Source organism: Meles meles, chromosome 9 (genome assembly GCF_922984935.1).
Source record: "Meles meles chromosome 9, mMelMel3.1 paternal haplotype, whole genome shotgun sequence".
NCBI lineage: Eukaryota > Metazoa > Chordata > Mammalia > Carnivora > Mustelidae > Meles > Meles meles.
Genome location: NC_060074.1, coordinates 48,045,467 through 48,333,824, shown reverse-complemented (window position 1 = coordinate 48,333,824; position 288,358 = coordinate 48,045,467). Strand labels below are relative to the sequence as shown.

The following is a 288,358-nucleotide window of genomic DNA, read 5'->3' as shown; positions in this document are numbered from 1 at the left end:
AGAGGCTTCCTGTGGGAAACAGGTGACATTTGGAAGGGCACGAGGCACAGGGCAGCAAGGTCATCAAGCAGACCAGTGGCAGGGGCCATCCCTGCAGCTGTTCAAGGACTGTTCCGGGGTCATGTCCGCCCCCAGGTCAGGTCCTCTCCCTTGTCACTGTGCTCCCTTCCTGTACAGGAGGGCTCCCTTAAGACTTCTTGCCATCGGGGCGCCTGGGTGGCTCAGTGGGTTGAGCCGCTGCCTTCGGCTCAGGTCATGATCTCAGCGTCCTGGGATCGAGTCCCGCGTCGGGCTCTCTGCTCGGCAGGGAGCCTGCTTCCCTCTCTCTCTCTCTCTCTGTCTGCCTCTCTGCCTACTTGTAATCTCTCTCTCACTGTCAAATAAATAAATAAAATCTTTAAAAAAAAAAAAAAAGACTTCTTGCCATCAAATGTCTACAAAATGTGTTAAGTACAGCCACTGATGTGGCCTATAGAATGGAGAAGACCAAGCGCATCTTTCATGGGAAGTAATTAAACAGTGATAAGACCAACAGCAGACAGCCCTTGTAATAAACAGGGAAATCAGTGGGGCTGGTGAAGACTTGTGCCTGTGAGGTATGACTCACCTTCCAGCGGCTCTCCCCAGGCATCTGAGCTGCCCTGCGCTCTGGAATCTCGGCCCCCGGGAGCGTCCATAGAGATGGCTGTTTGTGTCCAGAATAAAGATGTTGGATCATACATCTTTCTCAAAGGATCAGTATTTTCTGTTTGGAAACAAATGAACTTGGACCATGTGTTTAAACAGTAACATGAGACTATTAACTGGAGTCATGGTCCAGTCTAGGGATGGAGTTTCTCAGACAGACCCAGATAGGGACTGGGCAATAGGAACCGGTCATCCCTTGGTTAAGTGGATAATGCTTTTCTTCCCTGGGGCATGAGGTCTTCTGCAGCACACCCCAGGTCTGACCCATGTGCTTCTGTGCGAGCCACAGACCAGCGTGGTAATGTGCCTTCCGTTTGTCTGAAGGGGGTCTGGTCTGCGGCCGCAGTTCCCATGAGTCTGTGCACACGTGTGGCTGCTGCACAGGCTGTTGGCAGGTGTGACTGAGGTGACTGTTACCCGGCATATAGAATGATGGGAGCACGTAGAGATGAACCATGTCTCAGAGAACAGTGGGGGCGGGGAATAATTTTAAGGTCTCTTGGTTGGTAGTGTCTTGTGAAAATTAGGTTGTCACACAACCCAGTGCACAGAGCAGGCTTCCAAGTCCCTGGCATGACCACCATAGATAAAGGAGCAACTGAAACCTGTGATTAAAGCCCAAACAATAAGTGACTGCCAGTCTCATGGGTAACCCTTCTGGCTTTGAAGAGACCATGCTCTGTTTGTCCTGCCTAGAGCAGAGACTATTCTCACTTATCCTGTGTTTGTTCAGAAAACAGCCTCTGTAAGAAGGAAGGTAGCTTTTCTTTCAGCCCGGTTGATTGGATGAATCCTAATCTGTTTACATGGCAGACAGCTTAGACTACCCTGCCCATCACCTAAATTTCCCAACAGTTAATGGACAGTGGAAGAGGTGAGGCTGAAGCAGTGTTGGGGGATCCCTGTCCCCTGATTCTTTCTCAGTTCCAGGTGGCATCAGTAGCAGAGAGCAAGCCCGTACTTCTGCAGAAAGGTGTGATCTCAGGAAGGGTGTGATCTCAGGAAGGGTATTATTTCAGGAGGGTGTAATCTCATGAGGGTGTATTCTCAGAAGGGTGTGATCTCAGGAGGGTGTGATCTCAGGAGAGTGTGAAATCAGGAGAGTGTGATCTCAGGAGGGTGTGACCTCAGGAGTGTGTATTCTCAGGAGGGTATATTCTCAGGAGAGTGTGATCTCAGGAGGTTGTGATCTCAGGAGGGTGTGACCTCAGGAAGAGTGTTATTTCAGGAGGGCGTATTCTCAGGAGGGTGTGATCTCAGGAGGGTGTGACCTCAGGAGTGTGTATTCTCAGGAGGGTATATTCTCAGGAGAGTGTGATCTCAGGAGGTTGTGATCTCAGGAAGGGTGTATTCTCAGGAGGGTGTAACCTCAGGATATTGTGATCTCCATATGGTATGATCTCAGGAGGGTGAGATCTCAGGAGGTTGTGATCTCAAGAGGGTGTGATCTCAAGAGGGTATGACCTCAGATTGGGTATAATCTCAGGAGGGTGTGATCTCTGGAGGGTGTGATCTCAGGAGAGTGTGATCATAGGAGGATGTGATCTCGGGAAGGGTGTGATATCTGGAGGGTTGATCTCATGAAAGGTGGTGAGCAGCCAGCACACAGAAATTCAAATATTTTCATTATTTTGAAGACCCCAGATGATCTTTTGTAAATACTTTATTTTAAATGATCTGAAACATATATAGCATTTTATGTCATAGGTCTAGTTTCATTCTGAATGAGTCAGATTTTTAAACTAGATTTTTAACTAGATTTAACTAATGTTAATATTATTAATAACTAAATCATTTCACTGTATAAGCAATATATAGAGTATTGCCTTACTAGTCTAGCAAATCATAGTGTATGTTCTCAGCAACATGATTTTTTAATAGACATTTTATTTTGAGCAGTTTTGAGTTTAAAGAAAGATTCTGAAGACAATGCAGCATCCCTTCTACTCCATCTCATGGTCCCTGTTCTTAACATCTTACCTCAGTGGAGAGTGTTTGTAACAATAAACAGATATGGATACCTTATTGTCGACTAAGTCCACTTGTTAGTTGGATTTCCTCTGTTTTCCCTACTACTGGTTTTCTGCCACAGCCCTCCCGCAGGACAAGGATGGGTGGTCCTCACATCTCCTTGGGCTCCCTGGGCTGGGATCCCTGCCCAGACTCTCCTTGATTTGACACCTGGAGGGCTTTGTGATTAGAATGGTCCTCTAGTGGGACCCCTTATTCTCAGGGTTAGACTGGGGTTATATGGGGGAAGGAGGACCACAGAGGTGAAGTATAAAGGGCATGCTGTCCACACTGGGGGCGCCCGGCTAAGCAACCATCACTGTCCCCCATTTCTGGGCTGTATGCGCTCTGGAAGTCGCTGCCCACACTGAGTGATGCTTCACCCCCTTAGGACAGAGAATCTACATGAAGTGTTTAGAATTCTGGCGTGGGGGACATTTGCATCTCCTTGTTCATTGGTTTATGCGGTCACTTACTTAGACCCGTCTGGACACAGGTGTATTTATCTTACACTTGGGCTATAACCCAATACCACTTCGTTTCTTTTCTTGCTGCAATGGCCCCAGCGTTGGCCACTGGGGCTCTTTCAGGGGGTTCCTGTGCCTCAGCAAGTATTTTAGCTTTGCTCTCAGGAGTCTGAAACAGACCTGGCCTGTCCAGAGGGAGGCAGACCAAGCCCTAACCCTAACCGACCCCATTCCCTCTCCTCGTGGATGCTCCTGCTTCTGGCCACCCTCCTGCATACCCCAAGACCAGCACCTCCCCCACTTCCAATAGTGATTTTCCACAAAAGCAGCACAAAGAGAGGGTCTAAGGGCAATGCAAAATGATTTCACAGACGGACTGGGTTACCATGTGACAGGAGCAAGTTCCTATTTCTCCTTGGACTGGTTTAAAAACCATTAGCTGTATATTAGTTTGGAGAGGGGACAAACTAAATAAATCTGTGGGACAGATTTATTTATGAATAGTTCAGGACAGCTGAGGCTGCAAGTTTGCCTCCCAACAGACAGCTCCTGGCAGACAGTTCCCGGCAGACAGCTCCCAGCTGCCCCCACCAACCAGAAAGATGAGCCCACAGTGAGCACCCAGTTGCTCCCAGGGCAGCCCTCTCTGGAGCCAGTCCCCGTCCCCTCCTTCCCTGACTCTGAGGAGGCACTGCTCCAGCTCTGGAGACCTCACACGCTGCAGGATCCCGCTCCATGCACAGAGGATGTGCCATGGGCTTCTCTTCCCACATCTTTGGCTTTTCCTTCATCCTTTGTCCATCTCCCTCTTTTCCATCTGTGTCTTGCCTCCTGTGCTCACCCTATGGCCTATCCACACATGTGCTTTCAACCGTAGCCACATGCAAACTGGGCCCTGTGACGTCCACATCCCAGCAGCATCCCATGGGCCTTGGGAAGCCACAGCTACATAGGTGAGCTCCAGCAGGTGAACTTGCCCAGGTGGGGAGCAAGTGTGAACTTGTGGGGCCGCCAGGCTATGGCCGGTCAGAGAAGCCTGTTTGGACACCTGCAGAGTGGGGATAGGGTTCCCTTCTCTCAGCTTCTTCACACCCCTGAGGACTCTGGTGGTTAGCTACAGCATATCTCTCCTGCACTGGGATCCCAGTGCATCGGGGCAGACCCCTCCCGGCCTGGGGCAGACCCCTCCTGGCCTGGGACAGGTCTCCGTCTCTACCGAGGCAGCCCTGCTCTCCCGCGCACCAGGGCTCTTGCTGGAACTCCTCTGGCTACAGGTGCCCTTTCTTCAACTCTGGGTCCTGGTGCAGGACCTCAGGTCAAATCTGTCCCACAGGAGCTGTGTGGTAAACAGGGACAGGCCAGTGATGTCTGTGGGCACTGTGGGCCGGCCACTCATGCCTGCCCCAAGTCGTTCCCTGAGTGGAAGGCAGGACTGAGCTCACAGACCCCCCTGCACAAGACCTCCAGCCAGCCCCCCACCTGCATGCTCTTACCTCACCCACTCCTCCTTCATTCAGGTCAAATTATATGCACCCCGCTTTCTAGCATCGCATTTAACTGCACCCCCCAAGTGGGGGCTCAGCTGAGAACCAGGACGTGGTCCGTACCTCCTTCCTTCTGAAGGCTTCCTTCTGAAGGCTCTGGGGAGGTCTGTCCTGCCCCCTTGGCTCCTGGTGGTGCCGGTAACCCCTGGGCCCCTTGGTAGGCAGATGTGTCTTTGCCCTCCCCGCACAGGCATCCCCCTGTGATTCTGATCTCTTCTTTAAAGGATTCCAGTCCTATGGACTACGGCCCACCCCAGGGACCCTGCCTCAATCTGATTGCATCTGCAAAGACCCATGTGCATCTGAACAAGGTCACATTCCCAGGTAAGAGTCCACCATATTCTCCCCGGGGGACACTGTTTGACCCCTAACAGCGTCTATGCCTCAAAGCACTTCTGAATGTTCATAACAATTATAGGAACTAATTAAGTGTCTGACTCAGTGTGACTTAGATGGAATTTATAGCTGCGGGGAAGTAATATCCGCAGTCATACAAACCACTTGAACATACTTTATTCACCTCCAGTAATGCAAATTTTGTAAACAGTTTTGAAAAACTCACCTTAGTTTGTTTGCATTGTATACATCTGATCCATGAGTGGGCTTTCTCACCACATTGCCGTCGGCCACCCAAGAGCGGATAGGTACATGGCAGGTGTGATTTACGAGGCAAAGATCATAGGACCAGATGTGGGTGGACGTTCAGGTGGACACATTATGGGAACAAAGGTCCAGAGTCCAGGGAAGGGCAATATGGGTAGAAGCAGGTAGATTTAAGAGAACCAGTGGGTTTACCCAGGATGTTATTGATGGGGCCTTTCTGATTGCTCTGAAACAAGACCAGGGTCCTCTTACAGAAAGATGGAAGCTATAGTCAGCTCTTTCTTCATATCCTGCATTAGCTGTCCTTCTAACCCTAAACCTGGGCTCGTAGCACTCCCTTCTATCCATCACATACTATGGGAAGACCACACAGTGATTTCTCCTCTGAAGTCTAGTTTTTATACTACCTCATAGATGTATGGGAATTTATCTGTGATGTTCTTATGGGATTTATTTGTTTAATACACTATTTATTTAAGAAGTATAGTTATGTACATTAAGGTGGCTCAAGGACGCCTGCTACAATGTACCTCATATATTTTGTATTTCAAATAATGAGTTATACCATCAGAGCACCTGGGGGCTCAGTCGTTAAGTGCCTGCCTTCAGCTCAGCTCTGATCCCAGGGTCCTGGGATCGAGCCCCGCATCCAGCTCCCTGCTCAGTGGGAAACCTGCTTCTCCTTCTCTGGATCCCCCCACTTGTGTTCCCTCTCTTGCTGTCTCTGTCAAATAAATAAATAAAATCTTTAAAAAAAAATGAATCATACCATCACATATATCAGTCCGCCCAGGGAGTGGCTTAAACAACAAAAACTTGTTTCTCACAGTCCTGGAGGTGGAAATCCATGATCTTGGTACCCACAAACATGGTTTCTGGTGAGAGCCTGTACCTTGCTTGTAGGCAGCTACCTTCTTACTGTGTCCTCAAGTGGCCTCCTCTGGCTGTTTGTACAGAAAGACAGAGAACTCTAGATCTCTTGCCCTTCTTATGAAGACAGTGATCTTATTGGATCAGGAACCTACCCTGTGACCTCACTGAACCTTGGTCACCTCCTCACAAGCCTTACATGCACACACACTGGGGGTGAGGGCTTCCACACATGGATTTTGTAAGCATGTAGGTCTGTCCATAGCACCACATAAAAATCATCCTTCTAGACATCCAGATGGCCAATAGACACATGAAAAAGTGCTCCACATCACTCGGTATCAGGGAAATACAAATCAAAACCACAATGAGATACCACCTCACACCAGTCAGAATGGCTAAAATTAATAAGTTAGGAAACAACAGATGTTGGTGAGGATGCAGAGAAAAGGGAACCCTCCTACACTGTTGGTGGGAATGCAAGCTGGTGCAGCCACTCTGGAAAACAGTATGGAGGTTCCTCAAAACGTTGAAAGTAGGGCTACCATATGACCCAGCAATTGCACTACTGGGTTTTTACCCTAAAGATACAAATGTAGTGATCTGAAGGGGCATGTGCACCTGAATGTTTATAGCAGCAATGTCCACAATAACCAAACTATGGAAAGAATCTAGATGTCCATCAACAGATGAATGGAATAAGAAGGTGTGGTATACATATATACAATGGAATACTATGTAGCCATCAAAAACCCAAAATCTTACCATTTGCAATGACATGGATGGAAACAGAGTATATTATGCTGAGTGAAATAAGTCAATCAGGCAAAGATAATTATCATATGATCTCTCTGATATGAGGTATTTGAGAGACAAAGTGGGGGGCTTGGGGGATAGGAAAGGAAAAAATGAAACAAGATGGGATTGGGAGGGAGACAAACCATAAGAGACTCTTAATCTCACAAACAAACTGAGGGTTACTGGTGGGTGGGATGATAGGGACAGGGTGGCTGGTTTATGGACATTGGGGAGGGTATGTGCTATCATAAGTGCTCTGAAATGTGTAAGCCTGATGAGTCACAGACCTGTGCCCCTAGAGCAAATAATACACTATATGTTAATAAAAATAATTTTAAAAAAAAGATTGCTTTGGCACTAAAAAAAAAAAATCATCTTTCTATGGAAATTCTCTGTTGGAAAGATACTTGATTTGTCTGGAATTCAGACCAACTGCCCAGTGAGGAGGATCACACATCTATTTGTAGACCATCCATAAGCCAATGAGCCAGTGTAAAACCACAAGGTTGAAACCCAGGAGAAGGGAGAAATGGGCACAGCAAGCATAGCGTGTGTGCCTGGCAGAGACCCCAGCAGCCGCAGGGAAGGGTAGCGTGAGGAGTGAGGAGCCCATGGTCCACGGCACACACTGTTCCTCTGAAGGAATAAGAGAGAACCAGAAATGGGCCAGGACACACAAGGGTTGGACTGGGTCTTGTTTATCATAGCATTTTAACTTTTGAGTGCCTTCACCCCCTCCAGGGCCAGACTAAATCCTCTCTGGAGAAGAGCAAACTCATTCAAGGAATCAGATGCCTCCACTGGGACACCTGCCATGCTTAATAAGGCTACATTATAAAGAAGTGAAGAACAATGAGAGATCATAGAAATATAATCACAGGACACCCAATAGGAGAGTTCCTGCACACACATGAACTTCCAAATAGTTGTACTTAATATATTAGAAGACAAGGCTGAGGACTGCAGCAAGGGACTAGAAACTGAAAACTTGAAATGGAACAGTGGAAATGTAGAATAACTGAAATGAAAACTCAAGGACTGTGTTTAACAACAGATAATTAGACACAGATGAAGGAAGTTCTAGTGAACTGGAATGTGAAACAAAAGGAAATATGAAAATATGCAGATTGAGCAAGAAAAATAGGGAAGAAAGCATAAGGAAGGGGGGGAGTGAGCCACATGTCATGGGATTCCCAGCTGGAGGGGAGAGAGAAGATTCCATCAAGCCATGATAGCTGAGATTTTTCCAAACCTGGTCAAAGAGTGAAGACGTGCTAGGAACCAAAGAATAATGAGTACAAAGAAGACCAAAGTAAGGTGCCTCATGGTCAGACTGCTAAAATCCAAAGAAGGAGAAGACCTTTAAAACATCCAGATTAAAAGAGAATATTGCAGTCAGACTGTCAACAAGACAGCTCCAGCGTCCTTCTCAACTGAAGATATTGGGGGCCAGAACAAAGCCGTGACCTCTTCATGGTCTGAAGTCCATGCTGGTCTACCTAGGATTCTGTACCTAATGAAAATATCCTCTTAATGAAAGCAAAATACAGAGGTTTCCAGATAAAAAATATAATACTGAATTCCTCACTGGCTGAGCCATTTTCCCCCATTCTTACTTAGTTATTTATTTATCTCTCTATCTTCCAAATTTTTATTCAAATTTTGGTTAGTTAACATACAGTGTGATACTGGCTTCATGAGAATTTAGTGATTCATCACTTACATGTAACACCCAGTGCCCATTACAGCAAGTGCCTCTTAGCATTTTGCCATTCTGTGAAAAGATCAAGATCCATTCCCGTGTGCCCAGGATGACTGGGACTGGGAGAAACACTTGTTACTCACAAGTGGCAAACCGGGCTCTCTGTGAGGCAGCAGATGCCCATTACCGTCACTTTCCCTTGCTGCTCAGGAAGACAGGGCCACCCGCAAAGATTTGGGGAGCCCAGACTCAAGGAGCCTCTGACAGGTTTTGTTGCTGTAGACACTAGAGCCACTCAGAACTTTCCACAACAGAGTCAAACTGGTTGTAAGCAGGGGCCTCCATTCATCTAGAAACTGTCTGAAACAAGGAAGTTAACATTTGAAGACGATGGTCATTACAGAGAATGTATGTTTCGCACTGACATTTTCTCCAGATGAGCCCCAGCTTCCTAGAAATGCACACGTGGAAAGAAGACACTTGTTTTCTGTTCCATTTCCAAGTCTACAACCTGAGCAATGGCGGGTTTTTCTAAAAACCCAAGTGCATTGTTCTCAGAACACGAGGCCCATTCAGAGACTTTCTGCAACCCGACAGGACTGAAATGATGGTTCTGTCACTGACCAAGGCCATCAGGGGCGTTCTCGTGATTTTACACTGTTCTGTGATGCAGTGCAGTCCTGTTAAACCATCTTGGACCTGATTCCTCAGTTTGCATTTGTTGTCCGTGATTTCAGGGGAACACCTGGAGGTAAGGATTTGGGATGGATCAGAGCCAAAAATGAGACAAACCTTGTTAGCTGAATAAAAACACAAGCCCAGCTGCATGTGGCTTACAAGAAACACACCTTCAATACCAAATGCAGAAAGTGAAAAGAAAAGGAAGAAAACAGGGTTCTTTGGGAAACACAAACCAGAGAAAAGTAGTCTTTACTTTTTCTAATATCAGTGCAAACTATCTTCAAAGCAAAAGAATAACTAGGGAAACAGCAATAACTCATGTTGCTAAGAAGTTTAATTCTCTGGGAGACATCCGGCTTCTCAGCCCGTTTATACCTGATACAATTACCTTAAGTATATGAAGGACAATGACAAACGTAGGAGAAAAAGACCTGCCCGTGTTCCTTGTGAATTCGATAAACTTCTAGTTGCTGGTAGAAATCAGACAAAAAGTCAGTGGGAAAAGCAGGAGCTTGAAGCTTGGGCTCGTGCTGCAGGGACGCACAGAGAGGGAGCTGCTAGGGGGACAGGGGGATGGGGGGACGTGTTGTGGCAGCCGCGAGGGGCCTAGCAGCCCCGGGGGACCTGTGCCAGTGGAGCCAGTGTGCCCTGGCCCAGGTCAGAGAGACAGGAAGGTGGCAGAAGAGAGACGTGTGTGGCTTCAGGGAACCGACGGTCACGAGTGCACTGTGGGAAAGGGGCTGGGAACAGGTTTTCCTTCAGCAGCTTCCTCAGCCCTGGGACACTTATGAACTGGGGTCATTGGTGCCTGCTCAGGTCAGCCTGTGGTACACACAGCCAGTGACGCAAGTGCCTCAGTGTCCTCCCAGCACAGGGTCGCGTGTGGCTCTGAGAGCACAAGCCCCTGGAGGTGAGGAGATGCAGAGGGCCCTTCTCCCCCATCCTCCTCCCTCCACCTGCTCCTGGGGCCACAGACAGAAGACAGACAGCCCTGGGTCCCCAGCCTCCCACATGGCCCGCCGAGACCAGGTGCTGCCAGGTCTTATCAAGCAAAATGACTAAAATTTAGGGGTTTGGTAGTTGAAGCAATTAGTGTTAATTAACGCAGTATTTGTTGAAATACAGTGGTTTTTCCAAACATTGTGAGACTATAAATTGTCACAGGCTTTTCTCAGGCTGTTTGATAGCATCTAATAAAAGGAAGAACATACATCCTAGTTTTGTCAGATAATCACTTCTCAGCCGTCGTTCTGGGGAAATGCTCATGCAGATGTACCGAGATGCACAGGCAGGACATGAACACGATGCTGTTTGTTATAATAATTATAAATTTATAACCCACTAACACAGAAGAAAATCACAGTGAAAACTTGATCAATCCAGTAAAATACAGAAGATGAAAAAAAATGAATAAACATAACAAAGAAAATTAAACACAAAAACTACTACACATAAAAACTCTGCCTGTTGGTTACGGCAAGCCAGCTGACATCCTCATCTCTCCTGCCACGGTGAGCACCAACAGCAAAGGTCCTGCCCATGCGTTTTGGTTCTAGGACACAAAATCTGGTTGTGAGGAGACACGTGCACTCCCGTGGTCTGAGCAGCACAGTTCCCAGCAGCTGAGACCCTGAAAGAGCCTGCATTAATCAGAAAGAAGTCACTGCTCACTACTCAACAAAATTAAATGCACCAATATGATTTTTTCCCCTACCTGAGCAATGTACTAGTCAATCATTAGTTATAACACAGTCCTTTTAGATAATTAGACTATATTTCCAGGTCTTATGTGCTATTTGAAGAGAAACAATGAGGTCTTTAATAAAAGAATTTCATGCTTGAATTTTCACATCTTTGGAGGGAAAAAAGCAAATGTTCTGGAGTGGATGATGGAAATATCAAATTTTCCTGGTAGAATTTTTTTTTAAAGAAAAAAGCATACTATCCATTTCTGTCCTCTATATTCTAGACAACATTGATTTTCAGCAAAGCCATTTACATCCAACTAAATACGTACCCCTTCTCAGCCAATTCAAGTAGATTATGAATGGCACTCAGTCACACTATGGAATCAGGACACAGACCCACACAGTGGGAGAGCGAACATGCCAGACATTAACATGGGTGTCATGAACTAAATTATGCCCCATCCCTCCAAATTCACATGTTGCATCCCTAACCCCTAACTGAAACCTGCGTGTCCATAGACGGTGCATGGACAGAGGTGTGTGATGATGCAGGGGGATGCCAGTGGACACAGGAGGGATGCTGTTTGTGATCTGTCTGTGACAACTTGGGAAACTTGAGGGCATCATGTGAAGTGCGACAGAGAAAGACGATGACCCCGACCTAACTTGTGTGTGGGCTCTAAGTAAAAGAGCTCAGCACCCTCTGTGGAGGTGGGGCTGGGGCTGGGACGGTGCTGCTCAGAGAGCACAGACTTCCCGCTGTAAGATCAACGGGCTCCTGGTGTCTCCCGCGCTCAGTGGTGAGAGGTACAGTGAGTAACACCTGAGAGCAGCTAAGCCGGGAAACCTCAACTATTCTCACCACCAGCAGGAGCCGCTAGCTCGGCGAGCTGAAGCGACCGTGGCGATCACAGCACAGGGCTCCACAGGTCAACAGTCAGACCCTTGATTCCTACACACTGTCGTGTCACTCGAGTGTCAGTAACAGAAGAAACAACAGGAAGAACAATAGCAAGGCTCAGCTCCAAGAAGACCGACTAGAAGAGGAAGGGGTGGGAGCCAGGTGAGGGTGGTCCCCGGCAGGTGCAGAACTCAGACTGTGCTGGTCTTACCCTTGCAGGTGGGGCCCTGTGTCCAGCTGAACGTGGCTGGACACAACTCCCCTGACGAGGCCTCAGACCTCCTCTCCTGAGACGCCGTCCTCACCTGAGGATCATTCAGGTCTGTGCCCAGTGTCTCTCACACTTTGACATTCTGCCTGGAAGCTACCTTGCGGGTGTCCAGAGCCTCAGGGGCATCCATGGCCTCGGGAGCATCCACAACCTCACGGGCATGGAGAGATGCACTGTTTTATCTCCCGTGATGTCAGCTTTGCCCCAAGTGGCCCTCCGCTCACCAGCTGCTCTCACAGCATCGCGGCATGTTTGGGGGTCACTCTCCACCCCCTAGAGGCCCACCAGCGTGGTCTGGGGGTGGAAACTCTTGGAGGGGGCTCTTTCCTAGGGAGTGGCAGAGCCCAAGAGAGCACGGGCTGGACCTGCCCCCTGTGAATATCCCATTGCCCAAAGTGGCAGCGCCAGAGCAAAGGGTGTGGAATGTGCTTCACCTACGCTGGGGGCTCCGTAATTTCCCTGGTGGAGGGTCCGGTGTGCAGCCCTGTCCTGAGAAAGGATGGGAGAGCTAGGAAATGATCTGGTCACTGCTCCAGTCTAGCTGTGAAAGAGGAGGCAGATGCTGTGGAGAATGGCAGCATGGTCAGAGGCTTTGGCTGATTGATGTGGATTGGGGTCATCAGATTTTCACGCAATAGGGAAATTCCAGTTCTGTGAAGTGTCTCCAGAAATGCAGGCTATCAAAGACCCATCAGCAGTTGGGTTCAAGGCAGACGAAAGAAGGTTCCTGTGGGTCAGTGACGGGAAGGCTGGTTGGTTGGCATGGACCCTGTGGCATGTTCTGAGGAGGTCTGGGGACTTTGTGGCTGAAGCAGGGGACCCAGGAGACACACAAAGCCCAGGGTGGCCATGAGTAGCCAGACTTCAGGAACGTGTGCGTGGTTCCTTCTGCCCAGATGTACACACAGACACAGAGAAGGAGCGAAACATGGGAAGAAGCTTCCGGTCTGTGCTTCCATCCGTTCACGCTTGTCCTGACACCTGCTGACAACACCCACACACCCGTGGGCCCCTCAAGGCTCTAGAGCAAGTGAAGCCGAGGACATCTCTGCGTCCATCCTGGGTGCCCGGGGTCCCCAGGTGGCCTCTCTGCTAGGCCTCCCATGTGGCTGCTCAGCAGCCGCTCAGACCAGCTCCCTAGAGCCAACTCTTTGTGCTCAGCAACTTGCTTTTCCAAATACTTGCTGGCACACGCCCCACCGTCTTCGGGACCTGGGGCAGGCCAGTCATCCCCCCTTGCCTTCCCTTTCCAGGTTCCTCCCACTCCTCCAGGATCACTATTTCTCCTAATCAAACTCATTCTTGTTCAACACTCACTAATTGACTCCCATAGAGAATAGTTGACCACTGCTCCCTGAGCGCACAGCCTCTGACACTGTCCTCTGTGTGGCTGCCCGCCCTGGCTGGTCGTGCCACCTGCAAACACAGGGCTGTGGACCCCAGGATCCACCTGCCCCCGGCCCTTGGCTTACCCACAACGGCCCACACCATGTAGAGGTGTTAGAGGCCCAAGGGGTGACGACACAGCCATCAGGGACCGGGCCCGGCGTGGTGGTGGTGTTCCAGTGTTACAGGCTACCATCAGTGTGGTGGGTCTCATTCTATCCCTTTGTTTCTATCCTACATGAGTCAATATCTTAAAAGCAGACTTTTGCAGGCTGCATACATTGGTCTTATTTTTCTTGTGAAAATATCCATTAATTTATTGTTTGAAAAATTTTATCTTTTAATGACACTATGGTATACAATCTGTGCTCTCAAAAACATTATTTAAGAAAGCAGTAAATAAATAAAAGGACTCTCCATCCTCAAAGGAACAGTGTAGGTACAACCAGGACAAAGCGTCCCCTTCACAAAGTTTCTAAAGTAAAAGGCAGGAGCTCTAGGTCCTCCCGCAGCGGCACGGTCCCCAGGCCGGGCCTCCTGAGCTTTCTGCAATGTCCTGTCAGAAATCTAATGTGCCATTTATCCAAAAGCCTCTTGTTCCCCTTCTCTTTGCACAAGGCTGTGAGCACGGATTCAGCAAATAAACTCCACTGAGGAAAATGTTCGGAGTAAAAGAAGTTAGCATTGTTTCAAGTTACATCCACCAAGGGACTCAAACATAAATATCTATTCGCAAATAATACTGGCTTGTTGAGGAATTCACTGCAAATGGAAATTTTTCTTAAAATGGAGAGTCAGCTGATGCAATTTTCACAAAAGAATCAAATATTTTTAAAATATTTTATATATTTTCAGTTAATTTTACGTAATTCATGTGATAATAGCATATGATACACAGACTTAAATATTGGAAGACAAATGGGGATTCACAATGAGATTTTAGACAGTCTAGCACAAAATTGATCAGTGTCTTAAATCGAACTCTTTGCTTTACTGCAGGCAGCCATGCCACCAGGAGGAAGCATCTGAGCGATGGGTTTGCCCGTTTTCCTGGGAAGAATGATTAGCACTCGAAAGACTGATTGTGTCTTGTTTGGACTGTCATTCTACTCTTTCTGTATGTTTCCTACTTCATAGAAAATATGGGTGTTCTCTACGTTGCTGTAAGTTCACAGAATCACCACTGCCACAGCCACTCGCACTTCCTGTGGGGCTGACCATCTCTGCTCTGAGTTGGAATGCTCCCACCTAGGAGAGATTTTATATGAGGAGTCAGTTTAAAAATACTGATTTGGACCAACAGATAATAATTAAACAAAAGCTCGTAAAGTCCGTCTGCCTTAAAGGAAATAAAAATTAACCTACAACAGTCTTGTTGTGAGATCCTAATCAGACTCTCCTTTTTCTGGGCAGAGCCAGTCAGCTCTCAAGGGACAAAACGCAGCAGCTTGCCAACGAAGCCCAGATTCGTCAGCTCTGGAAACACGGAGGTCCACAGCCCTGCCTTTTTCAAACATCCAAGAGGTTATCAGACATGTTTTAATCAGAGAATTCAAATTTGCCAATTTTGCAAATAATTCTCTTCAAAGTAAGTGAATGGGTCATTAATATCCACCACACACCAAGTTGTGGTGAATGGGGTTGATTAAAATGGTGGGAATCTGTGTGGATATTCTCAGTGTCGACGGGGGAGGAAAGAAGAAGTCAGGTCACAATATGCTCTGCTTTGTTTTATAAGTAAAAAGTGAGCAAAATTTATTTTTCTTAATTTGCATTTGGTAAATTTAAGACTTTAGCATCCTTCTTAAATCGTCTGCTGGCTACAAGTTAGGGTTACAAAATCTGAGAACACTGATTTAATTAAGAGGCACTAGGCTAGGAAGGTGCTAAGAGATGTGTCCCTACAGAAACAGTGCCAGCAGGATACATTCAAGCTGTCCCCGCCCAGGCTCACCTCCTCAGCAGTCTCGGAGCTGGCAGCCGGCTGGCTTTGCTGGGTACCCTCCGAGGCAGGTGCTGGTCAGACACCCTCAAACAGGAAGGAAATCCAATGTGTCCAAGTCATGGTTTCATCAGGTCATTCTTGATCCTGATGCAAGGGCAACTGGACTAATCTGTTGTGTACCTACTGCCACATTCTCACCCTTATGGCATCCCAGGCCCTAACTCCAGGCCTTTCCCCGAGAAATGACAAAAGCCAGTAACATTTTTCATGCAAACATAAGAAATTGAATCTCCCCTCATGTAAACATTTTTGCAAATCTAGTTCCTACCTAATAGATTTGGTAAACAATTAAAATTTGGGTAATTTTTATTTAACTTAACAGGCATTGCAGGCAGGTGTGGGCCAAACCCTCCTCCAGTGAGTCACATGTAGAACAGAAGCTGAGCCGTCTGTGAAGCCCAGGCCCAGTCAGTGCAGAGCCTGAAGAAAGGGTTCTCAGCACATCCCTCTGGGCAGGAAACTATCTGGCAGTGGTCTTTGTCTATGTTTTTCACTAAAATAATTTCTGTGATTTTAGAAGTATGATGGACGCATTGGCAAAGCAATTTATTTATTTGTATCAAAAGACCCAATTTTGAATGACTGACTGTGGATTAAGACAATAAACAAATAAATTTTCAAGTTTTGATGCTAATCTGAATGAATTTACTACGAAAGTGACGCTGACATTCAGGTCGTGGCTGGCTCTTAGAATCTGACTTGTTTCCTTTAACAAACACCTGTGCAACCTAAAATTCTCCACAACTTTAAATGTCACAAGTGGAATAGCGTACTCAACACACATAATTAGACAAGAAATGCTATCACATCCAAGAAAACATCCACAGAAAATTGTCCAAACAGTTTTTTAAACACAGAAACTGGAAATTCAATTAACATTTACAAAAACTTGACTTTCTATAGAAATACTAGAAAATCATGTCCCTAATTATTCTTGAACTGAAACAAAGTTTGTGAAAGAGAAACCAGACTCGGTCTAATCTGCCCCCCCCCCCCAGGAAGTAATATTCCAAGCACCACCAGAAACACAGGGTCCCTTCTACTCAATTCCCATTCGTGCTCTGCTGGCCAAGAGGACCTGATTTGAAGGAACGGCAATTTCACCGTTATTTCCTCGATTACTGTCAGCATGGCACCATCTTCACTGACAGTGCACCTACAAGCAGCTCTCCCCAGCTACTTGCAAGAGTATTTCTCGTCCCATGGGCACACGCGTTTGGGATCATTCTGTCCTGCCCATTTTCCATTCTGCAATACCCTTGTTTGTATCAGGCAATCTTTCAAACAGCCCACATTCTCTCAAATTAGTGTATTGTTCCAGTTTTCAATATTTTTTATGCAAGATGTTCATTAAATCACCTCCACTTTTAGGAATCCTGTAAGACCAGCCTCTAAGTGGACTCATTTGTTTTATTTTCATTCAGAGAAAGAAATGTCTGCCTTCAAGTGGAGTATTCATCCCACTTCGATGGCATGAAATCACTGAGACCCCCATGTTTGTCTAATTCTTGCTCTGCTGCTCAGTGCCCCTTTTCTTCTTTGTGCTTTCTTCTGGACTGAGCCTATGATAATCCTATTCTTCATCCTCCTGACTAGCTCCTGAGCTGGTGTCCTGTCAGGGTCGATGTTAGTGATTCCAGCTTGCCCCCCCCCCCGCCCCCTCCTTCGGTGTAAGAGGGTGTGACTGTGTCCCCTGAACCTGTTCTGGGATGGTGCACGCACATGGAGGCCATCTGTGTTCCATCGGCCTTTTGTGTGATGGTTGTTGTCTGCCTCAATTTTATGCGTATTTCAAACCTCCAAAGTGTTGTGGTGGTTTGCTCTACTCTGTCAATATTTATGTAGATGCACCCATGTATGTATTTATGTAAGTATATATTGTATTACTTAAAAATACACAAATTTTTTTTAAAGATTTTATTTATTCATTTGACAGAGAGAGATCACAAGTAGGTAGAGAGAGGCAGGCAGAGAGGGGCAGGGAAGCAGGCACTCCACTGAGCAGGGAGCCTGATGTGGGGCTCGATCCCAGGACCCTGGGATCATGACCTGAGCTGAAGGTAGAGGCTTAACCCACTGAGCCACCCAGACGCCCCCAAAATACACAACTTTAAAAATAGTTTACAGTTAGTTCTGATGGTTAGGGTGTAGTTACTCTGGAGGACCTGAGACTGAAGCAGAAATGAGGGTAAACCCAGGATCAAGGCATCCCTGGGGAAAGCAGTTCTTTCCTCTATGGGAGTATGGGGGTTTGGTATGGGAGTCCTCTAAACTCTTTCAGAGGCTTCTAGAATCTTCCAAAGGAATGACCATGTGAAGCAGTCAGCTCCACACTCCAGGTGGGAGACGGTGAGGCCTTAGAAGCCCAGAGAGTCCTCCAAAATACTTCCTGGGCCCTCTGGGGAGCCACTCCTCCTTGCCTCCTCTGCATGGGGTCACATACTGACTCAGTTTCCCACCCTGGTATTGGTGCAGAGACTCAAACTCCAGGAGCCACCTGCTCTATGGCTGCTGTCAGAGTGATGGCCGACCGGAGTTCTCCAAGGCTGCCCGTCCAGGCCTCTGCTGCCCCATGGGCCCCCATGACACCTGAAGGAGCTGCCCCCAGTCACCCCCATGGGGGGCCTGCCCACGACCCCCTTGGTGCACCTGCATGTACCCCGGGGTCACAGGCTTATTTGTAGCTGCCCAGGTTATGTGGCCTAAATAGACAGACATGGCAACCAGCACATGGAGGGCCTCCGCCAGCATGATCCCCAAGCTCATTGGGGAAAGTCCGGGTCAGCTCAGTGGAGGCCATGCCAAGGACAGTACTTCTCCCAACAGCTATCTGGACATGCCCACAGGGGTCATCTGGACCACACTGTTGCTAAGAGTCTCCCTTCTCCTCTCTGCAGCTTGATCCCTCCATTCCTGCACCCCACACCTCCTTCTCTTAATGGAACATAGCATCTGGAAGCTTTCTGGGAAATTCAAATAGGAAGTGCATTTCTGAGACCTGATATGATGGGTCTACCACTCTGTTCCCCTAGGATTTGAAGATCACTTTCTTCACAACCAGTGACAAGTGGATGACTCCGGGGTGACCTGGAGGGACAGACAGAGCAGGAGTTCTTAGTGCACCTCCAGGTGTTCCCTGGATACTTCCCATCTTCAGGCACACTGGTCCACCTCAAGGGCAGACATCTGGGTACCCCTTGCCTGGGGGTTGGCATTGGGCTGGGCAGAAGTCCCCCAGGACTCTCCCAACAGTGACCAATGGTGCCAGTGATCAACACCCAGAAAAGTGCCCTTGGGTGGTGCAGCCGGTGCGAGGAGTCTTGCTCCTTCTAGAATCCCCTGTTGGACTTGGACTTTTGTGTCCTCCATGCACTCCCAGGCATGAGTTGATAACATTTCCTTCCTGGTCCCCTCCCCATTTCATCATTCCCCTTCCTAACCATTGTTTTCAGGGCACCTTAACTCCTAGCTGGCTCCCAGATGAACCTTGAAGTGAGAGGTGTTGCCAGAGGACATGGGGAAAGGAGAAAAGATGCTGAATGGGAAAAGTGGAGCCAGGCAGGTGGGCCTTGTAGTTAGGTGGGCCCTGTGGGTAGTGGGCCCTGTGGGCAGGTGGGCTCTGTATTGTGCCGCCGCCTTTCCCATATCTGGCTGATTCTCCCCAGTGACTTTAGAGTGGGACACGGAGTGTGACAGCAGTGGGACATGTTGGAGATTAGTACATCCCCTCATCTCAAGCCCATGAGGCGGAGCCCAGAGATTTACAGGCGGTTGGACTGAGGGGCCACAGAAACACAGGCAGAGCTGGGACCCGGGGAGTCAGGAGCCTGCATTCCAGGTGCCCGGTCACTCATCTAGAGGTCAAGGGAGGGCAGCAGAGCAAGGGGCGGAGGTTCGGAGAACTCCTCTGGAGCAGCTCTTCATCTCCGTTTCCCCACAGAGCCGCGGCTAGATCATGGGCACGCCATGTAATGAGCAGGGAGGGAGAAGGGCGGTGCCTTGGGGCGCCCCCGACTATCTCCTGGCTCCAGTGCGCCAGGCCCTCAGGGTCCCTGGTCCTGCGGTCAGCCCTCCCCGCTCCCCTGCTAGGTGAGGTGCACCTGTGGCATCATGCTAAGTCGAATTTACTAATGATCATTTCTTAAACTGCATGTGCAGACACAGCTAAGGACCACTGGAAATTAACTGTCCCCACACCTTCCTGAGACAGGACTGGGCTTTAAGGTGTGGACACTCCCCTCCCCGACTGGTAGGAGTTAACAGGCTTGTGTGCATGTTTGTCGAGTCTGATGGACCTTGCTGACCGGTCCTACGCACGGTAAAACAATTCACAATCCCATCGGCAAAGTGTGAGCTCAGCCCTTTCCCATACGTTTGTCAAGTTTTAATATGAAATGAAAGATTGTGTCTCTTTGATCATGTATTTATGAATAGTAGTGAGGTTGAACCTCTCCACACATGTGAGCTGGACATTTGTATTTCCTTTACTCTGAATTATGCACAAGTATGCTTTATGCATTTATTCACGCATGCTGGCTGGGGTTGGACCAGCCTTGGAAACCCAGGAAGGGATGCTGCTGGTTTTTGCGATGAGAATGGAGATGTCTTGGCTCACCATGACACTCTGAGCAGGTGGTGTGGACAGCTAGGACCTCCCCTGAGATAGTGGAGCATCTGACCACACCTGGGCACGCCCAGGGCCATGGCAGGGAGCACTCTGGGCACTCAGGGGGACCCTTCCCGTGGAGGCCTCCCTGATTCTGCCAAGTCTTCACCGTGGATGACCCACTCGTAAGCCAGACCTGCTTGCAGGCTGACAGCATGTTAGCATAGCCTCCGTGTGAATGTGGAGAAGGGGCTGCCGGAGCACGTGCCAGGGGAAAGCACTGTCCCTGGTGAGGGGCTGCATCTTCTGTGCCCTTAGAACCCGGCCAATCTCTGCAGGCCACTGTGTAAAGGCTCTTCTGCAAACGGGGCCTCATCGGCTATCAGGTAGACCTGCTCTGGGGGCCCTGAAGGGCACAGGGTGAGGCCCAGGAGTCGGGCACATGCAGAATGCACCTGTCAGACCACATTTTTGAGACAGTCAACCCACTGGGCTGGCGCGTAGGACACTCACAGACCATGTGTTGGATATGGTTTCCTGCCCATCCTCTCTCAGCGCTATTTCCTCCCCAGCTGGGACCAGCCCATCCTCCAGAAGGAGGGCCACAGTCTCTCAAGGCATCTTTGTAAGTCACCAGATGACAGCATGGGCCATTCACATCCCGGAGCCGAGACTGGGAAGGACCACATGCCTGGGGCTGAAGACTGCTGCTTCATTTTGTGACCCTGACCATCTTTTCCCTCTTGGTGGAAACAAAGGCCCTTACCCACGGGGTCCCAGGAGGCTCTGGGGGAGGTCACATCCAGCCAGGCTCAGCAAGTCTAAAATGACAAATGACAGGTCCATGCAGACAGTGACACTCTCCGCTGGTTTCCGCACCACGACGAATTGCCATGGCAACAACAACAAGGTTCTCCGGATATATTCTAGGATGAGGTGGGCACAGGTGTCCCTTTTTCCTAACGGAGGCTCAGACCTAACTGGGAAAATTAGGGAGGTCCCTTAGAGGCTTGTGACAGCTGCCTGGCAGGAGGGAGCAGAAAGTTCCCAGCAGGTGCCCCAGCCACTCGGCCACAGCCACCCAATAAATCTGCAGCCTGTCTGTGAGACGACACGCAGCACCCCACACAGGAGAAGCCAATTTGCCATAAATCCAGGTCTGGAGTATAATTTAATGTCTTATGAATCCTTAAAGGGATGTCTGGAGAGTTTCCCATGTAGGAGGGAGTCTCTGAGAAGATTTATGGCCGTGGAAGGGGCTGGTCTTCAGGGGTGCATACAAAATAACTCAGGACCCTACCTGAGTTGCATTAAAATCCCATAGTTATAGCAGCTCTCCCAAATACATTCTGTCAGCCTTTGGTGAGATAGATTTCCCAGAGATCACGGAACATGCCAGCGACTGTCACCCCTCTGGTTAACCCCAGGCTGAGTCAGCACCACCGCCCGGGGTTGGGGGACAGTCCTCGAGCCCCCAGACAGAACCTAAGTCAGACACTTGCATGAGCTGCCCCCTCATGGGGGAGAGGGAACCCTTCGCACCCAGTCCCCTCCCCGACGCTCCAACCCCAGCTCCAGAACCAGACTCACAGGGACACACAGGACTAGCCCACGACAAAGCCCTCGTTTGGACAGGACGTGGTACATGTCCTCACTTCCCTCCTCTTCTGAGTTTGAAGGGTACAAACTCTTACAGAAGCAGAGCTCAGTTCTAATAAAAAGTGCATCTATACAAAGGAAACCTGAGAAGCAGACAACTCTGTGTTGACGATGGGAGTGAGCCTGCTAGTAGGTTGCAGGGTCAGTGGCGGGAAGGGAAACCCCATTTCAGCGGCTCTAAGGAGCCAGAAATTGCTGGAAACAAGGATTTAAATTCACAGACTTCCCTGAAGGGTGTCGATCCCATGGGCCCCCCAGCTACATAATCACATAGGAGGAACTAAGCGGCGGCTTCCCATTTGGGGCAGAGGCCGGTTGAGGAGGAAGCTGGCCCCCAAGGGCCATGGGGAGGAGTCCATGTCTGGGAGCCCCTTGGCAGCTCAGAGGCTCACCTACAGGTCCTGGACCAGCAGGGGGCATCCAGAGTTGCACGCAGGTGAGGCCCTGAGCCCCTGGACACAGGTGGTAAGTCCACATTGAACACCCCAGGCAGACGCCGGTCCACTTCAGAGTCCCTCTGGGTTGGCCATCGGGAAGCATGTCCCGGGATCAGTGTCACTTCCTCAAGGTCACAGGACACATGCACTCGGCAGGTCCCTGGTTTGGGCGAGCATCAGCAGTGCGCCTAAGGCCAGCCAGGTGTCCTCGGCACATCTGTGAGCAAGCTTACCTCTCCGTATGGACAGACACCCGTCCTATGGACGGACACCGGTCCTATGGACGGACACCTATGGACGGACGTCTTAACAATTAAACCTGCAACAACCTGCGTCCTGAGGAGGTTGTGTTCTGAGGCGCTGGGGGCTAGAACTTGCCGTGTGGACAGGGGGACAGAGCCCGACCCATGGCGCTCACCCACAGTGCTGTGTTTGTGGGCGTGCCCTTGGCTAAGGTGACTTGTGGCAAAGATAATGCCTTCCGCACCGCCATCATTCTCACGGGATTTCTGGGAAACCAGTGACGTTTTCTGCTAATAGGTATAATTTGGTTTCTTCCTTTCCAATGTTTATTGTCATTCTTAATATTTCTTCTACTATCTTTGGCTAGATCTTCCAGAAGTTGTTGCATACCACGGTAATAATCCACACTCTTATTTTATTGTCAAGTTTGGTGAGAATTAGTGTTTCAACTGTAGCTGTATGTGTGTACGTGTGTATGTGTGTGCATCTGGGTACATGTTTGTGGGGCTGTGTGTGCATTTTAATCACATTAAGAAAGTGTCCATCTAATTCAGACCGTTTAATAAACTCCATTAAATAAAGATTGGATGTTGATTTAATTTTTTCTCTCTGTATAAAATATTTTACAAGTTTTTCTTTTAAACTGCAAGGCCTTCTACCAGTTACTTTCTATCATGTCAGACTGTTTGTCCCATTATGACGTGTCTGTATTTATTCGCCTGTTACAAGGTAGGGCGCGGGCAGAACACAAGCAAAAGGGCAGCTTTGTTCCCCAGAGACATCCCCAAGAGTGATGCGTGGGGACAGTGGTCGCTAGACTTTTGGTGAGATTGTAGAAACGTGTAGAGTAGCTAACGCACCATGTGGTACCCAGAAACTAACATAATACCGTGTATCAACGATAGTCAAATGTTTTCAAAATACTGCTTGAAAATTTTCCAAAATTTTCAAATTTCAGTGAAAAATATCAACTTAGAGATCCCAGAAACTCAGCAAAAGTCATGCATATTTAATAAAAAGAAAACCATCCCCGGCTCATCGTCACCAGCTGACAGTGGAACCTGAAGGAACACGTGGAAGCAGCTGGAAGGAGACAGCACGTCAGGAGCCGGGGATGTCAGTAGAATTTTACTGCTGGGGAATTCTTGATTTTCCATCGAGTGATGTTTGTGACTCTAAGTAGGGCCTGACAAGGTAAGGACAGATACTGTTATTGCTCAAGCAAACTCAAAGTTATAGACAATGGACATTAGTGTGACTGAAACAGAATTTTTTAAAAATATTTAAAACGGTAGGAAAGAGAAGGGGGAAAAACAATAGATGTTGAATAGGATGGACTGGTCCAGCTGTACCAGTAATTTATTTCAAGTAAATCATGTCAGCTCGTCAGCTGAGCTGTCTGTTGTCCAGATGAAGGGAAGAGGGAGGCACAACTATGGGCCATCCTCTTCAGACACAGAGACAGTGGCTGGGAGACAAGAGACAGCAGATGGGCTGTGGGAATAGCAAGCACACAAGAGCTGGCCGGCCACAAAGATACCAGACAGACGGACTTCAGCAACGAGTTTTGCCAGACACAGAGAGGCAGGGAGACTCAAGGATGACAAAACATCACCTCACCAGGAAATCATACAGACCTCAAATGTGCGAGCCCCTGCTCGCGGGACATGAAAACCGTCGTAACTGAACAGAGAGGTGGGCAACCCTCAGAGGGGATGATGTTAAGGGCTCCCTTACTAGGACAGGCAGACAAGAATTAGGAAGGGCACAAAGTACATGAGCAGTGAGTTCAATCTCATGGCTCTAATTGAAATATTCAGAACACTTCATGCAAAAACTGTGGAATACTCATTTCATTAAAGGAAAAATTTGGATGTTTCCAAAACAGACCGTGTACTGGCAACAAATTAAGTCAGCAAATCTCAAAATGTTGAACTAATATAATCCATGCTCTTTGACTACAAAGGAACTAGTATTCAAGTCCATAACCACAAACGTGTGGGACAGAAGATAGCGTTAGAAAACTCACAGGTGCACACGCACACTTCATCTGTGGCGATGCCCCCCGATTTTGGTTTGCCCCCAGCGGCTATGATTCCCGGCGTGAAGCAGATAAAGCTCCTTCAAGCTATAAATGTTCTCTGTCTTGACCGTGGTGTTGATTAAATGGTGTATGCATTTTTCAAAAACCTCATCAAATGTACATCAAATTGTGTATTTCATTGTATATAAATTATAGTCCAATAGCAAATATTAAGGAGAAAAACTGAAATGAAAGATTGTTAACTACACTCTCTGCTCCTTTCCGTGCCAGTCGTGGAAACGGTCTTCCTTACTCACAGACCCACCCCTTTGCCACCAGAAACAAAACTCCATCCCACCAGCGGGCACCGGCCCAGGGCCAGCCGCGGCTGAGTCACACATCACCTTCAGTTCTACAAGCATCGCCCAGGAGTACAGGAAAGGGAAAGTAATTTGGAAAGAAAATTTCCTTAGCTTTTTTTTTTCAGTTTTGGTTTTTCAGGGGGTTTTTAGAATAAAACCCACAGAATGTGCTCAACGTGATTAAACACACCTCTCTCATGCTTCCCGCCTGCACCTCAGGCTGATGGACCTCGGCCCCCACCCGCTTCAGCAACAGGCCTGCGCCTCCCTCAGCTCCAGCCTCCCCACTCCACAGCCCTGCTCAGCAACCCCTTGCTAAGGTGCTGGTCTCCCCAGAAGCACAGATGAGGTGAGTCTCTAAGCTGAGGGACTATAAAAAGTGCCCCTGGTGTCCCACGGTCCTGTTTGAGGGTGTCGCTTAAATAACCCTGCGATCCCTTAGTGTTAGCAGAACGTTTACTCTCCTAAGTCACTCAGGGGTGAGGGGACAAAGATGCTCATCGCAGAGTTGACCACAAGTTCAGGCTCGTTAACCTTATTTTAGTGTGTCTTTATTCGTTTTTTGTGCTTTGTAGGATTTGCTTGTTTACGGTCTCGTAGTGGGACTCCAGGTCTGACTATCAACCTCTATGAGCCCTAGAAACATTGGCTGGGCTGAGAAACCCACACCGGTTCATACAAGAGATTTCTGGGGTCCTGGGGTCCTCTTAGTATTCTCGTTCATTCTAAAATTATCCTAGCTCCTAAAGGTTCAAAAATTTGTTTTGGAATTTGGAGAACCAGGGATGTCTGATTTTGCCTCAATTCCAGAGATCTTGAGAATTGAGATAGGAGTGTTTAAGTGCTTTCCAAAGATGAGCTTTACGAAATGAATTCAAGTTATTGTAAGTTAATGTGATTCTGTAGTTGGCCCAGAAATTCGTGATCCATCTCAGAATGACCCGGAGTCAATAAAGTGTAAGCTTCCCAAGGTTGCCCTTCTCTTGATTATCCTGGTCCTGGAAAAGCCTAGGGTTCGGGATAAAGAATCACTATGTGACCAACACATGGGCTGAGGACACTCCCTATGAACCAGGTCACTGTCACTCATGCTCTGAGTGGATGAAATCACCTTTGAGCAAGACCCTTTTACTCTCTGAGAAGAGAAAAAAGGAAAGGAGCAAACTTACAAATGCTGTATTCTAGTGGGCAACGTTTTTGGCTTTATTTTATTTGCAGCCATTGTCTTTGTTGAGGGCTAGGTGTTTATAAAGGGGTAAAATGATCACGATCATGTTAATGACGTTCCTTGTTTCTGTTCAGCTGGGAGAGGACCGTAAGTTACAACAGTCAACAGTCCATAGCTGTAGACATGTTAGCCTGTTCTGAGATACAGAAAGGCTTTCAAAAACATAGATTTGCGTCTTCCAAAGGAAGGCAGGTAAGTCTATAAAAGTGTACGTGCACTTAGATTTCTGACGGTGAGAACAGACCCTTCAGATAAGTCTTTGTTTTCATTTCAAAATCTCCTTTGCAACCAGCCCTGATGCTAATTTAAGCTGGAATTTAAGCTAATTTAAGTCTGGAAGCCCCTTTGTGGAAGTGACGGTAAGAGCTGGTACCTTCGTTGGCAGGAGCAGGAAGAGTACAAAGACACTAGCACACTTCATGCGCAGGTTCACGTGTCCTTGAAGACGAAATCTTTCTGCACTCAGAACTGACGGTCTCATGCAAAAAGAAGAGTGAACATTACAGCACATTTAGGCAGAAAACGAGCTTCAGTTCGAAGATCATCCGTGTGCGTCGGCAGCCCACAGCTCCTGTGGGACAAGTGAGAGCTGCCCACCAGGACGCACAGCCGCTCTGCGGAAAACCAGCGTCGCTCTGGCCGCGGACGCCACACACCTGCCTTTCTGCTCAGGAGCTAGGGAGGTCTGGAAGGACAGAGAAACCACCGGCCGTGAAGTAATTTCACTTCATTCTGGGGGAAGTTAGGAGCCCTGCCTGGGAACCACCCTGCCTGGATGTGTGTGAGGTAACACGACGCTGGTTTGTTGCTGTGTTTGTTAGTTTAGAGTTACGTTATTCAGAGAGGATTTCAAGCGATCTGTCTTGCTCACCTATTAATGTAATTTTTACCAGAACGCCATCATTTTTTCAGAACATTTCATTATTTCTAATTCAATTTGAGTTTACAAATTATATCGAAAAATAAGTCTTAAAATCTCATTTCAAACCTATCTCTTGAGTGTTTACCAGTCCTCTCCAGCCTAATATACTCTCCTTCCCTCTTTCTCCCTCCCCAACCCCCACCCGCCACCAGTTCTGTCCATCTGTTTCTCTCCATAGACTGGAAAGAAGCCCAGCTGATCCCAGCTCCCTCTGTCCCTCTGTGTCTCCTGCTCTGCCCCTCTGTCTCTCTCCCTCTGTCTGTCTGTCTCTCTCCATAGATGTGGGAAGAAGCCCAGCTGATCTCAGGTCCCAGTGTCTAACCACAGAATCAAGAGTGGAATAAGCAAGAGCTTTAAATTGCTAACATCTTCCTGGGTTTACCGTTCAGCACAGACTGAGCATCACGTAACCATGCTTTCCCTCAATTCCTCATCTAGGAAGCATGGGTTAAAACAATGGGCTCCTCTGGGGTCGCTGGCATTAAATGAAAGTGTGAATCCCTCACAGAGTTCTACCACTAGAACTAGAGGTAGTTACATCTAGAGGCTTGTTACATCTTAGGGTTACTGGAAGAAGACTGTCTACTTTGGCTTCTAGGACCTCAAAGACAGGAGGAGCCAACCCTCCCATACACAAAACAAATGTCATAACATCAAAGTCATGTATGCAAATATCCAGCCTTGAATCCCCACATTCTTCACCTAGAACTAGTATGTGCATGGATCCAGAACAGGAAGAAGGAGGAAATGCTAAAAACTGCCTCTGCAGTGAGGATCCCGCCACTCCCCCTCCCCACTTGTCACCACCATCCTGGACAACCCCTTTCCCAGCTTAAAAACAAAAGTACTCCTTGAGTCTCCCCTTGGATTTTTCATAAGACCTTAGCCTAGAGGTGCACTTTGGACTGCCCCTTTTAGGACTCTACCTTGCCGGGGCGCCCGTGTGTGGTTGAGCATCGGACTCTTGATTTCAGCTCAGAGCCCTACATCAGGGCTTGGGATTCTCTGTTTCTCTCTGCCCCTCCTCTTCTCTCTCTGGGAAAAAAAAAAAAAAAGACCTAGGGTGCCTGTGTGGCTCAGTGGGTTAAGCCTCTGCTTTCGGCTCAGATCATGATCTCAGGGTACTGGAATCGAGCCCTGCATCGGACTCTCTGCTCAGTGGGGAGCCTGCTTCCTCCTCTCTCTGCCTGCCTCTCTGCCTACTTGTGATCTCTGTCTGTCAAATAAATAAATAAAATCTTTAAAAAAAAAAAAAACCCTACCTTGGCAGTATTCTGGTTTTTAGGTTTTCTTATGTTCCGTGGATTGCGTTCCACTTAACAGCATGTTGACCTTCATCGGTTTTGTTCAGGAAGCAAATGTTTTCATGGAAAAAGGAAGGCTGACACCAAAAATATTCATCTTCAGATTCTACACAGGATTCATGTCATCATGGCCAGTGGTTCTGAACAGGAAGGTGTCCCTTCTAGAACAAGATGAAGGAAGTTCTGGGGGCAAGGAGGGAAATGACTAATTTATGTCACCTGTAGGGAGAGAGCAGGGAGAGAGCAAGGGATGGACACGGGGGTCTAAGGGTTTGCTGTGAGGGTCACTTTCAGACTCTCGACTGTGAAGCCTAGTTTTAATCAATTGTGTAGCAGGAAGGTACAAGAACAGATACTGACAAGTGAAAAGAAATGGTCCCTTTGAAAAAAGTTAAGTCATTCCAGTGGCATATTCCGTAAATGTCAAGTAATTACAGATGTTAAGGAAAAGCCCAGGAAGCAAAACAGCACAAGTCCTCTAACAAAAGGAAAATCCGGCTGCTCCCAACACGTTCGGACAGATCTGCCCACACCCGCGCGGCAGAGCGGAGAGGGCATCGCGCTTACACCGGGTCCCTCCTTCAGCCTGTCGTTATTTCCGTGTGTCGGCGAGGGACATGTAAGGAGATGCATACACACACTCCCATAAAGAACACCTCTTTAGACTTGTTCTGTTGATGTTTAAGACCAAGATATCTCAGGGGTGCCATCCCTGAGTGGACAGAAGCAGGTCCCATTCCCAACCCTGGTGGGGAGCAGTGCCTACTGGCGAGATTGGCAGGGGTAGAAGCTCTCATTCTGCTTCTTCCTGCTGCGACGGGAAATAAGAAACAGGGGAGGGACAGCAGGAACTCTCTGTCTGCGTTCTTCTCGAGGTGCTGAGCAGCAGGGCATCAGTTCTCCCTCAGCAGTGATGCTCGTGTTGGCTAAAGGGGTGTCCCCCAGGTTTACCCACTTAAAAGTACATACTGAGGGGCCCTGGGTGGTGCAGTCGTTAAACCTCTTCTTGATCTCGGGACCATGAGATCAAGCCCCACCTTGGGCTCTGTGCTCAGGGGGAGACTGCTTGGGATTCTCCCTCTCCCTTCTCTTTGCCCCTCCCCACGCACGCCCTCTGTCTCTAAAACAAATATATCTCTTTTTTAAAGTACATACTGACTCAGAATTAGTAACCAATAACAAATATATATTCATTATATGTTGCATAATGATATCAACTATGAATATCTTCTTCTGCAATGGTTTTCCGCTCTGTGGCAGTGAGGCGGGGGCGGGGGAGGGTCCCGGCAGGAATACGTGAATAAGCCACGTTTCCCACATGAATAAGCCATGTTTCTTCCAGCAGGAGAGGGTCCAGGCACTTGGCCCTGAGCCAAAGACCCACAGATGGGAATGCTGACTCCCCAGTGTGTCTCCTTACCGAACACAACCAAAACCTATCATTTCAAAGATCAGTACTTTTCCCTTTTACTATAATTTTACTGAATTTATCTCTCTAAATGTTCTTCCCATGTGTGTCTAAGGCATGCTATCCAACGTGATTTCTTCCTACTCATTCCGGTTATTAAATTCTATGGAAGCAAATCATTCTGATGATACCTCGGTGGAGACATGTGGTTCATATAAAAGAAGAATCCATTCCCACTGCCAAATAGAAACCAAATACAAACACGTTTGAAGTTTAATGTAACTCTTTACATTGCCATTCCTCTCTCAAGAATATGATTACAATCACTACAGGCAAGGACAGCATTTAACCGCCAAGAAAAATAATAGATTCCAAAATATCTCTGCATATTTTCATGCTTTATGGCTGGGAGCTGTTGAAATGCCAGGGTGAGTCTTGTTCATTTGGGTGAAAAAGCAGGTGGGGAAGTTCTCCATCCTCCATTCAGACAGCCCAGAGGCTCCTGGCATCAGACAAAGGTGAACACCAGGTAAACCACAGAAGACACCCAAATCCACCTGAGACCCAAGGTTGGTTCCAAGGAACGCAAGTGGCCAGACATAATCTGAGAGAGGCAGCGCCGGGCATCAAGACAGGCCCAGGGACCCCACCCACCTGACCCCACCTGCAGGAAGAAGGAAAGCTGTTTCTCTGGAAGGAAGATTTCATTTGTGTGCCCATGAGTGCATGAGCCAAACAAGAGTGAGAGAGAGGCAGACCACAGCACCTCTGGAAACCCCAGAACTCCTTCAGTGACCAACACAACCAGACAGAAAAATAAGTGAGGCTGGAGAAGAGCCAGCAGCATCATCAATCACCTTGGGCTCCAGGACATTGATAGAACAGCCCACTGGACACAGAAGAACACACTTTCTTTTAAGTGCACATGGAACAAATCCGAGGACACTACATCTTTGATGTCATAAGCAAACTTGAACAGTTCTACCAAACTGAAATCATACAAAGTATACTCTCTATTCATATGGAATTAAGGTAGAAACTGGTAACAGAAAGACATTTGGAAAACCTCCAAATCTTTAGAAATTGCATAACACACTTGTAAATAACCCATGAGTCAATAAGGAAGTCAGAGGGGAATAGAAGCCATCATGATGCATGAGCATGAAAACCGTGCACAAAGAATGCACAAGGGTGAGTACAGTTCAGAGAACATGCAGAAACTCAGGCATGGTGCACGGAGTGAGCACAAACATGAGCACAGTGCATGGAGCATGCATGAGCATGAGCACAGTGCACAGAGCATGCATGAGTGAGAGCACAGTGCATGGAGCATGCATGAGCGTGAGCACAGTGCATGAAACATGCATGAGCATGAGCACGGTGTACAGAGCATGCATGAGCATGAGCACGGTGCACGGAGCGGGCACAAGTATGAGCACAGTGCACGGAGCATGCATGAGCGTGAGCACAGTGCACGGAGCGGGCACGAGTATGAGCACAGTGCACGGAGCATGCATGAATGTGTGCACAATGCACAGAGCATGCATGAGTATGAGCATGGTGCATGGAGTGGGCAGGAGCATGAGCACAGTGCATGGAGCAGGCATGAACGTGAGCATGGTGCACAGAGCTGGCACGAGCATGAGCACAGTACACGGAGGGGGCACAAGCAGGAGCACAGTGCACGGAGCATGCATGAGCATTAGCATGATGCACAGAGTGGGCACAAGCATGAGCACAGTGCACAAAGCATACATGAGAGTGAGCAGGATAGGGAAAAACTTCTCTAAGATGGCTGACCAAAACGGCAAGGGGATTCCAGTCCCTATCTCAAAGCCCTTCCGGGTTCTTCTTTCTTACCCCATTTTCCACACATGCCAAAAGTACCCAGTATGCGGAAGTAGAAGGTATAAATCCCCCTCCCTGCTTGTGCTCGGGGCTCAGACCTTTGGAGAACAACATCGCCTGAGCCCACCGGTGTTAAATAAACCTCCAATCCTCCAAAGTCTCTGAGTGCCACTTGGTTCTTTTGCCAGGCTCCAGTCCAGGTTCCACAACAAGCACAGTGTAGGGAATGCATGAACACGGGCACAGTGCATGGAGCGTGCACGAGCGTGAGCACAGTGCACGACAGAGGTACAGAGCTTGTGGGCATAGCCACAGCACTGCTTACAGATGTATTTTTAGCATCAAATACTTTTATTTGAAGGTAAAGAAAAGTAAAATCAATTGTTTAAGCTTAAAAAAAAAAACCTTTAAAAAAACTAATTAAAAAGCAGATATTAAACCCAAAGCACCAGGAAGAAGAGAAATCAATTAAAATAGAAAAGCACTAGAGAAAAATCAGTGAAATCAAATTCATTTTTTAAAAGATCAGTAAAATTGATAAACGTCTAGCTAGACTGATGATGAAAACAAAAGATTCGAGAAACAAATTAACAGGAATGAAACGGGAGTTACCTCCTGGGTTGCCTGATAAAATAGGGCATACCCAGGTAAATTTAAATTCCAGATAAACAACACATATGGGACATACTTATACTAGAAAAGTACTTGTTTTTTTTTTAATCTGAAGTTCAAGTTGAATTAGGCTATCATCTTGTCATCACCGTCATCATCATCACTGTCACAGTAAAACTGGAGCCCTATACACCACAGACATTTAAAGAACAGTGTATTCATATCATGAAAATTTTATGCCAAAACATTTAATAGCGCAAACAAAATGTACAAATTCCCTGAAAGACGAAATTTCCCCCCAAAATTCATAAAAGTAGATATGTCTCATATTTATTAGAATCATTGAATTTGTACTTAAAAACCTTCCAACAAAGATATTTGTGGTCAATGTGGTTTCACTGGAGAACCCTACTGACTAATCATAGAAGAAAAAATAATACCTGAGAAATTCTTCCAGAAAACAGAAGAAGAGGAGATAGTTCCCAACAGTTTATGGGCTCAGTGTTACCCTGATTAAAAAAACAAAATACACGCTGAAAAAATTAATAAAAAGGGAAAAAAAAAGTTTAAAAAAAAATACAAAAACAAAAAAGACAAATACATTAGAAGAAAAGAAAAATGCAGGCTTAATCCTTCATAAATAAAATTACAAAATACTTAATAAAATATTAGCAAATAAAACCTGGTAGTATAGATGAAAAATACTTGACAGAGTGAGATTTATCCTGAGAATGTGAGGTTAGATTTTAATTCATCATATCAATAGACTAAAGAGAAAAATAGTATGATTATTTCAAAAAATAAAGAAAAAGCACTTGACAAAATTCAACATCGTCTTATGAGAAAACATGCAAACCAAGAAAGTGAAGGACACTTTCTTTCTCTTTTTTTTTAAATTTTATTTATCCATTTGAGAGAAAGAGCATGAGCAGGAGCACAGCAGATGAGAAGGAGAAGCAGACTCCCCGCTGAGCAGGCAGTCCAAAGCAGGACTCCATCCCGGGACTCCAGGATCATGACTTGAGCTGAAGGCAGTCGCTTAACCAGCTGAGCCACCCAGGCGTCCTGAAAGACGCTTTCTTAACCTGAGGAAGGACATCTGCGAAAGCCCAGAGCTAACCTCCCATGTTGCAGTGTAGACGGAGAGCATCCAGAGAACAAGAATCCTGGGATATCTGTTCTCAGTCTTCCTACCAAGCATCGCGCTGCAGGTCCTCACTGGGACCACATGGTAAGAGGAAGAGCAGGTATGCAGATTGGAAAGAGGAGACTAAAATTACCTGTATTTGCCAGTAGCGTGATTGTCTAGGTAGGAAATACTGAAATAATTCTAGAATAGTTCCAACAAGGGTGTTGGACAAGTTTCAGGATACAAGATGGAGATAAAAGTACTGTAATTCTACATGCTATCAATGAACTAAATTAATTCAAAATTTTAAAATACAATTTTGAAAATACCAAAAATACCTCAAAATGCTTAGATATAAATATTAATAAAAAATATCTGCAAATCTGTATGCCAAAAACTGAGGGACACGGATACAGACTATCAAAGAAAGCCCAAATGAGTGGGGAGCTATGCTCATTCATAGATTAGTCGTCTCAATATTTGTAAGATGTCCCTTCTTCCCAAGTTGATATATAGACTCAACACAATCACCATAAACATTCTAGGATTTTCTTGTAGAAATTGACAAGTTGATCTAAATTTATATGATGAAGAAAGAACCTGGAATCGTCAAAATAATGTTAAAAAGGGAACAAAGTAGGACTCAACTGTAAATGATTTCAGAGGTCATCGTGGACTCTGAAAAACAACCTGAGGGTTTTGAAGGGTCAGGGGTGGGAGGTTGGGGGAACAGGTGGTGGGTAATAGGGAGGGCACGTTTTGCATGGAGCACTGGGTGTTGTGCAAAAACAATGAATACTGTTACGCTGAAAAAATAAATAAATTAAACACTTAAAAAAATATGGGGGTATGGTCATACTATAGCATAAAGTTAAAAAAATTTAGAAAACAGTATTATGACAGTGCATCAATTATATATATGTGTGTATATATATAAAACATATGTATGAAAGTCCTAGAAGGTATACAGAAAATGTTAGTGGTAATCTCTGGGTGACAGAATTATTAGTGATTTTAATTTCTTCTTTGCAATTTTTTATGTTTTGTAATGTTTTCAATGACTGTATATTACTTTTATAACCAGGAACAAAATGTAATTAAATAAAAACTCAGGCCTAGGCCACCTCTAAAACAGAGGTCATCGTAAAGTGTAGGAATCAATATGGTATGTTATTGGCAAGGGGATAGACATACACGCCAAAGAACTGGTTTGAGAGTGTACACCAGACTCACATGTGTAAGGAGTGACTAATTTGTGACGATTGTGAGTTAGAGCCCCCACGCAGAAACAGGTGCAGAACCCTATGGAGAGACAGCATCCAGTGAGAGGTCAGGGGTGTGGCTGGGACCCTCCCTCGTATGAGGAAGGACACGCACACAGAGGATAAATGGAGCAGAAGGAAGAATACCTACAGAGGAAATGGTGGCACGAGCTCTGACAGCCCAAGATCCTTGGTCCCTGATGTCATCCAAACATCCAGAGGCATCTGGGAGAATGAGTATTTGTTTCTTGTGCACGCAGTTTTTAAAAAGAGAGAATAGGGGTGTCTGGATGGCTCAGTTGGTTAAAGCCTCTGCCTTCAGCTCAGGTCATGATCCCAGGGTCCTGGGTTGAGCCCTGCATCGGACTCTCTGCTCAGCAGGGAGCCTGCTTTCCCCTCTCTCTCTGCCTGCCTCTCTGCCTACTTCTGATCTCTGTGTGTCAAATAAATAAAAATCTTTTTTAAAATAAATAAATAAATAAATAAAAAGAGAGAATAACATACTAAGTGCTTATAAGTTCAGCTTATCATTCCTGAGTTACTGTCAGGGCAGAAGCACGTCAGCCTTTATCAACACACACACAGCAGTCATTTTTTGTCACTAAAAAAAAAAAATTTCTCCTAATTTCTACCAAAATTCCTAACACTTCAGGAGGGTTGACTGGGTATTTGCTGCTATTAGATCACAGATTCTAAGGACAGAAGTAAAATAAAAGTTCTGTTCAATTATGTAAACTGCCTGGTGTCTTAAAAGTTACTAACTCATCTAAAATTATTTATAAAGTAAACATGAAATAGTGTTTATGATTCCTTTTTTATATTATTAACTAAAAGCAGGAACTATTTTTAATTAACAAATATTGTAATTGAACAATTGCGATTGAGAAAGAAAGTGATTCACAGCAATTTTGCAGAATTTGTCAGACATCGCTCCAGGTGTGGGGTTGACTCACTTAAAATGTTGCAGCTTACACTTAAAATACATGCATCTCACCAGGATGCCTGATAACAGCTGATCCCCAGACAATAACCTCTGTGGTCCAGGAGAGAAGACGGTATTTGCCTGACGCCCTGGCAACTTGTTCCTTTTGTTCAGTTTCCAAACAGGGCGCACACCCACACATACTGAAAATAGCCAAAGTAGCAGCCTCAAGAGTCATCTGCACTTGGATTGCAACTCGCCCAGCCCCGTGGCTTCCTAGTGTGGACACCAGCCTGGAGACAGACCCTGGGCCAGCCCCCTCTGCCCCTGCAGAGGGTTATTGGCACCAAGGAAACACTGTCTGCTCAGGGGAGAAGACGCGGGATGGAGAGGGGCAGAAGGAAAGTGCTAGTCGTGATGCTCCAGGAAGGACACAATCTTCTTTAAGGCAAGTATAACCTGAATCTAATTATAAGGGAAAAACAGGCAGAAATGAGGAAGATTAACAAACTGGAAGGACATTTTTATTCTACAAAAATATAAAATGTCATGAAAAACACAGACAGGCTGGGAAGCTATACCAGTTCGAAGACCAAAGCAAGAAAGACACCCCTTGCAACTCATTCTCAACGTCGGAAACACAGACTGTGAGGGGCCCCAGCATCAGCGGCGGAGTTTACAAAAGCAGCTTCCAGGTGTCCAGTTGGTTGAGGCGGATACTGTGCCGTGGCCCCTGGAAAACACCACCTTCCCTTAGGGAACACACACTGAGGTATATTGGGTGAAGGGCTACGTGCATGCCCCTTCCTTTAAAGCAGGTAAACGCCAAACATTCTTTCCTCCTCAACTTATTTCCTTATAATTTAAACAAGGAACAATAACTCAAAAGAATTTGAGTAAGGCGTATGTGGATATTCTTGCTACTGTCTTACAACCTTCCTCTAAACTTGAAATCACTCCCAGAATTTTAACAAAAGGTGAAAAGTAACAAGTACAGTAATGATTTGGGAGGGGGGGGATCCTGTTTGTACTTATTTAGGTTCAGGTTTCAAGTGTCAAATTTGCATGTTAATTTTGGCACCTCATTGTGCCAACAGTGGCCCAAACTTGTGCTTTCGAAAATGCAGCCTGCGGGCAGTCAGGAATCCTGGAAATTCCCGCAGTGCCTCAGGACATACCACGTATGGAACAGCGCTAGCGCGTCTCCCTCACCGCTGCTCAGCCATGCTTGGGCGGCGCGTGGGCCAGTGCACGTGAGCGGCAGGGACTGGCAGGGGGCTGGACCCCCACAGAGCCCGAGCCGACACAGATCAGTGCGTCCTTCTGGGCCAGCTGTGACGGGTGACAGCGACGACAGCAAAGCAGCAGCCTATAGAAGGAACGGCTGTCCACCCCACTTCGGCAGGAGCCTGTCCCTTGAGCCTGCAAACGTGTGTGCATGTTCACCAGCGGAACGTCCCCCAACAGCCTCACCAACTTTTCCAGAGAGGGAATCAGTGAATTCCCATAGGCTATGTCCTTTCCCACATCTGGATCTGAGCTCGCTTTTCTCTGGGTCCTAAGAGATGCATTTGTCTCTGTGCAATTCCTCAAAGCTTAGTATGAGCAGAAGTCTCACTTTTATTTTCTTTATTTTTGCCTCACAAGGGTGATTTTGTCAAAAATATTTTCAAGGCTTCAGTATGTGTTTTATTCCAACAACGGAATTGGCCTATTTGTCTGGAGTCCTACCCTCTCCCTGCTTCTCCTAAGTACAGCATGGGAAATTTACTGTTTCCTAATCATCATGTAGAAAGAGGAACTTCCAGGTACAGACCAGCATCATGAAGGTTTCCAGGAAAGGCAGCTTTATAGGAATGTTTTGATGTTTGTAGAACTTTTTTATTAAATCACAGCTCAACTGATTATATGACCCAAGTAACAGGGCCCTAAGTTAGACTCAGGTCCACACCTGCAAATTCATTTAAGAGATGTCCCTGGAACAGATTCTCATGAATCAGGGTATATACCTGCCAAGGAGCTAGACACAGATACAGGCTTAGATGGACGGAGATAGCTGTAGATTTGGTTGTAGGTATAGGTATAGGAACAGGTATAAGTATGGGTGTGGGTCCAGGTGAAGCTGTGGGTCTGGGTCCAGGTGTAGATATGGGCACAGGCACAGACATAGGCATGGGGTAGGTACAGGTTCAGGTGTTGGTGCAGGTGGAGACCCACAGTTGCACATGGGCATGGATACAGCTGCACATTTGCCTGTTTGGATTCAGAGGTAAGTATGACTCCCCTGAGAATGGGACGAGGAGAGCTGGGTGCTGTGGGCATTGTAGCCACCGGGCAGCAGAAAGGTGTCTGCTACCAAGACTTTGTGGGAATTGCTCAGGCAGGAGTGAAAGGCTGCCCCTTACTTTGAACTTTTGTGGACCATTCACATCTTCTGCTGTGCCAGTTAGTACCCTCATGAGAAACTCTTACTTCATGACAAACTCACTCTAACAGGGAAATCACTGGCCCCACAGGCAGGAACATCCCACAAGCTGTCTTCCACAATTGAAATAAGGCATAAGCATAGGAGTTTTTCAGTTCCTCCACTGCCTCCAGAGAGGGTCAGTCAGCTCTCACTGTGACTCTTCCCCACAGCAGAATGGGCTTTTCTGCGGCGTCTTTTGAGAACTTGGCTTTGAGCATCTTGACTCAGTGCAGAGTTGAGGTTTTCTTTGTGTTGGCTCTTATGAAAGTCATTGAGCTTCTTGAATCCGTAAGATAGAGCAGACACATCGATGCTGCTGACAGTGTCCCGCATGCTCTGTCCGTTTTCCTTCATCACTTTTTTCTCTCTTGTTTCAGATTCTGTCATTCCTCCTGACCTATCATGGTCCGAGTCTAACTATTCTACTTCCAACATGCTGTTTTTCTGTGTAGTGAAGTTTTTATATCAGTTCTCTCACCTCCCATACTTGACATTTCCATGATTTTATAGTTTTTACTCATCTCTTGAGCTTCTGTATTCCTCCCATCATTAAGATGATCTCTCCTTTAATTCTTTAAAGATATTTATAAAAGCTGCTTTCAGACCAGAGTCTGTTAAGTCCAACATCTAGGGCTACTTGGAGTCAGTTCTCATTAATGAGTATTCTCTCGAGTTTGGGTCATGTTATATCCTCTTTTTATTGAAATGAACTTAGCGGATAAGATGTCATGGCAGCTCTGGTTTGTATTGTGCTCCCCTGAGGGTCACTGTTTCTTGCTCCAAACAATAGTTAGCTTCCTGCACTCCGTGTGAAGTCAGGTTTCCAGCCACCCATAACCTTGTGGGGCTCTGACAGCCTTCCAGCTTCTGACCTGGCTCCCCGGGGCATCTCCCACGCCTGCTAGGCACGGGTAGTGAAGAATTTGGGGCTCACAGCTGTAGCTCACCTGGTTCTGAGGATTTGCCTTCAGTTTTTAGCTGTCCTGCAGGCTCTGCCATGGACACCTCTGGCACAAAAGACTTCCATTTCTGTAGCTGGAGTTGCTCCCAGGCTGGGAAGCACACGTGAGCCAAAGGCAGCAAATTCACAGATGTCCTTGTTGTTGTCCCACCTCAATGGTGGCCTCCTCTGGAGCCTCATCATTTCTCATTAGGGTCCCTGGGTCTATAGTCCCATGATCAGCTAGGATTTGGACAGAGTACACGCAGATTTTGAGTCTGAGCTTGTGTTAAGTTCTATTGCTCCCAGAATTCTTCTCTAAGTTTCCAACCTGTCTGAGTCCACCCTCCCCCTCCCCCCGCCCCCCCAGCCAAGCTGCCTCCACTGGTTTCACATACCTGTAACCACCACCATGCATTTAGGGAAAGGTCTTAGCCTTCCAGGGGCATCGGTTCCAAAGTAAAGGCTCGGCTGGTTTCCATCTGCTCTTAGGCTTTCCCCAATGCCTCTCAACAGTTGGTTCACGACACACTTCACATTCGCCAGCTGGTATCTCTGGGAAGGTTTGTGCTGCTGTTGCTGGAAGTCCTTACTTATTTTAAACTAATGTTCAAATTTCTGTACTTGTACAGAGATTTCTGAAATTAGATAATTTCTCATTTAATGCATATGGATAATAATTTAATTCAACATTTCACTCTAAAAATTAAAATATTTAAATCATCTGAGCCACATAAGTAACATTCATCAGTATTCCATCTTTTAAGATTTCCTAACAATAAATGTATAATAATAGCCTCTTGACCTCTTAGAAGAAGTTCAACAATTAACCACCAAAGCTATGAGCCACCCATAGAAGATTGGTCATGTTTAGTGGGAAATGTGGTGTGATTTTTCATCTACGCTTACGGCAGAGGAGATGCACAAAAGGCAATAGATGGTTGTGAGGAACACCGGGGGGGTCCCTCAGGATGTACTGAGAGGTAAGGAGGGTAAGTCTAGCTTAATGGGTCACACACACAGCAACGTAATGGCTTGGCTTCACTGGAGAGTTCCAGAATATTCTCAGCTTAGGCACAGCTCCACCTGGATTCAGGCCCATCTTTAGAGATGATCTTCCCAGCGTCTTCTCCCTGCCCCAGCTTTACCTTCCAGCTAACTTCCCTCATGCCTGCAAAATGAACTGGGAGTTCCAGGAAACCCACCCATAGCGCAACTGCACAGTGAAAGCATCCTTTCAACCCACTGTTAATCAAAACACTTTGCAGCAGGAGTTTGGGACCCAGGGAGGGCCATCTCCCCACCCCTCCCAGCTGCCACAGGGATCAACCCAGGGGAGGCCCACTTTACAGTCCCAGAGATTAAAAAAAAAAAAAGAAAGAAAGAAAGAAAGAAAGAAAAGAACATGTCCATAACAACTTATCAAACCAAATATGAACCCCCCAAGAACATGAGGAACCGGCACATCTCATGCCTCAGTAACAATAACTCTCGGGTTAGAACAGGGAGGAAAAGGCAGCAACAGCTGAAACACTCTGCGTCCAACACCGTTCAAGGGGGCTCGTGGTAAGACAGGACTCCCAGGATGTCTGCACACAATGCCATCATTGGTCCTGCAGCGCCCGCAGGAGGAAATACAGGCCTGGACAAGGCTATTCCAGGTGATGTACACCCCCCGGGGGCTTGTGTGCAGACCACAGAACCCCATGCACGGGGAGGGCAGCAGGACCACACCTGCACACTGGGTGGATGCAGGTGAAGACAAGGGTTGAAACATTTTATCTCTGAAGACTTAATAGAGTTGGATCTGAGAGAGCTTTTGTTCATGCAAGGGCTCCCCATTCTCGCTCGGGTCCCATCCTTTCTCAAATGGCATCACCGGTGGAGGCCTGAGCATGTTTGCACTTAGCATCCCATTTGTCTGACAGCCCTTTCTAACGGAACGCTGCACGTTCCAACATACGCAAACTGATTTTAAAATAAAGTGAGATCTGCTAAAACACAGAGCAATGCCAAACGGATTAACGTGTTCCGCCCTCTGCGCTCCACCATAGAGAAGCCAGTCCTAGCACCTTCAAGAAAGAGTGTCCTGTTCATTGCTTCAAAGGAAACCAGGAAAATACACGATGTAGGAGGGACATTAGCGTTCAAAGCCGACGGCCAAGAAATAATTTTTGAGACGTCTTTGGTGCAAAAAGGCGGTTTTATCAAAGCACGGGGACAGGACCCGTGGGCAAGAAGAGCTGTAATGGGGTCATGAGTTGTGGCCCATTATATACTTTCAAGTTGGGAGGGGGTTGGGAAGAGCATAAGTCTCTAAGGAATTTTGGAAGCAAGGTTTCCGAGACCTTGAGGGGCTAGCTGCTATTGAGAAAAGGTCATTTATTAACATCTAATAAAACCTGAGTCATGAGACCGTCCAAATGTAATCAGTGGGCCATATGCTTAGGGGATGATGGCCAGCACGTATCTTGGAGGGTTTAGAAATAAAGGAAGTTTCCAAAGGAATTTTTGTACATTAAAGTAGACTTATAGTATCTGGGGTGGGAGGGAGGAGGGGCGCGGTCAGACTACAATTTCATTTAGTCCTCAGCAACGTGTTAACATTGAGGCAGTTGAGTCCCTAAAGGAAGGTCACTCTGCCTCTTTCAAGGACTTGTCTGTGTGATGTAGGCAAAAAGGAAGTTTAATAATTTTTCCTCTGCTTTTGTTTCCCACATCAATACATACATCTTTTAAAAATTCAACTAAGGGGGCGCCGGGGTGGCTCAGTGTGTTAAGTCGCTGCCTTTGGCTCAAGTCATGATCTCAGGGTCCTGGAATCGAGTCCCGCATCGGGCTCTCTGCTCAGCAGGGAGCCTGCTTCCCTCTCTCTCTCTGCCTGCCTCTCTATCTACTTGTCAAATAAATAAATAAAATCTTAAAAAAAAAAAATTCAGCTAAGGGCACCTCGGTGACTCAGTCGGCTAAGCCTCTGCCTTCAGCTCAGGTCATGATCCCAGGGTCCTGGGATCGAGTCCCGCATTGGGCTCTCTGCTCAGCAGGGAGCCTGCTTCCCCTCTCTGTCTGTCTCTCTGCCTACTTGTGACTCTCTCTGTCAAATAAATAAATAAAATCTTTCAGGAAAAAAAAAAGCTGACATACCATTTAAAAAATAATAATAATAAGTTCAGCCGAACTGGCGCATGCCCAGAACCCACAGCTGGTGGAGATCTGGGACTCAGGCGCTGCGGTGCCCCTGCCTGCCCTGCCTGCCCCTGCCTGCCCTCCTCTGGCACGCAGGCTCCACTCCTCCACTTCCCGGGGTGACTGTGTAAAACTCACACTTGAAGGTTTCCCCTGGAGGTTATACATCGGAGAAAGAGGGACATTTTGTTGTTGAGTTTAAATGAAGATATAAGTGGGAGTAGCGAAGGCATCGGTTCTGAGGTGAGAAAAGGACTCTTAGTAGAAGCGGCGCAGGAGCTGGTTCTACGTGGAGGTGTTTTCGTGTGTGTGTGTCGTGTGTGTGTTTCTCAGGGTGCGGAAGTTTATTGTCAGGTGTAGTCTGATGGGGTTACATTTCTATAAAAAATAAAATGTTAATCTTATCTTCTATTTCCACATGGAGGTTTTTTCTTTTCCCACATGGAGTTTTATTTACCATTTTAAAAAATATTTTCCTCTCATTTACAGTGAGTGATTTTAAAATGTAGGCTGATAGCACACAATATGTAAAATTTGTGAAGTAATGACTTATATGTTTAATAGTTTCCCCAATTGCCTCCTTTGGACAGTATAACATTTTATAGAGCAAAATCGCCAGAACTTTTAGAGTCCGCATGACAGACGTTGTCGTATTCTGGGAGAGGTCTTCGTGGATTCTGTGATGTTTCCACAGTTACAGATTACCGGGGGATGGTCAGCCCTGACTTTGCCCCCTGCCCCACTGGGATGCCTCCTCGAGCCACTGCCGTCCTGTTGTCATCAGGATTCAGATTTATTTTCAAAAGTGGCACTACATCAGCAAAAGCTGGTGTCCCATCACGCCCCGGTTTTCCAGGGTCTCCCCTGCCGGCCGCAGAGACCTCAGCCTCATCATCCCTTGACAGGACAGACTTAGGGAGTTTAGCTTATTGGGGAAAAAAAGTTTTAGATTTATAGGAAAAAATGAGTAAAAAAAGTATGGAGAAGTCCTATGCACCCACTGCCCCTCCCCAGTTTCCCCACGACGAGCTCTAACAGTAACACGACTGTGGTGTATTTATTACAAGTTACGAGCCAACATGGACACATTATCAGTAGCTAGAGTCCCTAGTTGGCATGAGGCTGCCCTCTGGATCTGCATGCCGTTGGCACTGCTGCTCAGGACACAGAAGGCAAGCTGAGGACGAAGCAGAAGCTGACCCCAAGACCCCGCCCCCCATGGAGTATATGGGACATTCCCCTGGTGCTCCTGGCTGCCCTAAAGCTAAGGGAAGGAAAAACAAACCGTTAGCATAAGGAGATCAGGATCGTGCAAGACAGGAGTCTTCCTCAGTTTATGAAGGTCTTAGCAATCTACAAGAACGAAGCATTTCTATCGGTGGCCTAACTTCCAGAAAGGAATGTAGATACAATTAAATGTCCTTAAAACCTGCAGCCATTGACAGATGCTTGAAGTGGGCAGAATGCAAAGTTCCTCCAGAAAGTCCCTTGCTAGATCTAGCCTTGCTAGAGGGAAAACCAACCTTAACTCGACAATGGCAAGGCCTGTATCCTGAGTGTCTTCTTTAACATATGAAAAACCTCCCTTTTTTCCTTACCTTCCCCAACATGCTAGTATATACAGTCAGCCAACCCTCACAACCCCGGGGCAGGCAGCAGCTCTCTCTGCCTACAGACCCTGTCCCCGGGCTTTAATAAACCACCACTTTGCACCAGACAGCGCAAGAATTTTTTCTTGGTCGTCGGTTCCAGATCTCACCGCACTGAACCTCCCTTATATTCCAACCCCCATCCCTGAGAGATGTGCAAGGGCCCGTAACCACCTTGCAACATCACATGGACTAGCCTCACAGCCCCAAGAACCCTCTGTGCTCTGTTCAGCCCACCTCTCCATGACCAATCTTTTAATTGTCTCCGTAGTTTTGCCTTTTCCAGAATGTCATAGACTTGAGATCACACAGTATGCAGACTTCAGACTGGCTTCCTCCACTTAATAATATGCATTGAAGGCTCTTCAGGTCTTTTCACAGTTTGAGAACTCATTTCTTTTCTTTTCTTTTTTTCTTTTTTTAAGATTTTATTTATTTGACAGAGAGAGAGATCACAAGTAGGCAGAGAGGCAGGCATAGAGAGAAGGGAAGGGAAGCAGGCTCCCTGCTGAGCAGAGCCTGATGCGGGGCTCGATCCCAGGATCCTGAGATCATGACCTGAGCTGAAGGCAGCGACTTAACCCACTGAGCCACCCGGGCTCCCCCGAGACCTCATTTCTTTTTAACACTGAGTAATATTCCATCCTCTAGATGGGCCACAGTGTATCCATTCACCTCTTGAGGGAAGACTTTGTTGCTTCCCAGTCTTAAAATTATGAGTAAAGTCTTTGACTGGACATAATTATTCAACTCATTTGGGTAAATGCCAAGGACCGAGATTTCTGGATCACAGGTAAGATTATGTTTCATTCTGTAAGAAACCTCCAAACTGTTCTCCATCACAGCTGTCCGTCCTCCACTCCGGACGCACGAGGGACAGTCCTGCCATTCCTATGCTTGCCAGCAGGTGGTGCTGGCGGCGTTCCGGATTCTGGCCAGTCCACAATCTCCTTGTTTCATGTGCTTTTCCCTGAGGGCACGGGGTGCTGAGTATCTTCTCACTCATCTATTTGCCATCTGTACATCCTTAGTGAGGTGTCTGTTTAGACAGTTTGCCCATTTCTTAATTGGGCTGTTTTCTCATTGAATTATAAACACTCACGTTTTAGTTTGAAGACTTCTTCAAACTAAAGAGTTCTGAGGTATTTTGTTACCTGTCCTACATCAGATTCTGTTTTGCAGACTTTCTCTTACTCGGTGGCTCATCTTTTCATTGTCTTCTTTTAGTGCCATTTTGAATATTGGGTATGTTTAACGGACAGTGAGAAGGGTTAGAACCGCCGACACCATCAGAGAGGACAGGAGCAGAGGCGGGGCCGCTCCGGTCTTGCAGGCAGAGGTGACAGAGCTGTGAGAGGAGTCCTTGTCTCTTCTGTCTCAGCTCTTTCCTCAAGGAAGATGCTCTGTGGCTGAAGAATATTTTGAGGCCTAACATTACAATTTACAAACACTTAGATTTTCAGCTCCTGAATTACTTCACTGGTTCACTGGCGGCAGTGGCTGGGGGAGAGCCCAGGAAATGAGTGAGCTCGTGGGCTTGGGCTTCAGCTCTGATAGTGCCCATGGCATCAGATGGAGGCCCCCGAAACGTTGAATTCCTACTCATATTCGTGTTTGGGTCGTTTAAAACATTCAGAACAGAGTTACCTTAGAAAATTTTACTGAGCTGGAGAATGTGTGTCTATACCCTCAAGTTGGAGTTTTCTACCTGGGGACCCCCCCAGGTGACCCGTGCACGGACAGCCTGAAGGAGAGATTGGGGGGAATCCAGCCCCTTCAAGAGACAAGCTGGGCAACCAAGGGTCACATGGAAGGGGAGGCTTCAGAAGGCTTGACAGTGGGGGCCTTCCCAGCCTGCATTCCCAGAGCACAAGGCCAAGGCTGAGGTGGGGATGGGAATCTGAGGGTGATGACGGTGCAGAGGGACGGCAGCCAAGGGGCCCAGGGGCTGCATCCATGGAGGGGCTTGGCCTAGGTTCCCACCATGGACCACCAGCTGATGCTCCAGGAGGGTGAGTGTGGCCGATTCCACTCCCTTCGGTGGGATATAAGTTCAAGATTAGTACCGAGTGGATTGTAGGAGGCAAATGGTCCAGCGTGGGGATTCCTGCGTGTTTGAGTGTAGAACGAAGGAGCTGGAGAAGACTTAGGATTCTTTATGGCCCTGCTCAGACTCCCCTCCTCCCCGTGTACCAGTGGGCCTCCCAGCTCTTCTTCACACGTGCCTCTCAACACACTGACTCCCCTAGACTCCTCCAGGGGTCCCTCAGCACAATCGCTCCCCACCACACCCCTGTCCTGCACACATCTACATTGGTCTCGTGTCTGCCTTCCAGCTGCACACGCTCCAGGCTGACTGTGCTATCTCATGGCCTATGCCCTCTGTCCCATACTTTCAGCGGCCTGTGCACAATCCTGAGAGCTCAGGGGGACTCCTGGGGGATGCCCAACGCTCTGCCTCAGAGAGAAAACACACGACCAGTGTCACACGCTGCTTCTCAACAGTCACTGGGTGCTTGCTGCAACGGCCAATGCTTCATTTTCAGATAATCCAGGGTCACCGTGAGAATACGCTAATGATACCAATGACCCCATCGTCCCTTCTCAGAGACCTTTGCTCACCATGGTGGCATCTGAGGGCGCTGCGTTTGTGTCTCTTTCTGGCCGTCCCCAGAATGTTCTTTGCTTTAGAAAAACAATAAACCAAGTGTATGTTAGAGTGCGCAATGGGCACATTAATTATGCATTATTGTTTTACTAAGGACTCGCCCATTTTTAAAATTTAAATGATCCCAAACAAAGTTCTGAACAATGAAATAAGCACCGGCCTGCAGAGTGTTCTGGATGCTGTGGACACAGCCCCTGCGGGCAGGCCTTGGACCCTGGGTTGGGCCTTCGTGTCCCAGCCGATCCTGGAAACCTGGGAGGGGCTGCTGAAGCCCCAGTTCCAAGGTGGAAGGCAGCGCTGAGAACCTTCCTGATGTTAAAGAACCGATGGCAAAGCTGCACAGAAGCCACCGCAGGGTTTTCATCTGTTCCTCAGGGAGAGGGCAGTGTTCAGAGAAGGGATAGGCCCCAAGCCGCACAGAAGAGCTGACTTCATTCACCTTCTCAGCTGAGGGAGCTCAGGGCTTGGAACGGCCTCCTCCCTGCAGAGCCAGGCCTTTGCCTTCCTGCAGAACCGGGGATGGGCACCAGTCAGTCTTACAGACACTATCTCCAGTAACACCGCACGTTTTGCAACAGGCATTTGCAACTCAATCAATCTAGAAACACATTTTTAAGAAACATCTCCCCTCAAACACTAAAAATTGCTTTCGATCATTATATAAATATCTCATCCACTCAAGACATAGCTCATCTGCATTTAAATAAAAATGACAAACTAGGGACGCCTGGATGGCTCAGTCGGCGAGAAACGTCTGCCTTTGGATCAGGTCATCATGATCCCAGGGTCCTGGGATCGAGCCCTGCATCTGACTCCCTGCTCAGTGGGGAGCCTGCTTCTCCCTCTGCTGCTTCCCCTGCTTATGTGCTCTCTCGCTCGCTCGCTCGCTCTCTGTTGAATCAATACAATCTTTAAAAATAAGAAAAAATTTAATGACAAACTAAAATAAAAATATTTGGTCTTACAACCCTATTCCTTTGTAATTCTATTTGAATTACATAACAAACAGCCACAATAAAATCAAAATACTACTTATTTCTGTTAACTAGAGAAGCAAGAACTTTCAGTGTTTTTGGCTGCTTTTCAATTAGGAAACAATATGACATGCAACTATTTTTATCTGCTATGTTTGCTGCTTTTCACCCGCCTGTGCTCAGACGCTGCCTGTAGGCTTCACTTTCTCTTGTGAGTTAAATCAATATTTTACAATAGCTTGGGTTGAAAAATATTAACAACGTGCATCTCTAGAGCTTTAAATTCCAAAATTCTGACCAATCCAGACCATAGTTTTAGCAAAGCAACTAACTTCACTAATTTTGGTTTACATGTTACAGCTTGGAAGGAGCAATTGTAACAAAACCAAGTTTACTTTAGGTTCTCCTGAAGGACTCTGAGTCCCTGGGCCAGAAGGTGACATGGAACATTGCCCAAACTTCAGCTCCCAGAGGCAGACGGCCTCAGCCACAAGGAGAGAACACAGGGGCGGAGCGGGCCGTGGACCCCCGTGTGGACCGCCGGCCCCTCCTGCACAGACGTCACACCCAGCCTGCATGAGCTCCTCGGACGCCTGAACTCAGAAATGCACACGTTGTATCTGAGCATAATTTATTTTCAATTCGGTTTTCCTATGATAGGAAACGTTTCTCTGAATGATCTCTTTCTTCAGTTGTTTGATGAGGCCGAGATTTAAACACTGCGAATATCTGCTCCTGGCGTTTTTCTTAGCTGAGTGTCATAAAGCCTCATAATTTCAACGGTGAAGATTCTAATTTTTAAAAACGCCTTTAATACCTGACGACAGTTAACATGATCATAGATTTTCTTGTAACAATAACCTAAACTTTAAAGAAAAACAGCAATCATCTGTGTCACAGAGGCTCAGGCGGGGCCCCATTGATTCTCCCGGGGGTTTGGAGTGCGAGGGTTGCTTGGGCTCTGAGTCGTGGGGTGAGGTTCCCGGTCTGGGCACCAGGTCCTTCATAAGGGATTGGATCTTATGCCACTTGTTATTATTGGCATAATAATAGTTATTATTATATTGTTAAAGGAATTATTACTATAGGCGTAATAATAATAAGTATTGTTATTATTATTATTATATTGTTAAAGGAAAAATAAGGGAATACAAACCTGTCTTCTCTTCCCCAAAGAGATGAGGTCATTTTTTCTTTGAGATGTCCTTCATAATATTAGGAAAACATCTTTTCTGGAACTCACGTAGTTGATTCAAATGAAGTTGTCAATCTCTGGTTTGCTCTGGGAATGTAAGGAAATAGGCTTCTCCTCCCCTCTCCCACGGCACACTGTAGGCACTTAATAAATGTCAGCAGGTTCCTGAAGCCAGAAATTGACAGAAGCCTGCAAGGTGACCTTCCTCGGGGTGTTTTGTCAAGACATTGGATGGGATGATTCCAAAATCCATCTCAGGTCTCAATATCTGAGAGACTCTGAAAGACAGAAAGTCAGCACGAGTGAATGAGTGAGTGTGTGCACAGGCCCGCCACTGAACATGTGAACGTGCAGGAATGTGGGTGACCGAGCATGCATGTGGAAGTGTGTGCCCACGTGTGAACGTCTGCGTGCATGTGCGTGGATGCTTGTGTATGTGTTGCTGCTCATTTCCCGGAGCTTAGGGAAGAGCTCAAATTGTTCTCTCTCTGCACAGACCACTGTGTTCCACTAACAGTAACGTCAGTCATCGGAGGATGGAATGGAATGACAAAGCCATTTGCCATTTGAAAGCAAGAATTCAGTGCATTCCAAATTTTAAACAGAAAATGCTAAAAATTGAGAGGGATGTGCTGCTGAGTGAGAAGCTAGAACAGGTGCATTTGTGGGGATGCAGGTAGGTGTCTCCAGCTGCAGGCTCTCCCCGCATCCCTGGGCTCACACACCTGTGCACCCTTCCCCCACTTCCCCAGCCTGTGCCAGTGGCAGCCTGGAACCTCAAAGTCCAGCTTTGGGGAGACCCTGTCTGCAGTCATTCATCCCTGCCTGCCCGCGAGTCGGCTATCTGTGGATTTCCTGCCATGTCATGGGAATAGTGCCCAGCTGATGTCCCCAGTGGGCATCGCAGCAACTAGAAATACACCTGCTCTCATGAGGAGTGGTGACTCCTGATGTCTAAATTGCAGAAGAGGAATGTACCTACCCTCGGGCCTCCGAAGGTCTGTCACCCCCACTGAAGACAGTGCTCCTTGCCCGCCATCGTATCCCTGGATGCTCTGAGCGGCTGCCCCCTCACTTCTGGGCGCCAGGGAGGAACCTCTGGTGTGATTGGCACTATCTGTCATGGGTACCTGGGACCCTGGGACAGCCTTCAGATGGGTCCTGGGCAGGGACTGGTGATGGGTGGGGCTGTCCAAAGCTGCAGTGTGTCCTGGGGCAGGTGGGATCCTTCTGACCTTCTGGCAGTGCCCCGGGACTGCTGCAGGTATACAGCGTGGCTCCATGCCTGCCCCAGGACCGCTGTGGGCATAGACCCTGACCTGACACCTGCCCGGGACCTCTGCAGTGTAGACCACGGCTCCACACCAGGCCCCTCTTGTCCTAGCTCTGCAGGTGGCTGCTGGTGCTCCGGACAGAGATGCTTTTGTCTCCAGAGCAGGGGCATGCTTCACGCTGGAGTGGTTCACCCTCTTGTGTGACCACCTGTCTCTTGTGCAAAATCCCACCTTGTCCCTAAATGTACCAGAGATCAAATGCCTAGCCAATTTTCACTTTAAGGTATACATGATCTGATCCCTTTTAAACCTGTTTTCTGAATTATCTCCACATGAGAAACCTGATACAGGGTTTTTGTGGGATGAGAACTCGTGGTCCTTTCACCGGCAGAGGTTGGCGGGTGTGTCGTGGACAGGCATCTTCCCTGACCCCTGATTCAGGGGTGCTGAGCCTCCCGATGCCCCAACCCAAGGTCCCGCCTCCTCACCTGCTGAAGGTAAGTCTGTGTGTCCCAGGACTGCTCCCTGTTCCGTAAGATGCCTGCATCACTGGGTGTCCTTAACCACGCTTAACGTTCTGGTCAAGAAGTACTCCTGTCCCTGGAGGAGGCCACTGACTCACAGCTTTTCTCAGACACGGACCCCTGAGGCTCTCCCTGGCTCCTGCACCCTTTTCTCCCACCTGGGTGGTTCTCACCGCAGGTCTGGGTGGGAGCACACTCCTAGGAGATAGAGCTCATTTGAAAACTTGGAATTTAGTCAGTAAACCCATCTGATTTACATAACTGGCTTCATACCCCCACACACGCACACCATGGAAATCAGAAATCGTTACCCCTCCCCCATTGTGCGGGGTTGTCATGCCTTCCACTCCCAAGCCTCTGATGCCGTCACTGGAATTTAGGTGGTGAAAATGCTCCTACCCTAAACAATACTTTTTATATAATCAGACAACAACGCTCTTCTCCCAGACACAGGGAGCCAAGGTTGACAAACGGCACCTGCGTTTCTCCCTGTTCTGCCTCTTCTGAGCTGACACTTACACAGGTTCGGGGGATGTGGGTCCTGGACCCAGGAGAGGGCAGCCTCCCTCCTCTGCAGGGGAGGAGTCGGGGTTTGTTGGTGAGGGAAGCTGGGGGGAGGGAGCCTGGGTGTATAAGCAAACCAGCAGGTGCCAGTCTGCAGCACCTGACTCCCACCTGTCACTGTGAGGGGTCCCTGCATGTGGAGGTGACAGTTCCTGGGGGGTCCAGGCTCAGGAGGGGGTCAGGAAAGGTAGATGCAGGCCAGAGAGAGGCAGGACTGAGGCAGGGAGAGAGAGAGAGGAGGGAAGGGGAGAGAGAAGAGGAAGGAGGGAGAGAGAGGGGGGAGGGAGGGAGAGAGAAGACGGAGAGTAGGAAGGAGAGAAGGAGAGAGGGAGAGGAGCGAGAGAGGAGGAAGAGAAGAGGGTGAAGGGAGGAGAGAGTGAGAGAGAGGGAGAGGAGGGAGGGGAGGCAGGAGGAGGAGCTCTGGAAACCGGGAGACAGGTGCCAGCTTGCTTGCACTGAGCAGACTCCAGCAGTCTGGAGCTCGGGGCTTTGGGGGCCTCCAGGAGAAGGACCAGGAACATGGGGTCTGTCCCTGGAGCCATCGTCGGGGCACTCGTCCTTCTGTCTGTGCAGAGCTGGGGTGCAGCCACAGCGGGAGACACAGGTAAGCACAGCAGATGACTTACAACTTGCATGGGGCTCTCCCCAAACTTTAAACACTGTTGTTTTTGTTTGATTGTTAGTATTTAGAGCAGGGATGGCAGCGTGTGTTTCTGGAAATGAACCATCTTAAAGAAATCAGACCAGGACCTGCTAAAGAACAGCCCTAGATAGGACACATTTCTTCTCGCTTCTTTTCCTCTGATATAGTCCATGTTGTTCAGGGAGTGTTTTCGTGAATTTGTCCAAAAGCAGTACTGTGGTTTCCCTGTCTTTGAATACATCAAGAAGGCTCAAGTTCAGTGTGAGAGGGACATTTTGGGGACACACCGCAGCTTGTGTCTCTGTGGGCTCCTTTCTCCAGGGTGGCACCTGGAACTTTGGAGATTAGGTCTGACGCGAGGTGACAGGCAGGTTCCAGGCTGTGCAGCTTCCCTGGGTGTGGCAGCTCACAGGTCTGTGGGAGCAGCCGCGCTAGAGGGAGGGGGCCCCTGGGGCAGCTCGGATGCCTCCTTTGCTGGGGCCGACCTGGGGTGCCCACCTTTGAGAGAGCCTCGTGCAGCTGCCCTGGAAAGCCCGCCGTTCTCACAGAAAGACTTCTTTCATTTACAGGTAGAAATAAATAACCCTCCTCTGCTCCCCATAAAACCCCATAAAATGAGAGTCACTATTTAAGTGTTGGGTGATGACACTGTTTCATTCTATCTCGTTCTGGATCCTGTTTTGTAGGTTCAGATACCCAAGTCCTTGTTCCTAGACTAGTTCTGTGGGTCTAACCCAAAGGCATTTTCCGGTACAATTCAGGAGAACCCGATTTTCCTACCCATGCTACATCCAAAAGTTTTGGAGTTGTACTTGGCTGAAAATCTCTATCAAGGGAACTTGTCCCTTCCTGACAAGTGCTGAGCCCTTGTGAAGACAGAGCGCCGAGCCCCTCTGCCTGAATGGGGACTTCCTCCTTCCCTGCTCCTGTGACCCCCACCTCCTTCTGATTCTGGGGTCCGGCCGGGAGGGTGGAGGCCCCCAGCGGTATGTGCACGGGGTATGAGCAGAGGCTACAACCGTCCCTGGCCCCGGAGCTGCTGCAGCAGAGGGGCCCCTGTCCTCCCCTCGGGGCTGGGACACCCAGGCTGCTGGGCCCCCCTGGAACCGCGGGGTCAGTCAACACCCCCTCCCCCCCGGCTGTTCGGTTCCCGTGTGCAGGTGCCGCACCAGTGTTGGGACTTCACTGGGTCGGTGTTTTCTGGGAACCACATGACGTGCTCACACGGGACGGCAGCACACACTGCAGAAAGGTGCAAGCCGGGCAGCGGCACAGACACTGTTCTTAAAAACAGAGCCTGGAAAAATCACCTTTAGAGAGGACAGGAAGGTTAACTGGGCAAAGACGGTGGCCCGAGTGTAGCCACCCGAGCGGGCACTAGAGGCCGCTCTCAGCCCTCGGCGGGAGGCTGTGCCCCAGCAGCACACGCGGGGCAAAACCGTCTTTATTATTTTTGTAAGCACTGTGATTTTTTATTTATTTTTATTTTTTATTATGTTCAATTAGCCACCGTATAGTCCATATTTAGCCTTTGATGTAGTGTTCCACGGTTCATTAGTTAATCTAATTCCCATGCTTTTGCTTTTGTCCTCCTGAAATCCCGTGGAGGGTGTCAGGGTTCTGTGGTTCTTTTCACAGCGGACTGTGTCAACGTGAACTCCTGCTTACATCGCAGGACTTATACCCAAGGGACCGCTCCCCACGTTTATCTGTCTTGTATTCACAAAGCGTGTGGTGTCTTTACTAAAGAATCAAATTTCAAAACAACTATGATACTGAATTATTAAGAATATTTCAGATGCAAAAGTTAGTCTTTATCTCCAAAAGGTAGAAGTTACAGTTCTTCATGAGTTAAAATGAAACCCCTTGACTTTATAGGACCAAAGTTTATCTTCTAGAAGCTAGAGCTTTCTTGCTAATCGGATCCTGAGAGCACTGTTGTCAGTGGAAGAAGGGCTGACAGAGTGACTGCTTTATGTTTGATCAGCATGAACAGCTCAAGTCACTAGAGAGTCAAGAAATCACTGGAGATGAGAATCCGTTTGCTGAAAAAGATGAACGTTACCACAGGAATAAAATCTGTGCAAAAGCTTTCAGGGGGCACGTTTTCTTCCCTTTTGGAGAAATAGCTTGAACTATTCATATAATTCCTCCAGATAAGACTTTGACCCAAAATAAATTAAGCAATCCTGGAGAACAACAATGAGCAGGAGACCTAGAGTCTGCCCACAGGGTGCAGGAACCTGCCTTTAGGCACTGTGTACCCCTGGTGTGGGTGGGGCATGGTGCCCCAGTTCTGGTTCTGGTTCTGGTTCACCTGCAAGCATGGGGGCAGGCGTGAGGCTGTCCAGACCTTGGACCTCAAGCTTGAGCCCGCAGTTCTCCCTGCAAAGGTGGACTGCTGGTCAGAGTGTCCCATGTGGGGGAAAACGCAGACATTTCAGGAATGTGCAGGAGTCTCCCAGCCAAGCACCTGTACTCCCAGGGGCAGAGTAGAGGAGGGTGTCCCTCACATGTGCCTGGACTGCGGCTAGGGTTTCCTGTGCACTCCTACCAGGGACTAGCAGACAGAGACATGATGTGAGGCGAGCTCTTTCCTGACCCCGCTGGCACTGCTCATTTTGGACTTCAGTGGGCGAGTGGGGATGTCTTTTTTTTTTTTTTTTTTTTTTTACAGATTGAGAGAGAGAGAGAGAGAGAGATTACAAGTAGGCAGAGCAGCAGCCAGAGAGGGGAGGAAGCAGGCTCCCCGCCAAGCAGAGAGCCCGATATGGGGCTCGATCCCAGGACCCTGAGATCATGACCCGAGCCGAAGGCAGAGGCTTAACCCACTGAGCCACCCAGGCGCCCCAAGTGGGGATGTCTTAAGCACTGAGTGTACGTGAGACCAAAGAAAGTGTTGGTCCTCCCACTGCTGGTTCCATCCCTGCCTGGGCTTTTATTCTGTCTGCCGAGATCCCATATTTTATCTCCATCCTGCATCTCCTCTCTTCTGCAGAATGCCAGGCTCCCAACAACATCAGTGCACTCACTCTTTTACACCTACGATGTCCAAAGACTAGTGTCCAAATGCAGTTGTTCACTGAAGAAACAGACTTGCAACAGGAATGTCAGACATGTCTGCAGTTCTCGGCTTCCTGCTAACTGAGCTTGTGTCGCTGGGACACTGTGGCCAAGTGCCACTGGGCTCACCCGATGGGGTGGTTATGGCATCTGTTGAAATATGCAGGGGACCCTGTTCAGCTCTGGGCAGTTTGAGTTTTCACCCACTTTCACTAGTTTCTAGTCTATACTTTCTGTGTTTCTTTTTGCAAACTTTGGCAACTTCATGGGTTTTTTTTTTCTCCCTTCCTATACACCGTGTTACACATGTTCCTTTGTTCTGTGAACAATGTATCCCAGAAACGACTCTGTATCAGTTCATTGAAATCTCCCTCATCCCTTTAAACACCTGCACTTCACATCAGATATATGCACACACACACACACACACACACACACACACACACACACACACATATGTATTCTCTATCTTCTCTCTCTCTCTCTGATATCAGTCTTCTGTGTATACACATTAATATGGATTCCAATATTTTCAACTAAAATAATGCTGTAATGAATAACTTTGAGCAACTGTGTTTTTAAATAGTTGGATGTATGTATTAGGGGTCAGTTCCTAAAGTGACAATTGCCAAATTCCCTCCGTGGCATTTTACCATTTTGTATGTGTTCATTTGCAATTCCTGCTTGTTTCTGGAATGTGATTTTCATCTGAAAATAGACACAGCTGACTTCTTACTCTATTTTTGTTTTTATGCTGCCTCTGTGGTTTTCTCTTGTTGGTTACATTGGGTAACTCCTCCAATACAGTGTGGATTAGTAGAGAGCTGGCTTCTGTCTTGTTCCTGATCTTAGGGATCCCCTGAATGCCCCAGTGAGGAATAGGCTTGGAAATGTATGTTATCTTGTCAGTGAAGTGTCCCTCCATCCCTGTTTTCTGGCATCATTACTGAACAGTCCATTAAATGTTGTGAAAAGTGTTATAGTGCCTGGAGAATAGCCATGTGATTTTTCTCTTTAGACTGTCAATATGACCATTATGTCAAAAGATTTTTAAAAATATTTTATTTATTTATTTGACAGACAGAGATCACAAGTAGGCAAAAAGGAAGGCAGAGAGAGAGAGGGAAGAAGGCTCCGCGCCGAGCAGAGAGTCTGATTCGGGGCTCAATCCCAGGACCCAGAGATCATAACCTGAGCTGAAGACCAAGGCTTAACCCACGGACCCACTCAGGCGCCCCTGTCAATAGATTTTTAATGGTGAATAGTATCTTCATCTAAGTCTCATAGGGTCCTGGGACACTATTTTCTTAAGGGAATTTGTCATCTAGCCAACAATATTGTATTTAGTAATTTTTAAATGATTTTATTTATTCGTTTGACAGAGAGAGATCACAAGTAGGCAGAGAGGCAGGCAGAGAGAAAGGGAGAAGCAGGCTTCCCACCAAGCAGAGAGCCTGATGCAGGGCTTGATCCCAGGACCCTGAGATCATGAACTGAGCTGAAGGCAGAGGCTTAACCCACTGAGCCATCCAGGCACCCCTCTACTTAGTATTTTTAACTCATATTCATAGGTGATTTTTGTCTTGTAATGTCTTTCTTTTTACGATGCACCTATTAATGTTATACTTGCGTTAATGAAGAGTGGGAGTTCTCCCCTGTTTTCTATGCTCTGGAATAATTTACCTCCACTAGCACTGTCCTTGCTCTCAGTTTAGCAGAGTCACCTGTGAAACCATCTGGGCCTGGTGCTTTCTCCCCCTTTTTTCTCTTTCTGAATTTGTTCTTTGATAACTTTCTCTTTCTTTCACAAAAATCAGTTTGGTTAAGAATTCTATCTCTAATTTGGCTAAACTGTATTTTACTTAGAAATTATAATTCTACTCTTCAAATTTGCTTGCATAGAGGTGTGCAAATAAGCTTCGTGTTTTTAGGGATCTTTTTCTTTTTTTTATTAACATATAATGTATTATTTGCCCCAGGGTTACAGGTCTGTGAATTATCAGTCTTACACAGTTCACAGCACTAACCATAGCACATACCCTCCCCAATGTCCATAACCCAGCCACCCTCCCCCTAGCCCCTACCCCCAGAAACCCTCAGTTTGTTTTGTGAGATTAAGAGTCTCTCTGGTTTCATCTTGTTTCATTTTTTCCCTCCCTACCCACCATGACTCCCTGCACTACCTCTCAAATTCCTCATATCAGAGAGATCATATGATAAATATCTTTCTCTGGTTGACTTATTTCACTTAGCTAATACCCTCTAGTTCCATCTATACCATCGTAAATGGCAGGGTTTCAGTTTATTTTTGATGGGTGCATAGTATTCCATTATATATATGTATATATATGTATATATATGTATATATATAATATATATACATATATATATATTAATATATATATATATAATATATATATAATATATATAATATATATACATATATATATATTTGGATTATTTGTTCCATTTCTTTGAAAAAAGTTGATGGGTTTTTTATAGGAATTACATAATGTGTAGATTGCTCAAAGTAGCATAGACATCTTCACAATATTTGTTCTTCCATCCATGAGCATGGAATTTTTTGCCATTTCTTTGTGTCTTCCTCGATTTCTTTCATGAGTATTCCAGTTTTCTGAGTACAGATTCTTTGCTTCTTTGGTTAGGTTTATTCCTAGGTATTTTATGGTTTTGGGTGCAATTGTAAATGGAATCAACTCCTTAAGTTCTCTTTCTTCTGTCTTGTTGTTGGTATATAGAAATGCAACTAATTTCTGTGCATTGATTTTATATCCTGTCACTTTACTGAATTCCTGGATGAGTTCTAGCAATTTTGGAGTAGAGTCTTTTGGGTTTTCCACATAAAGTATCACATTATCTGCGAAGGGTGAGAGTTTGACTTCTTCTTTATCAATTTGGATGCCTTTTATTTCTTTTTGTTGTCTGGGAAAAGCTCTCAGTCTTTCCCCATTGAGAATAATATTCACTGTGGGTTTTCATAGATGGCTTTGATGATACTGAGGTATGTATCTTTTATCCCTACACTTTGAAGAGTTTTGATCAAAAAAGGATGTTGTACTTTGTCAAATGCTTTTTCAGCATCTATTGAGAGTAAAATATGGTTCTCATTCTTTCTTTTACTAATGTATTGTATCACATTGATTGATTTGCGGAAGTTAAACTAACCTTGCAGCCCAGGAATACATCCCACTTGGTCATGGTGAATCATTCTTTAAATGTGCTGTTGAATCCTATTGGCTAGTATTTTGGTGAGAATTTTTGCATCTGTGTTCATCAAAGGTATTGGTCTGTAATTTTCTTTTTTTATTTTGGTTCTGGGATCAAGGTAATTCTGGCCTCCTAAAATGAGTTTGGAAGTTTTCCTTCCATTTCTATTTTTTGGAACAGTTACAGGAGAATAGGTATTAATTCTTCTTTAAATATTTGGTAGAATTCCCCTGGGAAGCCACCTGGCCTTGGGCTGTTGTTTGTTGGGAGATGTTTGATGACTGCTTCAATTTTTTTTTTCCGCTGGTTATGGGTCTGTTCGGGTTTTCTATTTCTTCCTGGTTCAGTGTAGTAGTTTATATGTCTCTAGGAATGCATCCCTTTCTTCCAGATAGCCAAATTTGCTGGTGTATAGTTGCTCATAATATGTTCTTATAATTGTTAGTATTTCTTTGGTGTTGATTGTGATCTTTCCTCTTTCATTCATAATTCTATTAATTTGGGTCCTTTGTCTTTTCTTTTTGATAAGTCTTTATCAATCTTATTAATTCTTTCAAAGAACCAGCCCCTAGTTTTGTTGATCTGTTCTACTGTTCATTTGGTTTCTATTGCATTGATTTCACTCTGATCTTTATCATTTCTCTTCTCCTGCTGGATTTAGGCTTTCTTTGCTCTTCTTTCTCCAGCTCCTTTAGGTGTAGGGTTAGGTTGTATAATTGAGACCTTTCGTTTCTTGAGAAAGGCTTGTATTGCTATACTTTCCTCTCAGGAACTCCTTTGTTGTATCCCAAAGATTTTGAACAGTTGTGTTTTCATTTTCATTTGTTTCCATGAATTTTTAAAATTTTTAAAACGTTTTCCTGGTTGACCCTTTCATTGTTTAGTAGGATGCTTTTTAGCCTGTGTGTATTTGAGTTCTTTTCAATCTTCCACTTGTGGTTGAGTTCTAGTTTCAGAGCATTGTGGTCTGAAAATATGTCGGGAATGATCCCAGTCTTTTGGTACCAGTTGAGACCGATTTGTGACCCAGGATGTGGTCTATTCTGGAGAATGTTCCATGTGCACTAGAGAAGAATGTGTACTCTGTCGCTTTGGGATGGAATGTTCTGAATATACCTGCGATGTCCATCTGGTCTGATGTGTCATATTAGCCTTTAATTCCTCATTGATATTTCGTTTAGATGATCTGTCCATTTCAGTGAGGTGGGTGTTAAAGTCCCCTACTATTATTGTATCATTGTTTGTTTCTTTGATTTTGTTATTAATAAGTTTATATAATTAGCCTATCCCATGTTAGTGGCATAGATATTTTATATTGTTAGATCTTCTTATTGGACAGACCCTTTAAGTATGATATAATATTTCTCATCTCTTATTATAGTCTTTGGCTTAAAATCTAGTATATCTGATATAAGGATTGCTATCCCAGCTTTCTTTTGATGTCCATTAACATAGTAAATTGCTTTCCACCCCCTCATTTTAAATATGGAGGTGTCTTTGGGTCTAAAATCAGTTTCTGGTAGACAGCATATCAATGGGTCTTATTTTTTTATCCATTCTGATACCCTGTGTGTTTTGATTGGGGCATTTAGCCCATTTACATTCCGGGTATTTATTGAAAGTTACAAATCATTGCATTGCCTGTAAGGTCACTGTTACTGTATATTGTCTCTGTTCCTTTCAGGTCTGTTAGTTTTAGGCTCTCTGTTTGCTTAGAGGATCCCTTTCAATACTTCCTATAAGGCTGCTTTGGTGTTTGCAAACTCTTTCAGTTTTTGTTTGTCCTGGGAGCTTTTTATCTCTCCTTCTATTTTTCAATGACAACCTAGCTGGATATAATATTCTTAGCTGCATATTTTTTTCATTTAGTGCTCTGAATACATCATGCCAGTCCCTTCTGGCCTGCCAGGTCTCTGTGGATTAGTCTGCTGCCAATCTAATATTTCTACCACTGTATGTTACAGACCTCTTGTCCCAAGCTGCTTTCAGGATTTTCTCTTTGTCACTGAGACTTGTAAGCATTACTATTAGATGGTGGAGTGTGGACCTATTTTTATTGATTTTGAGGGGGAATCTCTGTGCCTCCTCGATTTTGATGCTTGTTCCCTTCCCCAAATTAGGGGAAAATCTGCTATAATTTGCTCCAGCATACCTTCTGCCCCTCTCTCTCTTTCTTCTTCTTCTGGAAACTCAATTATTCTAATATTGTTTCATCTTATGGTATGATTTATCTCTCAAACTCTCCCTTTGTGGTCCAGTAGTTGTTTGTCTCTCTTTTTCTGAGCTTCTTTATTCTCCATCTCCTGTTGGGTTGGTAGGTGTTCAGAATGGTTTGATAACTATCTAGCTGAACTCCTGAGACCGGATGACATTTAGGTCTCCTACTCCTCCCCCATCTTGCTCCTCCCCTTATGGATCTTTTTCAATGTCATTCTAATTTTGTACTTTGTACTATTTTTCATCTTTTCTCCATTATTTGTCTGGTGGTTTATTATGCTTATTTTTTCAAAAACCTGGGGTTTTAATTTATTAATTCAATTCACTCCTTTCCTGTTGTCTAATAGTTCTTACTCTGTTATTTATCTCCTTATGTTTTGTTTGGCTTGAATGATGGTTTCTTGGCTAAATTTTGAGTAGAGGATTTTATTCATTTTCATTCTTTTATGTGTAGACCAATGTTTAAGGCTATGGAATTTCCTCTGACCTATTTTTGCTGTTCTGCACAGAATCTATCCAATATAGTGTTTCCATTATTATGATTTTTCACAAATTCTCATATTATGTTTGTATTTCCACATCTATATAAAAATTGCTTAATGGAAGGTTTTAGGTTCTCCAACTGGAAGTACTGTTTTGTTGCATCATGATCAGAAAATGACATCCATAATATCCCTGTCTTATGATATTTACTGATACTTTTGTGACCAATTATATGACCGGTTTTTGTGGATGTTCCTTATGTGGCTAAGAGAATAATCTTTTCTATCTGGATAGTTTTTTATTTATTTGAAGATTATACTATATATTTTTTTGTATTTTACTTATTTTTTTATCTTGTTCTCAGAGTGATGTTTTAAAATCTATTATTCATGTTTCTGTTTCCTCTTACACTAACCATGATCTCCATTTTGTGTGTTTGGTTGTGTCACTTGGTCCTGGCCATTTATAGCTGTTGTGAATTTTGTTGTGAATTTTGAGGTTGTTGTTATAGAATGATCTTTGTTTTATGGAATGCTTTGGCCTTGAATTCAACCCTGTCCATTATCAGGGCCACTTGGGCACTCTTCATATTTTTGTCAACACACATCTGCCCACCATCCACTCCTAGTCCTTCTAAATTATGTTGTTTTAGATGTGTTTATTGTGCTCGTATTAGATTGAGATTTGCTTTAGTACCCAAATTCAAAATCTATAATTATCATGTTAAGCCCATACATATTGGTGTGGCTAATATGTTTTGTGGATTTTTATGTTATATAATTATTGTGTTTTTATGTATATTTAATAAGATTTTACTCCCTGAGATTTGTTTTGTTTGCTCTTTTATTATTATTATTTCTATAGGTACTTAGGAGGTTCTGTCTTTTGCTGTACTAATTTCCTTTGTAATGACATCTTTGTGATGTCTTACAAATTTCACAGTCTTGTAGGTAAGTTTTCAGTAGTATCTATTATCAGTACTATAATCAATGATCTTCTCCTACTTCTTCTCTCTTATATTCCCATATTTTTCTTGCATTCTTCCTGTTTTCTTAGAACATACAATATTTGTAGGCTATCATTCCATCCATATTTCCATGTTGGTCTCAATTTCTTATCTAGAACTAAATACATTAAATATCTTCTACTTAGTCTTTTTCCTAAAGTGTTCCCAATCATTTGTAGATTGGATAAACCTAGTAGAGTTGCTCTCATATTTTCAGCTCAGGGTGGCTTTATGCTCATATTATGAGGGTCCCAATGAACTTTTATTTATGTAGGTTATTGCTATTAATAGTTAAAATATGTAATTAATACATTTAAAAATAACAAAAAGAAGCAAATTACATATTAACAGTAAATATTTTATAGACAATAAACACATTTTCAAAACATAAAAATAGTAAAGTAACTTAGTTTTATACTTTTGCAAATTTTAATATAGGGCTTAATGGAAAACAGCTAGGTTCTCTTATCTCTTGCATTTAACTTGAGATTTTTGTTGTTGTCATTGTTCCAGTGGATGTTTATGAAGAAAAGATAGCTTCCAGCAAATATGTCAGTGGGAAGAAGAGAGGTATTTTGATAGCTTTTTTAGATACTTTTGGATGTTTCATCAATCCTCTGGAAAACTGGTATACTGAGAAAATTAGAATAAATTAACAGAAGGCATCTTAATAGTTTTATATAAATGCTTTGGCATCATGGATCCCCCGAGGGTCTCCAAGATCATGCTCAGAGAGCTGCTTTCATAGTAGATTCCAGGGGAAGGGCTTTGTGCCCCATATCACAGGAACATGAGCATTGAACAGATTTTCTACAACCTTGTATTTGGAGGATAACTGGGCTGAGTACAAAATCCTCAGCTTGAATTTCCTTTCCATGTGCTTCTTGAACATGCTGTTCCACAGCTCATAAGAATTTGACATCAGTTTAATTTTCCTACTTTTCTAAGTGCTCAATTTTATCTAGAGGCCCTGCCTTTTTATGTTGCATTTCATTCTAATGATTTATGGAGAACATGTCTTGAATCTAACCTGGGTCCTTACATGGAAGGTCCTTTCAAAATGGAGATTTAGGTGGGTTTTTTCCCCTTATTTCCAGAAATTTAAAATGGATTAACATGTTAAAATATTTTTTTATTTTCCATTGTTTTACATTTTTGTTTTTCAGAAATGATAGATAATAGATAGATTCTAATTTTCTTTTTCTACCTTGTATTTTAGTCACTTTTTCTCTGGATAGTTTTACTTTTTAAAATCTTATTCTCATTCATTTGATTGTATTTCTGTAGTTCTTCAATGTTCTTTATTAAAATTTTACTTGAATAATATTCTTTTTTTAAACATCTTGTAGATGTGTCTATATCGACAAAACAGTCTTGTGTTTTTCTTTCTCTATATTTTTTTCTGAATTCAATCAGTATTCATTGGATTTCTTTTATATTGCCCATTTTTATTCTTTTAAAATTTCTGAATTAGACTCTTTTCTCTTTTTTTCTTTTTATTTTTTCTTTTCTTTCTTTCTTTCTTTCTTTTTTTTTTTTTTTTTGAATTAGATTGTTTCTATGTACAGATTTCTGTTTGAGGACTTAGGATCTTTAATTTAGTTTGGGGTATTGCATCATAACTTTTCTGGGATCCGTGGTTGGCTTTTATTCTGATGGGTAGAGGCATTCATTTGCTGAAATGTTTTCATCCTCATTTAACATTTTCTTCTCAGTTGTTGACGTGGATTTGATCTGATTGTTCTTATGCCTGGGCATCTTGTGGACAGGATCTTAGTCCATAAATGCCCTCTTTAGGCAGTAAGATTAAGTTTAAATTTGTAATGGATGTCATTATTGGTGGTGATAAGATGAGGGGAGAAAGGGCTACTATGGTGTGGCTTGTCCCATCTTCTGCAAAATACTGTGCATGATTTCTCCTCTTCCTTCTGTTTTCTCACAATTCTGGTGCCAAGAAGCAGCTTCTTCTTCCAGTCACCTCTTTCTCCCTTGAATTGTCATCCCTAGTCCTCAGCCCTGCTCACTCCAAGCTGTTTTCCTTGTGCTCTAAATGTCCAAATCTCCACCTTATGTAAAGTTTTTTGCAATTGCACTGCACTTCTCTTGCAGGTGGTGGTTTTCTTTGTGTTGTTGGATCTGTTCTCCATTTTATTCTCCACTTTCTCTGGGTAATCTTAGGTCCCTCCTCCCTACTCCACCCCCACGCACAGTAAGAATACCACTGGAATCTCTTCCCATTCACTTCTTTATTAGCTTAACTTGAAACATGTGGCACATGTGTCACATGTTGTCTATACACGTGGCATGAGTCAAATGTGGCTATGCCTGTAATTCTTGGTCGTCTTCTAGCTTGTGTGTGTATGTGTTTGTGCAAAGAGATTGGGTTCAGGCACCCACTATTATCCTAGAATTTATTTTCTGCTGCTCTTTTGGAAGTGTAGACAGCTGTGAACATGGACCATACAGAGCAGTTTCAAGATCCCATGAAGTCCCATGAATCTTCCCCCAGTAGAAGAATAGGCACTGAGTCCCCAGTTTCTGAAAATGTTCAAAAAGTAATTACAAAGTCTTCAGCTTCCAGAAACAATCTCCACATCTTGCCCATATTGGAACTGGTGGATTAGTATTTTCTTTTAATTTAATTTTATTTTTTCAGTGTTCCAAGATCCATTGTTTATGCACCACACCCAGTGCTCCATGCAATATGTGCCCTCCTGAATACCCACCACCAGGCCCTCCCACCCACCCCCAACTACTCTCCTCTCCAAAGCCTTCAGTTTGTTTCTCAGAGTCCACAGTCTCTCATGGTTCATCTACCCCTCTTATTTCCCCCAACTCACTTCTCTCCTTCTCCCAGTGTCCTCTATGTTATTCCTTACACTCTACAAGTAAGTGAAACCATATGATAATTGACTCTCTCTGCTTGACTTATTTCACTCAGCATAATCTCCTCCAGTCCCAACCATGTTGATACAAAAGTTGGGTACTCATTCTTTCTGATGAAGGCATAATACTCCATTGTATATATGGACCAAATCTTCTTTATCCATTTGTCTGTTGAAGGGCATCTTGGCTTTTTCCACAGTTTGGCAACTGTAGCCATTGCTGCTATGAACATTGGGGTACAGATGGCCCTTCTTTTCACTACATCTGTATCTTTGGGGTAAATACCCAGCAATGCAATTATAGGGTCATAGGGTAGCTCTATTTTTAATTTCTTTTTTTTTAAGATTTTATTTATTTATTTGACAGACAGAGATCACAAGTAGGCAGAGAGGCAGGCAGAGAGAGAGGAGGAAGCAGGCTTCCTGCTGAGCAGAGAGCCCTATGTGGGACTCGATCCCAGGACCCTGGGATCATGACCTGAGCCGAAGGCAGAGGCTTTAACCCACTGAGCCACCCAGGCGCCCTCTATTTTTAATTTCTTAAGGAATCTCCACACTGTTTTCCAAAGTGGCCGCACCAATGTGCATTCCCACAACAGTGGAAGAGGTTCCCCCTTTCTCCAAATCCTCTCCAACACTCATTGTTTACTGTCTTGTTAATTTTGGCCATTCTAACTGGTGTAAGGTGGTATCTCAGTTTTCAATCATTTAATTTATTCAATTAATGACTTTATTATAAATATCTTCATATTGTTATTGACTTTTTTCTTATTAGCTTTCTATGATTGGTAGATCAGACTCTACTTTTGTTTCTTTTTCAAAATATGATTAGTGAATCTATCACAAAGTGCATGTTCATAGAATAGATATTTAGGGAATTAACTAAAGCTTAGGAAAATACTCTAATAAAATATAAAGACCACTGGTTAAGCAAGTATTTCTGTGATAAAGTTTTAGAATTACTCTGTAAAAGAATGATTTTCTAACTAATAAGAAGACATGAATAGTAGTTTACGTAGTCTTTGAATTGTATTTATTAGGAAATGCTAAATTTAGATTTTGCTGCTCATTTAAAGCAGAACAAATTCAGAGGAATAGAGACTATTTGTTTATATTGTACAAAGTCACGTAATCAAATGAGTTCGAATTGACTCATTTTCCCTCAGGTCAAAAATGCATGTTGAATGTGAAATGATTGAAAAGGCATTTCCTCACTCAGGAAATAAGAGCTAAGTAATTTTCCTTCCAGTCTGAGTGCATTTCAGAAGAACAAAAACATGGCTGACTTTTGGCCTGTTCTCCCACTTCTTAGAGGGATTGCTTGATGGCTGTGACAGCTGTACTCAGCACTTCAGAGCCACTTGAGGGCATTGTCATTTGACTGACTGCTTCCCAGACAAAGATTTTTGGGGGGAGAAAAAGGAAATTTGATAGCTCTGGTCATTTTCGTTGAATAACATTTAAAATAACTGCAACATGAGTTTATGTGTGTGGGTGGATGTATTCACACACATGCACACAGGCACATGCATGTGCATACACGTGTGTACATACATCACTCAGGGGTAAGACCTGGTCTAACATGATATGATATTGCATAAGTAAGGATATGTTTTGTTCTAGTTTCATAGATCCAACATGTCATTTCTTGCTTAAATGTCGGTGTTCAATTTCTTTTATCTGGTAAATGAAATTCCAGTATTTAGCAATAACAAGAGATCTGTATGCAGCTTTTACAACCTATTTCTATAGCCCTTGGAGGTCTGCAGTAAATCCAGTTTCTGAACCACAGCATGTTCAGTTGGTTGTAGTTTTTCATAATAGTTTCTTATCATTGTGTGTGAGAAAACTGAACTGTAAGCAGTGAAACCGGGAAGGGACATGGCAGGAGGTGGCCCCCTCCATGCTCCCATTGGGAAGCACTTTTGGCAAAATGATCTGAGAATGATGGAAGCAGAAGATGCTTGTCGTTTTCAGTAGTTTTACCTTAGCGGTTGTGGAATGGTTAAATTCCACACCTACTTAATAGAACAGGTCATTAGTTGAAAACTATCTCCACAATTTTAAATCCCAAAATAAAAGAAAAAAATATCCACACATATGCATGTATGAGTGTGTGAACATTGCCATTGATTGCCATTAGAATAAGAAGTAATGGCTTCCAATTCCCAGAGGTTTTATTTCTGGAAATTATGGGATTTGCAAATGTGGTTTTAAAGGGAAGTTTTACTAGATTAAAACACACTAATTATTTATATACATCTCCCTTAAAAAATTACATCTATTAAGTAGTTTGGGGAAATCTTTAATTGTCAGTTTCCTTACTTGATTTATCCTCTGATTTTATCCATTGAGAAAGGTTTTATAGTGTGCATTTTCTTTTTTGAGAACTGTTAAAGAGATTGACAAATAATCTCTGGAATCTGTGTGAACCTTAGGTTTGGCCATCGTCACAATGGCTGGACCTTGAACAGATCACTTATAAGCTGCTCATGTGTTTAGAGATCCTCATGTTGGCTTCTCCATGTTGTCCTGTGTTTCACCCCAAAACAGATACTTCCAGAATTGCTGAAGAGGCAGTTTAATTATTCTTTGAGCTAGTACTATAACGATTTGGTCAAAATACTATGTATCACCTCTCAGATCTTAGTCAGATGCTACTTGAAGTATTCAAAAATAGTAATCCACTTAAATTAGTTGATTTTCAACATACAAAGTAAGCAGTAGAAGCTAAGGTAAGGGGCACCTCAGTGGCTCAGATGGTTAAGCATCTGCTTTCAGCTCAGGTCATGATCTCCAGGGATCAAGCCCCATGTCAGGCTCCCAGCTCAGCAGGGAGTATCCTTCTCTCTCTCTCTCTCTCTCTCTCTGCCTCTCCCCTGCTTGTGCTCTTTCTCTCTCTGACTCTTTCTCAAATGAATAAGCAGAATCTTAAAAAAGAGAAGCTAAGGTAAATATGGTGTTTCAAAGAGAAGTAGTGATGATGGTGATGATCATGATGAAAATGATGATGGTGATGATGATGATAATGAAGATGTGGTGATGGTGATGATGGTGATGATAATGCTGGTGTTGGTGATCGTGGTGATGGTGTTGATTATGGTGACGGTGATGATGACTGATGATGATGGTAGTGATCATGATGATGGTGAAGATGATGGTGGTGGTGATGATGGTGATAATGATGATGGTGGTGATGGTGATGATGATGGTAATGGTGATGATGGTAGTGATGGTGATGATGAGAGTGGTGATAATGATGACTGATGATGATGATGACCATGGTGATGATGAAGAAGATGATGATGATAATGATGATGTTGGTGATGATGATGATGATGGTGATGGTGGTGGTGGTGATGATGGTGATGATGATGGTGATGGTGATGATGGTGGTGTGGTGATGATGGTGATGTTGGTGAGGATCATGATGATGGTGTTAATTATGGTGGTGGTGATGATGACTGATGATGATGGTGGTGATTGTGATCATAATGAAGATGATGGTGATGGTGATGATGGTGGTGATGGTGATGAAGATGACTGATGATGGTGGTGATGACAATGATGATGGTGACGATGGTGATGATGATGACAGATGATGATGGTGGTGATCATGATGATGGTGATGATGACGTGGTGATAGTGATGATGGTGGTGGTGGTGGCTGTGATGTATTTCAGTGTTGTGAGTGTGATGAAGGGAAGTGGGAGGATCTACTAAGGAACACAGAAAATTTCATCTGTGGTCTGTGCCTTTTACTGGGGAGTATGAGACAGGAAGGAACAGAGGTTGCCATCCTGCTACCAGTGTGTAGAGCCACCCTGCACACACAGACTTCCCTGCACACTCAACACCAAACACTCGTCCAGGGAACTAAGCACAGGCACTGCTGGTATGACAGACATCTGAGTGGAAGGAGGTGATATCAGGGGAGCAGTGTATTGGGTTTCTGTGGAGTGCTGGAATGCCTGGACAGAACATTTGATAATCAGTTTAAATGTATAGTAAAGTTGATCAGAAAGTCAGAGAAACCCACAGAAGCTGGCAGCGAGGGGTGAGTGTGCATCCAAAGGCAAAAGTGAGCATATTTATCAGTGTCCCTGCAGCCTCCCAATGCCCAGGGGCTGTTCTAACCAGCCGTGTGCATGTGGGGAGTGGGTAAAACTTGGGCTTGTTCCAGGGCAGGTAGGATGAGAGACCCTCCTTCTGCATGGTTCCCTGAGGGTAGGGGGGTTTGAAGTCAGACCCTGCTGTTCTATGGGGGAAGCTATATCTCACATCTGCTAGTCAACACCCCAGTAACCCTGCCACGTGCTGTGATCTCAGTCCTCAGATCTGAGAAACTCATGAGAAAATTCACCATAAACTAAAGAACTTGAGGGTTTAGGTTGATTATTCTTAACTAATGCCGAGAAGTGAAAAACAAAAACAAAAACAAAATAATATTTAAAAATATGACCATCTAAGTTCTAAGTTAAAGACAAGTTTTCAAAATTTTCTGCCTAAATAAGCCACAATTATAACCTATAAAAAAAACCTGGAGAGGAAAAGTCAGACATCTTATCAGAAGATGGGCCAAAAAGACAACAGCGTGCTTTAAAATTTTGAGGAACAATGACTTTGGAATGGGAATTATTTATAACAAAACTATCAACAAATATGAGATCACAACATAAGCAAGCTGAGATTCAAGAATGTGGAATTATAATCATCCTTAGGTGCTCTTTGAATAAAAGCAGAAAAACAAACAAAAAAACTAGCATTCACTCTTGGGAAAGAAAAGAAAAAGGGAAATTGAGAAATAAGAGGCAATTTTGCAGAAAAAAATACATAGGAAAATGAGATCTTATGTTTAGATCCATATTTAACATTAAAAGTAACTTTTCGTAATGCCCAATAAAAAAATAAATCTTGACTAAGACTGGACAGACTTTCTTCAAAAAGATTAGTATGTGTGGCTTTTCCTCCAAGATGAGGCACAGAGGAATTTCTGCGGTGGGAGAAGTGAGTACAACTTACAGGCCTGGACGGGAGACATGGAAGAGCAAGGCTGGCCCAAAGGGGCACCACTGGAGAACGTTTCTGCGGGTGCCTGCCCTTGGGGAGCTCCCTGTTGCTCAAGGTGGTGCAGGGATCTGAGAGCAGGAGAGGAGCAGTACCAAAGTACGGTTGACACATGGATGGCTGTGACCGATCAGTGGGGATGAGCATTCAGCTGTCAGTCACCAAGAAGGACTTTGGAGGATCTGTGTCCTAGATAGAAAGGGGGCAGCATGGATCTCATCTTAGTGCCAGCAGTTCTCAGAACACAGTGGATGGGGGCTTCTGCTTTCCAGGATCATGGCCATGGACTGGAGAAAAGCTCAGCATTGTCTACCACCTCAGCTAAAATACCAGAGGGCACCAGGACCCTAAGAGGCAGACAATGTGTGGCTTGAAAAATGGGGCCAAGGACGTCAGATGCCGAGCAAATCACCAGCAGGGACAGGCATACCTCATGTTGTTGCACTTTGTATATATGTACGTTTTTTACAAGTGGAAGGTTAAACCTTCAGGAAGGTGGAGAAGCACCTGCAGGTGTGGTAGAAACAGAAGAACCTAGAACCGGAAGTGGAGCCTGAAGACGGGACTGAACTGCAATCTGGGGATTGTACCTGTGGCGCGCATTCCAGACTTGAACAGAGAATGGTTGCTTCATGTGGGTGAGCAAAAAAAGTGGTTTCTTGCAATGGAAGCTATTCCCAGTGAAGATGCTGGGGAGGTTTTTGTGGGGACAAGGATTTAGAGCATCACATAAACATAGTTGACCCAGCGGCACCACGTCGAGAGGATGGAATCCAATTTTGAAAGAGGCTCTCCTGTGGGTGAAAGGCCATCAAACCGCCCCACCTACTGCCGGGAAATCGTCCGTCAGTCGATGTGGAAAACTTGGTTGTCATCCTGTTTTAGGAAACTGCCACAGCCCCCCGGCCTTCAGCCACCTCCAGCTTCGGGACATGAACCAGCACCAGCAAAAAGATAACTGCTCGCACAAAGCTCAGATGATGGCTAGCAGTTCCAACAAGAAAGCATTTTTAAATTGAGGTATGGACATTTTCTCGCAGTGTGCTCATAGTAGAATGTACAACTTGGGGTGTTTTAATGTTGCAGTTGAAATCAGAGATGGATTATTTCTCTTTGGAAAGAAAATCCATTTCATTGTATGATGTTTTTACTGATCATGATACAAATCAAATAGCTTTTCTCCATTATTATTTAAAGTACTGATGTTAAAACACTGTTTTTATATTTTGTGAGTTTCTGGGTGAGATCCCTGAATATCAACACTTGCAGCTTTTCTCCCCAGAGCTGGAAGTGTGTATTTGCTGCTGGGGTCTGTGCTGCAGGATACTCCCAGACTGGTTCCTGGAATGTCTACACTGTGGAGGGACCATTGTGCCCTTGAGATTATTGTCGCCATGTCTTAGTGAAGATGCCTTCATGTTCAGCAGCAAAAGAGCCCATCCTATCAAGTGAATATATTATTTCTTGGTGCAAAAGTGATTCTAGCTAAGAGAAAACATGCATGTGTGAGGAGCTGGTGAGGAGAGAGGGTGAGGACACGTGCTTTCTCTTTGGCACTCGCAGCACTGCCCACCGCGGCTCACAGCCCTGCAGCGACTTCCACGTCCTCCAATACTTCAGAGCACAGCGAACTCATCTCCCAAACGAAAGTGATTCCAGAGATTGCTAGTAGCGTCACATGGTGTTAGCAATAATTCTCATCATTAAAATTGTGTGACAGTCTCAAATTGTCAGGTATTTTGCATCATCCTTTAAATGGAATAAAACATTAAATTTTATCAGGCATTGTGAATTTGCTCTTCCTATTTTTTTTTTTAGTGTAATTCCAGAAGCATACAGGAGCTATATCTTCTGAGAGAGAATTGAATGTTTCTGTAAAAGAATTTAATCTTGGTGGCCCAAATAATTCCTAAAATCTATGGATGAAAGTTCAGTTTCATACAGGAAAGTGTTGTAGGGATCTACACACCCTGAGGGTTGTTGGTTTCTGAGTAAAACAGTCAGCGTCTCACTGCCGTGGGAGGTCCAGTAGAAAACTGCCACCAGTGGCCTCTTTGGGGAAATTCTCACCTGTATCCATTCTCTCATGAAAACAACATGAAACATGTAAGTAGTTTGTTTAGTGTAACGTGTTCATGTAACAAGAAGTAATACTGTTTATTCAAACTGATCTAGTATCGCTGGGCTCTCCAAACATACACCCCTTTTAAATGATTTAATTTTCTGTATTTACAATGGGAATGGTGCATAGTTTTGAATAAATTTAATAATTAAGTGAAATGATTATGTTGTAGAAGCTACTTTGATGTTTGCCTAATATTTGCATGTTTAATTATATAAGCAGGTGTCACAGTGAGTGTGTGTAGTGTGTGTATTTGTGATGTGAGCAGGTGTGACTATGAGCACACAGGTGCGTGTGTGTACTGATGGTGTGAGCAGGTGTGACAGCGAGTGTGTGTGTAGTGTGTATTTGTGGTATGAGCAGGTGTGACTGTGAGCACACAGTGCATGTGTGGTATTGATGGTGTGAGCAGGTGTGACAGTGAGTGTGTGTCGTGTGTGATTTGTGGTGTGAGCAGGTATGACTGTGAGCACACAGGTGCATGTGTATGTTTTGATGGTGTGAGCAGGTGTGACTGTGAGTGTGTGTGTATTTGTGGGGTGAGCACACGGGCAGCGTGGGTATCTGCTGGCAGGACCCTGTTCTCTGAGTTCTCTGAAGTGGTCCTGCCCCACCTGAGGCTCTCCCTCCTCTGCATTCCCCCCTCCTCTCACAGTCTCAGCTCCCTGTGGCAGCTCCTCCACGAACCACCACATGGTCCATGTCCAGCCAGCCCTGCAGCCGTCATTCCACCTCACACCTGCTGTGGCCACAACCACCCTCTTAGCAGTGACATGTGCTGACCGAGGCTGGTCTGCATGGAGCCCTGTGTCCTCAGGGGTCTGGCCCCATGCCCAGCATGCCTGCAGACCCAGACTCACTTTGAGAAGAATTTAAGCCCCGTTTCTGTTCAGAAACCGCTGGTCTAGCTGTTTCTTAATTCTAATGTTTTTACTGCAAAAAGTTGTGCAAATTTGGAAAATTATGACTGCGCTTGATTTGTGACTTTCTCCCATAAAATGTTATTTCTGGAATACTTTCTGGAGCTGTGAACATGTACTGCCTTTCTTCCTATAAGTAGAAAATAGAGAGTCTCTGAAAACTGCCCTTCCCCTCCCCGACTCCGCTGCCCCTGATGGCTTGAAGGAGAGGAGGTCCCACGGGGGCAAAGAGCTGCTTTCCCAGAGCTGCGGGGGTTCTGCTGGAGGGAAGCCCGGGATACAGACTGTCCTGGGTTTATGTACACTAGGGGACTGCAAAGAGGAAGCTGTACATGCCACAGCTGCACACACGTCCTCCCAGCCCCAAGCAGGGTGGGAATCAAGCCAGGGGTCTTGCCTCGACGAGGCTCAGGAGGCTGGTCCTGGCGGGTCCTGCACACAGAGATGCTGCCGGCACACGTTCTTCCTGAGCACCGAGGTGTGCATAGCCCTCAGACATCCTGGGGCCTGTGACTCTGTCCCTGGACATCATGGAGGTCCCTCCTTAACATGCAGAGAGGAGTGAGTGAAGAGCGGGGCCAGCATCCCCCCGACACCCTTCCCATATGTTCCATGCAGGTGTGGGCACCTGCTTCCTCCAGGTGAGAGGCCGAACCCAGCAGCAAGCTCCAGAAGGTGCCCCCGGACATGTGTGGTTGTGAAGAACAAGGGGCAAGGTCAAGACCTCTCTGCTTCCTCAGCAAGGCTGTGAATAAATTGACTTCCTTCTCATAAGTGAGCCCATACGGTGGCTGCAGAGACCAGAGGAAACACTGTGTCACAGAGCTTCTGACAGTACAAACCCTGGACCCGTCACCGGGAGGCCGTGCTCACTGACAAGTGACCTCAGCCCTCGACACTCACTCTGTCACTTCCAGTCTGGATACGTGCTTGCATGCTATGCTCAGAAGGACCCAGGTAGATTTGTGGGAGTTTATGGATTTCATCTCTGTGACTAAGGCACCATGGTCATGCTCACAGGAGCCGGCAGGTCGGCCGTCCCACCCTTACTGCCCACATGGGGTTGGCAGCAGCCGTCTTGGGGCTGAGGCTATGTTTCCCAGATGTAACCGGGCTCAGGTCCGCCGTCTATCATTCTGATGCGAGCCAGACACAAGCACCCCTCCTCACTGATTTTCTGTAAGAAAAGCAACCCAGTCTCCGTTTATTCAGCAAATGTGTGTGCTCTGCCTGGCTATGTTCTGGTGCACATTTTCAATCCCATCATTGTTTTTCTCTAAAACGTCTATTTAAGACGTCTTCACACATCTGCCCCCGACGTCTGGTTATTAACAGCAGGAGCTGGGAGCCCTTTGGAGTAACTGTCTCCCTCACAAGAGTCCGTGCAAGCCACACAGAGTGCAAGCCCTCTTTGTTTCTTGCTGTTCCTTTGTTTCTTGCATGTTTCTTGCATGTTCACACAGCATGCACTCTTCGCCGAGGCCAGCCACAGAGCCTGCTGAGCCACCACCTCCCCACGCAACACGCCGCAGCAGCCACGGAGCCCCCCAGTGCCGCTGGCTGGTTTTGCTCAACATCATGCCCCAGATTCATCTACACCATTTGTATGGAGGAATTTTAAATTTCCGTGTGGTTTCCACTGTTGATCTGTGTGCTCTAAGGCCACTGGGCAAGCAGGGCTGTTTCCATTTTGGTCTACTATGAGTAACGTCATCGTGGACACTCTTGTGGCCTTGGGTGGGCCCGAAGTCACTTCTGCTCTCGGACGGCAGGAAAGTGGCTCCAGGGACACGACCAGGCTGGTTCCAGAGGGGTCGCTCCGGGTCACGTCCCCCCGATCCTGTTCCCTTTGGATTTGGGTCAGAAAGTGTCTCGGGGTTTTTTACCTGCTTCACTTGTTTATGGCTCTTTCTGAGTCAAGCAAATCCAGCACGTTTTATCCCACAGACAGCGTGGCGGTGAGCTCTTGCTGCACAAGCACATGAGGGGGGGCAGGGAGGAAAGGTCCGTCTCACAGGAAAATGCTCCTGGTTTTTGTCAGTCTAGAAGTGCGTCCTCGATGTATGTGTGGTTTTCACACCTTGGCTCCTGCTCCACACACACCAGGGCGGAGCATACCAGCCGCACAGACCCCATATGCTGACCTTCCATCACCACACGAAGGTTTGACCGTCTTTGGAAACACTGCCCTTGATTTAATTTCATTGAGAAATTCGGAAAACATCCACTTTTTACTTTCATGCGGTGTTCTAAGTTAAATTTTATCTTTATGGACTCAGAGAAAAATATATCTAATTTTGAAAAGATATAATCTTCTATTTTTTACAACAAAACCCAAGTAATATTTTAAGAACCTCAACTAGACATCCTGAACTTGCCGCCCCTTTCCCAGGCTGACTGAGACCTGAGTGACCTTCCCTGTGGCGTGTCCTCCTGGTGGGCAGCACACGGTCTGACTCTACATACCGTGAAGGACGAGTGACCACACGAGGTTGGGTTGGACCCATCATCTCATTCGGACTCAGAAACCGGAGTCTTTGGTTTTCTTGATCTTACAGCCCAGAGTTCTTTATTTGAGTTAATTGCTAAAGCTCTTCTGTATCTGACTGATTCCCCTGCCTCTTCCTCCCTTGAGGGAGCAGTGGTTGGTACAGGGTCCTGTCTGTATGAGCCCGTCTCTCATACACACACACACACACACACTCACGCATGACTACATGCATTATGTGTGGAAACCGACCTCGGCTCGTTTCGAAGGTGCCCAGAGCCCGTTCTGCTGACCCGACACAAGGAGCACATTGACCCTAAAGGACGATCCCTGCCTCTCACCTGCCCAGGAACTCAAGGGTTCCACCCCACTCGTCCACCAGATTCTCTCTGACTGGGATGCTGAGCGTGATGGGGGGTCACAGCCTCCCCCGGTGGGGGCCATGGCTAGGGGAGGCCGTCGGGAACTCCGGCCTTGGTGGGGAAGGTCAGGAGCGGGGACCAGCTCTGGCAGCACAAGGGCTGGACCCCGCAGACAGGGAAGCTCAGGGGCGAGAGCTGGGGGTGAAGCTTGTGCAGACCTCACACTGTATTCTTTGCAGGATTTGACTATCTTCCTGTCAGAGACGGGTCTCCTTTCATACTAGGTTGTATGCATATAAGACTTGAACCCTGGTTGGTTTCTAAGTCCATTTCAAAAATCAACTTGCAGCTCCGCGAAAATCACAGGATAGCACATGCTTACCTGTAGCACGACTGATTCTGAATGGAAGCTTGTGTCCAAGAAAGAGGAGGCTCTTCCTGTGGGCTGCGTGAGAGGACTTCGTCATCGGCCTACAACCGTCACCCTTCACAGACAGCGAGGCTGAGTGTGGGAAAGAGCAGGGACCTCAGATGTTTTCTCCGTCTCACTTCTCCTGTCAGAATACTTCGGAAGGCCCTTCAAACCGCCCAGGCAGGCAGGTCCACGGCGGGGCCGTTTCTAGTCTGGGATGACAGAGCGTCCAGTCTCTCCTGACCACACTTACGTTGTCAGTGCGTCTACCTCTGTGCACTGTCTGTTGGCCACTGACTGGTCTCTGCAGCAGGTACAGAATCAAATGATCACAGTCCCCGCACCCAAGGAGCTGACACTTTGGTGACGGGACAATGGGTGTACTTCTGACTCCATTTCACATTCTGAAAGCTGCTTGTTTGTCTCATTACTCTGGAAGATTCAGGAATCGAACCTCACCCGTCCCTTTAACAAACGGCCATCACCACCCCTCTGATGTGGGGATTAGTGACGTCTGCTTTTGTGAACCAACAGAGTGAGAACAGGCATCTTTCAAAATGCAGAACCCACCTCTGGGTAGCAGGTGGGTCTCAACAAAACGAGCAGAAACTGTACAAAAATGTCTGTGAGGGGATCTACTGCAAGGACAGTTTTCGAGGATCAGACGCTGGTCTAATGGCCCAGAGAACAGGGCCACACTGAGCCTCAGTGTTGGTCTCTGCTGGTGGACAGGGAACTCAGCCATGTGCTTCTCCAAGTCCTGCCTGCTGGGGGACCTTCTGTCCCCACCGTCCCACAGGGACAACCCAAGCCAGGTGCCGCGGGGGCCCACTTCCAGATGTGGCCTGTGTGTCCTGGAAGCCGTCGTACCCTGCACCCCGGACTTCCTCTCCTCTGTCGGCGGATCACAGGAGCTCCTCACGAAGCCATAGGCTGGGAGAGAAGGAGTGGGGTGGGAGCAGGGACTCGGGCACTAACCACTCCTCTGTGGAACTCACAGGTCACTTCAGGGCTGCGTGAACCTGGCTCCTGGGCATGACTTCCACGTGACGATGGAGTGTAGCCGTGCACACCCAGCTCCATGGCCTGCTGAGTCAGGCAGACCCACGGGGCCATGGTCAGCCCAGCCGCTGGCCGACTAGACGCCTCCAGAGGGTGATTACGCTATGTGTGCATACAGCCTCTCTTCCCTCCCATGTCCACCTTGTGCAAGATCCATCAACAAAACTGGACCATTTTCTCAACTAAACGTTGATTATCTTTTGAGAAAGATTCTCTTATAGTTTTGTTGTCACTGTAAATGATGTTTTTAAAGTAGCTTCACCACTTTGGCGCATAAAACTGTGACTACTACCGGCATGCGGCTCCTACGCCCAGCCCTCTTGTGGTCTTGCTGCTTCTAGGGACTTGCCCATGTGGTTAGTTTGGCCTCTGACGCCCCGTGTTCCCCAGGTCATCCTATCAAGTGCACTCCATGGGAGCCACTTACCTTCCGTTTGGACTCCTGTTTTCTCTCAGGTTTGCAAAGTGTGCTGACCTGCGTGTTTTCCCCGACAGATGGCTGCGACCAGCCGCTGGCGTCCGCACTGCCAGCCTCCTCCTTCAGCGGTTCCTCTGAGCTGTCCAGCAGCCACAGCCCCGGGTTTGCGAGACTGAACCGCAGAGATGGTAAGTCGGTGGGCTGCCTCCCGTTGATCCGCGGCAACTCACGGACTTTCAACAATTCCTGCATATTTTTTTGATAAAATGCTATAAGTAGATTATCTGTGGCACAGAAAGAAAATTGCAAACAAGTGGTAGGCGTGTGGGCATGTTCCCATGTGAGATCATGCACGTAAAGAACGTAAGTTAGGTCTCTCTCCACGTGCACATTGGGGCCACGGGGTGCCCAAAATGGCAGTGAGCTGCATGAGTGTCGTGCACGATCAAGCCAACATTCCAGTCACAAGAATACGTACATACCTTTACATATACCGACTGTTTAGTTAGGAAAATATTTTTTCTGTCACAAAGATTCACTTCATTTAATTACTTCATTTAATTATTAATTAAATATTCATGCGTTTAATTACTCATCTTCAAGTGGGACAGAGACTTTGGAGGGCGTATTAGGTTCCTATTACTGCTGTGACAGATTCCATAAAGATTTAGGGGTGTAAAACCACATGAATGTATTCTGTTAAGGTTTTGAAGGTCAAAGGTCTGGGACAGGTCTCAGGGGCTGAAATCAAAGTGCTGGTGAGGCTGGTTCCTTCTGGAGGCGCCAGGAGCCTTGAGCTGGCAGCCTTTCCCGGGTGACAGCATCTGGAGCCAGCTCTCCCATCTCTAGCACTGCGGGGTCTCCCTGGTTCCAACCCCACTGCCTCCCTCTTCTCGCCCAACTCCCTGTGATTGCACTGACCTCTTAATTCAGCTGATCAGCAGGCTTAACTCCCTCCTGCCATAGAAGGCCACCAGTTCCAGAGGCTGAAAAGTAGACTGTCGTCCTCCTTACATCAGAGGCTAGAAAGGCAGCCTCAGATACTTACCAAGTAGAAATAAAGACAAACATTCCATCTCTTCCCTCCACGTCTCTCAAGGAGGAATGGGAATGCAATGCTACCTTCACAGCTGGTCAGGGTCTCTGTTTACACCTTTGATGCTGGGGTGTCGCTGGGCACGGTGTTAGCAGGGAACCAAGCTGTCTTCAGCTGCTCTGGAAGAGCTTACAGTCACAGAGGGCATCGCTGCGATCTTTGCCACGAAGCGGGAAGGCAGGAGGCCTGTGTGCAAATGCCAGGGAAGTAGGTCCAGCTATAGTCACCCCAAAAACCCCCATAAAAATGAGAGCCTGACCCTCACCCCACCTTCTAAATCACTCCCTCTGCTCTTCTCTTCAACTTCTCCTTGTCCTGAGCACAGAGGCTCCATATCTGACCACATTTGTTACAGTGAACACTCACAACATAAAAGAGTGGTAATTCACATAGGCTTTCATAGGTATTTGAGATTTTCATTAGAAATAGCTGGACAGACAGATACTCCCACTAAAGTGCTTGTCACAAAATAGAGGTGTAGACGTGTCAACACAGATGATTTTTACATTCCATTGTATTCACTATTGAAGGGGCAGAATTAGGTGAGGGGGTGGTTTGGGATTCCGGAAGGCAGACCTCTCCAGCCTCTTTCTGGAAAGCAAGTTCAGATGCGTTCGAAAGAAAACCTCAGACCCAAAAAGGTGTGGCTGAGGTCAAGCCACCAAACCAGGGCTGAGTACCCTTGTGACCGCAGGTTCAACCTCCCCCAGATGCTGTCCTAACACTCAGACCCCCTGCCCCTCCCTCAAAGGGAGGCAAGCCTGAAAGAATGATCCTTTCCTTTTGTTGGTAATCTCCCTGCCTCCCCTCCTTCCTATAAAACGTCTGTTTTGTGCAGTTCCTTGGGGCTCCCCTCTGCTTGCTAGGCAGGGTGCTACCGGTTCATGAATCTTCAGATTTACTGGATTCACTTTTGGGTTTTACCAATGACAGCCCTATCTTCTCTGTAGTGACGGTGTCCAGAGCTGGTTACTGATCGTACCAATTAGTGTGGCCGGTAGTGGAACACAGTGGGCCTGCTCCCCAGACACAAATGGCCATGAAACCCAGCTTCTCTCAGCCATCCTTTGGTGACCCCTCCCAGGGCCTGTCTGCCCTTGTTTTTGACATGGGTGGACCCCAGGACTGGCCTTCCTTCCCGGGCCCTCGAACATCAGCTCCCTTGGGGCCCTGAGAGCCCAGGCTGTGTGGCACCCCCTGGTGCCTGAGCCCCCAGCCTCCCAAACACAGGGTCACAGCCGCCCCCCAAAATCAGCATCCTTCCTCCTGACGGGCCTCGAATGAGTGGTCCATGCCTGCTTAATCAAGCAGCCTTTTCTTTTCTCCAGGTATTTGAGCTCCATTACATCTGAATGTCAAACGTCTCTGCACGCAGATTATCATCATCTCGAAAACAAAGGATTAGATTCCTCCCTGGCTCTTCTGGGGGTGGGGGGGAGGTGAGCTAGACTCACCCAAAACTGTCACAGTAAAAAAGGAGGGGAGGCATCTCCATGCCAGTAAAATGCAATAAAAGAAGAGATGTTTGGGGAAAATCCGCTGCTCATTCTCAATTGAATCCTAGTCATCGTTCCCAGTTTAAGAGAAGCAGGAAGTTTTTCTTTTGAAAATAAAACAGAGAAGTCTATATTTTAATCAGTTTCTTTCAAAATTTTCACAGAGTAGAGACACCATACATAAATCGCTGAATCTATCTTCGGTCTGTGCATGTGGTTAGTAAATGACAAGTGAGCATGCTCTCCGTTTGTTGGTTAAAATCCCATTTCCCACCCAGGCACATGAGCCTCAGGATTTTCCGTGAGTGAAAATCATTTTAATCCGCTATTTTCCTACATCTCATAATGAAGCAAGATATCAACTTTAATGAATTTTATTTGCATGTTAATTAAGTTCAAAACAGCCCACCTTAATTATCTTTTACTTGCTATTCATTGTTTTTTATTGGGTTTTATTTTTTTCTCCCCATGGATGGCCTGCAGCATTCACAGAGGAAATTGCAAACTGAGTGAGTTATTGATGGCTCCGTGGTGCTTCTATTGTTTCAACATTTCTCATTTGATTTGGATCAGGCTGTGAAGGCTGGCTATGCAGGCAATCAGAACAGGAATAAATGAGTAGGAAGGAATATGCCAACAAATAAATTTCCAAGAGTCAGAAGCCCATAAAACACGAGGTCTTCCCACTGCGGCTCTGGGAGCAGGCAGAAAACAGGCGTTTCTGACCAGACCACTCACTGCTTTTGGTTCTGTGTCCAGGAAGGTGGTTGTGGGGGTGCGATGTGGGACATCCTGCATGAGGGCACTGAGGCCAAGGCCCTGGGACAGTGGCACCCCTTCTCCTGGGGGAAGAGCCCAGGCTCCCTGGGGCAGGCATGTGGGTCAGGTCACTCTGCTGTCTTTCCCTCGGTCTAGGGAATTCGGCTCACCATGCCTCAGGAGGAATAATCCAGAAATCTCCAGCAGACATCGGTTGGCTCTAACAGAGCTCCCGGGAGGCACCTGCATTGTGCCAACCACTCTGAGTCTCTCCTCCTTCATTCACCTTCTCCCTGCGGTGTAGCGTGAACTGTGACGCTTCTGAAAGCGAAGCCTCTTGGTCTTTTACCATCAGTGCTACGGAGATGTGAGGTAATCTCAGGCTGGAGGGGAGGCATCCACGCAGCATCCACAAGGGCTTGCTCGCACAGTGATCCAGCCAGCGCTCGGGTGCACGAATGAAAAAGGCAATGGCAGAAACCTCTCTTTTCAGAAGGGACTTGCACGGCACCCTCCAGCACAAGCAAGAGGCTTCCTCCAAATCTCTTACCTACTGAACGGGGCATCTGTCCAGGTCCCAACCAGCTGAGGGAATGAGCTGAAGGCTCTCCAGGGGGAGACAGATGTGGAGAAAAATGGCCCTCTGCCCAGGACACTGGCAGCAGTAAGCATCTCCAACACTGTGACTGAGGTGGTCCCAGGGCAAGTCCCCAGCCAGCACTGGCCTGGAGGCCTCACCTGGGGGCCAGCGGCAGGAGGTCTTCTATGGCTGTGCCAGAGGCCGCTAGCTTTGGCTGTGCCGACAGGCTGTGGGGCAGTGGCCTCCCATCCCAGCCCTGAGCCCGAGCCTCGCGGAACATCCCAGTACGTGTGCAAGATGTCTTGGACCACTCATCGCAGCCCTTCTGTAGTCCGTCCCCATCAGGTCTGATTCGATGCTCCCTTGACAATATATGCAAACAGAACAGCAATTTCAACTAAGTGTGAACAAATTTAAAGGGGAATTTAAAAAAAAAAAAAAAGGTGTGGAAAAATGCTCATGAAAGGAGCAAGGAGATGCTTCCGTTCGGTTGAGATTGACATTGCCACAGAAGCAAGTCCCTGAGAAAGTTTCAACAGGTCTGTGCCCATCAAAGGCTGGACCTGACACCCAGGTGGGCACCACAGCCAGGAGTGCTGACCACGGACAGGACAGCACGGACATGCCGACGGGTTTCAAGTCCCCAGATGTCACCATATGTGAGACAAATCTGGAATGGGGTAGCCCCATGGTCCTCGGGTGTCATGTGGTCAGGGCTGGGGGAAATCCCATATGGGGTACATTCTCCACTTGACCATGGTCCCCAGTTCACTCAGCTGCTTCCACAGAGAGGCATCTGGCTTTGTGCCCTGGTTACGTGTGGTGCCATGGAAGCTGAGGTTGACAATATCACTGATAATGCTGCTGCCGTGCGGAAGGCCAGCCTGAGGACTCTACACAAGCAGATCCCAGCAAGCCACAGAACAGTGGCCGGCGTCTGTGAAACACTTTCCATTTCTGACCCAAACCATCAGCTTCCATCAACACTGCCAAGGTCACTTCAGACATTTCTGCACCAAACATTACCAGAAAACCTGGACAGAATGCTCTTCGAAGTGTTTGAAGACACTGGAGAGTTTCCAGGCCAAAGATCCAGGATCAGGAGAGGGAAAGCTAGGGAGCCGAGCCTGTCTCTGGGGCCACTGTGCTGATGGCTTTTTCCAGTGTGAGAGCACAGAGACAGGCTGAAGGGCTGAGGAGGACCTCCCCGCCTTGTCGGGCTACTGCCCGAAGTGGGACTCAGAGGCCAACAAGGGGGATGGACCCTTGAGCACAGCAGTCTTTGGGCCTAACCAGAAAACTCGTTTTCATTGTGAAAAAATCCCAATCCCCATTGGACTGAGCTGTCATGACTTGAGAAGCAAGAGTGAATTAACTCCAGAAGAAAATGAATCATCCAGAACCTCACAGTATTTTTTAAAAATAAAACTATCTAGTTTAGAAATGGGGAAAAAAGTCACATAATAAGATTTGACTGAAAACTAAAGAAATAAAAATGGAACTCCAGTAATAATAATAAAATTATAAGACTATAAGACTATAATCTATAAAACAAATATAATTAATATATTCAAGATATTAAAAGATGGATAATTTCAGCAAATAACTGGAAATTCAAATGGAAACAAAACAATAGGGAAGAGCAACACAGTCAAAAGTTGGATTGTTGAAAATTTTAATTAAATTGACAAGCCTATATGTGACTTAAGAAAAAATGGAAAATCTGAATATACCTAATAGAAGTTAAGAGATTGGAATCATAATTATAAACTTCCCACAAAGCAAAGCTTAGAACCCAGTCTTTCAAGTGTAAATCCTACCACACATTTAAGGGCAAATTAACACTCAGCTGCCACAAACTCTCCCACAAAATAGAAAAGGGGAAACTTAAATCATTCTGAGTTTGATGTCCCTTTGAAAAAGAAAACTACAATCTAACATCTTTTAAGAAAGTGGACAAAAAATTCTCAAAAAAGCTTAAAAATTAACTAGCAAATAAATCCAGCAACATGTAGAACATACAGTATACACTGTGATCAAGTAGGTTTTATCTCAGAAATTCAAGGTTGGTTTGATATCTAAAAATCAATCAATGTGATACCATATAAATAGCATAAAGGAACAGATACACGATAATCACAATAGATGCAAAAAAAGCATTTTACAAAATCCCACCCTTTTAAATGATAAAAATAGTGAACGAAGTAGAAATATAAGAAAACTTCACCAGCCTTTAAAAGGCATCTACAAAAGCCAATAGTTCACATCATACTTCATTATACTTGACAGTAAAAGACGAAATGCTTCCTTGTGAGATTGGGCACAAAACAAGGTGTTTACTTTTGCTAATTGTATTTAATATTGAACATGAAGTTCTATCTAGGAAAAGTAGACAAGAAAAGAGAATAAAAGTGTATCAATAAGAAGTGGAATTATCTCTATTTGTAGGTGGCATGATCTTGTATACAGAAAATCTTTCAGAATATACACACACACATACACACAAATATTATAAAATGGGTTTAGCATGTTCATAAAACACAAGACCCATATCTAAAAATCAATATCCAAAAACCAATTGCATTTCTATACTTTAGAAATTAATATACAAAAATGGAATCCAGAAATCAATTTATGACAGCATCAGGAAGTATTAAAACCCTTGCAATAAATTTACCAAAAGAATATGTGATTTATATTTATATAAAAAATACAAAGCATACTTAAAAGAAATTAAAGAACACCTAAGTAAGTGGAAAGATAGCTCCTGTCCATGTATCAAAAGGTGTAATTTTTTTTTTTAAATGGTGCTCCTTCTTCAAATGAGTCTCCTTTTGGTTCAATCCCTTCCAAAATCCCAAGCATCCCTTCCTCACAAGTGTCCTAAAATTCATTTAGAAATGGAAGTAATCTATGGGGCGCCTGGATGGCTCAGGGAGTTAAGCCTCTGCCTTAGGCTCAGTTCATGATCTCAGGTCCTGGGATCGAGCCTCGCATCTGGCTCTCTGCTCAACAGGGAGCCAGCTTCCCCCTCTCTCCCTGCTTGCTTCTCTGCCTACTTGTAATCTCAATCTCTCTCTGTCAAATAAATAAATAAAATCTTTAAAAACAAACAAAAAAGAAAGGGAAGTGATCTAGAAAATCCATAACAATATTGAAAAAGAATGAATTTGAAAGACTTACACCTGTTGGTTTCAAAACTGACTCCACTCCAAAGTTACTGTAGTTAAGACACTCAGCACTGTCATAAAGATAGATGTGCAGACCAATAGGATCCAATTTATTGTCCAGAAATAAACTGTCACATTTATGGTAACTTGGTTTCTTGGAGGAGCCCTAAGAAAATCTAGGGGTAAGAAGAGTCTTTCCAACAAATGTGCCAAAAGCATGAAGCTGGGCTCACACCATGCATCAAAATTAGCTCAGAATGAGCTGCAGACTTCATGTAAGCAAGAAAATTATGAAAGACTTAGAGAAATGCATACTAGTAAATTTTCACAGCCTTGGATTCAAAAATGTTTTTATAGATATGAAACTAAATGTGCAAGTGACAAAAGGAAAAAAAATTGGATTTCTTCAAAATTAAAAATGCTTTACTTTCAAATACACCATTAAGAAAGGGACAAGATAGTTGTCTTTCTCCGATTGACTTATTTCAAGAAAGACAACTATCATATGATCTCCCTGATATGAGGACATGGAGAAGCAACATGGGGGGTTAGGGGGATAGGAGAAGAATAAATGAAACAAGATGGGATTGGGAGGGAGACAAACCATAAATGACTCTTAATCTCACAAAACAAACTGGGGGTTGCTGGGGGGAGGTGGGATTGGGAGAGGGGGAGCGGGCTATGGACATTGGGGAGGGGAGGCGAACCATAAGAGACTATGGACTCTGAAAAACAACCTGAGGGTTTTGAAGGGTCAGGGGTGGGAGGTTGGGGGAACAGGTGGTGGGTGATGGGGAGGGCACGTTTTGCATGGAGCACTGGGTGTTGTGCAAAAAGAATGAATACTGTTACGCTGAAAAAATAAATAAAATGGAAAAAAAAAAAGAAAAAATAAAATGCATATACATGTTTAAAAAAAAAAAAGAAAGGGACAAGAAAACCCACAGGTTGAGGAAAATGACTGTAAATTACAGATCTGATAAAGTACTTGTTGATCTAGAGTCTACAGAGAACTCTGACAACTAAACCATAAAAAAAGAAACCTAACTTAAAAATAGGCAAATTATTTGAAAAGCCATTTCTCCAAAGAAGACACACAAATGGCCAATTAGCCCATGACAAGATGCTCGACATCATTAGCCTTTAGCCCTCTGAAAATTCACATGAATTTTCATGTGAATGAAATATGCGGTGAAGATGGCTGTCGTCAAAGAAAGGAAAGTAACAAGGCTGGAAAGACCACGCAGCCTACCCATGGCTGAAGGGCGTGCAGTGCTGCTGAGACCCTTGGGCGACTCCTTGGGAAGCTACCGTGGCATCGCTGCATGACTCGCAGCCACCCCCAGTGTAGACCCAAGTGAGGACGCTGTCAGTGCCGAACTCGTATATGGAGGCTCACAGCGCCATTACCCATGGTCACAGCAACGTGGAAGCAGCCCAATGTCCACCAGCTGGTGAATACGTAAGCAAGCTTCATACAGTGAAATATTATCCAACAACAATCTGTGCTCACGGCACAACCTGGATGGACCTCACACACACGACACCCAGTGAAAGGATCCAGTCATACAAGGTCCTGTCCTATTTGTAATGATGTTGATGGAGCTAGCGGAATTTAGAAAACAAAACAAATGAACAAAGACCCCCCCCCAAAAAAAAAGACTCTTAAATAGAACAAACTGGTGGTTGCACGAGGGCCCGTGGGAGCGGGAGGAGACCACACCCACCAGGAGGAGCCCCGAGGCCTCTGAAAGATTGCCGGACCACCATGCTGGACACCTGAGACTAACCCAACACTGCATCACCCTCAGACGTGAATAAATGACAAATCAGTTATTCCTAAGGAAAAGGAATCACATCTTTGTAATGTTTTGTGCTGGATCTTCATTACAAAGGTGACGGAGTGAGGACACAGAGGTCAAGGCCATTGAAAGAAACATTAAAGCTGCTCAGAGTTTCCAGGGAAAAAAGAGGCACAGCTCACCTGGCCGGGCCCCGGGGCACCAGCGTCTGGAAGGAAGCAGAAGGAAGGGCTAAGAGAGCTCAGGCCACAGTCTTTCCCACGGTTTCCACAGAAAGGCCAGACAGCGCTTCATAGCTTCGGCCTGACGAGCGTCGTGGCTGGGCTGACACCTGCTCGGGGGTATTCAGGCCGAGGAGTGTTGCCTCCAGTTGATTCATTGCATAGACATGTTAAAGTGAAAACTTGGTAGAAACATAGTATAACATAAAAACACAGCATATCTACAACTTTGGGCAATATAACTTTGAAGATGATATAGTTTGATATATTATAAGAAGTAATTTACAGGCGATGTTGCAAGAGAAGACAGACCCTGGACAGGGCAACCCATGAGCATGTTTTCATGTACACATTTCTGAGAACTGAATCTCAAACATGTCATTTTTCATGCAGTGTTGTGCTCTTCTAGTTGTTTAAGATTCTGAAGTGTAATTAGCATATGTATCTTCTCCACATGCCATGATCTCAGATTTAACTAGGTCCAGTGGAATAAAGCATCTAAATAAATGTTCAAACAAAGTGGAAAACCACAGGGATGATTTAAGTAGAAAAAATGAGTTTGCAGAATTTTAGAAAACGCTTTATATAATTACACTGACATTCAAGGTCATCAAAACCTAGTATTTAGGGTGAATAAATGAGAGTAAGACTTTTGTTACAGTCCATCATATCAAAATAATTTTTAATTAACACCAACCATATAGTTGTTAAAATTAATAGTTTATTTCATGTAGAGCTTAGCACCTAAGTTACTTGACATTTCCTTAACTGTGTGTAAGAACTATTTTCATAAATCTGTCTTTATTTTTCATACAAAATCATTTACAGCTTTTGGATCATCTCCACGGGCAGTAAACACTCCCAGCAATTACTTATTTATTTGTTGTCGTTTTACTGAAGTGTGGTTGATACACAATATTGTATTAGTTTCAGGTGTACAACATACTGATTCCACATTTGTATCCATTGTGATACAAATGATCACCAGGATAAATGGCCCCCACCTGTGGGCACACAGAGCTGTGACGCTGTTAGCAGTGCTCCCGGTGCTGGGCGCTGCATTCCCCACCCGCCGTCTGACTCAAGTTCTAGCTGGAAGTTTGTACCCCCCACTCGCCACCCCTATTTGCACAGCCCTCATCCCTCTCCTCTGGCAACCTCCAGATTCTTCTCTGTATTTGAGAGTCTTTTTCTGTTGTTTGTTCGTTTTGTGGTTTAGAACCCACGTGAATCCCATGCCATTTGTCTTTCTCTGAGGTATTTCCCTTGACATAACACCATTGATTTTGGAATGGTGGAAACACATGGATGGAATTTTTTTATTGAGTAGACACAGCCATCGCTGACTTAGGTACAGAGTGTGCGTGAGGCGTATTTTTTCTGTGCCACGGCTTCAGCTGATGAGTCTATCCCTACATCATTTGAACGCTTAGTTGTCAAATAAGGTGAGAAAGAAGATCAGTGCCTCCTGGGCGGTCCTGCTCATCCCAGAGACGCAGGGCATGTGTGCCCAAGCCCCCGTTCACCCTTGGACCTCAGTTACTGGAAGGTTCTGCTCAGTTCTTATTTCATTCCTCTGTTCTTTTATAGCATTAGGAAAGAGCAGTTCCCATGATGATTTTTATTTCTTTGAGTCCCACATTGACTTTATTTCAAGAGAACCAGGTTATTAAAAATATGACCAAATTTTGGGGGCGCCTGGGTGGCTCAGTGGGTTAAGCCGCTGCCTTCGGCTCAGGTCATGATCTCAGGGTCCTGGGATCGAGTCCCACATCGGGCTCTCTGCTCGGCAGGGAGCCTGCTTCCCTCTCTCTCTCTCTCTCTGCCTACCTGTGATCTCTCTCTCTCGCTATCAAATAAATAAATAAATAAAATCTTTAAAAAAAAATAAAAAATATGACCAAATTTTGAACACCGAGACCAAAAATGCAGGTTTCCTGGAGATTTCTCTTCTCCTCCAGCCATGCAGACCCACTGTTATCCCCAAAGCTGAGATGCTGCAGATATCCTCAAAGTAGAGAGAGGCCACACGAATAGCAGAGATGACCACGGCCCACATTTAACATTTCTGTTCTTACTAAAAGTGTTCTTCCTGCAAATCTGAGATGCATTTGATGTGGAAGAAAAGCTATCCAAGATTCCACATCCAGCATTAACGTCCTTCATGCTCCTGCTGTCTGGCTCTGTCCTGGCAGCTTTGTTTGCTCATTCTGAATTCCCACCTTCTCGCGGCTGCAAAGAAAATGCACTTCACTGGTTTTCTTTTGGCTTTCTTTTCTTTAGCTCCTATAGACTACAGATTAGGAATGACTTTAGAAGACTCTTTTCTTTAAACAAAAAGGATGCAGCACTCAGCAGGTCTAAATTTTAATGTTTCCAAAATTGAGATTTTCACATATTTTCCCCAATATTATTGGTTTTTTTAAAAGATTTTATTTATTTATCTGACAGAGAGAGATCACAAGTAGGCAGAGAGGCAGGCAGAGAGAGAGAGAGAGGGAAGCAGGCCCCCTGCTGAGCAGAGAGCCCGATGCGGGACTCGATCCCAGGATCCTGAGATCATGACCCGAGCTGAAGGCAGTGGCCCAACACACTGAGCCACCCAGGTGCCCCAATATTATTGTTTTAATTCGTATCTTTAATCTGACAAATGGATGCACCCTTTTAATTGCCTCACCAACAAAGTAATTAAATATACCCTCACCCTAAAAATTATCCTCCAGCCCTGTCCCCATACCCCACCCCCAAGGCAGCTACCCACCCGATTTTCATCACCTTGATGTAATTTGTCATGTTGTAGAACAAAGGTAAATCTGGGTCCTTCTGCCTAACATGAGATAATCCACTTTTGGGGTGTTTCAGTTACTTTCTGAGTCCTACTCTATGTATGACTACAACAAAAATCGTGTGTCGTCTCTCCAGTTGAAGGAAACTTGGGTGGTCTCTGGTTTGGGGACACAGATTAAAACTGTCTGAGCCTTATTGAACAGGTCTTGTGTGGACACATTTCTGTTCCTCTTGCTTAGAGACTTGAGTGTTATTTATTGCTGGTTAAGCCGTGGGTGAATATCCAGTATTTTAAGACACTGAGAGAGTTTTCTACTGTGGTTTTGCCCTTTTGCATCTCCACTGGCCATGCTAGAGAGTTCTAGGTGCTCCACACCCTCCCCAAACCCCAGGATGAGAAGCTTTCTGAGCAGTAGAAGCTCTAACAGGTGTGAGGGTTTTTAATTTTATCCCCCCAGAGGATAATGACATTTCTCATGGCTTATTGTGATTATCTTCTTGGGAAAAGTTCAAAACTTTTGCCAGTTTTTTTTAATATTGCATTGGCTTGTTCAGTTTGTAGTTACTGAGTACTGAGAGTTATATCTATACTTAGGTATGTGGGTTGGAGTTGCAAATGTGTTTTCTCAGTGTGTTTGTAGACTTTCTGTTCTTTAAACAACATTTTTTGTAGAGTAAAGGTTTTTTTCTCGAGGAAGACCAATTTATCATTTTGTCAAAGAAATTATGCTATGGAACAAAGTCCCCTCACCTTAAAAAAATATATATCCAATCATTCCAGCCCAGTTTTTGGAAGAGCTGGTCCTTTCCCACTCAATTTTTTGTACCTTTGTAAAAAAGTAGTTGACCACAAATGACTGTGTCAACTTCTGGACTTTTGCCCCACTGTGTTTAATTTCCTTTACTCAATGCTGTTCTAAGAACTTTAATTTTGTAATAAACAATCAGGTCGGTAATACAAGTCATGCCAAAGAAATACACGCATTTTTGCGTATTGATTTGACTGCATAATCTGAAAACTTGCTAAAGCCACATATTTGTTCTTCCACCGTATTTTCGATTCTACAGTTGTGTTTACATGGATGACCATGCTGTTGGTGGATAAAACCATTTGCTTCTTCCTTCCCAATCCAATTCCTTCCATTTCGCTTTCTTGCCCTATTGCCTTGGCTAGATGCCATTAGTGGTGTTGAGTGCATGCAGCAAGAACAGGCAGCCTTGCCTTGTCCTGGATCTCAGAGTGAAAGCAGCCATCTCCCACCCTTACAGGATGGTACTTACAGGGTTTTGTTTCATTTTGTTTTGTTTTTTTTAATAAATGTCCTGTTCTTTGCCTGTCAAGACTTTTTTTTTTTTCAATCAGAAATGAATGTTGGCTATTTGCAAAAACTTTTTTGCATTTATTTGATGACTGTATAGTTCAGCATATGAACATTTTCAGTATGTTCTCATGCTGAATCACATCAGTTGAATTTCTGATGTTAAACCAACTCTGCACTCATGGAATAAGTCATACCTGGTTCTGAGGTACTAACCTTTTCATAGATTGTTGGATTTTATATGCTAACATTTTGTTACAATGTTTGCATCTATGTTCTTAAGGTAGATAGGTCTGTATCTCTTCTCTGTTCAGTTATTTGCATCGTTTTGTTATCAGGATCTTGCCAACTAATGGAGTTCATTGGTAACTATTTCTTCCACTTCCTAGAGAGTTTGTGTGGAACTGATGTTAGTTCTTGCATGAATTTTTGATCATCTTTTTTGTAAAATCCTTGGACCTGGAATTTTCTTTGTGGGAAAGTTTAAAATACAAATTCAGTTTCTTTCATCAATATTAGGGTGGTTTGAGTTATCTATTTCTTCTTGAATGAAATTTTACTAGTTCCTCTCTTTCATGGAAATTGTCCATGCCATCAGTTTAAAAATAAACTGAGTGGAATAAAGTTTTTCATAATGTTTCCTTATTAACCTTTGATGCCAGTAGTGATGTCCCTCTCGCTCCTGATATTAGTAATTAATGGATCCTCTATTTGTCTGCTGATTACTCCAAGTGGTTTATCAGTTTTATAGAACTAAGGAAATACTTTTGGTTTTGTTTATTTTTCTCTATTGATTTTGTTTTCTCTCTCATTACTTCCATTTCATCTCTATTATGTTCTTACTTCGGTCTGAGTTGGTGGGTTTATATTTCCTTCTTTCTCTAGCTTCTTTAGGTCTAGAAGCTAAGCTCACTGATTTGAGTACGTCTCGTATTCCTAGTCCCCCATCCCAGTTCGTAAGAGTTGCAGCCACAAACTTTGATAATTTGTGTTTTCATTATTATTCAGTCAAAGGCTTTCTAATTTTCCATTTGATCTCCCTTTTGACTTGGATTATTTAAAAGTATGTTATTTAGTTTCTAAATATTTCAGTAATTTGCAAATATCCTTGTGTTACAGATTTATAGCTTCATTCTGTTATTTATTTATTTATTTCACTTATTTTTTTTAAAGTGGGGACAGAGGGAGAGGGAGAGAGAGAATCTTAAGCAGGCTCCACACCCAGCATGGGGCTTGATCTCACAACCCTAAGATCATGACCTGAGCTGAAATCAAGAGTCAGACACTTAAACATTGGAGCCACCCAGGCGCCCCAGTAACTTCCTTTTGGATAGAGAATATATTTTGCATGATTTGAATCCCTTTGAGATAATTGAGATGTGTTTTATGGACACAGCATAGCCCACCTTGTAAATGTTCTGTGTGCAGTTGGAAGGAACTGTGTTCTGCTTTGCTGGAGGGGATATTTTAGAAATGAAAACTGGATCAAGTTACCCAACAGCATTGTTGACTCGCCCACGAACTCCCAATCTCTTCGTCTGCTTGTTCTGTCCCAACCCTGTGCGGAGACTGACCAACGGAGACCTGACAATAGCCCAGCCATTCTGCTGTGTGTGAAGCTGGGCCCCAGCCTCCGCCCAAGACAGATCCCTGCTTACGACTCACTTAGGAAGAAAACACCCTGAGCTCCAGCCGGTTCAGCTGGGCTGCTGAGGAACCTGAGGCCCCCGTCTGTGCACTTCTGCTGCTTCTCCGATTCTACCTTCCTGCTGCCTCCTTGCACCCACCTCCTTGCAGGCCCCTGCTCGAGAGCACCTGCCGCCTTCCCATCTGCACCCACTGACTGCATGTCCACGTGGGCTTTGCCATTTGAAAGACGTGGAAGCCTGTGTACAGGGACACACACACAAGGCACTATTCTCTTTGGTGCCTTCCCGCTCACCAGGAGGTCTGAAACAGCAGGTGTGTGTGCACATGAAGCTGAGTCTGATGTTGGCAGGAAGCCTTCCCCAGGGCCATCAGAGATCAGAGGGACAGAGAGAGTTACTGGGGCCCACGTGCCCTTACAGACAAGTGGGGCCTCGGCTGACTCTGTCCACTGTCCTTTGACAAAGACACCTGCAGCCACAGAGCAGAATGGGTAGGTTTCCCACTGGATGCCACAGCTCCCTACACCCTGCTTTGTCGGGAACGCTTGTCTGGAATGCTGGCCTCCCATCCACTGACCATCTCAGCGGGTGCCCAGCTTGTCCAGCTTGCCTCTGAGGGCATGGGAACTCTCAATCCCTCCACGTTCTGAGCAGTGGAGACCTCACACCCTGGAGACAGCCAGAGGACAACCATCAGCAGGGGGGTTTCTGACTGTACAGCTTAGTCTCCAGGACAGAGGAAGAGACACTGTCCAATTGTGTCCTTTCAGGGGAGGGGTCTTTGTCCCAGGAGGGGCCATGGACTCACCACAGAGGGACAGAAGCAGGCAGAGGCTCAGACCCTTCTGTCTGAGGCACACGACAGCAGGAAGGCTGGGTCCAGGAGAAGACCCAGCTGACAGAAAGATCCAGTGTGGAGCAGAGTCCAGGAGCCAGAGCTGAGGCCATAGCCCCGCATGTCAGGGCTCCCTGAGGGCCCTCTGGGTGCTGAGATGTCCTGGGGGAAAGGCTGGGATCCTAATGTCTCTGCCTCTGCAAACACAGAGATGGTGTCACTGGATTCTGGTTCATGGAGAAGAGCAAGGCCATCCCTGTCCCCCGGTTCTTGGGACAGAGGAAGTACGGGGACAGGGGGCTCAGAGGATGTGATCAGAAAGCTGGGCAGTGGATCGTCACCACACAGCAAGTGCATTAGAAGATCCGCCCTTTCCTGCCATGGCAGGCCTCCAGATGGAGAACAGGGGGCCTTGGGTCATGGGTGTACAGGGAGCAGAGCCCATGCAGGGTGAGTGCTCCCTGAGAGTCTGGGGCCATCTGGTCTACAGGAAGGTGAGCCATGACCACACACGGCTGCAGAAGGGACTGTTTATCCACATATGCGTGTGGGGGCATCTTCTGACCTCCCAGCAGGTCCCAGGACATTCAAGATGCTGCAGGGACACAGGGGTCTCCGGGGAGGGGGGCAGGCTCCATCCCCCACAGGGTCAGGCAGCCCTGTACTTCGCAGCTTTTGCCACTCTCCTGTCTCGGGATTGCAAAGTGGATTCACAGCAGGGTAAAGCACCCCAGGGGAACAGGGGTCAGGGAGGCTGGGAAACACAGTGCACACACTTTCCCCAAGGGGAACAGGAGGAATTTGCAAAAGCTGCAGGAGTTCCAGCCACTTGGACAGGGATCCAGCTGTGTCAGCACCAACACCTGACGTTCATCTGGTGAGTTTTAGAGTGCAGGAAGCATTCCAGTAATCTACGCAAATCTGGGCCAAGCATAAAGCCACAGGGGGAAACTGAGGCACAGAAGAGTTCCGTGACTCCTGGGGAGCTGCTTCCTGACCCTTCCCGGACAGTCAGATGCATTACAGTTTGTGCACAAGGCCAGACTCACCATCTTGTAACTAACCAGCATCCATTCCAGTTACTGGGAAATCAGAAATCTGTCAGTCCTCCCTGAGAGCCCCCGGACCCGCCATCCACACCTCTCAGGGGTTGGGAGAAAACAGTGAACACTGGCAGGCGTCCTTCCCACATTCCCACCACCCCTGGCGGTGCCGCTGGCCAAGCACCCACAAGGAAAGGCCAGCCAGCCTGCAAGCGAGGGTCCCTGCCCATCCTGGGGACCCCTCCTTGGTCCCCCCTTCTCCTCTGTGGGCACTGTTTTCATGTTTACCCTTAACTCGTTCTTACCTAGATTATCTTACAGGCTGCTAATGCACCTTTCTCTCCGGCTGCTCTCCTCATTCAAACTGACACCGAGGAGAAGACCCAGACGGACCTCTGCTCTTCGGGACAGTGGTTCTCAAATGCGGCCCCCGTGGGCCATGGCGCAAGGCTCATCAATAAAACAGGGAATAAACCCTCAGCTCCGTCGGGGTCTGGATAACAGAGCAGAGGGGTCTGGGTGAATGCAGCTTTGGGCTCCTGGTGCGGCGATTTCTAGTGAGCTGCATCCCATCAAATCCCTGGATCGTGAAAACGCAGCAGGTTCACATGTTTTATTGATCTGTGGCACAGAGCCAAAGGGCAGAGTGGCTGAACGGAAGGACATGGGAGGAGCATGTCCAGCTGGACCCCAGCCCCGGCCAGACATCTGTCTTCTGCCACAGATCGCACAGTGCCACCAGGTTGCCTGACATCGGCAAGCAGAATCCTGGTGAAGCACTTCAGCTTTTCCTGGAAGAAGCAAAAGATGACGTTTTGAGGCATGAACTTTGTGAACTTGGTGAAGAAAAAATTAGAACTTTGAAGGTGTCGTTCGAGACTGGCACTTCCCAGCCTACAGGAAAGCTGACTCTTTGTGCAGAGCCGAGGACACGAGATCAGGAAAACCACCTTGACATCCCCTGTGCTGGGACCATGATGTCAGGGCTCAGAAACACCTGGGTTTAGCCATTCAATCGCTGATAGGCATTGGGGGTTTTTCTACTTTTTAGCTAGTGTGACTGATGTCACTGTGAATATTCATGTTGATATGTGCTGACTTTTTAATTGTTTGCCATATACCTAGGCATGGAATCAGGGGTCATGGGGTAATTCGATTTTGAGGTTTTGAGGAGTCGCCCAGCTGCCTTTAAGACATAAGATTGCGTAAAAGGAGACAGCTAGTGGCGTCCTTAGCACATAAAGGAGCTCCCGTTCTGTAACTAATCGAGAAATAGGTAACACAATTTCTTTAGACCCTTGCAGACTGAATATTGACAGTAACAGAGAAAAGGGCTACAATGTGCTCATTTGTGGATTTAAAAATGCAAAATAGGGGACCCTGTGTGGCCCAGTCTGTTAAGCATCTGACTCTTGCTTTGGACTCAGATCATGATCTCAGGGTCCTGGGACACAGCCCTGTATCAGCTCTGTGCTCAGTAGGGAGCCTGGTTGAGATCCTCTCCCTCTGCTCCTCCCCTCCCCTTCTCTAAAATAAATAACCTTTTTAAAAATTGCAAAACTGAACACACACCCTGTGGGTCTACGACTGTGCCAGGAGTCACTCGTCAGTCCTTTGTCATTTGCAAGGACAACGGTTATACCCCAGGTCCTGGGGTGTGATTGTTCACATGCTGTCTTCTCTAACCTCCTTGTGCAACGGCACCAGAACACACGGGCCTAAAGTGTGTCTCTTTGGCCTAAGGATCATTTTGAGCTGGCTGTCTTGAGAATTAGCACCTGCAGGAGAAGTTCTGAGAACAGAGCAAACGCTACCCTATTGTCAGGGTGTCTGCTGGTGCAGGGAGCCTCCTTTGTGTCCAGGAAGAGGATGGTACTAAACCCCAGGAGACCCCCACAGGGGACTTGAGTCGCACTGGCCCACTTTTCCTGTCCCCCCAGGCCTTCCCCACCGCTCTCGCTCTCTCTTCAGCTGAAGACGGTATTGAGCCCCAGGTTTAGGCCACTTCGGGGTTCCCCGTTTCCCCTGCTGTCTCCTTGCATCACGAACTGCACACGTTGGTAAACTCTTGGTTGCTTTTTTCTTGCTCCTTTGTCTCATATCAGCCAAGAACTCGGAAGGGTAGAGAGAGATCATTTCCATCCCTGCATGGTATGCTTGGTATTAAAGTCCTTCTGGTCAAGCACGGTGGTTTCATGACCACTCAGGGCCTCACACACTGCAGCAGGGAGCCGTACACCAAGGTACCTCTGCCTGGAAGGTGTCTGCGTGGAATGCCCGGGCTCTCTGGGATTCAGGGGCCGAATAGCAGGATCTCTAATAGCAGAACACCAGCCAGTTTCACTGCTCAGACCCTACTGAGCCCCAGCCCGGAAGTTAAAGAGCATCAGAGATCCATCACAATATCCGATAAGTGTTACGGTGTATTACAAGCTGGGAGCAGACCCTGGCTTCCGCATCATTAAGCACAATGGTCCGGTTGGCTTGGCAGCGGCTCCATGGGCAGTGGGGAGGCTGGCAGAGGGCCTGTCTTTGGGTGGCCTCCGATTCTTTGTCTTCGCCCTGCCTGAGCTGTCATCCAAGTCTGCTCACAGTCTTTGATAATGGCCTCCCAACGGCCTGGGGTTCCCGTGCCCTCTCCCTTCTTGTCCACACTTGTTTAACTTCTTATTTTGGGCTGATGACACAGAAGAGTCACAGAAGATGCGAAGAGTCTTCTGGGTGTTCAAGCCTGCCTGCTGACGTTGCACAGATGGCAACGTGGGGAAGCTCCTGACAGCCCAGAATGCAGGGCACGCTGCTTGCCTCTGTGTCTGTCCTTTCTTTGTCCCCAGAGGCACCTGGGTCCTGGGTTCTTTGTCCCCTCCATCACTGGGCAAGAACTCAGTCTTCTGTGGTCTTTTGGAGAGCAATCCCTGGGTTGACACAGTTTTCCCCTGACTAGTGTGAGGTTATGAATTTCTGACAAGAGTGCTCGAGAAATGCCATGTGTCCTCCGTGGGTTGTGGACTCATGAGGAGTCTGATGACAGCGATGTGGACCTGGACCCCTCAGTGGTGATGAGTGACTTGAGGGACACTTTGAGACCTCAGTGTCGACTCTCCCTGAACATCCCCCCAGCAGCGTCAGCACCCACCCGCTGATCCGCCCACTGCCCTCCATTGTGGTGTCTGCCCTAGAGGGTTCTCTCGTTGCGGGGTCACCCTGGGAATTCCCCTGTGAGGAAGAGCTGCTCCTTCCTCCTGAGCATGTATGTGCTTGATTGCTCTTTTCTTTTTTTGTTAAAGATTTTATTTATTAGAAAGAGAGGGCGCACAAGTGGGGTGAGGGGCAGAGGGAGAAGAATACTCACTGGCGAGCAGGGAGCCCGATGTGGGGCTTGGTCCCGGACCCCGAGATCATGATCTGAGCTGAGGGCAGACACTTAGCTGACTGAGCCACCCAAGCATCCAGCTAGTTTATTTTCACCAGCAGAAACTTGTGGATACTCACAGTCTAAGGCGTAAAATCCATTTCTTCATTTCACTGCTCAGTTGTCCTAGAGTTGGCCAATCTTCAGGTCGGTTCTTCCATTCTTTCAGCAAGGCTCCCTTTTTCTGAGCATTTCTACGTTCTGGTGCGTGAGATGTTCTAAGCTCCTCTTGTATTTTGTATGGGAATCAACCAGTTCTCCAAGGACCCCGGGTGACTGCGCAGGATAACGGGGTGCCGAAGCTGAGGGCTGGGTGTGAGTTGTGCTCATGGTCACTGGTGCCATCGCTGGCATCCTTCCCAGCAGTCAGACCCAGGACCTGCATGCTGAGATGCTAAGCCATGTGGGCCCACACGTGTCTGTAGTTCTGTATCCCTTTACAGGTGCATCAAACTGCCAATATCTATCAATCCTTCTAATTCTAGCCCAAACCAGGGTTCTTCCTAGCCTTCCCTCCTCCCAGAGCAGAAAAACTTGGCCCCCATTGTCTGCAATATCTTGACTAATTGGTTCAATTCTAGTACACATGCAAGGTGGTTCCAGGATTGTAGACCTGCACACCTGGATGGACCGTGGAGTTTGGACCCATCTAGGTTCTCCCCGCTCCAGAAACTGGGTGCGTGGTGCTCCCCTACCACCAGGGGGTGCAGCCCCGTCTGTGAGGCAGACAGGCTCACGCTGGCCTTGAATTACAGCAGGCTCCTCCCTGTGCTGGTTGGCTCCTGTCGCTTATGTCTGGGGAAGGTGGGGAGATGTGGACCATCCCCTCAGTTCCCACAGGCTGCCGCAAAGAGCAGAGTGCCCCCCAACCTGCCCAGCCCCCTCTCGGGCTCTCCCTCTGGGCCCTGTCTCTACAGCAGTGGGCACACCGTCTCTATTAGTCTGCAGGAAAGACAGATGGCCACACCCTGTCCTTCTTCCCCATGGAGGAGATGCTCCAGGGTCTCTGTAGGTCCTGGAGATCCCCCACAGGCCCATCCCGTGACACAGCACACGTCACTCACCGCTCTCCCTGGGCACCCACTCCGGCTGGTGCCTTACAGGGCATGTTCTCTGCTCGTCAGCTGTGTGTCGGCTTACTCTGGGCTTGGCTTCTGCTTTCGTTGTGCATCTAGGAAGACCGTGGTGGTCAGAGGATCAGTCCTTCCTGTATGGCCTCTGGGTTTTGAGTCTCAGTGAGAGAAGCTTTCTTGGCACCATGGTGAAGAGGAGCCTTATCTCCCCCTAACCCCCGCGTCTGTGCGTTTAGACATTCACACCAAAACCCTGACCCACTAGGTGCTGGCGCTGTGTGCGTGTAAACTATGGGTCTAACTCTACCGTCTCCTCCGGCTGCCCCGCTGTCCCAGGGCCACTTGGAAATGTATTTGTCCTCACCCCAAACCCTGGAGACCCCGCCAGTTCTCCCATGTGTCCGGGTCTGTTTCTGGATCTTTGCTCACGGTCCACAATGCTGCCCCTGCTGGGCTCTCGTGGTCCTTTCTCCTTGGAAAGGTTGCCTTAGGTGGCGCTTCCCACACCAACCCTCCTGCACTGGTTTGTGTCTTTCCCCGGGACTCAGCTCTCTATACACTCTTCCTGCTCTGCCTGCTTCCCCTGACCACTGCTTCTTTGATCCTTTGTTCACCTGATCATTTTCATGCTCTCGGATGTTCGCCACCTTCTTTCATGTCCTTCACTACATTTCCATCTCAGTCTATTCTCTGGACTCTGGGCAATTTACTCTCTTTAACTAACGCACTGATGGTGGAAGAGTTTTGAGTTTGCAGTAACGCAGAGTAGGAAGGACTGAGAGCCCCTACATGCCGCACCCTCCTACGGCCCCCCACATGGGGTCCTGACCATGAACACCAAGTAGCACAGTCGTACGGCACGTGCACTGCACTCAATGAGCTGATACTAATGCACTCCTGTTACCTGGAGCCCAGAGTATCTCCCTTGATGTTGTGCAACGTGGGTTTCACTAAATACATTTGTATCCATCATAACAATATCATCCACAGGGTTTCACTGACCTAAATATCCTCTGTGCTCACCCTCTGCCAGACCCCCAGCCCCTGCTTACTCTCCTCCGACCCCCAGCCCCTGTTCACCCTCCCCCAAACCCCAGATTGACTTCTTTCACTTAGTTTCCTCCATGTTTTTTCATGGCTGGATAGCTCATTTCTTTTTCTCACAGAACAACAGTCCAGTGTGTGGATGGGCCACGGCTGATTCATGCTTCCACTCCCTGAGGGCTGTCTTGTTTGCTTCCAAAGTTTTGTCAATTACAGACCAAGTGTGCGATTTTTCTGTGATACCAAGGATCGCAATTTCTGGATTCTGTGGTGAAAATGTGTTGTTTGGAGAGAAGCCGCCAGACTGTCTCCCTCCTGCACCTCCTAGCAGTTAGTACTGCCTCTGGTCCTCCCCAGCACTGGGTGCTGTCAGGGCTCTGGATTGGGCCATTCTAATAGTACGTCATGGTATTTCTTCTTTATTTTACAGATAATTTTGTCTTTTTATCCCATTTGCTTCCTGTGTTCAATCAATGTTTTGTCATAGCTCTGTGTTTGGTCCATTTTTATTCTTAGCCCCGACCTTGTGATTCAAGGTGGTATTTCAGCCCCTCAAAGTCTTGTTTGAGGAGTTTATTTCCCATGGTTTCCTTTTGCTTCATAGTTGTTTTTAGGAGGTAGGGATGTTCTCCAATTACTTTTGGTGAGTATTTCCTTCCTGATTTTCTCAGTAATTCTGCCTGGGTTTTACTCTTCTCTCACTGGTCTGGTAACACCAGATTCCTCCAGTTTATGGGCACCCAGCCCCCCCCACAATCCCTGCGTGACCAGCACTTGGTGTCCACTGTGGGTATTTGCCATGCACATGGGAGGAGGACTGGCTGTCCTCAGGGACTGCACTCTGCGCACTCTCCAAGCCAGGGTCTGTCCCTTCATGGTGGGGGCTCAAGGAGGACTCCACCTTCTGGTCACACTCCTGTCCCCTCTCCTGGCCTCTGTAGTGCCCCTAGGAGGTCCCTGTGTTGTCCCCCTCATTCTCTGTTCAGGGCTAGGGCTGCAGGGGGCACTGGTCCCATGCTGGGTGATTGCCATTTCTCCACTGGTCTCATTTGTCCTCTGTCTTCTGAGAGTGTGGGGGGGGGGGTCCACTTTGCTGCATAAGCACCTCCTCCCCTTGGGGGTGGGGTTTGCCTTTGTCATCCCACCTCACACGGCCTCACCATCCACCGACACCTTGTCCCACCTCTGAGCTCCTAACATTGCTTTAGACGCCCGTGTCCCTGAGTCTGGGACCCCCATGGCAGACCATGTCCCGAGGACTCTGCATCATCAGAGTGGGACACTGGACCCCAGAGTTGGGGCAACCAAATGGACGTCCAGCTCTGCCAGAAGCTAGACACCCTGTGGACCCTGGAAAGGTGCGTAGGCCAATGGTGACCAGCCCAGCACAGGACCTGGAAGACACTGGCTTGGAGGGTGACGGGCTCCATGGGGATGTCCCCCCGATGCCAAGCACCCAGAGCCCAGGCTGTCACACGCCCCAGGAGCAGGAGGGCACAGACAAGCAGTTGTTCACTATGTGTAACTGTGTTTGCAGTCAGGAGGTCAAGGTCCCCAGGCATCAGGGATCCAGTGTTCCTGGAAGCCACAGGGGCACATGTTCTGTGCCAGTTTTGCCCCTTGAAGATGCATTTTAATGTTTCCTGCTCTTACTGTGGTTTCGCATCTCCTTTCCCTCCACAAGGAGCTGGCGGCTGGACACCCCGTGTGTCAAACAGAAGCCAGTGGCTGCAGATCGACCTTGGGGACAGAGTGGTGGTCACTGCGGTGGCCACACAGGGCGGGTATGGGAGCTCCGCCTGGGTGACCAGCTACCTCCTGATGTTCAGCGACAGCGGCAGGAACTGGAAGCTATACCGGCGCGAGGAGAGCATTGCGGTAGGCCTTCCGTGGGACGTGACCTCCAGGGGCCCCGAGAGCACCTCCCTCACCCCTGGGCCAGGGTCTCAGAGCCTCCAGAGAAGCAAACCATTCCCAGATGCAGGACACATGAAAATCTGTGTCGAGAAAGGAAATGACTTCATAGCCTAGGAACAGTTGGACAAAACCCTTTTGTTCTGGTCACGAGTGGGAAAACCTGCCCATGCTCTGCATGACCTCGCAGAGGCCGGGGGTCCCAGGATGTGGACCTGTCCCTCCTCCCTGACGCAGGGCTCCTGAAGGACACGAACAGAATGGGCTTGTTGGCTGGTGTTCGCAGAAAGTCAGCTTTCTGACTGCATCCCACGGCCGCGGCGGGAGCAGACTGTTTGCTTAGCTTCCGTGACTTTCGGAACGTTTGCCACAGACCTCGTCCCTCTGCTTATGTAGTTAGTGAGGCAGAAGGTGTGTGACTACGCAGATTCTGACCAGGGTGGGAGGAGCCAGGCGCGTGGGCAGTGGAGACGGTCCAGGACCCGGGTCCCATGAAACAGCAGCAGCAGGGAAGCCACAGACCACGGAAACCAAGTGCTGAAGGACCCACTCGGCGATACTCGGGTGGGAAGACATCATTTCTCATGTAAACAGCAGAGAAGGTTACTTTGGGGTCACGCAGGCCCAAGTGTCCTCCAGCCACTTCTGTGACATCCACACCCTCTTCCTCCAGCCAAGGCCCCACACCTGCTTCTGCTCCAGGTCTCGGTGGCATCTATGCAGCCTGTCTGGGATAAGATAGTTCTGGGCACATCACCAGAGCTGCTGCTGTGATCCAGGAGGCAATATGCCCACTGGGCGCTCGGGGCCACAGCACCCTGGTTCCATTAGCATAACTCAGGTCGGCCCTCATCCCACAGGACAGGCTTCATGCTGTCAATGCCATTCAGAGGAAGGAGGGAGACGCCATGAGGTCCTGTGTCTCAGGCTCTGGCGACCAGGCATCACCCCCTCACTGCTTGTCTCAGGGAGCAGGGGTCCCGACTGAGCCCACACAGTGACACTGGGATGGGCGGAGGGGCTCGGGCTCAGCACCTCAGACACTGAGGGAGCACCATAGACACTGGTCTCTCCGTGGAGGTGGGAGCCCTCCCTGCCTGCAGACACACTTCTCACAGCTCTGCGCAGGTTGGGGGTGAGACCCCTCCCTCCTCTCATGGAGCCTGTGGGGTCAGGACTGCACTCTGTGACCTCGCGCACAGTATGAATTCTGGGAGGACGTGATTTACCAATACCATTACCTTTTCTCTGCCACGACTGTGTGGGTCCCTTCACCATAAAAGGCGCTTTAGTTATTTGTTACATGTCACCTAAAACTGACCATCTGAACAGTTTTCAAGCGCACAGCTTCCGAGACCCTAAGCACCACGCCCCATTCATCTCCAGAAGGTCTCATCCTCCCAAACTGAAACTCTGTCCCCATGAGACACGGACTCCCCACCCCACCCCAGCCCCTGGCGTCCACTCTCTGCCTTCTGCCCTCATGAATCTGACGACTCTACGTGTCTTGGGTAAGTGGAATCCTATGCTGTTTGTTTTCTGGTGACGGGCAGAATCGCAGAGCATGACGTCCTCAGGGTTCAGCCGTGCTGAAGCAGGTGTCAGGATCTGCTTCCTCTTTAAAGCTAAGTCACATTCCATTGTGTGCGCGGATGACATCTTGCTCATCCATCCGTCTGTCAATGAACACTTCAGCTCTTGGGGATAACGGTGCTCTGAACCCCGAGGTGCAAATATCTCAAGAAGACCTTGCTTCCACTTCCTTTGGGTGTGTACCCAGATGCAGACTTGCTGGGTCATGTGGCGGTTCTGTGTGTCATTTCTGAGGATGCCCAGACTGTTTTCCATGCTCTGGGGCTGTGCCGAGTCACAATCCCCCGATGGTCCCGAGGCTTCTAGCTTCTCCATCCCTCACAGCACTGGTTCCCTGGTTCCGCTGGGTTTCAAGAACAGTCATCCCACTGGGTGTGACAGGGCATTTCAGTGGCTCTGATGAGTATTTCTGACAGAGAACATCTTTTCTGTGCTGGTTGGTGCATCTTGGGAGAAATGCCTGCTCAGATCTCTGGTTATTTTTTTTTATCAGGTTGATTTTGGTGTGGTGAGGGTAGGAGCTCGTCATGCATTCTGGTATCAGCCCCTCATGAGACCCCTGACTTGTAAGCCCCTCCTCTACCCCACAGGTCGTCTTCTCGCTCTGTGGATCCTGTCCTTTGATGAACAGAAGCTTTTAGTTTTAATATGATCTCATTTGCTATTTTTATTGCCTTAATTCATATCTAAGCAGGACATCACAGGTTATGTCAAAGTAATCTATCCTTAAAAATGTCAATAAAGTTATAATTACTATTTTATATTCTAATCTGGGTGTGTTTCCTATTTAGCTTTTTTTTAACCTGAACGCTCATTACCTTCACAGGCGTGAATCCCACCAGTCAATAATTACTGGGATCAGCCTGTTACATTCTCTTAAAATAGAGCCACTGATGCTGGTGTTTCCAACACTGGCATTCACGGTTAGCTGCCTTTATGATAAATCGATTTCATTAGTGTCTGCCCTTCCCATGAGCACTTGCTGTAGACAGGAATTGTGAAGTCAGCACTAATTAACATGTTCACTTTTATTACCTAAAATATGAACATTCTTGTCAGTGAAAACACCATGCTTGCGATTACCTTCAGCATCATGTCTGTAGATCTCTGATATTTACGTTGTTTTGTGCTGGTGTCCCTGCCAGGCAGTCGAGAGTTCCTCATTCAGTCCTGTGGGTCGGGTTCACCCGAGTGTGTCTGTTGGTGCTGTGCTCAGACCATGAACCTCGGTCCAGGGACCCTCGGGCCATGAGCATTAATCGGTCCAGGGACCCCCAGACCATGAGCCTCAGTCCATGGACCCGTGAGCTCAGCTCCCCCACACAGGCCAGCCCTGAGCCCATCCCCGCAGCTGTCCCTGCCCACCTGTCCTCATCCCACAGCCCCACAGAACACAGGTTGCCGCCAGGCAATGGACTTCAGTGTCTGCATGTAGGGTGCCACCCAAGTCCTTCGTGAATCCTCTGACAGTTCACTGCCAGATCAGCCTCCAGTCTTAGAAAGAAGGCCTGTCAGACCCACTGCTCTGCTCACCTGTCCAACTGTCCCCCTGGAGACCCAGTCTCCCCACGGGCTGCCAACATCCCAGGGGCCATGCCCATGAGAACCCCTCTACTCCCTGCAGGGACCATCGGAGCCACATTTTCTCCCATGAGAGCCCAACAGAACTCTAGCTGTTTCTGAATCTGAGGCATGAGGTGTTCAGGATTCAGTGACCATAACCGTTAGGGAGGTTGTCCCTGTTGTGCATGTTCTTCAGGGGATGGGCACACCCGTCTGACACATGCTGGCGGCATACTTGAGGGAAAAGGAAGTTAATTAAAGTAAACTTAAGTTTTAGCACAGTAACCAGTGCCCGATTAATGGATGTCTCTCTCAAGAATACATGGCAGTAGAAACTCAGAATTCACCAGAATTAGTGAGTCATTCGCAACTTTAAATTCTTGGAGAACTTACAAATATAAGCAGAAAGATAAAGTGCAAGGAGGAGATCGTCACAGGAAGGGTGCGAGCTGTTGTGTGAGACAGACACGGCATGGCCTCCCAGGAGGGCAGGCGTCCCTGGCATGGTGCTGGCACCACATGTGGACCGCGGGTCTGGGCGGCATCCACAATATTTCCTTCATTTCTCAAAGATGGTGGGAGTTGAACTTCAGTCCTTTTTGAATCATTGCCAACTTCAGCGGCTGACGCTGAGGACACGCAGGATGTACTTTTACAAGAGCCACCATGAGTCAGTAATGTCGGAAGATTGCATGGCCGTGTGTTGGTGAGACAGACAGAATAGCGGTTAGTGGTGCCAGCAGGCCTGGGTTTGAGGGGGAGGGCGGCTCCTCCAGGAGGGTCCCGTGCTCCGGTTTGGATCCGGATTGATCTGAGTGCCCATAGATCACATGGCGTTCTGTGTCCAAAGGGGCCTCCATGGGACCGTGTTGTCAGAGCAAACACCGACCTCCACAGAGCTGAAAGACAAACATCACACAGGGAGCAGCCAGAGCGCCCGGGGACTCCACTCTGGAACTGATGGGCTGGGCTGCAGAAAGTTCTGGAGGAAAGGGGGTGGGCCACCTGGTCGGGAAGGACACGGAATGTTCTCCCCTCTCTGAGCTGGCGTGGAGCCATGTGCCCACCCAAGCTAGAAACGGAGGCAAGTGCTTGCTCTGGATCATTTCCCCGAGGAAAACATTCAGCAGCTTGGGGAGGGCAGCACCAAATCAGAAGAGACCTCAAAAGAGGGGTAGAAAATAGGGAAAATAAAAAAAGAAGTTATATATTTATATATGATTAGAACAGAGCCACACACTTGACTTTGGGTATATTTTGGTCATTAGAAGAAACTGTCTTCCAAAATTTTAAAGAAAGAAAAACTTATATATAAATAAAAATATGAATAAACATGATAAAGGGATAGAATATGATTGTAAAGATGAAAATTTAAAAAGATTCTAAAAAAGGAATTGGTAAGATAAGAAGTTGGTTGAAAACGAGAAAAGGAAACAAAAAGGAATGTGCTCAGCCTGGAGACTAGAACAAAGCCATACACTAGATTTAGGGTATATTTGTATCCATTAGAAGAAACTGTATCTGAAAATTTTAAAGAAAGAAAAACATATATGTATACATAAAGTAAGGTTAAATACAGTGAAGGAGTAGAATATGGCTATAACAATGAAAATTTAAAATGATTTTTTAAAAAGTATTGATAGGGGCGCCTGGATGGCTCAGTGGGTTAAAGCCTCGGCCTTCAGCTCAGGTCATGATCCCAGGGTCCTGGGATCGAGCCCCACATCGGGCTCTCTGCTCTGCAGGGAGCCTGCTTCCTCCTCTCTCTCTGCCTGCCTCTCTGCCTAGTTGTGATTTCTCTCTGTCAAATAAATAAAAAACATTAAAAAAAATTTAAAAAAAAATTTAAAAAGTATTGATAAGATAAAATAGTTAAAAAGGCTAAAATAAGAAGGAAATTTTTTTAAAAGTAAGAAAAAAGTAAAATTTTAAAAATTGAACTTTTAAAGACTAAAGAATCATGGGGGAAAAAAGCATGAATTCTACGTGCAGCATTCCTGTAGCTCTTGAGTTTCACAGTTCTCACTGAATGGTGAACTTGGTCATGGCTGGATGTTCTTGCTGATTTTCTGGGGGAGGGGCCTCTTGCAGTGGTTCTCAAATGTCTTAGTCCGAGATGGAATTGCACCCCCTTTGCCGGGGGCCGTGCTAAGTAATCTGCGCTATTTTTGTCTCAGGAGTTTTTGTTCCCTGAGCACTTTCCATACCACTCTGTATGACGGGAACGAAGATGGCGGCCTCCCACTCTCTGGCCAGAGAAGCTGAGAGCTGGGGCCCTGCTCCTCAGTGCACCCTCAGAGGAAAGCAGTCAATCCTTCCCATCTCCCTTGCCTCCGGCCATGCTCTGAGTTCACCCAGCCTGTGACCGAGCATTTCTGTCTCTGGCGCACAGCCCCATTTGGAGCCTCCAAACCCAGCCGACTCCTGCTACACTCCCATGCCACAACTCCTGGAGGAGGAAGGAGGGTGTCTCTCTGGATCTGCCACTTGTGGGGTCCCTGCTCGAAGAGCAGAGACCCAACTGTGCCCTAAACCATGGTTTAAGGTAACCCTGAGCTGAGAGTCCACTGCTTGCCTCCATCTCTGCCACTGGCTTTCCCGCTCTGATACCTGGGAGCTCTGCTGCATTCAGACACCCTTGGTATTTCTGTGACCCTGAGGGTCCTGAGACCACACTGTCCCCGAGAGGGCTCCATCCCCTGCCCAGCCTCTGGAGCAATGTCCCTCAGTGGAGCAGACTTCTAAAAGTTCTGATTTTGTGCTCCGCTGCTCCACTACTTGCCAGGAGCTGACCCCTCCCCCAGCGGTCTATCTTTCCGTGTGTCACCTCAGAGTCACTTCTCTGCATGTCCTACCTTCCAGAAAGTGGCCACTTTTCTGTTCCTAGAATTGCTCCTCTTCTCTTCGATCTTCTGTTGGGTTTGCAGGGGTTCAGAACGGTTTGATAACTATCTGGCTAGATTCCTGGGACCCGATGAAATTTAGGTCTCCTATTCCTCCACCATCTTGCTCCTCACGCCTGAGTGGAATTACTTTTTTTTGTTGTTGTTGTTCATTTTCAGCATAACAGTATTCATTGTTTTTGCCTGAGTGGAATTACTTTTTGATTTCAATTTTAGATATTTGTTTCTAGTACATAGAAATAAAACAGTTTTATATATTAATATTATTACCTGAGAACTTGACATATTGGTTTTTGAAGGTCTCTTTGGCTCATTTTTATATGTGTTCTTGGAATAACCTACCAACAGAATTAAGGCATGTGGGAGTAAAAACAGTTTAATGGATTTGTTTTCCTTTCCCAGTTGGATGTTGTATTCATTTTCTTTCCTTACTGACCTGCTATAATGTCCAGGACTAGGTTGAAAAGCAGACACAAAGAGACATCATGCCTTGTGTCTAGTTTAGGGGGAAACAGTTCAGTCCTTCACCTTCAACTTTCATGTTAGATGGGTGCAACTTGTGAGGCTGAGGACGGTCTTTTCTATTCCTATTTTGTTGAGAATTTTTATTATGAATTGTTGTTGGATTTTGTAAAATGCTTTTTATCCATCTATCAAAATGATTGTTAGTTACTATATCTTTATTGATTACTTTCATTAGAGTTTTATAGTTTTTCCCTCATATAGGTCTTATACATAATTTACTAAGTTTATATTTAAGCATTTCATTTTTAGGGGACCAATGTAAATAGTAATAGGAGTTTAGTTTCAAATTCCACTTGTTCATGGCTGATATGTAGGAAATTTATTGACATTTGCATACTAACCTTGTGTCTTTTAATCTTGCTAAAATTCCTCATTATTTCCAGGAAGTTTTGTCAATTCCTTCAGATTTCTACATTGATATTAATGTCATCTGTGAATAGAGAGTTTTGCTTCTTATTTCTCAATGCATACAACTTCTGTTTCTTTTTCTTGTCTTATTGCATTGGTAGCCTCTGGAGCAATGTCCAGATATGGAAGCAATATGGAAGGCAGGGTTGAGAGGGATATCATGTCTTGTTCCTGTTCTTAGGAGGAAAATCTTAAGTTTCTCACCATTTAATATGATACTAGGTATAGTTCTTTTAAAGATATCTTTTATTAAGCTGAGGATACTTCCTTCTTTAGCTAGATTGCTGAGAGTTTTTATCATAAATTCATGTAGAATTTTGTCGAATGCTTTTGTCTGCATTTAGTAATATGATCATGTGATTTTTCTTCTTTACACTGTTAATGTGATGGGTTACATTAGTTGATCTTGGGAGTGCTTTATCTACCTGGCCCACTTGGGATAAATGCACTTGGTTATAATGTATAATTATTTTTATATATTATTGGATTGATTTGCTAATATTTTGTTGGAGATTTTTGCATCTGTGTTCATGAGAATTACTAGTCCTCAGTTTTCTTTTCTCGCAATCTTTGTTTGTTTTTGGCATTATGGTAATGCTGGCCTCCTAGAGTCAGTTAGGAAGAATTTCCTCGCTTCTATCTGCTAGAAAGGAGAGAATTTCTCTCTTAAATGTTTTGAAAAATTTACCAGTGATCCCATCTAGGCCTGGTGTTTTCTGTTTAGGAAAGTTACTAACTATTGACTCAAGTTATTTAATAGATGTTAAGTCTGTTCAGATTTTCTACTTCTTGTGGTGTGAGCTTTCAAAGACTGTATCTTTCTTTTTTTTTATTTAAATTCAGTTGGCCAACATACAGTACATCATTAGTTTTTGATATAATGTTCAATGATACATAAGTTGCATATAACATGAAGACTGTATCTTTCAAAGAACTGGTCCATTTCATATAGGTTCTGAAATCTGTGGACATAGTGCTGTTCATGTTATTCCTTTATTATATTTTTAATGTCCATGGAATCTGTGGTAATACCTCCTCTTTCATTCTGATTTTAACAGTTTGTGTCTTTTCTTTTTTTATTAGCCTAACTAGAAATGTATCACTTTTATTGATCTTTTCACTGAACCAGCTTCTGATTCCATTGATTTCCTCTACTGATTTCCTGTTGTTTTTTAATATTTTTAGTGGTTGACATAGAATTTACAATATACTTTTACAACTAATACAAATTCACTTTCAAATAACACTACACCACTTCGTGAATATTTTCTAATGTGAATATTTTCTAATAACAAAATATCCCTAATTCTTCTCTCCTGTCTTTATTATTGCTGTCATTCATTGCCCTTATACATAAGCATATGTATGTGTGTGTATATATAATATATACACATACATAATTGAATATATTGTTGATATTAATTTGAACACATTGTTGATATTAATTTGAACAAACTTATCTGCTAGATTAAGAAAAAGTTGAAGTTTTTATTTTACCTTCACTTATTCCTTCTCTGATGCTCCTCCTTTCTTCATGACCTATAGTATCTTTTTGGGAACTTCTTTTAACATTTTCTGTGAGGCAGATCTGAAACTGGGGGTGTCTCCTGAGCTCACCCAGCCAGGGAGCATCAGTCATCAGTCCAGCATTGGAGGTAAACTGCATCAGACTCTGAGTTTCTCAAGTTTCTCTTTCTCTAACAACTTTCTCTATTTGTTGAGCCATTGTTTGACAAGCCATAAATTCTTTAAATATGCTTTACCTTATATATAACCTCGTTATAATAGTTGCATTGAAGTCTTTGTCAACAAAATCCTGCTTTTGGATCCACACAGACACAGATTTCTTTAAGCAGCTTCTGCTTATGAACCACACTTTCTCATTCTTGTGTGTCTTTAACTTTCTTAGGTAACGTATTGCAGCAACTTGGGATTCTTGTAGTTATCCACCTGTACTAAGCCTGAAATTTGTTTCCTATGATAAGAAGCACTGATGTTGCTGTATAATTTGTGTTATGTATTTTTTTTTGTTTGTTTCTTAATTTTTTGTTCCTATTTGTAAACCAGAGCTAGTGGTCAGCCGGTGCCTGGCAGAGTTCTGCTCATGCATCCCCAGCTGTGAAGGCTTCCCGCTTTGCTGACTGAGGTGTGTGCGTGCAGTTGGAGTGGTCTTTACATCTGCCAGGACTTGGGTTTCTACTGGCTCGCGTGGTCTCCATGCACAGCATAGTTTCCCAGCCGGCCCCCTTCAGTCTTCCTGTGCTTGAGCATGGCCTTTCCAATGGACGGGAGACACGGGAGCTCATCAAGGACAGGTGTTGTCCCATTTCCCTCACTTTCTGTTAATGCTGGACAGTCTGTTGCTGGTCAGTTACTTCAAACAGACCACATCCTCAGGCATGCTGCCTGCTGGCCTTGCCATTTGCCGCTTACACAGCCACAACTAGGCCTGGGAACTTGCACTCCAAGCTAAGGGAGCCCCCTTGGCTGCAGAGCTGCTAGTCTTCAGGGTTGACTCTCCCACCCTCATCCCCACCCCTCGTGGCACCATGGATGAGCTGGGATGGGAGTAGGACCAACCCATGCAGGGACACCATAGAATTCCATTATTCTCACACTTCGATTCTGCTGTGCCATAGGTTCTTATTAGTAAATTTTCTCAATTTCTTGTCTGCCTTTTGGTGGTTTCCAGAGCATTTGGGTGGTTGTTCATGACTATTCTGTCCAATCTGATTCTCCATGTTAGCGGTGGTCCTGCCAAGCCCCTCGCTATGCCCTACTGGGAAAAAAGCAGTGTTTTAATCTTGTTCCTACTTTCTAAATAACAAGAACAGCAGGAAAGGAAAGAAGAGCAATATTCAGGATGCATGTTCTGAGGACAACCTGGCATGAGCACTTTTGAGGCTCTGCCTTGAGGTGAACTCACTCTATGTGAAAAAAGGCTGCTTCCACCCACCAACTGCTGTAACCAACACCCCCTGGGCTTCCTACAGTTCTGGAAGCACAAGTCTAAGAGCAGGTTCTGGCAGGTTTGGGTCTGGTGAGGGCCCCCATCTGGTTCTTCCCCACATGGGGAAGTCAGATCAGCCTCTGGGTCTCCTATAGGAGACACCATCACAGTGGGGTTAGGGTTTCAACACAAGAATTTGGGGAGACCAACATTCAGTCAACAGCAGGGTGAGGTTATCTCCCTTGTGTGGAAGACAGAAGGGAGGTTATCTCCCTTGTACGGCTGAGTGTCACTCTTGTGACTCTACTACTTTTTCTTCCCATTCAGATTGCTACTCAGTAGGTCTTAAACAAATGCTCAATCATTTATTCTGTTGCTGTTAAGTTTAAACACTATTTAAAATTAGACAATGTGACATTGCCATGGTCGGATACTTTATATGGTAGACCCAAGCTGACTGGAACCAAGTGCTAGATTATGTGTATTTTTTAATCAAATTAAATTTTTTCTACAACATTATTAATTAAACTTGCATGCAAAGTAGTTTGCTTAGCATTCCACAAATCATCTCTGTATCTGTATCTGTGTATGAATAATGCTGGAAAAGACCTCATCATTATTCAGCTCAGAGCGCTCACGTTCTTCATATAAAGTCAGGTGGGTAGGGAGTTTGGGGTCACTTTTCAGTTAATTGCCAAAGATCAAATTTATTAGTGATGAAAGTGGCACAGAACCTCAAGTCGTTTGATGTCCAAAAAATTGATAACAGGGGATACACCCTTAACCCTATTCATGTGAGTAAGTGTGTGGTGTTCCCCGGCAGAGAACCAGGCCACAACGTCCTCTTGAATTTGTTCCAAGCTACATAAGCGTGAGTCTCTGTATCGTCACTATTGTTTACACAGGAGACTTTGTGCCCCTGAAGTAAGTGCCGAACACGGGATCTGTGTGGAGCAGCTAATCAGAGTGCTCTCCCCATCTGGACCCTAGTTTCAGGCTCAGATAGAAGTGAGGGTGAGTGTGTCCCTGGTGAGCCTTTCAGGGAGGGTGTTGGGATGCATTCAGGGCCTCAATCACACGTTGATGAATCTCAGATAACTGTGACTGTTTTAAGGCAAAAGGGACCACATCTGGCTCGTTCCCTGAGACTGAGAGTTTCAGGCTTCCGTCTGTGATCTGACCTTGTGTCAGGGTCACTGCCCAGCGTGCTTCCTGGGTGGAAGCTGGGAACAGCCCAGACACGTGCAGTCTGACTGGGCAGATAGCAGGGCGAGGCCCTGAAGGATGGCGGCTCTAGCATCCTGTTGATCATTCCCCTACATGGTCACAGAATGTGATCATTTAGTAAACAAGTCACTTCTCAACATTGAGTTTAAAAATGGTCGTGAAGCTTTTATTTTTTTTAATTTAATTATGAACATATAATGTATTTTTTTCCTTTTTTTTAATTTTTATTTGTTTATTTACAGCATAACAGTGTTCATTGTTTTGGCATCACACCCAGTGCTCCATGCAGTACGTGCCCTCCTCATTACCCACCACCTGGTCCCTCAACCTCCCAACCCCCCCACTCCCCCGCCGCCCCTTCATAACCCTCTAGTTGTTTTTCAGAGTCCATAGTCTCTCATGGTTCATCTCCCCTTCCAGTTTCCCTCAACTCCTTCTCCTCTCCATCTCCCCATGTCCTCCATGTTATTTGTTATGCTCCACAAATAAGTGAGACCATATGATACTTGACTCTCTCTGCTTGACTTATTTCGCTCAGCATAATTTCTTCCAGTCCCGTCCATGTTGCTATAAAAGTTGGGTATTCGTCCTTTCTGATGGAGGCATAATACTCCATTGTGTATATGGACCACATCTTCCTTATCCATTCATCCGTTGAAGGGCATCTTGGTTCTTTCCACAGTTTGGCGACCGTAGCCATTGCTGCAATAAACATTGGGGTACAGATGGCCCTTCTTTTCACTACATCTGTATCTTTGGGGTAAATACCCAGCAGTGCAATTGCAGGGTCATAGGGAAGCTCTATTTTTAATTTCTTCAGGAATCTCCACACTGTTCTCCAAAGTGGCTGCACTAACTTGCATTCCCACCAACAGTGTAAGAGGGTTCCTCTTTCTCCACATCCTCTCCAACACACGTTGTTTCCTGTCTTGCTAATTTTGGCCATTCTAACTGGTGTCAGGTGGTATCTCAATGTGGTTTTAATTTGAATCTCCCTGATGGCTAGTGATGATGAACATTTTTTCATGTGTCTGATAGCCATTTGTACGTCTTCGTTGGAGAAGTGTCTGTTCATATCTTCTGCCCATTTTTTGATATGATTATCTGTTTTGTGTGTGTTGAGTTTGAGAAGTTCTTTATAGATCCTGGATATCAACCTTTTGTCTGTACTGTCATTTGCAAATATCTTCTCCCATTCCGTGGGTTGCCTCTTTGTTTTGTTGACTGTTTCCTTTGCTGTGCAGAAGCTTTTGATCTTGAGGAAGTCCCAAAAGTTCATGTATTATTTGTTTCAGAGGTAGAATTCAGAGATTCATCCATTGCAGACAACACTCAGTGCTCATTCCATCCTGTGCCCTCCTAAATGCATCCCCCAGGTACCCCGTCCCCCCAGCCCCTCCACTCCAACAACCCTCAGTTTGTTTCCTAGGATTAAGAGTCTCTTCTGGTTGGTCTCCCTCTCTGGTATTGTTTTGTTTTATTTTTCCCTCCCTTCCTCTATGATCCTGTTTTGTTTCTTAAATTCCACATATGAGTAAGATCGTATGATAACTGTCTTCCTCTGACTGACTTACTTCGCTCAGCATAATACCCCTAGTTACATGACTCAGAGCAACTCCCACGGCCACGTGTCTAATAGCTGAGCGCTGGAAATCCTCCATCTGTCTACACAATGTGGGGTTCCAAATCCCAGTGCTGAACACTGTGCCCGGCCGTTCTGCCTCACCCATGATTTGCATCACTGAATGGGGTCTGACTTCTGAAGCCTTGCTGAAGGCAACCTGTTTTCAAAGAAGAAATGTATTCCCGTAATTACAGTAACCTGACTTTCCGATTTGAGAGAATAAAACAAGACTTGAGAGAATAAAGCAAGAACAGGTCTCTCTCTCTCCTTGCATTCATAGTTGTTATATTCATGAGGGTTAGGTCCATTTTGGAAGATTCAAAGCCCAGTTTGGAGATATGGTAGACTAGATAGACTACATGTTGCTTTTATGAAGCATTAATTTAGCCCAAGAGCTAAAACCTTCATACTAATGAGTCCTGAACACTGTATCACCTGCTTTCTCCAAACATTCTGTTCACCTTCTTTATTGGTAAGAACCACTGTTCTTCCTGACCGTTCAGGAAACAGCTATAGTTACATATAACTTACAAAGTGTGATTCCTTAAAATTCAAATAAGCAGTGCTTTCATTATCACAAAGTATCTGAATATATTTTTAAAAGCATGCAAGTACACTTAATATTTATTTTGTTATGACATATCAGGAGATTTATAAAATAGCCTACTCAACGGCCACTTCTCATGAAATATTAAAGCAGGTGAGGTGGCATCCAGGACCCAGGTGCCCAAAGGACCCTGGATCCTCAGCCAGCAGCTCATGCTGAGCAGGGAAGAGGGCCGGCTGCTCCCGGGGTTGGTGAAGGTTGTCTCTCTTGTGCAAATTTGCACAGTTCAAGCAAAGGGCGACAATTTTAATGGGTTACATAGGAGCTGTTAATCCATCCTCCTCTTAAAAGAAGAGAAAGAGGGAGCAAAAGAAGACACTCTTCTAAACAGAACATTTCTAAACCCAGTGTAATTATCGATTCAGGCAAAGATCACAGATGGTCTTAGACCATCATATGAGACTGTTGTCTGAAAAGGACATTCCCATGAACCCCAAGAATCAGCCACATGAGCCCCAAGAATCAGACCAGTTTATGAACAGAGTGCACAAAGAAAAGTCACTCTCCTCATCAAGTGATCAAAATTAATGTCATTGGGGGTGAACAACTGAGACCTTGTCCCTGGAGGGTCGCAGTACAAGGAGGCAGCGTCTCCATTTCGTATTCTCACCCAGAACATGTGGGCTGACGCTCATCCCAGGTGGCAGCTGGACAAACCCAGCCTGGGCCGCGCCCTGCAATTCCCTCGACCGTGCTCTTCCATGATGGGCAAGCCAAGAACCGACACCAGCAGGTGGAAGCTCTCCTGTGTCAGCGGAGGAAATATAAAAATGGGCAAACCCAGATAGAACTGTGGAATTCATGTCAGCAGTGGTTTCTGGGTGTTTTGGGCAGGTTTGTGTTCTAGGAAACATACTGAAATTTAGCATAAAGGGTTAGGATGCTTACGACTGCTTTTCAAATGGTTCGACAACAGTTATGTGTGTGAATGCCTGCAGGCATGTTCGTGCATGCAGGCACCCATGTGCACACACATGTGAGTGTGCGCATGTTTGCACATGTGGGAAAGAGAGAGTAGTTGTGGGATGGCTGTAGGATGGGGTCCGGACCTTCTGGAGGAGCCTCTGGCTCAGGCTCCAGATGGAGGAAGGTGGGCTGCTCAGCATTCCCCGCTGCCAGTATAGGGCATGTGAGGCTTGCTGGGAGGTGCAGGCCATTGGGGGACACTCAGAGTGGAGCCTCCGGGACCATCACGGGAGCCTCTGACCCTGAGGAGGCCGGGGGACTACGGGGACTCTCTACAGGGACCCAAGGCACAGATGCTGTTCCCAGGATAGACTCCAGCAAGTACATCGGAGGCTTGGCAATTGTGGTTCTTTCTAAAATGAAAGTTTAAATTTCCACCAAGAAAAGAAAAACTAGACATTTGACTGTTTTTATTTTTTATTTATTTTTTTAAGATTTTATTTACTATTTGACAGACAGAGATCACAAGTAGGCAGAGAGGCAGGCAGAGAAAGAGAGAGGAACTGCTTCCTCCTCTCTCCCTGCCGAGCAGAGAGCCCAATGCAGGACTCGATCCCAGGACCCTGGGATCATGACCTGAGCCGAAGGCAGCAGCTTTAACCCACTGAGCCACCCAGGTGCCCAACATTTGACTGTTTTTAAATAGTGGGACGTGGAGCATTCTTGGATGGCTGAGTTGGAGGTCTGTGTGCCGGGTCCAAACATGCAGGAGACTGAGCCTCCCGAACGGCCCATTCAAGTCTGGACTCTCATTAGGATGACCGTGGTGATCACAGTGTGGACTCTCGTTAGGACAACCGCGGTGACCATGTCTGGACCCTCGCTAGATGACCGTGGTGACCACAAGGCTGGACTCTCGTTAGATGGGCGCAGTGCCCACAAGAGTAACACTCTTATTTGAAATTGTAATGTTAAATTCATGTTATTTCAATGGATCCTTTATATGATAATTATATAATTGAATGACATTTTGCATTATTAAACAAAACCTAAGCAGGAAGTTGAAGGCTCCCCTTAGAATGATTCTAGTGGTTGGTAAAAACCATAAAACTGATAATACCAGTTGAGGCGGTCCCATAAAACGTATTTTCCTGCTTTTCGATGAACATGAGCAGAACTGAAATCTTCAGTTTCTTCACTAAGGTATTTTTCTTATTTAGCTAAAAGTGAATTATTTAGACTGTAATTTAGTAATTGATATGGCTACTTTTAAAATGGAAAGTCAGTTGTGACAATTTGCCCTGGTTCACACACGCCCATAGTGATGAGTCACTCAACAGTGTCTTGACTGTGAGCACCCACCCCGGACACATGTGTGTGCACACAATGCTCACACATGTGACACAGATACGTGTGCGCACACACGTGCTGAGGTCGGCTGTAGAGTCTGCACTTCACGGGTTTGCCCTCAGCGTGTGTTCAGAGCCGCCCCCCAGCTGAGTCCGGTGCTGTGTGCATGGAGCGAGTGCCGCCCAAGCCAGGATAGGTGGGTCCTCCTCCCGGACCACAAGCCTCCACCCTGTTGGACAGCCGGCGGAAGGTTCCAGATCCCCAGCCTCCTGCCGCAGTGTCAGTCTGTCTGGGGGTGGAAAGAAGGGTAGTTACTGCAGGGGCAAGGGACCCCACATGCACACTCAGCCCGCGCTCTCTTGCAGGGCTTCCCAGGGAATGCCAACGCGGACAGCGTGGTGCGCCACCGGCTGCGGCCACCCCTGGAGGCCAGGCACCTGCGCTTCCTGCCCTCCGCCTGGAACCCTGATGGCCGCATCGGGATGCGCGTGGAGGTGTACGGATGCCGGTTTCGTAAGTGCGGGTGTGGAACTAGGCTCCCGTCTGGGGACGTGGGGTCCTTGGCACAAATTCAGAGACTCTTCCAAGAGAAAAGCTTCCAGGCTTTTCTCAAATTCCTTTGATGGATTCTCTTTGATATTGTTGTGTAACTCGGAGATGAAACTGTCAGGTTGTTTTTTGTTTTTAAAAATTTTTTATTTATTTCTTATTGCAAGAGGCAGAGAGTGTGCCTGCTCAAGTGGTGGGGGGGGGGCAGAGGGAGAAGCAGACTCCCACTGAGCAGGGAGCCCCATGTGAGACTCGATCCTGGGAGGGACGCTGAGATCATGACCTGAGCCAAAGGCAGACGCTCAACCGACTGAGGTACCTAGGCACCTGTCAGGTTGTTCTTATAGGATCTTCTTATTGAGTGTCTGCACCTCTCTCCCTTCCCTGTCTCTGCCTCCCTGTCTCTGCCTCACTGTCTGGGTCTCTGTCCCTCATCCCTCTGTCTCTGTCCCTCTGTCCCTCTGTCTCTCTATCTCTGTCTCTCATCCTCTGTCCTTCTGTCTCTCTTTCTCTGTCTCTCTCTCTGTCCCTCTGTCCCTTTATGTCTGTCACTCATCTCTCTATCTCTCTGTCTCTGTCTCTGTCCCTCTGTCTCTCTGTCTCTGTGTCCCTCTGTCTCTATGTCTCTATGTCTCTGTCTCTGTGTCTCTATGTCTCTGTATCTGTCCTTCTCTTTCTCTGTTTCTCTGTCTCTGTCCCACTGTGTGTCTGTCTCTGTCTGTCCCTCTGACCATCTATCTCTGTCTCTCTGCCTCTGTTCCTCTGTCTCTGTCCCTCTGCCTCTGTCTCTCTGTCTTTGTCTGTCTGTCCCTCTGTCCCTCTGTCTGTCTCTGGACACACAGTCAGGTCACCAGCCCAAGGCCCATGGGCAGGGAGTGGGCCTGGCTGTCAGTGACCCTGAAGAGGGCCCACCCCCACTCACTGACCATGTGACACTTGCCAGGACTTGTTCTGTGGGAGGGTTTGCTCGAGGATGGGGGTGGCGGCCATGCAGTGTTTGGGGAGCTCCAGGGTCACCAGAGTGAGGGTCCGGCCAGTGTGCTGTGTGGACCAGCACTGCCAGCCCCGCACAGGGGACCGAGGGACCCCTGAGGCAACAGTTCATCCGCAGTGTTCCTCCTGCTCCATCCATGGCCTCACTCTGGATTTCCAGACCACGAGGGCTCCCTTGGGCAAGGACCCTGACACTGGCCAGGCACGAGGCCCTCTTCCCCTTGGGGAATGTGCTCTGATGAGGCTGTGCCAGGACCCTCCCTCCCAGACGTGCGGCCACGGCCCTTCCCGTGGGACCAGCAGCAGCCCTGAAGTCCATGCAGCCCGGCTGGGAGGGTCTGCATGAAGCCCAGCAGGTAACCTTTCTCCACCACGTGAGAAGCCACCAGTGCCCCTGACATACAGGACATGCCGTCTCTGCATCAGCGCCCTCGAGCGACGCAGGTGTGCTGCTCTGCTGTGGGAAGGTGCGGGCCTCCTCAGCAAGCTGCTCGGAAATGCGCATGCACCCTTGTGTTCACACGCAGCGGCTCCATGTGCAGGTCCCGGAGGAATCCCACCCCTCCCCCCATGCATCCCTCCCGCGGCCACCACATGCCGCGCTCCTGGACGGGCCATGGTCTCTCTTGCACACCCGGGCTCTCTCTCCATGCACTCATCAGAGTCCTGCAGCAGCCACACCGGGTGGCCGAGGGCAGGCTGAAGACGGCCTTGCAGGTTGCACTCTCGTCAGGAGGGTCTTTCTCATGGGCCTCCAGACCACAGCTCGGCCACCTCAGGGCCCCTTCCAAGACTCACCGACATCCACCAGCATCTTCTTGCTGCCTTCTGGGCTAGGCTCTGGGACCCCTCATCTGGCTGGAACTGGAGCCATCCCTCCAACTGTCTCCAAGTACTGCCTGGTTCTCTCTCTCTCAGTGGAAGCCCAGACGCCCCCTCTGGGTGACCCAGGGCCACCTCACCCCCAGTCACTGTCAGTCCCACGACCCCTCCTTCCCAGTGCATGCTGAATCCTCGTCATCCTCAGCTCTGACCCTGGTTTGGGTCCCACCGCCACGCTCCACCAAGTTGACCACGGCAGTCCTGAGGGCCTCTTGATGGGTGCGATGCAGCCTTAGATGCGGAGGAAGGAGGCGCCCATGTCAAACCCAGCAGACACACCAACACTCTCCCCACCCCCACCCCGTGCACCAGGCTGGAGATGCTGCAGCCAGGTAGAGTCCTAATTCTTCCCACCCTTCCTCTGACCTGCCTCTCTGCGTGAGCCCCACCCACCCCAGGCAGCTGAGAGGAACTGGGTACTCCCGAGGCAGCCACCATCCCTCTATTTGGGTTTTCTGAAAGCACCAGGATATCTGCAGTCAGCATAGGACCTTTGCACAGACGGACCCTACGCCTACAACCCTCAACCTTCACCCTTTGAGAACGTATAACTTTTCAAGGTGTAACATACAGGAGGGAAAATATTAAAAACCTAAGTGCACAATTCTAAGTCTTACAAGAACCCCTCAGTCCCCTTCCTTCCCGGCACTCACCCCTCACCCCAGTGCCGCACTACTCTGTGGGCCAGCGTTCCCTATTTGTAGCTTTCTGCACAGAACACTCCCAGGTGTGTTGCTGGTGCCTGGCTTCCTTAGCCCACCCTCCACGGCCATGCCCTGGAGTCTGGATCAGCCGCCGTGTCTCCACCTCCACAACTTTCCTGCACACCCTGGCCAGGCTGGGGTCATGCTGACACATTCCCATGGCAACCCGCGCTGTCCCCATGGCAACCACACCATCCTGGAGCCTCGTGGTGACTGTTCATTAATCTGTCAGTAGGATACACGGATGAAAAGCAATTGCACTGTCAGGCATGCAGCGGGCAGGCCACGAGGCCACCAGGAAAGGGTCTGCTCCTCACACACAGCGTCTGGACCAGCATAGAGCAAGGGCCAAGGCCTCCAGGGTTAGGGTTGTCTGGTTAAGCACATACTGCTTGAGGGGTTAGGAGGGCTAGCCCATGCCGTGCCCCCCAGTCAGTAACTAAACACAGCTGGTGCAGCCTCTGAAAATGAGGGTCCTTCGCGATGAGCCACCAACAGACCTACCGGCCCGCCGGCTGCCCCGAGGCTACAGTAAGAGGAAACTGAACAGTGTGGGAGGGAGACAGACCCACCTTGACAAGAGCTCAGGAAAGCTGATGACGTCTTACATCACGGGAAGGCTTCTGCATCAGACATGGGTGCAGACCGTCTGGGGAAGCCAGGCTGTGAGGCCACCGCATGCACACTGTGCTTCCTGACAGCGGCCCGTCCACCCCCGGCGTGAGTGTCACCACCAGGAACAGCGGGAGCAGGCAGACTCCATGCAGCCCATCTGGAAGCGGACGTGTGGGCCCTTTCCTGCGACCACCGGCCTCGCGATCCTTACAGAGGACAGGATTAGTGGCTCTGGCTGCCCTGAGCTGCCGGCGGGCACTCTGCCAGGAGACTTGGAGCAGTTATCAACCATGCTACCCCACAGCACCCTGGAGAGGGCTTTCTGGCTTCAGGACCCTCCACAGAAATAATTATGTCTAAGCCCTGTATCAGTTCCCTGGTGTGCTTGTGTAAGTGTGTGCACAGTCATGTGTGTGCCTGTGTTTGTGTAAACGTGTGCTCACATGTTCTTGTGCGTACCTGTGTGCTCACGTATTCCTGTGTGTGCACCTCCATGCGTGTTCCTGTGTTTGTGTGCACATGTGCTCACATGTTCTTTGTGTACCTGTATTCGTGCACATCTGTGCTCACATGTCCCTGTGTTTGTGTAACTGTGTGCTCACGTGTCCCTGTGTATATTACATGCTCTTGTGTTCCTGTGTTTGTGTACATGTGTTCTGACATTTTCCTCATGTGTGCCTTGTTTGTGCACATGTGTGCTCACATGCCCCTATGTGTACGTGTGCATGCTCGTGTTTCTGTGTTTGTGGGCATACATTTTCTTCATGTGTGCCTGTGTTTGTGCACATGTGTGCGTACATGCCCCTGTGTGTGCATGCTTATGTGTCCCTGTGTAAATGTACATGTGTGCACTCATGTGTACCTGTGTCTGTACACATGTGTTCACATGTTCCTGTGTTTTTGCCCACATGTGCTCACGTTTCCTCCTCCTTATTTTCTGTTATACCAAGGCTTCTGTGCCAGAAAGTCTCTTGTCTGCTGCAGCGTGGCCGAGAGGACCCAGAGGGTAGGCACTGGGACTGGCCATGACTGCTGCCAGCAGCCACCCCAGCCAGTGGCATCCAAGACAATGGGGGCAGGAAGGGGTCTGTGGGCACTGGGTCACAGGTGGGAGTCCATGGGTGGGATCCATGGGCACTGGTTCATGGGTGTTGGGTCACAGGCAGGGGTCTGCAGGCCCTGGGTCATGGGTGGAAGTCTGTGGGCTCCTGTGCAAGGCTGGCAGAGAAGTCTGTGTCCTCACCCGAGGATGGGGAAGATGCACAAAGTCCTGTTGGAATGCAGGCGTGAGCAGGCAGCCCCTGAGACAGGCAGGGCCATGCACTGTCAGCCCAGTACCTGGCTTTTCGTCCATGCTTCTCATTCACTAGAAGTAACTGGGGAGATAACCCACCTTTTAAACAGAATGAAATATTTACTCATTGCGCACCTGGTAAATGAATTATTTCTAGGTACGCTCACAAAATGTAAGAAAATAAACATGAATTTTAAAAAGATATCCTCATAAGATGGGCAAGAGTCGTTCCAATGGCTTATTTTTCATATAACATGCCCTTTAAATGACACACACATCCCCACGAAGCTATCCCAGACAACAGGCTTTGAGCTGTGGGGGTTTGCTGCACGCAGATGTTTTCCAGTAAATACGGTAGCATGCTGTAGGGGTAAGATCTCTTCCTTGTGATTTTCTTGATGCCACCTTCTTTTCTGGCGCTCACTGCGTTGTAGCGATTCAGTGAGCAACACAGATAACATACAAAATGCGTTGCTAGTTAGATCTAGTCGACAGCTATCAGTGGTTAAGTTTGGGGCGTGGTTAAAGGTTATATCCAGACTTCCGGCTCCATGGACATCAGCGCCCTCAGCCCCCAGATTAAAGAGTCTGCTATATTCTTGGTTTTGCCAGAAATAAGGTCCATGAAGGACTAAGTCTCTCATGTTGTCTTGGAGGAAACTGGCCTTCCATTCAATGTGCCCACCAGCCACCTATGTGCACGGAGCAACGGGGACCACTGGGTCTGGACACGTGGGGGCTGTGGCCTGAGGGTGGGGGCAAGGTCAAGCCATTATCCTCGGGGTCCACCAACAGCTACCGCTGCTCCATACAGGCCTCTCTTGTCTCCTCTGTCGTCCTGTGAGCACACCCTCTGCACAGCCCCCGTTCCGAGGGCTCAAGTCCTTGCTGGGAGGGTTTTTCTGGGATACCTGCTCCGCCTCTGTGAATGGGCTCCCTGAGCACGACCCAGCCCTTGGGTGACCCGGCCACTGTTCCTCTGTGTACATGGAATGTGGAACACGGACACTTTCTACAGAGCACACGAGCACATGTGCCATTTGGGCCCAACAGCCACTGAGAAGAGCCACAGGCATCTGGCTCAGGAAAGAAGGAGCATCTTATTCTCTACGGCCCCTTACCATCTGTCTCACTGCCCTCGGGGACCCCGTGGTGAGATGGGACCTCCCTGGCACAGTCACCTCTGGCAGGGACAGTTCTGCAAAGGAGCAGGAGTCAGAGAGAAGACCCACTGCCCGGGAGGCTCTGGTTCCCACCAGCGGATGGGACATGGAAGCCTCCGCGGCCTCTGATACTGTGTCTGTGTACTTTTGTGTGTGCTTGTGTGTGCACCTGTGTGTGCCTATATGTGTGCCTCTATGTGTGTGCAACTGTGTGTGCACCTGTGTGTGAATGTGCCTGTGTGTGTACCTGTGTGTACCTCTGTGTGTCTTCCTGCATGTGCCTCTGTGTGTGTGCCTGTGTGTGCACCCGAGTATGCACCTGTATGTGTGCCTATGTGTCTTCCTGTGTGTGCCTCTGTGTGTGTGCACCCTTGTGTGCACCTGTGTGTGCCTCTGTGTGTCTACCTGTGTGTGCCTCTGTGTTTGTGCACCTGTGAGTGTGCACCTGTGTGTGTGTCTCTCTGTGTGTGCCTGTGTGTGCCTCTGTGTGTGTGCAAGGTCCCACCCATTTTCATACTTCAGTGAGGAGCAAGCTAATACTTATAACAACTTTTATCATCTTTCCTGCAGGATCAGACGTGATGGACTTTGATGGAAAAAGTTCTCTGCTTTACAGATTTGTTCAAAGTACCAGGAATCCAGTGAAAGACATCGTTTCTTTAAAATTTAAAACAAGGCAGAGTGATGGGCTTCTGTTGCACAGACGGGGCAGAAATGGAGACTCCTTCACCCTGGAATTAGTGAAAGGGAGGCTCCTTCTGATCATCAATTCAGGTAAAGTGATGAGCCAAGGAACTCGATAATCTGAATTCTTAGATATAATTTGTACCCCAGTATTTTTATACCTAATCTTTTAACAGGTATTATAGATAAGGACCTAGACTTATAGATTCTGACTCTCTTTTGCTTAAAAACATATTAAAATGTAGTAATTGTGCCGGGAGGTAGTCACTGGAGCTCTTCATATCCGATAAACACAACTACGTCATGGGACCCAGGGCTTCCCAGCCTCACTTTGCACCAGTGACATTTCAGACCAGATAATTAGCCTCTGTGGGGGCTGCCCTGTGCAGTGGAGGGTGTTTACCAGCATCCCTGCCCTCCACCCACCAGAGGACAATAGCACAGCTCACACCCACATCCTGGCCAGTGTCCCCTGGGGAACAAAACTTCCCTGTGGAGAGCCACTGCCTGGTCACCATCGCAGAGCTCCCAGCTCCGAGGGACACACACCTGTAATGAAGGGAAGTGGCCAAGAACAGCCCTGATGGACAGGGTGTCCCAGAGTCAGACGCAGCAGCTTCATGGGGTTGAGCAAGCTTGGTCTGGCAGTACCTAATGGTGCCCATTTCCCTGGCCAGGCACTGCTTCACCCTCGCCATCTGGCCCTGGGGGCGTGGCACTGGGCAGTCTGTTGGACGACCAGCACTGGCACTCGGTGCTCCTTGAGCATGCCCGCCAGCACGTGACCCTCTCCGTGGACCGGCACTCCAGGCAGTTCCAGGCACGGGGACAGCTGAGTCATGCAGACCTGGATCCTGAGGTGTGGAGTCTCCATCAGTCACAGCAGGGCGTGGGGTTTGAGTGCAGTTGAGCCTGGACAGAAGGGGGAACCCTGCGGAGAGTTGCCCTTTCTCGGCACGTGTGGTCAAGGCTTAATCGTGTCCCAAGGGAGCCGCTGTCCTGGGCACCCTCTGAGCCTGACTCGGAGCATGGCCCATTGTGCTCAGCATGCCCCACGGCGCACGTCCATTCCTGCTGAGCTTACCTCAGCAATCCCCTGGCATCCCACCTAGATCCCGAGCTATCAGCTGGGTCCAAAGTCCTGTCTCTCAGTCTCTTTGTCCTTCAGTTTCCAAACACACCTAACATATCCACAGCTCTTTGCACACGTGTACCTAAATTATACGGAGGTATAACAATTTATTCCATTTTTGTAAGATGTTGTCAGGCACACGAACTATTAAAAAAAGCTAAACACTAAGGCTAAAATAAAAACGTATTTGACAGAAATGGACGATTGGCAGTTCCTGTCCTATTTTACATCATTCATGATTTTATTGCCTAAACTACAAATTGGCCAAAATAACATTATATTCTATACACAGATGAAGGTAAATTCCATCCAGAGATGTATAAGCTAGAAAATCATTTTCATTTTCTGCACAGACTTCCTTTTGCACAGGTTTGGGTTACACGGATCAGATGTCCCTTGCCATGGACACACAGGTGGGATGCTCCCCTTACCTGACAGCCGGTTTGATGAGCACCCCAAGGAGACCAGTTCAGCTCATACTTTACAGATGGGATGGCTGTCTTGGTCGGCTCCCTGGGACACTGGGAGGTGCCCTTGGGAAGAGCTGTAAGGGAGGGTAGCAACAGGACAGGGAGAGGCTCCTGTGGGGACCCTGGAGGGCCCACCTGCACCTGCCAGCATTAGAGAAGACCCCTTGCGGGGACAAGACTTCCCCAGTACTCGAAGGTGCAGAGCTGGTGGTGAGCAGAGACCCTGGTGCTCTGCTCCAGGTCCTGCGTCCAGGCCACCCTGTACCTGCTATCCCGTCATGAATATCGGTAAGCCCTTTCCTCCCGAGGGTCCCGGTGAGATGCTGAACCACACTTTCCCCTGATCACAGATGAAGGAGCTCCAGCCTGCCAGACACTAACAGCAATTTCAGAGTTTCTGCTTAGAAATTCCTTTAAGATAGTGAACACAACCCCCGATTATGCAGAATTGCGTACCTGGGCCTCTTCCTGCTATGCCTCTGAGTGATGAATGACTTAAGCAAGTTAATGGGAAATGACTAGAGAATATTATTGATGTCATTTTTCTTTCTAAGATCAGCTTCGGAGGGATTTTAGCACCTGGAAAATCTGTGACATTTCAAAGAAAACACTTCGACGGATGTTTAGAAAATATTAATTTTAATGGAGAGGATATCATTGATTTAGCCAAGAAGCACAGACCCCAGATTCTCATCAGGGTAAGAGTCTGCCTGGGGACAGAGGGTGGGGGACTCGGGGGAATGAAGGCCCTTGTGCGCCCCTGAGTGATGTCAGGTTACGGGGACATGACTCATGTCACAGCCTCATCACCTGAGCAAGAAACACAGAACAAAGCGCACAGAACTTAGAGATATTGTTTAAATCTGAGATGAAGACCCACGTCTCCCATTAAAATGTCAGCTGGAGATCCCATATCAGCTGCTCCCAGAGAGCAGAGGTAGCTGCCTGCAGGGACAAGTCCCCTTGGCAACGGAGTTTCCTCCGTGAGCAATGGGAGCGCAGACCACCCCTCAGGGAACCCGTCCCGCCTGCACCTCGAGTGTGAACACAGTGTTGGCCGCGGGAGCTTGGACACACACATGGATCGATAAGCTGGCATGTTTTCCATGGCCCTTGAGACATGACAAGGAGGGTCCATGTGGGGTCTTGGCATCCGGGGGCTGAGCCCCAACCGGCCTCCCGGTAGCTGGGTCACGGGAACAAGTGTTCAGGCTTTGGGTCTTCGCCTCCCGTCTTCAGTCAGAACACCCACCTGTGGGTTCTGTCGGCTGTGTGCACTCCCGAGAGGTGAATCTTGTTGCAACGAACTCTGCTCGGGCTCTGGGCTTTGTCCTGGCTTTGCCCAGAGGTGCACAACATGTGGCCGAGACTGCCTGCACTGGGCTGGGCAGCTGGTCCGTGTCTCTTGGGCCTGGGACACTGGGCAGGCAGGAGGCCACACTGGCAGCACCACGCCCTGCGATTCCAGCTCGGGGGCCACGGGTCTGGGGGCCACAGTGGGGCACTGGAGTGAGGAGCAGCCCCCCTCCTCCAGGGCCTCCTCAGATCTGCTTCCCGTCCTCAGGGCAACGCCTCCTTCTCCTGCTCTCAGCCGCAGTCCGTGCCGGTCACGTTTCCGAGCACTGGGAGCCGCTTGGTGCTGCCAGGCACCCCGGCACAGGACGGGGTCTCCATCAGCTTCCAGTTCCGGACGTGGAACCAGGCGGGGCTCCTGCTGTCCCACCGGCCCCCTCGCAGCTCCACGGGCTTTGTCCTCATGCTCAGGGATGGAGCCCTCAGACTGGGCCTGTCCCCATCTCCAGGACATGCAAGGAGTGACATCATAGCAGGTAATCTGTGTCCCCAGGCTGCAGCCCGCATGGCTATGTCACCCCAGGGCCCACAGGCATTTCACACTCTGATCCAAATGTGACTCCTGCAATCTGTAACACACTCGGGGTCCCCACACCCAGGTCCCTGTACCGCATTGCCTTCGGACACAGGCTCCCTGCCATTCACACCACATGGCACCACAGGCAGACCCCAAAGTGGCCATCACAGCCCAACCTAGCCACCTGGGGAAGAGGGAGTGCCTGAGAGCCCCCCCCATTCCATTCCCGGGACCCCTACCCTGTGCCCTACCCATCAAGCTGACCAGACCCCAGGCCTACGTCCCAGATCCTCTCCCTGTGCTTCTGCTGTCTGAGGAAACGTGGCCACAGGGAGCCTGTTCTTGACCTTCGGTGTCGGTGGGGAGGCAGCTGCCTGCCTATCAGACCTGACGGTGCTGCCAACCTTGCCGCTCCCAGTTGTGCGTCCGGAAATGTGGTGGGCTGAGATGCGGCTGAGAGGATAGCACGGTCAGAGGAAATACTACGCCCTGGAGACGCACCTGCCCTCTCTGCTGACCTGCTCCTGCCCCCAGGCAAAGACCCATTCTGGTTGGACACATACTTAGAGGAGGCTTTCAAGATAAATGCTAGTGTCCTAAAACAATGTTCTTAATGATGCGTGATGGCGGATCGCTCCTGGACTGAGGACAGGAGAGAGGTGGGGCCTGTCTGCTCACTGCTGCCCACCAGGAAGTCAGCTACTTCTGGGTCTGTGGGTTAGCGTCGGATCTGAGTGCCTCGAGCAGAGGTGGGGACAGGATGGGGACAGACTCCCAGCCTGGCGGTTGGGACCAGTGGGGGGTCTGCACACCTTCTCAGGAAGATCCTGCTGGCCTGTAATGAACCACATTTCCTCAGGACTTAGGGCACTGGCCGCCGGGCACTGAGCACGGAACTGGAGGGCCAGTGGACCATCGGCATGGTCAGAAGTGGGGCCACAGTGGGCTGGCACAGGAGGTCCCCATGGGTGCCGCCCTGGAGGGCCACGTCTGTGTCCACGAGCACACTCCTGGGAGGACCAGGACCCGTTGGCCTTCTCCTAACCACTGACCCTCCGCTGACGGGCGGAAAGCAGACTGAGCCCACTCCATCCATCCTAGAACCTACCTCAAGAGCCATGCAACATGAAAACAAGCAGAGAGACCCTGGGAAGGTAAATATGAAGCCAGGGCACACACTTCAACACACAGCCTTCGACCCACGTCCCTGAGAAGGTCGGGGCTCCACAACGGGCATTCCCCCCATCATCTGGAGACAGATGGCCACTTACAGCTTACTGAATGCTAATAGTGGGACAAGCTTGCAAGAGTGAGCTCACAAGAAAGAAATCACTCACGTTCAGTATTTCACCCATGAGCTGGCTCAGAGACTCGCTGGCATAGAAAAAATGTTAATTTTTGTAAGCCACCAGGACCCCACAGTCCATTGTGATGGATCCCATGTGCCCTGAGAAAGCTTCTGTCCTGGCCCAGTTTAAGACTTTCAAAGAAATTGCTTCAGGTCAAGTCCCACGAAGAGCCGGGACAACATTTAACCCCTCAGTTGGTGGATTTGACAAATTGCTAGAAGATGGCATGTGATAATTGGCATTCAACTCTTACAATCCTGTTTCCATCCAACCCCTGGGGGTGACCCGAAGCTGGCCCCTGCCTCCTGGGGCTCCATGTCCCTGCAGGTGCAGCCCCCTGCTGTTGGCCAGCCTGGCCCAGGGCTTGGTTCCCAGGGATCAGAATGTGGGACAGCCAGGAGCTTTGCTTAAGTGACCAGGCCAAAACTTCGGCCCCCGGAGGTTCCCTGACACTCACAGAGGGCAGACCCACTGTGCCAGCGACAGCATGGGACAGCCAGCCCACATCCCCCAAGGGGAGGAGGCCCTCAGCCAACAGCCCATGGGATGACCCCTAGACAACCCCAGAGAGTGGGGCTCTGGTCCCACCCCGTTGAACCCTTGGAGCAGACCCCAGCCTGAGCGAGCACCTGCCAGACCACGGGGAAACCAAACCACAACCAGAGGCACCAGCTAGGTCCAGACCTCCACGAGGAAACTACCAAACCGGGGGCCACGCATTATGTCCTGATAAATAACCAGCGCACACCAAAGCACTGGATGTGTTTACATGCATGACTACGGAAGACAGAATGTGAGCCCAGAGCAGACAGCCAGGGTGGGATGAAGTTCCCCCGCCCCCTTCATGCCACAGCCGTCCCTGGCCCGTTCTCCCACTAACCCCAGGCCTGCGTGCGGCCCCCACGAGCAGCAACTGTCAACCGGGCACTTTTCTGAGCCCTGCTGGGAGGGCCCGGGACAGCAGTCTTTAATGAGAAGGACGTATTTATTTAGAAGTTATTGTAAGTCAAACTTTTCTGTTAAGGAAGGGTGGCTTTTCCCCTTGGTTACCAGATATTTAGGTTGTCCAATGTCCCTTAAGGTCCTCACCTGGAGTCAAGGTGAACTTGCGCTGGACGTGAAGCTCAATTAGGTCACAATTTGAAAATGTGTTTGAATATAACACAATTGGGTCACATTTTCAACATGCTTTCCGTGTAAATTTTCATCTTGAGTTGTGTACAAATAATAGTTCCACCAGCTAATGGTCAGAAAGACTTCTGCAGGCCACAAAATGTCCTCTCACTCTGTCCCCTTTGAATGTCAAACGTGTGAGACCACACGATAGGCCCTGGGGAATCTCAGCTTCACTGGCTGCTGAAATGTTTAACTAGGTGCCTTTTCTAGCTCATGCTGTGTGTACTCTCTGGGCTGAACCCTGGACAACCCAAATGGACTTTCCTTTTCCATTTAAAAATATCAGTGGAAAAAGAAAACACACACACAGATTTAAAAGCAAAATCCAGATGCCTGACTTCCAATAAGAAACTGGAAATCTGGTAACCCCAAGAGACCAATGCCCCTGCACGGGGCCCAGCTGCCAACTCAGCCAGACCTAGGGATGAGGGGCTCCCGACTGACTGATGTGGAGAACCAGGGTCACGACCCCAACCATCCTACCCAGAGCCTCAGCAGAGGGAGGCCCATGATGTTGGAAACACCCCTATGACCCTGGGACCAGACCCACCACCACCAGGACAAGCCCCTCAGCCCCTCCTCCACCCAGCATCCCTTCCACAGAAGCCCCCTGATCTTGCCGGGTGGGGTGGTCAGGGTCACAGCCGTCCATGCGGCACTCCATTTAACATGAGCAGCCTGGAGACAGACAGGTCTGTAACCCAGGGAGCTTCTGGCCCCGTATCAGAGGGTATTTGCAGACAGACCTCATGGTGAGCGGGCAGGAACTACAGACATCCCTTCCCATGGCTTGGCCATGGTGGGGATGGGGGTTGGCTATTATGATGTGTCCCCGCAGAGACTTTGATCCTTATGTGAAGGGTATGAGCCGCAGGAAAACAAAACAAAAACAATATCAGACTTCCTTGCATCTGTTCCAGAATTTAGATAACAGAAACTCTCCCATTCTTTTCCCCAAAAGGTAAATCACATGGAGGGGGCAGGAAGGTGTCCACTAGAGGGGTTGCAGGGCCCCTGGAGGGACTGGGCTCCTCCACCCCCACCCCGGGTCCCTGTTCGTGTGGGACTCAGAGGTTTATGTCACTCTCTGAAGCACCATGAGATCTGTGGTTCACAGGGGTCTCTAGCTGATCTCAGTTCCCATGTGCTGGACTGAATGACAGGCAGTGGTTCACAGGGTTCTCTAGCTAATCTCAGTTCCCATGTGCTGGACTGAATGACAGGCAGTGGTTCACGGGGGTCTCTAGCTGATCTCCATTCCCCAGGTGCTGGACTGAATGATGGGCAGTGGTTTACGGGGATCCCTAGCTGAACTCTATTCCCAGGTACTGGACTAAATGACAGGCAGTGGTTCACGGGGGTCTCTCACTGATCTCTGTTCCCTAGGTGTTCGACTGAATGATGGACAGTGGTTCACGGAGGTCTCTAGCTGATATCCATTCCCCAGGTGGTGGACTGAATGACAGGAAATGATTCATGGGGATCTCTAGCTGATCTCCATTCCCCAGGTGTTTACTAAATGATGAGCAGTGGTCCACGGAGGTCTCTAGCTGATCTCCGTTCCCCAAGTGCTGGACTGAATGATGGACAGTGGTTCATGGGGGTCTCTAGCTGATCTCCATTCCCCAGGTGCAGGACTGAATGACGGGCAGTGGCATTCAGTCTCCCTCATAGCCCGGAGGAACCAGCTGAGTGTGGTGGTGGACGAGGTTGGGATTTCGGCGGTTCACACAGCGTTGCCTCTAGAAGCCCACACAGATGGTTCCTATCACTTTGGAGGTGAGTGACAGGGCTGCGACCCCACTAGCTGGCACCCACCCAAATTCCACCTCCCTTGCCCCTGTCCTGTGTCTGATGTGACTTTTTTCTACTGTGTCACGTGTGGTAGATTCCCCAAGAGCTTGGCGGGTGTGATGGACTGTACTGTTTCCTCAGCAGCCGTGCTGAGGCATAATTTACATTAACACGTGAGAGTTATTAGGACCCTTGTCATTAGAATGTCCTTTTCCAGGTGTATGTGTGAGAATCTTAGCCTTGATCACCCCCTTCCAGAGAGACTCCCCAGTTTCCTTTTTCCTGCTGTCCCTCTGGTCCCAGGTGCTCTTGGGTCACAGGAAGCCCTGGCAAGCCTTCTCTGAAAGGCCCAGTGGCTTAGGGTGGCCCCCAAAGGTGAGCATCAGCGAGGCTGGTCCTTCTGGCCCTAGGCAGCTCCCAGCCAGCCACTATGCGGACAGGGCACCATTTGCCACATTAGAATTCTACCGGTGGGTTTGCCATCCACTTCTCCCTCAGACCAAAACTTCCTTGTTGGGTGGCCGCTGGCAGAGAACTCCAAATTGTCCCATTATGCCCGCTAGACAATTCTGGATGCCCAGTCCCCTCTGCCTAGTGGAATCCCGTGTGGTTCCATTCAGCTGATGGCACGGAGCTCTGAGGGACTGGGTGGGAGCCCATACCTACGCTCTCCTCTGGGAGGGCTCACTGGCTCAGGGTACCGGTCCCTGGGGAACAGTGCCCACAGCGGTACTTGGGCAGGGGGCACAGACGGCTCTCCTGGGCGCTTTGAGGGCAGAGTCCCCAGGCGTGCCCCCAGTAGGTGCACGGTTGGGGCTGGTCCACCCGTGGAAAGAACCAGAGGCCTATTTCCTCACGCCTGGTATAGACTTCAAGGCCGTTGTTTGGATGACGTGTTTGCTGTCACACAGACTCTGACGTTCATGATACTAAGATGTTCTTACAGAAGATTAATCTTTGATTATATGTTTGACCAAATTGCCCTGTACAAATCCAATTGCCATAGAAAACCAATCCATGTCCCTTACTCTGCGGAAGCTGGCGTTCAGGACAAGCCAGCTGGAGCAGGCCCGAGGGCTGTCCGCCCCACACCTGGGGCCGCACGCTGCTACCAGATGACTGGCAGGTGCCCCGTCCCCTTCCGGCCAAATACCTTCTTTCCAACACTGCGATTTCAATAATTTGCCCTTATAATAACACAATCTGTTCCTTCATTTCTCATTTTAAACCCACGTACATTTAAATTGTTTTGTTTACCATGTGTAACCTCGGGAGGCGCTAATGCTGTCTAGCGTGTTGTGAGAAGACCCGGCTCCAAGTTCAGCCTGAACCGTAGACGCTAACTGTTCTTCACCCAAATCCACTTCAGGGTCACCCGCCCCTGCCAACCTAGAGGTCTCTGGCCCTGAGTGAGCACAAGTACAAGGGGGTCCACATGTCGGGAGCCCGAGACAGGGACGGGCCACCCACCCCCGGACGCTGACCCCCGCCCTGGTGCTGACCCCGCCCCTCTCTGTATTCCCGCCTCTGAGCCATCAGGGTGCCTTCCTTCCGGCTCTGGGTCCAAGTGTGAGGCCTCGCTGGCTGGATTCCAGGGCTGTCTGAGGCTCATTTCCATCAACGCCCAGGAGGTGGACCTGCTCTCTGTGCAGCGGGGGGTGCTGGGGAACTTCAGCAGCCTGGACATAGACTCCTGCGGCATCCGCGACAGGTGAGCTGCTCACACGCCCTGTGCTCCGGCCTGTGATGGCTGATTGCAGGCTCTCGCAGGTGGGTGCGCATCCTCTCCCTCCGGGTCCTGGTATCCCCTTCATACGGCTTTCCCTTGCTGCTCACGGGGAGTCCAGCAAAGTGAGAAGGCTGTGTTTGTAACTGTGTACAACCCCTTCCTCGGCACAACGGAATTTGGGAGGAAGGGGCTTTCTCTTGGCTGCTGTTCTCCGGTGTTCACAAGCTCCTTCATCCAGAGCACGCCGTGTGGACATCACTGCGATGCCCATGGAGAGAGAGGGTCCATAGCATGTTCCTGGACAGCATGAATCATGGTTATCAGGTGCAGGAGACCAGAATCCTGGTGTGGTCAGGGTGGGGTTTCCGGGGGGGAAGCCAAACTGTCCCGGTCCTCAGGGGCTACGAGGATGGGCCTGCCACGGGAACAGGTTGTTAGGACCCAGGAAGGGACGAGAAGCTCCCTGAGGACCAGGGGTGACCTCAGAGGTGTCTCTGGGGAGGAGAAATAAGGAAAATGCAAGAAGTGGGCAAGGGAGGAAGAAGGTCAATGTCACTGAGGCAGGAAAGCCAGGCTCTAACATGGGGGTGATTTGGGGAGACAGGCTGGCCGGCACTTTTGTCCTGAAAATGCTAGCATATTTTTAGATAATTGCTACAGGCTGAGAAACCCCTTCTTCCCTTGCATGAGCAACTCAGTCCAAATTCACATGCACCTGTTCTGTCTCTTCTCAGCTTAGTCCTGTTTCAGTCCTTGTTGTATAACAATCAGAGTTCAGTGTGAGCCCCACAAAAGTCACTGTCACGTGCAGGACACATGGGCGCCTGGGCAGCTCAGTCCAGCTCTTGGTTTCAGCTCAGGTCATGACCTCAGGATCGAGGGATTGAGCCCCACGTCAGGCACCTCACTCAGTGGGGAACCTGCTGGAGATTGTCTTTCTCCCTCTGCCCCCAACTCTCCTCTCTAAAATAAATAGATAAATCTTAAAATAATAACAGCAACACACGTCGCCACCAGTGAGTTACTCACTCTCTCAGATGAGCTTTCCCCACTTGCTCATTCCACTCATGATGGGGGGAATGACGCTTCTCTGGCAAAGGGGGACTGTGGCCAGTACACCTACAGCCCCATTGCTGGGTTAACAGGCCTTCGGGGAATTGCCACATCCCATGTAGGGCACAGGCGGCCAGCACATCTGGCCTGTGGGGCTCACCACACCCCCAGACCTGCACTTGGCAGAAGGGCCCCAGGGGGGCACAACTGCCAGCAGGAAGGGGGCCTGGGGCGGCTGAACATGGTTCCGGCATCCTTGTCCACTGCTACATCGGCTCTTGGGAAAGTTCTCTAATATGCAGCTTTTAACAAGCAATCAGTGGGGACCAATTTGTGCATAAAATGCTTGCAGTAAAAGCAGGTTTTTAACACAAACACAGAAACATGTCATCTGAATATAAAGATTCTTTGTCACATTTGCCAGTTCACAGAAAGATCAGGTTGTGAGGTCAGAGCTTAAACTAGAACTTCCGTCTAAGGCTGCAGAGAGGATACAAAAGCCACAGAACGACTGCACCCTTACATGCAGTGCCCCTGGACGGGGCTCTGTTTTGATACCCGTCGACTTTGACAGCATCTCTCGTACCCGTCTGTACTCCGACAGGGAAGAGCTGGACGCACACGTGTGCATGAACTCATTTCTTGTTGGCCTCTGGTCCCTGCTGACCCGGAAGGACAGTCTGTCTTCACTTCCAGCTTGAGGGACATTTGGGTTCCGTCCAGTGTCAGGACTGTGGCCATGAAGCCGCTGTGAGGCTCAGGCGAGGCTCAGACACTAGTCCGTCTGAGGTCCACTTCCACTGTCCTTGAGCAAACACCAGAGGGGACTGGCTGGACAGCGTGCAGGACAGGTCTATGTTTGGGAGCACAGAGCCCCTTACCCAGGGTGATGGTGCAGCGTCCAGCCCCCCAGCAACACGAGGGGGACCCCGGTCCCTGCAGGTCCCCACCACCACTCGCTCAGGTCACTCTTCCATGCACAGCCTGACAAGAGGCACGCGGACGCCTCTCCGCGTGTCTCTCTCTGGGTCTCACAGCTCGCCGCATCTAACCTGCAGAATCGTCCCCTTGAGTCCTCTGGATGCTTTTTACGGTGTGTTTGTTTCCTTATTGAGTTTTGAGAGTCCTTCATCAGATAAAGGCTCTTTCTCAGCTTTGTCTTCTTACTCTCTGAACGACATCTTTTGAAGAACACAAGATCTTGCTGTACACAAAGTCAAATTTACCCTTTCTTTTCTTTTTTATGTATCCTACCTTTGATATCTTACTTATAAAGTCCTTGAGGGGCTCCTGTCTGGCTCTGTTGGTGGAGCCTATGATTCCTGATCTCGGGGTCATGAATTCTAGCCCAAACTAGGTGCAGAGATTACTTACATAAACAAAACTTGAAGAAAATAAAAGCCAGGTGGAGGGTAATAGAGAGGGCACGTATTGCATGGAGCACTGGGTGTGGTGCAAAAACAATGAGTACTATTACACTGAAAATAAATAAATTTTTTAAAAATGTCTTTCAATAATCTGAGGTCATGAGGATTTTCTGCTACGGTTATTCTAGAATTTAGATTTAATTTCTATCAGATAAATTTTGAGTACTTTTAAATAGGTGGTGCAAGGTAAGCAGGGTTTTAGTTTGCTTCATGTATAGATATGCAGCCTTGTCGGATGGAAAGGTGACCCTCCTCATGTTCATTGTCTTTGTGCTTTCGTGGAAACCCAGCTGTGACATACGTGGGCCTCTGTCCCGGCTCCTTATTTAGTTTCTTTGATCTGTTTATCTATCTTTCTCCCAATTCCACATGTTCGTGGTTATGGTCACTTTATAATAATTATTGGAATCATATGTTTTTGCCCTCCCAAATTTTTTGTTTTTCAAAATTTTTTTATTGTATTACATTTTTTAATTTTCATAGGAATTTTGGAACTGACTTGTGAAATTTCTTTTAAGAATCCTGCTAGGAGGGGCGCCTGGGTGGCTCAGTGGGTTAAAGCCTCTGCCTTCGGCTCAAGTCATGATCCCAGGGTCCTGGTATAGAGCCCCACATCGGGCGCTCTGCTCAGCAGGGAGCCTGCTTCCCTCTTTCTCTCTGCCCGCCTCTCTGCCTACCTGTGATCTCTCTCTGTCAAATAAATAAATAAAATCTTTAAAAAAAAAAAAGAATCCTTCTAGGAATTTGATTAGAACTTTCTTGAATCTATACATCAGCTTTCCTGATTTTGCTGCCAAACATTTTATAGACTCTCACTATAAGCCCTTCCCTGGGCCTTGTTTTATTTCTGCTTAAATAGTCAGTTTTCTTTTAAAAGAATTTAAATAATAATTGTAATCTTGAGCCATTTTCATCAGTCTGAGGTTGCCATTGGCATTTGCCTCTCAGGCTCTTGGTGAATTCTTGCAACATCAGGATTGTCCTGATGGAATGAACGAGCCAAGCCTCTCCCTTTTTTTCATAAGAGTAAAAACCCCAAAATTTTCTCCAAATCTCCCCATCTGAAAATAGGAAAAATGGATTCAGCCTAGAGGTTGTGAAATGCAGGTCAATTAGAAAGTGGTGTATTTACCGTAGACGGGAAATTTAGTTTCGAGTTTGCAGAAACTGGAAGCATTTCCTTTAGGGTGGAAACAGCAAGGGCCGTCCCATCTGTCATCCGCGCATCTGGTTCGCTGCTCGTTTTGCTGCTGGTGCTGCTGAGTTCAGCTGTTGGTTGGTGAATCCCCTTCATCCTACAGGCACTGGCCAAAGACATACACACAACATTCGGAATGAATTACAGTCCCTGTGTTCCTGGGTTTCCCTGAGCGATCACAAGTGCCAGTACAAGCATAAATTAGACAACACGGAGTTCTCATGACAGATTAATGAGTCATTTTAAAAAGTTTGCTGTAACGTCTGTATTGTGTGTGATCACAGGCCATAGGCTTACGTATACATACAAGCACATGCATGACCTGGGGTTAGTTTGAGTCCCACGGTTTCACACGAGTTCTTCTTCCCTTTATGAACTCTCCAGATTGTTTGAATATTTTCTAATGGACATTTGCTGTTTATATTCAGAAAAATCAGTTCTACTATGATCAGTTAAAATTCATAGAAGTCCTGCGAGTAAACTTCAAGTGTCCCATCCTAATTTTAATTGGACAGATTGCAAAATACCCATTGTGCGTATATGGTGCTGAGTTTTCTTGAGTATTTTCGGATTTACTTGTTTTTCTTGGGGGAATATAATGCACATAGGCTTTGATCCTTTGTTCCAAGTACCAAGCAGACAAGGAATCGGAGAAGTAGGTGAGCTGGGACAGATGCCCTGTGAGCGGCTGGTCCCTCCCTAGTCTCTCCTTGTTTTCCATTCTTTCTCTCAAAATGCTCCGTGTGGCCACAGTCCATCAGGACACAGTGTCACCGTTGGCTTCTGCAAGCGACTTTGGTCCCCAGCCACATGCATCACCCACGTGTTGCTACTGTGGCAGAAAGTGGGCTTCTCCAGTGGACAGGGGAGCACACGTGTCAGTCCAATAAGTCAGGGTTCATCAGCCCGGGTCTGGTCACTTGGTCATCATGGGCTGGGGGCGGCCGCTGTCCACTCCTCTATGTTCCTGCATGTCGACTAGCGAGACCGTGTCTCCCGAAGACCAGGGGTCCCATGGAGCCCTCTTCTCCTCCCAGGTGTTTGCCCAACCACTGTGAGCATGGCGGCAGATGCTCCCAGACCTGGACGGCCTTCCACTGCAACTGCTCCGGCACGGGCTACACGGGCGCCACGTGCCGCCAGCGTGAGTGCTCTCCCCGCCCCCACCCCTCCTCTTACAACAGGGCCTGGGTTTTAGGAATGTGACCCACTGAAAGTTCAGGGTCTGATCCTCGGGGAGTAGGTGGGGTCAGGACCCAGTCTCACAAAGATCAAGAAGGGCTCCAGGTACCCCACCTTTGCATGCTGGCTCTGAGTTGCCCGTGGGGGAGGGGAGAGAAGGTTCTGGAACCAGAGTCCAGTGCCCAACGGAAGGAGGAGCCCCCACGGCCCTATCTCCTCTCATCCATCCCCCGTCAGGCCCGAATCCTGACAGGGCAGATGTCTGGTGGTTGTGCGTCAATGGACTGATGTTTCTAGTCCGACTCTTACGAGTAACTGTCCGTCCTCGGGTGATAAGTGAGCCGCCAGACCCACCTGAGTGGGTGTCACCATTGTCCTCCCCAGCAGAAGGGGCGCCGGCAGGTCCCCATGGTGAGGTCGCTCTGAGACACAGCCAGAGGGGATCTGACTAGCTCAGTCACCCCCTGCTCTTAATCAGGGTGGGAGGGGAGAGGTGCGGGGACACATTCACAAGGAACAAAGGTTCACATGTTCCAGTAACGTCTGCCAACAGGTGAAATCCGGGCAGACACTCGTGGTCTGGTTCCTGGTGACAGGACAGTGCACCAAATTCTGCTCTGGGCCGGGAAATCGTATTTGCCTGTAGGGGCTCACCAGCAGTACAGGTCTGATTGTTGCACAATTTTCTTCTCCCTCCTTCATTCCCTATCACACACATGCCTTTCAACAATCGTTCTGCATTTTCAGATTTGGTCACGTTTCCTCCCAGGGGGTGACTGTTTGCTATGATGCAGAACGTGGGGTTTCCCTCACCTCCTCCTTGGAAGTGTAGGACTCTCCTTCCACCCCATTTCCGGTGACTGACTGGTGGTTCTCCCCAGCCCTCTACGAGCAGTCCTGCGAGGCCTACAAGCACAGGGGCGAGTCCTTGGGGAGATACTACGTGGACCCGGACGGCAGTGGACCCCTGCAGCCCTTCCCCGTGTTCTGCAACATGACAGGTGAGTCAGCAATTTCAACTCCTATTAAACACGAAAGCACAGCCTGGTAAGTAGATCTGTACCTGGTTAGCAGCTTTATTAGGGTGCCCTTGTAAGAGTAGTTTTTCAACAAAAGTATTTGATATAAATCTTTTTAAAAGCTCAGAAGTAAAAATTCATAATTATGTCATTATCATCAGGCATGTACTCTGTGGAACTTTTAATAATACAATTTTGCCTATTAAATCCTAAAGCAAAAGATTTTTTGAGACTTATCTGATTGAACTAATGGATGTGCAAGTCAAAAGCATTTTCACTTGTTTTTTCTTAAAGATTTTACTTATTTTAGAGAGACAGAGAGCACAAGTGTGGGGGAGGAGAGACTCTGCAGCAGGACCCCCCCCCCCCCGCCCTGGCCAAGCACAGAGCCCGCTGCAAGGTGCAATCCCACGACCCTGAGATCGTGAACTGACCCAGAATCAAGTGTGGGATGCTGAACTGAGCCCCTGACTCACCTTGTCACTATTCTACAGGTCAGGTGACAGCCTCTGAGTCCTTGTGGACAGGCAGCGTGCGCTTTTGAGTTCTTGGTTTCCTCTCAGACACGGGCGGCCTAGCTCTCGAACGGCCGTGTCTGTTTCTCTGACTGCGGCCACAGCCCCGTATCTCGTCCACACTGGAGTCCACGCCTCCGTCTGTCGGCCCACACCACCCTGAGGCCCTCACCCCGTGGAAGGTGTCCCTTCCACGGGACTCTGCCTGTCGGTGGGACATTAGCTCCCGTCTCTAGACAGGACTGCCTCCTCTTTAAATGTTCTTCCTTGTTAAGTTTCAGATAATCCAGATTCTGTGCACAAGGCTGGACACTGTCCCCCCAGATTTCACGTCCCCCCAGAACCTGCAAATGGGACTGGGTTTGGAAATGAGGTTTCCGCAGGTGTGGTCCAGCTGAGCGGCGGTCCCAGCGCAAAAGCTGGTGTCTGGACGAGGGAAACATGGACACGGGAGGGAGGGGCCGTGTGAGCAGCCGAGGCCAGCCCGCATTCCCGCGACACCGACAGCTCTGCAGGAGGACACAGTCCCCCACCCCCTCCCTCGGGCTCTGGGCTCCGGGGGTCAGAGAATCGCCCCGGGTGCTGGAAGCCTCCAGGCTTCATGCTTGGTTTCCACAGCAAGTGAAGACAGCACGACCTGTTGCAAATTCCCTGAGAAGAGAACCATTTCTGGATAGATTTTTTTTTTGGTGATATTTGAATAGTTCAAAACGATTCCCATGAAATTTTTTATTTTCTGGGTCCTCAATTCTCAAGACAAAATCTGGCTGTTGCTGCCTTTAAGCAAATACTTGCTCAAATGTGAGCCAGGCAGGTCTCCCTCCAGAGGGTGTGGAGCGGCTGGGATGCAGCACGGTGTGCGGGCGGGACAAAAGCCCTCCCACAGCTGCCCAGACCGTCAGGGCCGGTGCCGACACAGGTCCGTGCCTGACAGACTGCTCAGCCCGGCGAACACTGAGGGCAAGTCTGAGCCCGGTGTCTGGGGACCCCTAGTGCCTGAGGCAAACATCTCCTCTGGGTGTCTTCTGCCTGAGGCAGTGAGTGGCCACGCGGTCCCTGCTGCCCCTAGCATTCTGGGCAGACCATGCACCCTGTGCCTGGAGCCGCTCTGGGTGGGTGACAACATGCTGCCTCAGGGGGAGGCCTGGTCCCAGCTCGTCCGCCCAGCATATGCTCCTGGGGGCCCAACACCAGACTGTGGGAGACACAATGGTGTCTGAGTGACGACCGGGCTTCAACCCCAGGAGAGCGGTGATGCATCCTCATGCATGTGTGCAGGCGTGTGTGTGTGTGTGTGCATGTCATGTGTGTGTGTGCTTGAGACTAAGAGCGGCTACTGAGGCAGGGCCCCAGACCTACCCCCGCCTCCTTGGCCCTGGGAGTCATGTGTCCCCTCTGTGCTGGGAACAGTGCAGCAGGAGACGGGGACCCAAAGTCCATGTTTGGGCTGAGAGTCATCATGGCTCTGAGGATGTCCAGGGTCGTCCTTGGGGCCAGTGGAGCCTTGAGAGTCCTGGGAGTAGTCTCAGGAGAGGCGGCATGGGGACCCCCTCTCCTGGGCTCTGGGTCTCTGCCTTCCCAGGGGCAGCAATGTTACTGTGTCCCTCATCACTGAGAACAGGGTCAGGGGCAAAGGCTCATGTTTCATTCAGGGGAAAGAAAACTGACGTGTTTGTGGTGCTCACAAAATCTGCCAAAATCGTAATGGGAATCGGACTATTGGGAGGGAGGACCAGGAAGACAGCAGAGGGAAGCTGCATCCCTGGGGGTCCTCGCGGGCAGCAGCTGGAGGGCAGCCGGGGTGGGAGCAGAAGCCCCCGTTCCCCTAGCATGTGTTCACAGCTTTGTCAGCAGAGGAACATGTCTCCAACACAACTGGTGAGGAAAGGAGGCCTGTGTGACCCACCCAGGACAGAACACGGGTGGGGGGCCACGGGCCGTGGGCTCCTCATCTCCTGGGCACCGCTGACTCGTCACCACGAAGGAGGCACGGGCTGCTGCCTCCCATCCGTGAGGACGTTCAATGCAGACAGGATGTCTTCTCGGTACCTGTGAGGACCACGTGACGCCCTCGGGTCTCCGAGGCCGATTTCCACGTTGGAAACATCTACGTTTCTCAGTTTCCTCCTGGGGATGCGGGCCCTGCCCAGCAGCTGTGCCGCGCTCCAGTCTGTCTTGGTTTGGGTTCACCTGCTGTGTGAACTCTGCCGTCCGTGCTCTCATGTGTCCTCAGGTCAGAGGAAGCGTTCGAGTCAGAAACTGGAGCGTCTCATGGTAGAGCGAGGGTTGGGTTTCAGTTCAGATGACTCCAGCCCCACATGGAACCAACCTGATGTGCCCCTCTGTTCCCCGGCCGTGTCCAAAGGGCAGCCCACAATTCCACGTCACACGGGCTTCAGGATCCACTGTCACATGTGGACTCCAGTGTGAGCCATCCCCAGCAACCCCAGGTCCGTCCCCACGAGAACGGGGAGGCCCATGGCTGGTGACCCACACCCCCAGTCCACTCACTTCTGGGCTCCTGTGGCTTCAAAGCAGCAAAAGTCCTGAAGAAACGAGCCCCTCCAGCTCTGGGATGTGCCCCCACGGGCCACACAGCAGGCGGCTCACATAGGACTCCTTGGTCAAGCTGTTCCATGGCCTGAAGTCCTCGTCTGATGCACACCGACAGCCACGGGCCGTGGATGTGGCTCGGGCAGGAATTCCAGACACACAGGATTGACAGGGGCCACACAAAGTAGCAAACCAACAGAACCAGGTCCATATGGCTTCTTTCTAGACCCCTTAATTGGACATATGCCAACAAAAAAGGAACAATTTAACCAATTCCTTCTCACAGATGATGCTGAGTGACTGGACCTCACAGAGAGAGTCCCAGCAATGGGGATAAGAAGAATCGATGCCCCCTTGTGCACCAGCATTCAGCATGCAAGATTCATATTCCAGCCACTGTGCCTGGTAGAGAGAGGTGCCCAGATAGACAGAAGTGCCCCCAGGAAGACAGAGGTATCCCAGGTAGAGAAATGTGTCCCAGATAGACAGATGTGTCCCAGGTAGACAGAGGTGTCCCCCATAGAGATGTGCCCCAGGTAGACAGATGTATCCCAAGAAGACAGAGGTGTCCCAGGTAGACAGAAGTGGCCAGGGCTCATGTCACTGTCAAGGCCAGGGCATCTCATCCTGCAGAACAGGGTCAGGTGTGCGTCAGGAATGCCACTTCTGCGTTCCTCTCAGGTCTGAATGGAGCAGACATGTGATGCCCCAGTGACCTGCGGGCTCTCTGCACATAGCCCGCAGGTCAGAGCACATGAGAGGAGCACGGGCTGCTGACAATGTCGGGCTCATTCTCCAGTGAAGAAAAGAGTATTGTTCTAGTAGAAAAGCCATTGTTTGCCTTGCATTGCTTTAGATTATTAGAGAAATTTAATAACGCAGTTATATGTCTTTTCTCTCCCATGAATGTTGTCTGGCTAAAAATCCAGAAACACCCACTTTCACGACAGGATCAGCTCAGGCATAAATGACACACATCATCACAGGAAGACCACTCTCTCCCATGATTTAAGGGTCAGAATCCCATTTGCGTTGCCTCTGCATCGGCCCACTAGAAGGCCACCAGCAGTGCTGAGTGTCCCGCTCAGTGACGCTCCTCTCCTTTCTCTCCTGCTCTACCCGTGAGACGTCCCGTGGACTGTCGTGCAGCACAACAGCTCAGCCCTCACCAGAGTCAAGGGCGCAGACCAGAACAACCCCCACTGGGCAGTGTTCCAGTACGAGGCCAGCCTGGAGCAGCTGCGGGCCATCATCGCCCGTGCCAGGCACTGCCAGCAGATGCTGGAGTTCCACTGCAGGAGGTCTCGGCTCTGGGACCCACAAGGTAGGTGCTCACAATGTGTGCAGGTCAGTGGCCTCTGCCAGCCCCTGCCAGCCCCACCTCCCTTGCTGAGGCATAGGTGGAGGTGGCGTGGAGTGCAGGTCTGGCTTGATCCAGGGGCAGATGCTTCCCTTTCTCCCCCGTACCCAGACTGCCTCTCAGTGCTGCTTTGGGCTGTGCCTTTCTTCCTTCCGATTACCTCACTGAGGTGCTGTTTCTTGTGTCTTCCCTGTCCTCACTGCTCTTCCCGTGCTCTGGCCTTGATTTTTCAAACCATCTACTGCTTCACTCTTTATGAAAGCACATGTCTTTCTGGACATGGCTTCCACCATGCATGTTCCTACTTGGGATGCTCTCAGGCCCTCTGCGCACCCCCTTCAGGGTCCCGGGACCAAACCCCACACTGGCTCCTCAGCACCCAGTTTCCCAGTGTGGATGCAGGGTGTGGAGACCACACAGCATTTATGACACAAGCTCATATTTGAATTTTGTAAATCAATCCTCTTTTCACCCATGAGGAAAATGGCAGGAAAGTATATGTAGCCTCAGATTAAAGCTAGTTCTCCTGAGAAGGAGCAGTTGCAGGTTGAAAGGAAGGATGGCCAAGGGCTCCCGCTGGAGGGTCGGGCTCTCCCAGGCAGACCTCCCTGGCTCCCGCAGTCTCTACAGTACTTACCAACTTGCAAATGCAACCAGAGGCCCTTGGTATTCTGACAACCTTTGGAGAGTCACTGTTGGTGGGAGAGAGGAGGGATATAGAAAACACACTTACAAGACGCAGCCCGGTGATGTCATTTCTCCCTGGTTTGAAAGCACAATGGTGAAATAATTAAAATTTTAAAAGTGTTATCAAAATATCTATTAAATATTTTAAATGCCATCAGCCTCCCAGCAATGACTATCAATTTAACTTGGAAGTAATTCATCCTAGATGCCGTCTTGCACATCTCTGTTCTGGCCGCACAGGGAGGTGGCAGTGGCCACGCATTTTCTTGGGAGCGGCTGTCGGTCCCGGGTGGAGAGACCCAAATCTGTCAAGGGAGAGGGACGGAGCACGGCACTGCCACACCCTGGGTGCTCAGAGTCTCTTGGTGGCCATGCAGCCACTCACAGGCACGGAGGAACATCCACACAGCACCGCCTCCCACCAGCCCCGTGGGTGCACCTCCCAGGGCGCCCTCACCCATCACTCCCTCCCAGGGATTGTGGCTGCTGGGGCTCGTGGAGATGTGGTCCATCTCCTCCAGTGGCCCAAGTCGTAACACGGTGGCTGTGGGCTCTGGCCCCGTGGGGGCGCCGCTGCTTAGGCTTTCAGAACAGAAGATGCGCTCAGCCCCGGGAAGAGGGTTCACCCGTGGAGGTGTGAACAGGTGGAGGTGGAGGTGGCTGTTCAGCGCAGTGATGCCCCAGACAAGCCTCGGCAGGGACCGGCCCCACGCAGTGCCCGCAGGAGCCCACAGCCCAGGACTCAGAGGGGAGCCCACAGCCCAGACTCAGAGGGGAGTCCGCAGCCTGAGCCTTGGAGAGGAGAGGAGAGAGAAGGAGCCCACTTCTGGACACCCACTCGTCTGTGCCGGGTTGTTTCCATCCAACAGGCACTCAGGTCTGCAGCAGGTGTCGCTTCTAGTGTAGCTGCCAATGTTTCAACCCTCAGGACAGCTCACCTTTTAATCTAGTTCTCAAAGAAATCATGTAATTTGGCTGATTAAAAATTATTAATGCCATGGTGGAGAGATTTGGGTGCTTCTGTTTATTTTCAGTGCTATCAGTCTGATGTCATCGGACAAACCCAAGCTGGGTTAGAAGTGTCCCAGCAACACCATCCTGTTACAGTGCTAAGAACGGGTTCCTTTCTGGAGCAGACTTGTTCTTGGCTGCCAGTTTCTTAGTTATGGTCTTGGAGGGAAGGGAGTCGTCTCAGGGAGGCAGAGCTCGGGGGCCAACCAGCAGTCACTTTCTCAAACCTGTCTTTCAGATGGAACGCCTCTGAGTTGGTGGGTTGGAAGCACCCACGGGACACGCACTTACTGGGCAGGCTCCATGCCTGAGGCCCAGACATGTGCTTGTGGACTAGCGGGGAACTGCATTGACTCTCAGCATCGCTGCAACTGCGACGCAGACCAGGATGAATGGTGAATTGCATGTGATTTCCGTCCACAAGACGGGCTTTCCTGTTGCTCAGAGTGTGTATGTTCGGGGAGATGCTACATAAGCCAGGCCAGGGGTCAGAGGGAGGAAATCACACCAGAGAGGGTAAAAAACATCTATGGTGATAAAATATGATACTGTTCATCTGAATGATTAAGATCAATGATTTGCTGGTTTGCTTTCTTTTCTTCACTTCTTGTTTCTTATTTCTAATATCTTCATCTGGGGCAGGGACAGACCCTCCCCCCCAAAGGGCAGATCACAGATAACAAGCCCCAGGTGCCCCACCAGCCACCAGCCTCAGGTGGTGGGCTGCCCCACCCGCTCACCCCTGCCTGGATTACTGCTGAGGAAACCCACACATCACACCATCTCACCCGCCAATATTCTGTTATCCTGATAAATCCACAGGACTCACTAATATTTTTTGTTCAATATGACATCAACCTCATTATCATTTCTAACGGTTTTGAATCCTGCCTCACGAAGTTCACTTAAGAGGTATCTTCTTGACAGGACATAGTTTCTGAAATGTCCCTCCGAGACGAGTGACATGAAGCAGTCCCTGGTCAAACAGGTACAGGGAATGGTGCTTTATGAGGGGTGCTGCCTGGGGAAGCGGGCTGGGCTTGCATACCCCGGCTTGGAGAGGGAGTCCAAAATTATGTGATCACATCCCTGGTCAAATCAGGTTATGTTTAAAATCATATATATCACACGGAGAACACGCTTTGGAAATACTGGACTACGGAGTGCCACAGATGTGAAAATGGTCCTCCACATATTACATGGAAAAGCTGTCTCCTGTTGATAGAACATCTGAAATTAGAAAATCGGTCCCTTACACTTGGGGCTAAAGAACTTGCATGGCGTATTGATTTTTTTTATTTCTTTGTAAAGTGGAAAGGTTTTGAAATCTCTGGGATTCATATTTCAAATGTATCCCCAATTTAAAAATACTCCCCTTAGCTCAAACGCTTTAGGTACCACATTTATACACTACTCTGGGCACGGGTCCTGGACACAGAATCACCTCTAAAGGAACAAAGTTTGATCTATGGGATCCATTTGGCTGTAGAATGTCTGTTACACTCAGGAATCAAGACAAAATCGGGATACTGTGGGGTGGGAGAGTAAGGAGACGTTTCTGGCCGCATGGCTCAGAGCAGGACCCTGGGCCATTAACATGATGATGTAGGAGCAGAGGAGGCCTCTTGGGCAGGGGTGAATGGCTCTGATGGTCAGGGTCTGGGAAGGAGCAAGACTGGAAACTGGAGACCATCTATGGACAAGACGTGGGGGTGAGACATGGGGGTGCCAGTGTATATATGGTCTCCCATCAGTGGCGAACAGGGTGTCCACCAGGGAGAAACCCCAGAAAGCTGCAAGACCAGGTGGCTTGTCCAGAGGGCATGAGCCCCCTCCTGCCTTCTGACCCCTGATGCCTGCCCTTTGGCCCCTGTGACTCATTCCCACTGTGAAAGATGTTTCTGGATATGCAGCATCACTGATCCTTCTGGATATTACCCCAAGATCCACTTGTAGAACCTCTGCTTCCTGTCTGCACAACGTGGAGTCACGGGATTAGAGCCCCTGGGAGCAACAATAACCCAGAGCCACAGACCACAGGCCACCTGGACACCTCACGCCAGTGAACCAGGGGACAAAGGAGACAGTTCCTTGTTCACAGTTGCAGAGGACTGTGTCTGACGTGCTGAGCTGTGCTGCCTCTATGCAAATGGAGTGGAGAGCACAGCGTGCACCCAGAGAATTCTCTAGTCTTCTCTGGCACTGACTCACCCAGGACATGGCAGTCACAGCAACCACAGCCTGGCAGGGGAGAGGCCAAGGTCAGAGCCTCAGGAAAGCCATATTCAAGACGCTTCAAGGTGGACAGCTCACCCAGCAGCAGCGCCCCAAGGCAGAGGGGTGCTCACAGTGGGTGGTACGAGGGGAGCTGGTACATGCTACTTAAGACCTTAGAGCGAACAGTAGGGCGGAGGGCTTGGTCCACTGGGGACACTACCGGCCACCGCCCTGAAGAGTCAGTAACAAGACAGAAATGAGCCGATGTGGTCACAGGGGATCAGTGCAGTGCAAGGGGTGGGCTGTAGCAGACACCACCAGGGCCCCCAGATGCTCCGTGCCTGCTCCAGACACCTCCCTTCCCTCCGCCTGGGGGCAGTCATGGGCGGCAAGGACATGCGTGGTCTGAGCAAGCCAAGCTGAAGCTCCAGAGGGCTGACGCACCCCGCATGCCCACCATTCGTCAGAGGGACAAGGCGTGAGTGAACCGTCCTCACGCTATGATTGCAATGTGTTTGTTAGGCTGAAATTCGTAAAATGAAAGATTAAAAATCTGTAAATGAACTCAGAGGGGTTTGTGTGTGCGCGCGTGCGTGTGTGCGTGAATTGGCAAGCTAGTTCTCTGATTTAAATGGAAAAAAACATCAAAAAGAGTCAGGACCATGTTGAAGAAGAACAAAGCTAGAGGGCCTTTCCTACTGGATCTAAAGAGAATGTGACATTGGGGCAAAGGCAGATGGACAGTCACATGACAGGAGAGGGGACAAGCCAGGTACAGAAAGGATGGTCCTTTTAATAGAGCTGAGTCAGTTAGATACCCATATGAATAAATTAAATCTTGACCTTTATTTCACACTACACAAAAACCAATTCCAGTCAGATTTCACATCAACTATCAAAGATGAAAAAGTGCGTTTTAGAAGAAAACATAGCTGAGCATCTTCCAAAACCAAATTTCCAAAGGGTAACATTCTACATTTTCATTTTCACGTGTGCCCTAATCTCTCTCTCTCTCTCTCTCTAGCTCTCTCTCTCTCATGCACACACACAATTTATTTATTTATTAATATCATTGTGGATTTTTGAATTTTTACTTAATTCACTATGTTATAACCCTTTCCTGTCATTATTTAATTTTATGCTTATTTTTTTCTAGATTTGACCAGTGGGAGTCATTTCAAGCTATGCCCTTTTAATATGTGTCTATTCTTTGAGCATTTTCTTACCTTTTGGCACAATACGAGATTCCAAACTCATACTTTCTCTGCTGCAGCTTTGGAATCGCCATTTGTACAAGAAGATCTGGTTCCTTTTAGGAAAAAATAGTACTTGGGTATCAGTACTTGGAATTAGGTGGGCTCGGTACTACTGGAATGTCTTAGAATGCATGACCTCACCAATCCCAGTGCAATGCCATGGGATAAATTCTAACCATCCTCTTTCCATAATTGTAACTCCCTTTCCAACATCAAGGAGCCTGGTTCTCATTTCCTAAAAAGCATGTACTTCTATTTTCAGTCTCAGAATTTGCAAAAAGTGGTATCAGAATCACTAACCCATAACTTGAGGTGGGGGGTGGAGGAGAAAGAGAGAGGAAGCCTACTGATAGAGCTAACATTTCCTTAAAGGTTTGGGGTTTTCTTTTCTTTCCTTCTTTCCTTCCTTTCTTCCTTCCTTCCTCCAACCCTCCCTCCTTCCCTCCTTTTCTTTCTTGACTTCAGGTAGATCATTTAGTACACATAGTGTAAAAATAGTCACAGACTAGTTCTTTGTCCCTCCTTCAGTGTAGTTATGCTATAAATGGTTATCTATGATTTGTTTCATTCATTTATGCTTGTATTTCATTTTAAGTTATTCCCATCCTTGTTAACTCTATTGCATTGTTTTATTCCAAGTGTTCTAGTTTAGTATGTGAAAATATGATGGTTCTAAAAGTAAACTAAAGAAAGTTTTCATCTTTGTGTATATCCCCATCCCCTTCCCCACCTCCATCCCTACCTCCATCCCTACCTCCAACCCTATCTCCATCTCCATCCACATCTTCACCTCCATCCCCACCTCCATCCTTACCTCCATCCCTATCTCCATCACCATCCTCATCTCCGTCTCCATCCCCACCCCCATCCCCATCCCCACCTCCATCCTTACCTCCACCTCCATCCACATCTCCACCTCCATCCCCACCTCCATCCCCATTCCCAAATCCATCTCCATCACCATCCTCATCTCCATCTCCATCCCCACCCCCATCCCCATCTTCTTGCCCATCCCCAAAATCATCTCTCAATCTTTACCTCCTCTACCTCTTTATCAGGCTCCACTTCCACCATCACCATCATCCTTTTTCACATCCATCCCCATCTCCTTTCTTTCACTCTCTCTGTACCTGAATCCACTTCTCTCTCCTCCACACTTCCCCCTCCATTACCCTTCACTACAGGTTGCCAATCTCATTATTTCCTGGTTTATCTTTCTTATGTTTATGTTTGCAAAAATAAGTAAATTCTTGGGTAGTTTATTATTTTCCCCTTCTTTTTTCACTAAAGGTAACATATTCTCAGTATTTTTATACATTTTGTTCTTTTTCATAGTGATCTTCATTGTGTGGATATACCGTAATTTATTCAAACACAGTCTTGTATATAGACAGGTAGGTTGTTAATGGCAAATTACAAACAATCTGCAATGAATACCAGTTTTGCTAGACATTACCAAATTCTTCTCAGCATCCTTGCCCATTTATACCCCACAGCAATAGAGGAGAATGCTTTATTTATTGATGCCATAGTATTACTTAGCAAGAAGGAACATATTCATGATGCTGGGTTTTCTTACCCAAGAGAAAGGAACACACAAATCAATTTTACATCTCTCAGAAAATTTTTCTTCTACTCATTCAGTACATTTTCTGTTAAATTTAGTCCTTGATCATTTTATCTTCTCCCTTGGTACCAGAAACGGAGTCCTCTAGCTCGTTGTTGCTTAGGTATGAAGGCATGTTTTTACTGTATATGTTGGATAGCAGTGGAGTCTGTGGCCTCATGATCTGAGTGGGAATGTCTGTCCCCAAGCCTGCCCATTAGGTGACCTGCTGGTTTCAGGACCAAGGTATTTAGGTGACACAGACACTGAGAACAGAGATGTAGATATATAGAGAGATGAAATAGATGCCTCGTCTGTACTTATGGAACCACTTTAAGAAGTATCTATCAACTCTCATCTTCCTGAATGTCTCTTAGAAATGTGTGTTGACATTTGTCTAATTTCTTTTTCAGCATTTATGGAAATAAGCAAATTATTTTTCTCCTTAGATATCTTAATTTAGCAGATAATGTTAATGAACTTCCTAATATTTAAGTTGGAACAAATTCCACTTGGTCAAGTTATAGCATTTTTTGGTGTGGAATTATTTACTAATATTGCATTTAATAATATTTTAGCTAGAAGGCTTTCATCAACCTTCGTCTTTATCAGATTTAGGAATCAAATTTTCAGATGGAAGAGCCTTTTAAAAATGTTAATATTTTCAGTTTTATTCTGCATCTGATCAGAGTGTGTTTATAATATTTCTACTGTAAGGAACTTACTGTCATTTTCTCTGCGGTCTACTCAGTGACTGGGTTTGTGACTGTCCCTTTTGAGCTTGAGAAGAAGCTGTATTTCTTTTATTTGGGTGTAGCTTTTGGCATATTGCCCATAAAATTTACCCCCACTGATTATGTTATTCAGGTGTTGTACATCCCCACTCATTTCCTTCTCCTTTTCGTGTTACGTTGTTGTACAATTAGTGAGTTTCTACACCTGACTTCTTGCGTTTTCTGTAGATGCTTCTTCACAAGGTGATTGTTTGGATATTTCAGAGTAGAAGCATTTAGAAGGACTCTGTCTGCCTCACACCCTCGGACTTCAGCATTGTGATGCCCCCTTTATCATTCCCAGCACTAAGTCCAATCCATGCTGTGACACCAGGATCGCCCCCGACTTACTTGTCATCCTTCTCAGCATTTCTGAGTCACTTTGTGTGCATGTGTGTCTCTGGTTTACAGTATGCCATTGTATCTAGTTTGGGGGCCAAATCTGAAGTCTTCTGTGTTTTAAAAGTTCAGTTAAATCCATTCACATTCATTGATAAAACTCACATATTTGGTTCAAATCTATCATATTATCTTGTAATTATTAATGCAAATTGTTATATTTGCTGTGTTGCTTTTTTACAAGATGCATATTTCTTTGATCTACAAAATTATTTCTAAAGTAGCTAGGAATGTTTGCTTTTTTGTTCTTGTAATTATGCCCACAATCAATTCTATGGTTTTCTTAGTTAATCCATTACTCTCTGGTTTCTAGGGTGTTGGTTTTTTATTTTAATCCCCTTTGGTTTTTACCTATTGCCCATAGGATCACCAGGAAACCTTCTCAGCCTTCCCTCTCTTTCCTGCATCCTCCCTCTGTGGCATTTCCATCCTGCCAGAAATCACACTAATGGTGCAGCATGGATCACGCAAAATGCCATCAGTGGCCACTTCTGTCCCAGATCTCCAGTTGCTTCCAGCTTTGCAGACAGCAGACTGTCCACGGGTCTGTCATTCCTCTTCTGTCTCTCTTGGGAGGATGTGCCAGGGTCTCACATTCCCACAGCTGTGGCTGTGTCTGGTGCAGATGACACTTGACTGCCCTGGCTAGGGCTGGGCTGGCACCTTGGGTGACCTCAGGGGACTCAGCATCCCTGGAATGCCCAGTGTTCCAGCTCCCTAACTCTTCTCACGAATGTGTCCCTTATGTTCAGAGTCCAGGCCTGCAGAGCCTTTCATTAGTTCATTTCCTAAAGACTTTACATCTTTGCTGTTCGTGTGAATAGTATCATCTTATATTCCATGTTCATTTCCAAGTCACAGTGTGCAGAAATGCAGTCAGTTTCCACATCATTGGCCTTGCGTCCCGTGGTGGCCCAGCTAGACTGCTATCTTGTACTTTAATGCGTAGTCTGTGGAGTCTTTGGATTTTCTGTGCACATAGTCCTTTTATCCACAATTCATTACAATTTTGTTTCTTTGTGTCCACTGGTAATACTTCAGTTACCAAACCTAGATGGGTATATTGTGTTTTTTTCTATGATTGTTTCAACCGCTTTGAATGTGTGAGATATCGCCGATACAGTAAAACATTTAACTAACCAAGAAAGTTGCTAGTGATAACATATTTTTAGATAAGTAAAAATTCTTTTTTTTTTAAGATTTATTTATTTGACAGATAGAGATCACAAGTAGGCAGAGAGGCAGGCAGAGAGAGAGAGGAGGAAGCAGGCTCCCAGCTAAGCAGAGAGCCCGATGCGGGGCTCGATCCCAGGACCCTGGGATCATGACCTGAGCTGAAGGCAGAGGCTTTAACCCACTGAGCCACCCAGGCGCCCCGATAAGTAAAAATTCTTATAAGAAGGTCAAAATCACCATTTATTTGGAAAAGTCTCCAAATTTGGTTATAAACCTTGTTCTGAATGATCTTGTGGTCAGTTGAACCCATTACTAAATGTTGCACTTGGCCGGCTCCTCCCCTCTAACTTCCCAACCACGGAAACTAGAACCAAAAGGTCCTCACAACGCAACAACTGTACGCTTCCTTAGAAAGTCATAAGTATTATTTCCATAGTGTTAGAGTTGCTAAAAATAAAGTGTAAAGTCTTCGTTTTGGACTCTCCAGGCAGGTGAGAACACACGACAAATGCACTATTTCTAAGTCTGCTTGCAGCAGGCCCTTCAAGGAAAAGAGAGAACACAGAAGAATCATGAGCAGCTATTAAGCAGGCAAATCAATGATCACCTGGTAAAATGGGAACTTGGAAGCCCTACGTAGTTGCACAACAGTGTGAAGATGATTCTCTCCATCAGATCAGCAAAAACATGGTTTTCAGACCAACACAGAGCAGAGACGTTATCGCTATCTTCCCCAGCACACTTGTGATGCACTAAGATAAGTCTTCAGTGTTCCTAGTCCTCTAAAAACATCAGTGTTATACCCTTGATGAAAAGGCCTGGTTTCTGCGAAGTAGTTCCTTAAAATGTCACGGATCCACGGAGAGTAGCCACAGCTGCGTCCCTGGTGCCCGTCTCCGCAGGATCCGCTTGTGCGTCTGCAAGACTGACAGCAGAAGATGTGCTTGGCTTGGCGGACTCACCACGCGGCTGTAAGCCATGCCAGCCTCCCATCTGCCCCGTTTAAAACAAAGAAAGGACTGACGCGGTGACTCGGCTCTTCCTTCCCAGTCTGCAGGGGCAGGATGGGCCGATGTGCCAAGGACGGTCCACACGGCTGGCCCTGCTCCTGCAGATTCAGGACACTAGCTGCTCATCAGTGCCTCCACAGTCTATAAATCAGAAACCCACACAGAACTGATGCCTCGGAGTGCCTGGGTGGTTCAGTGGGTTAAGTGGCTCTGATCGTGGTCTCAGGATCCTGGGATCGAGCCTCACATCGGGCTCTCTGCTCGGTGGGTGGGGAGCTTGCTTACACCTCTCTCTCTGCCTCCCTCTCTGCCCACTTGTGATCTCTCTCTCTCTCTGTCAAATAAATAAATAAAATTAACAAAAAAGAAAAAGAAGAACTGACGTCCCTTCTGATAACAGGAGGGTATTGCAGAAACTCAGCACAGCCCTCTGGTGCTGGAGAAACGGGACTGCCCAGGAGGGGCTGGTGCCAGCCCACAGCCTGCCTCGCACCATCCCCAGAGATGTTGCTGTGTCTCCACAGCACACTCACTCTGCAGAGCACAGTGACAGCCAGGCATCCTCGCCGTTTCTCCTGGATGGAGGGCAGGAGCTACACCTGCCCCTGTGCTCCGTCAGGGCGTGAGCAGAGGACACGTTTCCCAAGCACCTTCCCAAGCGCGGTCTAAGCGCGGTCTCATGGACCACAGTTAAGACAACATTGCCCCCAATTTTATCCCCAAATTGGTTTCAATAAGTTTTAAAAATTATAAAATCAGTAAGGAGGGACAAAATAAAAACAAGGTTGTTTTTTTAAAAAAGCAACAATAATGAAAATAAAGTTCTGAACAAAAAACCGTTTGTATTTACATGTTGTATAGAATATTTTGTATTGCTAATAGGTAATACACCAAATGTAGTGACTTCCCCATGGGACACCTAATACCACAGAAGACATAAAAACTTCATGCGAGTCCTGTGCTAGCACTAGATTTAGAAGAACAGTTTCATCAGGTTGGAATGTGACCTCAGCTGTGCCCAGATGACCCCACTTTTGAATCTGTCACCTGCCCCCTCTGAGGCCAGTGGTGTGGGCACCGTCTGTGCTTGCAAACCCAGTAAGGGTCGTGCATCAAGCAGTTGGTGGCTGAGCCCATGCACTGGCCCCATGCAGCATCAGTGGGTGTTTTCTCCCCCAGGGCCAACGATACAGGTGTGCTGTCCTACAAGGAACACTTGCCCGTGACACGCATCGTGGTGGCCGATGCAGCCCGCCCAGGCTCTGCTGCAGCCTACAGACTGGGGCCTCTGCTGTGCCAGGGGGACCGTAAGTAAGGTCCATGGGGCCTCTTTCCTGGGGGCAGCTGGTCAGCGGGATGGCAAGGGGGCTGCAGCGTGCTGAGCTGTTGCTTCCCGTCGGGGTGCCAATGAAGAAGTTGTGTCCCTTTACAGACGGGAAAGCATCAGTGCTGTGTCGCTCTTACTCAATGATACAAACCATCACTAGGGAGCGTGGTGGCAGGCCTGCGGCCAGGAAGCTTCAGAGCCCATCCACTCAGAGCCGCCACGGGCCCCCAGAGAAGGCTCCAGAGAACTCATGGTTCAGGCTTATCGTGAGACTCCTGCGAATTTCCTCTGTTCATTCCATTTCTCAGTTAGGGTTTTAGTCTGGGTGCAGGCAAGAAGACCGTGGTCCTGTTTGAGCCCTGCAGCCGTGGGGACTGCTGCCGGATGCTAGGCGGGAGTCAGGTTGGGGCACGGGCCTTCAGAAAAGAATTTGAGAGCTGTTGTGTGTGTCGCTCATTGTTCTTGGTTTCATCAGGTTTGGGGAGAAATTCGCTCTGCGCTCCACTCCATCCCACCCTCTGTACTCAAAGTCCTTGTGCATTTTACCTACGGGAAAAGAGGTGGTCTTCGTTTTCTGACGACCTGAACTGCAAAGCCATTTTAAAATCTTTGACATCTGCATTCTGAAACCCATTTCATTCAATTAATTTTTCAGATAATTTATTCCATTAAAATTTTAAATATGATCTGAACATCTGCTTTGGTGCTACCGCCAAAGACATGCAGTTAGGAAGCCTTGTTCTCAGCATCCTGTGGTCTGACAAGCCATTACTGAGGCCCTGAAATTGGCTCCTCATTTTGTCAGCAGTGGCTGGAGCAGCCGTCTGGGGCTGGAAGCTGCACAGGGCACATTAATATTCAAGGCATGCACAGCAATAAGCAATCCATAGCAGAGGATAGGCTCACAGGACAAGGAATGATTTTGTTAATTTCTCCTCCGTTTGGCACTGCTCCATCAAAACCATTCCGGGTGCAGGTGCACTGATCCCATTTTCAGAGATCCTGGACAACAGCCTCTACCAGCCTCCACAGCGCAGGTCCCAACCAGGGTCCAGGCACGTCCAGAATTTTTAAATGCTTACGGCCGCTGATTGCCTTGCTTTCCTTTGGATTCACTTCTCTGATTTCCCTGGCTGCCCCACCACACCCTCCCCCTCCTCCATCTTCCTTCTCCCCTCCCATTTGTTCCACAAATTACATGAGCAGAATTATGGGAAGACACATTATGAAACCAAAATGAAAAGAGTATCCAACCTGCTCACAGGCTAAAGAAGAGAGGAAATATTATCCAGACATTCAGTCAGATAACGATGGAGTGTGGCCAGTGGTGCATCCGGATGCAAGACGGAAGGCCATCACTGTCCTCCTGGGGCAACAGAGAGAGGACGAGTCCATGCACACACGCAGGATGACACATGCGCACAATGGGAAGAAGGCAGGACACAGAGTGGGGGTTCAGGAGGCCTCACTTGGAAAGGACCCTCTGATGAAGACCAGCAGGATCGGGGACATGCACCCGTGCAGGGAAAGCGTCCTCAGCAGAGCGGGTGGACAGTTGCTGCCCCGGGTCCCCGCTGCGTCAGAGAGCCACACTGGGAATTTGCTTAAAGGTAGACGCAGATCAATGTGAGCTGTGAGCAAATTCAAGGTAGCCAAGGGCTGGGTCCAGACGGCAAAGGATGGAGCCGCCATGGATGACATGGGCTATTGTGTCCTGGTGACATCCACACACTGGTCCAGATGTCTGTGGGGTGAACACAGACAGGCAAGACGGAGGGCCTTGGTCCTGCTCACATGGTGTCCCTGGAGAGGCTGCCTGCTGAGATTTGTGTGAGGACAGGTCTCCTGGATGGTGCATGTCCAGAGAGAAGGGAAGAGGTCAAGGACAGAGCCCTGCAGAGGTCAGGGTATGAAGGGCAACCTTGCAATTCTGGGCAGACCCTGCCCGAGGAAGGAAACCCAGAGACTGGGAAATGTGCAGGGAAGAGGCCGACAGCACAGGAAGGTGGGAGTGACTGTCAGACCTCCTGCGCCCCAGCCCCACGCAGCCACAGCAGCTTCCGTCCCAGATGTGCAAGAATTCATGGCGGACGGCAGGGTGCATGCAGAAAACTATGGGAGCATCACAGCAATTTACTTACATTTTCTCTTGCCCCTAAACTAGGGTGGGAGGGCTGGGGAACCTCTGGGTCCAAGATTACTTCTTTCTACCTGCTTTGGACCTGCTCGGTCCAGCTGCCCTTAGAGTAAATGTGTCTCTGTGCTGTAGATAGTAAAGAACGTGTTGTATCTTAGGAACACCAACCAGTAAGCTTCGTAGCAGCTGCCAACATTAGGGGAGTTCCCCCACAGACCCAGAAGGGAATGCAGGCACTGAAGCCTGAGGTGGCTTCTCCGTCTGCTTGCCATGTGAATAGCTGTAGGAGTAATTCTCACTTCCTGTGAGCTCCGCGAATGTCGTCTGCAGGTGCCCCTCCCACACGGCGCAGCGGGTCTCCTGCACAGACGCGTGTGATGAGCTGCGTCCCCTTTCAGCTGGCCTCCAACCAGAACTGTCCTTACAGCCAGCCCCATAGTTCACTGTTTTCATGTTCATTTTCCTTTATATTTGATCCCAATTGTTACTTTGTAAAACATTACAGATTTCAAGAGGAGCCACTGAAGTATTGGATGGACACACGAGTGTTTATGTCCCAAAGCTGGAGTGGTAACCCTTAGTGTTTTCTCCTTAAGAAGCTGTGTTTAACAGTCTCTTAAATGATCAGAAAGATGGATTTGGGTAGAAAAATCTCAGTCAGTTTAGCAATTTCGTAATTTATACTTCCAGTTTTAGGAAGCAGATTTTTCATTTTCATATACTTTTGATTTTTAAAGTAAACATCTTTGTTTTATAAAACAGTGTGCCTTTAATGTGGTCTCTATTCCTTTTTAAATAATAATTATTGGGATAATTTATTAATTTATAAAAGCTTAGAAAAGAAAATATTTATGAAATCAGCCTTAACCCAGTCAGGCTAACAGAGTTGATTTCCCTGACTGGGCAGTGTCTGTCTATACAGCCATACTTCTCACACATGTGTGCACAGGACACACACACTGTCTACAGATACACAGCCCACATGTTACATTGTATGTATAGTAATGTTACATATATAAGATATACAGTACATCGTGTATATGTATCTATATAAAAAACATACGTAATGCTACATCTCTTTCTTATATAGAAGTTATAGAAGTAACCATTCTATATCACACAGGTGTACCCGCACACACCCATCTATATACACATGAGATAAAGGTTGCCTTCAAGCAGGCCTGTTATCAGATCCCTAAATTTAAGGTCCATATGATAATGTGACTCTTTCCTGGGTGGCTCACAGCCCTTCCTGTCAGACTCCCCAGAGCAGGGTCCACGTAGGTCTGCTCCTACAGAACTCATGACTCCCACCCGTGAGTTCCTGGACCCTGACTCCACACCCAAGGCACAGAGGACCCAGGCCTCTGAGGGTACAGGCAATAGGTACTCGGTCACCTCGTCCAGTTCCACCAACAAGAGCTCGGTGACCAAATAGTGTCCATATTAGTTCAAAGGCTTCAGCCACATAGAAGATGAGAGGTGCTCCGCCTCGGACTCACTCATTGCGGAAACGTGTAGCCCACGGGAAACAGATTCTAGCCTACTAGATTAAACCAGTCCCCAAAGCTTTCCTTTGGTCTACTTACAAAACTGAAATGAAATGAAAGATATGCTTTTGTTGTTGTTGTTTCAGGTATAGAATTCAGTGACTCATCACTTACTTACAACACCAAGTGCTCCTCACGACAAGTGCCCCCCTTAATGCCCATCCCCCATCCAGCCCATCACTCATCCCCTGCCCACCTCCCACCAGCAGCACTGTTTGTCCTCTCTTGTTAAGAGTCTGTTTTGTGGTTTGTCTTTTTTTTATTCCCCTGTGTTCATCCATTTTGTTCCTTAAATTCCACACACGTGTGAAATCATGTGATATTTGTCTTTCCCTGATTGACTGACTTCACTCACCATAACACCATCCATGTCAGAGCCAGGATGCAGGGTCATCACCGGCCCAGGCTATACACCATGCCCAACCTCAGGTTCAACAGGAGGCAACCCCAGCAAGTGGGAGGCCAGGACGTACAAACTCAGAAGAGAAGTGCAGAGGAGCCCAACCAGAGGGTGGCTCCAAGTCACACTGCATCACAGGATCACGTGTTTTTGAAAGTTCATTTCCATCAAAGAACTAATCCTTGGGAAGGAGCTTTTGGTCTTTGAGAGGTTTTAGTTTCTTTATTTTTCATTGACTTTGAGCGATAGGAGATGCTGTGACAGAAACCAGTGTGGGTGGTTACTTTCCACCCATCTTATCAGGACTCAGGGAAAATGCTTGTCTGGGAGAGCAGGCTTGGTAGAGCGTCTCCCCTTCTCCGTCCCAGTTAAGATGTGAGCGCACACTCTGGGGAATGAGCCTCGTGAGACTGGAACAGTTTGGACCAGCTGAGTCCCTGGGGTTATGATGGGCAACTCTTTGGATTTCTGCAGGATTTTTTTCAAATTCAGCTATGTACATGCTTAACATTCCCAATGATGAGATAAGGTCTGATGATAAACTGTGGAGAATGTTATCAGAGTAACTTGCCTGGATGCAGAGGACACATCCCTCATGGGTGGTGTGGAGATGGACACAGTTTGCAAGGCGCTCTCTGCTGCCCCACAAGGAGAGGGTCTTCACGGATCCCAACTCCCACTGAGCTTACAGCTCAGGCATCCTGTCACGCTCAGGAGAAAGCAGCCAGGACAGCAAACGCAGCTTTGAAAGTGTGACCTTTCCCTTCTGTCTCCTAGGATCCTTCTGGAACTCAGCTTCCTTCCACACAGAAACCTCCTACCTTCACTTCCCCACTCTACACGCAGAGCTCAGCGCCGACGTGTCCTTCTTTTTCAAGACGAGAGCTTCATCTGGGGTGTTCTTAGAGAACCTGGGGATCACAGACTTCATCAGCCTGGAGCTACGCTGTAAGTTTCCAGAAAACTCTGTGGGGCCCTTGTCACTGGTCAAGGAGGCCTGGACACTCCTCGTCCCTCCATCCACCAGCTCCAGCCTGAGACTCAGGTCCAGTCCTGCAGGTCTGTGCCCCCTGCCCAGTGGGAGCCGAGTGGTGCACATGACAGCCAGTGGAAGCACCTGTCCACACAGGGTCCAGTCTGAGAAACATTCATCCGGGGCCAGACAGGGTTCGAGTTCAGCTAGATCCACCACAGAGTGCTCACCGGACCCCCAAGCAGCCTGCCGCAGACACCCATGCACCCCCAGCTTGCTCACATTACAAAATGGGTGAAGATCTGGACCAGGTTCTACACAAAATCCAGATGTTTTAGAGTTTCTCTACACATGCAATTATGGTTTCAATCTGGCACCAATCGAAGTGAATTAACACATTCTGAACCATATTTTTTTTCTGCACTTTATTTTTTTTCTATTTTTTTAATTTTTCTTTCAGCATAACAGTGTTCATTGTTTTTGCACCACACCCAGTGCTCCATGCAATACGTGCCCTCCCTATTACCCACCACCTGGTTCCCCAACCTCCCACCGCCTGCCCCTTCAAAACCCTCAGGTTGTTTTCCAGAGTCCATAGTCTCTCATGGTTCATATCCCCTTCCAATTTCCCTCAACTCCCTTCTCCTCTCCATCTCCCCATGTCCTCCATGTTATTTGTCATGCTCCACAAATAAGTGAAACCATATGATAATTGACTCTCTCTGCTTGACTTATTTCACTCAGCATAATTTCTTCCAGTCCCGTCCATGTTGCTACAGAAGTTGGGTATTCATCCTTTCTGATGGAGGCATAATACTCCATCATGTATATGGACCACATCTTCCTTATCCATTCGTCCGTTGAAGGGCATCTTGGTTCTTTCCACAGTTTGGCGACCGTGGCCATTGCTGCTATAAACATATTTTTAAAAATCATTATTTTCCCAAGTACAAGATCCCTTTGCCCTCTGGTCTACCTGGAAAGATATTCTTCTGCCCGTGGTCGGGGGTAGGGGGGTGTTCCCCTATGTCCCCGAGACCCCTCTGGGAAACGGCTCCAACCCTCCCATGTGTCATGTTTCCAGCCGCAAGAGAAGTGGCCTTTTCTTTCGATGTCGGGAACGGGCCCTGTGAGGTCACAGTGCGGGCACCCAGCCCCCTCAATGATGACCGATGGCACCTGGTCCGGGCCGAGAGGAACGTCAAGGAGGCCTGGCTGCAGGTGGACCTGCTCCCACCCAGGACACACACGGCCCCTGAGGACGGGCACGTGCGCCTGCAGCTCAACAGCCAGCTCTTTGTGGGTGAGTGCTACCTGGCGCCCTTCCCAAGCCCTGGGTGCATGCAGCGGGGTGGGTGACTCCAAGGAAAGGGGACAGGCAAGGCAGGGGTGGGACAGTAACTCCGTACTGGCACCCACTTCCATTGACCCCATCGGGCAGCTCTAGGCTCCAGCAGTCGGGCCGCTCATGCTGGACCCTGACGTCCTGGCATGGCAACAAGATGCCTTTGTCCCCAGTGTGGACGCAGGAGCCAACTCGCTGCCCCAGGAGGTCAGGCACTGACTTCCCTGAGTCTGGCTCCCGAGGGACAAGCCACTTCATGCCCAGCGGTGAAGCGAACATCAGCGGCTCCCACTTCTAAGTGCTGGGTCCCCACCCAGGGGGCCCCCAGAAACAGTGAGAGGGCCAGGAGGGGCAACCACCACCCCACATTGACACCCCCACCCTATCAGTGGGCATCGTGGCCTCCTCCCCGACCACTTCAGCACCCCCCCCCCCCGCCCCCGCCCCGGCATCACTCCGCTCAAGCCCTGTGGGGCCGCTTGGTTTTCCATTTCCTGTGTATTGTTCATGAATGGCTTCACTCGGATTGGGGCATCAGTAAAATGGAGGGATTAGCCCTCCTGTGACCACTCCACGCATTTCAAATGAATAAGGATACTGTTTATTTATTACAAACTCCAACAAATGAAAAATAATCTCCAACTATTAATGAAATATCAATCAGTCTCGGTTTGAACCAGATTCCCAGAATCCCTACAAACTGCCTTGTTTTATAGGCTCCTACCCGAAAGAGGAAGATTACCCTGACGTTTCACAAACACAGTTTTTCCTATTTTCTGTATAATTGTTTTGTTCTTTTCTACTTTTTTTCAACGTGGGGCTTGAACACTCAGCCTTGAGATCAAGACCTGTGCTGAGAAGGGAGTTGGGGGAAATTGGAGGGGATGATGAACCATGAGAGACTGTGCACTCTGAGGAACTAACTGAGGGTTTTGGAGGGGAGGGGGTTTGGGAGGTGGGGTGACCCTGGTGGTGGGTATTGTGGAGGGCATGTATTGCATGGGACACTGAGTGTGGTGCACAAACAATGAGTTCTGGAACAGTGAAAAGAAATTTAAAAAGTAAATAAAAATAAAAAAAAAAAAGACCTGAGCTGAGATCCAGTCGGTCGCTTAACAGACTGAGCCAGCCAGGCACCGCTACCATTTTATGTTATTGAAGATATATTTATTGAAATTTCTATGCCTAAGGCACTTTACTAGACTCCTGAATTGTGGTCACTTAGCTAAACCTGAACAACGTTTATAAAGATGTTTTTTTTTAATTGAGTAAATATAAATAAGACATAAAAACATAAAATCCCTCAAATATCATGGGATATTTTCACTTCTTGTGTTTTGTTTCTGGTGATTGAAACGTCTCTGAACCCTACTTTTATGTCCCAGTTGTTACACTGGGTTAGTTAATCCTAAATCCTTGAAGCACTGATTAGTGTTCGAAGGTGAGATCTCAGACACGGTTCTGCGCCTGTGTCTGCCCTCCTGAAGCTGCCGTGCAGCTTCAAAGAATTTAAAACATCGGAAATAGCCTGAGAACATTGAACAATGGAGACGCATGGTCTTCAGTCCTCTGTGCACAGTCTGCCCGGGCTTTCCTGCACTGTGTCCTGTCCATCCCGCTAGGACTGATTCAGGGAGGGTAAGCCGCACACTGTGCAAACACGCCAGCCCCGACCATCAGTGGCTGGTGTACATTTCTAGGAAAACAGAAGCTATTCTCCACACGGAGCCAGTTCCTTCAAAGTGCCGTCCCACGTGTGATCCAGTCCAGGAGAGGAGCCTCTGGAGACAGCACAGTGCTGAGTCCAGACATCTCACTCCTCCCTCTGCTTCGCTTCCTGCTGCTCTGGGCAGCTGCTGTGGGAACATGCATTTTGGAGACCTCCATCTCTTTGGAATCCCTTAGTGGAAAGCAGTCTCATGTCTGAGGCTTGATTCTTTAATGCAAATAATTGTAGGTATTGATTAAGGGAGATTAATTACATAAGCACAATATACACATTTTTGAAAACGTTTTCTCAAAATGCAATTTATTTCTAGATTCTGAAATAAGAGAAATGTGATCTTCATTTTAGGAACTCATTTTCTTACCTACTTTGATCAGAAAAATAAAAGGTGGGCTGCAATGTAAATAAAATTTCAGGATTTCTGAAACAACTGAGCAGAAGGATTTTCTCTTTAGTTTGACAACTTATCAAACAATATCCTCCCGACATATTCCAACGTTTGACTTTGTTTGCCCATTTGAAGATCTAACCTCTTAAAAATGTTACGGGTACAAAACGTGTTGTTAGCTCTAGATCCCTAGAACTTATTTATCTCTCATAACTGAAACTTGGTGCTTTCAACCAGTAACGTCCCATTTCCTCCGCCATCCCCCCCGGGGCTCTGATGGCCACTACACTACACTCTGTTTCCATGAGTTTGATGATTCTGGATTCTACATATGAATGAGATGAGAGAGCGTTTTTCTCCTTTTGTATCTCATTTAGTATAATGTCCTCCACACCCACCCATGCTCTTACAAATGACAGGATTTCCTTCTTTTTTAAGGTTGAATAATATACCACATTTTCATATCTAACGTGAGGTATTCATGGACATTTCAGTTGTTTTCCTATTTTGGCTGCTGCAATAAACATGGGCATGCAGATATCTCTTCAAGTTACATTTGTTTGGATCTATGTAGAGAAGAGTAATTAACGGGTCATGCGGTAATTCTATTTTTAACTTTTGAGGAAACTCCCTACTGTGTTCCACAGCGGCTGCACCGGTTTGCCTTCCTACCAACAGTGTCCCCTTTCTCCACATCCTCCCCAACATCTGTTAGCTCTGTCCTTTCAGTAAAACCCACCCTAACAAGTGTGAGGTGATGAACCACTATGACTTGGCTCCGCACGTCCCTGGTCGTTAGTGGTGCGGCGCTCCCTCTCATGTACCTTCCGGCTGTCTGCATGCCTTCTTTGGAGGAAGGTCTGTTCAGAGCCTTTGCCCATATATACTCAGGTGATTTTGGTTTTATGCTATTAAGTTGTAGGAGTTCCTTATATATTTTACATATTAACCGTTCACCATATATATGTGTGGTACAAATATTTGCTTCCAGTCTGGAGGCTGCTTTTTCATTTTGTTGGTTGTTTCCTTTGCTGGGCAGAAGCTTTTTAGTTTGATTGCTTTTCTTTTGATGTTTGTGTTTTGGTGTCCTACAAAAATATCATTGCCAAGACAGAGGCCAAGGTTATTTTACCTATGTTTTTTTCTAGGTGTTTTATAGTTTCAGGTCTTACATTTAAGTCTTCAATCCATTTTGAGTTGATTTTTGTTTGTGGTGTAAGGTAAGAGTCCAACTACATATTTTTGTTTGTTTGTTTGTTTGTTTTGCACGTGGATCCAGTTTCTGAACACCATTTATTAAAGAGCTTATCCTTTCCTCGTTTGTATTCTTGGTGCCCTTTTTGAAGATTATTTGAGTGTGTATGATTCATGTGAGTTTAATTCTGGGCTTTCTATTCTGCTGCACTGGTCTTTTTACTTCTCTTTATGCCCATAACCTTTTATGATCCCTGTGGCTTTGTCACATAATTTGAAATCAGAAGGCATGATCTAAAGATTGCATTGGAGTCCTTTGTGGTATGTATGAATTTTTAGATTTTTTTTTCTCTTTGTGAAAATGCCACTGGGATTCGGGTAGAGACTGTATCTGATCTGTAGATTGCTTTGGGTGGTAAAGACGTTTTGCCAATTCCTCTCCCCGTTCATGAACGTGGGCTATCATCCCCTTTAGCTATGTTTCCTCACAGATGGTGTTGGCCAACGCTGAGGTCAATGCTTGGGCGGGGCCTTCTGCAGACCTGCCGAGTTCACTGGGGAGACGAGCGACATCGGGCCCCAAACTCCCCAGGCAGAAAGCTGGGGTGATGGGAGAGCTTGACGTGTTATTTTCTCATGCCCAGGGCTGACCGCCATTTGTGTCCACATGCTCAGTGCCTTCAGAACTGTTGTTTGACCTTGTTCTGGTTCTTTAAGTTATTTTCAAGGTGGGAGAGCAAACCCAGTCCCCTTATTCCACTATGGCTGTAAATGGACATCTGGGGTTTTATGCTTAAAAAGATTCTTATGTTTTAGCTAATCATATCAGTGTCCACCACATTCCATTATCATCATTACAATAATATTGATGTTTTATTAAGTCACGCTCTATATTCTAATAAAACTGACTTAAAAATAAATTCTTCAGTTAACTAACCAGAAATCTGTTTAGAAAAACCATGAAGCAAAGTCAAGTTGTTTAAAAAAAGTTTTTTCAGTATCCTTGAATATCTCCCAACTGTGCTAAAATTTACATTTTGAAAATTCTATCGGTTCATAATGGTGTTTGAGGTCCCCAGTTTTGCATCTTCCTGTAGAGCCCTGGCTGCACCGGGTCTGGACCGCATCCTGTGCTCTGTTTCAGGAGGCACGGCCACCAGACAGAGAGGCTTCCTGGGGTGTATCCGGTCCTTGCAGCTGAACGGGAAGGCGCTGGACCTGGAGGAGAGGGCACAGGTCACCCCGGGGGTGCATCCTGGCTGTCCGGGGCACTGCAGCACCTACGGGCATCTGTGTCACAACGGGGGACGCTGCCAGGAGAGACCCCAGGGGTTCTCCTGCGACTGCGAGCTCTCTGCTTTCTCGGGGCCCTTCTGCACACAGGGTGAGTGTGGGTCTGCCTGGAGAAGGGGGCTGCTGGGCTGTGTGAACCCCGAGCCTCTGCTCCTCCATCGTCCCATGAATGTATTCAGTTCCCGAGTTCCTTCTGCAAATCACTCTTTTACAACTAATCTCATTTTATTGGAAAGAAACATGACTCCTCGAAAAGACAGGGCCGACGATGGTGAAATCTAACGTCAGTTCTGTGATTTTCCAGAAACACCGTCTGAGCCTCCTTACTCTTACCTCAGACCTGTGCTCTGAGATAACACGTGTTGGAAATCTGTCTTGTGTGGCTCTGGTTACTTCAATATTATTACATAAAGTAATGGCTTCAAGTTGTGCGGGAAGAATTTTCCTCCAAAAATCTATTTTATTGACATAATAAATACATTTCCCATTTATACTAACATGGCTGAAATAGAGCCACTTAAACATTTTGCCCCGAGGTTTACTGATGACCTCTTGTTACAGTGAAAATGACAGAATCTTTTTAGTCTCATTCTGAGAGGTCACAAGCCATTCATTGAAATGACAGAGCTGATTGTAGCACGGACACAATTCTTAGAATGTTCTTATGAGGTTATACTTTCATAGACACTCACAGAATCTAACTAAAATCCATGCTCACCAAAATAAATGTCAATGCCTCTATTCAGGAATCTCTGAGCTGTTGCCTTTTTTTAAAAAAAAAAGATTTTATTTATTTATTTGACAGACAGAGATCACAGGTAAGCAGAGAGGCAGGCAGAGAGAGAGGAAGGAAAGCAGGCACCCCGTGGAGCAGAGAGCCCGATGTGGGGCTCGATCCCAGGACCCTGGGATCATGACCTGAGCCGAAGGCAGAGTCTTTAACCCACTGAGCCACCCAGGCGCCCCGAGCTGTTGCCTTTTGACCTTAAAAGCCCCTGGGTTTTAGAGCACAAACTAGGGAACCAAACTGGATCAGTTCTTGATTTGCAGAAGAATAAACAGCCTAGAAATGGCGGGAGCACAGCCACAGAAGCGATACGTGAAGATGAATGTGTGACAGTAACGGGTATCCCCATTTCAGGTCATGTTTCACCTTCGCAGGCAAAATCCACTTGTAGTCCCGTTGACAGAGTTGAGTGGCCACATGGACAGCTGCGGGGAAGGGAAGCCGAGCACTGGATGCGAGGAGACCAGAGCGGATGAGCCACCAGATTTGCTCATGGTCTTCACCTAAACCCTTGGCGGACACCCACGTGTGTACACTCAGGAAGACGTCCAGACGTGGCACGATGGCAGAGATGCAAAGGACACATGCCTGGGGAGACCAGGCTGAAGTGGGGGTGCAGGCATGCCGTTCACCCCCTGGAACGAACAGCAGCAACCACAGAAAAACAGAAACAAGAGCCAACAAAATTAAGGACATTTACAATGAGTTAATCAACATTGTCTAGTTTTCAAAAAGTACCAAACGTGAAAAAAAATCAAGAAATTATGTTGCATACCCAGGGGAAAATGTAGTTCATAAGAATTGACTCTGAGTATGGCCTTTTTTTTGTTTTTTTTTGTTTCAGCAGACAAAGACATTAAGTCATGATTATATCTTATTCATCAATGGAATAAAATTCAGAGAAACAAAGAAAATAAGCCATCAACAAACAGATACACAACTTCAACAGACCAAAGAAAAATCATATAAAAAACTGGCAGGAATATCAGAGCATAAAAATACAATTACTGCAGTTTTAAAAATATTTATAACCAGATGAGCTCAACAGGGGAAGGAACCTGTGAACTTGACAATAAGACAATAAAAATACTCCATTGGAAGAATAGAAAAAAATGAAAAAATTTTGAAGAGTCTCAAAATCTTCTGACAATATCACTAATTAAATACTTTAATTCTAGACAATCTTTGAGTCAAAGAAGGACTCATAAATGAAACTAAAAAATATTTTAGGTAAAACTAAATATACTGTATTAAAATTTGAGTTATACAACTGAAGTATTACTTAATGGGAAATTTATGACTGTAAACTATTTTATTAGAAAACAATACAGGTATAAAATCAATTATATAAGTTTCTAATTTAGGAATTTAAAGAAAGAACAAAATGAAATCCAGAGAAAGTAGAGGAAATAATAAGAATGAAGCCAAAACTAATGAAATAAAAATAGGCAAAGAAAAAAATCAATGCAATCATGATTGAAATAATTATCATTATATAACTATGTCAATGCAATTAAAAGCTAATTCATAGAAGAGATCAATAAAATTGATAAATTTCTAACTCAATGCCCAAAAAAAAGGAACAAGGACACAAATTATAAATATCAAAAATTAAAAATACCAAAGAAGATGCTACAAAAATTAAAGGGATAACAATGAAATATTGACAATATTGACAGCATTATGACAATAAATTTCCAGACGTAGATTAAATGGACACATTTCTTGAAAAACACAAATTACCAAACCAAAGGTTAATAGATACAAAATCTCAATAACCTACAACAACTACAGAAATTGAATTTCTAATTAAAGTTCTTCCCGCAGTGAAAATTCCAGGACAAGAAGCTATTTGTTAGCAATTTCTACAGGAAAGATAATTCCACTCTGATGCAGGCTGTTAGAGGACAGAAGGGAGGAGGAGCATTTTCCAAAGCAATTCATGAGCTCTAATAGTTTGATACTAAAATCAAGAGAAGATTTCACAAGAAACAAAACAAGCAAAAAAAAAACTACAGAAATATACTCATGAATACTGACACAAAAATACTTAATAAAAAAATTACCAAACCAAATCAAACACTATAGGAAAAAATATATGAATAAGTGGGATTAATCCAAAAGGTGCAATGCTGTTTTAGTTTTTAAAAATCTCAAGAAAGACCTTTTATCAACAGAATAAAAGAGAAAAACAGAGAAGTATATACAGAAAATACATTTGAGGGGCACCTGGGTGGCTCAGTGGGTTAAGCCTCTGCCTTCGGCTCAGGCCATGATCTCAGGGTTCTGGGATCGAGCCCTGCATCAGGCTCTCTGCTCAGCAGGGAGCATGCTTCCCCCTCTCTCTGCCTGCTGCTCTGCCTACTTGTGATCTCTCTCTGTCAAATAAATAAATAAAATCTTTCAAAAAAAAAGAAAAGAAAAAAAAGAAAGTACATTTGACGAGTTCACTATGAAATCTGGGAATATAAGGTAACTTCCCAACCAAACAAAGGGTACCTAACATCATAACACTAATATATGTAGTGGTGCAAAATGTTTTCCCTCTGCAACTGAAGAAAGCAAAGATTTCTGTTCCCATCACTTCTTCCAATATGTTTGAGGTCTTAGCCATTGTAATAAGTCAAGAAAAGGACATAAAGACTGTGCATTTTAGAAAGAAGAAATAAAACTCTCTTTAGTCATGGAGGATATAATTATCTATATAAAATATAGACAGTTCACAAAAACCTACTAGATTTAATGAGGGAGTTTAGTAAGGTCACAGAATACAAAGTCAATATACAAAATTCAAGTTAATTTTTATATACTAGTAATGAACAACTGGGAAAACTTTTTAAAAGATTGTATTTGCAATAGAATTCAAAAACATGAAATATTTACAGACATGTGGAACAAGTAAGTGTAAGACCTCTCCACTGAAAATGACTAAAATAAATTAACATCTAAAGAAATGGATGAACATACCATGTCAATGAACTGGATCATTCATTACTATCAGATATCATTTATCACCAATTTGATCTGTGGGTTCAACACTCCCACTGATAGTTCAACAGCATTGTAAATTAATTCTGAATTTTATATGAAATGCATAAGGTCTTGGATTTCCAAAGCATTTTAAAAAGAGTAAGTTATGGTGAAAAGAATAGAGAATCCATAAATGTGGTTGACACTTAAAACTTGACACTTAACCCACACTATGTAAATATTAGCTTGAGACAAAAAAAAAAATTAAAAAACCGTAATGTATGATTCCATTTATATGAAATTCTAGAATTAACTTAGAGTAACAGAAAGGAAACCAGTGGCTGCCTCAGCATGGGGCCTAAGGAAGAAACTGAATTGTGCTTCTTTGTGTCAAGAAGCACAAAAGGCAGAAGAAAATTGGAAATGTTCTGAATATTGACTGTGGATGTTGTTTCATGGGTGTGCTCTTCTACTAACACTCTGCAAATTTTACATTTTAAGTGGATGTGTTTATTGTCCCTAGTTATAGCTCATTGAGCTCCACTAAGAAGGTATTTCCCCTTCTTTATGGCTCTGTATCCATATTCACAAAATATAACCTGAAGGTCTTATTGCTGGTAAACATCACCCTAGAGGTTACCCTCGTGAGCAAGAAGGAAAGAACTCTGAGGTGGTCTGGGAGTGGGTTTGCAGGGAGGTGATACGAGGGCCATGCCAGGAGGGGTGCACCTGCTGTAGCCATGGAGATGTAGGGACTCCCAGTGGCTAAACTACCCAGGCCCTGCCCCCAACCACATGCACACACACATAGGGGCCCACCTTATGTGGAAGGCCAACGACACTCTCTCATCAATGGATTAGGGAGGATCTTGGACAGTTTCTTCCCTCTCTCAAATTCACAGTGATGTCACCAACACAGCTTTGCTTTTCCGTCAAAATATTGACACAAGTGGATACTTGGTGGTGGTCTTGGAGGGAAAGGGCCTTCCACGTCCAGCCTTCATCATTGCTGGGCAAGACTGCTACCTGCAAAGTAAGAAACTAAGACCAAAGAAAATGCAGGAAGCAAACAGAAGCTCGAGCAGACATCTATGCCTGTTTAGTCCACGTTCCACTGAGGAAGGAGCAGAGGCAGTTTCAACACTCAGACTTACTGAGGGCAGTCCTAAAACTGCAACAACCAGGGAAGCTACGGCTTCTGAGATGTGTGAGTGCTTGTTTCATCTTTCTCTGCCTTTTCGTCTATTAAAATGTCCTGGAAATTAAAATACTTCAAAGGTCCATAAGTATACCTAAAATTAACCCTTTATCTTTTCTTTTTTTTAAGTTTTTTTTTTAATTTTATTTATTTATTTGACAGACAGAGATCACAGATAGGCAGAGAGGCAGCCAGAGAGAGAGGAAAGGAAGCAGGCTCCCTGCTGAGCAGAGAGCCCGATGCGGGGCTCCATCCCAGGACCTTGAGATCATGACCTGAGCTGAAGGCAGAGGCTTTAACCCACTGAGCCACCAAGGCGCCCCCCCCTCCTTTATCTTTTCTAACTTAAACATCTGCCTATCGTTTCAGAGGTTTCTGCACACTTTGGAGCTGGGTCCTCCGTGACTTACAATTTTCATGAATTTTATCCGTTAAGTACAAACTCCAGCCCCCACGCTGCTTCATTCCATGGGGACATGACGTTAGCTAGAGAGATGATCACATTCAGCTTCCAGACACTGCAAACCCCGAGCCTGCTGCTCTATGTGGACTCTTTCTACAACAAATACCTCTCTGTTATCTTGGCCAAAAACGGTGAGTCTCATTTGAGTGTTAGAAACGTAAACTGTGTCCTTCACACTGTACACGTGGAGTGTTCAGTGAACAAGGGAAAAACTTTCATACTGTACAAATGCCAGTTTGTTTTATTTTGCTTTGTTTTCCAGAACTACAAAAATATTGTTTCAAATGTATCCTTTCTGTAATTATAGTAAGATTCTTCTAGGAAATTCTTGATGAATTTGCATATCTCGGGTAAACAGAAATGTTACTATCACCGGAAGCTTTTTATTGGAAGTACAATGCATCTGGTTATTTGTGGAAAATATTTCCTCCTTCTAAGCAAAGGGGAGAAGAATTAAAGTGGGTGCCAACACAATAAGGTCATGCAAAAATGAGTCCCTGAGCGCCCAGTGAACATTGGGTTTACTCTGTCCATGGTTCTGAAGTAAATTTTTCCATATCACTTGAAATACAAACTCTCCCAACAACTCGGCTTCCAATGGGGAAATAAAGCACAGCCTTAGGCATTTCAAATAGAAAATCAGGGTACTAATTCAGCATCTGGGAAAATGTGCCAAACTCTCTGGCAGGCAGAATTTGGGCACAGCCCACATAATGGGTAGAAGCAGGACACTGAACATTTGTGGAGCAGCTCACGCTGAACCATGGGGAATCTCATGTCCTACAAAGAGCTTATTACTGTATTCCACTTCTGCATCTCCTGGTCATGCCAGCAGATTTTAGAAATAAAACCTCCATATCTGCATAAACAAATATTTTTTATATAAAAACAAAAATAAATAACATGCTGCCAATCATCTCAAATATGACCCCAAGTAAGAATGGTTGCAGGCTTAAGCTACAAACCACCTGAAAGGCAGCAGCATTTCATCGTCCCATGGGAAGGAGCCCTGGTAAGGGCACAGCAGACTCCCTGCCAGTGAGAAAGCAAGGGGAATAAAGCCTAGGGTTGCCTTCGGTCGTTCACTTCCCTTACCATCTGCAGCATCTTCTGTGCCCCCTCAGGCCTCCCATATCCCCTGGCCCCACGGCAGCTCCCAGGACCAGCCACATTCTCTTGTAACTCACAATTCAGATTTGGGAAATAAGGCTAAAGAAGGCCAGACTAGGAAGATCAAGGCTTCAGCATTCCTTAATGCTCTTTTTGCAAAGCTGGAGCAGAATTCAGACATCAGCGTCTGTTAGAGTTGCGTGCTTTCTTTTGGAGAACTGAGAATTGTGGGAAAGAGCACTCTTATTAACACCTTTGTCTTGAGTTAAAAATGGTGTCATCAGAATGGAGACCAGCCAGATGCGTCATGTGAACTGTGAATAGAATCAGAGCACAAATGCTGTTCCTAGAAGCAAGAAAATAATAATCATTTCTCTGGAGTATAAAAAGGCATTTTAAAACACTTTATTTTTTTAAAACATTTTATTGCTTATATATGCTATTTTTTCTATTCTAGGGAGTTTGCAGATTAGGTACAAGCTGGGTCTACATCAGGATCCTGACGTCTTTAACTTTAACTTCAAGAACATGGCGGATGGACACCTTCACCACGTGAAGATCAACAGAGAAGAAGGAGTGGTCTTCGTGGAGGTAAAAGCATCATCAGCTCAACAGTAATGAACCTCCTACCTCCCCGCCCACAGTGTGTCCCTTACAGCAAAATTTTGATAAAGAGGCATAATGCAAAATTTCCTTGTCTGTGTTAATCTCTCACGTGCTGCCGACAAGAAATCGCAGTCCAGGATTTTTATTTGTTTAGTAATGGAAACCTGCCAAACACAGTTAAATTTTAACTACTTAAACTTTCCCTCGTTTATTTTAATTGACTTAATATGAAATGTTGTCTGTGTTATCACGGTGAGTAACAGGTGGGGCATTTCTAAATGATCTTCCAGTGGGAATCCACAAGAGTACAAATGTTATGACAATTAAATATATGACTTTAATAAAATAAAAAATACAATTATGATTAAAATGTGCATAACTAACAAAAGAGACTTGAGTCATTGTAGAGTAAGTGCAATTACATACCGTCAGCACTTTTGAAAAAAACCTTAGTGTATTTGCTCTCTAGATGGAATAACCTACTTTGGCTTTTACTCTTTAGGTTTTATTTTGAGGTATGTAAAAGCTTTGGATGTTTGGATATTTTTGTGGGTTCCACCAAATACAGATCATTCATCTCGTGTCAGGAAGCAATAAGGATCATCATGGAGAACAGGGGGGTGGGGGGATGGGCAGTGGGGATCTGAGATGCCATGAAGTTTGCTCATGAGCTGACGTTCCAATGTCAGATGACGAGTTTCTAACATGGGGTTTTCCCATCAGGTGTAGCCCTGCGTTTCCGTTCCATGGCTTCCCTTTGCTTCTTGCCATGTCACTGACAAATGACAAGTGTGTTGGTGTTTCCTTCTCATGGGGCAGGTGGACCAGAAAGCCCGGAGCCAAGTGAGCCTGTCCTCTGGCATGGAATTCAACGCCGTCAAATCCCTTGTGCTGGGCAAGATCTTAGGCAAGTAGATACAGAGCTCCCACCCCGTGCCCCCTCCCTGGGTCACAGTGTCATGACACTAACACAGAAGCAAGCTCTTTGTTTTATTTTCATTAGATCATTCATGCCGATCAAGGCAGAAACCCTACTGGATCTGGGTTGCCCATAATCTTGAGAGCACACTTCCCACAGACGAGCAAGTAAACAGCACTGAGAACAGCTACACACTCCTGTCCCTTGTTCTGCCATTACCACAAGGACCAGGGCGACTCCCTGACCTCAGAGAGGGATAGTGGTCCAAACAGAGTTCGCAGGTCCAAAACCCTACCCAGGGTGACGTGTGGTGAGGGTCTGCGGAGAGCACATGTGTGTGGCCAGGATGGCGCCCCCGGTGGTGGTGCACGGAAGCTCCCTGCCCGGCGACCACGCCCCCCCCGGAGGAGCCTTGCATACCGCCCCGTCTCCTTGGCCACAGCTGGAGTGTTGGTGAAAGCAATGGCGTCTAGGGGTTGGGTGGGCACTCTGTAAGCCTCCCCCCCTTGTCCCCAGGTCTTCGAGTGAAAGCAGGTAAGACTTAGGAGGGCTTGCTTTTTAGTTATAAACTGTAAACACCATGGAAGTTCACATATTATTTTGGGAGAACGCTCTCGAGTTTGTTTCCTATCCCTCATCTTGTTTGGCACTAACAGGATAGACTTTATCAGAGGTGATGATTTTTCATCTCTTCCTTTGTTGTATCTATATTCCCGAGTCTTTCACATTTTCCTCATATGTAGGCTCAAAGTCCTGGGCATGCAAACGTACACACGGGTAGACAATAGAAGAATAATCACTGAAAACAATGATAGCTAGGTTTTTAAGTCTCTGTTGATATGTTTTCCAACACTATGTTGGGCGTTAAAAGGATGCATCCCATTCTTCAGCCAACCTGGAAAATGTCATGAATTGTAATGTTCTAACAGCTCATTTCATTGAAGAGAAAAGTAAAGTGTGAAAAGTCCTATTTATATAGTATGAGTTTAACTGAAAATCCAAACCGAGCCAGATAGATAGATAGAGGTTGGTTTGAATATAATATATAGATACATAATTTTCAGTTAAGGTTGCATTATAGGAGGAGGCAAATTTTACATAAATGCACACATATTTTATACACACATATAAAACTTACTTTCAAGATACATGTACAATGACAAAGTTGATTTAAATTGGTGATTCTGAACGTGTGGTTAAAACGCTGATGATCCTAATGGATAAGAAGATTTGCCTGTGGAGTCCTGACGGCAAGGTCTGCTGCAGTCCACGCTTCAGGAACAGGGTCGGGGCTCCCACAGAACATGGCAACATGGAGCAGAGTTGTTGTTTCTCATCCCAAACCCATAGTCCGACAATCACTGACTGACCTCAGAGCGTCCCAGGTGGTCAGCACATGTCAATGACCCCTGTCCCAGGGTGGCTGCACCCCAGCACAAGGGTCCCAGGACTCAGAGCATGCGTAGAGGACAAGCATGGAAGGCAGCATACGTACTGTGGAGGACGAGAAGTGGACAAACATTTGAAGAAGGGAAGACTCACCCACAGCTTTGTGATGTGATGGAGCGATGGGCTCCAGGAACATGGGTGGGGGGAGCAGAGCCCATAAAGCCTGTGAGCACCACAGTCCAAGGACTGACTTTACTCCCATGAAACATGGTGCTGCTGAGTCCGTGGTCTGACCCTGCTGCTGGGGCAAGGGAGATGGGCCCTGTCAGAGATGCTGACTGTGACCCATGCTGGCAGCAGAGGTGGGAGAGGAGGGGAGGGGAGAGCATCCCTCCTAAGGTAGGGCAGGACAGGTGAGGCCCAGCTCTGCACCTGCTGGGACTAGGGAGTCTGTCAAGGCTGGCGAAGTCGAGTGGTCGAGTGGGGCACACGGCCACCGATGCGTGTGATGTCTGACTTTGCATTCCGCCATGGAGGTGGAAGGGGAGATTAGCTGTGACATGTGGAGTTTCATTTCCTCCCTGATAGCAGCATGTACTTTATTCCTTTTTTTTAAAAAAAGCTATGACACAGAATTTGTCTTTAATCCTAAACAGTCAAAGCCCATAGACTATCCCAGCCTCTCTTGACCAATAGCCCCAGCACGGGGCCGGCCATCTGGACCCCAGGGACCCCACGTGTTGGAGGTGGGGCAGACCCAGGCCCCATCTTGTGCCCCACTGAGCTCTCCTCCAGCCCTGTGGGCAGTCAGTGGCTTTGTCTGAACAAAGTGAGCAGATGACAATCCCAGAAATGTCCAGGTTCTGTGACCTGAGCCAGGCTGAATTTTTGTTGAATTGCGGCTTTCCACACCTGGAGGGAAGGAGGTGGTCTTTTTCCAGGGAGCTGAGCAATCACCCATTGGGAGAGCAGTATCGACCAAGTGTCTCTGTTCAATAAATTACAGCCATTGCTGCAGCGGCTGTGGTCCAAACACACGAATCCCTGTTCTCGAAGACCCCAGACCCTGAGCTCGAACACAGACTATGCATACAAGGTAACAAAGTTACTGCACATTAAGCATTGTTTAAAAACACTGACAAGAGTTACTTTAAAACAAACAAACAAACAAACCACTTTATGTTCAAAAGCAACGTTGAAGTTAGTGACACAAAGGCCCTGTGACATAGCAAAATGTAGTCTGACCAAGCAGGGCAATGGCCCAGGTCACACGGAGCACAGCGAAGGAAAGCAAGTATGTAGTATGCCCCTTTTGAGTCACGTGGGTAAGGAGCGTCAGGCTGGAACGGAACGCACAGATGCTCCATTCTACTAGTCAGACTCAAGCACAGCTGATGTTCGGGCCAAGTGGGAGAGTTTAAAGCAGAAGCAACAGGGATTCATGACATTTGAAATAAAAATTCATTTACCATACAAATAAAAATTCATTTACCATACACGCGAAGGAACGAATTCTGACCAAGGTCTAACGCTACTTCCCACGTCTTGATAGTTTTATTTGAAGATTTGTCTTGCCAGAAGCCGAACAAAACTTCCAAAGCATTTTGCAAGCCCAGGAAAACTGCAGCTCTGTGTTCTGGGCGGCACACGAACTGCCTCGTTCCAAGGGCTCCCGGGCTCGGCTACGTGGCACTGATGCCCAGAGACGCGTCCAACAGGGAGGGGGGACTCCAGCGCTTCTCCCGGAGCCCAGCGGCTCCTGCTTCGCCCATCCCCCACCACCACTGGGTGAGCGTCTGCAGTGGATTTTAGCGGCAGTGTCCCCATGGGGCGACCCGGCTCATCCGCGTGCACACTGGGTCGCTCCGGACAGAACCGTCTGGGTCCTCGCTGTTGAAAGTACACATCTAAGCGTCACCTGCCTGGAGCTGTGAACTACGCGGCTAAATAAAGATCCTGGAGCGTCCCTGCCCCGCAGCGCGCCCACTACCTGCGCGCACCACCCGTACCCACTAACCGCGCTGTCTCCCGCAGAGCCTGGCGACCACGTGGATGAGAACACAGTGCAGGCCGGCGCTCAGGGCTTCTCTGGCTGCCTCTCTGCCCTGCAGTTCGAGCGCGCTGCCCCGCTGAAGGCCGCGCTGCATCCCGGGCGCTCTGGGCGCGCGTCGGTGCTGGGGCCCGTGGCCTCGTCGGAGTGTGGGGCCAGGCCAGGCATCGGCACGGCGCGGGAGCACAAGCACGCGCAAGCAGGTGCGCACCTTGTGGGCCGTGGGCCCTAGCCCCTCCCGGCGGAGGCTGCCCGGGGAGGTACGCCTCCATTCAGCAGGGGCCCCTGAAATCTCAACCCGCAGCTCCCTCGACCCAAAGTCGTCGTCTTCTTTTTTGAAGATTTTATTGATTTGTTTATCTACTTATTTATCTATCTATTATTTATTATCTATTATTATTTATTTATGGGAACCTGTGTGAGCGGGGTAGGGGCAGAGGGAGAGGGAATCTCGAGCAGACTCCCCCATGAGCGCGAAGAGCCCGTGTAGGGCTTGATCCCGCCACCCCGAGACCATGACCTGAGGGGGAGTCAAGAGCCCTGTGCTTAACCAATGGGCACTCCAGACCCCCCCATGATTAATGCATGCTTAATGTAGCTGACAATTCTACAATTAAAACCACACACATTCCACTTGTCCAAAATAATTCTCTCAGACTCCCGTTCCTTTGTCCCTGCAGAACGTCCTGGAGCGGCGGAGCAAGGGAAGCCCGTGGAGATAGGGATCCACGGACGCTCCGCACTGATCGGAGGTGTGTTGCTGGCTCTCGCGGGGATCTGGGCAGTGTCTACACCAGGAGGGGGTCCAGGCTCTCTTGCCTCCCAGGCACCAGCTGTCTAGTTCAGTCCTGGGGAGCATGACCTTCTCTGAAGTCATTTTCCCCGAAGCCAGCCCGGCTAGAGAACCTCAGTACATGTAATTGATGACTTCATGGAGGTGCCCTTTAAGGAATTACTGTAAACATATCTAACAAGGAAAAAGTCTGACCTTGTGAACAGCCTCCTGGTTCCCTGAGGGCGTGCAGCAAGTTTGAGCAAGTGGGGGTTTTCAGGCGTGGACGCAAGTGGGCTTCTGCACGGGTGGTGGAGACACAGTACCGGCCTCATCCTTGGTCTGCTGTGTGTTTGGGGAGAAGTTTCACGGTGAGGGTTAGGTAGCCCCCAATGCACATCACTGTAGGTTGTTTTTATGAAGAAAACATGAGACAAATACACTAATGTTGGATCACAACAATGATGGTAGAACCACCATTTTCAGATGAAATTGTGATGAAAACATACACACAAAGCTGATGTAAAAATCAAACATTACCAAGCATTGGACACCTGTCCTGCGATGTCTGCCCAGTACCTTGGGGACCTTCTGCCGAGCCTGGCCTCTCCTGTCCCCAGGCATCATGGCTGGGACACTGGCTTCACTGGGCCGCAGTCACGGCCATACCCCTCTCTGAAAGCCGAGGGAAGAGTCTCACTCTTATTCCCAGTCTTATGTCCAGCAACTCTCACCTGATGTCTCATTCTGGGGTAAGATGGCATGCATGAGCACTAGGCTTTGAGCACTAGGCTTTGATGCAGCTCTGTGTTCTGGGATCGGCATAAGTATTTGCACTGGAAAGCTTCCTACAATCATTGATTTCTCCCACCGAAAGGTTTGATTAAATTTGTCTAACATGTAAAAGGTTGAGAACCACAGGCTTTGGTGTTAATCATCCAAATGTTTTCAAGTGGAGATCTCAAGCACCTTGGATTCTATAAATTCCCATATACAATATATTCCTATGAAAAATTTAGTGACAGAGACCATCCATACACGTGTGCACATACAGATCTCACATGTGCTATAAATCACTGTGTCCATGTCCAAGCTGTTTTAAAATAATTTTTTACAAAGATGTACAATTCCGTTTCCTTAACAAAAATATTAAGTGCTCGGTGAAGGCATGGTGCATTCTATACTTGGAGAGTAGTGGGAGCCTCTCTGCTTACTGACCTGCAAGACCCCTGTGGCTAACAGTCCCCAGGTCACAGTAGAGGCCTGTGGGGGAAACAGTCGGGTTTGGGCTGTGAGTAGGGCTGCCGGGCTGGGGTGTGCTGGGCACACTCCAGCCATCACTGTTTTCTTCGCCCCCCCTCACCAGGTGTGGTGTCTGTGGCCATATTTGTCCTGCTTTGCATGGCTGCCGTGGCCATCCACCTGTACCAGCAGAGGAGCCTGTGCGCAACCACAGAGGTGGAAGGACCCAGGAAGCAGGGCAGCAATGCGGCTGCGCCCAGATGTGAGCTCAGGAGGCTGGACGCCGTGGGTGGGCACCAACAGGTGGGCCTCTGAGTAGGAGCCCGGCTGAGTGTGCTCTTCTCTGATCTGACGTCCTCACTGCAGACCTCGATGGCCAGAAGTCACTTTGAACAGCGCAGGGCACCAGGCCGGCTCTCGGGGTCCTCGGAGGCCTTGTGCCACCGAGTCCTTAGCCCCCATTTGCTCCCTGAACTTCGTCCCCATGATTCCAGTATCGTCTCGACCCTTGTCAGTTCTGATGCTGTCGTGTTCAGCAGCTGGTTGGAGTTAACTGCTTAGCGCCCGGGGCTTTGAAGGGGAAGCTCACTTGGGCAGTGGGGAGGCTGGGCCTTGCCGCCAGTGAGGCCATGCTCAGTGACCGGGGCGACTTCACAGAACTGAATGTGCTTCCAGCCCTGCTTGTTGAATTCTCACAGCACCCTGTGCCAGAGCCACGTGGCCAAGACCAGACAGCCTTTCTGCCTTGTCTTTGCTGCACCAGTCGACAAAGCACAGTTCCCCGGTGAGACCATCACCTGCGTTCTCCTGCTGGGAACTGCACAGTGAGTGTGGACATGGCTGATGCCAGCTGCCATCTACAGCTGCGGCAGGAACCCAGAGCTAAGCACCCGTGTCGCCAGAGGCTCGCAGCTGGCAGGGCCCAGACTCACACTATCTCTAGAGGGTTTTGTTTTTTAATTAAAATGGAAGAGAAGATAGAACTACAAATTCTTTCTCTTGAAATGTATATTTATTTGCATCTGCGATACCTAAATGGTGCGTTATAGTAAATCTATTTCCCTAAATGGGTGGATGATCATGTCAGTTTTCTTTGTGGTGATAAAATCCTGCTGTCGGTTTGACACTCATTCGTCTGGCTTATCCCTCTGATGGTCTCACCGACTCTCCTTGCCATCCTGAGACTCAGCCATGGAGATTCTGCCCAACATGTTCGAAAGCAAACCCTCTATGTATCAGATTTCCTTCCTAAAGTGTCAGGCACAAATTCCAGGCACAAAGTGTCAGGCGTGCTGTGCCTACAGGTCGCGAAGGCCTAGGCATGTTGGACTGTGGGCTGGAGCCGTGCTCTGACCTGGACACCCACAATAACCTTGAGATCCACCGCTGTAGCCTCACTTCCAGGACGTGGATGTCCATTTCTCAGAGTTCCCAGAACCAATGGGAACGTCTTAGGGTGCAGCCCAGCAGAGAACAGATGGCAAACTATTCCAGGAAAACCCGCCAGGAGTTACTTTCGGAGCCCGATAGAGGAACGGTGGCCAGGAGCCTCCAGGCAGGTCCTTCCCCCCCCCCCCCAGCATGGCTGGGGTCACCGAGCGTGCCCACGCCAGAGAAAGGGAGTGACGCCTGCCTTCATTCCGTTCATCTCACATCTGCTTTCTGCTCCTTCTTCTCGGTAGCCAGGCCTTACTTCCTCTGCTGAAAATCCTCATCCTTTCCTATGTGACCCGGTTGGTGTTTTTTCTATGAATCCATGATTCTGAGGAAGGGCAGTGTTGGTGAGCAGGCAGACATGTCCCCCATGCAATGGACACACGGGACCAGAGAGACGCAGAACTGGATCACGCAGAGCAAAGCCCAGACAGGTGGCCCCTTGGCCACATTTAAAGTGAGGGGGACTCCCTGGGCACCTGATGTCTCACGTGCACAGAGGGGGCCCGCCCCCGCCCGCCCTAGCCGCTACCACAGAAGCACAAGGCTAGCTCATGTGTCCTCACTGTCCACCCTCGGTTTGTCAGCTCTGCCTTCTTGTTTGCGGATACAGTGGGACTTGGGAAATAAAGTGAAGAGTATATTTTTATTTTAAGGGAATTCATATGACATTTTACAATTAGGAAGGAAGAGCTTTCTGAACAGCAGAAGCCATGTAGGTATGTGCCTTCTGTGCAGTGAGTCTCCCACAGCTTGCGCAGGGGCCCAGCATTGCTGTTTGCATGTGAATGCGTCACCGTGAGATGGCCTCATTGTGAATGGCTCACACTGGGACTGTGAGAACAAGGGTAGGGCTTGCTGATTGCCGCGGGTGCTGGAGTCAGACGCCACCGCTCCCACCGGTCAAGCCTATGAGGCGGCTTCTTCTTCAAGCACTGTCTCCTCCTTAGAGCTTGCTGGGACTACTGTCGGTCCAGGAAACCCACAGAAGTTCAAAGGCAAGAATGCTCACCCGTTTCTTTCGCAAATTAAGCCAAGTGTAATACTTAGCTCTTTAGAGAGGTCTGAGCCCCCATTAGTCACTCCTGCTTCCAGCTTGAGTCTGAACAGGGCTGTATGTCCTGCCAGCCTGCTGCAGCTCAACACCTGTCCCAGACACTCCGAACGCATCCTGGTTTCCCGCTTTCCCATCCCAGCACATCCCAGCAAGAAGGATGTGCAGGGTCTGTCCTATCAGCACACGGACATGTGTGTGATGTGTGAGCATACACGTGTGAGTAATGTGTGCACATGTGTGTGAGCAATGTGTGCACATGTGCATGTGAGGATGTGAGCACATGCACAAGGAGTGTGTGAGCACGCATGTGAGGAATATATGAACACGTGTGTGAGAACATGTAAACACATGTATGTGAGAATGTGAGAACATGTGTGAAGAATATATGAATACACATGTGCATAATGTGTGAGCAGTCATGTGTGAGAATGTGAGTGTGTGTGAGACCATGGACACACGTGAGTGATGTGTGCTCACATGCACGTGAGAAGGTGAACACACACATGAGGAGTGTGAGCATGTGAGTACTGGTGTACATACTGTGTGGGCACATGCATGTGAGTAACAATGAAGGGTAAGGGACGCAAGTGCAGACCTTGAAAGTGGCGTCTCCGGGACCCACCGGCATGCGGGATTTCGGGTGGTGAAAGCGGAGCTTCCTTTGGCGCCGGTGGGCTCGCGGAGATGCGTGTCAGCACCGGAGGCTTGTCCCTCTCACGCACAAGCGATGGGTTCCCCGCTGGCATCCTCAGTGTGCGGTGTGGTGGGAAGTCCGTCCTTCTCGGGGGGTGTGGCGGTCTGTGTTTTCTGGGGGACTTGGGTCCCTCGGAGAAGGGGCCACGGGCACTCCTGTGAGGATGGCAGTGTCCAGCTGGGGGCCTGAACATCCCTGACCTGAAGGAGCCGTTCCTCCCTGCACAGGGTTTCTGCGGGTGCGCTGTCAGCTCCGCCTCCCCCGCCCATGTTCATCTGGCCTGCAGAGACACAGGGCTCGGATTCTGGAACGTTCCACCGTGGGATGGCCTATCGGTCCCTCCACCTGCTTGGCTGGAAGAATCCCCCAGGTCCCGGCCTGTCTCTGACACACTTGTTCCTTCCCATTTTCTTGGATGGAATTTTTCTAACCTGGTTGCTGTCTGGTGGGTCTAAGAATGAATGGATGTTAAAATCTAAGCATTCCGTCTTTAACTAATAGACCTTTCCAATTTTTAAGCTGTGCTTCCCCATGTGCAGCCTTGGGCCCCTGTCGGTCTCCATGCTGAGGGGAGTGGAAAGCACGTGTGGTGTCCATCTCTACATGGAAGGAAGCACTCGTGTCCCGAGGATAAGCCACGGGCCTGGCCTCAGACACCAGGACCCAGTGTGTGAGCCCCGAGCTGACGGGCAGACAGGTCCATGCACCCAGGAGCTCCAGTGGGGTCCTGGCATTCAGAAATCCCCGGGGTACCACACAACCAGGTCACCTCCTCCCTTTCCTGTCCCCAGGCCAGGAGCTGCTCTGAACTCAGGACGGGGCAGCCAAGTGGCCACAGACGCCAACGGGACAAAGTGGAATACCCCCCCACACACCCAGCTCCAGCCCCGGGCCCTCTCAGGGTTAGCCAGGCGGGCCTGCCCCCGCCACCGGGGACTCACGGGGACCCACAGCCCAGCCTGCTCCCCACAGCACCTTCTGCCTCTGCACCTCCTGTTTTGTTATTGCTCCTCCCTCCCCAACTGCTGAGCCCACCTGTGATCCATGCTTCCTGGGAGCAACCACATCAGTGTGGACCTAGCCCCAGTGAGGGCCACTCATCTTGCCTGGACCGCCACATGCCGGGATCCACACCCTTCTGGAACGTTCCCACAGGCACCTCCGGTATTATCTGTTATGATGTACCCTCCCCTTGGTTAGCTGGGAAATCAGAGGGTGGGTACAATATTCTAGCACATAAACCAGGATGCCTGAGAGCAAATGGGCTGCTCTAAGTAGAAGTACCACAAACAGAGCCGCCGCAGACCGGCCATGGTGCCCGTGGTCAGCAGGCAGTGGGCACTCAGAGCAGCCATCAGGACGGAGGGATTCATGGGAGCAGAGCCTGGCCGCGCCAGAGGCCATGTGCCTGGGGAGGGACGGGAGGCAGGTATGGGAGAGGTCAGGGGGCCCCACTCCTGAGTGGTGGCGGCCACGCCCACTGGTGCAGGATGACAGCCAGCACATGTGGGAGCTCCTCTCCGGAGAGCCAGGAGCCCCCCATTCCACTCCCACCTTCTGCCCTCCACCCCCCAACCTATTCCAGCCTCCACCCTCTGCCACTGACCCTTCCACCCACCCCCCCGCGCTCCACACCCCGCCCTCCACCCCCCACCCCCCATCCTCCACCTCATTCCACCTTCCACCTGATTCTACCCTTCACCCAATCCAGATTCCACTGTTCAGGCTGCAGGCTCCTGGCTGCTCTCCCCGCCCCCTCAGTGGTCACCCACTCACCCCTGCAGCGAGCATCGCCTTCACCACAGGGTCTGGACCCTCCTGGGCCCCTGCTGCTGTGTGTTCACTGACAAGGGCCTCCCTGCCACCTTCCTGTAGAGCAGACACCGGCTGGCCAGAGTCAGCTTCCCGGGGAGCTAACGTCCCTCCTGCTGACCTGGGAATTGTGGCTCGCAGTTCAGCCCTGGCGGCCCCCCCACTCACTTTCAAGGCCAGGATGGGAGGGGAAGTTGTCTTGGTTCAGCGTGGGTGATGGTGGGGGTGCCCACTGGGGCTTCCAGAACCTTCCTCCTGCCTGCCTCGGGGCAACAAACTTCTTTCTAGCAGTCTCTGGGGTTCCCGCTGCGGGGGAACCCCTCCTCTGGCCGCCCACCCTGGTCTGCCATCAGCCCCCGCAAGCCACTGCTCGAGCTCAGTCCCTCAAGCCGGGGCGTTGGTGACTGATTCTATCTACTTCTGTTTGGACCCCGCTGTATGTAGAGAATGTCCCTCACTCATCTTCTCCTGCAGAGACGAATTTAGCCATAATCTCTTCGTTTCTTTACACAAGGGCGGTTTGGGCAATTTCTTTCCTAGAGGGAATTGGGTAAGTTCCGGGGGGACCTGCACACCTGTCTCCTTCAGCCTTGCCAGGATGGCCCCATGACCCTGTTTATAGTGAAACTACGACAAAAATAACAGGGCAGTTGACTTCAAATTTAATGTCCTTTCTGTTCAATTTGAGGACCGTGTCTCTAGTCTGCTTGGCAGATGGGCTTTCCGTTCAGGTGTTCCTGGAGCAGAAACATGCGCTGCATTTTCCCAGAAACGAGGGACTTGAACCCGGTACCAGCGATGTGACTTTAAGTATGTCTTCTCACCCCCAGGGTCTGAAAACAATCCTCAGAATGTGAGGTCAAGAAAGCACATGCTCTTGTCTGACTGTCATCACAAGGTCAGGCTCCAGCTCCACGAACCCTTCCCGAAGTAATTTTCCAAATTGCCATAAATACGCATTAAACTGTGTGTTGCTTCTGACTTTTAGTTCAGAGCCTGCTCTGTGCACTGGAGCCTGGTAAATGGCTCAGGCCGAGCCTCGCAGAAGGCAAGGAGGTCGGGCATGACGCACACAGACCTTCACATCAAACACGGCTATGAGACAGTAAGACGGGATTTCACACCCGCAACAGTCAAGGCCCAGTTCTGCCATTTCAGTTCCTGAGCCCCTGCATGGGGGACACAGGTACTGAACACACATTTCAGGGAAGTGGTCCCTAAACCACAGGATCATCAGAACCAATGGGGGCATTGATTACAGAAAGACAGCGATCATGTTTTACCAATTCTCTCATTTACAGAGACTGTGAGTTAGGGAGTCTGAGCTGGCCAGGGACACATGACCCTATAATGCTCCCTGTTTAGAGCTGAAGCTGGCCTGGCTCTGAGGGACAGGGTGCCTGGGAGAGACCTGAGGTGTTCAGGGGGTGTACAGAGACATGACCTCAGAGTTCAAGGTTAGGGGGGAAGCAGGCAGACTGGAAGCCGAGACACTGGGCAGCTTGCAGGGTGCTGTGGCTCAGTCGTGTCCCCCCAGACTCACAGGCCAGAGTCTTAGAAGAACTCAGAAGGAACTATTTGGAGATGGGCTCTCTGCAGAGGTGACAAAGTTAAAATGAGGTCATGGGTGGGCCTGGACATTGGATTTCATAACTTCCCAGTTGATTTTCAAAGTTCAGGACATTAAGGATTCTGACCAGGTCTGACCACCATTTTCCTAGGACAGCCAGTCAAGTCCTGTTCATTCCGAGATACCAAGACTCAGGTTTGGTGTAAGAAGTCTATAAAAGGATAAATGCTGTTTTTATCAAAATTTAGGATACTCGAGAGGTCTGGCTGGCTCCATGGGTAGCACACGTGACTCCTGATCTGGGGGTTGTGAGTTTGAGCATGGGTCTAGAGAGTACTGAAAAAAATAAAATCTTAAAAAGAAATTTAGTATACTAAAGATGGGATTAGTCACTTAGTATTAAAAAGAAGTAAAATGAGAAGTTTAAGAAGTGGAAATATGGGGCATTTGAGCTTTCACAGTCTGAGATAAGTACTGAGTATAAAACATTAACAATGGTGCACATAGTTCACAATCAGATACAATTTTAATATTCAAATGACAGCAATAGCTCATGCACACCTGCACTCACATTCACACACGCACATGCACATGGGAACACGTGCACAAACGCAGGCATATGACCATGCATGCCCACAGGCACACACGTGTACCCATGCGTACAGACAGGTGAATGTGTGTGCACACTCATGGACATGCAGACCCATGCACACTTGCCCACACACATGTGCACAGACACACAAACACACACATACATACACAGACCTCATGTTACAACTAATCAGAAAACAAACAGCTCAAATGAAACATTGCTCTCCAAGGAGGGGCAGCAGTAAGACTGACCCTTGAAGAAATATAGTGTCTGGAATCCGGTGTAAGGACATCTCTACTTGCGGAAGAAAACAGCCAAGACCCTCAGATTTATGCCCAGAGAAAGCGTTCACCAATGTCCAACTACGAAGATGGAACGAAGAGTCAGAACGGCCACACTTAACCGACAGCTGACCTCTAAAGGAACCCAGATGGGATGCCTCGCGGCCCCAGGCAGAAGAAGCTGCTTCCAGACAGAAACACCGCTATTCAGGGAGGAAGGACAAGCACAACCTGATAGAAGAATGGAAGTTTTATAAAATTCATCTCCCATTCATGGTGAAAACCAACCACAGGTTGTTTTCTGGCTTCATTAACCCGAGAAGGAGCCTGGACGCATGCAGTGGGCACCACAGTCATGGGTCTCTCCTCCCCAACAGCTTTCTGCATGCGTTCCTACTCCTGCCCCGATGGGAACCCGGGCGCCCACTCGTCTCCCCGCTGCCTGGAGACCATCTCTCCACTTTGCCACCCATCCTGCAGTGTGCCCCCCACCCCGCCCTGGTCCCTGAGAGCCCCTCCCCAGGAAGCCCCTCCCCTCCTGCTGCTCCTCCCCACAAGCCTCTCCTTCCCCCCTCACCCCCCATCCTGGCAGCACCCGCAGCATCCCTCACCTGGAATATATTTGATGATTCCCATATTCCTTATGTCTCCTGGCGGAATGCCTGCCTCCCTGGGCAGGTGTCCATCTGTCCTGCTGCGTTTGCAGCCCCTGGAGCAGGGACGGACACTCCCGGCGGGACAGAACGTCAGGCCAGTCACACCGTCCCACCCACGCACAGAGGGTGGAACACGGCTGGCAGCACTTTCCGGGGGGGGGGGGGCGTGAGCCTCCAGGGCCCCCCGCCCACCAGTTGTGCTGAAAAGCAGACTGTCCTCTCCCTGAGGGAGCAGTTTGGGGGTGTTGTTTCCACCTGACCACCCTTGTCCCACCCATGGTTTTCTCCTCCATATTTCTCAGCGACAAGATGGCCTTCCAACGTACTTGAGAGTGCGGCACTCCCAGCCGTGACTTTATGTCGCATCTGGACTGTGAATGGTGACCGTGTCCTAGAAAGGTAGAACTACTTCTCCCACCCTTCGCCGCCATCTCTGTGGCGCCCCGGTGCGCGTCTGTGGTTCTCGCTGCACAGCTTGGGCAGTGGACTGTCTGTGCACTTCACACGCCCATGAGAGCGATGGAGGCAGACAGCGGGTCTCGGGCTTTTTACAACCAGGAGCTCAGACTGCATCGTAAGGTCTCTCCCTGTTTCCAGCAACACCTGGTGGTGAGCCAGACGCGACCACGGGAGAAGGATGAATTCTCTGATGCACGCATGTCCGCTCAGCCCGGTGCGTAGTACACAGTCTCTTTGCTGGGCCCCCAAAGGACATGACTGTCAATGCCTCTCTTGGAAAACAGTAGTTTTGTTTATTTTATGAGAAGTGCTAACAATGTCCACAATAGAAGCCATTTCGTCCAGGCCGATTTTCCTAAAACAAGAGGTTTTTCAGACATGAGAATCACAGAGACCTGTTAAATCCTTGTTGACAAGTAGCAACAGCATTAACAGTAAATTCCCGTTCATCCTGAGGGGCGGCAGTCACCACCTCGTTCTGTGTTCCGTGACTTTTATGTCCAAGGAAAGGAAAAGCCCCATCCACCTCTGGGGACAATTGGTCCGTGAGCCGTGAGACCGTGTCTGGTCTTCCCGCCCATCCATGCTGGGACGAGGAAGGTCCAGGTATGTGCCGTGCCCGCTGCTGTTTGGGGAGCTAAAGCCATTGCATCATCTGAGCTTTGAAAAACAAGTTTGTAAAACAACCAGCACTTTTCCACCCCAAGATTTTATTATAATTGGACGGTATTCAAAGGAAACAAAAAACCATGTCTGTTTCTTCTTCAGCGTGTAGTAACTTAGAGTGCACGATGGCATTTCCAGACTGGGGGACCAAGCACATCGTGCAATGGATGGAGGAAGATTGACAAGGAAGGTCTCTGGGGAAGACTGGCCTGGTTTCCAAAGTCTGGAGGATGAATGGCTTTCCCGCGGAGGCTCGCCCAGTTCACACAGCCTCGGGTCTAACCAGAAGCCAACAACGCCTACCTGCCCAGTGGAGCAGGGCACCCGGCACCTTACTTCAAAAGCCAGAGCCCACAAGGAGCTTCAGAGAACTCTAGGTGGTGAAGTGTGTCCTCAGGTCACTGCAGATTTACCCAAACTGGGCTGCAACTTCTTTTCCTTTTGTTTGATCTCCCTCTGTTTTCCCAGTAATGACTGTGTCTTTGAACAAAGATCATCCTGACGATGTCTCTGGGTGGGGACAGCACACCAATTACAGAAAAACAAATGCTCTGTTTCTCTTCAGCGTAAGGTGTATTAACAGTGACTAGAAGATCAACCCACATAGCCTTTCTCTCCCTTGGGCACAAAGTGGGTATTTGCCACATGCCAGCCACAGAACCTCGTCATATCTCTATGTGTGGGCGTGGCCTCCCAGGAGCCCCTCCCTCTGAGAGAAGCCCGCTCCTTACCTCACCGGGAGAGCACAGGGCTCAGCACGGAATGGCGGCAGAGGGACAGGGAGCAAGGGGCTGCCCAGAGCACCTTCCTCGGACAGGAGGTGTGTCCTTGTTCAGCAAGGTGCTTGGCTCTTGTGGTATTTCTGGAATTGGGGTGAGGGCCTCACTGCACAACAGGACAGGATTGAGGTTGAGGGGGAGACAGAAGGATGGGTTTGGAGACTAACCTAAGGGACGGTGCCGGAGCTGTGGGCATCGAGACAAGCTCTCTCCTCTCCTGGCATCTCAGCGGAACTAGAGGCCAGACAGAGCTTGAAGAGGTGGGCCTGTGGCCCCTGCCAGCCTGAACTCAGGGATGCAGGTCAGGGAGGCACAGCCTGGGCTCCAGCAGAACAAAGGCAGGCGGCTTTGGGCCCCTGGGGAGAGAGGCATCTACCCAATGTTGGCATTAGGGGTGCTGGACCAAACCTCACAGAAGGACCCGGATGTCCCTTGTCAATGCCGGGTATGGCCCAGACACAGCCAAATGGGCTGTTCCCCTGCCAGTTGGGACAGGGCTGATGGCAGCCTCCCCACAGCTGCACTGGTTCAGCCGTCTGGCTGCCAACTGACCACAAAGTGTACCCTTACTGCAAACATGGACGAGACAGTGACTGAGACTCTGTGACAAAAAGCAAGTAACCCTAGATATCACGGTTTCAGAAGCATCAAACCAAATTGGAAATACATCTTGATTGCTCGTCAAAGCTAGGTCTACCCAAGAACGATGTGTCCAGCCCATCAGTGTGGGACCAGATGAGCCTAGCTCGGCAACGCCAGCCAATTCAGGAGAGAAGAACATCAAATAAATTATTTTAGCACATTTTTTTTACAAGGCCGAAATGTTCATCTCACTTATGGGAAACCCCTCCGAATGTTTACACAGAGTCCCTCAAATATCCTGTGCATTCCATGACTTGTCTGCATTTTTTTTAAAGATTTTATTTATTTATTTGACAGAGAGAGAGATCACAAGTAGGCAGAGAGGCAGGCAGAGAGAGAGGGGAAAGCAGGCTCCCTGCCGAGCAGAGAGCCCGATGCGGGACTCGATCCCAGGACCCTGAGATCATGACCTGAGCCGTAGGCAGCGGCTTAACCCACTGAGCCACCCAGGCGCCCCTTGTTTGCATTTTAAACTGCCACACACATTTCAAATATTTCTTGAAAATTTTTCTAAAATTACTAGCAACCTCAACAATAGTCAACACGACGATAACCTCTTATAGAAGCATCTTCAACTTCAAGGGGTGGTTACCTTGAGAATTATTTCATTTCCACACAGAACATGGCCTTTTTTAGGTATGGAGCCAAACACTGAAGGTGAATTCAAATAATTAAGGTTTGTAAATTAAAGTTTACAAATATATTTTATAAGATGTTGTCAGATGGAATGTGCTTCGGGGAAGTCAGAGCTCTTAAACCACAAGGATGGAAACGTGGAGAAAAGCATTCCTTTAACTCTAAAAGTTAAATAAAGATTATAATTTTATAATTACAAAGATTCATAGTATTCCATATAAATCTTACCTAATGGAACACATTTCTGTTGCTCATTGTAACCTATATTTTTATTTTTAAGAAACATGTAAGACAATTTCAGTGGACGTCTGTGTTTATGGAGCGCAGGGGAGAAGCCTGTCAGGGAGGCTGTGGAAGCTTCCGACGTGGGCCCAGGGTCGCCGTGCCCGAGGCTTTACACACTGGATTGCATAGTATTTTTAGAAATGACTTTCATTGTATTTCTCCTGTTTATTTCACGTTCGATTATTATGCTAATTTTGTCACATATGTGACTGGATGGATTTCATCTATGATTTGATTTTAGGTCACGGTGAGAGGGGGCTCCCTGGGCAGGTGGGTGGGGTGGGCACCGGTCTTGTGAGACCACCCCCCCCCCCGGAGCGGGTGCCCCTCAGGGAACCCACCTGTTTCAGGCCACATGGTGTGAGGTCCAAGCTCTAGGTGCCCCCGTGGGCCACCTCCAGGGGGACCCCTGCTCTGAGTTGTCTGAACTCTGGATACTGGCGGATGGGACCTTCACAACTCCACTCCCCAAACATCACCTTTCCCTCGAGCTCCAACAGATCACACTGGGCCCAGAGGCTTGCAGAAAAATCTATGTTCACACAAACCTAGTGACAGTCAGAGCCAAAGTCACTGTTTCCAAGTTCTTCTGGAGATGCCCCTGTGTCTGGGGTCCACCAGAGCCCCCCGTGCTGGCTCAGCCAGCCTCCCAGGTCCCTCAGCAGAGGCGGTGGCTCCGGTAGGCAGGATGTGTTTCCTGAGGTGTCCGCTTTAGCTCATCTGTGCTCTGAGATTCTGTGACTCCAAGTTCAGCACTGAGGCGGGAAGCTTGTCCCAGCTGTGCCTAGAGCACGCGTCCTGCTGGACCTGCAGGAGGCCTGGGGACGGAGGGGTGGTCGGGGCGCTTGCACACCCGGGGGCCAGGCCTGGAGGGGCCACTGCACACACCCAGGGAGGAGTTCGGAGCTCACAGCCCTGGTCCCTGGCACTGTGTCCCAGAGCTTCGTCTGCCCAGGAGTGCGGGGAAGGAGGCTGGCTGCGGCCTGGGATGGGCCAGTCGGGATCATCTGTGAGCAGGGTCAAGGGCTCCCGCTAGAGCGGGTTTGGGCAGGAGAGAGATGAAGGAGCTGCATGCCTGTGGCCTGAGAGGCCATCACTTGCCACAGGGAGGAGGGTGAGGGTGGCAGGGGCCGGTCAAGGGTCGCTGGCTGGAGCCTGGAGCACCGCTCGGGCAGACGGTGTGCAGAGATAAGGAGAGGCCAGAGGGCTAAGCCTGGGGACACACCGTGCCAGGTCCGGGCAGAGAAAAGAGCAGGTGCTCTATGGACAGGATGGTAAGACCAGCCTGGCGAGGGCACACGCCAGTCCATGTCGTGTTCCTGTTGCAGTCCTGCGCCACACTGTGCCCAAGGGCCCCACGTGAGTAAGACTCACACAGCACAACGCCCCCGACTCTGCACTGCTGGGTATCGGGAGCAGAGCCATTCGCCGCGAGTACCAGCAAGAGCTTCTAGACTCAATCTGAATTATGGGAATTTAAATTTTGCCAAATGTAACCAAATTGTCCTTTAGATGGGTTGTTCCAGCTCACATGTCTACCAATGATGGGGGCCCCAGCTTCCTGATCTCCCCCGGCCCAGTGGTGAAGCTCAGGCCAGCAAACACCTTCCCCATTGGTCATCCAACCATGTTTTGATTTCATGCAAAATGGACATTTTTACTTCTTTATTTTTGCTGGCATATTCGCCGGGTTTAGAACTAAGAATTGCTTTTTTGTGTGTCACTACTGGGTTGAAGCAGGTTGCACGCTCCTGAGGGTAAATCAGAGGGATGCTGGACATTGACGGAGCAGCCCTTCTGACAGGTTGTGGGAACATTCCGAGGAGGAACGGGAGATACATGGGGACATTGAGGACTGCCTGTGGGTACCGTGAGCCCAGAGCCGGGGCTAGGTGGACAGGTGAGCGCCTGGACGTCAATGCTGGAGGGGCCTTGAGGGCGACACAGTCCATGCGGAGAGCGAGGAAGAGCACCTAACACGGGAAATCCTTGCAGGACCCACAGTAAGACACGGATGGGGGTCTGGGCTCAGGAAGCCTAGGCAACCAGAGGGTCCTCTAGCCCACCGCTGACCCACTGTAGGGATGGGCTCTGAGCCCCAGACCATCCTGATGCAGAGCAAACTCCATAGGCACTAAGATTTCTATCCCAGGCCACTGAGACCCAGGAGAAATGGGACAGGCAGGCATCCAGACACTTTGTTACCGGAATGTGGTCACAAGAGAAACCGCTAACGTGTGGAAAACAGCCTGCCTGCCCCAGGCCATGGAGTCCCTCCCCTTATAGCCTCTCCCCCCGTAGCCCCTCCCCCTGCAGGCTCTCTCCCTGTAGCCCTGTCCCTGCAGCCCCTGCCTCTACAGCCCCTCCCCCTGCAGCTCCTCCCCCTGGAGGCCCTGTCCCAGCTCTGCTGTGGGACTGGGTAGTGTGGTCACAGTGACCAGCAGCCCCTCTGCTCACTCACAACCTATTCCTTCAAACTTCCTGCCGGGGGTTCCCCAGGACAAAGGCCATGCTGTAGTGAGGGCAGGCTGGCAGGGGCATGTGCGTCCTCACAGTACCAAACCTGATGGGCACCCACCCTTTTCAGCCCTGTGCCCACTGTTCCCACATGGGGCCCAGCATGCAGCAGCATCAACCCCCACAGCCACCTGGCCAGCTTTGTACAGCTGGGTCCTCTGCCACCAGAGTCGTGCTCTCCCCTGTCCTCATGAATCGGCACAGACCTCCTCCTCAGTGACGCCTGGCCGGCTCCTCCCTTGGGCACCATCCTCAGGTGGTGACCCCTGAATGGGGCTGCCCTAAGGTCAGGACACACAGCACTGGTGCAGTAAGCTGACAGCCGCTGGCAGGTGTCCATGCCTTTGCTCCCCCAAGGCCCTGGGTGGGCTGCAGGGGGGACAGCTGTGGAAGGCAGCTGCCTCACGGTACAGACGTGTGTTGATGTGTGCACGCAATCCTGTTAATGAGAAACTGGCATAATGAGTTTGCTCTGTTCCTGGGATCTCTTGAGCCCAGAGGTACAGGTGGCATGACTGGTGTCCCTCACACCCCAGAAGATGGCTGTCACACTATATGGAGAACAAGACTGTCCTGCACATGAGCAACAGCCCTCCTTCACCCCTGCAGGAAGCACTGCCATCAACGGCATCACCGTAAGAAAAACGCACCCCAGGGGCGCCTGGGTGGCTCAGTGGGTTAAGCCGCTGCCTTCGGCTCGGGTCATGATCTCGGGGTCCTGGGATCGAGTCCCGCATCGGGCTCTCTGCTCAGCGGAGAGCCTGCTTCCCTTCCTCTCTCTCTGCCTGCCTCTCTTGTGATTTCTCTCTGTCAAATAAATAAATCTTTAAAAAAAAAAAAAAGAAAAACGCACCCCACGCCATGCCCTCCGTGTGCGACAGGGGCACCAGGGATGATTATGGTTCACTGCAAATAAAGAGTGCGTTTCCCTGCGCTTAAGTCTCCCCAGATCTAGGAGGACGCTGACTTGCAGTAAGTCTGTTCTGGGAGCCATGTGACTGTTGCACTGAGTGCATCCACCCAGCCCAGTGGCACCGAACCTGGGGTCCTTCCAACAATGAGCTTGCCTGCACCCGGTCGCTCCCCTCTGCTGGAGCTCACAGCACTCATTACAATAAATACTGGACTACTCTGAAATAGCATTTGAATTGTTAAATTTCTATTTGGAAGAAAAACACACAAAATTCTATAGTAAACAAAGTGCAGGGTTTTATTTTGGCTGGTGGGGTGAGCAGAAGATGCAGCGAAGAAGCAGAGAAACACAGCCCTTAGCTCCTCTGTGTCTGCTACTTGCCCCTGCGTGTGGGCACTCGGTGCTAGGTAAACTGAGACACACGGGAACATTCACTCCGTGAGAGACTTACGGACTCAACCAAGCAACCAGGGGCCCTCGTATTGTCTTCAGTGTGTTTGAATCTCAGAATGTGTGTGCATGAGTGTGTGCACCTGCGCATGTGTGTGGTGTCTGTGCATGTGGTGTGGGTCTATGTATGTGTGTGTGTGGTGTGTACCTGTGTGTGCGTGTGGTGTGGGTCCGTGTATGTATATGTGTCTGCATGTGTGTGTGTGTCTGTGTGGGTCCATGCGTGTGTACATGATATGGGGGGGCCCATGTGTGCATGTGTTGTGGGTCCATGTGCATGTTCGCCCATGTACAGTGTGCATGCGTGTGGCATGTGGCATGTGTGGTGTGGGGGGATGGGAAAGGACAGTCTATTTATCCACAGGGCACATGTGTGAAATGCGTAGGGAGACGTGATTCCCAACCGTGGACACGAGGCGCCTCCCCAGCTCCAGATCAGGGCAGCTCTTCCTTCCCAGCGGGGCCTGTTCTAGTCCCATCCATGCGCAGCCACACCTCCAGCACTCAAAGGGAGTGGTCCATTTCAGATGGTTTCCGTATCCACAGGACTCAATACAGTGGAATGTGCAGAGATGGGCTGGGCCAGCCTCCTGTGGGGACACCTGGACAGAGCAGAGAGGTGTCCTGCAGTGCCCGCTTGACAGGCAGATGTTAGCCTGGTGGTGAAGACACCGGGATCAGGTGTGGGCAGGTGGCCCTGGGAGCTGGGGCTGATGGGTGCAGCCACTCTGTGGGTCGGGGACAGCTGAGGGCACCTCAGGGAGCACCTTGGCCGGCCCCTGACTCAGGCTTTCCATGCGACCCCCAGAGCCTGTGCCCAGGAGAAAGCATAGGCTGGAGAAGATTGAACCCTCTGGACATGGCCATGTGGGGAGCGGCAGAGGTGGCCAGGCATGGACGCTGCCTCCCAGACTGTCACCGGACCAAGGAGTTGAAGCTGTTTCACTCACTCCTCCATCGAAAGGCTTCTTAAATCCTAACAATAAACACGTTCCTCTGGCCGGATCCTGAAGTCCCCTCAAGGGAAACACAGTCCTCAAAATGTGCTTGGGGTGTGGAGTGGGGAGCCCTGAGGAGAACTGTCCCTCCCTTATTGTGCACGTGCCGCCTTTGGGGTCGGCCCTGAACCCCAGCCCTGTCCTGCAGCATTGGGGGGTTAAGAGGTATGTCAATAATCACTGTTCCATGAAATGAGTCCCATCAATGTGGATGGTTTGCATAGACCTCGGTCATCCAAGGAGGACGCTAGATCGATGTCTGTTTATTTTGGGATCTGAGCTAATAGTACCTCGGGAAATAGGTGCCCTCCATGAGGCTAAGGCCTCCTGTTAGGGCCAGAACCATGGGGCCGAGCCCTGGGCACACGCGGCTTCCCGATGGGCCCTCTTCACCTGCAACAGGCGTGGCTCTAAGGAGGAAAAGTGTCAGTTCCAACTCACAACCCTGGGGTATAGTCCAGAGGACCCCCACCTGCTCGAGGGTCAATGGACAAAAGTCAGGGGACAAGAAAGAGCCGGGGGAGGGGGAGCAGCCCAGGCTAGGGCGTGGTCACGGTGACCCAGGGACATGTCGGCCCAGGGCGGGGTCTCCCTCAGGAGGATTAAACACCAGAAGAAGAGAAAGCACTGCCTGTAGGGATAGCAGGCATCTAGGAGGGGAGGAGGCTGGTCCTGTGTGGCTCGTTTGTTTGCTTGATTTTGAGTGAATGGACAGTACCTGGAGTGTGAGGGGGACAAAGCGGGTGTCCGGGTGCAAAGATACCACATGCTGGTGGACGTAGTCAGGGTCTAGGAGTGAGTCCACAGTGGCACCTGCAATCTTTCCTGGGTACCAGGTACCTTCATCAGCATGTGTGGCGCTCTTACTGCATTGGAGGGTCCGAAGCTACAGGACCCTGGGCTGTGTAGTCTGCACTGTGCACCCCCAGGTCCAGTCTTCTCAGTGCATGCGCAGTCTCCTCCTGAGGACCCCCAGCGAGGTGGGGGGGACAGCCTGAGTGTGGGGTGGGGATGCAGTGCTGCAGGGGGCCTCAGGTCTGCACGTCTGTCCACCCCAGGAGGACCTTGGCCTTTGCAACCTTGTCCCCAACGGGCTGAGAGACAGGCGGGACTCCGGAGCTGTCCTTGGCTCCCTCCTGTGTGTGCCTGCTTGGCTCCCAGCCACTGCTCTGCCGAGTGTCCCGCCAGCTCTGCTCAGAGGGGAAAGCTGGCCTCCCACCCTCTAGCTGCCTCTGACTGCTCCGTGCCGTGGGGAGTGGCCTCCGTCCCTGGACCTCCTCTCTCACCATGTCACAGAGCCCGCTCCTCCCCAGCGGGTCCCGATCCTGTCCTCCTCGAAGGTTCCCAGATGTCATCGTGCCGCCAGCTTTAGTCCAAGAACTGCGGTGACGCTGGTCACACCACTTGTGGACAGGTGCCCCCAGGCCATGGTCCTGTCCAGCTGGGGCCCTGCCCGCAGTGCAGGTGGGAGATGAGTGTGTGAGCATTAAAACCACCTCGAATGGGGATGTGGAGCTGCAGCAAAATGGAGCCCCCAAGTCACACCCTCTGAGTCCTCCTTTGCAGAGGGGACACTCCCATTTTAAAAACTCCTCTGAAAAAGAGATATCTGGGCACAGGCAGTTTCACTGGAAAAGCCCATCAAGCATTTGAAGAGGATCGAATACCAAGTCTACACCATCTCTCTCCGAAAACAGAAGAGGAAGGGGTTTCACCAAGCTGGCTCTTCCATGAGAGCAAAACCAAAGACAGGCAAAAAAAAACAAGAGGGCAGGTGCAAATACCCCAAGAACAAACTCCAAAGACCTCAGCCAAGGGCTGGCGACTAGCATGAGGCCGCACACCCCACCAGCAGGGACTGCATTCTGGGAACACTAGTCTGGTGCAGTTTTCAAAAGTAAACAGCATAACCCAGTGTTTTAACAGAGTGAGTATGACAAGGATTGCCTGTCCTGTCGAGGGATGCGGAAAACCACGTGACAGAATTCGAGACTGTTCTTGATTAAAATTTCAAAAATAGGAGTAGAGGAGAATTTTCCATGGCATGATAAGCATGACGAAGAACCTACAGCCAGCACAGCATTAACGGTGAAATAACGTTTCCTGTCCTACAGGAAACACGGCGAGGACGTCCCCGCTCGGTGCCCGGTCTCAGCCTCTGGCAAGAGCAGAAAACAGAAGGCGTGAGGCCAGGAGAAATGAAATGGTCACTCTGTGCAGATGACATCATGGTCTAGACGGAAAATCTCAAGGATCCACCAAGAAATGCCTAGTGAGTACGTGAGTTCAGGAAGGCCACAGAATGCAAGACCCAAGCACAGAAGTCCACTGTATTTCCGTGTACTCTCCATGACCCTGTAGACACTGTCACGGGCTGCACTTTGTCCCCCAAATCCATCTGGGAGCCCTAACCCTCAGGGCCTCGAGACAGGACTTTGTGTGGAGGGCTGGTAAGAAGAGCTGAGGTCAGACAAGGTCCAGGGAGGCCCCGGCCCACCCTGAGCGGGGTCCCTGGGACACAGACGCACACACGGACGTCGGGAGCCCTCCATAATACCTAGAAACTGATTTCACAAGAAAGGGACAAATTATACCAAGAAAACTACTAAAGCTATTAACACTGGATACAAATAACCTCGAAAAAAACGGACAAATCTAGACATTTACTGAATGAGAACATTTTATGTCATAAAAATTCAATACTTTTCTAGCTAATAGACAAATTGAATGCATTTTAAGCAGAATGATAATAAATAAGTTTTGGAACTTCACAAAATGATTTAAATTTGAAATTAAAGAACTCATGTGAAAACATATCCTAGAAAATGTTATAAAATGATATCTGGTGATGCTGAAATGAACAGGACTTTAAATATTTTTGTAAAGCTGTGGACTTTAAATGGCTTGGTATTAACACAGAAAAGTACAAAAGAAAAAAAAAAAAAGGATTTTTCAGACCTGAATAAAATCTAGAACCACATCCATCCATACATACAAAGCTTACGTCTGGCAATATACCTTTCCAATTTACTTAGAAACAATTACTTATTTAGTAGATCTGGAATGAGTGACAACCCTTCTGCAAAGAAATAGCGTCGGGGCACTAGAGCATAACTAAAAATTATCTCCGGAGGAACATGCAGGGCACGCTGCATCTCAAGAGGTATTTCTGAGGGAGGAAAAAGAAAAAGGAGAAAAATATTTAGGTACATAAATGTTTATAAAGATTTATTGCACACTTAATTATAAAACTCCAAAATCACAAAAGAAAGGAAAGGCATGCTTAGGTATATAAAGTGTTTGTAAATTCATCCCACCTGGAAACAAAATCAAATCAAATTGAAAGCCCAGAAAAAGGGGCACCTGGGTGGATCAGTGGGTTAAAGCCTCTACCTTCGGCTCAGGTCATGATCCCAGGGTCCTGGAATCGAGCCCTGCATCTGCTCTCTGCTCGGCAGGGAGCCTGCTTCCTCCTCTCTCTCTGCCTGCCTCTCTGCCTACTTGTGATCTCTGTCTGTCAAATAAATAAATAAATAAATAAATAAATCTTTTAAAAAAAAAAAAGAAAGAAAGAAAGCCCAGAAAATATTTAGGACACGTATGCAAGACAACCTTTACTCTCCCTAAGAAAAAGCCTCTATACTGAAAATATTTTTTAAGAGAGTTAAAAATTGGGCAAAGAATATGCAATAGTGCTTACAGAAAAATCAATGCAGATGTCGAAAAAATTTATGAAATGTGCTGAAGCTCATTAGTATTCAGGAAATGCAAAATGAAATAGCAACAAGGTAGTAATTTTAATGGGTCCATTTGGAAAACACTGAAGCAAGTCCTAACAGTTTCTGGGAATGTGAATTATTACAATTTGTGTTTTGGAAAAAAGTCATCCAGAAATCATCACCAACATTAATTTCACTCCAGGTTTGTTAAAAGTACTCAAAAGAAACAAGACATTAATGTATTCAGATAAATAGGTGACGATATTTACAGAAGCATTTTTTACACTGACCAGGAGAAAAGCCAAAAGCCCAGCAGTCAGTAAGCGGCGGCAAAATTGTGGCCCATCCAAACACCGCAGTCGACAGGGAAAACGCAATGACCCTTCTGTGTTGACACAGGACAGTTCTGCAAGATAGATGGGCTTTCACCTCATTTCTGTTGAAAGGGGTAAAAAATAGAGCAAGGTAAAATCTAAGAGAAGTAATGAGCAGTTACTGAATATTATTAATGTATCTCTTTATCTTATCTTTTCCCTGATTACTATTATTAAAAAAGGTGAAAGGAATTTTTAAGAATTGTATTGAAGATACCGCACGTAGGTATTTACAGATCAGCCGGCCGGCGGGTGCGAGACGACTGGCCATGCTTCTGCCGCAGACACCACGCGCGTGCGGATTGATGCTCTCGCCGCAGACCCCACGCGCTCTCAGCCGTGGGACCAGCAAGAGTGCCCGCAGGAAGGAGATTTCAGGACCTTCCGCGCACTCAGAACTCAACATCCCACGTGGACAGGGTCACTCAATATTGACCAAAGTTCATGTCACGTTGGGCAGGAGCCTAGTTGAGTTAAAGTTTTATAAGAAACTGGGGGCGCCTGGGTGGCTCAGTGGGTTAAAGCCTCTGCCTTCGGCTCAGGTCATGATCTCAGGGTCCTGGGATCGAGCCCCACATCGGGCTCTCTGCTCCGTAGGGAGCCTGCTTCCTCCTCTCTCTCCGCCTCCCTCTCTGCCTAGTTGTGATTTCTCTCTGTCAAATAAATAAAATAATAATTTAAAAAAAAAAGATGTGGGTTAAAAAAAAAAAAAGTTTTATAAGAAACTGCAAGAAACTCTGGTTAGGAGGAAAGGCCTGGGCTGGGTGTGCCTGTGGCGGGGTGGGGGCAGGGAACTCCGCCCATCGGGTCCCACCTCCTGCGCCTGCACGTTTGATGGCACGTGCGGTTTCTCTCTGGGAAAAGGGGGAAATCTCAGGAGCCAGGTATTCATTGGATAAAGGGCATTACCGTGGAAACTCGCCGGGAGGATTCTCCATCCACTGACCACAAATCCAGGAGTGAAAAAAAACTGGGGCAAAATATAGAAACTGTGGCTCTCTTGGGGCAATAAGGTGCTACACACACGCTCATCATCTGTGTTGTCATTTGTAAGCACGGGGAGTAGTGCATCTAAATTTTCACGTTGTTACACCACGGGCATTGTGAGCAACAAAATCTGTTTCTTTAAGAATAAATGCACACGTCCTCGCGTATCCGTGTCTATGTAGTTGCAGTTAAGGTGCATCACGGAGCATTTACTCATGGGTGTGCACATCTTCTGTGGCATCAGTGGGAAACCGAATCGCAGGACACGAGCCCGTCACCTGCACAGTGCAAACCCCTGCCCCTCAGGAGGGTCCCTCTGTTTCCAGACAATAAGCTGGACGGCAGCAGTTGGCTCCATCGCTGAATGATGAGGAAATAAATGCATTTCCCAGTAAAGCACCAGCAATTCAGACAAATGAACATTCTCGGGGGCACTTTTGTAAATGTATTTAGTGGTCCTTTCTGAGAAATTACTGGGAGTTTGGGGTGACACAGGATGACCAGAGAATCCCGCATCCCCCAGGCCATTCACCGTGGGACCACGGCCCAGGGCCCCAATGGGCTGATCTCCACTAATGTGTAGCCAGAGACTGGAAGACACCAAACGCAACAGGAAAAACCCATTTTGAGGTCTGATGACCCAGGACAGGCTTTCGCACCCTCTCACACACCTACACGGCCCCCTCCTGGGGTAGGAGTGTTACTACGTTGGGAAGTGTGGTCACATAGCACACCGGCAAGTCCAGAATTGACAGCGAGTGTCCCTTCACCCTGTGAACCGTGTGACAGACGGAAACGTTACCGCACAAGATCCCGGGCCCTTCCCGCGCTCCTGGGGAGTCTGCGATGTTGCAACTGGACCTCACCTAAACACACTCACGCTCACAGGTTGAAAACTAGCTTTGATCATAAAATGTTTTCAGTTGAAGAGTTTTGAATTTGATTTCTATTTTTTTTCTCATGAGGTAAACATTTTTTTATCAAAAAGCTTAAGTGAGTAGATTAGTCTGTTCTGCAATTTCATGTACAATTTCTATTATTGGTCAATATAGTTTATATTATTTATGCTACGTATACTTTTTAGCCTTTGGGCCACTGTTTGGATGATTCCTTTCGTACTTGCAGAATCCCCTTTTAAACATGTGAATTTTGTATTGTTTTGCAGATGGGTGTGGGCTTGACAGATGGGACTCTCCCTCTCTGTCTCAGGAAGGACTCTTCTGTAAACTGAGGCTGCACACTGTCCAGGGCGACCATCCACTCCCAGCGCTCATGGAGCACCCAGTGGGGCCAGGTGTCGTGTCCACAAGCTGCTGCCTGTGGGGGAGGATGCAACAAAGTGGGGCCCAGGGGAACCTGGCCCTCTGCCCCTGCCAGCCTCCGCGGGTGGACTGTAGCCCTGGGAGGGCCCAGGAGTGTCCAGACACCCCACACCCAGGCCGGGACCACAGCTGTGTCGCCGCCAAACCCGGCTCCTTTCCAGGAGAATTTTGGGGGCATTCAGCCCATTTCCATGTTCTCACAAAATAGATGACACGGTTACCCAGTGCAGGGTCTATCCGTGATCAGCACAACCAACTAGAAGCTTGTCTGTCCTCCTTCCTTCACAACTGCTGTTCGAGAGGACAGGAGGCTCTGCGGCAACATCCTGGGAAGCGGGATAGTTCTGCTGCAGCACAATGGGCAAGGCGGTGGCCATCGGAGTCAGGGGTCCTTCCGCACAGGGAATGCAGCCTGAAATAAGCTGGCTCTTAAACAGAAGCTGCCATGTTTGCTCCTAAGGGGGAGCGCCTCACCCCGGGATTCCAAGAGCGTAGAGAACAGAGTGCCTGGGCTAGGAGGGGAAGCGACCACAGCCTGTGCAGGACTCCCCTGGATGCCCTGGCCCCGAGGGAACTCACCCCACTGTGGAAACGGACTCGAGCAACAACAGGGAATTTCGGCCCCGGCCCCGGCCCCGGCCCAGTCCCAAGCGGCTGCTCCTTATGTCAGGCGGACCTGGCGGGAGAGCCGGCCCCACCGCGAAAGCTCATTGGAGCAGGAGGGCGCACCTTGTCTCGTGGCCCGGACACACACTTAACGACTTTCTCCATGCTAGTTTCCACACAGGTCCATCAGGTGCCACGCAGTCAGATACAATGCTTGGCCACAGCCCATCCCTCCTGGACGTGAATGAAACAGTTAACAGGAGCAGAAATCACAGTTCTGTTTTTATTCTGTGAAAAAGAAAAAGAAACAAGTGTACCTATGAATATGTCTAAACTTTGAAACCATCACATTACGAAAGGTCATGGCAGGCTTTCTCTCCCTTTGTGCTGATGAGTCAGGAGAGCTCCAGGGACCGTGGCCCAGCCTGTGCCACATCCACGGCCCATGGCGGCCACAACCCGGTATCCCCGCTTCTGCCCACCGCTCCGTCAGCGTTTGTATAACAGGGTGACCCCGGATGAGCCTTGGGGCCCCCTCCCTCTGACAGCTCTGTGGTGCTCCTTTGGCTGGACGTCCTTTTAATTGATGGATATTTGAGTCTTTTCCAAGTTCTTCATGATGAGTAATGTGTACCCTACGTCTTCCTGCAGACCAGTGTTCTCACTTCTCGGGAAGGCCTGAGCAGGAAACAGGCTCTCAGGGCTGGCACGTTTACTACGAAAAGGCCAGTCTTCCCCAGTGGTGGCCCATGTCCTGTGTCCCCAGCGGCCTGCGGGAATGAGGCCGTGCCCTCTGCCCTGTGGGCTTCGGGTGCCCAAGTAGTGTGTGATGGTTTCCCTGTGGTGTGTTTCCTCCTTGTCCGCCTTCCTTCCTACCTTCCTCACGTGCCTGATAAGGAGTTGGAGACATTAGTCTCCATGAAACCAAGCTTACCAGGCATTTCATTTTACACTAAGTGCTTCTTCCAGGGAGTCTAAGAGACTGTGTCTACCCACATTTTGCAAAAACACTCTCTTCTGTTTTCCCCTGGGACTTTCAAAGGCTTAGCATCTGCACTTAGGCCCCCTTTCCAGGAATGTGTCTCTTAGGGATGCAGTTTCTTTTCCTTTCGCATGGATATTCAGTTGTTCAAACACCACTTATGAAGAACACTTCTGTCTGCTTTGAATTGTGTGAGCTTCTGGGTCAAAAACCAGCTGACCCCAGCAGTCAGGAGGTCTGTCTCAGGATCCTGAGATCTGTCCCACTAATTGGTGTGTCTATCCCTATGCTAATATCACGACCTCTGAATTTCTGCCGCTTCATATGTCCTCAAACAAAGTAATTCACGTCCTCCATCCTTGTCTCTCTTTATCCTTATCCGTCCTTTGCATTTCCATGGGTGTCTTAGTGGCAGCTTGTTAGTTTATACGAAGAGGATTGCTGAGATTTTTGGCGGAACCGCCTCACACCCATGGCACAGTGAGGGGAGAATGGTGCCGTCTGCACCAGTGAGGCCTCAGGGCCACAAGCAGAGTGCATCCTTCTATCTGTGGGGGCCGTCGTAACCTCCCCCAGAAATGCCACGTGGCTACCACACATTTATTTCTACATTTCTACGTTTTTGATATTATTTAAATTGCTGATTTTTACACTGAATCTTCCAAATGTCTACAGCTGTCCTAGGGAAACACGACTGTCCAGGTGACCACGTGGCATGGCCACACAGAACCCACGTATTTGATTCAGTGGTTCTTCAGTAGACGCCTCCAACTTTCCACGCAAGCCACCCATGGAATTGGATTTTAATTGCATTTGCATTTTGGATTTAATTGCAATTGCATTTTAAATTAAAATTAAAGGTTTGTTCTAGTCTCCGTGAAGGGCATTCTCCACCTCTCCTGACGACCCTAAGGCAACAGCGTAATTCAAGAGGAGGCCGGAGCAAGGCAGCTCCCGAGTGTCGGTGGGAGAGCCTGGCTGAGCCGGCAGCGGGTGGAAGAGGCCTCTGCTTATATTACTTGGTGAGGATTTTCTTCCACAAACACATTTTGAATTTTGTCGGATGTTTGTCTAGATCTATGGAGAGGATAACATGATTTTATTCTATCTGATGGTATTGATTTTCAAATATTAACACAACCTTGAATCCCAGGGATAAACAGCTTCTTGTATATACTACTGGCTGTGATTTGAGAACAGTGTTCTGAGAATTTCCACACCCACGTTCCTGGGGAACCATCGCCTCTTCCCTGTAATGTCCTTCCTGGGCTTGGTTTCAGGGCGGCTCTGGCCTTGTGGTGTGTGGGCGGCATCGACTCCTCTCTCCTCCAGAGGGCGCCACATGGGGCTAGTGCTCCTTCAGTGTTATGTGGGCTCCACCCGAAATGCCATCCGGGCCAGTTTTGTTTTGTTTTGCAGGGGATGGAGTCCAGTTATGAATTCACATATCAGGAAATCTGCAGACAGAAATTTTTTAATTTTTCTTTCTAATGTTTGTAAGATGGTATTAATACCTCGCCTTTCATCGTCCATGTTTTCCCTCCCTCTCTGTCTCTCTCTCCAGCCTCGTTCTTCTTCTTTTTTTCTTCTTTTAGAGATTTTATTTATTTGACAGAAAGAGACAGAGAGACAGAGAGCACAAGCAGGAGGAGTGGCAGACAGAGGGAAAAGAAGTCTCCCCTAAGAGCAGAGAGCCCCACATGGGGCTCAATCCCAGGACCCTGGGATCAAGACCTGAGCCAAAAGCAGATGCTCAACTGACTAAGCCTCCTAGAGCCTGGTTATTCTAAAGAAATGTCAATTAATCTTATCAAGGAACCAAATTTTGATTTTGTTGGTTTTCTTCTCTGTTGTTTATTTTCCTTTTAACTGCTTCCAATAAACATAATATTGCTTCCTTCTTTTTAACTCTTAAAATTTTTTTTAAATTTCTTTTCAGTGTTCCGGAGTTCATTGTTTATGTGCCACACCCAGTGCTCCATGCAGTACGTGCCCTCCATAATACCCACCACCAGGCTCACCCAACCTCCCACACCCTGCCCCTCCAGAACCCTCAGATTGTTTTTCAGAGTCCATAGTCTCTCATGGTTCGTCTCCCCCTCCGATTTCCCCCAACTCCCTTCTCCTTTCCATCTCCCCATGTCCTCCATGTTATTCCTTATGCTCCCCAAGTAAGTGAAACCATATGATAATTGACTGATTTCACTCAGCATAATCTCTTCCAGTCCTATTCATGTTGTTACAGAAGTTGGGTATTCATCCTTCTGATGAAGACATAATACTCCATAGCGTATATGGAACACATCTTCCTTATCCATTCATCCATTGAAGGGCATCTTGGTTCTTTCCACAGTTTGGCAACTGTGGCCATTGCTGCTATGAACATTCGGGTACAGATGGCCCTTCTTTTCACTATATCTACTTCTATCTACTTTGAGTTTACTCTGATTCTTCTAGCTTCTCAAGGTGAAAATTAAGATAAATTATTTTAAATATTTTTGCTTTCTACTTAACTATTTAAAGCAATTAATTTCTTTCTTAGCACTACTTTAGCTGAATTGCACAAATGTTGATAAATTATACTTCTCATTTTTATTTAGTTCAAAATATTTTCTAATTTTACTGGTGTTGTCTTCCTTAGGACAACTGGGCTTTAGAGAGATGCTGCTTAATCTGCAAACACTGGAGATTTTTCTGGGCATCCTTTTGTCATTGACCCATATTTAATGCATAATGATTGGAAAATATTCTCTGCAGGGATGCAATCCTGTAAGACGTACTGAGATGTGTTCTGTGGCCCAACAGGAGGTCCATGTTGGTGAACATCCCATTTGTGCTTGAAATAAATGCACGTGTGGCCTGGCCTAACACAGCTCATTTGAGAAGCACCATGTCCTCCACACACAGAGCACAATCCCTTCCACCAGACTGGAAATTTGTCTCTTTCTCTTTAAGTGCTGTTCAGTTTTGCCCACTTGGTTTGAGACTCAATTATTAGGTGTTTACATATTTAGCATTGTTACATTTGAAGAAATTAACTCCTTAGGCCATGATCATATAGTGGTTAGTACTCTGCGTCGTGTGAAGAAATTAACTCCTTTATAATTAACAAATATCCATTTTTATCTCGGGTAATACGTCTCATCTTAAAGCCCCATTTTCAGTTATTACCACAGACATGCCAGCTCCTTTAGATCTACTTTGTGTGTGATGCATCTTCTTCTGTTTTGCCTTCATCCTCTCCATGTTTTGCATTTTAGAGTTATTTCTCATTAACAGTTTCTGGCCAGCCTTCCATTGTTTCCATCTGTTGTGACCGTCTCTGCCTTCCAGTGGAACCTGCAGCCCGTTGTGCTGCAGACATGCTTCGGCCTCATGAGATCTGGACAATGTTTTCACAGTCCCTTCTCCTTTTTGTCCCCTTTTCCTGACTTTGTTGGAACTCATCTACTGTGTCAAAATATTATCACCTCGCTTGGTTGTCATCCTTAACACAGTCAATGCCAAATGCCTGTTACACGTCCTCAAGCTTGAAACAGAATAATTCTGTTTACCTTATGTTGTCATATACTTTACACAATAGAATATTGTTGCTTTTGCAATAAATGGTCAAAATCATGTTTTCCTATTTGTCTATTTATTTACCATTTGTTGAGTTCTTTGCTCTTTCCTGTAGATTTCAGTTTCTGACTGGTAACTCCCTTCTGGATAAATGCATATGTATATTTCATTTCTCTAAGTTCAGGTTTGCTAGCAACAAATACTTTGTATTTTTTTCTTTGTTCAGGATTGATTTTTGAAGGACACTTTTACTTGATGTGGAAATAGAAGTTGAACTTTTTTTTCTTTCCTCCCTTTGAATATATCTTTCCACTTTGTAATGGCCTCTTTCATAGAAAGATGTGGGTGTCTGTATTTGATTTCTTTGTTCATTTCTTTTTGGTATTTTCTTGCTTATGTTTACTGAACTTCCTGGTTTAGCAATTTGATATATTTTATTAAACCAATAAAGTTTTCACCATTATTCCTTCAAGTAGTTCTTCTTCATTCTTTCCTCCTCTGTCCCTGTGGCCCATTTTACAGATGTCGCGTCCAATATTCTCCTGAGGTCCTGATGCTCAGCTGATTGTTGTCTGTCTTCTCTCTGTCATTGTTTTACTTATTTGCATTACTTCTATTGATATATCTTTAACTTTTGTGATTCTTTTTTTTCTTTTGCAGAATTCATTCTGTTTCTAAGGTCACTATACATTATTTTTAATTCTACATATAGTATTGTCTAGTTCTAGAATTTCTGTTTGGTTCTTCTTATTAGTTTTTCTATTAATACTTCTTCACCTCGTGAATACTAGTGATTTTTCATTTCATCACTGATTACACTCACCTTTTCTTGTAAATTCTTGAATCTGTATAGTCATTTTTATAAAAGTTCTCCCCTCGTGGTCCCAATGTTTTGATCATTGGGGTATTTGTACCTGTTAGTTTCTTTTCTTCGGTTGTAGGTCCCATTTTTCTTACTTTTTCAGGTGCCATACGAATTTGTACTGTATTCTTTATTGTATAGGTTATTATGACTATTGAAAGCATTGAATATTAAGGAAAGCAATACTGATTAATGCTAGTCAGCTTTCCTCCTGCCCAGCAGCTCTGGAATGGCGTCATGGCCTCAAGAAGGATCAGCTGTGTGCCGGTGGATTGCCCCCGGCCCCCACCCTGCCCTCACCCCCTCCTCAGGTGTTGATGAGCTTAAGTTAGGCCATGACCTGTCATAGTATGACATCCCCTTTGGGTTCATGAGCACAAAGTCCCTGATGAGATAACCTCAGGAAGACACAGCATTCTGAGCTCCTCTGTTTCTCGTTCCTGTCTTCCCAGTTCTTTCTCAGCCAACATGGGCATGGGGGTTCATGGCTGGGAAGAGTTCTCTGGACTAACAAAGCATTTTTTCCAAATGCAGCCTTCTAGCCTTCAGTCCACCCCTCTGCCCTCATCAGCAACCCAATAGCCCTTTGGGCTCCTCTGGACCCACTTTCCCCCAAGTCTCACCTTGGCCCCAGAGCTGCCCGCATTCCTGCTCACCTCCAGTCCTGCCCCTTGGGATCCAGCCCTGGAGGCCTCCCACGTCCCCGGAGCTCCAACTCTGCATGTCGTGTTCCAGTCGTGGGCTTTTCCTCCACACATAAACGAGGTCATTCACATTGCTCACATCCCAATCACAAAAGGAGCTGTGAACACAGGTTTTTCACTTGTTTTTAATGGGAAGAACTGAAGTTACTTTTTTCTGAAAGTATACAGAACACATTTCAAGAAACAAACTATGCAAATATTGAAAATGTCACCAGCCAGTTTTTCTATGAACGTATCTAAGATGTTTCTCACAAGCCACATGTGGACATTTCACTTTGGAAAGTATTATTTTCACTTCTAAATGTCCTTTTCCTGCCTGTTGTCTGTGCTTTCCTACTAGCACACCAGGAGTAAATGCACATTGAAGAACTGGTCATATGAGCTTCAGGAAGCCAAACGAGGGAAAAGCACTTTTCTTGGATGCCTTATCCCCTTAGAGGAAAACATTCTCTCGAACTCATGTTTATTCTAGATGGAAATCATAAACTTGGGCAAAACCTAGATGGCTTTCAGATCTGGCTTTCAGGGAGGCAGCCCTACCTTCTGGTCTGTGGGCTCATCAAACTGGTCCTCCCGCCAGCAGAGGCCGTGGGGCTGCAGCGACCGTGATCAAACATGGCTGCTGGTGGCCTGAAGTTCCCTTCAGCGATGTGAGGGACAAGTGGGACAAGGACCCGCAAGGGACAGCCGGCATCTGCATCTCTGGCGGGAGGGAGCTCCTCACTGGCATCTTGGGGTGGGGAAGGGAGGGCCGCAGGTCCCGCTGTTTGCTGCTCTGTATACAGACGGCAAGGTCATGTGCTGCTGACGGTGAGGCCACTGGCACAGATCGGGTCTGCATTATGTTGGGTCATCATCACTGCCTTCGGTTTGTCCAGTAAAATGCCCACAACCTCAGGGCCAAGTACGCCGGGCCTCTTTTGGAATTTGAAATCTCATGGACCTCACTTGAGTTGCTGCCCAAACATTTGCGGCCATCTCCCAAATCAAACCTTTCTGACCACACCCAATTTCCCTCCACCCTCTCACACGGGAAACCACGTCCACGTCACAGAAAAGCATCGTTGCTCCCACTGCCGTGAGCCAGAGTTGGCGGAGGCCGCTCTGCGAACCCCCATCCAGGATTCTCCAGCAGACAGACTCTTCCTTTCCTCCGGGCTCCCTTCTTGTCAACAGCCCACCTGACTGTCCGTGAGGCGCCGGTGGCCACAAGTGTGCTGCTCACTTCCCAGGCCCCCAAATCTGGTAGAAGGACACCCCGGGCTGGTGCTTTGCTTGTGCTCAGTCATGAATTTTTCTGTCAAGCACGATTTTCTTAGAGAGTCAGCAAGTTTCACAGTTTGTAGAATGAGTCACTCATTTAATAAATAAAAATTTAACCCATTAGGCTAAAACCTTTGTCAGATTGCCTTAAAAATTTTGAAGCTTCCAATTTGTCAAATTTTCTTAAATGCTATAACTTAAATATTACAGCAGTGTGCAAACTTCCCTCATCATGACAGTCACACTTCACGTGTTAAAACAGTAACATTACAGTTCTTCATCGTGTGTGTTTCCATCTGTTAACTTCTGAGGTTGCCCCCGTGTTCATTTTCATAACTTCCAGGGCCATCAAGTGTTTCCAGCTGTCCAGGCCCCAGGCCCCAAGAGCCCGTTGATCCTCAGCCGTGGGGTCCCACACCGGCCCAGGTGTCGGCTGACAGGGGCTTCTGGGTCCTTCCAGGTGGGTTCCCTTCTTGGACACTGATGCTTGTCACAGCCGTTCACAGGACATTCTTGGGGTAGTTCCCACGTGTGACCCCCTGGAGGCACTTCTGTGGCCAGCACTCTTGTGGCTCTTCTCTCAAGTGACACACGCAGGTCCACCTTCCCTTCCACTCTAGGGTTGTGCCCCTCTACCTGCTCTCCCCTGTGGTAGTCTCCAGCTTTGTGGAACAAATCTGATCTCACTTCTCTAGGTCCTACTTTCTTCAGAACTAATTTGCTTCCTCCAGTCCTTCAAGAGAGAGTTGGGAAATGTATCTTATTGTCACACTGATGTTTCCAGTAGTTTTAACGTTGTTGCCAGTGTGCCTATATTACTGTGGCTGTGACAGAACGTGAAATTTATCTCTCCTCAATCAGGACGCTTAGAGATTCAGTGCTTTCCTTTACCCTTGGAGGTCCTTGTCGCTGGACGAAGAATCAGAGTGACGTGAGACAGATTAACTGGTGAAAATCCGACTTAACAGGACACGTACAGGGAATCCACAGATAAGGAAATTCCAAACACAGTCAGGCAATGTGATGCTTATATGAGCACTGGAGAGGGGCTGGGGCTGGGGCACAAAGGGGAGAGGGGGAAGAGGTCTGGGAACAGGGTGGAGGGGGAAGAGGTCTGGGAACAGGGGTTGCTTATCCTGTAGAGAAGTGTCTCAGGTGAAAAGGAGTGTTAATAGCTCTCTTCCTGGTATGGGTAGGCAGTTATCGGGGCCGTAAAGAGCTTTTCCAGAATCTGCTGGGGTTGGATTGGCTTTAACTCAAAATAATCTTCAGCCCCATCCTGAGACAGCCTGCCCAATAGGCAGAAGTCAACCGAGACAAGGAAGGAAAGTCACCCTCAAAGTAGGTTAGTGATGGATTCTTCCTTGTCTTACTGAGGACCACCAGAGGCCAGAACACTCTGAAGAGCTCCAAAAGCTCCTCTAGTATGAGGGGTTTTACGCAGAAGGGGGAGGGGTCCGCGAGAGGGCCTGCAGTTCTCCAGGTAAAACTGTGTGTTCCATGATATAATTTGTTCAGTTATAAAAACGAAGGCTTGTCCATTTCCACCTAGACAGGAGACAGACCTGTCTGTCTTAACACATTACGTTCTGTCCCACCTGATTGCTCAAACATATGGCCTGCATGTCTCCACTTACCTGGCTTTCTGATTCTTCTGGGTTTGGATTTCCCTTCTGTTGTGGAACCTGGCCTGGATCCTGACGGAAGAACAAGCGGCACTCAGAGATCTTGGAGGATAGGAGGTGTATTTGACCCCCGTGGGCCCAGAGGAGCGTGATCTCCAGAGATCTGAGCCTTGAGCACAAGCAAGGGGGTAATTTATACACTTCTACTTCTGCATACGTGGTGCACTTTTGGCACACACACCGGAACTGCCCTTCCTTCCCACCTGTGCACCCGCCGTCTTCCCACAGGCTCCCGGCCACGATGCTTTTCCCTGGGGATCTGTGGCTGCCGCCAGTGGCTTCTCCCAGGATCGCTGCCCTTGTGCCTTCCTGAAGGAGAGAGTCCTTAACCTTCTTACAGCTGAGTGGATTGCCTATCTTTTATCATTTTTGGAGGCCAGCGTTTCCATTAGTTTTGTGGTGTCCGTGTCCCAGATTTTTTTTAATTAATATGTTCAAATGAAAACATTTTCCTTTAAGCTTTGCACTTTTGTGCTTTATTCATGGAATCCCTTCTCTGGGCATTATTCTGGATATTTTTTCTGAACATTTTACAGTTTTGATGGCTATCGACCTTTGTTCTGGAATGAGTGAGACATGGGCTCTTATTTTACCCTTGCCCACACTTAGCCTGCGGGGCCAGCTCTGTGCCCTCCCTTGTTCCATGACCAACGCACATCTCATCACACCGAGCTTTCTTGTGCATCTGTGCTCACTTACTCTAGAGACTTTAGGTGTTCTGATCGTGATTCCTCCATCAGGATCATCAGTGGGGTGTTTTCCATGCTCTCCTAATCTGTTTTCTTTCTCTCACAATCTTGGTGTTCTGATCTCTGTTTGAATTTTAGACTGAACAAATAAAGTTCTGTGAAAATCTGATTAGGGATTTTATTAAAATTTGATTGAATTTACAGAATTATTTTGGGGAAATTGATATGTATATGTGTGTGTCTATATATAATATATTGTAATATACACATTGTGTTTTACAATTGACCCTTATGGATATATTCCTAAAATTATTATCATTAATGTATTCAAGCAATGTTTGATAATTTTCTCTTCGGAGGACAGAACATTATATCTCCAGTATAGTTTTTGCTACCTTGGTAGATAGCATCTCTAGTTATGCATTTTTTTGTACTTCTATGTTTTCTTTTGTTCTTCCTTCTTCTTCCCATCTGACTGATGAATTTTTAATAATTCTATTTTTTTCCTCACTCAATGGATTTAAAAGCGACAGGTCACATTTTTGTTCTCTTGGTGGTTTCCTTTATATTTTTAATCACACGTGTGGTTGTGCACTTTCTGTCTAATGCTATCCGCCCAGGACTTCCAACCGGCTCCCACGGAAGTCAGCCTTTCGTACTCCTGGACTTGACGTGGCTAGGCCACCTCCCACCCACCTGAGAGGAGAGGGGGCCCCGCAGGCCTGGGGCCGAGGCTGCGGCTGACCAGACCTCTTGGCAGCATCGAGTTTACACTTGACTTTGAGAGGGTTTTGTAAGTACGTTTCTCAGAGGAAACGTAGACTGTCGACACGTGCACTTGCGTGAGGTTACCTGAAGTCCTGTGGTAACATGTTCCACATTTTTTAAAAGTGACTCGCTAGTGTCATATGTGGTCCATTTAAATTTCCGCAGGTGTGTTGGAAGTGTGATGGTGAAAGGCACAGCGTCTGGGACCAGAGAGCTCGGTGCAAACAGCAGGCATCCCTTCCGCGCTCTGCTCTGTGCAGGAGACACTCACCACAAGTGCCTGCTGCCTTCTCCCCGACCCTGCCCAATGTGGGCAGGTGTGGGCAGGGTCCGTGTGCAGAGTCTGAGTGGGGGTAACAATGAGAGGACTGCAGCTACAGAAGCTGCTACCTTTGACCAAAGATGGGTAAATTGTACGTTCTGAAAGATGAGCAGAAGATAAAGACAGAAGTTACTTTAGGCAACTAAAGCTCACACCATATTTTCCCCTGCATTTGGAGGGGTGATTACCACTTGGTAAGTAATTACCACTTGGTAACCAAGTACTTACCCTCCTGCCTACCTCAGCTCCTATGTCTTCACTCCTTCACTCGCTTCCCAGCCACAGGCACATGCTCCCCTGGTCACACGTGTGTGCTCACTGTCTACACAGACATATGCACACACACTCCCTTGTTCACACACAGGCACATGCACATAGAGTCCATGTTCACACAGGCACAGGCCTGTGACAAGGGACAATTACCAGTCACACTCAAAGAAGATGAGTGATCTTCCTTAGGTTTTGCTTGAATGTTGCTGGATCAGTCAGAACCCCATCCTCAGAGAGGACAGCAAGCCTGTCTTTCCCAGACAGCTGGTTATGTGATCCCAGGGTTCTTCCACACATCTTAGAAGGGTTCACATGACGGCCCCCAGCTGGACAGCAGCTCTAGTGTTGCCAAGGGAGCTGACAGTGTGGCATCTACAAGGGGCACCGACCTGCTTCCCGCGCCCCTGCACTCCCTCGGGAATGGGTAGTGGCCACTCCTGCCTCACAGGACAGATGAGATCATTTGTGGAAGATGCGGGCTAGCACGGCGGGCACGTCCTGTGGATGCCTGCTGGTACGCTATAGTTACGGAGGCTGAGCCCATGGACAGACACTGGAGAAATGCCCTGAGAGAGAGAAAGACCATGGCTTCTGCAAACAGTGTTCCACGGAACATCAGGGCCACCGAGGCTGCTGTCTGCCCATCAGAGGCCTCAGGTGAGTTGGGGGAGGGCTGCGAAAACGGTTTTCCGTCAGGCTCTATTGGGTGTGAGGTCCCGGGTCCAAGGGCTGTGATTCCAGATGGCCTTCCGGTCACTCGCTTCTCCTCCCTCTGCACCTCCTGCAGACTGGCCCCAGTTTGGGGATTCCTGGGGTGTTTTTCCCCCAAACTAAGAATTGCTCAGTGGTTTCACTGCTAACTAGGAGGCTCCGGAGTGGCAGAAAACAGCAAAAGCCAAGTCCAAACACGTCTCTGGATGAGACTCAAAGAAGACCGCACTTCCGGATCTAGGAGGTGGTTCACGGCTCGATGGCAAACCTGCTCTCCAAGAGGACAGAGAACAATCGGAAAGGTTGACAATGGGAGAAACCAGCTACCTCTAAAGTTAAAATTCAGCCAGAATTAAGGTGAGTCTATGAGTTTTCCTATCACATGATTTTGTTTTATTGTGATTTTCAAAAGAATTTTCCTCCTTGATGAAGTTGATGTGGGGAACAAAGTAAAAGAAATGTAGTTGTGGGGTGCCTGGGTGGCTCGGTGGGTTGGGGCCCTCTGCCTTAGCTCGGGTCGTGATCTCAGAGTCCTGGGATAGGGCCCCACATCGGGCTCTCTGCTAAGCGGGGGGCCTGCTTCCCTCTCTCTCTCTCTGCCTGCCTCTCTGCCTGCTTGTGATCTCTGTCTGTCAAATAAATAAATAAAATAAATAAATAAAAAAGAAATGTAGTTGCAATTACATTTCCTTCTAACCTGCAGCCTGTGGACAGGCACTTGAGGCGGGCAGAGTAGGACTCTCCAGGACACCCCCGTCTCACTGTTAACTCCTTGCTGAAGGGAAAACCACCTTAGCTTGACACAGCCTGGCCTCCAGGTTCCCAGCAGTCTTCTTGAGCATACGGAAGTCCTTCTGGAAACTTCCCCTGTCCTCACCTCCCCCAGCTCCATAGTACATGATCCGCCAGCCCTCACAAACCCCAGAGCTGCACCTCTTTCTGCCACAGGTCCTGTCCCCGTGCTTTCATAAAACCACCTTTCTGCACCAAAGATGTCTCAAGAATTCTTTCCCAGCCATTGGCTCCAAACCCCACCACATCTCATCAGAGCACAGGGCATCGAGACGCTAGTCAATGATAGCTTATCGCTAGTCAATGATCGTTTGTGCACCTTTTGACCATTGCGCCTGTCAGTAGCCCAGACCGCGGCTCTCTGAATCACTGCTCCTAGCTGATTTCACAACAGCAAATCCCGCTGAAGAACCGCTCACCTTTACTGGATATTTTGTCCCTAAGAAAGCATAAATGCCAGTGCAGCTGTGTCAACTCCCACAGCCTGTACTCGGACCCCAGGTGAACCTGCTCTTCAGGCCTTGACAGCTGGAATCAGTGACTGCCAACAAACGGGGAAAATTGGCAACAACATTCTCTCATAAAAGACACACCATGAACCATCTGATCGCTCAGTTCAGACATATCTGTCTCTCGTTTTTTGATGTGGATTCTGAGCTAACAGTGTACATTTTGCATGCTGCGTTTTGATGTCTCCCCTCTTCCAAGAACGTCTGTCTACACCCACCCCCAGGAGTCCATACTCAAGGGCCTGGAAGTCTGTGAAGTGAATATTTGGTCTAAGTTTTTATTATAGCTCCAAGTTAAATTTTGCAAAGAAGTCCTGAATAAATTATTGAAGTTAAGCTATAATGCATGAATATTTTACACTGTAGCTGCAAATATATTGCTAAAAGCCAAATATCATTCTACTACGACTTCACCAACATAATAACATAATATTTTTGAAAAAAAAGTTTGCGCGAAGTCGAACTATGAAGAATTGAAAGGTTTGACTATATTTGTCTATATGACATTGACGATTACATTTTACTGAACCATATTGTATGTTTTAAAAACAGAAAAAGGTTACAGCAAAATGTAAAGAAAAAACCAAACATGATCTTAAAATAAGGAATTTGTCCTCACGTTCAGTTTAAAATTAATTTTAAAATATAAATTAATGTATGTCAGTGACTAAAATAGTAAATAATCTGGAGATAAATAAAAATTTAAATTTAAAGATACTTCCCATCACTTCCTTCTTTTCCAGATACTTTCTCTCCAGAGTTAACAGATTCTGGCGTGTTCTGCCAGAAATCGAAAACCTGGTGATACTTGCACAGAGTCAGATGTGATTTCCCTGTCACAGCCCAAGGGGTGACAGGAGGGGGCAAGTCCAAGACCCCAGCCTCATTCACACGGCTGTGTCTGTCCCCCAGCAGCTCGAGCACCCCATCACTGGCACCTGCTTCTCCAGACAGCGGGACCACGACACTCGTGTCAGCATCAGCTGACTGGGTGACATGTCTGCGGGAGCGCAGTGGAGAGAAGCGGCTAAACCACCGTGCCAATAGACAGCCCACCGTCAAATGCAGTCCCACGAGCTGGTTGTTGGTCGCGTGGCCTGGAGCCAGAGAACCCGGTGTAATCACACAAGAAGTGGCTTCTTGTACAGCAGTGAATGTACAAATCCATGATACTGGAGCTTTGGACACACTGACTCCTTCCTGACACGTCATCATGCACGTTGCAACCAGGGGACTTGCCGGGGCAGCAAAGGTGTCTAGGAACCAACAGAGAGGCCAGTGTCGGTCCTGAGGGGCCAGGCTCTATCCACCGGCAGACTGAAACCGCTACCACGGACAGAGGCCCTGTGTGCAGGGCAACGGACATTTCCATCCAGACCCCGAAAGAATGAACAACAAACCAGAGATGCCACCGACTGTATACACTCTGCTGATCCCACCGACTGTATGCACAGCTGTTCCGCATGGTTGGCCTGTGTTCACAGAAGCTGTGGTGCGTGATCTGCCGCCAATAGAAAGAAAAGCAATTCCATCTGGAGACCGCCGGTTTCCCATCCTGTGTGTGGGCGGCTCCGGAGCTGTCTGTCCAGCCTCCTGAGTGAAACTCTGACAGACGGGGCCACCAGCAGCTCTTCCTGAGTCCAGGGGAGAGTGAAGGATGCAGGGCAGGGGGTCCGGGGCGGGCCTCAACAGGGGTAAACACGTCATGTGTGAATCCACTGTCTTGCTTTCTGTGGAAGTAATTCTCATCACTTCAAGTGGATTATATTCTGTTTAATCTTTTCCTTCTTTATTTTCCGGTTTTATTGAGATGTGATTGACACAGCAGTGGTGTGAGACGATGACTCAGCTGGTACGTTTGCAAAGTTTCCAATAACTTTGGAGCAACTTCTGTTTCCTCTGCTCCTCAGTGTGATTGTGCCAGACTTCTGTAGCTCGTGCATTTGAACGCTCTGTTCCCTGCTGTGGACGGAGCCAGTGACAGCCGTGATGACCAGGGTTTACCTAACTGCCAGGGACAGGAGGGACCAAAGGTTCCCACTCGGCTGAGGTCCCAAGGCCCCTCGGAGATGTAGGACCCCTGGACACCTGCACATAAACAGAGGTTAGCGGGGGGGGGGGGGGAGGTGTCGCGGGGCCCCCACACAAGCCAGCGAACTCAGCCGACACTGCCCCCTTGTGCTCACAGGTTTTTGTTTTGCTTTCTCCTTTTGAAACCTACTCCGTTGATTAATTGACCTGTCTCTTACCTGAGCCTGCCCTGTGAACAAGCTGATACCAAACACTAATTCAGAGGACCTGGCCAGATTTGCGCTGATTTTGCAATCGTTTTAAAAAATGCGGGGTATCAGGGTAAGGGCATCAGGATTCTTTCTCTGCTCAAAATTAACAGATTTTATGCTTTGTCATGGAGCCACAGTCTGTCCCCTTCACGTATGGCTCTGATCTCCGTCTGTCACACCCAGAGGCGTGGATAAATACTGCGGACGACACAGTGATGTGGTGTTTGCTAGATCCCAAATAACAGATACATATGTGCACGAACTGGGACGTCCACACCCTACCCCCCCTGCAGATCGCGAGCCGTGCACCTGCTGTCCCCACAGACCCTGACCCTTGAACGCCATGGACTCAGCCGCTGTGATACTCTCGGCCCACGTGTGCTGGGCACTGTCGGGTCCTGCTCAGCCACACACAGATGCTCTCCTCACAGCTTTGCCAACTTTCAGAATCGTCAGCAGGTAAAATTAAGTTCTTATTTCCCAGTTTGCTCAGCGAGAAAAGTCGCCAGCTTTCTCCATGCCCAGGGGCTGACAGGATTACCTTCCTGCGGTATTCTGTGCCTAGTCGGTCGTGTCATGTTCTAACTGGTTTGTGGCAATGCAGCTGTACCCCGCACGCCTCTAACAGCTGCGTGACAGATGAGAGGGAAAAGGAGGGTTCAAACATCACATCCTGTAACTTAACTGAAGTGTTCAAGTTTTCATAGGATTTTCTACTTGGAAGATGTAGACCGAATCTCAGGAAATAAAGCCGTGTGACACATTAAATCTGTGACACGTATTGAATGTCACTTTACACATCCATGCTGAAATGTGAGTCCACAGAAATGAGCTTAGAGTGTATTTTGTTCAGGGACAAACGAGAGCCTGGAAAATGGATAGACTTTCTCAGAACGTATCTGAAATGCTGCATGAAGCGGCCATACAGGCAAAAGGCCAGACTCACCGCTGATTCACCCCAGGGCTGGGGACTACTCTCCAGGCAGCGCGGATGATCAGTGTCCACAGACAGATAGACGGTGCCCAGATTCCCTTCCAAGTGAACGTTGGCCCCTCACGCATGCCGTGCAGTGATGGGGACCCTGGGTAGCAAGTTTGTTCTGACCTCGGGTCCTCCTGCCACTGCCCAGCCCTGGGGGAGGGGACGGTAACCCACGCGTCCTGGTGGCACCACCTCGCTCCCACCAAACACCCCTTCCCACCTCCCGGCGCAAGCTGCTTGGAGTGCGGCCGGGTCCAGAGACATCCCCCCAATGCAGCCCAGTGTGACCATGGCGCTGACCCATCTGTGCTCCCTGCACACCATGCATGCCCACCTGACCCACACCAGTAATGTGCCATCTGGAAGGTTGGGGACCAGGCCAACCTCACAGGCCCACACCCCTCCTCCACACCTGGTCCCCACACTGGGGAGGTTCTCAAGTGCCCTGAGATGGGAGGGAGACTGTGGAGATACAGCCGTGTCCACGCGAGGGCACTTAGGGGAGGGAGGCAGAATGTGGATGACTTCCGGAAACCACATTTCTGTTACTCCTTGACATGGATCTTGGAATTTTTCCCTAAGAATATATAGCAGGATGCTTTCAGTTCATGCTGTCATGCCATCCATATGTGGGGGGACACATAGGCACACTCACGAATGTGCGTGAACATACGTGCTTCAGTTGAGGCGAGTGGCCTGTGACGCAGACACCCATGGAAATGAGGAAAGCACCCCATGTCTCGGAGTGTGGCAGAAAGCTGGCTGAGGCACAGACTGTCAGCCCAGATTCCCAGGTGAGCTCACGGTCCGGCATAGGCTGTGGCTACACTTGGCGGTCAGTGGCTTGAGTTCACTGCTGACAGGAAGCCAGTGACCTGCAGTGGGAAGTCAGAGATGGGCTGAATCTGGGTACGTTTCACCCAGTAATTGGGCGACTCAGTCCCTCCTCCGTATCTAGAATACGCGTCCCAGCTCAGCCATCAGTATCTGCCTCAGATACTTCCCGTGAGTTTCTCAAGTAAGTGCTTGTACTTCCAGGTTCCCATTTCTGAGTAAATAACACGGACTGCTGAGGGGCATCACTGAGGATGTCTTCCTGATGGACGTGCCTCGGTCTAGATCCCACCTCCCAGGTCGGCACACTCACATGGTCATGAATGTATGGGGTGGATCTCCCCCTCCTTCTCACCCACGCACACCCAGCCCTGTGCCCTGACACCTGCCAGCCTCTGCTCCACAGGAGTGGCAACCGTCAGGACCATGGGCCCCTGAAGGCATGAAGGGCTGACCCCAGGCTCGGGGCACGGGGCACGGCGCTGCCCTCCGTGAGTCCCACAGAGTTGATTCTACCCTCCCAACCCAGGGCTGCAGGCACTCAACACCACACCCCGGGGCTTTAAAGCTACAGAAACTTACCTTGTCCTAGTTCTGGAAGCCAGAAGTCTGAAACCAAAGGGTGAGCACAGCCATGCACCCCTAAGTCTCTAGCGAGGACCATCCTGCCCTTGCAGCCACAGTGCCCAGTGTAGACACCCTGCTCCCAAGTCTACCTCCCCCTCATTCTGGGCACATGTGTGTTTTCCTGTCTTCCTGCAGGGACATCCGTCCTGGTCTGGAGCCCCTTCCTCCAGGGTGACTTCATCCTAACTGGAGAATGGTGTAGGCGAGGACCCTATCCCCAAAGACGAACATGCTGAGGTCTGGGAAGGACGTGGATTTTGAGGGGACACCGGTATATCTCAGGCATGTGAAGGAGGGTCCCCTATAAGGATTTGGCAATGATCCCAAAATCCGCCATTTCTGATTATTTCCGTCAAGTGCAGTGTTGGCCAACAACCAGAACTCCTGTTTCTAAACCATGAAATTGTCCAGGCTGTTCACATTTACATCACCTCCTTTGCTTTAAGTAGCACGAGAACCCCTAATAAATAACCCTCGGTCCTGTACTGACCCCACGGGCAGGAGTGAGGGCATGTTTGAGGGGAGCTAACCCGTCATTGCACATCCTCAGAATCCATGCAGCACTGAGTACAGAACACGGCACAAAACCTGCAGGACATCCTGGAGTGGCCCTCCCCACACACGGAGTCCACGGCCCCGTCCTGTCCCCACCCTGCCACCTGTCCCCACACACAGAGTCCATGGCCTGTCCCAGGTTTACCAAATCTAGGCTCGCCTGCACCCGGGGCCCTGGATGTGACAAGACCATCCCTAAATCCAACAGTTCTGCACAAAGACACTCTCCATGGTGGTGGTGGGACTCCAAGACGCAGCCCGAGGCTCAAGGTTCCTGCAAAAAGCATCTGCTATGTGAGGGTGGGTGACTTCCTCAGGTTTAGGAAAGTCCTGGTCATTCTTGCTATGGGTGTCCCTCGGCTCCTCCCCTGAGCCCCTAACTGGCAGGCATTCCAACCATGGTCCGGGTCTCACGCTCTCACGCGTCTGCTGTGCTATGTCTGTCTGGGCCTCTTCCTTGGGGTTCCCTGGTTCCCACAGTGTCAGCGGCCCACACCCGTCGGTTCTCCGTTTTGCCCTCATTCCGTTCTTGCTGTGTTTCTGCTCCCACTGACACCATCCATCGTGTGCTCCAGTCAGTATGTTCGCTCGCCGCACCGGCTCTCAAGTCCAGTGCCAGCCAGCACGTGTCCTGTGTCGCTCCTGCTGTCCTGTCTTCTCCCCGTCAGGCTGCAGGCTGAGCACAGCGCTGCCCGGGTGTCTGTCCATAGGCTGAGCCACAGGCCGGATGCCTCCACTCAGCCGGAACTGAGCTGCCCAGACGTGGCCGGGTCCCCACACAGCTGGTTTCCGTTGCCTCTTGAGTCTCCTGCCTCTAACTGATGTGTCCCCAGAAAGTTCCAGGGGGCCGGCTTCCCATCTCTCCACACCGTGAGGCTTGCTTCTCCCTCTCGGCCGCGGCTCTTGGACTGGCGTGTCCCCCTCGGAAGGAGGCACCGGCATCAGACGGGCTCTTCAGGTTCCCGCGGCTCATCCCCAGCGCTGGGCACACCAGAGAACTCACGGTGCATTTGGGAATCCTGTTTCTAGAAAGATCGTTTAAGAGAGGGTGGTCTGAAGCCCTCCAAACAGCCTGATCTTCTCCGAAGAAAGGACAGTCCTGGAAAATGCAGGAGGGGCCATTGGAGCTGGTGGCCGTCAGTCCGGCCAGCCACTGAGGGCGTGACGGGACCGTTCTGTTCCCAGCACACTCCCCTGTGCACGGGGCTCACCACAGCCCGACTTCTGGGCCGAACTCGAAGAGGTCTCAGCACACGAAGGATCATAAACCCTCAGTTACCATGATTCTCACAGCAAACTCTGAGCCCTAAATAGTGTAAATGTCAGTGTTCATCCCAAATTAGCCACAAAAAAAAGCAAAATGTTTAAAATTGCGTCCCTCTGACTAGTCCTAAATTTTCATGCTTCTCTCCACTGTCCACATGCTAGTCCCACTTTGAAAACTCGATCCGAAACATTGCTGTGCTTATTTGTTCAGAAATGTCCTAAACAAAACAAGCCAAAGAGCAAAACCCCGGAGACATTTACAACGATCACTCGGTGTCACTATCCTCCGCCGCGGGGTTTTCACATAGTATCATAAAACCTACTTCGAACGCTTTGATCATTTTACATAGAATAAAAAACTGAAATCTGAAGGGCAAAATAGGCCCCCTCCAGAAACAGGACGTCAGGTGGCGACTAACTGAGCTGGGGAGCAGCTGCTAGATGGGCTCGCAGGGGACACACGTGAGCTCGCTGGCGGCCAGGCTGTCCCCGCTCCGAGGGCTCGCAGGGAACCCCGGCTGGACAGCCTGTGCTTTACCACAGCGATTACTGCATTCCTGGGGCAAATCTGTGATTCGAAAGTGTTCTTGTATTCGGCACGACCAGGAATGGCGCTCGTGGGGTGGGTCCCTTCCCCAGACCCCACCAGCCGCACACAAACAGGCTCCCCGTTGTCCCCTTTCACCTTCTTTCTAGCACGATCTGTGCCATGGGAAGCGATGTTTCAGTAACCGAGTGTAGAACAGGACTTCCTGTTTCTCAGCTGCCAGTAGCCGGTGGGAAGGTGTCCGGTTCGTGGGCCGGGGGGCCGGCAGTCTCTCTGCGGCTGGTATGGGGGTCAGGGCCCAGGAAAGGCACCCTCAAGGGTGAGCAGGGACAACCCAAGGACTGCTGGGCTCTGCTCCTTTGACGGCAGGGAAATGTCTCCCAGCCGTGTTCAAAATGATAATTTTACAGTGAGGTCAGCTTACAGATTGGCTTTTCTCCATACAGCTGAAATGGACCTGCTGTGGGAGAGGCAGCGGGGAGCCGGCCGTGTCCCCCGCTCCACGCGGCCCGGGTCACCTCTGCATCAGGTCACTGAGTCCTTTCAGGAACACCCATAATGTGTACGCTTGGGAAATCGTCATCATGGCTCCTCCTTGGACACCTGTGCTGGGACCAGGAAAGACATTTTATTGACTCTCGCTCATTAAACTGTGGGGAAGGGTGCGGGGTCCCTGATGGTCACCACTTAGAAAACAGGATGTAGGGAAGGGCAAGCTGGATGAGGAGATTCTGGGGCCTGGGCAGCAGGAGTCACAGCCACTGTGCGGGCCGCCACACCCAGGGCACCTGCTCCCAGAGCAGCGGGGTCTCCGAAGGAGGTGCCCCCCACGAGGGCAGAGGCCGGTGGCAAGACAAAGCATATGAGGCAGGCCTCCACCCGAAGCCAATTCAGAACTCTGTCTACACCACCCTCCAACCATCAGATCCACAGAAAAGCAGCTGCAGAGGCTGCTCAGAGGCCCAGACATGGACTCGGTCACAGGGAGGGGACAAAGAAGCTGCTCTGGACGGGTCACCACATGCCCGTCTGTTTGGAACATCGCTGCCCCTACAGACTGAGCAGGGGTGACACGGGACACCTGCCCAGGCTCTGGACGTTGGTGGAGAGCGCCTGGCCCCATCCGTGCGGAGGAATGACCAAGTGGGGGCAGGAGGTACCCCACATAACAGGACCTGCCTCCTTCCTTCTCGTCGGGAAAGCAACGCAGGGAACGGAGGGCATGTGGCTTACATGTGCTGTCACTGACGTTTCAGCATGAAATTTCCTGCTGATTTACCAAAGACAAGCTTAAAGACTGGTGTTCTCCACAACTTAAAATGTCTGTCTTGATTACGACATTAAGCTTTGTGTATCCCACAGCTGGAGGGTCCATGCTGGTTCACATTTACTCTCTAAGCACGTTCTTCGGATCCATAGAACGTGCCCATCTTGCACTTTTAATTAGTTGGCAATTTGCGATTTCTGTTTTTAGTACATCTGGGAGTTTGAGGCTGATTTTTAAGATTTAAATAATGGCATTTCCTGTGCACATTAATGTTGTCATCTGAATCTCATAGACTCATAACTCATTAATTCCCTTGTAAGGAGACGTTAGATGTGATTAAGCTCAGGCTGTGCTCTCCTGGGCAGCCTGGCCGCCCAGCCCCACTCAGCTGCCAGAGCTCCAGAGTCAGGAACAGGGCGGCTCTGATGGCCCCACTGGACGTGGCCTCACTTCCCCTCTGCAGCCCTGACCTGCCATCCCCAGGGCCAGGACTGGATCAATTCCCATTTTCTCGGTTGCAAATTTTTGGAATGGCTCCATTCTTCTCTGTTGTCTCCCTTTGTGCAAATGACCTGAAGACAGGAAGGCAGAAACAGGTCCAGAGTTGGCAAGGGCTTTAATGCTGCCTTGCTCTGCCGGGCAGTCTTTCCTGTTGTAGAAAACATGGTGGGAGGAGATTCCCACCGAGAGATTCTCGGGCTGGCTCACTGCCAGGATGGTGGGCGTTTCTGTTGGCACTCCAGTGGCACAGATGCAGGCGTGGAAGGTCAGGAGTGGACAGTCAGCAGTGGATGGGCAGGGATGCACAGTCAGGAATGGATGGTTAGGAGTGGATGGTCAAGCGTGGACAGTCAGAAGTGGAAGGTCAGGAGTAGATGGTCAGGAGTGGATGGTCAGGAGTGGACAGTCAGGCATGGACAGTCAGGAGTGCACGGTCAGGAGTGGATGGTCAGGAGTGGACGGTTAGGTGTGGAAGGTCAAGGGTGGATGGCCAGGAGTAGATAGGCATGGACAGTCAGGAATGGATGGTCAGGCATGGAAGGTCAGGCGTGGAAGGTCAGGAGTGGACCCTCGGGAGTGGACAGTCAGGCATGGACGTCAGGAGTGGATGGTCAAGAAAGGCAGCCCCGGCCATAGGTTTTTGCCTGTCTGGCCCGTGGTCACCCTGAGCAGACACAGAGTGGGTGGAGGACGCAGGGAGGGGGTTCAGATGCAGTTACATACAACACACACATGCACACACACATGTACACATATACACACACTCCAGTATACCCGCATACAACACATGCACACATGTGTGCGTGTGCACACACACACACACATCCCCAGGGACAGTTGGGCTGGTAGTCAGCAACGGTTCTAACCAGGCCAGAGTTCCACGGCCAGCTCAGCCGGGCACACACATTGTGGGAGCTCACAGCCAGTGCACACGCTTCCTGCAGTCCTCCCGTTGTTTGTTATGTATTTGTAACACTGACACACATCCTGCATTAACTCGGCTCTCAGGGCAGGAGGCAGCTGGAAGCACTGGTTCTCATCCTGACCCCGCACAGAGGAGTCTCCCTGTCATCCTGTTCACAGGTGAGGAAACCCCTCCAGGGAAGACTCTGCAGACAATCCAAACGGGCACCCCGTGCTCATCCTACAGCCTCCAGGACCTGGGCCCCTGGCACCTGGGGACAGAAGGTGGAGAACAGGGAGGCTGCCAGCCTCCTCCATGGGCTTTAGTCAGCAGTACTTCTTCTCATACACAGCTGAGTTAGGAATGACAAAAGCAGCACTGGGGGAAATTCCGCTCTGCCCTATTCCCCTATTCCTCCTCCAAATGCTGAGTTTCTGTGTGGTTGAGAAGACAGAATGTGCTGGTGGGGACAGAAGGGGCTGACTCCAGTAGGGACCTTCCCTCTGCGGGACGACCGTCCACCATCAGCACAAGGGGCAGGTTCGCGCTGCCCGTCTGAGAGCTCTGGTTGACAGCTCCCTTGAGGGTTGTAGAGGACGACCCTGCATGCTCTCCAACGTGAGGTGACCCCCAAGCATCTGCATTTGGGCAAGCTTTGCTGGCTGGGAGGGTGGGGACATGGCTCGGCCTGCCTGCAGGCTCTGGGGTAGAGAGGTCTCAGCCCTCACACAGGCCTTGTGGTGTTGTCCTCCATTCAAAGAGCCCCTCACCGGTCTGGAGTCCTCTGGTAGAGCTCGCCTACTGCTCAGAGGGTGAGCAGGGCTGGGCATGCAGGGCAGGTGGGGCTGAGTTAAGCCTTGCCCTGCCCATGCCCAACCCCACCAGGCTAAGATGGTCTGGTCACAGACGTGGGGATTCCAACAGGCACTACTCTGAGACCCTCTATCTGCCGCTCGCCTGCCCTTGGGCGCTCTGCTTTCCACTCTCCCTTTGAATTATGGTCATTTTAGTGCATTTCCTGCAAGAAGCAAAAATAAGTGTGAGGGGTTTTGTCCGTGGTGCTTAACCCTCACGAAGGCCCTGGCTGACGTCATCTCCACCCTGACGTTCAGATTCTGATGGTGTGCATGTCCTGTGGGCCTGCGTTCCACCAGGCAAGCCATGTAGTTCCGTTCCCTTACATCGCAGCCCCCAGGGGACCGGTGAGCCAGGTGCTGGGACTCACTGAATTTATTGGAGTCCTAATAGTGACGTGGGAGAAATGACCTTCACCAATAACCTTGCTTCAACAGGAAGCCTTTCCTCGTCTGCACGTGCAGGCATTAGTTCTTACCGTCTTGCAGCATCAGCCGTGCACATTCTGAGGAGAAACATTTATGAATTATTAATATGTTAAAAAGAGAAAATGCCTTTGAAGACCTAATTTTATACATGTATAGTATGTGTATATATATGCATGGAATCAGTACATCCTTGAAACGTAAACCATCGCACGTCCCTCTAGCGAGGGCCGTTCAACAGTGAAGCCTCGCACTCGTCTCTCGTCTCCCTGCAACACCAGCCCCACACAGAGAACTCAGGATAAGTGCGCTTGACGGTGCCCCCTTCTCGTCAGGAATTCAGGCTTCCTGTGTTTTGAACCGAGAACAATAACCTGTCATTTTTATCTAAAAGAATCTATTTCCTCTCGTTTTGAGTATTAGTGTGAGTGCGGGGAACCCAACATTTGGGGGGTGCTGTCCTTGGCTTCCCAGACTGCCGCAGCACACCACATGAAGCAAGAAGCATTGCGTGAACACAGCTGTCTGTCACACATTCTGTCCCGAAGGTCGCAGCTTGCCAGACCCAGGAGCTGTCAGCTCCCTGGTGCCCAAGCAGGGGTGCTGGGGCAGGAAGGAGGGCAGACCCTGCTTCTCGGGATGCGTACGGGCGGCCACCACAGAGACCAGCGTGAGGAGGCCCCCGCTACCCCATCTGTCCCACCCCCCAGCAACCCTCAGTTTGTTTCCCCAGATTAAGAGTCTTTTGTGGTTTATCTCCCTCCCAATCTCATCTTGTTTCATTTTTTCCTTCCCTACCCCACAAACTCCCCACTCTGCCTCTCAAATTCCTCATATCAGGGAGATCATATGATAGTTGTCTTTCTCTGATTGACTTATTTCGCTCAGCATCATACCCTCTAGTCCCATCCATGTCGTTGCAAATGGCAAGATTTCAGGTTTTTTGATGGCTGCATAGTATTCCTCTGTGTGTGTGTGTGTGTGTGTGTGTGTGTGTGTGTGTGTGTGTGTGTACCACATCTTCTTTATCCATTCATCTGTTGATGGACATCTAGGCTCTTTCCATAGTTTGCATATTGTGGACTTTGCTGCTATAAACATTCAGGTGCACGTGCCCCTTTGGATCACTACATTTGTATCTTTAGGGTAAATACCCAGAAGTGCGATTGCTGGGGTCCCAGGTGCAGCCACTCCTGAAAACAATACGGAGGTTCCTCAAAAAGTTGAAAATAGAGCTACCCTATGAAAACCTTTTTTTAACAAAAATTTTACCTGTTCTTTCGGTTTTTTGCTATTGTGTTGTTTTAGGCAGCATAGGAAATCTGTTCCTGTTATTCCATCTCAGCCAGAATTCCAAGTGCTCACACAGCTATTTTTTGAATTAATTTCATCCTATAAACCATTTCTTTGAACTTTTAATTTATACATAAAATATTACCCCTCAAATCATATCAAGTTCCTTTTGCTTTTTGCATATCATAAAATGTTTAGCCTTGTAGTCCAAAGCTATATATAATTCCCTTGCCTACTAAAGTGAATTTTTAATTACAAAAATGCATCAATATCTTCATTTCCCATAATATTAAGTGGGTCATTTGTATTTACTTTCTTATACTTTGCGAATGTTGAAATGATTTTTTGAGCTGAGCACAAGCTTACTTGTATGCAACATAATGAGAAAAATTCAGAAACTATAAGCCTGCAAAAAGTTGTACCCACTAGAGAATTGTCCCCAAAGCCACACGGCGGAGGGGGTGGAGACATGACATCTGTCCCATAGTCACCTATCAACATCTAAGTGTTACGTTCCCACATGAGATGCGCTCTGGGAAGGCTAAGAGGCCCCCATCTGTTGTGGCAACACGCGCAGCCTGGAGGACCAGGGGTGCAGCCAGCCGCGCAGGTGGAGCTCGTGGGCTGCTGGTGGCCCGCTGACCATGAGCTCCTGCGTCTCCCCACCCCAGGACACGGGGCTGAAGAGCGTGCCTTTGAATTCTTTGTTCAACAGATCAGAGAAAGAGTTAAATTAAATCATGGCTTCAATAATTCTCTTTTTAGGGTGTCCCTAATGAAGCAGGAATACCTTTGAAAGCACCCTTCCCTGCAACAGTGATGGTGCAAAGAGGTCAGTGAGGAGAGGTTCTGACCTCACAGATGAGAGAGACTGTCAGGACGGAGCCGGAGCCCACACCACGTGGGGATGTACCTTCCTCACGTCATCCCAGCGCAGGGCTCACAGCGCTGGTCCCAGACGCTCCTCTTCCCCCAGGCTGAACACTCTCTAGGAAGCACCTGAAACAGTCTTGGGGGCAGGAACCCGGCTGCAAGGGGAATCAGGCGAGGCCTGCGGCCACGTGGACTTGTTCAACGGGTCTGTGGATCATCCCACACTCCTCACTTCAAGTAGAACTTGACTCAAATGTAGGCGGTAGACAGACGCCCAGTGTAGACACCCCTGCGGCAATGACTGGGGTTTGGCGCTGCTGGAATGCCAGGCACCTGGGGCTTGAGCATCACACCTCCTCAGGCAAATTCTGAGCATTTCTCCAAAGCTACGTTTTCTAGTGAAACTTTTAGTTTCGTATCAAAGCCCGTTGTCTCCTCCACCCAGATGTTTTGGTGTCCTGGCCTCTCAAGACTTGGAAACACGGAGTGGAGAACCTTCTATTGGGCTGGGCTGGTTGAAAGACACTGTGTGAATTCAGGGCAATGCCCTAAAATTAAAGACCTCAAAAGAAAGATCTCTCTTTAATTCACCCACGAAATGGTCAGTTTATATGTATTTATTTTGTTAACTAGTCTGCTGTTAATTTAAGACATAATTTTCATGTTAAATGCATGTCAAATATCTAGTAGGATATTTTTTAAGCACTAACTTCACATTGAGACCCTTGGCAACGTGAATTCACAGTCTCCTGGCATTAAGGGAACTGGAGAGAGAACACGTGGCCGGTGTAACGGGACCCCGTGTGGTGCCCAGTCAGACCTGTGTGTTTGCTGCTTGTTCCCACAGACCCCAGGTGGCCAGAAGAGCGTGCACTGACCTGGTCGTCCTGGTGCAGGCATCCCCTGTTAGAACAAGACACAGCTGGGAACAGAATAGCCTCTTGCTTCCACCATATTGCAGCCATTACATTGTCCATCTAAGAAAAAAGAAGATGTAGCAAAACAACAACAAACCGTGTTTTCTTATCTTGGTCTCTGATGATGGTGACTTGATGGTCCAGGGAAGGTGGGCTCTGCAGGAAGGGGTGGCGGAGGGGCCAGCCATCTCTTCCCCGCCTCCCCCTGCAGACTCTACGCTCTGTTAAATGGGGTCCCCACTGTCATAGTCCCACAGCGTGTACATGGCTTGTGACAAGGCTGTGCTTCCCTGTGCCCGGGGCCTGGCGCACACGTTCCGCTGAAGTAGAAATTTAGAAATGCCCTTGCTCATCCTCTACCTCTTCCTGTGGCCTGTGACCTCTGCTGCCCCGGCTGGATGCAGACAGGCTCCTGACATGGGAGGTGATCCTAATCCAGATCGCGGGAAGGTCACTCCACCCGCCCCAGCAGCCTCCGGGGGTCCCTGCCTGCACCCCTCCCTCTGCAAGTCCCTGCCACACCCACATGTTCTCGTCTCCAGAAAGTGCCTTTGAAGGGACCCTCAGGTTTGCGAGTGAGATGTCTCCAGGACTCGGGAAACAGCCTCTCCACACTCTCAGGAAAACAAGGCTTCACGGTCGGAACAAAACTGAAATTAAAAACCACTGGCAGCAAAGAAACAGCCTGATGGTGGGAATGGATGCCTCCCCAGGAATCCCACCCCTTCACCGCGCTTCCCGTTTGCTTCTCATACCGGAGGCTCGGGATTAGACACACAAACGTTGATGATTTCATCTCCCTGATTTTTAGATTTCTCATGTCCGCTGATTTCCAATTACTTCTTGCTCGTATTTAGCTATTTTGCTGTTTGTCTTCTCAGTGTTTGAACAGAGGGACGTCATCTGCGGGCTCTGGCTGCCCCTTGACATATTGCCGGTGACGTCGTGCCCCGTGGTTTCATGTGATTTTCCTCCTGGCTTCAGGGAGGCAGCCTGGGGTCCTGAAGGGTTCAACGGCCACGCGGGGCAGAGGTCATACTGATGGCCAGACTCCGGGCCTGCGTTGGGTTGGGGCATTCAGAGCTCGGGGACTCAAGTGTGCCCAGCTCTTATTGCCTGGGGTGCTGCAGGCAGGTGTGTGTATAGCCCGGTGGGGGCCCCATGGGGCAGGGTCCCGCGAGTGTGTACAGCACCCAGTCTACCGCCCCAGGCTCCCTACGTCCAGAGTCCCCTTAGCCTGGCCACATGGAGCCGACCTGCTGTCTCCCTCCCACACCTGCCTTCAGTTCTCACCTCAAAACAGCTGGTGAGCTGCCGGCGGCTGCTCGTGGCTGCTCATGGCTGCTCGTGACATAGAGAAGTCTGCGGGCTCCTTCCCCAGCCTTTGCAGGAAGCCACGGGCATCTGTCGCCCATTGCACATGTTCTGAGCAGGAGCGATCTGGGGGTGGCGGGAGGGTCTGGAGTGGGAGGGCAGGTTGTGGGCACACCACATGTGTGTGGTATACATGTGCACAACTGGTCGGCACCACCGCCAAGGACTGGAGACACAGCTCAGACAGAGAACAGCAGGGTCAGAGGCAGTGAGAGGCTCACAGCTGCTGCACCACAGGCTTCCCTTGCAGGGCTCTGGTCGCAGGCAGAGCTCACCGTCCTACGTCCCAAGGACTTGACGTGAGTGAGTACTCGTGTGTCCGGCAATATGAAACCACAGAGTGACCACTGACCCCAACTGCACTCCGTTCAAAGAACGCACCAGCAGTGGGACATGGCAGTGGGCAGTCAGTAAGCGGTGGGGCCTCCATGACCACTGTGCAGGGCAGCATCTCCGCGACACGGGTCCTGCTGTCCAGAACCGGCTGAGTAACAAGCTCAGTAACGGGTTTTGGAAAGTTTCTGAACAAATATGTGCTCAGTGCCATTTTGAATTTGATGTTGACGGCAGAGAGGTGGACCGTGAGGCTGTGATTAGCCCAGTTTTTTCCTAATACTCATTTACATTTTCTTTAAAGGGCATTCGTTTACTGCATTTTTCAAATTCAGATGCTTGCACTCTCGTGAACACGTTCTGTTCGAGAGGCAGGTGGAGCCCCGGCTGGGCCGACCCTCAGGCCCACGTCCCTGTCGGCTGTGAGGGGACAGCAGGGATATAGACAGCTGTGCTCAGTGTTTGCTCAGTCCCCGTGGTGGCCACTGGGCTGAGTGGGGAGACTCCACGGAGAAACCACAGCGCAAGCAGCACCAAACCACCCCTGTCACCGTAGCCAGTTGGGCCGGGGCAGCAAGTGAAACCTGGGTCCACGTGCGGCCATTGAAGTCGGGGACGACATGGGAGCCTGAGGTCATGTCACGTTCTGGAAGCCAGTCCTCTTCTCTATTGAGCTCCCTGAGTTCTGTGAAGTGCATAACGTTGCCCTCACCTTTCCAAACCATGAGTCAGCCTTCGTGGACAATTCACGTTCCGCGAATGGCCTGGCTCGCGGCGAGGCCTCAGAAACGGTGGTCATCGCCGCCAAAAAGTGAAAACCACCTTTTGAACTTTTCATCCTTTAGCTTCTGCTACAAGTTCTCTTAACTTTTCTTGTTCTTTGGGGGTTTTTTTGTTTTGTTTTGTTTTTTGATTCACTGCCCCGATTTGTTGGCTGACCCTCTGCTGTCAATGCCAAAAACGGAATGCATTTTAAATTAAGTTTCTATTCTATTGACATTTGAAGTGACCTTCAATTTTTCTCATAAAATGTTATTTGCTCTTTAATATTAATTTGACTAAAATCATACATTTATTTGCCTAAATGCATGTTTTATTGATGGAAGGTGTAGTCATTATATGTTAATACTGGGTCCTCAGTAACCATTTTGTACTTTTCTTCTCTGATGCCAAAAGCTGTGTTGCTGACGGCGTGAAACTTGGGCGGCACTAAAGAGCCAGCAGGTGTGGGGAGGTAAACTGAGGCCTGACGCGACAGCTGCTGGCCCACCTGGAGCCTGCAGGCTGTGTGGGGTGCATGGTCACCCCCATGCAAACGAGAATGGGCCCTCGTCGTCGCTGCTCCCACATCCTCTCCTATGGGAAGACGCGGACACCGCTCACGTCACTCACGTGTTATGGACACATTTTATTCAGAAAAGACGCCTGCACTCTGCATGAGAGGTTTCAGCCAACTGAGGCAGAAATGTCACGTCGTGGTCACGTCACTCCTGTGGGCTCTGCAGTCTGAGAAGCTGAAGGGACGTCAACAGATGCCACGAATTTATGTTGCACTCTGTGGTGTCCATCGTCCGATAGTTACCAGTTAGAGAACCTCTAAGTAAATACTTGTAAAACCTACACAGCAGGAGAAGGAACTGTTCAGGCTTTGCTCCCCTTGCTGTGGGGTTTGTTCGCGAAGAGCTCAGTAGGCGCGTGTGGAGCTCATGTGTTCCTGCGGGAGGAGCCGAGCTGGCCTGTGAAGCCTCCAGAATCAGCTCACAGCGGGTTTCCCACAAGGGACGTGCCTGCGGGATGTGCTGGTCTCCTTCGAGCTGAAACACAGTGATTCGCACAGAATCACACAAGCACCAGAGAACTAAGCGTAGCCGCGTAACATCACTGTATGCCTCAAGGTGGCTGCACGTGTCCTGGCCCCCCCGGAGAGCGAGCTCCTGCCCCGTGCTTGCCCACATTACACATTAGCATCGTGTCAAACTTCGTGGGCTTGTGGGGGCTTTTTAGTCTGTTTCTGTTAAGATCTGAAGGATGGGTGATAAAGATGACGCAAGTAATTCATGCGTATTGCTTCTTGATGTGGGAATCCAGGGCTGACAGAAGGGTGTTGTCCTGTGGTCATGTGTCTGACAGACCTTCCTGGGGCCACGTGTGGACATCTCACCTGCCACGAACCTCGCCTGTGCTGGGAGGAGACGGAAGAGCCAACTGCGTGTCCACAACCCGGCAAACCCCAAGTCCCCGGGCGGTGCCTGCTGTTCTGAACAGCATTTGTTAATATCGAATGTTCATTTGGACCCTGGATCAGACACACATCCGAAACTTAAGATCCAAGTGCGTGGTCCTGTGTCACGTATGTGTGAGAAGCAGTGTTGCCTACATGGACAAACATCACCGTCACCTCCCCCGTCTGGCCGGTGCCTGCCTGCTGCTGTTGGTTTGCAGAGGAGACAACTACCATCCGTCGTGAACCAGACCCTCTGCAGGCAGGAAGGCGCCAGACCCCCAACACACCGGCCCCCGCAATCCACAGGCACACGTCCCCAGCATCCAGAGTCACGAGGCATCACCTTAGAGGGAGCACCGTTTGAAAGACCAGGGTGTCCGCAACAAGAACCTATGCCCCAGAAAGCCCTCAGATCCAAAGCCAAAAATGCCAACATGTTTGTGATTTGCATCCTGACTCCTACTGGAATTGGTGGATCGGTTGAGGACGACAGTCCTGTGTGACTCAGGGAAGGGTGACATTCTCGCAGCTTCTCTCCTTCCCCCTCTGCTCCTGTTTCCTCACTGGTCAGATGCACTGGGGCTCTGCAAACCCAGGGGCATTGGGCAAGGACAGCTGTGTTCTGGGTTAGCCCTAAGGATGGTTCCAGAAACAAAAAGAAGTGACTTGGGAAAGTGGGAAGTTCCCCGTGAGCTGGATCCACAGGCTGTTCTTGGAAACACGTGTGGGGCCACGTGGACTAACCAGTCATAAAGGACTGCGGTGGCCACACGGACCTGGCAGATGGCCTGATGTTCAGAAACCTGAGCAGCTACGTCAGCAAAGCTCAGTGGGCCAGGGGCATGGGGTGTGGAACGACGTTGCCACTCAGCCATGACGCATGTGCTCTGTTTCCTCTCCATTAACCACCGTGCGTGGTGGACCAGAAACCCTGTTGCTTTTTGCTGGAGTGTGACACTGACAAATATGATTGCCGATTATCACCGCATCACCCAGCGTGTCGTCCAAATGAGCCCACTCAGAACCACCACCCAGGGCCAGAGGAAGACGCTGTCTAGCCCCGGAGGTGCCCTCCCAGTGCCAGAGCTCGGCTTCTAACTCCATGTCCACGTCCTACTCAGGAGGCTCAGTGCTCCAGGCTCTTCCATCCACGTCACTGCATGCCACAGGGCTGCCCAGGGCCACTGCATATCCTCCCCTGCCCCTCCTTCCCAGGAACACATATCCCCCAGGCGGATGCCTGTAGCAGCCAACACTAGCCCTTTGGGGTTTCTGGAATCTAACCTGATAAATACTTCATCTACCGAGGGCGTCTGACCACATTGGCTCCATCTGCACGCACCATCGATGCTTCTAGAAGGAGTGATTCATGTCCTCCTCACACGTCATGTTGTCCTCTGCTCCTTCCTCAGCCGACCTGATCTTCAGTCTGGACTCCCTTCCTTCCGCTTGGAGAAAAACAGCCATAGGATTTCTCCTGGTCGGAATGCTGCTACATTTCTATTTTGGAAATTATAGGGACTCACTATCCAGGCAGGATCCTCTGTCAGTCGTTAAATGAACTTCTCTCCTCTGACATCAACTAGAACAACTTCCTCCTGGACACATCTCCTGAGGCCGAGGGGCAACAGCAAAAATGAACTCTTGGGACCTGATCAAGATAAAACCTTCTGCACAGTGAACGAAACAGCCAACAAAGCTAAGAGGCAGCCTGTGGAATGGGAGAAGACATTCACAAATGACATATCAGATAAAGGGCTGGTATCCAAGATCCATAATGAACTGATACAACTCAACACCCAAAAATAAATAATCCACTCAAGAAATGGGCAGAAGACATGAACAAATACTTCTCCAAAGAAGACATGGGTAGAAGACCTGAGCAGCACACTTCTCCGAAGAAGACGTACAAGTGGTCAACAGACACGTGAAGAAATGCTCCACATCATCATCACCAGGGAAATACAGATCAAAACTACAATGAGATACCGCCACCTCACACCAGTCAGAATGGCTAAAATTAATAAGTCAGGAAACAACAAGTGTTGGCAAGGATGCAGAGAAAGGGGAACCCTCCTACACTATTGGTGGGACTACAAGCTGGGGCAACCACTCTGGAAAACAGCATGGAGTTTCCTCAAAAAGTTGAAAATAGAGCTACCCTATGACCCAGCAATTGCACTACTTGGTATTTACCCCAACGATACAGATGTAGTGAAAAGAAGGGCCACCTGCACCCCAATGTTCATAGTAACAATGTCCATAATAGCCAAACTGTGGAAGGAGACAAGATGCCCTTTAACAGACAAATGGATAAAGAAGATGTGGTCCATTTATACAGTGGAATATTACTCAGCCATCAGAAAGGATGAAATCTTACAACATGGATGGAACTAGAGGATACTATGCTAAGCAAAAAAAGTCAATCAGAGAAAGACATATACCATATGATTTCACTCAGATGTGGAATTTAAGAAACAAAACAAATGAGCAAAGGGGAAAAAAAAAAGAAAGAGACAAATCAAGAAACAGACTGTTACCTCTAGAGAACGACCTGATGGTGATGGGGCGGGGGATGAGTGACTATCAGACAGGGATGAAGGAGGCCACTGGTGAAGAGCACAGGGAGATGTATAGAAATGCTGACTCACTAAGTTGTACACCTGAAACTAAAATTACACTATGTAAACTACCTGGAATTTAAATTAGAAACTTTAAAAAAGAGAGAGAGAGAGAAATCTTGGAAGGAAATAGTGACAAAGATTCTTTCCTTGCAAACTTCAGTCCCGCTCCTGAGGCTTGTCTTGGGCCCCTCTGTACCCCTCCTTGTAAATCGGGTTTAGCGAGAACCCTGTTCAGTCGTTTGACCAGAGGCCCTCCCTCCGTGTCTGCTCACACCCCACAACTGCTGGGGCTCCTCATCCCCAGCATTCCCAGTTGACCTCTGATCTCCAGGGCTGCTGTCATCAGAGTCCTGACAGCAGGTGTGTGTGTAAGGAGGATGCAGCCAGAATCGCCCCCCCCAACATTTCCTTAGTGATTTCCCACCCTCCGACACCCACCTACCCACCTCCACTGCCCTCACACCCCACCTGAACAGGGGCTCTGTCCTTGGCAAGCACCAGGGACTGATTTCCCTTTCACAAGAGTGGAAATTAGAAATTTCCTGGTGAAGGAAATAATTCGAGCCAAAAGCCAAGAAGCAGAAAGATCTGGAAAGTGGGGAGTATGGCTGGGGCACGGAGGGTGTGGCCTCATCCAGCAAGAGGACCTGGCCTTTCTCTGGGAATTTAAAATGGGCCACTGGGCATTTCCCACAATTTTATCAAACAGCAGATCTGCTGTTGGTTGTAGGGAAGGTAACCATACATTTCCAAAAATGTCCAGGATTTATCCTCTGGGTCTGAAAATGACTACTTTTCAAAAAATTTCCAAGCACTTTGACTCAAAATGGCATAAACTAGATGTACAGACCCCTAACTTCACTTTTCTCATCATTAAGTTACACATAAAGTGATGAGTTACTGCCTGGAAAACTGGGGTCTCTGAGCATAGATAGGCTTGCTGCCTGGAGGAGGTTGGGGAAGCTCATCATCCCTGCAGACCTCTGCCTTCCCAGGTCCTGAAACCTCCCCTGGCGCCTGTAACCACCCACACAGCCCCTGGTCTGCACTTCACCTGTGAGTTCAGGGGCACATGTTGTGAAAAGTAAAAAATACCCACGGAGCAGCGCAGAACTAACTTCTGGAAACGTCTCCCCCGGGCCTCGCCCTGGAAAGCGTTCCTGTGCCTCTTGGGGCAAGAGCACTCGCACTGCTGTCTCTGCCCTAAAACACAGAGCCGGGCAGCGGCCCAGTCGGGGTGTGAGCAGGAAGTGTTGGGGGTCCCCAGAAAGAGAAAGAGAAGTCACCTTCTGCCTCAGCTCTTTCCCCAGATCTGTCTTACTGCTCTGCTGACCTGGGGGACATCCGGCAGAACATCCCAGAAGGGCTCAGAATTACAAAGAAATGCAAAATCCCAGCCCTTGAGGATTTTAAGGGAACTAAGGGCATGCAGAAGGCAGCTACCCCTTCAGGCCCAACCTCAGCAGAGAGGAGATGCGAAGTCAGTGGTGACGCTTCCAGTCCCATTTGCACAGCAAGAAGGTCCCCCGTGCCTTATGTAATTATATTATGGGGGAAAATATTCTATTCTCTGAAGAATAGAAATCTTTAATTCTGGTGAAGTCAAATGTATAACTTTTTTGTCCTGTGTAAGAAATTTTGACTAAACCCAAGAAGGGATTTTTTCTCCTGTTTCCTTCTGGAAGATTTTAGGATTAGTTTTTATTTTTAAGTCTATGCTTTACCTCAAGTCATTTTTGTGTGAGGTGTGAGGTAGGGATCAGGCTTACGTTCCATCTGTGCACCTGCTTGTTTTCAGCAGCATCACATCCCAGGCAGTTTTATGGGACAGACACTGCAGAAAATCAACAAACCGTGTATGTGCAGAAAACTTCTTGACCCTCCCCACATCCTGTCCATCTATTTGCCTGTCCTGTGTCATTACCATACTCTCTAGATACTGAAGCTTTATAATGGCACCTGAAATCAGGCAGCGTATGTCCTCCAGCTCTATTATTTTTGTAAAGAATGTTCCGGGGGACCTGGATGGCTCAGTCAGTTATGTGCCCAACTCTTGATTTCAGTTCAGGTCATGATCTCAGGGCTGTGAGATCGAGCCCCACACGGGGCTCTGCTGGATGCTTCTCTCTCTCTCTGCCCCTCTCCTGTGCATGCTCTCCCTCTCTTTTTCAAATAAATAAATAGATCTTTTTAAAACATGATATTTATAAACTCCATCTAGGCTTGGAATGTGCATAAGAGATGAAGATGGTAGAGATACAAACAGAGATAAAGAGGCAGAGTTTTAATAATGAACTCAACTCATTTAATTAAAAGAGGACTAATTCAGATTTTCTATATTTATATCAGTTTGGGTAAGATGTTTATCAAAAAATTTATTTCATCTAAGTAATGAGATTTCTTCACATTGAGTTATTTTTAATACATCTTATTATCCTTATTATACCAGCAAGATCTGCAAGGATATTCTATCTTTTGTTGTTTTCTACTCACATTTTTACCAGATTTCGGTTGGAGACAGTCTTATTAGTATTTTGTATCAGAGCAACTTTTGTCTTTATTAATTCTCTGTTTTTTGTCTTTTCCTGCTGTTTTGTTTTCTGCTCTTATTTATTTCCTTGTTTCTAGTTAACACATTCTTCCTTTTTCTAGGTGTCTATGGGAGAAATTAGATAACTTTTTTTTAAAGATTTTTTATTTATTAATTTGACAGACAGAGATCACAAGTAGGCAGAGAGGCAGGCAGAGAGAGAGAAGGGAGCAGGCTCCCTGCTGAGCAGAGAGCCCAATACAGGGCTCGATCCCAGGACCCTGGGATCATGACCTGAGCCGAAGGCAGAGGGTTTAATCCACTGAGCCACCTGGGCACTCCTAGATAACTTATTTTTAAAACTTTCTTATATTTTAAAAAAAAGGGCACAAAAAAAACATAAAAATTCCTCTGCAAGCACTAATTTGGTTCTGACTCACCAATTTTGCTATGCTCTGTTCTCATCATGTTCAAACTTTTCTAATTTCCGTGACATCTCCCTAGACCCGCTTAGAAGGGTAATATCTAATTTCCAAATATTTCCAGATCTTCTAGATATCTTACTCTTATTGATTTCAAATTTATTTCCACGATCATACCAGGACATTCTTGGTAAGTCATCAAGTTTTTAAGTTGATGGAGACCCGCTCCACCTTTCAGAAGATGGCGGACATGTGGCGGGCCATGGCAGCTAGAGAGCTGTATGCTCTGCTGCGTGGGCTAGGATGTTCTCACTCTAGGTCCATCAAGCAGGTTGATAATGGTTTTTGGATCTTCTGTGTATACTTGCTTCTTGGTTTTTCTCCTAGTTTCAGTTATGGAAAGAGGTTATTACAGTCACCAACCACGGTTCAGTAGTTGTCTGTCGTTTCTTTCTGCTGTGTCTATTTTCCTTCTCTTACCCTTTAGGGCCATCACTAGGTGCCCACATGGTCAGGATTGTAGGTCTCCCTGGAGATTTGACCCATTTTAACACAGAATGCCCCTCTACGTGGGTGAGAGTCCTGCTCTTGAAGGCTGCCTTCCCTGATATCGTAGCAACAGAACAGAATTCTGTCCGATGCGTGTGTGTGGACTCCAGCCCCTCTGTGTGGAGGTTCTGGAGGTGGACACCCTGCCCATGACGAGGTCTCCAGGCTGCTCACACTTGGTTACGTCACTGATGCAGATGACTTTACAACTTCCAACCCTTTCTACTCTTCCCTCCATTTTTACCATTTTTCCTTCTGTTCTACCTTCTTTTCAAAAAGAATATGTTTTCAGAGCCCTATCTTGGTGAGTTGTTTCCTGGTGACTGCCGTGCTTACCCGCACATATACAGCGGAGAACACACACAACATGGCTTCAGATAAGATTCTTCAGGTAAGATGCTCTTGCTGTGCCCCCAGTTGCATAAAGACAGAAGCTTCATTTCTCTTGCTGCACAGGTAATGAGTCCGTGTCCTATTTCTGGAAGCACCTTCTGTGTGTTCCCATGAGCCCAGTGCCAGTCTCGCTTTCCCCGGGGCCACTCAGCTGGGAGGCTCTCGTGGCTCCTTCCATGTGCAGACAGCATCTACTCCGGGAGTCCCACGCTGGGCTGACACTTTTTTCTGCTCTTACTGCTTTTTAGACTCTCCCAACTGCCCCGTTGTGTCTGGAGGGTCTCAGCTGCCCCCAGAACATCTGTCCATGTGTAATTTGTCTTTTCTTTGGCGGCTTTTAAGGGCTTTTTTCCATCTTTATTCTCAACGCTTGGTCTTTAATACCCACTGGATAATTCTTTATTTACTCTCACATTGTGGTTTTCTGCGCTTCTTGCTTTTGTAGATATTTTTCACCAATTGTGGGAAATTGGGGTCCTATTTCTTCCATTTATTTCTGCCACAGCATCCCTGTCTTTCTGCATTTCCAGTTATGTATACACTACGCTGCTTGATATTGTCCAACAAACTCTATCCATCATGTTTTCACCTGTGTGTCCTTTTGGTCTGGGCAATCCCTAGGGTCGGCTTCTGGATCCCTGACCCTCTACGGTCTCCAGTTTCCTATTAAAAGAATCTTAGTGTAGGGAGGTCGCACCTTCTGGGGGGACAGCCCCACAAGATCTTAAGTGAGGAGAACAGAGCCGATGTCCGGGGGAGGCAGTCCCCACACCGTGTCTCGACATGGTCTGCGTGAGCACACTGCCATCCACGATGTTCCTGCGCATTGGTCCGTGGTCCTCCTGCCCTCCTTCAGGGACATTGCAGAGTCCAGTCCTGGCTGGGGTCCGTGTGGACACTGAGCTGCCTGCAGCATGTGCCGGGGAATGTCTTTAGCAAGAAGGCCGGCCCATGGACAGGCACACAACCACAGCTTCCCAGGGTCGGGACTCGCAGGGGTTTCCCTATGTTCAAAGTTGGCGGCCAGCACGTATGGGGGTCTCTGTCTTCCTCCTGCAGGTCTGCCTGGTGGCATGAGTTTCGGGGCTCACATGGGCCTCAAAGATGTCTCTGTGGCTTGTTAGTCTTCATGGTCTCTGGGGTGGCAGCCATCCCTTTGTTTCCCAGACTTTCGTGTTCCCCCATCTCCTATGGCATTTATTCATTTTCTCCTACTGTGTTCTTCCCGTGTCAGGATGCACCAGCTGTTGTGGTTCTGATTGCTGCAAACACCTCCCTCGCCTTCAGGGCTGTTCTCACTCCGCAGTGCAATCCTCTCAGTAAGACCAGTGTTGCCGTTGAACATCATTTACTGTCACAATGTGTCCGCCTGCCCCATCCCCCTCAGAGCTGACTAGAGGGTGTGCACTGAGGGAACGGTTGCTCTTGGGATCCTGACCGTGATCCACCTGCCATAGCTTGGTCCCTCAAGCCAGTCGTCAACAGCAGTAACCGTTGGAGACTCCTACAGAGAGAATAGTACCCACCCTGGATGAGACTGGGCCTTGGCCCAGTGCTCAGGGCAGAGAAACGGAGGAGGATGGTGAGATAAGACCATCCAGGATGACCCAGAAGTGCCTGCACAAAATAGCAGGAGGGTGGCCTTGGGGAAGAGGCGTGGATGGGGCCAGAAGCCGGGGAGAGGTGGAGGGAAAGGCAAGTGGGCTGGCTGTGTAGGTGGAGGCAGGCAAGGGGCTGGGGAAGCAGGAAGAGGCCGCCAGGACCTCCAGAAGGGCACAGCCCTGCCTTCACCAGGACTCTGGCGTCCAGAATGTGAGGACACACTCGGTCCTGCTCAATCACTTGTCACGGCAGCCGTGGGGGAGAAAATGTGCCCTGTGCCATCAGCTGGTTGGCGACACAGCCTCCCTCCTCCTTGGGAGCACACTCACCACTCCCCATCTTGGCTTTTCCAAGCACATTCTGTGATTCTCAGGCCAATACCCAGACCGGTATACGCTGGGCCTTCCAGGGGTCTGGGGGGTGGTCTCTGTTCTCCAGCTGCTGGGTTTCCATTGTTACCACCAGAAAATCGTGCCTGCAGGGGATGACTGGAGCTTGTTGCTTCCTTACTTCCTCCTCCCCCAGGACAGGCTTCCTGTGGTGTTCTTGTGCGAGCGGGGGATCTGTATGACATGGCTGGGTTCAAATACTGATCATGCGGGTTTGCTCCTGAAATGTCGGCATGGAGAGTCACATCTCCCTTGGTTCCTGTGCGATCGTCTCACGGGGGAGGCGGTTTCTGGTTGAGCTCCTGAGAGCAGGAACACTGTGCGGTGGGACATCGGGATGCCCAGTGACGGACCCCAATAACACGGGCACGGATCCATCCACACATACCTTTGCCCCAGGACGGGGGTTGGGGGCTCAGCCACAGCGGAGCGGCAAGGCAGACGGGCAGGGGGCCATGGGGTCAGGGTCTGGGTTTACAGAATCTCCCATTTTCCTACAAACTCTGGCTCACACACACATAGTTGTCGTGGTGGACAACTTAAGTTGGCAATTTCCCTTAATTTTGTACAAGTAATTCATATGGATATAAATACACAAAGATATTAGACTCACAGAGAAACCTTCTCATCCCAGTAGCTTCTTGAAATAGTCCCTTGAACATGTTTTACACAGAACTAAGAGGATCTAATTGTGAGAGGTTATTTCCAAGTTACTGCATGTGCCATTTTTGTGCACTTCCTGTGGAAAAATGTGTCTTCAGATCTCCGCTGAGCACCTTTCGAGCATCCTGTGGTCAGAAAACATAGCTTCTCACCCCGTCCCACCCATAGACGTACATCACGGTCACATCCGGAAATGCTGTTCCTTCAGCTAGCAACACTGTTGTCCTAGCGGCAAGCGTGTGTCCACTGACCTCAGATCTTAGCTCTGGAGCTGCAGGAGGGTGGCTGGTGTGATCTGGGTCTGGCCAGCATGCCAGGACCGTCAGAGACTAGTGTCCCAGAGACAGAGAGAGCACGGGCAGCATGGACTCAGCGACCTGCGGAGCAAGGCCGTGGGAAGGGTGGCAGATGGGGCAGATGCAGGGCCACTGGGCTGGCTAGACCCCAGAGGAGCGGGAGGCAGACCCCAGGGCACCAGCAGAGCTGACACAAGTCAGGAGAGCAGGGCTGGCCACGGGGACAGCAACACAAAGGTTCTCTGGGTGTGAAACTCGAGTTGGGCCTCAGTCAGTCACTGACCCTTCAATGGAGGGCTTCTGATCTCAATTTCCATAAACAATACTGGGGTCAGCACAGGAGGGACCACTCGCCTCAGGTCATCAGAGGCAGGGAAGGAAGCATGAATCCTGCGAATCCCTCCCCAGGGCTTAAGTGGACAGCACGCTAAATGCACAGGGCATGCCCTCAGTCCAGTGGCGTGTGGAGCCCGCTCCCAGCCGTCCTCCAGAGCCTGAACCGCAGGATCGCATCCCTGAGTCGGCTGCCTGCAAGGACACAGGCTGGAGCAGCCCTGAAGGGGAGTTTGCTCCAGACACGGTAGGGAGAGAAGCCAGAGCAGCCAAGTCCTCATGCTTCAAGGCGGCAGACCGGGCAGAGGCTCAGTGGGGTCTCCTTGGGGCCCCCCAAAGCAACAGCACCCAGGAAGTTCTCCCAGCACCCATGCAGTCGCCCCACAGTGCAGGTCAGCCCAGGGCTCCTGGCCCCTGCACTTGTCCAGCCACACATTCGTGTGAGTACCATTGGGTGGGTCCCTGGTCCCATGAGCCCCTGTGATCCACTCCCCATGTTGGACTCTGACAGACACAGTGTTAGAACAGGAAATAACCCACAAGGACCCCCCTCTCCTCACACCTGCTTTACTCGTCTATGTGTGTGTGCTCGTGTGTGACCTGGTGAAAATCACCAGTAGTGACAGACAGGACCGTTCATTCTGTGGCCGGTGGAACATGCCAACAAGCCAGCTGTAATACGACGTAGAGGTGGTCCTTGTCCCTGGTTCCTGACAAAACTAAAACCTCTGGGATTTCCTCCATGACCGAGTGGCCTTTGTCGCTCTCGGGAAGACACGTAGATGGCACCTGAGTTCATGCCCCTGAGGTGACTCCGCATGGCCACTAGAGCGGCTCTGGGCTGGGCCAGGCCCAGCGAACCCACAAGATGGGAGTTCGGGACCCCACCCACAAACACTAAGCACACAGAAGGGCCAGGAGCGCCCAGCAAGGGCATGGAGGCCAGACACAACCCCGGGCCTCGCCCTATGCTTCTCTTCCGTTTGGTTCCTCAGTTTATCCTTTACAACAAACTGGTCAACTTAAGGCAGCTTTCTGGGTTCTATGACCCATTCCAGCAAATTCCAGACTCTGAGGAGCCTCCCAGGAATCCTTGATCTGTGGCCAGCCGGTCAGAAGCAGGTGTCCTGGGACCCGGGGCTGGTGTCTGAGGGAGGCAGTCTCGGGAGCTTGGCGCTTGAGCGGTGGGGTCCCCATGATGCCCGGTGGCTGCTGTTGTGCCAGCTGGACCGAAATAGTGAACAACTGTCTGGTGCCCAGAGAATCAGAGAATTTGTTGTTGGTGTCGGAAAATGCTCACCAGCAACTTTAAATCACCAGATATGGATAACCTGACTCAGATTGGAGGAGTTTCCTTCCCCACCCGGGAGCGTCACCTCCTATCTTTCCTGCAGTCAGGGAACAGGCAAGGATGTGCCACGCCCACCAGAAAGCTCCTCAGGACAGCCCGGGGACACAGTCCTGGTACCACCATGGTTTCTCTCTTGATGGGGGCGTATTCGGATGAGCCTGTGGGGGAGGTCAGCTTAATTCCTCACCACAGTGTGTTTGCACTTCAAGGGGGACAGGGGTCGTTTGGGGAAAGTGACAGTGGAGGCCCACCACCCCGTCTCTTACCGTGTTTGGCTGCAGAGGGCATGGGAGTCAACGGCCCAGACCGCCAAGCGTCGGGGGCCCACACACCGCAAGATACAGAAGGCCTGAGGAAACAGCACACGGGTACTGGTGTCCTGCATGCCTTGCGTGGGAAATGTTTGCTGCCATTGTTTGGTAAACAGTAGAAATGTCAGCCTCGGGGACCGAGAAGGAGGAAGGAAGAGTCGTAGTTTAAAACAAAGCCACCAAGTGTGAATGGACTTCGATCTCCACGCCCCCACCACCGCTGTCCACAGCCCATTACCCATTACAGACCCTGCCCGTCCATCCCAAGAGGCCGCTCCTATCCCAGGAACCTTGCCATGAAATGCCTGGAAATAGGAAAAACTCCCTATCGTCATCTGTCGGTGAGAAATTTCCAATTAAAACAATAACCAGATGGCCCTGAACAGCTCTGACGAGGGTTAAAGCCCCCGCCGCTGGGACAAGAGCAGGTCTGCATGGCCTCGGACTCATGGGGCGTCGGTAGGACATCCTGCCCCCGAGTGGCCCATCCTCTTCACTCAGTGCAGCAAAACACCCTCTCGTTTGTGACCTGAGGTCCTGGCGGCAGCACAGACTGGAAATCATTACAAAGCGCCATTTAAGGCTTCGAGCTATCTTGTAATAAGTTGTAACGGCTTTCGGGAATCAAGGACAAGAGAAGTGGTTTCCCGATGATTCTGCTATTTATTTTCTAACATAGCGTGGAGAGCGAAACTGACCATCTGCCAGGCAGGCTGCTTGGGGTCACGCCCGTTCACATGAATGCTCCTGGTGACTGTGGTGTTTGTGTCACTGGACAGGGCTCCACAGCCTCTGGATAAGGACCATGGTGTCGCCAGCATGGCGGGGGTTGGGGAGGCGGCAGAGCTTCCACACTAAGGGCTCGGCCATTCAAACCCCCGGACCACAGTCCATCCCACAGCCCACACTCAGGCCATCAGCGGACCACAGTCCCAGCCACTCCTCTGACGGAGCATTGGTCCCAAGTCCACAAAGCCTCAGCGTGCAAGGACCACCAGCCTTCAGCCCATCCACAGGCCTCTGTTTCCAAGGGCCGCCGTGGAAAAGAACCATAGTCACCACAAGCCATTCTCTCTGAGCCCTCGAGACCAGAAGCCAGAAATCCAGGCGGGGCAAGGACTGCCCTTCCCCAAGAGGCCTCGGGTTGGGGTCTCCTTCCTGACTCCTCCAGCTCCTGCAGGCGTCCCCAGGCCAGGCACCTCTTCACTCCCATATCTGGCTCTGTCTCCACATGGCCTCTCCGTGTGTGTGTGTGTGTGTGTGTGTGTGTCTCAATCTCCTTCTGCATCCTTTTAAGGATACTTGGCATCACCCTAAACCCAGGACCTTCTCATCTCAGGCTTCCCAGCCTAATACCACCAGCAAAGACCCTTTCCACATAAAGCCACACTCACGGGTGTCAATACGTGAGGCTTGGGCCTACCTCTGGGAACCCCCATTCAGCCCCATTCAGTCCATTCCAGGACACTGATAACTTAGTTCCACTCGGTTTTCTCCAGGCAATTGGGCACACAGTGTCCCCAGTGATGTGTGTGGAAGGGGGGCAGAACGTTTATTTCCAAGAGAAGTGTGCTGTATATATCCACAGCCAAGAGGAACATTCTGGTAATTTGCAGGCCTTGGTGGTTTGAAATAAAAGCACCTGGCCAAGGCGCTGTGTGTGAGGGCCGACCCTGGTCTCAGGAAGAGAGTCCGTCCCATGTACCCTCATGCACCCGTGGTCGCCGAGTGTGCTCCACTCCCGTGTACACAGCAGGACCACACTCCCCAGAGAATAAAGCCCCTGGCTCTCTTGTCTCCTCCCTGACTTCCCTGTAGCACACTGAGGACGGGCCGCTGAGCTGCTTCCCCTGAAGTTTTGGGACTCGGGTTCTCTCGTACTAGAGGTATTCATGTCTCTGGACACAAATCCTTTACCAAGTGTAGGGTCTGAACGTACTTCCTCTGTAACTGTGGCTTGTCTTTTCATGCTCTTTATAGTGTCTTCTGAGGAATAGGAATTCTCAACTTTGAAAAATTCCAACTCATCAATTTTTCTTCCACGGACCATTGCCTTGGTGTTTGTATGGAAAGAGACTGCCTAACCCGCGTCCCCAAGATTTTCTCTTGCATTTTCTTTTTTTAAAACAGTCTTTTTTTTTTTTTTTTTAAGATTTTATTTATTTATTTATTTGACAGAGATCACACGTAGGCAGAGAGGCAGGCAGAGAGAGAGGAGGAAACAGGCTGATGCGGAGAGGGAGCCTGATGCGGGGCTCGATCCCAGGACCCCGAGATCATGACTTAAGCTGAAGGCAGAGGCTCTAACCCACTGAGCCACCCAGGTGCCCCTTCTCTTGCATTTTCTTCCAGAAGAGTTATAGTTTCAGGTTTTAGATTTAGGGCCATAGTCTATTTTGAGTTAAATTTTTGTGCATAAGCTTTTGTGAGGAATGGGTTAGCGTTCATCTCTTTACCTACAGACCTTCAACTCTCCTGTACCTGCTGTTGAGATCATCTTTCCTTTCCTGGATCGTCCGCCCTCCCTTGTTGGAAGTAAACTGACCCTCCCTGTGGGGGTGGATTTCGGGACTCTGCATTCTGACCACCAATCTGAAAGTCTGTTTTTTCTCCAGGGTCCCACTATGCTGATGCTATGGCTTGCAGAATAAGCCTAAGACTCAAGCTCTTCCTTCTTTGTTCTTTTTTTTTCCTAAGTCACTTTAGTTTTTCCAACTCCTTTGTTTTTCCATATATATTTTTGGGAAGTGCTTGTTAATTTCTACCCAAAAAAAAAAAAAAATCCCCCTACAGTTTTTCTTGGAATTGTATTGAATCTGTAGGTCCATTTTGGAAGAAAAGACATGCTAGTAATGTTAAGTTGTCCCATAAATGAAACCGAGAACACCTCTCCTTCACGTACAAGCCACTGACTCAACATGTTTCGTAAGATGTATAAATTCTGAAATATTTTATGTCTTTGTTGATAAAACTCTTTTTTAATTGGATTTTTCAGCTGTTCATTGCTAGTGTAGAGAAACATTGGTGAACTTTTGTAAATTCACCTGGGATTCCACGGCCTCCCCCAGTCAGCAAGCTACTGTTCCACGATCTTCACAAATCTGGGTGCAAGCTCAGAGTCAGTATTCACGCTTTCTTGACCATCATAGTCATTCGACACGACAGGGAAAGCTTGGTGTGGGAGAGGATGTTCCATTACTTCGAGCAGACTAATTAACGCTGCATTTTGACTGCCTGTGCAATTCATAAATACAAACAGCCGCGCATATATACAGAATTCTACTGTTGGACAACTAGCTCTCCTCTTCTTGCTGCTTCCTCGGTGCGCAGTCTTTGACCTGGGAAAGGAAAACCGAACTATATACATTTGCATGTGAGGCACTTAAGGCATGGATGCTTGGGCAGCGATTTAAGACTTTAATGAAAGGAGTGCCTTTCTTCTCTGGAGATTCTGCGCTGACGGGGATGAGTGCAGGGAAGAAGAGGACGGGATCTTTCTGCCAGCACCTGTGCCCAGTTTCTGACCAGTGTACTGTCCCTGCTATGTGGCCAAGGACACAGGTAGCACAATTACCGCAGCCCAGCGAGGGGGACGCAGCCCGCCGAGATCTCCTAGCAGTTCCCTGTATGCGCCCACCCTGCGCAGCTCCCTCGGACCAGGGAAATGGGGCCTCGGTACCCCAGGGACCCCATGTGCTGCACGGCCAGCCACGGAAGCCCCAGCTGCAGGACAGTGGGAACCTTCGGCCTTATGGCCACAATCTGGGGACAGAAACCACTTCCCCAGCAAAAGTCTGCATGGGGACCCTCCAGGCAGAGCACAGGCCCCAGGGACGCTGGCTGGAACTCCTCCTCGGAGTATAGACCTGGACCTCGCCTGTGCTGACACCGAGACCCACTGGAGGCCTCGACAGAGCCCTTCTACTTCCCCGCCATGAGCCCCATGGCCCAGCTCCACCATGGGAGCACAATCTAAGACCCTCCGGGGCCGTGTGGCTGTTGCTGCTGCAGATACCGCTACTGCGTGTGGCCGGTGGAAGGGTCCCTAACATGTCCTGGGGGCAGGGCTAGAGTCAAGTCCCTCAGTTTTTAGAAAGCTGAGCCACTTGACATTTGAGACCTGCTGCGTGTCGTTTTAAATATTCTTCCGAGTTAATTAAATTAGGTCCCATTGAATTAAAAACCAAGTCTTTGACACAATTTGGAGACTCAATTTAACGGAACTATAAACCAGTTTTATGTTGTGCTTATCTAGATATAATTACACTCCACCAGACTGGGCGTCTATAAATTACGCAAAAGGGTTTTTTCAGCATGCGACCGTGGAAATATTGGCAAAGGGCCTTGAATGAGTTACTGCATCTTCGGGTCCTCTCACATATATGCATCAGCTTCAGCCTTTGCTCGAGGGCGAGTTCTCCGGATTGCGAGTGGAGACAAGGCCATTCTGTTGAATCTTATCAAGTTTTCCTTTAACCGAAGCCATAGCAGCCTCTGTTCCAAACACCTGGAGCCAGTCTGACGGGAGCCCTGCCACATCCGAAAAGGAGGAAAAGTGATTCAGAAGAAGCTCGGTGAGGTTAAACATAAAGATTTATTGGACTTTCTGGATCTATGGGAAAATGAACACTTGTGATCCCCGCCCCATGGCTGGAGGGAAGACCCTGGAGTCCACAGCAGCCAGCGGGTCACCCACAGCCCTGGTGACCACGCTGGGCGTCCCAGGGACTCACACACAAGCACCGTGAAAGAGTGGGGCTCTGCCGAGGGCTTGCGGTGATTATTGTAAACACCTGCCCCATCACTGTCTCGGCCTGCTGGCCGCCCATCCCTCAGCACAGATGGCCTGGGCCCACTGCCTGTTGCTCCCTGACTCCCTTCCGGTGCTCAGAGTGAGGTCTCAGGGGCCCCTGCATAGGGTACCCATATACCTGGGCCTCAGCTCTGTACAGACACAGCTGGTCCCACCGTGGGCACAGGCTGACACACTGGCAGGGAGGCCCCGGGGACCAGGGAGTGCCACCCAGAAGGAGTGCTCTGCTGTCATGGTGATAAGGTCTACAATTCTATGAGGCACGAGCCGGCAAGCCATTTTACTGCCCAGAAACTGAGACTCGGAGATGTGAAAACACCCCTCATGCGCCAGGGTGGGGCGCAGACCCGACAGTCTGGTCCAGGCCCATGCACCTAACCGCTAGCTATCCGTCTGTGCATGTGGTTACCAAACTGTGTTTTGAATGCAAGATTTAATATCTAGTTTTTAATTTCCACTTTAAATGCTCACTAGTTTGGAAAATAAAATTCTCCTCTCTTTTTGAAACGACCCAGGAGCTGACACTCCAAACCTGATTGCTGCAGACCCCTGCCATACACGTCTCCATGGGCACCAGCTCTGGGCGCGATCTACCCACCCACCAGGCACTGGCTGGAAAGTGGCTTGTTCACGGCAAGTCTGCCTGCACCCGTGAATCACAGGCAATTACCGGAACATGAGTCTGAGCTCACAGAGACTTGTTTGATCTGCTTTGGAGTCTAACCTCCTAATTTGCACTTTAAATTTCTGGAAAGCCGCGGACAGTGGCATGAATAATTTTGTTCACAAACAGAAATGCAAAGACCAGACGGTGGGCAGAGCTCTGCTGGCAGCCCTCAGGGCTGTGCTAGATTTCCTGGTTTCCTCCTGTCAGTTGCCCCATCTGAATACCGTGCATCCAAAACTACATTAAATTTCCTGATTGTTCTGCCAGAGACCCTCTGGATTTAAGTAACTTTTTAAAAATTCACTTTTGAGGCACTAGAATTTTAATTGTTTGATTTTTGGTGCTACTGTCAAACTGTTCTTCCATCATCCTTCAACTGGATCACAGAAAGGAACCATGTTCAATGTTAGACAAATATGATATTTGGTTTTCTGCTTCACGAAGATGTGAAACAATTCTGTCTTTGCTCACAAATGCAAATTTATTGCAAACTTCCAAACAAAGAGTGTAGTTTCTGCTCAGCTCCGGCGCACCCTGAGGTTGGCTCCGGCGTGTCCTAAACTTGGCTCCTGCACGTGCTGAGCTTGGTTCCAGGCACTGTGCCAGGATGCTGGGCTGGGTGTAGCGTTTACAGCCCACGGAGCCCACTGAATGCAGACCCACTGTCCCCACTGTGTGAAATGAGATGTAGAGTCTCCAGCCTGTTCATCCCAGGTAGGGATCCTACAAGGGCCCTCTGGCTAACCTCTGGCATCTCCAGTCTCTGTCAGCTGGCCAACTCTGTGACCATATGTATAACCACTCAGCAATCCCCACATAAGACAGTTAATTGTGTCAGTTTGACGAGGTCAGGTACCCAGATATTTGGCCAAATACAAGTCTAAATGTTGCCATAAGGTATTTTTTTCAGATAAGGCTAACATTTGAATCAGTCGACTTTGAGTTCAACAGATTATTCTCCACAATGTGGGTGGGCCCCATATAATAAGTCAAAGACCTGTAAGACCTGAAGAACAAAACACAGATGTTCCCCAGGGAAGAGGGAATTCTGTACATGGCCTTTAGACTCAAGATGCAACATCACCTCTTCTCTCAACCTCCAGCCCGACTACCCTGAAAATGTCAGACTGTCAGACTTCCTAGCCCCCAAGTCATTTGAGCTGATTCCTTGAAATGAATATAGATGGATGGGTGGGTGGATGGATGGGTGGATGGATGGATGAATACATGGATGGGTGGATGGATGGATGGAAGGAAGGAAAGAAGGAAGGAAGGATGGATGGAGGGAGGGAGGGAGGGAGGGAGGGAGGGATGGATGGATGGAAGGATGGATGGATGGATGGAAGGATGGATAGAGAGTTGGATAGACAGATAACAGAGCCATAGATATAGATATAAGAATCTTCACTAATACTCCACACAAGAGGCCTTCTGACCCATGACTCCATCCTCAACTTCACATTCGTTTCGGCTACACTCAGAAAGCATGCGTGGGTCCCTAGTCTGGGATCTGCTCTATAACATAACACAGCAAATGACTAGAAAAGCAAGCGAGCATGCTGGGCACAGTAGGAACACAGGTAAGGATTTTCCACACTGGAGGGGGCAGGTGGCTTCTTCTACCAGGGGAAGGGGGACTAGGGCTTTAAAGCTCAGATAGGTGCACTCATTGTGGGAGGTTTCCCAGGACTGTCAGGGTAGCCCAAGAGCTGGGAGGTGTCAGGTAGCACAGCCACTCTTGGAAACCAGGAAGATTTGGCTGGAATGAAGGGCGTGGAGCAGCCAGTGGAAGACGTGACCAGAAAGATCATGAGGTGGGCAGCAGTGAAGATAGACACAAGGAATTTAGATTCTATTCTAATAGGGACTTATTAAAGGGTTTGAGGGGAAGTGGCACAACAAAAAGTTGAAGGTGGGTCACACCATCTCCCCCGCGCCCCCCCCCCGACTCTGCCAGGGCCGGGGGGCGGGTCCAATCCAGGCCTCCACACCAGAGAATTGTAGCACCTCCTCTCTCCACTTCCTGGGGTGAGGTAGAACCCAGGTGGCCTGGCCCTTGGCGTGGTTCCTGTGGTTGCTCCGTGGATGTTTGCCACATGACTCCACACAGAGGCCGAGATCCACAGCAGGGTGATGCCTGAGTTACAGATGGGACGAAGGTCACATGAGATGAGCAAGACAATGACATGGGACCAAGGAGAAGAGGCAGGAGGTGAAGAGGGGATCAAAGTGTGCTGAGGGCCACGAATCAGGGCAGCACCTGCCACTTCACCAAGAGGCATCGTGGCTGAAGCTCTTTGGGCAGTGGGGTATGCAGGTGTCACCTACACGTGCACAAGCCACAGTGAGAGTCTGGCTGTTGAGTGGCACCAGAGTCCAGAACTCAGCTGGATTGCTGGACGTGGCTGTCCGGCTGCTGCCCCGCCCGCCAGCCACCCCGCCATCCACCCACTAGCTGGGAGGTCAGAATGACAAGGTGCTGTGAGCAAGGTCACTTTACTCTGGACGAATTCCCCAGCAGACACAGCCCTTTCAAAGCAGCAACACCCCTTGTGGTGCCGACAGGATGACTCGGAGTCCCTGCTCATCTGGGACAGGACCTGACCCCAACGCCACTTGCACTCTGTAAGCGTGGGGCGCTCAGAGACATGTCATGTGCAGGGAACATGGGTGGGTGTCCTTCACAATCCGTCGTGGGAGCCTTTTATTCACTGAATCATGCTGGTTCCTTCATTTACTCATGCGATTCGTGAGACCTTGGAGGTGCTAAGCTGGGAGCCACATAAATGGACAGTGGGCTCACAGGGCTTCTCCCGCCCTGCCTAGTCCTCCAGCCACTGCCGTAGTGACAACCACAAACCCAGGGCTTACAACAACCAAAATGTGTCACCTCAAACTGCTGGGGGCCAGGAGTCTGAAATCAAGGTGTGAACAGGCTCATGTTCCCCCCCAAAACCTGTTGAGGGCAGTCCTTGTTGCCTCTTCTGGCTTCTGGGGCCACAGGGGACTCCGGGCTGTGGCCATGGCCCCCAGCTCTGCCCCATCTTCTCCTGTGACTCCGTGCGTCACCCTCCCTCTATTTCTATGTCCAGACGTCACACTGGATTAGGGTCCACTCATTACCTGGTCTGACTCGCTCACCTCTGAGAAGATTCTCTCTGTAGAGAAGGTCACATTTGCAAGTGCTGGGAGTCAGGATTTCAGTGGATCTTTTTGGGGTACACAGTTCAACTCGAAGCACCCTGAGGTCTACCAACACCTTGAAACGAAGCCTCGCCTGCCTGTCCACAGACGAATACACAGAGCCAGCATGGTGGCTCATGGCCCCCTCTGTTCTCCTGCCTTTCCTGAAGGCCATTCAGTAGCTGGCACCCTATAGAACAGCGTCCCAGGAGGCCTGCCAGTCTTCAGAGGTGGCAGTCATGTCTGGGGGCTTGAGGAAACTGGTGCGAGCTTGACTGGGGCTATAGGCACCCACGTACTCCGGAGTGGGAGGGAGCTCAGGCCTTACGGGGGCAGCTTCGGCGTGCATGTGTATGCAAGTATGCGTCCCCGTGTGTGGGCATGTGTGCACATGTGTGCAAGTATGTGTCCATGTGTGTGAGTATGTGTGGTGTGTGTGTGTGTGTGTGTGTGTGTGTTCCTTTCCTGGGAAGGGATACTCTTCCTTGAGCAGCCTGATTTCCTGCACACTGGTTGTTGCTGAACTTGATGGAAGCACCCGTTTTGAGGAGCAATTTGCCAGCTGCTGCCGGGGTGGGGGAGGTCACTGTGTCATGATGCTCAGGTCATGTGGCCACATCCCCTCTGTCACTGGGCCTTTGTGGCAGGACGGTCTGCTTGTCTCTGATCTGTGTGGGTCAATGACGGAGTTGCACGTGTTTTGAGGAATGGCTTCCAGGGAACATGGTGGCACAGTAGGAAACGAGTGAGTGCAAGAGTGGTCCACACACAGGAAAACCATCTCAGAGCTGAGCTGCACAGGAGCCACACATCATTTGCCCCGCAAGATGGACACTGGGACGTTGCCGCTCTCAAGACGGCAGGTTCTGAGGCCACATTTTGATATTAATTTAATCTCTGACTCTGCTTCGTGAGCATGAAGCGGACTGCACTGTTTCCGTGGGGTCGGCAGGAAATACGTGAGCACGAACACATTCTCCATGCGGATTACCGACGCCCGGAACAGGCGGCCTTCGGAAAGCTCACTGACAGAGCCGTGTTCTGGGGCTGCCACGGCCCCCAAATGCACAGCTCCCGTCCATGGCTACGCCCCAGGCAAGCCTCACAGCGACTGGACCCCTCACCCCACCTCTGCCCCACTCTCTGTGAGGCACAAGCTCTTCCTTCTCCCCACAAGGAAAATCCTCCTACACCACAGGTCGTTTTCTCCTCTATCTTAGGAAATTATTTTGGCCAATACTCCCTGTCCATCCTAATAACTTCAACATATTGTGTGAAACACAGATTTATGTATTAATTTGGCATTTCTGGACATTTACAAAGCTTCACTTTGTGACATCTGACAAGCGTTCTAGCAGACACGAGCCATACCATGATGCAGGAACGGTCCTGACAACCCTTCAAAGCAAGACTGTCGGTACTTGAAACCACTTGCTTCCAAGACCACTGGTGCCCAGTTTGGAGTAGATCTTGCGAGATAAAGCCCTTCCTGAAACCCAGAACCACAGCATGACACAGCTCTCTGTCCCACGTGCTAGAGTGCCACAGGGGTTTCAGGACCACAACGCAGCCCCACACCGATCCTGGGTTACTGGGATGAGCTTTACTGCTATGCTAGGGGCTCAGCCGCCAGGAAGGTCCCATGTGTTTGAAATTAGGTGGCATGAGATGTGGGTCTGCTGGTGGAAAGTCCACTCTCGAGTGTTCCGTGCTGTGTTCTGATGTCAGCAGGTGAATTGGGAGGTTTTCTGGTATTATTATGTATTTTGGTGTTTCTGGGTCATCATGTGGTCAGGCGTGCCTGGGTCTTCATGTGGTCATGGTGTGCCCAGGTCATCATGTGGTCATAGTGTGCCTGGGTCTTTATGTGGTCATGGTGTGTCTGGGTCATCATGTGGTTGTGGCATGTTCCAAGTCATCTTCTACTCTTCATTAGATTGTAGAAACAGATTTTCAAATCAAGGGTTTTTGTCAGCCTCACAATTATTTCCCACCAGTGTTATTTATATTTAGTTTGACTCTAAAAAATTGAGAATTGTCCTTATTATTTAGAATTGATGGACAGTATACATTTGTGACATTTGCTTGGTTTTGCAATATCTCCGTAATGATTATGTGCATTTCTTTCCTCTTTAGAACAATGCTCTTATGATCACATCTGTAACTTATGAAATCTTAGAGAAAGACATTACACACGGTGTATTCTGGACTAGCAGGGAACTGTCATGTCCTTCTAACTGAACTTGAGGATGAAATAAGAACAGGAGACAATGCAGACAGCTGCCCCTTCCAGTCCCTAGCTCCAATGGCATCACCACACCCACATGGGGATCAGCTGCGGCTCTCAGACAAGGGTCCTCTGAAAGGCAGCAGGTAAACTGAGACGTCTCTGCCTCCATCTCCCTGTCAGCCGACTCACGGGTACCAACCCCTCTGCCGGTGCACGCTCATGTGCCCTCCCCACCCGCTCATCCTGCAGAGTTAGCATTGCCTCTGAGTGCCATGACAGGGCCAGGGACACCACTGCCCCTTCCTCTCACACATCCACGTGCAGACGAACACACGTCACCATGTGCAAACTGTTTCTGCCACAAGACGGGTATCCCAACATGTGTCCTCTCTTCTGATTCCCACAAACTCTTTGTCCTCAGATGAAACAGGGGCCAGTCTTGTTCAAGCAGCCCTGGGACCCAACAGAGGTGTGACGTGCAGGTACTGATCTGAGTAGATTATGCCTGAAGCCCTGTCCCCCCATCAAAGAACAGAAGCTCCTCTCATGTTTGCAGCACAGAAGAAACGTTGATGGAGGGACGTGGGCATGGGAGCTCCCAACGGTGAGTCAACAGCCCCAGAACAGACTCCTATGCTTGATAACACATGGCCTCCATCCCACAGGGACATGGCAGAAACCCCTCATGGAGGCCAGCATAACCCAGTAGTGCCAGCAGCTGTCACTGGACCAGTGCACATGGTGACACCATCCCTGGAGGTCCTCATGTGTGGGCCCACTGGCCATCTCCAGGTTACTGGAGTCCTTATCTGGAAGTCCCACCAGGCACAAGAGGAGCAGGGGTGACCAGGGCTCCAGGAGAGACTATCCCACGCCAAATGCCAGCCATGAGGGGCTGAGCCTCCATGGGCAACAGAAAGCACGGCCGAGCCTGGCATCCATGTGAGGGTTGGGCCTGGGTGCCAAGAGCAGGTGCTAGCTCTGCTCGGGGACCTGGAGGGCCAGCCTAGCAGCATATATGCCCAAAGTCCGGTGCCCGCTATACCGCCAGTCACCCCCAGGGTGAGTCAGCCCCTCACCCTGGCCCTGCACCTTCTTCTTGCCTGTGCCACAGGCGGGCCATCTGCTTGCCCAGCTCTGTCCAGGCCAGCCTTGGCCAGAGGCACCACCACCACTAGGACACCTCACATCTCAGCTGTGCCCCCACAGGACCCTTCCTGTGGGCAGGGGTCATGCCTCTACTCCCCTCCTCTTCAGTAAGAGTGACTTTCCAGGCTCAGGCACCCCAGATACCAACCAGTCTCTCCTTTCCTCTTGCAGCAAGACTCCTTGCAAATGATCTCTCAACATGATCAACCCATTCTCCGGGTCTTCAATCAGGCCCCCTTCCCCAGGTCACCTCACCTCCTCTTTCAAGGACACGGGGCCCCCATAGCCACTCACAGCCTTGCATCTGGGTGGAGAAGACAACACCATGGTGTTGATGGTGATGACAATGGTGGTGGTGATGGTGATGACGGTGGTGATGGTGATGATGGTGGTGGTGGTGTCGGTGGTGGTGATGGTGATGATGTTGGAGGTGATGATGATTATGATGGTGATGGTGACGGTGATGGTGGTGGTGTCGGTGCTGGTGGTGGTGTCGGTGCTGGTATTGGTAGCAATGATGGAAAAATGTAATCAGTTAAGGGGACATCAACCTGCTATTTCAGATCCTGTTCAAGCTCCAGAATACATCCATCCATCCTGCTCTCTGTGTAAAACTTTTTGGAACAAAGCTTGGATGATTAATATGCTTATAAATTGGAATGAAGATATTAAAATTGATATGGAATTTTAGAGGGAAGTTCAATTAATTTTCTATAGAAAATCTGAACAAGATTAGTGGATAGGTTACTTATTACTTTCAGCAGTAGACACTGAGATAATTAATCTGTTTTTATTGCAAATCAGAATTAAATTTATAAGTGAATTGCCTTTTGGAACTAGAGCTCACTGTAGCTGATCTTGTTTGGGGAAAATGAAACATTGCAGAAAAAAGTAATATTATTGAGTGAATTGCTTTCACATTCTGGTTGAAATAAAATAATTAACCCAGCTGGAGTCTGTTTTTGTTTCAAAGGAAGAAAACCCTGCAGGTCTGAAGTTTGCTTCTGATACTTAAAAAGAACTCTTAGCATGAGGTCTCTGTGAATTTAAATCTCTACTAAATCAAAGTGGCACAGATTCATAATTTCTATCTTAAACCTAAATTTCCCATTTTGATTGTGTTCTACTCTAATTGCCGAAAGTCATGCATTCCTTGAAAATAGAATTGTTAACGCTCACCTCTTGCTTTCACCCTCTGTGTGATCCGGGGTCCCCACTCAGTAGGGTAACCCCATGTCCCAGTTTGTGCAGAGAAGCCCAAGGTACATATGTGCCCCAGACTTCCTATTAACATCACCCCCACACCCATGAGCGCCCTGCTGGGAAGTTAAGGCTGCTAGGCTGTCATCCTGCTGGGGGATGCACAGGACTTGGCATCTGGCCACCTCCACGAAGCCAGCTGGCTCCTGTCCAGCGATGGTTGGCCTGACGATGGACTCTGGCAGCCCCAGGAGACCGCACCCCTGTCTACAGGCAGGAGTGGTGGACAGTGTTGAAACCCTGAGATTAGTTGGTTACCTTATCTCTGTGAACACACGTGTTGGGCTGTGTTACTGGGCTCAGATTGTAGGTTGCTCCTCCGCAGGGACACATCTGTCTCAGAGCCAAACACGGGCTCCAGCCCAACCACTCAGTCCATCTTTCTCCCAAGCTTTTAATTTTGAAATTTTTCAATCGTATAGAAAATTTGAAAGAATAGTACCACACCCAGTCTGTACTCACCAATGGTAAAAATTTTGCCACATTAGCCTGTGTGTGTATACACACACACGCAGTCATGTTTGGGAAAGCATTTGGATGTAAGGTGCAGACGTCCCACACATCATCCCACAAACTTCAGCGTGTGTCTCCTAAGCGAGCACATACCCCTTCACTCCCACCATTGTGCTCAAGGAATTAGCCTGTAGGACACCATCACCCAATGGTCGCTGATACTCAGACTTTCCAAGCCATCTCACTGGTGTTCTTCAAAGACCCTTGTTTGTCTGACCTGGGATTTCATAGGATTACATTTCGCTCCCAGGGTTCTTCCGTGTCTTTACCGCCTGTGGCATGGCATCCTGCCTGGTGTGGCCTGGCAGCCCCAGGAAAGCCCCAGTCACTTGTTTCCTGAATGCCTCGTTGTCTGCATCTTTCCGTCTCCTCGCCTTTAGACTCCGGTTTGATATTTTTGGTGTAAACCTCACAGTGATAGCTTCTCGCTGACCCATTAGAGGAAACGTGCTGTCAGACGGCCTTGGGTTGGCTAGCGTTCAGGTTGCTGGCCTGGCTTGGGAAGGTCCCGCTAGATTTCTCAGCCTTCTCCGTGGGCCTTCCAAGCAACCTTCCTAACATGACATAGAAAGACCCTATGAATACACCATTCCCAAGAAAGCACTCATGAACAGATTTTAGCATCCCTTAATGAAGCTTCCCTTAATTATTTTACTGAGGGCTGTGGAAGCCAAATTTGAACCACCCATGACCCCTGCTCTCACCCTCATGGCAAAGGGACTTGACGGCATAGCTCAGGTCACTAGGCTGATTCCCAGTGTGGTCACGTGAATCCTGAAAGCCTTGGGGAAGACAGGGAGGTTCCAAGCACAAAAAGACCACAACAGGTCCAGGCTGGCCCTACACACAGAGGAAGCCAGGAGCCAAGGCAGGCAGACGGCCCCTGGAAGCTGAGTTGCATCCCAGCAGACAGCCAGATGGGAAAAAGGGATCTCAGTCCTGAGCCACACAAAACTGAATGCCAACTGCCTGAATGGGCGTAGAAGCAGCCGTTCCCCAGAGCCTCCAGTCCTGATTTCAGCCCGAGATGTGCCAAGAGAAGCTGGCCAAGCCTGCACAGGCGTCCGACCTTTGTGACAATGAAACACCATGTTCGTGGTATTCTGTCCCTCAGCAAGGGAAAACTGAGGCAGTGGCACTAAGGGATGACGACTGTCATTCCATCTAGCTTTGTTAGCTTGTGTTTTTCTGTCCACCATAGCTGCCGCATTTCTCCCATCCTGCTAGGGCTCTTCTCTCCTTGATCAGGATGAATTTATGGACTTCTAATTAATTAGAAGTTTTAATACCTTATTGTCATGCCTACTGCTGCACCCACTGTCCCACACTGTCCAGCAGGATGTCTGCATTGGTTTCTCATGGCTGGTCTGTCTGTCTTCCTGTCCTTCCAGCTCCAGCTGTCCCGGGTGCACCTTGAATTCCTTGTGTCTCTGCCTGGAATAATGGGCTCCTTCTGAAATCTCCGGGTGTGGCCTGTTTGCCACCACCAGCTCCCCTGGCTATCTCCCTCTACATCACATCTTCCTTCTCCAGCACCAAGATCCCCCCACTCCCTAAATATCATACATGGACTTGTTTGCTCTGGACCCAAGAATGAAAACATTGCTCCACAACTCTACACTAGCTCCACCAGGAATGACAGCTCTGCTGAGTGAAGCCCCAGAGTGCGGAGTGTGCCATGCAGACCTTCCTCAAAGGAAGGCTCACGCGTGTATCCTGTGAGCAGGCAGGGGCGGGTGCTGACAGACGGTGACTGGCGGTGGCAGGTGGTGGCAGGCGGTGGCAGATGGTGGCAGATGGTGGCAGGCAGTGGCTGCTGGTGGCAGGAGGTGGCAGATGGTGGCTGGTGGCAGCAGATAGTAGCAGGTGGTAGCAGATGGTGACAGATGGTGACTGGTGGTGGCAGGAGGTAGTAGGCAGTGTCTGGCGGTGGCAGGTGGTGGTAGATGGCGGCTGGTGGTGGCAGGCGGTGGCAGGTGGTGGCATATGGTGGCTTTTGGTTGCAGACAGTGGCTGGGAGTGGCAGGTGGTGGCCGGTGGTGGCAGGCAGTGGCAGGTGGTGGCAGACATCCCACAGCAACATGCAGCTGTGTCTGCTGCAGCGCTCCAACAAAGGTGCTTCCAGCCAGTGACTGCACGGATGGTGGGACCAGAATCAGCCACTCAGCAGAGAAGGAGCAAGGTGGCTCTCCTCGTTGGTCCCTCAGATGTCCTTGATGGTGACCTCCAGAGTGAGCATTGTTCCCTTGCTGTACCCCTGTGTGCTGGGTATGCAGGATCCCCTATATGTTCCCTCCCCCTCCCCCTCCACAGGCACCTTCCCTGACAAGCTTCCTGAGCTTGTGGCTGGGCACCTGCTTGGCAGACACCCAGAAGGACTGACGTACCCTCGCATGACTCCTCCTGCCCAGTGGTGGCAGCCACGTCCCCTGGTTCTTGTTTACTTTGCCCCTGCATGTTCTTTGTGATCTCTTTTGGGGCAGTGACAGTTCATTCAGTTGTAATATTCATATTTAAAATGTATTTATACCCACACATATGAGCTACATTAGGAACTCTGTTTTACAGGGTTATTGAGGTGTAGCTGGTGTGCTAAGCCGCACATAGCTAATAAACAGTCTGGTGAGTTTAGACATACACCTGCATGCATGAGACCACAGAGACCCCCACTGTCAAGGGAATAAAATACCCATAATCTCCAAAGGCCCATGTGTGTATGTAGGGGGAATGTGTATGTGTGTACATGTGTGTGCAGGTACACATATGGTCTGTGTGCATGCCTGTGTGCACACACGTGCATGTGGTGTGCACATGTGTGCGTGCATGTATGTGTGCGTGCAATGTGTGTACACGTGTGCTGTTTATTGTGTGTACAGGTACATGTATGGTCCGTGTGTGTGCGTGCCTGTGTGTGCACATGTGCAAATGTGTGTTGTGTGCATGTGTGCACATACGTGCATGCATGTTGTGTGTGTCCACATGAACGTGTGTGTGTATAGTAGGAACATTGATAGGAGACCTACGCTCTACCAGATCTTATGGGCATGGCCCCGTAGGAACTGCGGATTCCGTGTTGCAACAGCGCATGTCTACAATTTACTCTCCTGGTATCTCATACCCTTTCCTCAGCACCTCCTGTCCCCTCCTACCCGCCGGAGCTGGGACTCCCCGGTTCTGTGTTGAATGGAAGTATCAGAGATACATCCTTGCCTTGTTCCTGATCTGGGCGGAAATGCATTCAGTGCTCCACCACTGAGGATGCCAGCTGTGGGACAATCGAATACGGCCTTTGTCGTGTTGAGGTCGTTCCTTCTGCACTGAGTCTGGTGAGCACCCTCGTCTCGGGTGCTGACACAGTGAACTCTATGGCACCTCACTCCATAACTTCCATAAAAACCACAGACATCCCTCATCATTCCTGCAGATTCCTGCCACCAGCTTACCCGGTCACCCTCCCAACAGCAGGTGTTGGGCAACTATCTCTACACTTTCCCTGTTACAAATAATGTCATTTGGTCAACTTTGGGAGACAGTAACATCAGGGTCAAATGCCAAGGCATGGGTTTGTGTGGTCTGGGTGGATGTTGCCAATCCCCCTCCATGGGGTGTCCTGGCCCCAAACCCCAGAGCAACCCTCGTCAATGCATGTGGGCAAGCTGGCAGGTGTGCAGCTCCCACATCCCACACGGGAGTGGTGGCCCAGTGCCTCTAGTTTGCATCATTGTACATGAGATAAAGGTCTCACGTGGCAGTGCATCTGTGCATGCCTGTTTCCATTCACTCTCTCTTACTTTGGAATAATTTTTCATGCACTCAAAAATAATTTCTTTCTATCTGATCTATCTTGCACAGACCTTCTCCCACATCATTGGCTTTGTTTGTTTTCATGGTTTGCATTACAGACTTTGACATGACATTGATTTTTCATCTTCACACCTGCATCCCGGCTCAGGCACACGAAACAAAGCCTCTCTCCACACTCAGGGAGTAAAGAAACATCCCACACTTCAGTGGCTGGATAAGCCACAGCTGTGCCTGGGCTCTCCAGGGGATCCGCTGGTGTTCAAGGTCCAGAAATGTTCTCAAATTTCCCTCAAGTAAATTTTGCACATTTCTTGTTAAATTTATTTCTAAATATTTTGTTGTTGTTGTTGTTATTCCAATACTGCTTCTTATTTTGCTTCATTTAACTACTAATTCTTTTTATAAAAAGGCTATTAATTTTGGCCTATTTCTCTACGATATGTATCCATTATCGATCGCTGAATAACACATAAACACAGTATTAGTGGCTTAAAACACCAATCCTTTATTTGCTCAAGATCTGGTGGAACTAGAAGACGGAGTTTAGCTGGTGTGGTTTTTCCCAGCTCCACATGGTTACATCTTGCTGACTCACGTGTCTGGAGTTTGCATCTGAGCATCCAGATGGCTTCCTGCACAAGGTTGTCCCCTGCACTGGGGTGACTGAGCAGAGTCCCTCTCCTTTCTGTCCTCACTTCCCAGCACCTCTCTCCACACATGGCTTCTCCATCAGGATATGCTGAGTGTTCTTGTTACTGACTCAGGGCCCCAGGAGACCAAAGGCCATGGCCGCAGGGTGTCAGGACCTTGCAGGTGGGAGCTCACGCAACATTACTGCCTATGCATTTTTCAGGTCAAAGCAAGACACAGGACTGCCCAGACTCAGTGTGGGACAACCACAGAAGGGCATGAATTTGAGAAATAGCATTCACTGGGAACATGCATACCAGCCCATCACAAGGTAGACATGACAGGCGTGACACGTTCAGGTCCCGGACACATAGCTTTATTCATTTTGACAAATGTACCAATGTCTTAGGTCATAATTAAGATATAGACTATGTTCACAACCTTAGAAATTTCCCTATTCCCCTTTCCAGTCAATCAAAACCAGAACCTACAGCTTCAAACCCATGCAAGTATTTTTGTTGACCTATAGATCAGAAAATACATCTATCTATATCAAATCTATGGGTTTTTCTTAAGATTTTTATTTATTTAGTTGACAGAGAAACAAGCACAAAAGCAGGTGGGACGGCAGACAGAGGGAGAAGCAGGCTCCCGCTGAGCAGAAAGCCTGATTCAGGACTCGATCCCAGGACTGCGGGATCAAAACCTGAGCCAAAGGCAGACACCTAATGACTGAGCCCACCAGGCACCCCTCTATGGGTATTTTTTTAATATTTTATTTATTTATTTGACAGAGAGAGAGAACACAAGCAGAGGGAGAAGCAGGCAGAGAGAGAGGGAGAAGCAGGCTCCCTGTCAAGCAATGGAGCTCAAAGTGGGGCTCAACTCCAGGACCCCGGATCATGACCTAAGCTGAAGGCAGATGCCTAATGACTGAGCCATCCACCCCTCTATGGGTATTTTTTAAAAGATTTTATTTGTTTATTTGTCACAGAGAAAGAGATCACAAGTAGGCAGGAAGGCAGGAAGAGAAGGAGAAGCAGGCTCCCTACTGCACAAGGAGTCTGATGTGGGGCTTGATCCCAAGACTCTGAGATCATGACTTGAGCTGAAGGCAGACACTGAACTGACTGAGACACCCAGGTGACCCCCTCTATGGGTATTTTTAAGAATAATTAAAATCTTTTTGTGTGTGTGATTTTTTTATTTTTTTTATTTTTTAATTTCTTTTCAGTGTACCAGAATTCATTGTTTATGCACCACACCCAGTGCTCCATGCAATACATGCCCTCCATAATACCCACTACCAGGCTCACCCAACTTCCCACCCCCCACCCCTTCAAAACCCTCAGATTGTTTTTCAGAGTCCATAGTCTTTCATGGTTCACCTCCCCTTCCAATTTCCCACAACTCCCTTCTCCTCTCCATCTCCTCATGTTTTCTGTGTTATTTCTTATGCTCCACAAATAAGTAAAACCATATGATAATTGACTCTGCTTGACTTACTTCACTCAGCATAATCTCTTCCAGTCCCGTCCATGTTGCTACAAAAGGTGGGTACTCATCCTTCCTGATGGAGACATAATACTCCATAGTGTATATGGACGACATCTTCCTTATCCATTCATCCATTGAAGGGCATCTTGGTTCTTTCCAGTTTGGTGACCGTGGCCTTTGCTGCTATGAACATTGGGGTACAGATGGCCTTTCTTTTCACTACATCTGTATCTTTGTGGTAAATACCCAGTAGTGTAATTGCAGGGTCATAGGGAAGCTCTATTTTTAATTTCTTAAGGAATCTCCATACTGTCCTCCAAAGTGGCTGCACCAACTTGCATTCCCACCAACAGTGTAAGAGGGGTCCCCTTTCTCCACATCCTCTCCAAGACAGGTTGTTTCCTGTCTTATTAATTTTGGCCATTCTAACTTGTGTAAGGTGGTATCTCAATGTGGTTTTGATTTGAATCTCCCTGGTGGCTAGTGATGATGAACATTTTTTTCATGTGTCTGATAGCCATGTGTATGTCTTCATTGGAGAAGTGTCTGTTCATGTCTTCTAACCAAAGAGGTAAAGGATCTGTACTCGAGGAACTATAGAACACTCATGAAAGAAATCAAAGAAGACACAAAAAGATGGAAGACCATTCCATGCTCATGGATCGGAAGAATAAACATTGTTAAAATGTCTATACTTCCTAGAGCAATCTATACTTTTAATGCCATTCCAATCAAAATTCCACCGGTATTTTTCAAAGAGCTGGAGCAAACAATCCTAAAATTAGTATGGAATCAGAAGAGACCCCGAATTGCTAAGGAAATGTTGAAAAAGAAAAACAAAACTAGCGGCATCACGTTGCCTGATTTCAAACTTTACTACAAAGCTGTGAGCACCAAGACAGCAAGGTACTGGCATAAAAACAGACACATAGACCTGTGGAACAGAGTAGAGAGCCCAGATATGGAACCTCAACTCTATGGTCAAATAATCTTCGACAAAGCAGGAAAAAACTATACAGTGGAAAAGACAGTCTCTTCAATAAATGGTGCTGGGAAAATGGGACAGCTATATGTAGAAGAATGAAACTCGACCATTCTCTTACACCATACACAAAGATCAACTCGAAATGGATAAAAGACCTCAAAATGAGACAGGAATCCATCAGAATCATAGAGGAGAACATAGGCAATAACCTCTTCGATATCAGCCACAGCAACTTCTTTCAAGATATGTCTCCAAAGGCAAAGGAAACAAAAGCGAAAATGAACTTTTAGGACTTCATCAAGATCAAAAGCTTCTGCACAGCAAAGGAAACAGTCAACAAAACAAAGAGGCAATCCACAGAATGGGAGAAGATATTTGCAAATAACAGCACAGACAAAACACTGATATCCAGGATCTATAAAGAACTTCTCAAACTCAACACACACAAAACAGATAATCATGTCAAGAATAATTAAAATCTTAATGAAGTGGAGTATTCTGATGTAGGAACATGGCTTATCTCTCCTTATTTTTATTTTTTTTTATTTCTTTTCAGCATAACAGAATTCATTGTCCTTATTTCTAAAACATTTTCATTATTTTCTTACAGTGTGTTAGTTTCCAGCATACAGATCTTACATACTTTTCTTTCAATTTATTTCTAAGCTCTTTTTCTGTACCTTTTAACCCCCTTCACCCATTTAGCTCACACCCTACTCCCCACCTCTGGGGACCACCCATCTCTTCACTGTGTCAGTGAGGTTTGCGTATGTATGCATGTGTATACTTATGTATACAGACATATTGTGGCTCTATTGGATTCCATATACAAGAAATCACACAGTAGTACTCCTCTTATTTCTTTTTTTTTAAGATTTTATTTATTCAACAGTCAGAGATCACAAGTAGGCAGAGAAGCAGGCAGAGAGAGAGGAGGAAGCAAGCTCCCTGCCGAGCAGAGAGCCCAAAGCAGGGCTTGATCCCAGGACCCTGAGATCACAACCTGAGCTGAAGGCAGAGGCTTAACCCACTGAGCCACCCAGGCACCCCTCTCTGACTTATTTCACTTAATGTAATACCCTCAAGGTCCAGCCATATTGTCAAAAAAGCAAGATTTCCTTCTTTCTATGGCTGGATCATTTTTCTTTTTGTGCTTGTATAGAGAGAGAGACCTTGGGCTACTTGGGCTACTCCCACATCTTGGCTATTGGGAATAACGCTGCAATGAACGTGGGGGTGCAGGTACCCTAAGGTCTTCTTTTGCAAATTTTTGATGGTATTCTAAATGGAGGTTTTTCCTTTTGGTTTCATTTTCTATTGTTTCTGGCAAGTATGCAGAAATAGAAATGGGTTGTGGACTTTGGTCTTGTAGCCTTTGGCCACACCAAATTCACTTCTTGATTCTAGTAGCAGTTTTTTCAATTCCTTAAGATTTTTTTGTATATAGGCATTTAGTCTGAAAATAAAACTCCAGAACAGCACCAATTATTCCAGTCTTAACCCGTTTCCTTTTCTTTTCTGCCTTAACACATCGGCAAGGACTTCTGATAAACATCAGGGAAAGGGGGTAAGAACTGGTGTCCTCACCTTACCCTTGAGCTCCAGTGATGGACACTGAACTTTTTATTGGAGAGTGATGTTTGTGCAAGCATTCCATAGACGCCCGAATCAGGGTGAGGCTGTTCCTTCTGTTCCTGGTTGACTGAAAGAGTCTACTCAGGCTTTCTATTTCTTCCTGAGTCAGTTCTGATAATTTAGGTCTTTCAAACAACTTTTCCATTTCATCTAGGTTGTCAAATTTATCTCATATGGTTTTTTATAACATTCCTTTTGTCTTTTTAATATCAGCTGTTTCCATAGCAATATCCATTATTCATTTCTGATGTTAGTAATCGGTGTCTTTTCCCCCTTCGTTTTTCATTGTTCAGATTAGGCATTTATCAACATTATTGATTTCTTGGAGGAAACATCTTTTGGTTTCATTGATTGTGTTTTGTTTTGTTTTTTACACTGATTTCTGATTTTGTACTTATCACTTTATTTATTCTACATACTGTTAAATGTTCATTTTCTAAATCTTAATTTGTTATTTAGATCATTTGCTTTAGATTTTTATTTTTTTCACGTGGGACTCGGATAAGTGTGGAAGGGTTCCAGGGGTTGGTAGTGGCTGGCTCTTGGCTCGGAGCCAGCAAGAAATGGACACCTCAGCCCTGCAGCCACAGACAACAGGGTCCCACTAGCCACTTGAGTAAGTCTTGAGGCAGGTTCCTCCTGGATCCTCCAGAAAGGATCAGAGCCTGGCAAAGCTCTCAATTTCAACCTCATTAGACGATGCACAGAGGACCCAGCCACAGTGTGCCTTAAATTCTCAGCCACAGAACTATGAGCTAAGGACCCCACAAATAAGAAAGTTTGTGGTACTTTGTTATAAAGCAACAGAAAGCTAATACCTGCACTTTTGACACACATACAACAGAGTTAATATCATGAACTTCTCAGGACAGCATATCAAGATGTACTGGCACTGACTGGAGCCACTATTGTTGTCAACTTTGTTGACTTGATTGAGGTGGTGTCAGTCAGATTTCTCTATAGTAGCGACCAATTTCTTTTTCATATTAGTAATTGATTCATGGGGAGATACTTTCACAGCATGGAATTATCTCACTCCTCACCAAAATTTTCTTCCCCAAATTTTGCATCCATCTTTCTCTGCAATCGCTTCTCAGCCTTTTGGCTAAGATCAAGTGTAGCATCTTTCTCTGCAAGTAACAGTATTCTGTATCCATAATTTCATATTTTTAAATCATAATTCTACTATAAGGGCAAGCTTTATTTACTTACTTATTTATTTATAGTTTCAACTTGGGAATTGTTATTTTATTCAATAGCTAGTAGTCTTACTATTGTTCAGCGTGATGTGCAGGTTGTCCCTGATTTGGCTGGTGAAGCCCAGTTAACTGTCCTATCCTTCTTTGAGCACTCCCTGGTTTTCTGGCATGAGATGTTGAGGCATGCCTTGACTTTCCCTGCTCTAGCTCTGAAATCAGTCATTTCTCCAAAGAATCTTTATTTATTTTGGTGGAGAATGGTAATCAGAGATTCAAGCTGGCGTTCTATGTGTGTCCAGCTACTAGATGTCGCTGCTTTAGTCACATTGGTGGAATGAAATCACAAGTTTGAACTGACTTCTCTCTTCATGATCCCGCCCCAGGAGGCTCCTCCTTGTCTTCCTCAATTCCGTGCCATCCTTCTCATCATACGAGGGGCATTGGCTCCCACAGTTGATACAGTTCCTTTCTGGCTTAGTATACACATCTCACACAATCATCTTAGGAGAGCTATATCCATGTATCTATGAAAATCAGCCCTACCAACAAGCCTTCAAGATCTGCTGGCATTTATCTTCCGGCTGAAGCTATATAGTCAAAAACTAAGTCCTCGAGTTGCTGGGATTTCCCTTTTTCCCTTCAGTGTGCTTCCATGACTTCTTTGAAACACAGTCGAATCCACTTTTTCTAGTAGCACTAAGTTTGGTTTTTCTCCCATCTTTATTGATTTCATTTTCTCAATTTAGGCCTATCACTGTACTCATCCCACAGGTTTCTATTCTTCACGCGAAGCTGTAATCCTGCTCACACAGAGACACCTGCACACACATAGACAGGCATTTAATGTGAAGATGTCAACACTTAGATGACTTGCTGTGCTATGTCTTCAACTAGACAAAACTCTATCGATGTATTTCTTAGAACCCAGTGTAGTTAGTATTTGCAAATTGCACTCCTTCCATACAAAGATTCATCAGCAAATGTGCTTCACAGTTGAGATTTTAGATGTCTGTCATCTTTCACAGATTGCTCTCTGAATCCTCAGTAGAATAATGCAGGCATGTGTTTCAGATTCACATTCAAAACATCGCAAATGCCATCACTGTTGGACTTAGTGAAGACACCATGGTTAAATTCAAAAACTGTATGTGCACTGCATCTGCAAACAAATTTGCAGTGCATTCATGAAAAGGGCAATCACACTTTTAAGTACTAACTTACATAGAAAATTACCAATTTATCTTGCTGAAACACCTATTCGGGTATGAAAATGTTACATGTTAAGAACCCAAGGAAGAACATAAATTTGTATTTTTTATACCCAATGTAACCTTCTTTGAAAAGTAAATAGCAAATTTCAAAAATATCATTCTTCTTTTTTGTGGGAACAAAGTTGTGTGAATAGCTACATATTCATAGAAAAGTTTTAGCTTTTGCTAATAAAAAAATTATAATTTGCTCACATTTATGAATTTTGGTTCTGCTGATGTGAGATTATAGATCACCCACATGTAAATAAGGTTTCGTGTCTGTGTCCAAAGCAGGTGCACCACTGCTGATAACCTGAGCCTCGCTCTCAGGTGGTTATACCTCTGTTGGAGTAAGAGAGTTTCTGAACCCAAACTCATTCCTGGTCTAAGAGCTTCTCTTTAACTCATAGATTCATGATACAATACATATTTGAGATGAAAACACTTTCTACGAAAACATTAGCACACAAGTTAAACAAAAAATGTTTTGATTGAAGGGGTCAAGAGAGTTTCATTTTGTGGGATCACCAAGACGGGATTTTCAAAAGTGCGGAGATTTTGTGATTTAAAAAGAACCAAAGCCATCCCTCATTGGGATGCCAGCCCAGAGCAGATTAATAGCAAGAAAGCATGACCAACAGCCATGGCTGCTGGTCAAAGATGGGGTATTTTACCAAATATATCTACTTAGCTCTATTGTGTCCATCTGTGGCCTGTGTCCTCAGCACATTCAGCCAACTAAAATGTTATCATTTTTGAAATTTTCAATACTGTTCTATTTATGCTTCAAGACAGGATTACTGGTGCAGCCCGTACTCTGCCCCTTAAGACTATCACGTCTCAACTCATCAGGGGCACTATTACTCCCAGAACCCCCAGAAAAGTAACCAGAAAAGAAGCGAATGGTGTGACCACTGCTAGTTGAAGGCATAGACTGTGGTCTTCCTTGCAGTCAAGGCAGAAAATTGATATACAAAATATGATGGTTCTCACAGACATAAATCACTGAGTAGAGGTCGCACACAAGTCCTAGATCTGCCAGCTGTGTGATTCCAGGTGGGACACTTGGATTCATGCCCCCTCACTTTAAACATCTGGAAAATGATGGTAATAACAACAGTGGGGACCCTCAGCGGGCTGCAGGAAAGAATCAGTCCACCCTGGAGAAAATTTACTTCAATACCATCATTTAGTGAGGAGCCCTCCAACAGTTTACTCCTTACCCATTGAGGCTTCTCAGGATGCAAGTCCCTCACCAAATTGTGGCAAATCTCAGATATTGTATTCATTTTCTAGTTTAAACATATTATAGCTCTGGCATAATTGAGTAATCCCCTCCATGAGCAGCAGGCTCACCGACGTTCATCAACATCAAGGTTTCCTTCCTTTTGTCATGTCTGAAAGGAGACATCTGTGCATGATGAAGACTCACATGAAATATGTTTTAGTCTTTCTCATATCTTTACTTCATGTTCCTTATTTGTCTTTCACTCGTATTTGTTTACCTGCTGTTTGAATTACTATAGCTGGTTTCTGGGCTTTCTATGAATTTGCTGTCAGCTGTAAATTGGAAATATGTCCTCACATACATAGGACTCACCATATCACGCTGGCATCCCAGAGGGATGAACCAACAATCTTCATCATGATAGCTTCCTTATTGGATTTCTGGGGAGACTAGCAGCAAAATGTTTACCATCTCTAAATAACACACTCCAAGGAACGGAAAGTTAGCCACACAAAATACCCAGACCCCTGGTTACCAGACTTTCAATGTCATAGAAGCCATTTCAATCAGTTTTGAAACCATGCCTTAAAAATTGTTTCTCACATTAACACCTAGACTTTTTACACTGTAAAAAATTCACACTTCCCAGAAACAGTTATTACTAATTTGAAAGTCTAATTACAGTAATGTATTCAAATTATCTGTCAAAAGGCCTAGTTTAACGATAATAAAATCTAGACCTTGTCTTTCTTTAAAGAAATGAAACCACACTGCATTCAAGCATGTGAGGTAACAGGAAGTAGATTAACAGAATATTGACACATAGCCAAGTGACAATAAATTTTAGGGGAGTCTGAAGCAGCAAGAGTGTGGGCTCCCTGTTGTCCCAGACTTTTGGGTACAGGTGTCCTTAGGATTTGGGAGTGTCTGCATCATGAAGAGATGCCATCAAGTGGGAATGAAATGCAGGCTTTTCCTGTGGACAGGCTGTGGCCCTCTTGTGTTCACTGTACTCTCTGTCGTCCACTAGAGAAGTACAGGTTTGAGATGTTCCCTCAGAACTGGATCTGGAGGACCAGTTGTAACCTGAAGAGGCATCCACAGCCATAGACATACCCATCATCCTGGCATGCACCTGCCCAGCCACATGCACACCCACAACCTGCATCTTGCTGCTGTCCATCTGCCCAGCCACACTCAGACGCCTGCACCCTGCGTCCTGGTGTCTCCGTGCTACTTGAATTTCTGTTTGAAAAATGCCAGGGAGGGTAAGATGCTATACCATTTACTACACTGTCACATATTTTATATAATCCCAAAGTTTCCTGAAATTCTATTCAGGTTTTTTTAAATCATTTCCTTTTTTCTCTTTGTGATTTGGTGTGGGTAATTTATATCAGCCTATCTTCAAGTTCAGTGGCCCTTTCTTCTCTGCATACAGTCTGTGTCAAACACATTAAGTGAATTTTTCATTTTGAATATTAATATTTTCAATTTCAGAATTTCTATTTTCATGTTGTTTCCTTTCTTCATGTACATTCTGGCAATCATTTGCAAATTTATAGCTGCTACTTTAAAGTCCTTCTTGCAGTTCCAACAACTGAGTTAAGTGTGGGCACACGTTTATCAGTTACATTTTCTATTGATCATGGATGGGTCATGGTTTTGGATTTGTACCTATCATAATCTTTACCATAGGACATAATTTGGGGAAGAAAATGAAGACAGAGGTAAATAATATTTACTGGTTAAAGGGAGCATGACTCCATGCATCAGGATACTGGGATGGAAGCTGGACTTCCTCGGTTGATTCCTTACTGGGCTGCATCACTTAGGGTGATTCCCATGCACCATGACGTAGGCACTGGTGACTTTCCAGGACTCCCTGCCTTCTCACCCACCAGCCGTCTCTGACTGCTGGAAGGCTCTCTATACCAAACCATACCTCTTTGCACCATGAACATGTTGGAGGCCAAGTTAATAGGAACTGGTCAACAGTGGCCTCTCAGAGAACTCTGTCTTCCCTCCCCTCTTCCTCCCCCGCATCCTGTCCCTAATTTTTGATGACCAGTGCCACCTTACTGAAGACCTATTTGGGTCTAGGCAGGAAGACTGGCGGTCTTCTCCTTACCAAGCAAGAGGACCCATTGATGGCAAGCTTTTTCCCCTCCACCTGCTGTATCTCTAGGCTTGAAGGCAGAAGTCTGTTCACAGTGAGAGATTAAAAGAAACTTAATAAATATTCTAACTTTGAAGATGAAGCTGCTGAGACCCAAAGCCTAGTGATTCCTCCAAGGTCACACACATCACAGCCCGGCCCCACCCCTGCCCCACATGACACTCAGAGAAACAATTCACAGATGTTCTTCGTGCAGTTGGTGCCTGCCTGGGTTTTGGCTTCATTTTTTTAAATGTTCTAAAAGTAACTGAAACATATTAATTGAAAAATCAATTATCAAAGATCCACAGTTTCAGTTATTTTACTCTTCATTTCTGTTCTAATTCTGAGGGTGTCCACCATCCCGAAATTTCTATTTTCCTCTCGGGTCCTGCAGTTATGCTTTCCCTGTTTCACCCGGTTGGTGCCCTCCCTCTGCTTCTCTGAGCCTGAACACTCCCTGTGCTTCCACCTTTGGTCCTCCCCCTTTACACCAGACCCTTGTCCCACCCTTGCAAGGGAGGTTTGCACCATAGGTGGTTTTCTCTTCCCACCATGCGCTGTCCTTCCAGACCAGCCAGTTCTTTGAGTTCCTGCCGACTTCCCTGCCTGAGGTGAAGTGGTCCTGCTGGGCTGTTCCTCTTGCCACCCACCTCACCCCCCGGTCTCAGTGTCTGCAAGTCTTACCCCCATTCACTTGAAGAGGTGAGGCCGCACTTCTGCAGCCTGAAAGGGTCACTCGGAGCATTGGTGCCCATTCTCACGATGCGGTGACCCTTCCTGGAGGTCATCACTCATTCCAGGTGGGAGGAGTGTGTTTGCTGTGGGACCGCACTGTGAGCAGGAGCTCTGCATGCTGCTGGCCCCTCCGAGGGGCTGGGATGGTCCGAGGTGGGTGGCCAGTCTGTTCCCTGTGGGCATCTCCACCCCAACCCACACCAGTGGGAGGAAGTAAACAATGGTGCAGATCAGGGCCCATGCAGATGACGTCACAGGTGGGCAGAGGCCAAGCACAAAGTGTCTTAATGCCAGGAGCCCTGTTTGGGGCCCCACTACGCGAAGAGCCTCCCTGACCATAAGCCTCATCTTTCCCCTGCTGTGGGGCAGCAGGCAGGTTCAAGAATACCCACCACCCTGTCAGTTCATCTCTGAGGGATTGACAGGGCCTCCTCGATCCCCACCACACACCCAGGGCCAGGACTGGACGCCCACCTCTCCACCCAGCGCCCCAGCTTGTCTGCACATGCACAGCATTTCCAGGTCCCGGTGTTTCTCTCACCACACCCAAGTGGAGAAAATACAAACTCTCCGCTTCTTACTCTGTAAATTAAAATACATGTCACATCTTTAAAACCCATTTCAGCATGGATTTCAAACTACTCACAGAAACAAGCACAACATCAGACAGGTGAAAGCAAAGCAAACACAAAAAGAGGATGAAAAAGCAGGGGAATTCCAAAAAGAGCAAGAAGATTGGGTGGGGGAAGGCATGTCAGAAGAACTTACACAGTTGTTGATGGTGGCCTCCCAACGCAGGATGGTCTTCTCGGGCGACTGGACTGGAGGCCATCGGTTCAACCTCCGCCCTGACCCCGGAAGCCCAGCTTTCCTGGTCCTGGACGGACCGCCACCTCCTGGCTGCACGGTGCTCTTCTTGGCATCTCAGCACCATCCTGGTTGAAGCCGGGACCTCACTGCCTCCATCACAGCGCCCCGCAGACCCTTCCTAATCTGACAGCTTGACCGTGATGCCCGGCTGCCCCAGCCCCGGAAGCCGCCTCCCTGACCCCTGATCAGGAGCATGGCCTTCTCCTGTTCCCGCCTGCGGCCCTCTGATCATCATGTTTCACACAGGAAATGTCCTTCTGTCCCCAGGACTCCCCAGGACCCCCCAGTTCATGCTCCTTCAGGAGAGATGAGCCAAGCTCACATCCAGGTGAGCCCACAGGCTGTAATCATTCACCTGAGCTCTCCTCATCACAGCCAGCCCTAGAGGTCAGGCTCCCAGGGACTTTTGAGGTCTCCCTGATGCTGCATAGCAAGGTGTCCTGGGTGGTATCGCTGAATGTGTGGAAGCCTTCCCTGGGCTCTTTGCCTTGCTGTCGACCTGAGGGCCAAATGCAGGCACTGAGCCCACCTGGCTCCCACTGTCCAGGTGGCACAAAGGCACAGGTTGGGGCCAGGACCCACACTGGGTGGTCCCCACAAATCTGCACCCTGACCCCTCATCTGGGGGTGCCAGGACCTCCTCAGGCTTTCTCAGAACACCATGGTGTTTCTCTTGAGCCAGTTCAGGCCACGCTGCGGGACTTTTCACTGAGACTCTGGGTAGCCCCAGCAAGATGCGTCTGCAAAGAGCCCTTTGACGGACTATTGCTGATTGTGTGGTGTCTGTGCATCAGCCAAATGTGGGTCATATACGTTTGTCATCCAAAGAAGCAAACAAATTGGGCCAAAGGACTAGACCAGTGAAGAAACAGGAAACTGCTAAATTCTACTGACATATTTTTCAGAATGTGTGCTTACATGTTCTGAGGACTTGAGAAAAAAAGGCAAACAGAACAGAACACCCTGTTCAGTTCTGAAATGTCTTGCTTCAGCTGTCTGCTTCTCCCGAGAATTGTTCTTCTGACCTAATTCTCTCCGATGACCATAAAAACTGAAAGCCCATGGTGTATTTTCCATTTTGTTTCCATCACTCCTTGGCTGGTCTGGGGAGATGGCTGGTCCCATGCACACCTTCCTGCCACCCAGAAGTGACCCCCAAGTAAAGCGGATGAGCTGGACAGCGTGACTTTGAGAGCAGCCAGTTCCCAGCTCTGGGTTCCCAGGTGCACCCCGGTCAACTCTGGTCTGAACTCCATACATCTGACCTCGGCTTCCCAGTGGAGAGTCTGATAATATATTTAGGTCATTTATCTAGTGATTACACTGCCATATGGAGACTATCCCCATGCATGGCGAGCTCTTTCGCAACCACCAGCAACAGGCTGAAACCATCCACCCAACAGACTGCAGACCCCAGAGATGTCTCCTTGAACTGGAGATAAGCACAAACATTACCACCAATCTTCAACCATTCCTCAGTCTGTCTGTGCAGGTGCCGACAGGTGGGAAAATAATCGCAGGAAGAGCAGGTGATGGTCCATGAATGCGTTATGACCCAGCATGCAGCGGCTGGTCTTCAGGAAAGATGCCATCGGTGACCAACAACATCACATTCATGCCACCGCTGTCCCCCACCACCCAGCGACCTTCAAAGCCACACAGTTTCACTCTGTTGCCAAAACAGGCTTGTTCCTAAATGAATCGCGAGCCAAACACAGAGGCTGCCCTGCACTTGACCAGTCTTTCCCAGCTGGAACTCGATGACTTTTTAACCGCTCCCACGCAAAGGTCTGATTCTCGCAAGGAGGAAAGAACACACCATACGGGGCAGTTCTCCCAAGTCTAGGGTGCACCTTGAAAAACACCTGGGACTGAGGTGGGCGGGCCTATGGGCGGGCCCTGGGTCTCTGGGCCCAGCCGGGGCTGGTTGTGGGCGGGACCATGGGCGTGGTGTGGCTGGGGTGTGGGTGTGGGTGGATGTGGGCGCCCCAGCTACATACTTGGGCGAGGCTGTGGACATAGCCTAGGTGGTACTTGGGTGGGCCTGAAGCTGGGGCTGGAGGCTCTGGGCGGGGCCGGGCTGGGTCGTGGGCGGGGCCATGGGCGAGTATGGGTAGGATGTGGGTGGTGCCTGTGCCCAGGGGTGAATTTCTGTCCATGCGCCCGAGGTACACTTGGCTCGTGCACTGGGCAACTTCAGGGCAGTTTTCCACTGTCCCTTCTATCCTCCATGATCTGAAAACATTCATCACAAGGATCCCTGGTGGTAAGCTCAGCCTCCTTGCAAGCATATCACAGGGAAGAATTAGGGCAACATGTGGGATAAGACGGCCAAAACCCCAAATTTGTATGTAAAATGGAGACATAATGAATGAATGTGTGTTAACTAAGTTATTCACAAAATCCAGTGTTACTCATGTCTAAGTTCTCTTTCTTTCTGACACACCCTTATTTTCATGTATTATTTCGAAACAGGTTAAAAAGTATAGCTGGAAACAGATCGAAGTGGTGTTCCTTTGAGAGCCCATGTTCATGGTCACCACCCTCAGGGGTCCCTGAGAGGGACAGGGTTTTCCTGAATCTCTTGCCCTCCATGAGGATCACAGCTATGAACATCACACAGCCACACTGTGCCCAAGACAGAGGGTAGATGGGGCGGGTGGTCCCTCCCTGCTCCTGCCCACTCAGGGGCTGGACCAGGGCAAACCACAATGGCCAGTGGGGTCATCAGCTTTCCTTCCTTACATCAAATTCCACTTTTACCCAAAGACGCTGGCATGCAGGCCCCAGCTTGCCCCTCCTCTCACGCAGGCCCCTTTGGCAGAACCGGCCATAGGGTCTTTTTTTTTTTTTTAAGATTTTTTTTTATTTATTTGAGAGAGAGAGATCACAAGTAGGCAGGGGGGGGGGGGGAAGCAGGCTCCCTGCCGAGCAGAGAGCCCGGGCGGGGCTTGATCCCAGGACCCTGAGACCATGACCTGAGCTGAAGGCAGAGGCTTAACCCACTAAGCCACCCAGGCGCCCCCATGGGGTCTTATTTAACACGACTCTTACTCTGGCTCAAGAGTTGTGACTTCACTAAATGTCGTTTTAAAAGGCTTTCTATCTGCCTGCCTGGGAAGCAAGTGCTGTTTGTGCAGTCGTGGACAATTTCGTGCTCCTTTCCACAAACAAGTAAATAAACCAGGGAAACGTTCAGGACTGTGGGGAAAATTGCTACTGATGCTTTTGGGTCTCAGCCACAGACATCGGGAACTGCAGAGGGGTGTGTCTGCCGCGAGGCTTCAAGGTCATGGGTAGGTAGAGAGCCAGAGCAGTGCTTCCTTTCCTGGCGACGTTAGGCACGTTTTCCGGGCACAGCTGTAAATATGTGAAGTGTGTGTTTGTGTGTGAGAGAGATAAGTGAGTGCTTTGTTCAAAACACCAGACCATGTTCCTTATTCTGACCTCAGGTGCCAAATGCTGTGGGTGGTTATTGGTAGAATGTTGTAGGGAATAAGTCAGTTTTCCAGACAGGTGGGCCCAAAGGAGAGCCTGGCTGTGGTCTGCATGGTGGTCCCACTCCTGGACTCCCCCACCACTCGCCCGGGCAGGGGTGCTGGGAGGTCTCACCCACATGCAGCCCCACTGTGCGCCAGAGCCATCTCTCCAAGGCACTGCCCCAGCAGCGACCAAGGGGAGGTCCCATGGCCTGGCTGTATGCTGCACAGAGCTGGCTCTGCCTCCAAAGGAGAGGTCTGAGAGGGCTCCGGAGCAGAACCAAAGTCTCCCAGAGGCAGAGGTGAAGGGCACTCAGGAGTGTGGGAGGTGGGCACCTTTGTGCAGTGATGTTCCCGACACTTCCCAAAGCATGAGTCAGTGCCAAGCGTCTCCAGGTAGGTCTTCTTCACAGTAGCTGTCCCCGAATGCCCCAGTGTCTATACCGTGGACACCATAACCAAATCACCCCTGGGAGCCGCCTTGCTGAAAGAGGAGAGCTTTGCTGAAAGAATGTCCACTGGACAGGTGGGTCTCTGCATGTGGCCTGCCCTCCAGCCTCAACCTCAGAGCGGACCCAGGGCAAAGTGCTCATGTGACCCCCTATCAGGCCTCTGTAGGGAATGCAGAGTCACCTGGAATAAAGTGTTGCAACACCTGCACCTCACTGTGGGGTCTGCCCACAGAGCGGGGACCAAGGGAGCAGCTGGACTGGAGAAGGAGGTGTCCCCATCATCCTCACAGCGGAATGCCTGTGTCTCAGGGGATGCCTGCTGCCTCCTGGGCTTGCCGAGGTGGACACTGGACTGGGAACGTGCTCCTGGCTGTGGAGCAGCAGGATGCCAACTGACATCCTATAGAAGTCGGGCTCCAGAAAGTTCTTGGGCTCGTTGCTCTAAAGCCCATGGGACCCCCACTGCTATTGGTGGTATAGGGTCCACACAGTCATTAGGTCACACAGTGACCTGCGGTGGAGCCATGAGGCTGGCTGGGATGCATCTCAAAGGTATTTGGTCCCCAACTGGAGGGGATAAGCTCACAGGCAGAGACTCCTCTGTGAAGGGCAGACGAAGAACCCAGCCGTAGAGGGCACTTTGGCTCTGTAGGCAAGGGGGAGGCTGCCCTCATGTGCCCAGAGGCTGCCTTTCATTTGGAAAACTGCCCTGGGTGCACATTTCTCCCCTATGAGAAGCTCGCCCACAGCGATCTGTGTCTTCTCACCCCTGGCCCAGATCCCCACCAGCCTTCCCTGGCTCATCTTCTACAGGGTCCTGCCCAAAGTCCCCAGGGCCTGATATGCTTCCTGCTAAGACAGCTCACCTGCTTCACTGTGGCTCTAGCTTCTCTCTCCTCATCCTGAAGAGATGCCCTCTGACCTCCACCTGCATCCCTGCACCACCTTCCTTCCTGGTCCTGACCATGTTTTCCCTATTCAACCCTTGTCAACTTACCCCAGCCCATGTACCTCCACAGTTACCGGGGATGACTTTGAACCCAAGAGAGTAAGGATCATCCTCAGGAATGACCCTGGACACCAGGGAGCGAAGCTCCATGCGTAGCAATGACCTTGAACATGAGAGAGTGAGGCTCAGTCTGCAGCAACGACCTAGCATACCAAGGAACATGGCTCAGTCCTCAACAATGACCTTGGACACAGAAAGTGAGGCTCAGGCCTCAAGAATGCCTTGGACATTGGGAGCAAGATTCAGTCTGCAGCAATGACCCTGAACATGAAAGAGTGAGACTCAGTCCGTGGCAATGACCTTGGACACCAGGGAACAAGGCTCAGTCCTTGGCAATGACCTTGGACACAAAATACTTCAGACATAGGGAGTGTGGCCCAATCTTCAGCAGCAACATTGAACACTAGGGAGTGAGACTCTGAGTGCTTAGGAATGACCTTGAACCTTCTAAATGCTGAAGTTCTTCTAGTTCCCTTTAAAATCTGCATGATGTTTAACCATAGGGGTTTTTAGTTTTTATATTCTTTTAAAATTGAAAATTCATATATAATTTATATAACTCTACATTAATCATAAATCAGAAAAGTCCCCAATTAAACTAGTAAAATGAGAATTTCTAACAGTACAAAATTCAAAGGAGAATTTTATTTGGGTTACAGATGCATTTAAGCTGACTGCTATAAATCTTCACATGCCGGGCATCTCGGAGCTGCTCCCCGTTGTACTCCAATACAAACACTTCACTGCAGAAGGTCATATATTTCATTTTCCATTTTTATATCAATGAATTTGTTTTTAAATAGCAAATGTCTTAAACCTCAAAGAATATATGTTTGAAAAATTAAAGAACTAAATATCTTCACAAAAGAAGATGAACAAGTATTTATGTATTGGGGTTATTTCATTTATAAGGAAAGTGTGCCTTCATTCAGTGAGCATGGGTTTCTGAAAAACAGTTTTAAAACATTTAAAACATTTTTCTATTATTCATAAAGAACATATGCTCTGCCACTCACATCCACCCAACACTAAACTCTAATAAGTGAATAAAATGTGCATCTCAATATTCTCATTCTCCTTCCCGAGACACAGTACGCTGAGGTGCTAAGTGGGAGATTAAACTCATCCTTATTTCATTTTGAAATTGTCTGTTCTCTGTCCTCAGTGTAATCTTGCTATCTCATTACCATTCAGTGAACTCAAGCCAGTGGAACGTTTTTCAGCACTTACATGGTCCTCACGATAATTTTAAACCCAGGAGAAGCTTTTGTGTTCTCTTTCTTTAAAGTTACTTCCCACTTTTTTTTTTCCCTGTCCCAATTTGCCATAGAAACAGCCATTCAAAAGTAGCTATTAGGATTAACGTTTACATATTCTTATGCACTTTCATATTAGAAAATATGATTTTGAAATAATCACCAGTATCCAACATTCTGTTTGATGATGTAAGCATTTGCCCTTCAACTTTAGGAAAGTAAGAGAATTAGGGTCACCCCACCAGATGCACAGGGTCTCTGGTGTCCCAGAAGAGCAGGTGTGAGGCCACAGCCCCACCTCTGAGGGATGCCATCCAAAAAACCCACCACCACACACCCCTGCCTTCTTGGGGTCCTCACTGGCTGGTTCTCCCTGGCACCTTTTGCATAGCTGAGAGTAACACAGAAATCCCACGAGACATTCCTCTCCACGTCTTCACTTACGTGGCACATGTTTACCACATCAGTCACTACGCATGTGACTGTAGACATGGAATGTTCTAGAAGCACAGAGATGTGCCAGCAAGGGGTTCCTGCTGCTGTGGGTCCTGCCTTCCTGTGCTGCTTATTCCCACCCTCTCTGCCCCTCATAACAGGGGCATGGCCCGTCCCTCCCCCACAGACAGCCACGCACGGCCACCGCTATTGAGGAAAAGCGCTTCCACCAGACCCACTGCAGGAACCTGTCACTGTTGGCTTGTCCTTCCCCCGTCTGGAGCGCTGGGAGCATACAGTTTCTGGCCACCCCATCCCCGCAGGGTGCATAGGACACCCTTTCACAGGTCAGGAAGCAACAACCTGGACACAAGACACCTCAAAACAAGGGATCCCCAAGCAGCCTCAGGTGGGCTTCCCTGTGCCCCGCTGACCACACACACACGTCCCTGCAGCCCCTCTGACCGCATAGACATGTCCCTGTAGCCCGCTGACCACACAGACACCTCCTTGCAGCCCACACACACACGTCCCTGCAGCCCACCAACCACACCGGCACATGGCCACCCTATGGCCAGCCCCAACAGCAGACTTCTCTGAGGTATACCAGAACTGCACAGAAACCATACATCTTGATGTTACTTAAAACAATGCTGACAAATTTGTGCAAACTGCCCCACATGGCCCTCGGTCCCAAGGCTACAAGTCAATGCCCCCCGGTAAGTGTGTTTCTTGCCACGACCAGTGGGCAGCACCACGTGGTACCTCTCACTCTGGAAAACAGCGGGGGTGGACTCAGGCCCGCAAAACCAGCGCTCACCTAACTCGGCCAGCAAGGCGTCTTGCAGACCTCCCTGCTCCCAGCAGGCGGGACACTGGTGTGTGTTCCTTAGTGTCTGCCTGTGGCCTTGCACGGAGCTCCACATAACAAGCATTCCATAAGTATCCGGAGAATGAATGTTGAATATTCTTTTATCTCGTCCATCCTAAATCTAATACAAGAGCTCTGAAGGTTCTTGGAAACTAGAAAAGTGGAAAACAAAATAGAACCAGTGTACATACGGGCCCACAACCCCACGACCATTGCTGCCGACATTGTTCCCACGCCATGGGGGTTTTTTTCAGAAGGATGTCTTTCCCAACTGTAGGAGCCAGAGTTAGCATATCACAAAACTCCCAATACTTCATCGAAGATGTACTTCTTTAAAATAGGTTTTACATGTTCAAAGATTCCGTATTGTGGCTTTCCGGGGGGAATGAGTCTGACAGCATGCAGCCGTCCTGTTCAAATTCATAGTCTGCACTGGGGGGAGGGCTTGCTGGCATGAGCGTGTGTGCAAACCGTCAGGGGAGGAGAGGCAGGGCTGTGTCCACATGAGGACGGGGACGGGAAGTCCTAGAGCAGAGTCCCGCACGGCTGCTTACTAACCTCACAGCAGTGCCTTTCCTCCTGGGAGAAGGTCTTCTCCAGAAGACGAGGTCTCTGCGGGTGACACCGGGCAGCAGTGCTCAGGCACGGGCATAGCCTTTGACGGGCAGTGGCCATGCTGAGTGACCGCACCCTCTGCCTGCAAACTCCAGGGGATAGAAGCCACGTCAGGGCAGCAGGGCCTCGCCTCCCTGGCCCTGGAGAAGGGGCCACCCACCGAATGCTCTCTTCTTCATGCGGGCTCCCACCATTCGCCATGTTAAACCCCAACACAGAGGGTGGCAGCAGCAAGGCTGATGTGTACAAGGGTACTGGGTGTACGTGCATGTGCGTGTACGTGGGTGTTGAGTGTGCATGGAAGAGCAGAGCTGCTCTAAAACTCAAAGTCTATTAAAATCAATGATTGTATGTGAACATATTAATGGAATAAAGGAGAAAAGCCCCATGGTAGCAGAAGGCACGGTCAACACTTTACATGAAGCAAAATGAGTGAAGAAGGGGCGCCTGGGTGGCTCAGTGGGTTAAAGCCTCTGCCTTTCGCTCGGGTCATGATCCCAGGGTCCTGGGATCGAGCCCCGCATCGGGCTCTCTGCTCGGTAGGGAGCCTGCTTCCTCCTCTCTCTCTCTCTGCCTGCCTCTCTCCCTACTTGTGATCTCTATCTGTCAAATAAATAAATAAAATCTTAAAAAAAAATGAGTGAAGAATAGACTTTAAGTTTTAGAGCAGTTTACGGTTCACAGCAGAACTGAACAGAGAATACAGAGATTTCCCACAGATCCCCGCCCCCACACACACACCTCCCTCTGTCAAGGTCCACATCACGATGGACATCTGTCACCATCAACAACATGGCATGCAATCTTACTATAATCACCTAATTGTTCCAGGTTTACTCTCTATTCTTTCAGATTTTCTATGCAAACAATTATGTTATATATGAACAAAGTTTTATTTCTTCCTTCCCAATCTATATAATTTTTATTTCTTTTTTTTCTTATTGCATTAACTTAGACTTCCCATATAATTTTGAAAAGCTGTGTTGAAGACATATATATATATATCTGATTCCTGATAGTAGTAGAAAAGTTCAAGTTTCTCACCATTAAATATATTAGCTGTATATTTTTTAAATATTTTATTTATTTATTTGACAGACAGAGATCACAAGTAGGCAGAGAGGCAGGCAGAGAGAGAGGAGGAAGCAGGCTCCCCGCTGAGAAGAGCCCGATGCGGGGCTCGATCCCAGGACCCGAGGATCATGACCTGAGTCGCAGGCAGAGGCTTTAACCCACTGAGCCACCCAGGAGCCCCTAGCTGTAGATTTTTTTATAGATGTTCTTTGTCAAGTTGAGAAAGTTCCCATCTATTCCTAGTTTGCTGAGAAGTCTCATCATGAGTAAGTATTGGATTTTGCCAAATGCTTTTTCTTTTATTTTCTTTTATTTCCTTTCGTGTTCCAGAATTCACTGTTTATGCACCACACCCAGTGCTCCATGCAATAGGTGCCTTCCATAATACCCACCACCAGGCTCACCCAACCCCTCACCCCCTCCCTCCAAATGTTTTTTCTGAATCTGTTCATTGGATCATGTGATATTCTCCCTTATCCCGCTGATGTGATGGATTATGTTAACTGATTTTCAAATATTGAACCAGCCTTGCATACCTGGGATAAATCCTATTGGGTTGAGGTGTATAATTCTTTTTATACAATGTTGGATTAAATCTGTTAATATTTTATTGAGGATTTTTGCACCTATACTTATAGTAGATATTAGTCTACAGTTTTTTTAATAATGTCTTTTGTTTTGGTATTAGGGTAATCCTGGAGCCTCATAGAATGAGTAGGGAAATATTCTCTCTGCTTCTATCTTCTGGAAGAGACTATAGAGAATTGGTATCATTTCTTCCTTAAATGCTTGATAGAATTTACCAGTGACCCCATCTGGACTTAGTGCTTTCTGATTTTGAAGTTTATTAATTATTGATTCAATTTCTTAACAGACATAACCCTATTCAGATGGTCTATTTCTTCTTATGTGAGTTGTTAGAATGTGTCTTTCAGGGAATTGGTCCATTCCATCCAGATTATTAAATTTGTGGGCATAGAATTGTTCATAGCAACCCTTTGTTCCTTTTGATGTCCATGGGATCCATAGTGATGCCCCTCTCTCATTTCTCTTATTGGTAATTTGTGTCTTCTCTCTTTTTCTTTTGGTTAGCCTGGTTAGAGGCTTATGGATTTCATTGAACTTCTGAAAGAACCAGCTTTTGGTTTTGTTGTTTTTCAAATTGATTTCTTGTTATCAATTTCATTGATTTCTGTTATAATTTATGCTTCCTTTCTCCTTTTTACTTTGGATTTAATTTGTTCTTCTTTTTCTAGTTTCCTAAGTTGGAAATTAAAATTATTGATTTTAGATCTTTTCTTCTAATATATATATTCAGGGCTGTAAGTTTCCCTGTAAGCCCTGCATTCTTTACATTCCACACATTTTGATAAGTGGTATTTCTATTTTCAGTTAGCTCAAAATATTTTTAAATTTTTTCATGAGATTCTTACTTAACTCATGTGTTAGAAGGGTGTTGTTTAGGGGTGCCTGGGTGGCTCAGTGGGTATAAGCCTCCGCCTCCACCTTCATCTCAGCTCATGATCTCAGGGTCCTGGGATCAAGCCCCACATCGGGCTCTCTGTTCAGCGGGGAGCCTGCTTCCTGCCCCCCCACCCCCCGCTTGCCTCCCTGCCTATTTGTGATCTCTGTCTGTCAAATAAATAAATAAAATCTTTAAAAAAAAAAAAAAAGAAGGGTGTTGTTTAGTCTCCACAGATTTGGGGATTTTCCTGTTATTCCATTATGATCTGAAAGCAGACAACACATGCTTTATATTCTTCTAAGTTTGTTTGGCTGTGCTTTATGGCTCAGAACATGATCTATTCTGCTGAATGTCCCACATGAGCTTGACAAGAATGTGTGTCCTGCTCGTGTCAGAGGAAGTCTTCTGTAGATGTCAGTTGCATCCAGTTGATTGATGAGGCTAAGTTCGACTTTGTGCCTGCATACCTGGGATGATGCGTGGAGTGTAATAAAAGCAGTGCTTAGAGGGAAACTTCCAGGGCTGAATGTACATGTGAGAAGAAAAGGTTAAATTCGTTTCAGGTGTACACCACAGTGATTCGAGGATTCTGCGCATTAGGCGATGGTCACCTTCATAAGTGCCATCAACATCTGTCACCATACAACCTACTACAATATAAATAACTGCATTCCCTGTGCTGTGCTCTTTTGTTCCGGGAGTTATTTATCCTATGATGGGAAGTCTGTACGTCTTAACCTTTTGGTAAGCCTGTGCCTGTGACTGTGAACTTCACAAGCTCCTCTCAGGTGTGTTTGCCTGTAGGTGGGACAGGGCGGGAATGCGGCTGAAGCTGGGTATTCCCTGACCCTGGGATCAGCCCAGCTCTGACAGTGCCCAGCAGGACAGGCTCCAGCGAACAGCTTCTCCTGGCGGCCGGCTTGGGGAGAACACGGAGCTGGCATCCTTCCAAATGCCCCCCTTTCTGCTGCAGGAAGCACTAAGGGATTTTTCTTCCGGGTGCACTATGAGGAGCTGTTAGGGACCCCGGAGGTAAAAACCATACAAGCGTGGGGACCCCTAATGCTGGGTTTTTGCCTCAACATTGTCCACACAGATCTCCAGCAGCTCACCAGTGCTGCTCTGGGTTCCCTGCCTGGTGCGTGTTCCCACAGAGGTTTCTTCTTCTGGATCTGAGGGCTCTGCCTGTCCATCCCTCCGACTTGGGGGTTTGCCCCATGGCCTCTGTTCTCTGACATATCTAAGTAAAACTCTCCATTTTTCAGTTTGTTATTAGGGTGAAGGGGTGACTGCTGACAACCTTACATGCTGGATTAAAAGCTAAAGTTTCATCAACTTGTTAATGATCCACAACATTTACATTTCTGGAATAAGCCTGAATTAGTCCTGGTGTAGTGTGTAGATGGGATGTAGACACAGATAAACGCATACGCAAGTGCATGCAGAGCTGGATTCAGTCTATTAATATTTTGCATATTTGTATTTACTTTAATGAATGATATAAATCTTTTGTTTTCCTTCCATAAAGCCCTTCTCCTTGACAAATTGTGGAATTAAGATTGTGTTGTTCTTTATATATATATATATTTTTTTAAAATGTTTATTCGATAGAGAGAGATCAAGCAGAGAGAGAGGAAAGCAGGCTGCTCGCTGAGCAGAGAGCCCGATGTGGGGCTCGATCCCAGGACCCTGGGATCATGACCTGAGCAGAAGACAGAGGCTTTAACCCACTGAGCCACCCAGGTGCCCCTCTTTATTTTTTTTTTAAGATTTTATTTATTTATTTGACAGAGAGAGATATCACAAGTAGGCAGAGAGGCAGGCAGAGAGAGAGAGAGAGAAGCAGGCTCCCCACTGAGCAGAGAGCC

The 288,358-nt window shown here is 48.3% G+C and overlaps 1 protein-coding gene and 1 pseudogene across 1 annotated transcript; both read left to right on the top strand.

Moving 5' to 3' along the window:
• The first annotated feature begins 50,955 nt into the window (after nucleotides 1–50,955).
• On the top strand, nucleotides 50,956–180,771 carry LOC123950777 (contactin-associated protein-like 4). Its single transcript, XM_046019191.1, has 26 exons — nucleotides 50,956–50,978; nucleotides 51,523–51,623; nucleotides 77,473–77,583; nucleotides 101,366–101,559; nucleotides 117,617–117,764; nucleotides 124,022–124,225; nucleotides 124,813–124,994; nucleotides 126,292–126,435; nucleotides 127,302–127,566; nucleotides 131,762–131,911; nucleotides 133,466–133,637; nucleotides 138,371–138,477; nucleotides 139,397–139,516; nucleotides 140,876–140,878; nucleotides 143,729–143,926; nucleotides 145,899–146,055; nucleotides 155,277–155,404; nucleotides 160,289–160,459; nucleotides 161,569–161,787; nucleotides 166,282–166,521; nucleotides 171,755–171,979; nucleotides 173,416–173,549; nucleotides 174,384–174,471; nucleotides 177,907–178,125; nucleotides 178,603–178,674; nucleotides 180,061–180,771. The coding sequence occupies exons 2-26, from the start codon at nucleotides 51,539–51,541 to the stop codon at nucleotides 180,249–180,251; spliced, it is 3,927 nt and encodes a 1,308-aa protein (XP_045875147.1). The 5' UTR covers nucleotides 50,956–50,978; nucleotides 51,523–51,538; the 3' UTR covers nucleotides 180,252–180,771.
• An 88,705-nt stretch (nucleotides 180,772–269,476) lies between these two features.
• LOC123951310 lies at nucleotides 269,477–269,593 on the top strand (annotated as a pseudogene).
• The last annotated feature ends 18,765 nt before the right edge of the window (nucleotides 269,594–288,358 follow it).

Coding starts and splice junctions, on each gene's coding strand:
- LOC123950777 (XM_046019191.1), top strand. CDS start 51,539: ATGGGGTCTGTCCCTGGAGCCATCGTCGGGGCACTCGTCCTTCTGTCT. Junction 127,567..131,761: donor AAGGAGTGACATCATAGCAG/GTAATCTGTGTC, acceptor TCCATTCCCCAG/GTGCAGGACTGAATGACGGG. Junction 131,912..133,465: donor TGGTTCCTATCACTTTGGAG/GTGAGTGACAGG, acceptor CTGAGCCATCAG/GGTGCCTTCCTTCCGGCTCT.